This window comes from Misgurnus anguillicaudatus, chromosome 9 (genome assembly GCF_027580225.2).
Source record: "Misgurnus anguillicaudatus chromosome 9, ASM2758022v2, whole genome shotgun sequence".
NCBI lineage: Eukaryota > Metazoa > Chordata > Actinopteri > Cypriniformes > Cobitidae > Misgurnus > Misgurnus anguillicaudatus.
The window spans coordinates 29,031,506-29,285,404 of record NC_073345.2 but is presented as its reverse complement, the minus strand read 5'-3'; the positions used below and the strand labels follow the sequence as shown (position 1 = coordinate 29,285,404).

General features: G+C 36.6%; 1 protein-coding gene across 2 annotated transcripts; it reads right to left on the bottom strand.

Annotated features, from left to right (window-relative positions):
* Positions 1-51,096: 51,096 nt before the first annotated feature.
* hcn1 (hyperpolarization activated cyclic nucleotide-gated potassium channel 1) lies at positions 51,097-185,158 on the bottom strand. Of its 2 annotated transcripts, XM_055179850.2 has the most exons (9): positions 184,624-185,158; positions 170,865-171,288; positions 121,804-121,965; positions 102,461-102,679; positions 85,119-85,265; positions 78,483-78,723; positions 72,946-73,110; positions 68,835-68,898; positions 54,293-54,623 (listed from the first exon to the last, which is right to left on the bottom strand). In XM_055179850.2, the coding sequence occupies exons 1-9, from the start codon at positions 184,977-184,979 to the stop codon at positions 54,437-54,439; spliced, it is 1,965 nt and encodes a 654-aa protein (XP_055035825.1). In that variant the 5' UTR covers positions 184,980-185,158; the 3' UTR covers positions 54,293-54,436. The 2 variants fall into 2 exon arrangements, with proteins under 2 accessions (XP_055035824.1, XP_055035825.1); XM_055179849.2 differs by lacking the exon at positions 68,835-68,898 and having other exon boundaries at positions 51,097-54,623; positions 184,624-185,153.
* Between the last annotated feature and the right edge of the window lie 68,741 nt (positions 185,159-253,899).

Sequence of the window (253,899 nt, the reverse complement as noted above, 5' to 3'; positions counted from 1 at the left end):
AAGACTCAGAAGATACTCATAAACAATTGCTTTTGCTTAAATCCAGATATAATGATTTGTCTGCAAATAGAGCAGCAGCGAAAGTTTTAAAGCTAAAAAGTGCCTTCTACGAGCAGGGGGATAAAGTGGGAAAACTACTTGCATGGCACATTCGCCAGCGCCAAACAGAACGTGCGATTATAACTATAGAATGTGCAGGGGAAAATATAGTAGATCCATTAAAAATTAACGAAGCATTTAGTAATTACTATAAGAATCTGTATAGCTCAGAACGCCCCGCTAATTTGGATATTCAAACACAATTCTTGGATAATTTAAATTTACCCCAAATATCAGAGGAATCCTACAAAAGTTTAGACGAAATTATAACAGTGCAGGAAATCGAGGAGGCCATTGACTCTATGACATCTGGGAAAGCAGCAGGCCTTGATGGTCTTCCTATAGACATTTATAAAAAATTTAAAGGAAAATTATCGCAACCTTTTTTGGATATGATTTTAGAAGCATATCATGAAGGAATACTTCCAGTCTCGATGAGAGAAGCACTAATTACACTATTACCAAAACCGGGAAAAACAAACACAAGATGCGAAAATATGCGCCCAATTAGTCTTTTAAATTCGGACACAAAAATATTATGTAAAATTCTAGCAAGAAGACTTGAATCAAAATTATCAGATCTGATAGGAATTGACCAAAATGGTTTCATACAGCGAAGGCAGGGATTCCACAATGTTCGAAGAGTTCTTAATATTCTTCATGAACAAAGGGGAGAAAGAGATACAGCCCTGTTATCATTAGATGCAGAAAAGGCCTTTGATAGGGTCGAATGGCCATATTTATTTGAAGTTTTAGAAAGATTAGGGTTTGGCAAACAATTTCTAAGTTGGATCAAGTTACTATATAACAAACCAATGGCAGCCGTTCTGACAAATGATAGGGTCTCAAAACCATTTAATATTGGTAGGGGGTGTAGGCAGGGATGCCCCCTCTCACCTCTCCTCTTTGCTATTTCTATAGAGCCCTTTGCTCTTGCTGTAAAGAGTCATGTGGGTCTAAAGGGTATAACAATTGGACAGGAGGAACACAGGATTGCTTTATTTGCAGACGATATTATTTTATTTTTAAAAAAACTAGATTCATCTGTACCTGCATTATTAGAATTAATTGAAATTTTTGGGGAGATTTCAGGATACAAAATTAACAAATCCAAATGTTCCATTATGTTATTAAACGAAAATGATAGACAATGTCCCAGCAGGTTGGTTAAAACATTTAATCCAACTGAATGTTTTACATATTTAGGCATTAATATTGTACCCAAGATAGATGAAATACCTCAAGTGAATTATAACCCTCTTTACGACAATATAATTCAGTCTATAAAAAGATGGTCATCTTTACCCATATCCCTAATTGGTAGAATAAATATTTTAAAAATGAATATCTTGCCAAAGTTTTTATATTTATTCCAAAACATTCCAATGCCTCCTCCATCAAACCTCTTTAAAAATCTCACAAAAAGCTTTACTAAATTTATTTGGAACAATAGACGTCCACGACTCCGGCTCTCCCTTTTATACCTCCCATATGATAGGGGAGGACTTCAATGCCCTAACTTACAGTGGTACTATTGGGCTACCCAACTTAGAACAATTATGTTTTATTTTTCACCCCAGAACCACCCCCCGTGGATGAATATAGAATCATGTTCCGTTAAATCAGGTCTACCATTAAATTTACATCTTTACTCCTCAGACCTCAAAGATCTTAAAAAGTCTATTGGAAATCCTATTGTGGAAAACATGATAAAAGTATGGTTTGATGTAAAACAATACTTAAAAATCCCCAACAGGTTATCTTATTTTACACCCATCTGGGGCAATTCTAAGTTTATTCCAGGACGATGTGACGCAGGTTTTAAGACATGGGCCGAAAAGGGGATTTCGAAAATAGGGGATTTGTATGTTAACAATAATTTAATGACATTTGAGGATATTGTCAATAAGTATAATGTACCAAGAAAACATTTTTACAAATACTTGCAATTACGAAGTTTTATACACAAGTCACAAAGTAATGCCCTTAATATTCCACCTTTGTCCGTTCTAGAAAAGGAAATCACAAAAGACTGTTTTGGTAAAGGATTAATATCTTTGCTATATGGACTAGTGAACTCAGGTTCACAAGAATCAGCAGATACAAAATTACAGGCTTGGAGAATGGATGTTAATGAGGACATTGAAACATGTGATTGGAAGGAGGCATGTAAAGAAACCCAGACTCAAACAATGAGTGCACGATTGAAATTGTTGCAATATAAATGGCTAATGCGGACCTATGTAACTCCAGTAATTTTGCACAAATGGAACAGTAATATTCCGGACCTGTGTCAAAGGTGTAACAATGCTAAGGGCACTTTTTTTCATTGTATTTGGGAGTGCAGCTATATACAGCAATTCTGGAAAGATGTAAAGGTCATGGCTGAAAAAATTTTAGACATGAAAATATTGTTAACACCCTTGACTTTTATACTTCATTTGTACCCTGGGGAAGTTAAACTTAAAAAAAATGAATATTATTTTTTGGATATGTGCTTATTACAAGCTAAACGGCTTATTTCTCTACACTGGAAATGTGTCAATGCTCCTGACATAAGACGCTGGCTTAAAGAGATGGCATCAACTATGTCCATGGAAAAAGTATGTTACATTCTAAAGGATAAATATAAAACTTTTGAGGAGATATGGAGTCCTTTTGTACAATTTCTTAAAATGGAGGAATTTAATGTTTAGAGGCATTTAGAAAGAATGTGGAACACATGCATAGACTGCAATATGTTGTAAAAACTGATTGGGGTCAGCGTATTGGAATTGATACTGTAAATGTTATTTACCCTTTTTATGTATGTTTTTTTTTCTTTTTTATGTTTTGTGTTTTTATTTATTAAATATTTTAAAAGCAATAATTATTTTATTTTATAATTTTATTTTCAATTATGACTTATTGTCATTATTAGAATTAGGCAACTATTTTATTATTTCTTTAATCTTTGTTGGTCTTATTATGTTTTGTCTTGTTGGTCGTAAGATGTATGTATACATAAATGTAAAAAATCTAAAAAAACAATAAAAAAAAAAAAAAAAAAAAAAAAAAAAAAAATATGAAAAGTTCAGATGCAAAACCCTCTCTGTGTATCTGATGTGTTTTCTTGTAAATTACTCTTATGTTTAGGTTCAGTAATTTCACTTTAATGGCACTGAAAAGGTTATTCAGTTATTGAAATGCCTTATTTTCCCAAATTTCACTTTGGTATTTGGGTCAATAACGTGAAGTTAATTATTTTGTGTCCGTATGGTTTAATTAAATGTAAAAGGGTTAAAATTTCAAAATAAATTTGCAGATTACTTGGATACATTCTCTTTTTTAAGGACCTATATAAGTCTAAAATATCTGGTTTTATTTTATTTTGAAAGAATATTTGAGGGATAATTGCAAAAATGTCAATGTGGTGTAACCGGTCCGTGTCAATTGGTGTAACTAGTATTTTTTTTAAAGTGAAAATATAAATATATTAATAAAAATATAATCATCTATTTTAGTGTAATAAGATTTTTACATACGTTTTTACATCATTTATCAAAAATTATAAGGAAAACTGTTTTCAGCATATGTCAGGACAAATATTACAAAAACGCATTAAAATTTACATTTAGAAATAACTAATAAAATTATATTTTTAAATTATTTTTTTTAAATGATTATGCTTACATGCCATCAAGGTGGGTAAAATATAAAATTTTTCTCATTCTTTGGTGCAATTGGCAGTTACACCATTTGACATTTTCCGGTCCATTCAGTCTTAACTTTCATAAAAAAAAATGGTGCAAATGTAATTTTTTATTGCATAAAATTTATATAAATACATCATGTGCATTAAAATAAACCTGTGTGCTTTTAAAACAAGTTTTTTTTAAAAAGTTTTGGTTTTTGGTTTTCCGTTTTTGTCACTGACTCATTTAACAAATTTGTCTATCTTTACCTGCAAAACCCTCCAAGTGCATGCACGCCTTTTTGGCAAAAACCTTCACTTCTTAAAATACACTTCTTTAAACAAGACATCATAAACAGCTGCAAAATCATTGAAGATGCAACTAAAAACATTGAAAATTTAAAAAATAAAGAATCTGAGGCACACATTAGGGGGCGCTGTGAGCATGTGCTGCAACATGTGTGTTGTTTTCAGGGCCAAGTACTCACAAGGGACCAAAGTTTAAATGTGATCCAATGCCGTCCTATCTCTCTCCAGTCACTCTTCACTGTCCTTTCTAAATTAAGGTATAAGGCTCAAAACTCCAGTTAGTAGGGGAGAGCGGGGGCAAAAGTACAATTTTTCAGAAAAACTTAATTTTAAAAGATAATGTTATAGACAGAGATATACGCAACCAACGATGTCAGTAAGTAGGCACGCCCCTTACTGCTTATTGGCCCCTTACTGCTTATTGGCTGTGTTTTGTTAGTCAGCCCGACTTCCTTTTCCAAAGCATTCTTCAAAAATCACGCACCCCGCCTTTAACAGCCTTTTTGTTGTAAGCTCTCGATATACAGCATTATATTTCTTTTGCACCAGTTTGTTGAGAGGAAAGCTAGCTACTTTGTTATATCCCTTTGTTTTTACTTCCATGCAAGTCACAAATTAATGCAATCTTCTCACCGAAGGCCATTTTAGTAATAATAAATGCTTGAAATTACTGTGTGAGAGGAAAATTATGCATCATTATTAGTGCTTCACTTCTGTAAGTGCGCCTTGGTTGCTTACCAGTTATGAATCTTAACAGGAGTTCACCTGAACCCCATGAACCCAGACTGCCACTTTCAAACCGATTCAGATGTAGATCACGGCTGCTTTCACACAAACAAAAGTGCCCTTTCTTTCCTGTTTCCTATTCAAGAACGCATTTGATTCATTCAGTGATTTTTCTGTAAAATTCTACTACATGGCAATGTGTTTTTAATGGGCCTTCACAGCGGTTCTCTGGCCGTGTTTGTGTAGAAATTCAAGCTCGCAGGTCTCAGATCAGAGCAGATTTACAACTTCTGCTAGTTTCCCCTGTGAGAATTATATTCCCACAGAATACATAATGATCTTCTTATCTTATTTATAGAGCCGGTGCGGTGAGAATACACAGAGGGCTGGAAATAGACGTACTCGTACCTGTATGTTATGGTATATTTATTTTAGTGCTTGACAATTTATTTGTTTATAGTCCCAGCGTTATATATCATTCTGCTTATCAAAGCAACACACGTCAGTGCTTTATGTTGGATTCAGCCATATTTTACTTCATGTCACTGAAATGTTTCTTCTTGATTGATGCACTTTTGAACCAGGACCATTGAGTTTTGCATCATTTCTAGCATGTTTGGTCGATTTGCCATATTTTGATGTAAATAATGAATATCTAGCAGATTAGCTTTATTGATTCTTAAAGGATTAGTCAATTTTCTGTAAAAAAAAATCTAGATAATTTACTCACCACCATGTCATCCAAAATGTTGATGTCTTTCTTTGTTTAGTCGAGAAGAAATTATGTTTTTTGAGGAAAAGATTCCAGGATTTTTCTTATTTTAATGGACTTTAATGGACCCCAACTCTTAACAGTTTTAATGCAGTTTAAAATTGCAGTTTCAAAGGACTCTAAACGATCTCCAACGCGGCCTAAGGGTCTTATCTAGCGAAACGACTGTCATTTTTGGCAAGAAAAACAAAAAACATGCACCTCCAATCCACAACCTCTCAGCTTCCCCCGGTCCTGCGACACGCCAGCGCAAGCCCTCACGCAATTGCGTAATGACATCGAAAGGTCACGTGTTGCACATATGAAACGCAAATTTGCGGACCATTTAAACAATAAACTGACACAAAGACATTAACGGTCCTCTTTCTCCACACTTGTAAACAATGGGGCGTAGTTTCACATACGTAATCCGTGCCCTCTTGACGTGATGATGTATTGCGTGAGGTCGCGCTGGTGTCTCACAGGACCGCAGGAAGACGAGAAGTTGTGGTTTAAAAGTGCATATTTTTTATTTTTCTTGCCAAAAATGACAATCGTTTCGCTAGATAAGACCCTTAGGCCTTGTTTGGGATCGTTTAGAGTCTTTTGAAACAGCTAATTTAAACTGTATTAAAACTGTTAAGTGTTGGGCTCTATTAAAGTCCATTAAAATGAGAAAAATCCTCAAAAAATTATTTTTTTCTCAACTGAACAAAGAAAGACATCAACATTTTGGATGACATGGTGGTGAGAAAATTATCTGGATTTTTTTTTACAGAAAATGGACTAATCCTTTAAAACATCTTTGCATAAAGCCAGGAATAGTTGCAGAAATGAAAATTAGCCCATAATTTATGCCTTAATGCCATCATAGATCAAAATGTTTTTTAACATCATGTAAAACATTTTAGTCAAATGAAACTAAACAGAAGCATAAAATACATGCTACAGTATTTAGCCCCTCCCTCTCTTCACTTTCTCTTTCATTACTGCAGTGATTGACAGGTGCTTACGGACTTCTCATAGCTCTGTGTTTCCATTTGTCATTCTCTTGATGTTGACTAATGACTCTTCCTGTTATCTCTTGACTGCTGCTGGCATCTACGTGTGGGCTTGTAAATCATTTTCTCAGTTTACAAGTACTGCTACACATATTCCTTAGAGATTTTTGTGTACTGATAAGAAAATATGTCAGTTACAGTATGTTAATAATAATGTATGTTTACATGATGCCAGTCAAATCCCTTTGTGCAGTGCTCGAATTGAGTGGGGCTGGGGTGGACCCGGACCTCCTATAAGCATTGAGGGACCCCCTATAAACCACAAAAATATAAATTAGGGGGGTCCCCTAAATTTAATTAAAATTAAAATAATACATGAATAAAAAAATTCTTATGCAAAACGAAACTGTCCGTTAATTGTCTCAATTTCGCAAAAACGAATCCCAAAAAGGGTTTGAGTTGGGTAACTTGGGGTTTCTTTGATTAAAACATTGATCCAGGACCAACAAATCCAAGATCACACCTTCTTTGTGAAAATCACAGCTACCACATAAAGACAGGGCGGGGGTGGGGGGCTTTACTAGGGTACCCCCCATTATATTTGACATCATTCGAATTTGTGCTACAGCCAGATTTAATATTTCAAATGATATGCAATGACTTTTGTAATCAGACTTTCAATTTCGTTTATTCACTTTCCGTCTGCTTGTGTCAGTTTTCCATGAATTCCCTTTTGGGAACGGTTGTAAAGATTTGTTTTATTTGGGTGTGCTCAATCTCTGATGTGATACTTTTAGTCTAATTAATTCCCAAAGCTGTATCATGCCTGAATTTCCCAGGGGATCAAAGCAGGAAGTTTATTTCCTTATTTTTCTCTCATTTGTTTTCTTCATTGCTCTTACTTTTTCCATCTATATCTCATTCTTTTGCATCACTTTATGGGATCTGAGTCACTTCCTGTGATGTCATTAGAATTCCTGCCCATGACTGTGACCTCAGCAACCCTCATGGTCAGCCACAGATCACATGACTGTGTTAAAGATGGAGTCAGAGGATTTTATTTTCACCTCTGGTTCAGTTTGCATCTCCTTGATCTGCAGCGTTACTTTCTGTTGGAAAGTGTGAAATAGAGGCACTGAACTGAATTCTGAAAAGGTCACTGAATTACAATTACATATGTGATGGAGAGAGCGAGCAAGAGAAAGAACAGGTTTTCTGGGGTTGATATTGGCATATATATTGGCGTGTGCTAGATTTAAAGGCAGAGTGCACAATATCCGCTTTGGAAAAGAGAGTCAACCTCGAGATTATGTTGGGTGGTCTTTTGTCTCCGAAAAAGCAGATAACCTCAGATATTTCATCTATCACTCAGTGGTTTGATAAGAGTGTGTATAAGTGTGTGTGTGAGCTTTTGTTGTCTAGAGTGTTTTGGAGTGTGACGGTGCTGTCAGTACATGGATGACAAAGTTTTGAAGCCCGTGGGTCTGATCCAAGATCGGAGATGACCGTCACTCTCTGTTCAGTTGAAAATTGAACACATCAATCCCAGTCAAACGCTTCACTGTCCTGTCTGGTTGACTCAGATGTGTCTGAAATATAGCTTCCGGCGATGTGTATTGAGGTTGCTTTGATGGTATATGTGCTTATATACAGTACAAGGGAAGTCATAAGTTAGTGTGATTTTAACTTCCAGTGTATAGCAAACGGCGTTGCATACTTGACAAGCTTGTCACATGTGTACCTGTAGCTCAGTTGGTGGACAATTGCATGAGCAACGCAAAAGGTTGCAGGTTTGTTTTTCCAGAAATACACATGATGACGGAAAACATGCATTGCTTAAATGCATTGTCATGCTTGAATGCAAGTCACTTTGGATATGCACCCTTGATGTGCACTTTCCCGAGGCTGAAGACTTCTTCCCGACTTGTGGACTTGTGGAGTGTTTAAGGTGCCATTTGGGACAGGGTCATAGACCCTTCTGACTGGTCAGAGGTCAGTCACGTGCAGAGGCATCATGCCCATTCAAACTGAGGGGGCACGTGACCCCTTGTTTTTTTTTAACCAAATGGATTTTGTATGCAACCTCAAAATCAAAGAATTGTCCATTAATCTGTTATTTGACTTTTAATCTGTTTAATATGTACAATATCATCAATTCTGTGCTGCATCTTTGTCACTTTTCGGAGATTTTCGCCGTTTTTATAGTTGCAGACGTCATCAACGTCTGAGCGCGCTCACGGGCTCTTTGCTGTTGCTGCTGCATTTTGCTATCTGAGGAATTAAAACGTGTAAGAAACGCTCACAACATTTCCAAACCCCAGTACGGTAATGTGCAGTTAACCTCCTCTGTTTAGAAAATGTATGGCTTAAAATGTGACCATCTCGACGTTATATTATTCGATTTCTAGATTAATCTTGGAACACACCAAAGTTCCCCAGAGTTCACGGGGGCGCGGAATCACACATGCTCACATATGAGGTAAAATTTGATGCAATAATGCGTTCCTCTAATAATTTTATCTACAAATTGTTTAAATCATTATTGAACATTAAAATCAATCACATGGCTGTAGCTTATGTCATTATCGTTATACTTTATTGATTTAAAATTACATTAAATTTACAGGATAATGCAGTTGTTGTGCAAAATGCATTAATGACACAATTAAACAAGTCATTTATTAAAACTTAAATAAACAAAACATGTTCTTTCAGATGTAAATATGATACCAACATGTCATTATTCCGATTGAATAGTATTTGATATAAAAGTAAGTCAACACTTTTATTTTGGAGTTTTTCGCATGAAAGCAAGGGTTTTCAGATGGTTAGAAATGTAAGTGCCATCATGGCTGTAGCTAGGGTTTGAAAATTACAGAGGTCCAGGGTGGGGTGTTAAGAGTTTAACAAATGCTATCCCAGGTGAAAATAGGGCACTTAAATAAAATACACTTTTTAAGTACACTTAGTAAATGTACTATTTCCGTGCACTCATTTTGTGGCTTATATATCACATTTGATTTTGGTACTTCTTAAAATTAAGTTAAGAACATCTAAGGGTTATTTTGAGACATCATTTATTTCAATAAAAATCTAGTTTGTACTGGTATTCTTACTTTTTCAGGTAAACTGAAGTACTGAACAAGTACAACTTTACTTTTAATAAGTATATTTGTAGCATAACTTTACATTACTTACAAATGTACTTGCTAGTATTTAAGTGGTTTAAGTACATTGAAGCATACTTTATTTCTGGGGATCTAAAATATTCTGTCTAAACCTTTTTACACTTTGGGTACACACTCTCTGTTTTGGGGGATGGACTGGGACTGCTGGATTATTTATTACTTCTTCATGCAACAATGTTTATTTTTGTAATCAGTTTAATAAGCAATATTATATAACAAAAATGTTACAAGATTTTAAACAAGAACTTGTTTAGTGCTCTTATTGTTTTCAGCATGACTTTGTTTAAGGTTAACTTCTAAATTAAATGAAATAACAGAATTCTTAATGATTATGTTTTGTTGAGATTAGCTTTACCGTTTTACGCTACGTGTTTTAACACATTTGGCATATTTTATTTAAACCCAATTCTTCTACATCTTTGTACCAGAGTTATTTTCTGTTTTTCGATAGTGTTGTTGATACTCTTACAGACATAATTATGATGATTACTGCTTTTATCTTACCGAATGTATCAGTAATAACCTGCTCGCGCTGAATGATGCGTCTTATTTGATAACTTTCAGTTTCCATGTTTCCAGATATTAGTACGAAAAACAAGCAAAAATAATTGGCCTTAAAAAACAAAGTTCGTCCAAACCTTGTATTTCAGAAATAAATCAGAGAAATCGCTAATACTAACCTACACCTAACAATCACTTTATAGATAATGTCAAAGTGTCACATTAATTGCTAAAACACTACGTCTAAATAGGATTTTTAACAATAGGATCTGGCAACAGTGCAAATTCTGTACCCGCGCTGTTGCAGCTTAAACCAATCTTCGTCATTTTACACTAAACTATACAGTAAACTGTCCAAACTATATGCGGATTCTTTTTGAAAAACAAATTAGTCATTCAGATTTAATTTTTTATATGAAAAAATTACCGAGGTCCGGACCTCTGTGGCCTCATAGCTGGCTACGGCCATGAGTGCCATGGAAAAGACTGAAAGCTCTATAATATTTCGTTTGATGTCAGTGTATGCACAAATTTCTGTGAGCTGTGCACACTGTGCCCCCTTAAAAAAATTGGTGCATGATGCCCCTGGTCACGTGTTACCTATAGTCTTAAACCACCGGCTGAATGTCTGATGCATACGGCACACTTTTCTGGACACTTCAGCAGCTTCGAACGTTGTCCTTTGATTGGTTGAATTATACAGGCATTCCAGGAGACGTTTGCTGCATTCTTTAACGGTCCACTTGGAAACAACCCGAACCCAAGCTTGCGAGGTTCGTGGCATAAAGTCTTTAAAAGACGAGCAAGTGTTTCGATTAGTGGAATCTAAGAGAGATATTTTAACATGTTTGCCATTTTGTTATGAGACGTTCATGAATGAATGATTTCCTCATTGCACTCTGGTCTTTTGTGAAGACATTTCTTCACCCCTAAACATGATGTGGCACAAAGCGAAATGTTATTGGTTGCTTTACATGTCTGTTATATGGCCTCTTGGGCTGTCCTTGGCCATTCAAAGCAGACATGGTTCCCAGACCTTCAGTATGACCAATGTGTTACCAGGGCCGGAGTGGGGCCACTTTTCAGCACGGGAGTTTTGTAAAACATTTAAAAAAACAAATGTGACAAATGTAAAAAACAAAAACCTCGACCGGCCCAAAAGTGAAGCGGCCCACCGGGAATTCTCCCGATTACCCAACCCCGGGCCTGTGTGTTACCCACACTCCTCAGGTTTCTCTTTATAAAATGTCTTTGCCATCTCAGCTTTTTCCACAGTTCACTCTTGTGTTGTTGTGCCTGCAGTCTTTGAATATTTTCTCTCTCGGCGTAATGAAATTAGTAGGAATGAGAACACACTGTTAAAAAAATCACCTTCATGAGACTCCAGCTCTCTGCAGCAGATGCGCTTCAAACCAAATCGTTTCTCACTGTCGATTGATGATTGTGATGAAGCGACCTCCAGCAGCTGATGTTTCTTGCATTACAGTTTAATGCGATGGGTGAGATTGCTTTCTAATTCCCTTTGCTGTCGTGCTTTATTTGAATATCTGCCATGAAAGCTTTGATTTCTTTATTTTCCTCACATACTCACTCGCTGTACTGTTTTGTCTCTGTTGTTCTTTGTTGTCATTTTTTCTCCACGTCTCCAGTGTCTCTCTCTCTCATGGAGAAACTCTATATTTTTTGTTTTATCAACCACCTGCTAAAAAAAGTATTTTGTGTCAGTGTTATAGGTGTTAGTGAGTTTTTATTTATTTACAGGGTGTGTGTGTGTGTGCTCGTGTGTGTTTGTGTGCTGTTAAAGGGTAACACACACTGATGGAAAGAACATTTTGAACTCATTACTACTTCAGCGTCACATTGTGTCCTTTGCTTTTAGTCACACTGCGTTATTCCCAGAAGTTGAATCTGACAAAAAAATCAAAAAGTAACATTTAGAAATTATCTTGTTTTTTAACTTATAGTCTGATTAAGTATTCCTACAGTAGCAAACAATTTTGCATTTAAAAGATGTCTAATAGTCATACAGCCCAGACGTCTAGGTTAAAAAAAGACAACAAAAAAATGCAAAGTTAGGCCAAAAATTAATCAAAAAAATTAGCGTCGCACACCTGAAGTAAATTGATTGGTGCGTAGGATAGGAAGACAAAAAGTCTCGCAACATACACAAAAACCAATTCCCGCACACTATCTGATTGCTGAAAAAAAGAAAAATTGTTGCGTTGCAACGTTTCGATTGTCTGATCTTCCTCAGGCAACCAGGCCAACAATTAATGAAATAAATCAATAAATCAAACACCTTGTAATTACATGATTGTTTATCATTCATCTAGCAAATTATTTTGGCAAAAAACGACATGTAACCAAATTCAAGTTTATTTTGGCTAAACAAAGGGGTTACTTATTGTCTGCTCAAGCCGTGCTGGTAAAGTTGATTGATCAGATTTCGCTCATATTGATAAGGTAGTAAAGACTATATTAACTCCTGACAGCATTGCGGGAGCTAATCTTCCAAACATGGTAAGTAGTGTTAAATTTCCGGCTGACATCAAAGGTATTCAGGCCAATCACAACGTACTGGAGGACACTCGCTTTTCAGAACGATACACTTTGTACAAAATCAATGCGTTTCAGGGAGGCAGGGCTTAAAGGAGCAACAATAATGTACCGCATGTGGAAAATTATGTGTTTTTGAACACACAAAAACCACACAAACACAAAAAATTTTTGTTTTTAGCAATGTAATAGGGGCTCTTTAACTCTTTCGCCGCCATTGACGAGATATCTGGTCAATCAAGAGAAAACGCTTCGCTGCCAATGACGAGTATTTCCGCCTTTCCGCAATACCGCTATTATCCTCTAGGTGGCAACATTTTAAACCCGGAAGTATTGCCCTATGGCAAGCTGCTGCATGTCTGTGTCTGTTTTAAAGATCGCTCTGAATGGGATCTCTATGAAAAGTCCGTCACAAAAATGGAATTATCTCTGCTTTTTGCTCAAAATGTGGTGTTTTTTGCAGAAACCTACCCATATTCAAAAGCTGATTACAAAAGAACTACTGAAGGTAGGATGAAACGTTTTTTTTGTTTGAAAGCAGAGGGTCTGTTCTTTCATTTGGTATATTGTTTGTTTATATATTTGAAAAAGAAAATTTTCTGGAAGGCATTAAACTTTTGTGAAAATCATGAAAAACGCTGGCGCTGGCTGGCAACTTTTTTAAAAAACGCTGGCGGCGAAAGAGTTAATAAAAAGAGTGGTGTTAAGTTTAGGTGTAAGTGTATGGAATCATATACACTTACACCTAATAGGGCAAGACACAAAAGCTCATTGCTAAAGAGGCTGGCTGTTTACAGTGCTCTGTGCCGTGTCCAGGCACATTAAAAGAGAGGCGAAGGGATGGAAAAGATGTGGTAGAAAAAAGTGTACAAGCAATAGGGATAACCGCACCCTGGAGAGACCTGGGTTTTAGCTGTCGCATTCCTTGAGTCAAGCCACTCTTGAACAACAGACAGCGTTAGAAGCGTCTCGATTCTGGACTGCTGCCGAGTGGTGCAAAATTATGTTCTCTGATGAAAGTAAATGTTGCATTTCCTTTGGAAATCAGGGTCCCAGAGTCTGGAGGAAGAGAGGAGAGGCACATCATCCACGTTACTTGAGGTCCAGTGTAAAGTTTTCACCGTTTGGGGTGCCATGTCGTCTGCTGGTGTTGGTCCACTGTGTTTTCTGAGGTCCAAGGTCAACGCAGCCATGTACCAGGAAGTTTTAGAGCACTTCATGCTTCCTGCTGCTGACCAACTTTATCGAGATGCAGATTTAATTTTCCAACAAGACTTGGCACCTGCACTTAGTGCCAAAGCTACCAGTACCTGGTTTAACTCATTCACCGCCATCCTTTTTGAGAAAAGTTGCCCACCTGCATTTTTGTGATTTTAACAAAAGTTTCACAAAATTCCTTGCAGGAAAAATTATCTTCTATAAATATATAAACATACAAATTATATCAAATTAAAGAACACACCCTTTGCTTTCAAACAAACAATAAACAAACAAACAAACAAACAAAATGGGGAAAAACGTTTCATTATATATTTACTTTTTCCACTTAATTTAACCACTGAAATATGGATATTTCTCTTCAAAAATACAACATTTTGAGCAAAAAGCTTAAAAATTGCGTTTTTGTAAAGGAATTTATGTTAGATATCAGACTCAGAATGACTATCAAACATAAAGGCAGTTAAAATAAATCATTACTTCTTTTTAACTTCCGTTTTTGATAAATTCGGTTTTGGCGCCATCCAGTGGATAAAAGCGGTATTACACTTTCACTTTGAAATTCGTCCAGAAACGCATATTTATTAGTTAAATATTAACTTATAATTGACGAGATAACTAGTCAATGGCGGGGAATGAGTTAAGGACCATGGTAGCCAGCAAACTGGCCTGACCTTAACCTTATAGAAAATCTATGGGGTATTGTGAAGAGGAAGATGTGATATGCAAGACCCAACAATGCAGAAGAGCTGAAGGCCACTATCAGAGCAACCTGGGCTCTCATAACACCTGAGCAGTGCCACAGACTGATTGACTTCGTGCCATGCCGTATTTCTGCAGTAATTCAGGCAAAAGGATCCCCAACTAAGTATTGAGTGCTATACATGCTCATACTATTCATGTTCATACTTTTCAGCTGGCCCAGATTTCTAAAAATCCTTTTTGTATTGGTCTTAAGTAATATCCTAATTTTCCGAAATACTGAATTTGGGATTTTCCTTAGTTGTCAGTTATAATCATCAAAATTAAATAAATAAACATTTGAAATATATCAGTCTGTGTGTAATGAATGAATATAATATACAAGTTTCACTTTTTGAATGGAATTACAGAAATAAATCAACTTTTGGTGATATTCTAATCGAATGACCAGCACCGGTATATACCAATAATACATTTATGAAACAGCAGAACAGACATTATAAATAGATTAAAAGAATACAACAGCCTACAAAAGCCAATTACTGTAACAGAAAACAGGAAATCACACCTTGTTGCATTTATTTTCATACATAGCGTTGTGTTGATGCACCCTACAGAGTGATCATATGTTCTCACGCATGGCATTATGCAGGCATAAATAGATTGAAATGAATGATTACTTTGCATTTGACGTGAGATTTTGATCTATGTAGATATGACTTTCATTAAGAGTCAGGTTTGATGATGTCATCCGATGGGAAGTCTTGTTGCAGAAGTTATAAAAGATTATAAAGATTTTTTTCACTAGAATATCACGAACGGATGAATCTTAGATAAGACCAGAGCAATAAGAGAAAATAAATACAAAACTCTCTCATGTAGTAAGCTCACATGTAGTCACGTAGCCAATGCAGACATGCTTCATGTTTCCTTATGAAATTTTGAAGAACACTCAGATTTAATCAAAGCTCACGTAATACGGCAAATCCTTTGATGTTGGAAGGTGGTTAAGAAAAGCGCTGAAGTTCAGAGCTGCCGGCTTTCCTATTTCCTCTTTCTCCGTTTCTGTGATTATATAATGCTGACGTTTTGCCAAACGCTATGTTATCTTTTTTATGTGTCTCTTTGAGTCTAATCTGTTACATCAGTCCTCCTAAAACTTCACACCAGAGGCAAACACAAATCAAAATTTACCACAGAACGTACAGACAGTACAAATATTACAATGGCAAAGTGATAAAGAAAGACAATCTGAAGGGAAAGACTGTCTTTGAGTAGTGTTTGGTTAGTGTTGAGCATTAGTAAGGAATTCAAAAATTGTACTTGTCTTACACTTGTCTGTAGCCTATATGCTTGCTCTTCTGTTTAAAATTATGTCAAACTTTAAAGTACAAGTACTGCCACAGTAACATGGTACAGTGCTGGTAATAGGTGGCATTACTATGGTATCGAATGACTGCCATACTGATGCTGATGTAATTGGCAGTGGCACTTTCTTATTTCTCACATAGAAAACCATGCAGTTGTATTATAAAGAAGGGACTTTCACGTTTCAAATAAAAATAAAAGAAGAGAGGATTTGTTTTGATTTCAATATTTGGAAAATATTTTGATGTATTCCTTTGTTTTTAGCTTTTAGTTTGTTTTCTCTCAAACTTGGACGCATTAACCGCAGTCCTATTTCTCCGAGCAATAACATGCACATGTCTTGACCAATAAAATAAATTGCAACCATGACTGAGAGAAAATAACTCATCTTTTTATTGTGTAAGAGAACTTGACAGGGAAACTCTAACTGGATTAGAAAGACACAAACTCATTCAAGGAATAGAAAGAATAGCTTAATTTGAATGATTTCAAATCTGCTGATTCTTCATGTGAATTATTTGTCACTGTACACATTTGAACCTATAAAATGTAATATTAGTACCTCAAAAAGGTGCACGTTGGTACCAAATGTATACACATCTGTCCCTAAATCATATTAGGACTTTTTTTAACTCTTTCCCTGACATAACTTGTCATTTGAAGAGAAAACGCTTCCCTGCCAATGACGAGAATTTCCGTCTTTCCGCAATACCCCTATTATCCATCAGGGGGCGCACTTCCGCAACTTATATGTGACAACCACAAAAGTGTTGTATTTGTGTTTTTAAGAATATTCACAACTATTGTCTTTTATTTGAAAACAGTTTATTGTATTTCTTTTAAAGAAAGAAAATATAAGTATCCAAAGGGTTCTATTTTTATGTGACTTTTCCTGTTTTAAAGTTAATCGAGTAGTGTTTGCTCCAGGCCAGCAGGGGGCAGTGTCGGGTGACAGGTTTACTGTAGCTGCGTGAGTTGTGAGTTTCTCATTACTGCAGAGAGCTCAAACCTGAAAGCTGTCTCCTCATTTCTCTCCTGTTTTACAGGTGGGTAAATGTACAAAAACACATCAGGTGTAGAATTTGGTCATGCTGAAATGTAAATGGGATAAGGGTGGACTGTTTTAGTGAAATAATTTTCATCAGAGTCTGTTAATGATTTTGTTTATAATGAGTTTGAAACGAGTCAGTTCAAAACACACACTTTCTCATGTACATAAACCATATGAAGATGTTTTTTGAGCTTGTAAGGTTAACAGACATGGTTAACTCACTGTTTGTTAGTTTTTCACCATTGGTTGAAAATGTTTTTGTTTAATAAGTCTATACAAAAATGTTTACAGTTAAAAAATGAAGTATAAAGTTATCATTTTAATCAATTTATTAGCTTTGAGCATGATTTTGCAGTACTATATTAACATGATACTGATAAAACACTGTGAGTGAAAGATTCCAAGTATCTTTAAAAATAGCTGGTGGATTTTACCATTGTCTTTGCATTTCATTTTGATAAATAGAGTAAAATACAGGATCAAAGAGTAAGTGAACATGTATTTGGTGCAAAGAGATTTCTTTTATTATGGATTTTGTAATGATATAGAAACTGAAAATTCATTGTTATGTTAAAGAGACACTGAATATGTAATATGTGAAACATAAAATGACTATTAACAATAGAGGTGTTTGCTGAAGGAAATTCAGAAAATAGATTACTGCAGAGAGCTCAAACCTGAACGCTGTCTCCTCATTTCTCTCCTGTTTTACAGGAATTAATCTGTTCTTTACAGTGCCGTTGCTACGGTACCTGTTACATATACAACCCGGAAGTACTACCTCACATGAAAGAGAACGAACTCAGTGTATAAGATCGCTCTGCATCTGATCTCTATCAAAAGTCCTTCAAAATGGAATTATCTCAGCTTTTTGCTCAAAATTGGGTGTTTATGAAGAAACCTACCCATATTTGAGAGGTGATAAAGAGAGAACTAATGAAGGTAGGCAGAGGCGCACCTTGTCAACAGGCAAGGCAGGCAACTGCTTGGAGCCCCGAGCCACTAGAGGGCCCCCGAGTTTGTTTCTCGGATGGCCAGCAACACCCGGTAGATGAAAATAGATACTCAACATGACTGCATATCAAAATTCCGATTGGATGGAATGTTGATTGACATTGGCTTAGCCCAGTCAAAATCCAACCCAGGTGAATAACTTGCCAGTTTCGAAAATGAACGTAGCGAATGGGTGACGTTGTATCGTTCAGTCGTGCTGTCGCAGTTGATCCGTACGGATCACAACCCACGGTTTGGCTCGCATGTGATTGCCAGATTAATACGCAAATTTAAATAGGAAAAGTTTATCATTTGCACGTGTTTCAAAGGCTTGCAAATGCTAACACTCAAGTGATTTAAAACAATTTAACCGCAAAAAGGCGCTAAAGTGAGCAGCCTTCTGTACCCACATGTGGTTTAATGTGTCCGGTCCAGCTCCAGTCAGGCACGTGCCCCAGTGTAAATCTTTTGTGCCCTGGTGTAAATCTCAAGTTTAAATTTTAACAGTTAACTAGTGCAACCCTTTACAAAGACAATCGCGGCAAAACGGATCTATATGCAATGTAGTTACCCAATTTACGCTTGTAAAAGCGACGAAACAGTCGCAATGACGCGTGCACGCACATATTCATGTCCGCGCGCGTCTTTGCGTTCATTCGCGCACAACCCCATTCAAAAGACGCCGCGCGAGTGAGTTAGCTTATGAAAACATGACGAGACTAAAGGAAGTTTCTAAATAACAATGCTAATCTTATTTTGAGTCGATCACTATTGGCTTCTGTAGATGGACATCAAAAATGTTTTGTGCAAAGCAGGGAAAGGGAAGAAGAAAGGAGAGGTGATGAGTTAAGGGAGGTAAGACAAACTACATCCTTACTCAGTCAAGTCTCAAACATTAGAGGAAATATCTCAGGGAAACCTCTTGTCAAGTCTTTAGAATTGCATTGTTGCTGAGAAAATCAACAGATGTATGTGTTATACTGTTCTGTATTTTCAGATATGAAACTAATATTTAACTCTAGGACACTAACTTACATAACAGTTAGCAGTAACTATGACTGAGATTATTTAGTAGCAGTCATAAAATGACTGGTTTCTTAAATATGGAAAATATAGAAAAATAGAAAATATTTCTCTGCTGTCATTATTTCCAAACATGTTATGCCATTTATGCATCCAAACATGTTAATAATGTTAGGTATGATGAGGATTATATGTATCTTTCGCAGTAACTGTTGCACTGTAGAATAGTGGGTTAAGCAAAGGACATTGTATAGAAGTATTGCACACTTCTTGCACACAGGGAATTTTCTGCTTGGGGCCCCCATAGACCCTAGAATCGCCTCTGAAGGTAGGATGAAACGTTTTTTGTTTGATTGAAAGCAGCGGGTCTGTTTTTTCATTTGATTTATTGTTTGTTTATATATTTAAAGAAGAACATTTTCTGGAAGACATTAAACTTTTGTGACAATAATGAAAAATGCTGGCGTTGGCTGGCAACTTTTTTTTAAATGCTGGCGGGGAAAGAGTTAAAAGGCTACTGCCCCAGTGACAACTTGACACCATTTGTTTCCTGACAGTGTAGTTTACAGTATTTACAGTAGTAAAATACAACCATCCTTAGATGCCTAGGTTGGCATTTATTCCAACCCGTGGGTCCCGCTTTTATGAAATATTTGGCCTGCACCAACCCGCCCCGCACCACTGTATCTATTTTTACAACCTGCACCTACGACCATTAAAATAGACATACTAGGCATTTGTAATGTAAATAAAAAGAGGCTTTATTTCAGCCTAAAAGTCCTTGGAAACATTAGATTACATCGCCCTGTAAATTGGCAACAACATACGCGAATAAACCATAGAAACAAGCATGGTCATATTAATATAGAGATAGGATAATGATAAACATTTTCAACATTTTCAAAGCAGCGTTTGTATTTTCTATTCACAAATTAATTTCTCCTGCAGATTGTCTTTTATCTTTTAATTCTCCGTTTGTTTTGTTGTTGTGGCTGGCAGCGGGAGCTACTTGGCGCTTCTGTGACGTGAGGACAAAGGTTTGGGGATATCAAGTTATGTTGCGGAAGTTACGTTGCCACGTAGGCCTACGTAATTTAACCTTATCAAAGAACCTAATAAAATATGAAATATATATTACCAAATATTTAATATATGCCACAGGAAATTAGATGCAACATACATGTTTTTTTTAATTTTGTTTTTAATGACCCGCCCCGCAATAAAGTTACAATTTCTTTACCTTCCTCAACCCGACCTGCGGGTTACACGTGGGGCCCGTGGGTTACGAGACGACCCGCGCATCACTAATCCTTATATATGCAATGTCATACCCATGAGAGGCTGTATCACTAATGTTTAGTCAACTTGTGTAAAAAAAGAAAGAAGTGAATTTCAGCAACTTTAGCAATAACAGATTTTGTCTGTGACCTACATTTGCATAATATTCTCTCCAAAGACAGCAGTCATCCATCATGAAACATGGAGTTCTTCTTCAACTGACAGAAAGCTAAAAACTAAACATTTATTGAAGTCATATTGTGATTGTGTATGATAGTTCCCTCTATTTGCATTTTTTTAGAATAATTAGAAGAAATTAAACACTAAAAATTATTTTCCCTTTGCAGAAATTGAGAAATAATGTTGCACATAAAGTCACATAATCTGTACTGAATGCAGTTTGCACGGTGCAGTTCTCAGTCTTGTATAGGTTTGAGTGCTTGGTTGTGGACATTAAATTACTATGATTTGACAAAGTCCTCTACTATGATCCAGGTACCTAAATGGCTCTTTAAAATGCTGAAAGTGTACCTGTCTGCCAACACATCTGGATATGTTTTAATGTATGAAGTTATTCAATTAACTTTTAGTATATAAAAATGTTAAGTAATCACATGAGAACACATGCACAGATTTTGCAGCGTGGACCAAATGCCATTTGTTATGTGATTTACATATGTACCAGCTCAACTGAGGAAAAAACACGTTGCTGAACAAGTAGCAGAGCTATAAATACAATAGAAAATGACTCATCCCATCTACTCCAGTGGAAAAATGCAAACTGAGATATCCAAGTAAAAAACGATTGAAGATCCAGACACAGATCTCCTCAACTTCAGCTTTCCTTCATCACCATTTCTTTGATTGCTGTTAATATCAACACCGATTTCTCCTGAAAACCTTTTTGTCTGGTGTGTGCTGCTTGCGACATCTGGATTCACAGAGCCTTTGATAAAACTTATCTGATAAAGCCCTGAGTGTTACAAATGAGACATCTTACTGATTAATATTGATCTTCTTTGCTTACAAAACCTACAATGTCTCTAAAGATTTCTTAGACCCCGTGTGTTAAGAGTCCACTAATGAAATGCATGTTTGCATTGTAAGACCTCTCCCTCTCTCTCCCTCTCTCTCCCTCTCTCTCTCTCTCTCTCTCTCTCTCTCTCTCTCTCTCTCTCTCCGAACATCACTAATTGAAATGAGTGGTTGGTTTGTGGGAAATAATGAAATAGGTGGTTGGATGTTGGGGAAATACCAAAATGAGCGGTTTGATGGCAGGAAATATCGAAATGGGCAGTTGGATGGTGGGACAATACCAAAACAGGGTGGTTGGATGGCAGGAAATTTTAAAATGGGCAATTGAATGGTGGGAAAATACTGAAATGGGGTGGTTGGATGGCAGGAAATTTCCAAATGGGCAGTTGGATGCTGGGAAAATACCAAAACGGGGTGGTTGGATGGCAGGAAATTTCCAAATGGGCAATTGGATGGTGGGACAATACTGAAATGGGGTGGTTGGATGGCAGGAAATTTCAAAATGGGCAATTGGATGGTGGGACAATAACGAAAGGGGGCGGTTGGATGGCAGGAAATATCGAAACTGGTGGTTGGATGGTGGGGAAATAAAAAAATGGGCGGTTGGATGGCAGGAAATATCAAAATGGGCAGTTGGGTTGGACAATACCAAAATTGGTGGTTGGATGGCAAAAAAAATATCAAAAGATATCGAAATGGGCAGTTGGATGGTGGGACAATACTGCAATGGGGTGGTTGGATGGCAGGAAATTTCAAAATGGGCAATTGGATGGTGGGAAAATACTGAAATGGGGTGGTTGAATGGCAGGAAATTTCAAAATGGGCAGTTGGATGGTGGGACAATAACAAAAGGGGGCGGTTGGATGGCAGGAAATTTCAAAATGGGCAATTGGATGGTGGGACAATACTGTAATGGGGCGGTTGGATGGCAGGAAATTTCAAAATGGGCAATTGGATGGTGGGACAATACTGTAATGGGGTGGTTGGATGGCAGGAAATTTCCAAATGGGCAATTGGATGGTGGGACAATACTGAAATGGGGTGGTTGGATGGCAGGAAATTTCAAAATGGGCAATTGGATGGTGGGACAATAACGAAAAGGGGCGGTTGGATGGCAGGAAATATCGAAACTGGTGGTTGGATGGTGGGGAAATAAAAAAATGGGCGGTTGGATGGCAGGAAATATCAAAATGGGCAGTTGGGTTGGACAATACCAAAATTGGTGGTTGGATGGCAGAAAAATATCAAAAGATATCGAAATGGGCAGTTGGATGGTGGGACAATACCAAAACAGGGTGGTTGGATGGCAGGAAATTTCAAAATGGGCAATTGGATGGTGGGAAAATACTGAAATGGGGTGGTTGAATGGCAGGAAATTTCAAAATGGGCATTTGGATGGTGGGAAAATACCAAAACGGAGTGGTTGGATGGCAGGAAATTTCCAAATGGGCAATTGGATGGTGGGACAATACTGAAATGGGGTGGTTGGATGGCAGGAAATTTCAAAATGGGCAATTGGATGGTGGGACAATAACGAAAGGGGGCGGTTGGATGGCAGGAAATATCGAAACTGGTGGTTGGATGGTGGGGAAATAAAAAAATGGGCGGTTGGATGGCAGAAAATATCAAAATGGGCAGTTGGGTTGGACAATACCAAAATTGGTGGTTGGATGGCAGAAAATATCAAAAGATATCGAAATGGGCAGTTGGATGGTGGGACAATACCAAAACAGGGTGGTTGGATGGCAGGAAATTTCAAAATGGGCAATTGGATGGTGGAAAAATACTGAAATGGGGTGGTTGAATGGCAGGAAATTTCAAAATGGGCAGTTGGATGGTGGGAAAATACCAAAACGGGGTGGTTGGATGGCAGGAAATTTCCAAATGGGCAATTGGATGGTGGGACAATACTGAAATGGGGTGGTTGGATGGCAGAAAATATCAAAAGATATCGAAATGGGCAGTTGGATGGTGGGACAATACCAAAATAGGCGGTTGGATGGCAGGAAAATCAAAAGATATCGAAATGGGCAGTTGGATGGTGTGTGTGTTTTGGGGGGCTGGGAAATATTGAAATAAGTGGTTGGATGCTGAGGATATATAAAAATTGATAGTTGGATGGTGGTGAAACAGCGAAATCGGTAGTGTGTGTGGGGGGGTACCGAAACAGGTGGTTAGGTGGTGGGGAAATATAGAAACTGGTGGTTGGGTGGTGGGGAAATACCAAAATGGGCAGTTGGGAAAACAAAATATGTGGGGTCAATAGTTTCTAATTTTATTTTTGAAATCAACAGGCCAACACTTGTCAGTTTATAGGTCTGTGCCCAAGCATTGTTTTAAAGATAGAGTTTGAAAGACTCCTGAATTTCAATTAATCCAACATGCACACAATTGACTCTAACAGAGGATATAAATGTATCCCTTCTTAAAAAGGATGTAGAACTCAAACTGAAGGGGTTGCAACACCACTACCCCAAGTTTATTATCTTTTTTATTTGATATTATTAAAAGTAGGTGTTTTGCCCAGAGAAGCTTCAATTCGGGGTGTGCAGCATCTGGGAGGTTTTAAAGGTGATTGGTCAAAGACACAGATCTCACCGGTTGGCATTCATCTTTCACCGTGTTTATAGGGGTTCCTCATGTCTTGTGAACATCGCTCATTGTCATTCCTGGAAAATGTCATGACAAGAAAGAGAAAATATAATAGCTGCTTCACACCCAAAACTTGCTTTGAATTCATCGGAGGAATGAGAGATTGATGAATTCATGCTCATAATGTTCTCAGCCAAGCTCTCATCTCTTATGGCATATCTGACCAGACAGCTGCCTGCTCACCAATATTTGAACAATGAACCTCCTGCACGGGATGCATAAATCAGCGCAGCGGCGCATGAATACGTGCATGCAAACAACCTGCGAGCACCTGCAGCTTTACTGTGGTGGCCTGAGACTGAACTTAACCACAGTGACTCCAACGTGCTTTGACTAGAAATGAAAGCTCGGTGCATTGATGAGCAGTGTTGCTCTGATGTTCTTCCACTATGTAATGGTGTATTGTTAGGTGTGTTATCATGCATGTTTCTATGAGATTTTTAGCAATGATGTCAGTCATATGCACGTCTGTGCAAGACAAGCTGATGTCTTTGCAGTTGTAGCTTTATATTATCATGATTTGTTTTAGTAGTGCGGTCCGCTAGGTTCTAGTAAAGAAGTTACTGTAACCTTTCCATACTCTACTTATGCAAGTGACCTGAAACAAGTGACCTACAGTATATTATCCTTGCTAACACAGAGGTACACAAGCATATTGAGGATGCTGGTAAGGGTGGATTGCAAGGGGAACTAAAGCAAAATCTCTAATATTTGCTATTTTTGCACATTAAAATCATTCTTTTTAACCTTAGTGTTTGAGTTTGCAATGAAAATAAATTTGTATTTTATGTACTGTATGTGCTTGGGATTTGTCATCGTTATTGCAAGTTTTGTGCAAATGACCTTGTGAAAGTCTTTGTGCATAAAACAGTGGGAGTGCAGTCAGTGATCTGCAGTCTGTACTTGACTCTATGTACGCCTACTAGCAACATCTGTGCAAAAAATACAAGCAAATTGAGTCCAGGGGCTTAGATGAGCATCAGTAGTTGTTCGGCTGTGTTCAGAGTAAATAAAAAAGTAGTGAGGGTTATTATGTGCACATTCATTTGCATTTGCAGCCTACTGTATTGTGCTGTTTCACATAAGTTCACTTCAAATATCTAGAGCATATTTAAGTGTATGTCCTATGGGTTATCTCATTGCTTCTTGTCGCTATTTTCTAGGGTATTAAATTATGATATAAAATAATATATGAAGAGCTCAGATGCAAAGATGCATTTAGATTTTTGCATGCACTTTTTGTAAGACAGTAAAGTTTGTTAAATACTAATGAGATGACTAAAGTGGCATTTTTAAAAATAAGGCATTTAAATTACTGACTAATAACCTTTTCATTGCCATAAAAATGAAAATACTTAAAAATAAGAGCCTGATAAAAAAATGCTAATTTACAAGAAAACATGCCAGATGCACATAGAGGGTTTTGGATCTGAAGTCTTCATATATGGTATACTTTATAATTTTATGTGTTACATTTTTAATTATAATACAATTAAGTAGTGTCTAAAATGATATATTAACAATATTTATTTATTTATTTTTTGGTTCAAAGTATTTTAATTTTATTGTTTAAAGCAATAATAAATTATGTCATTATTTACATCTGTCTATGGCAAACCCTGGAAATGACAACATGTTTTACATTACTCATCAACATTAACAGTTAAGCAATTTAACTCTTTTCCTGCCATTGACGAGTTATCTCGCCAATTAAGAGAAGACATTTCCCTGCCAATGACGCTTCCCTGACTAGTTTTTACAGTATTCTTTAATTCTGCTATTATCCAGGTGGCGCTCTTGCCCAATTTATAAAAACTTAAGTATCAACTCTACAACATTGCGATCATCTTTTGATCAGTGTTCTAAATCTCTATCAAAAGTCCTTTACAAAAATGCAATTATTTCAGCTTTTTGCTCAAAATTTTGTATTTATTAAAAACAATAAAAAAAATCAGTTTTGTTTGTTTGTTTGAAAACAGAGGGTCTGTTCTTTCAATTTAAATATATTTGTATGTTTATATATTTATAGGGGGAAAAAATCCTGGAAGGGATTTGTGAAACGTTTGTGAAAATCACAAAAAAAAATGCTGGTGGGCAACTTTTTAAAAAAGGCTAGGGGGGAATGAATTAACTTTTTGTAAGTTACACAAACTCATTACTAGTCAAACTCATTACTCATTACTAGTCAAAATGGCTGAAATGATTTGTAAAGCCAATAATTAAAGTTTTTTTAATTTCTCTCGTTGCTTATAAAAGGCTTTACTCTGATTTTATAGGCTAGTTCTCTGAGAGTAAACAATAAAAATAAAACATGTATATTTTCATGTTATGCAAAGCCAACATCGCAGACTGCAAAAAAGCTAACATAAAAAGCAGTGCATACTATTATTTAAGGTTTTTGGTAATCTTTTTAATCTTCGTGAAATGCGTTTATTTGCCCCACCTTTGTTTTTATTCTAACATGTGCCTTTTAATCCCTGTCAACACAAGAGCTTCCAGGCCAATTTTCCTGTTGATCTGGACCTGCAGGCCTGCATTAACACAATATAAGCTGAACAAATCAAACTTCTCATGTTGTAATGCACTACGGTCACATCTCTAAACTGATCAGCTCATGCATGCTGGATAATATTGCAACAGGGATGGGGATAAACAGCTTGACTCTTCATGTATTCATAAAATATTAATCTGGGAAGATAGTATAGCAATCTATTAGTCACATTATACAAAAACAACTAAAAAGACAACAGTAGACAGAAGCGACAAAAGCTAACAAAGAATTTTATTTTTTTTGCATAGAAGCTAATATAAAAAATAAATAGTTCTGATTGGATAAACTGTTTGCACAACCTTACCTTTCATGGTACAGATGTGGGTTTAGGCAAATTGAGTAAAAGGTGCAATGTGGGAAACAGCTCACCCCTCCCTTTTGAAACGCATAGAGAAGCTACGGTAGCACAGGGCAAACACATCTGAGACAATGTAGTAACAAATGCGCTCTATAGACCAGTTTGTCCATTTAGGACTACTGTAGAAACTTGATGGTAAAACGGCTCATTGTAAGGTAATAAAAACAATACAGTTCATCATGTAAGGTCTTACACCACTGTGTAAGGGTTTTGTCCTGTGTTATGTTGTGTTTTGTACTTTTATTTTAACACCCTGGGCCCGGTTCCCCAAAACGTTCTTATCGCTAAGTAGTTCTTAACCTATTCCTTAACCTCTCTCTTAACTCTATGGCACGATTCCCAAAACGTTCGTACGCTAAGTATATCTTCTGTAAGTCACACTTTCGTAAGGTTGGTCTGTACCATTCGTAAGCTCTCTCTTAGCGTTGTTTGAGCGCAAAACGCTATCGCCACAGTCTTTAGAAATCAGCGCAGCGCAGTACAAGTCAAACTATGGTATGCTGACAATGATTTTAAGACTTATAATAAAATATGTTTGCAATGGACTTTATTTGGTATCAGAATGAATCAAAGATGGCGCCGGTGTTGAAGTTTGTTCCCCATCGAAGTCTGTTTCCTCTATGTTTATAGCGTTTACATTTATAATTTATTTAGAAATATTAAAGATTTGAATTTGTTATACTAAAAGCAATAATGTCATGTATTCTATTATACAATTTATTCAATATTTCTTATTTGACAGTTTTATATCTTTTAACCTGTCTTTTTTCCATTTTTTTCTCTACTGTTTGTTTTAAAACTGTTATGTTTCCATACATAATAAATTATACATATAATATGATTCATACTGTAATACTGTAAAAATAATTTACAATCAAGAACAATCAAGATACATTACATAAATGCACACACACACATCTCAGTAGCCATTAAAACGTTCAATGTATATAAAGAATAAATGTATAATGTGATAAAACGCTATAAAAACACTAAAGGGAAACATAGGGGGAACAGACTTCCACACAACACCGGTAACCCCGTAACCGTTTAGTCCATGCCAATTTTTTTTTATTCTGTAACACTTAAAACCTTTTGACAATTTGCCTGACGTGGCTAAATAAAAAAAAATCGCCTCCCAAGACAACTCATTATGGAGCTGCTAGATCTTCTCAGACCATATTCTCTATCTAACTCTCTCTGTTTATTGTAGATAGGTTGTTTTTTATTGAAAACATTAATGGCAAGCAATACCGCATTAAACAGAAGTACTACAGCTGCTTGCCAAGTAATTCTGATTGTTAAGTACCTTACCATTAGTGTAAAAGTGTATTATATAATTTTTTAAGTCGTTAAACCAATGTCAAGAAGCGGCACAAGTGGCACAACGGGATAAGGAGGGTGGATGATTAGCGAGGTTCATCTACCCGTATTACTGACAATTTGATAATTTAATTAATAGTCTATAGGTGCGTTCCATTCGACCGTAAGTGGACTGCGAAGTGGACTTCACAGGGTATTCCGCCATCTTAAGTGAGATTCCAATCCGAAGGGAGCGAACATGTTCAGTTCGAAGGGCACTGCGCACGGCATAGGGAATCAGGGAACATCGATACATCACTTCACAGGAAGTGGAGAGCGATAATCACCCAACTGTCATTGCGCGCATCACGTGATCACCAGTCAGAACGGTCAGACCGCTATGCAATTATATGACAATCGTTTAAAAACACATATATACACATAATTAACCAAATAAAAGTTTACTTTCATATTTGCATGACAGTTACAGCAGGGCTTCAATTCTGTTAATAGTCAAGTAATAGCAGCAGTAGTCAATTAAATTGTATAATAAACATACGTTTTTCATTACGTAGTACTCAATGTTTTTTTATTGTATAGTGTACATATTTTAAATGTGATAGTAAATAAAAATTAAAATATGAAATGTAGTCCTATATAAATTTATGTTATATCAATCTGCGCGACCCCGTCGTTGACTTCTTTGATGACGTTTGCAGGCCGTTCCAAATGAGCGGTTATTGTCCGTGAAGTCCACTTCAACTGATATACCGTGCTCAGGGAGTAGGGAGCAGTGAACACTCCGCAGGGACCCTGTCGAATGGAACGCACCTAGAATTTTACGGATAACTTAAAATAAATGTTACTGGAATAATTTGAGTAATGTTCCATTTGTATAGAGCGTGTTGTCTTTCTTAACGCCTTAATGCACTTTCGCGTGAAGTGGAAAATCGATCCCTGAGCGATCGATCGCAAATAATTCAGCACCTTCACTTGGGACAGCGCCATTGTTACGTTGAACTTAGAGGCAGCGTGTTAAGAAGCTTCCTAAGAGACACTTTGGGGAACACACTTAGGAACATAAACAACTTTGGTAAGATATATCTTTTTGAGTCTTCTTAGCACGCTAAGAGTGAACGTTATCGGGGAACCAGGCCCTGTTCTGTTCTGACTTTTATTTAAAAAATCACATCATGCCATGCTTCACTTCCCACTTCCTGTTTGTTTTGTATAAAGCCACTTCAAATCTGTTCACTCTCCACTGATTATTGTTTAGCCTACCTGTTTCCTGTCCTGTATCTGCCTGTTTTTGACCTGTTGCCTGTTTCATTGGATATTGATTGTTTTCTGCCTGCCCTGACCATTTGCCTGTTTTTTTTATATTCTTTTGGATTGCCCTTTTGGATGTGTTTGCCTGCCCTTTGTGGATTTACTTTAATAAACCTCTTTTGCACATGGATTCAACTCTCCTTTGCTTTGTTTAAAGCAACCCCACATTACACACTGATAATAATGATGTTATATTGCATTTCTGACAAAAGAGATCCTTCTAAAAGTCCCACATTGAACCTTTATCGCCTTTTACTTTGCTGATTCAGACCGATTCAACCTTCAGTTGTCTTGTTTGTCAACCATAAACTGTTCATTCACAGATTTAAGCTTGTTCTGCACGTGCATCCTTTTTGAACCAAATCCAGATGGATTCAGACTGCTGTCGTGAGGTTGAGATAGAACAGATCTAAACCCTGCACATGTATTTAATGGTGCACTTTAGGTCAGACAGTACAAGCAGTTCCTTTATTTCTGTACGGATGCCAGCTTAATCCAGACAGATGCTGCAGTTAAAGTCCACAACACGCATACATGCAACCCCGCTCACTCCTGTGTCCCCTTCAATTTCATCCTGATGTCTAATATCAGCACTGATGCCCTTCTGTTGCATACTGGGTAATAAATGGATGCTTGATGCATTTATTCAGTCTGTAATAGTTTTTGCTGCCAGCATGAAGTGTGCAAGAATTTTTTTTCAGGTCACACTGCAAGTAGCATCTTGTTGGATTTATGTATGGCTATTTTTGTAACTTGCTACAGTGTGTTGTGTATTTGCATATGAATGTGGGGTCAAACTATCTTATAATGCAGAATCTTAAAGGGGACATTTCATAAAAATCTGACTTTTTTAAGTGCTACAATTGGGTCCCCAACCTAGAAAAGTGATAAAGATCATCCCGGTAACTTAGTTTTAGTAAACCATTCTCTGCAAGCATGTGGAAAAAATAGGTAATTGTAAAATGGCTCCCCTTGTGATGTCAGAAGGGGATAATACCACCCCTTAATATGCACTATCCAACACGCACTGCAATTTAGTGCAGAGTTCAGCTCATTTGCATTTAAAAGGACACAGCCAAAAACGGCACATGATGCCCTTCATGATGCTCACACCTACAAAGTGGCAGTGAGGACACCAAAAATGTATTTGACGTATGGGCGGAGCTAAAACTGTGTCATGATGACGCACTGGAGCCACTGAGCATGGCCCCACCCCTAAACAATCGCGAGCATCCATCCAGGTTGTAGGGGTATTTTAATATTAAGAGAAAACTTTCCAGCGAGTGGGCGTGGTTTCTGCGCTGACATTGGACACGCCCCCTCTGCTTGAGAGCAGAGAATGCTGCCTGTTTATCATTCACATTTGGCTGGGTGGTTAATAACACATTTTACTTTGGTGTGACAAACTAAAAACACATTTAATATTGGACTTTATACAGATTTTAAGGCATTACACTGATTTTTAGTGTGATCTCAGACTTTTGGAGTCTGTATTGAGTAATTTGCCACGTTGAAAATGCCTTTGCGATGTGCTGTGAGTTGCTGGTTTAGATTTTGAGATCTCAGTCCATCATAACTCTTTCTAAATGAAGGACATCTTGCACACATTCAACTGAAATGCCTTTATCTGTGTGTATAAACTAATGTTTTGGAGATTAGGTCCATGTGGATTGACTTGCGGCCTAGAACAGATGTGTAATCCTCCGTATAGCCAAGAGACATGAGGGAAATTAATAATAATCATAACATAAAAAAATTAAAACAGCTGTTGTGGACCTGCTCAGATAGGAAGCAACCAAATTTTAAGATCATTGATGTGGTCAGAGAAACAGAGATGATAAAAAATAGACAAAGTATTTTAAAATGATTTGGCGGGTTGGACTTGAGTTTTTCTTTGATTTGTTGCAATATAAAGAGAAATAGGCTTTATATTTCACATACTGAAAAGATGAGCCACAGATCGAAGTGTATATTCTCCTAGCGTTTGAAAAATGTTCAAATGAAACTCATTGTTTTCCTGAGCATTCATCACTGCTTCTAGCAGAAGCTGTCTTGATTTTCAGTCCTTCTACTTGCATTTGGCTCTGAACGGACTGAAAAATAAATCGATAGCAGGCAAAATGGTCCAGTTGGCCCTCGGGGTATTCAGCCGGTTAGCACTACGCTGCCATGCTGGTTCACTGGCTGTCTTTATAAATTGTCATATTTAGCTTTGAGGCCACACATGATGCCGTATACAATCTACTCTAAAGAAAGCCATCAGGTTAATGCAATAGGGTAGAATTATCTCTGTCATATCCAGATGTCAACAATGTAACCTTATTTGTGACTCTGTCTGAAAAATTCAGGCTAAAGTATCAATGATGAGATTAGAGCATCAAAGTTTGATTTCACATTGATTTCAATCTTTGAAATCACCTCAGTCAATATTAACTCTTTCCCTGCTATTGACGACCCGAGTGATCTCCTCAATTAAAAAAAAACATTTGCATAAAAAAATTGTTCCTGATGAGTTTTTATGTTAATCTGTAATACCGCGATTATCCACTTTTATAAAATAACTGAAGCAAAAAATAAATAAATAAATAAATAATAAAAATAAATAAATAAATAAATAAATATATATATATATATATATATATATATATATATATATATATATATATATATATAAGATGACATTTTTTTCCCATTTTGTGTTTTTGTTTGTTTGAAAGCAGAAGACTGTTCTTTTATTTGATATATTTGTATGTTTATATATTTTCAGAAGAAAATTTTCTTGGAATCACAAAAAATGCTGGCGGGCAACTCTTCAGAAAATGGTTGGCGGGAGTTAAAGATATCAAGATGATCTTTTCACAGATTGTTCTTTACATTTAGGATGATTTTATTTAGAAAACAGATTCACAAAAAATATGATAACTTTAGCTGGGTCACATTTATGGGAGTGACAAAATATTCAACAAACAAATTCCCTTGAGACCCAATGTCCCAAAATGACAGTGAAACCTATGATTATATAATGAATTGAGCAAAATGCATAATATCATCAACGTCAGATTTTATTGCTGATTTATAATGTTTTAATAAAATAAAATCTTAAAAGACATGACTGTGTTTCTCTATTTAAAATGTTAGAAGCTGGGCTTGTGTACTTACTGACAGCTATTATTTTCATGAAATGTCATTTTGAATATTACATTAAATGCTCTTTTGTCCGCAGTGATTGTTTTTAAAGTCACAATGAAATTGAAATGAAATAAAACTGTCATTTTTATTGAAATATTGTGGTATTTTGTACTGTGAGCTTCATTATTTTTAATTTGAAAAATTCATGTGCCCTCATAATCTTAAATCAAAAACGCAAATCTCCTCCCCTTCTTGAAACGATCTCTCTATATGGTCATTTGGTATGGCAGGTGAGCAAGGTCTGGGAAAAGATCACAGCGATTAGTAAATAGCAACATGACTTAACCTTTATCAATCCAATCAGTTCTCAATAGACAAATTCAATTCAAGCCCTACCTTTATTTAATTCAGAAGCTGTTTATATGTCACCATGGGGAAAATAAGACAATCGCTACTTCTGTTTTATGGCGACATTAATAAAAATGCTACTTCTGTTGCATGTTAATGAGATACATTTAAGGCTGTAACCACATCTTAAACATTGGGGAGGACCAAAATATTCGGCGCTGCATGTACTGTATGTCCCCCACTAATGTCTATTGTATAGACATTGACAAAAGCAAAGAGCAATCACACATCTAACGTCTTCAATTTGTCAATGAACAAAATCAGCCATGATTTAAATAAAGGCAACCATGACTCCAACAGAGTTTTGCCTATAGTGACTAAAATGAGCTTAGTTTATAACGCACTGGAAAAAAATACAATAGTGGAAAAGTCTTAGACAAGTCAGTTTCTCTTAAGGTGACCCATGTCAATAGTAAAGGTGACAGAAACACTATATCCACTAGACAAGAGAAATTAATTCACACTTGCAATTGAATCGATTTTGATTCACAAGTGTTAATTTTAGCATAATCCTAGTGCACATTTTGCATGTTTACTTGGCAAAGATGAAAACCTTCTTTGCTCTTTGAAGTTAATTTGAATCTCATTAAAGCTTAAATGATGTGTGTTGCTCCTTTTAAGTACCTAACAAGATAAATGGCATCCTTCTCCCTCATACAATACCAAAGCTTTGGACTGAATTTGTTTCTCACTGTCCTAACCTTTTGATCTAAAGCTTTATTCTTTTACAAAACTAATTATTTTAGTTTTTTAGTATGATTAAATGGTAAAGAAGCAAGAGCGACAAGCCAAAAAAGTAGATGTGTTCAAAATTTGATACAAATTGTACCTGTATATATAAAATGTATAAAATATATTGTCTGCATTAAATATTTTCTCTTTTAATGGTAGCTTGTGCATAAGTCACTTTACTTTCACAAATAAAGCTCTTGACCCTTAGCTGTCCTCTTACGGCGCATTCACACGGGGCGTCAGCGTTAACGCTTCCCATTCACTTTTAATGGGTGACGTCATGCGTTGCCGAACTGAATTGTGGATCCGTCGGCGCTGCGTCAGTGCCATTGCTCGCGGCAGAAGTTGAACATTTCTCAACATTTCAAGCGGCAACGCGTGCGTCAGCCAATCAGATCGCCTTATGCAAATTATTTAGACAGAGCCAGCCAATTACGTTTATGGAAGAACGGAGCATGTGTAGCGGCCACTGTGATTGGCTGTTGGCCACGCTTCAGACAAGCCTTCCGTTAAGCGTTAACGCTTACGCCCCGTGTGAATGCGCCGTTAGCCCTGAGAGGAGCTCCTGTCACACATTGCTAAGGGTCTCACACTATTGACTTTCTCTTCTCTCTCGCTCTCTCTGTTGACTTCATTATCAGACAGAGATCAGAGGCTCGGTGATCTATGTGACCTGCGAAGAACCTGATAAACTCAATGTCTCCACTGGTGAAGTGAAATGTGTGTGTGAAATCTGTTGAGTAGATTGTTAATATTTTAGGCCACCCCTGATCGTTTCCAGTCCCCTTAGCAATGGTCAGTAGTGTGATAGTACAATCTGATCTCACAGGAATTTGACTAGTTGGCTAATTTATATTTATTAGTACATGCAGATATGGACACAAATTCATGCACTGTAAAAACATTTTTGCTGCCTTAAATTTTTAAGTTGAATCAACTCGGATTCACAAGTCATGTCAACTTACTAGTATTTATCTTGACAAGAGATGAGTTGCTACAACGAATAAAATGAAGTTGACTTCTTTTAACTATATTTTATAAGTGACTCATCTCTAGTCAAGATAAATAATAGAAAGTTAAAATGACATTTGAGTTGATTCAACAAAACATTTTAAGGCAACAAAGATTTTTTACAGTGTGGAAAAATACAAATACAAAATACTCTGTGGAAAAATTATTAAAATACAAAATACTGTGCAGAAAAGACAGAAATACTTATAATAAATGTATTTAAAATACACCAATACAAATTATTTTTTTCCAAAAGCATTTCAAATACAAAATATATTTTTATTTAAAATAATATGCATTTTAAATACATCTAAAAATACTGCACATTCGTGATGTTTCTCTACTGTAAATGTGAAATCTCATCATGCAAAACTTTTTTCATGATGCTACAGTAGAGATCTGGGATATTGTTGGTCATATTTATGGCATCATGGTTATTGAATGAATTGCTTAGATTTTACATTTGCCAAATATGGATCAATAATTTGGATTTGTCTTCCTAATTCAAGTTCAAGTAGCAGAAATTTCATATGTTAAACATGTGATTTGCTTTTGTGTTGTTTAAAATAAAACTTTTTATTGTTTATGTATGAGCGATGGTTATCATGATGTTTACTTTAGTGTCTTAGTGATGGAAAGTTAAACTGAACGAGCAGCTTGGCAATCCTTGAAAAAACCCGAAGGTTAATGTTTGTCTGATAATTTAGTTTCTGGCTGTTTTTCTGTAAAATATGATGATTTGAAGAGTGTAGCGACGCCTTTCATAACCAGAGCAAATCTCTAGGAATAAACTTATGAGTCTGACATATAAAGTCAATGATCACAGAAACATCTTTCGACCTCATTAGAGCCGAAATGAAATGAATGGTTGACGATGAACAGAAAAGAGATCCTCAGTGCTGAAGATCATGAAGCTTTGCTGTTTGAAGATGCTTCCTAGTCTTCATTGAGAAGATTGTTATAATTATCAAGATGTTTAAAATCCAGAAAGTCACTTAAATGCTCTCATTTTCAACCCATATTTATTTGACCCAGCGACTTAAAACATCTCAACTTCAACAGAATTGCATACAATTTGTAAAACCTTTATTTTATCCAGGCATGCAGCCCATCACATTTGGATTTTAGTTTGCAACACAATGTTGCATTTACATGGACGTTTGTTGTTGGATGTTGTTGCATCTCCGACAGACGCAGGTCATGAAGGTCTTTTCTCTGCCTTTAATGCTATTTTTGTCTTTCAGATGAGATAAAACCTGTTATCTTGCAGTGTGCAGATAGTAATGAATCATGATAATCTTAAATCAAAGGCTTTGAGTAACTGAATAGTGAGTAGGACAGAATCTTAAAATATGAGCTAATCTGTGGAAGCTCAAGAACTGACCTTCATCTTAATCTCTTCAGTTTTCATTTTCTGCTCATAATTAAGCTTGAGCTGCTCAATACATTCAAATATTCCCTTGTAAATGGGACATTTTACAAGACGTTTTTAAGATGTCAAATAAATCTTTGGTGTCCCCAGAGTACGTATGTGAAGTTTTAGCTCAAAATACCATATAGATAACTTATCATAACATGTCACTTTGTAGGTGTGATCAAAAATGTGTGTGTCCTATAAAATGCAAATGAGCTGATCTCTGTACTAAATGACAGTGCCGTGGTTGGTTAGTGCAGATTAAGGGGCGGTATTATCCCCTTCTGACATCACAAGGGGAGCATTGATTTGATTTGAATGACCTATTTTTTCACATGCTTGCAGAGAATGGTTTACTAAAACTAAGTTACTGGGTTGTTTTTTTTTATATTTTCTAGGTTGATACAAGCACTGAGGACCCAATTATAGCACGTAAACATGAAAAAGTTTTCAGACTGATTTTCCCAGCTAACACAAATACGTAACTGTTACGTAACGGCGATGTAATATGATGGCCAAACTCCTTGGTTCGACGCCTCGACGTAACTTCACAACGTAATCTGCCTATCGAGGTCACGTAAAAGTTTTGTGTTGGTAAGTTTTGTGTTTGGGTCTCAGTTCAGAGAAAGGACTCGTCCTGTCAGACGCCATAATGTGCACGGCTGTTTTTTTCCCATGTAAAGAGCAGCTCGCATGGTGGTTAAATATCTATTCTATTTTTAACTTATTTAAGGGAAACTTTGAGACTGAAAAGTTTTAACAAGCTAACCTAATTAGAAAATGATATAATATAATTGTAATGGTAATGAAACAACAGTTACGTTGCCAGTGTGTTATGAAATTACCAAAATAGTACAAATGTATTACGTAACTGAAACGTACTTGGTTATCTCGCGGCATTAGGAGACCGTACTGGCGTCGTAGTGATTTGGTACTGTAATGGTAATTAAATTACGTCCCTAGGACGTAACCAGTGTTGGGGGTAACGCATTACAAGTAACGTGCATTGCGTAATAATATTACTTTTTTGAAGTAACGAGTAAAGTAATGCATTACTTTAAAAATGTACACATTAATATTTGAGTCTTTTTTAAAAAGTAACGTGAACTTCAGCCAAGTAAGAAAAAGTAACGCAAAAGTAACTTAAAAGTAGCGTAAGCATTACTTTCCATGAAAAGTAACTAAGCAACGCAATGAGTTACTTTTTTGGGGTAGTAACTTAATATTGTAATGCATTACTTTTAAAAGTAACTTTCCCCAACACTGGATGCAACAGTTACGTTGCCAGCTGGTAAGTCATGAAATTACCAAAAATGACCAATAAATTACGTAACTTGGACGTTGTGTGTTAGCTGGAATGTCCCCTTTAATATCTATATTTCCTAGGTGGTCAAGGTGCTAGTCACCCCTTTCTGTTTCACAGATGTCCTCTGCCTCTACCTATTTTATCTCATCTACCCTCTGTGTGCACATAAAGACCCATAAAGACCATAGTTTCCCCGTGGGACAGCAAACAAAATGGCCTATATCTGGTAGCAACTGGAGCCGAGGCAACAGAAGTAAATGTCACCTTGAGAACTCCAGGCAATGTTGAAGTTGTGCTTTATTTTTTTACTTGTGTTTTAGGATAACATGTCTGAATTTAGGGTTGTAGTTCTTAAGCGGGGGGGGGGGGGGGGGGGGTATCAACAAAATTTAAATTGAGCAGTTCCAACCCCCCACCCTCTTGCCCCCTACATCAAAAATTATACAATGATTAATGAACACATACTGTACATTTAACACCTCAACCCCTCACATCTATGTCAAGAGTCGTATCACATCTCTGTCAAGAGTAGTAGGGGAGACCGGGGTTGGTTGTCACAATTTTTACTCATGCATGAATTGCTCATCTTCAAAAAATCTTTCAGCAGTAATTCCTACATGAAATGAAACTTTGGAGTCTTGGCTTTAAATGTGTATACTTTTTACTTTTCGATTGTATTGTAACAGAAAGTAATTAACCATCAAAGACACTCTGACACAATGTGACAACCAACCCCATCACGGGGTTGGTTGTCACAGGGTATGGGGTTGGTTGTCCCCATAGAGGTTCTATAGGATTTCAATGATAAATTGAGATCTGAAAAGATAATGTGTAACTTTTTATTTTTTTAAGCTAGAAACTGCAAATAAGTTTTAATATGAATCCACCGCTATGATAGTTGTTATTAATGCCCCTTATGTTTAAACAATGGGATTAAAGTGGGTGATCAGTTACTTGAATAGGCTTTATGCCCAGCTGCACTATGAACTGCAGCCAGCTCCTTGTTTCTTGTCTGCCATTATTGGACAAACTGATTAATCCAGGTGTGTATGATTATTGTTGTTGTGACTACTGAGGTCAGGCACACCTGGATTAATCTGTTTGTCCAATAATGGCAGACAGGAAACAAGAAGCTGGCTGAAGTTCAGGAAGTAGTGCAGCTGGGCATAAAGCCTATTGTCTACTGTGTTGAGAAATAAAATGAAATATTTTTTTGTGTTAAAACCTCTTTATTTAATGCTTTATTTATTTTATTTTAACAGCAAACAAAAACAGACAAACAGACAAACAGTCTTAAAAGGTCTACATGTCCAATATTCTTATGTGACAACCAACCCCGCAAGCTATGTGACAACCATCCCCAACTGACTTCTTGACAAACATGCTAAGCTAGCTGCCACACGGCTTTAACTTGATTCCTAAAAGATGACTCAAAATAAAGCTACTACTTTTAGCTTTTTAATGAGTATTTTGTTTTTGAATGACTAATATCCTACAAGATCTCAACACAAAAACAACACCAACATGAAAATTTACTCTGACCCATAAAAATTAAAAATTGTCTCCTAACCTCAATGTTTTGTGTCTGCTCAGCAAAATTTCAAGTGCAAATAAGTAAGCTATTAAAGGCTAACAAATTGATATCAAAGTTGTACCACAGTGCCATGTAGTATGTCTGGAATAAGCAGTGTGACAACCAACCCGTGAGACAACCAGCCCCGGTCTCCCCTAAATGCAACCAACTTGCATTTATTGTATCAATTTGAGTTGTTGTTGTGTTTTTATAATAATATTTCAACTTGCTGCTGTTGATTGTTTAGTATAAATGTATATAAATGTACATCCATATTGTCAACACTGTATCTTAACACTTATTGCATACAATAACACCTCCCAGTTAATGAGCAAGTGAATGTCTTATGCTTTGTGAGAGATTTTGATTAAAATTTTAACTTCAGATGGTTGCAACATTTTAATGGTTCAATAAACTTAATAATGTGATTGGCTTGAAGACGTTGTATAAATTGATCTCAAGGTTCTGGCACTCCTATTCCAATGTAAAAGCAATCAGATAATAAATATGTAGAGCAGAAAGCCAGCTAGAGGTATAAATCATAAGCAGATATCTACAATAGCACAGTCATTATAGAGTAATGCAATTTCAAAAAAAGCACTCGACATAAGATTACTGACCTGGATCTTCTGTCACCCAGCGGTAACCTTCAGCTGTGCCAAGTGCTGTAAACCAAACGCTGATTCACATCATGTTAGAGATGATTCACATTTAACACTGATTCAGAGGAAATACCTAGGATAAAGAAACTCATGTACTTTGTATGTTCTGCATGTTGGGATGGAGAACGCAGGCGGGGAGGTTATAAAATGTTATACTTTGATAGGAAGATAGGAAGACAAATTTCCTTTTTTTGAATAATCTGCAGAAACATGCATTGGGTAAATGAGATAAATTTGATTTCATGCTAAAATTAACTTTATCACTTTAACCTCACAGAAAAGGCATAAGGCTAGTCCTAGGCTAAAACACATGTTTGAGCGGTCTCAACTGACAATAACTTGCACTGACAGATCTTAACTCATTCCCCGCCAGCCTTTTTTTTTTAAGTTGCCTGCCAGCATTTTTTGTGATTTTCAGGAAAATTTTCTTCCAAAAAATATAAACATAAAAATGTCTAATGAAAGAACAGAGTCTGCTTTAAAACAAACAAAAAACAAACAAACAAACATAAAGGGGAAAAAAAAACGTTTCATCCTATCTATATTTTTTCTCTGCTTATCAACTCCTAAATATGGGTATTTTTCTTCAAAAATACAAAAGATTTTTTTGCAAAAAGCTGAAATAATTACATTTTTGTGAAAAGAATTTTGTTAGAGATCAGATTCAAAAGGATTATCAAAACATACACGGAGTATAAAATTAATAAATATTTTCTTGCCTCAGTTTTTTTATAAATTGGGTAAGTGTGCCATCTAGTGGATAATCGCGGTATTAGAGATAACCATAAAAGCACCCCAGGAACACGTTTTTTTCATGCAAATGTTTTCTCTTAATTGATGAGATAACCTCATCAATGGCAGGGAAAGAGTTAAAACACACTAGTAACATATTTTTCTAGTTTCTAAAATGCTTAAAGGCGGAGTGCACAATGTTTGAAAAACGCTTTGGAAAAGGAGACGGGCCGACTACCAAAACACTTATAGCCAATCAGCAGTAAGGAGCGTGTCTACTAACCGTCATCGTTGCCTGGGTTGCGTATGTGTGGGGCGGGTCTATCAACAGAAGGTCCAGATTCTATTGGGGTAGGGGCGTGTTTGTTTAGGTGATTTCAAATATCAACATTGGCTTTCAAACATCGTGGACTCCGCCTTTAAGTCTTAATTTAACTATGGCCTAGTCCTGGCTTAAGCCTTGTCTGTGACACCAGGCCTAAGTTAATAAATTTACTTTAAAGTTCACCTAATATGGCAATCTTAAGTGTCTCCAGAATGTGCCTGTGACGTTTCGGATACAAATGTCCTATAGATCATTTATTATACAATGTTGAAAAGGACCATTTTTGGCTGTGGAGGGAAAATGGCGTTTTTTGTGTGTGTCTCTTCAAATGCAAATTAGCTGCTGCTTCCTTCCGCAAACATACAAAGTTTCTAATAAGAAATGAAGAGTTTCGTTGCAAAACGAGATATCCACCGTTTTGTTAATTGTTCAGAAATCTTGCTTTTTGGTTGTGCATTCCAATTCATTTCAATTCAACTGCAGTTGGTTTGTTTTGATTTAAACCTTCATAACTTAAAAAACACAGCTAAGTAGCACCATAAAACAAAATAATAACATGATAACATAATAATAAACATGTTTTGACAAAAATGTAAAAAAAAAATGGATTTATCTCGTTTTGCAACGAAACTCTTCAAATAATGATTCTTACTTCATTGTTCATAATGAACGTGTGGTCATGAAATATGTAAAGAAGATTTAAAATAAAAATGATGACCTAACAGTGGTCTTTGGACGTTTGTGGGCGGGGCCTGCGCAAAGTAATGCTCAGAAAACTTGTCCCATGAGACTGTTGATGTTTTATGGGGATTTGAGACAAAGGGCAGATGGGCCGATGTATATCATTACAGGTTGGTTGTGTACAAACATATGTTCGAACAACATATAAAAGTGAATTTCTCTTATTATGTGACTTTTATGTTAGGTTGTATACATTTCAGATTCAGAGTACATCCGCATTGTTTCATAACGACTGATTTACTTTCGAAGAATTGGAGATTCATTTGACCTTTCTTATACAGTTTTGTAACTACTGCTTTCTACAGTGACTCTTTGAATATAAATATAGAATGGTAAAATTGCTGTATTGGCATTATTATCAATGATAGAAATACTAGCTGATCTCCTGTCACGTGAAACCCTGCTGTTCTTGCACAAATGTAACGTCCAGAAGGTCGGTCGGTTTGTTCGATCTGATGAGATATGCTTCAAATAAAATGTCACCAATGGCAGCAGTCTTTTCAAGTTGTTCAATGAACTTCTTAAAACAAAGTTGAATTATTTTTGTGCAAAAATATAATATATAATTTAAATAGAGCTGTCTGTGCTTATTTCATAAGCCCTATATTTTACATCAATTGAAATGTAGCCTTTTCTTAATATTGGTTTTTAAAGCCATGTCTTAAAGTGATGTAACATCACACATGCACAGCTTTTCTGTGACTTATCATCAGATCTTTATTATCCATCTCATCTCCATGTCGTGGTCTTTCCACTGTTATCTTTTCGTAAGGAACTGATTGCTAAAAAGATGGGTTTGGATTTTGTCAGGTTTTCCCAAGACTCTTCGCTTTGCTTCTTCTGCATGTTAAGTAATACATAAGCTCGTCTTCAAATACTGAAAGTTGCTGGCTTATCACTTTTTTCCTTTTGAAAATATAAGAAATTTAGCAGATATGCGATCTCAGTGCTCACAGCTCATTAAATTATCTTATGAAGATGGTTGAGGTAATGGTCAAAGCTGTTAACTATAAGGAAAAAAGTGGTAACTTAAAGGGACACTCCACTTTTTGTGAAAATATTTTCCAGCTCCCCTAGAGTTAAACATTTTTACCGTTTTGGAATCCATTCAGCTGATCTCATGGTCTGGCGGTACCACTTTTAGCATAGCTCATAATCCATTGAATCTGATTAGACCATTAGCATCCCGCTAAAAAATAACCAAAGAGTTTCAATATTTTTCCTATTTAAGACTTGACTCTGTAGTTAAATCGTGTACTAAGACTGACGGAAAATTAAAAGTTGCGATTTTCTAGGCTAATATGGCTAGGAATTCTCATTCCGGCTCACAAGACTTTGCTGTCGTAACATGACTGCAGCAGGCGTAGTGATATTACGCACTGCCCGAAAATTGTCCCCTTGGTTACAGCAGCAAAGTCCTTGATTATTACGCCAGTTTGAGAGTATAGTTCCTAGCCATATCAGCCCAGAAAATCGCAACTTTTAATGTTCTATCGGTCTTAGTACACAATGTAACTTCTTAAGAGTCAAGTTTCAAATAGGAAAAATATCAAAACTCTTTGGTTATTTTTTAGCGCGATGCTAATGGTCTAATCAGATGGATTATGCTAAGCTATGCTAAAAGTGGTACCGCCAGACGACTCGGAGATCGGCTGAATAGATTACAACTTTAAAGGAGCTGGAAATGAGTGTCCCTTTACTTAAAAACTAAAAAATTCAAATTTTTACTGTATATTTTTGTTATTTCATAGTTTTGACCATATTTATGAAAAATGAAAATGTCACTTCCTGGTGCATTCATATCCTCATATTAATGACTTGTACAAGTTTGTGTTATGAATTTCCAGTCTGGGTTTTTAATAAAGCCTGTAGAGAATTGACATATGTAGAGATGCAGATGTTTCATATCTCAGACGTATTAAGCATTCAGAAGTTTAATATTCTGTATTGTTGAATATGAGTTATGAATCTCTCTCATATAGCGTGTAAGAGTTTCAGGTCTTGGTGTTCTGTTAATCTGATCTGACAGCGAGAGGCTTCTGTCGTAATGTATGAATACTTCATGACTGATAACTGCATCTGAAGGTAATAAATGAAAACCCTGACCATTCCATAGACATCATTTTTCATTCCTCCACCGGAGCCACTGAGCCTCTCTTCATCTTTATCTGTCGTTCTTTCACCTGCTGTCACTTTGTCTCTCTCTTTTTCTCTTTACCTCAACAGAAATATTTTTTCCTTCCTGCCCAATAGAAGATATTTTTTGCTGTTATTTAAGCAATATCGCTCGAGTAGGAGTGTGATATAGCTCTATATCATCACGGCTGTGATTAGGCCAGAGGCACGAGGCCGTAGGCCGAGTGCCGGAGGCAATCACAGCCGTGATGATATAGAGCTATATCACACGACTCCGAGAGCGATATTGCTTTTATACAACAGTTCGACGGCACACGTTTGAAAAACGAAAACTAGAAAACAACAACGGAGTTATTTTAAAAGCCTCTTTGTTTGAGAACTACTTCTTCCGCCACGGATTTGAGGGCGGCCAGAATGACAGGTAAAACTTTCGGCTGCTTTGAAGCTCATAACAACTCAATGGACGGAAAAGCCGTTACTTTATATTACCGTTTCGTGGTCACAAAGTGTAGTTTTAAGATTAGTTCAGTCGAGAATGTATATGTATTATATTTAAATCTGCAGTCGATTAGTAAAGATAGCGCGTGTTTGAACGTTTGCTTAGTGAGATTCGGTACGAATGAGGACCAAAGCATGAGCGGACATCAGTGTTCACTCGCCCCGCTGACCACCGCCCTCTCTGGGCTACACCTCTAACAGAGATACCCTGGCTCTCATGTTGGCCTTGTTTGTTTATGATCGTCAAAATGAGATCAAATCAGCAGTATTTGGTGTCATGATCAAACTATTACTTGTTTTTCAATTCATATTTAGTGTCTTTTGTGTTGTTATTGTTTTGGCGCGAGGTAAAAGTTAATAAAACTATACTTGTATAAAGTTACTATTGCTTTCTCATTTATTCTTAACGTGATACGAGCACTCGATTATTATTATTAAACTTTGTTCCTGTCAGTACTATATAAAACGTTTTTTTTATAAGTGTCAGAGAGATGTTTTTGCATGCTGCTTATAAATATACCAGTGGCGATATCTCATAACATGTTTTAATAGTCAGGTCACGATAAAGTAAATGATCAATGTCCACATTTAAAAGCTGCGGTGCTTACCTGCAGTTCCACGGTGTTTTCGCGTTCTGATGAGAAATATAGCTCCAGAAAAAAAACGAGTGTTTATATTCCTCTTTCCAAGTGTTAATCGTCCACACGATGTGACAAGCCATTTCTCCCATTAACTTTAACGTAACATCCAAGAGCGCTGATCTTTGACAGACTGATTTATGAGCTAGTAAACTAATGAGACAAACGGAGAGTGATTCAAAACAGGGCGTCTGTGTTTTTCCATTCAGAGATGAGCCTGCTTAGGACCTCCATTCACTAGGTGGCGGAATGATACGAAAGGTGAAGCGGTTACAGTGCCGATATCAGCACAATATCGCATAGCTCTTAGCCAATCAGATTCGAGAACCAGAAAGAACTGTTGTATAAATATTTATATATTCTAGCTATGTACGTCGTTAAAGTTATTTTAATATTGATTGATTTCTAGTTTCAAACTTTCAAAGTTTCAGTAGTCTCAGAGGCATTTATCCTAGTAGCCTACTCTTTCATTTGACAATGGTCATGGCCTAGTTATAGTTAAGCTGTTCAATTTCAGATTTCAGGTCTGTTTGATACTGCTATTGGCACATAAAGTAGGGGAGTGCGGGGTAAGTTATCACATGGGTAAGTCATCACACTGTTCACAACTAGAGGCTCTATCTATAACCGCTTTGTGTGACAACTTCTTCTATAGTAAACTTTGTGTTCACATTTGGTCAAGATTGCTCGAATCTGACTTTAGCACAATTTTGCCTTAAAAGTAAAAAAGTTGCACTTTACATTTTATGCAATGCAACTTTGTTAGGTATGAATGTTAAAAAATATTATTTTGCACAAAATAGAGGAGACAATAGGGTGATTCTCACTTCAGACTTAAAAGGTGCCCAGCATCATTTTGTTTTTAAAAGCCTTTGAAGACAGAGCATTTTTTTGCTCTGAACTTACTATAACCATTATTTTTAGAGGATTTAAAAAATATTTCCTATAGAATTATTTAAATTTTTTAGATTACCATTATCAAAAATTATCATTACCGCAACATGAAATTACATTAAATATATGCATTTACAAACTCATGTTTCGGTAATGAGAACTAAAAAGTTGTCTAGGTATTATGACAAACAAAAATTCAACTTTTATCTGGAGAGAAAAAGTAAGAACTGCTTACCTGGTAGCCATCTTGAGTGTCACAGTCAATTATGTCCCTTCCAACAAATGTTTTTTTGAAAATGTTAGTTGCTTGAGAGCTTAAACAATGATTGAAAATTGTTGCGGAGGATGAGAACATTTTTCTTAGACACATTTATATTTCTTATTATTGTCCTTACATTTACCAATGATCAACGAATACCACATCCTTCTTTACTGTAAATGTTTATAGTATAACATGCACTGAAGCTTTTTATTTTTTAGATTTTTTAATTATATATATATTTTAATGTCAAAGAACCCAAATCCAGTCATGGACACGTTGCGGTAATGAAAATGTTCCATTTAAATGTGGAAAAACAACAAAATTGGTTTGTATGATGTCTTTTGAAATCATGTGCAAAATAGTACATGACGAGATGTTTGTGACTGTATGCTTCTTATTTTGATACTCTTACTTATTTTAATCAAAATGTTTTGTGACACCTCATAAGTCTAATTTTGCGAGAATCACCCAATAATGTGTCTTTTAATACTTTAGCTGACTTGCTATGTTAGTCAACCCTGAGATTTAGTGAATATTAGCACACAGTCAGTTAGTCAGTTTGGGGAAAATTGTCTCAATGACTTTGGGGCAAGTCATCACACGCTTTTCACACTGGAAATAGTTAACCCTTGGTTATTCTGGGTTTCATAACCCTGGGTTAATTTCAGGGATAACCCCGCTTCTAAATTACAAGTTGGAAACGATCCTTAATTAATGCAGCACTGAATTAATAATGCAATAAACATTGCATAGGCAATAATGAAGAAAGGCTGAAATAAAATAAAGATTTGCATTTTGATGTGTGCTATTGTTTCGTTTAGGCAACATTGTTCACCTATGTTATGTGTTAGTTTATTATATGTCCCAGTACTTGCACCTTTTCTAGCTACACGCTATATACTTGCCCACAGCAAAAACAGTACACATTTTTAGGTGCTAGTATAAGTATCCAAACTGGGAGGCAGCATAAAACTTATATATATATATATATATATATATATATATATTTTTTTTTTTCTGCATATATCTTGCTTTTACTGTCATGCTAGGCTGTTGTGAGTGATTGTCAGGGTGTTGCTAGCAGTGCTGCCAACTATTTTCAGTGTACCTGTAGGCTTGCTAGAGAAACCTGTGCAGTTGCTAAATGTCACCAGATGACATCAATGTTTTGTACGTTGCGCTTGTTGGGCTGTATACTGGTGACACCAAGGCTATCTCACGAGAATTCGTATATTTTATGAGTTGGTCAATTTTTATAAATTCATACGACCACATTTGTAAGTTTTGGTACGATTTGCCTTGACCCCTGTGATGTTGGGGTTAGGTGCTGGGTTAGGGGGTCCATTTTTTTTTAATGAGAATCGTACGATTTAGCATGATTCACTTCGTATGAATTGATACAGGCCAACTCTTAAAATATGTATGATTTGTCGTGAGATCAGGCTGGTGACAAAGCTCTCCAAAAGTCTCTAGATTTGATGCGAGTGTGTTTTTATTAAAAATAAATCACTAAAAGGGTCTAAAGTTGATGAGTGCACTGCAGTGGTCTCCAACATGTTACACCAGGTTGCTCGCACAAAGTCTGTAAGTTGCCCGCCCAAGCACATTCTATTATAGCCTCAATTTTAATATTTATTTATTCAAATAAATATTTATGTATTTTAACATTTTAAGTAAGGGATAATGTAGAGGCAGCCGCTTCGCGTCGGGTTCTGATCACACTGTCGGGGCTTATGCTGCGTTCCAGAGCCCATCCAAACCAGTGGGACGTGGGACTTATCCTTCTTGACGTGTCCTAGCTCTTACTTCAAAGCGTTCCAGGCATTTGAAGTGGAACGTAAACAGAAAACATGGACGACCGACCGGTCTTCTTAAGGCTCGTACAGACTACATAACTTTTAAACGTCGGTCCGAACTGTGCAGTTCACACTACAGTATAACATCAAGTTAAACATCTTTACAAAGTGTTCTGGAGCCATTATATAAAAGCGCTGATGTCGCTAATTAACTTGGTATTTTTTTACCGTATTTTCATGATAACAGATAATAACGACATAATTTCACGCCATATTATAAAAAAACAAGTTGTGTTAAAATTACAGTGTCTAAAACGACCCTACAAGCAGAGAAGTACAATTTATAGTCTATTCCTTGAAGATATCCTCTCACGACGACGCGATCTATGGGCGCCGCCATTGTCCTCCGACTTACTTTTTTGAAGTCGGGGTAGGTCGAACTCCCCCGAGTTCGCCGGTAGGAGGTTCCACTTCGACAGGCCTTCCAGTTCACTTTTCCTAGTTGGAGGTAGGATAAGTCCTACATCCCACTGGTGTGGATGGGCTCTGGAACGCAGCATTATTTCCCGATAACTACCGGCTGCCTCTACATTATCCCGCTTATTACACGGCTACTTGCCACATAAGAAAAAAAACTGGACATGAATATGAAACATTTTATTGGCATATTTGTTTTAAATTAATATTTTTATCCTTCTGCGAAACTTTGCACAGATGCATAAAATGATTGTAATACCTTATTAAGATCCTCTGCTTCATACTTGTCTGTCTCCATTTTTTTCTCTTTTAGCCAGTCTTTGAGAAGTTTTAATGCCATTCTGTATTTTTTGTGTGTTGGCTTCGTAGCTGTCATGCTCTATTTTGTCAAGTTTAGTCTCAGTAAGCTCTCTGTGTCTTGTCGTTGTTCGTTCTTCTATCCACTGTTTAAATGTTTTGTTTTTTTCCGTACATGTTAAAATTAATGTCAAAATTTTCCATTTTTAATTGTGGTTGTCCAGTGTTTGTCACAAGATGGCGCCAAACAGTAATCTTTGTTGATCTTTATTGGGTACTACTCGTACAAGTAGTACTGGCTATGCGTTATTACTTTGGAGCGGTTATTATTCGAAAAGAACGAACCTGCAAATGTCTCAACTGACCAATCAGAATCAAGCATTCCAGAGAGCCGTGTAATAAGCAATGATAAAACATATCAATACGTAAAACTAAATAATATCAATAAGTAAAAAAAAGTTTTGAGTAGACTATATCAAAAAAGTAACCCTCCAGATTCTTTTATCTATTGTGATAGCCCTTGCTCACAAAAACATTGGAGACCACTGGTCTAGCAATTTTAGCAACGTTGCTAAACTGGCAACACTGCTCGGATGAACAAAGACTAATAAATATCATTATAGGTTATAGCTCAGTTTAATAGTTTAAAAACGTTAAAGCACTAATAATAAAATAAAGAGAGCAAAAGTTAACGTCCATGTAAAGTCATTATTGTTTCTAAACACATTATAAATGTTAGAAATTTATTTCTGAAACACGTTAAAAAGATTGTGTAGTATTGAATTGTGTAGTTACACCGTTCAGGATTATTCGGGCACAGTGTTGGGGGTAATGCATTACAAGTATTGTGCATTACGTAATAATATTACTTTTTTAAAGTAACCAGTAAAATAACGCATTATTTTATATATGTAGACATTAATATTAAAGAAAGAGATCAAGCCTCAGCCAAGTAAAAAAGTAGCGCAAAAGTAACCTAAATGTAACGTAAGTATTACTTTCCGTTAAAAGTAACTAAGTAACACAATTAGTTACTTTTTTGGGAAGTAACTTAATATTGTAATGCATTACTTTTAAAAGTAACTTTCCCCAACACTGTATGGGCGGGGCTAAAAAAATGGCTTGTTGATGCGCTGGAGCCACTGAACATGGCCCGCCTCTAACACAAATGCGAGCATCCATTCAGGTTGTAGGTATTTGAAAGTTGAAAGAGAAGCTTTCCTACAAGTGTGCATGGTTTCAGCGCCAAAAGCGGACACGCCCCCAGCATTTGAGAGAAAAGAATCCTGTTTTTTCAAAATGTTTATCTTATTTAGAACTTATTTTATTAATTTGCCGTTTTATTATCATTCAAACTTGGCTAGTTGGTTAATTACACATTTTTCTGTGGAGTGACAAACCGCTATAAAAAAGACACAAGCCTAGATGTAAATGGCAATAGTTCTTTTATTTTTCTCTATATTTTCAAGGTTTATTATTTACAAAGAAACAAAATAAAACAAAAACAAAATTTTTGACAAACACCGTTTGTCTGCATATAGGTGTAAGAAAGCATACATTTACCTTTTTTATTCTGGATCAAGTAACTATAATTGTTCATGTTTGTTTATTGTTATATGTCTCTCCCCCCTTTTTTATTATTATTATTTTAGTTTTTTTTTAAACCAAGCGTTGGTGCACATGAACAAGCATAATGAAAAACTCATCCGAGATTAAAAAGAGCTTGAGGCCTGTTCCAGAGTCTTCCATCTGTGAAATCTTGCATCGTTACAGTAAAATGTTTCCAACAAAATAATTTCACCTGAATCGTAGAAGCTGCGAACCAAACATTTGGTTTTTCCCTTTTATTCCAAAGACGCTCATCATTTCGCTTTGCATTTCTTATTTTCCATGACATAAACACAAACATACACGAAAAAACAAAACAAAGATATGTGCTGGTTTTCTCCAAGACCTCAAAATGACTGCATTCATTAAATGTAGCGTTATGGGCGTCTCCTTATCTACCAAGCCCAGAATTAAACAGTGCTTAAATCTGAGAGGAAAAAGCACATGAATGAGAAGCATTTCCCTCTGAAGGCAAGTACAGTATCAAAAAGCGCAGATACCAAGAGTACCGCTGACCATCCTACCTGTACATTAGTTTCTATACACTATGGCATAGCAGGAGGCATAAAAGACACGGTATCCAGATAGCAAACGCACGGAGACGTCTATTTGATGTCTGCATTTCTGCAATACATCTCTGAGACGTTTCCTGACAGATGTCATATAGACATTTAGATGTATGTAAAACTGCTTTTAGACATTTTAGACATCGGGTTTACACAGCAGATCTTTAGCAGACATCTTACAGACGTACCTGCGCTATCTAGGTACCTTTTGAAAGCCCCGAACAACTTACACAACTAATTAATGTATTTTTTCTGCTTCTATACTTCTCGGTCTCTCTCTCTCTCTCTCTCTCTCTCTTTAAAATGAAAGTGCAATTCATGATAAGTCTTTTCATGTTTCACTTTGGCCAGTTTCATTCAATGCAACACGTTACACTTAAACAAATGAAACATCAGTGGCTATGACGTCATTTTACACACCATTTCAGACACATTGTGATTTCAGTCTATACTGTTTCGCTTGTTAAATGTTATTCGCATATCAAATATATGTCTCATCTTTGCACATATATAAAATATGCTTTTCACTAGTATGTTTTTAAACTGATACGTTTGGCCATTGCTTTTGATCTCCTCGACATTGAACATACACGTGTACATTTGTCTACACACACATACACACACACACGTGTGCACGAGTGCGCGCGCGCACAAGTCGCACCCATAAAATGAACAGGATGAAACATGGCTATAGTTTAGGCACAAATACTTAAGAATGTCCTTTTTGTGAAAATTTCCGATACGCAACGTCTAGGCAGACAAAAAACAAAAAACGTAACTTCACAATACATTTAAACGTCAACATTTTTTAAATAGTTTCTCTTTTAAGTATTCGTGACGATGCATGCGCTTATGGGCGGCTGTATGGGAACTGCACTGGTACGGCATAGACACACATGGATTTCTGCAGTATTGGAGCCTTTTATAAAATTGTACAGGGGGCTTTGAGACTTTGCAGATGTCGGGTATAAATCCACAAATCGCAGCATCTGTCCTCAATGCGACTTTGCTTTGATATCAGCAGATGGACTTTGGATGGCACCCAACGTCCACCATTAAAGCTCCGTTTGATAAGCAGCACAGAAAGAAGCTGATAGGCTGAAAGTATTGAAAGAAGAAATAAACTAGTCAAAATGAGCCACAGCTGCTAGTTACCTCTTGTTAGATCCATTTTCAAAGTTTCAAAGTCTCAAGCCCCCTGCTGGATGAATTATCACATGATGAGACAAAAACCTTAATGCAAGCAGCTTTTCTTTAAATGGCGATATTTTGGGAATCATCTCTTGATATGTTGTTGGGTACAGAAAACAGGAATACAGTAATATCTGCTGGCTTTTTAGTAAAATCAGATTTCTGTATTGCACGTCATAGACATCAGGTGCATTTTCTAAAACTACTAATGTAATGCAAGGTAAAATTGAGCTTTAGTAATGCAACATATAGTGAAAATAAATAACTTATTTCTAAAATAACAAACCGTGTGATATAAAGCACTGCACAGAGTTGGAGTGGTATTGATTCGTGTGTACATCCATTAATACTGATTCATAAGCAAAACACAATTCAAACAAGTATTTGGTTGTGTTTCTGTATGCAGGGAGGTGGTATGCAAAATCATAAGTGCATTGTGAATGATATACATTGATGTATTACCCCACAACACTATACAATTGTTTACATTACCTTTTTATCCCGGTAATGATATGTTTCAATATTGCATTCAGGACTAATAGTTTGCATTAAGGTTTTTCTCTAAGGGTTGTTTTGGATGTAGTCACACATTAGCATTTGAATATATATCTATATAAATATATATATATATATATATATATGCATATATAGGCATTACCCAGGCTGCTGACAGAGAAGACATTTGCCATGTTTGAGAAATGCACCACACATTACTTTGTAAATACTAGATCTACAAAACTATGTACAACACACATATAGGTAATCTTTATATCACAGTCTATTGCATAATGGTGATAATCTTTAGTTTTATAAATATTGTTAATGTACAGTGATGTCCATCTCATTGAAAACTTCGATATAGAAAATAAAACCCATCTGACTCCACCGAACATTCGATATATGAGAAACGGAAAAGACATTTAACGCACACATGCTGTCTCGAAACGCAACGTTGTTACCGCACAACACGAAGTATTGCAGATATCGACACCTTGGTTCGATGCTCCAAGCTTTTCCGACGTTGTTTTCCAGTGGGGTACGGTTTACGGATGTGCTTTTAAAACATTTTCAGGTTTTCCCTGGTTCAGTTGCGCAAACGTTTTTCCACAGTGATGTTAAAAGCTGCGAATCGCTGGACTTGTTTTGTCATCTTCTCAACATGAAAAGAGAGCACAAAAACATCATTCCCAGACACGTTGCATTCCTGTACCAAAGACGACAAACCGAAAAACCATAAAAGAAATATAAACAACTCCAGACACATTAAAGTCACATGTTAGAGGAAGACTTGTTTATACTATAGTTTTTCCCATATGGTCAATACCAAATATTCTAGTTGGACTTGCACATATATATATATATTTTTGTATAATATACATTCTTAAGTTGAAGGGGAAGTGCGTCTAAAATATCGTACAAGGAAATTCTGTACACGGATAGCTATGAGGTTATTTTTTCAGAGGAAGTTGGTGGAAAAAAATACTCAAGTTTTTTCCCGCTTCTTTGTATCTCCGTAAAAATCAATCAAAAAAATTCTTTGTTTAAAAATGAACAGGAAAAAGTAAATGGGATCATAAATTCGATGCGAATCGCATCTTGTCTTGTTCCGTCTCTGTACTGCTTAAGACTGCGGACTCTCTTCTGGAGCCCGCGGATTCCCTGTGCTGGCCACTAGAAGGCGCCGCGCGTACCGGCGGTAACGCGCCCGATGACATCTGCCTGAAAAGGGCGACCCTCTGTGGAACGTTGGTGCGGATTCCGCTTTGCAGAGCGGAGCCCGGTGCCTGAACACCTGCCGCGGATCCTACGGGTGGAGGAATGGAAGCGAGCGATTCGCCTGATGTCGGGTGCGCCCGGACAGCCAATGAGGTCTCGTGGGGCAGCGACGGCTGCGAGGCGGAGAGGTGGCGTACGTCTCGGCTCAGGCTGCCCGACTGGAGGGCATGCGTGCTCTTGTGGACCTCACTCCGCTGTGGGGACGCCCCCTGTGTCGGCTGCTGCTGTTGGGGTATGGATGCGGGCAAGGACTGCTGGGGTAAGGTTTGCTGTACAAGCGATAGCTGAGAGGCCGTCGGCGATCCGTATTGAAATGTTCGGCCGGCTATTGGGGTCTGCACAGGGGGGCTGCATACGGACGTGGTAAAGGAACACGGGGACATGATCGCCGACGCCGGCTGCTGTAAAGGCGTGGGAGGATTTGGGGAAGAGGTGTTGCCGAGAGAAACGCCGGGGGCCGAAAACGTGACGCCCTGTGAGGGTGGAACTCGACTGGATGGGGTGATGGTTGCTGAGGTGCTATAGCTTAGCATGGCGGCCTGCTGCAATTGGTTGTTCCCGAGAATAGCGGTCGCCGTGGCGAAGGGTGGCTGAGCGGGGGAGTTAATGATGGAGTTTCCAGACATCGGCGTCGAATTCATCCCCGTGACCGATTGCTTCCGATCCACCATCATTACCATCTCCCGGTCCTGCCGGATTATCTGCTTCAGCAGCTCGTTCTCCTGCGTGTTGAAGACGCCGGCGTTCAGATCCTTCTGGAACTTCTGGAGCAGGAGTGAGTTCTTCTTCCCTGTTAGGGGGGAAACCAAAAGCCTAGCTTGAGTTGGGGTTTAGAGGAATAAGAGTTTACAAAATGAGCTAAGACATCAGGGAGTGTTATCTCAAATGTTGAAGGGTGGATTAGTCACTCCTCAAAAGAGAGTGTAATTAGAATTAATGGGTTTAGATGTTGGGCGTCAACACCAGAGCCTCAAATAACTCTCAATTTATAGAGATTGTTATCTACACTGTCAAAAAATGGTCAAAATATGTACCCTAGCGGCCAATGGGGCGGTACCCTTTCAAATTTAGTACTAAATGTATACTTCCCTGTACCTAATGGTACATATTAAGGACTTTTAAAAGGGCACTGCCCCAGTGACAGCGGGGTAAATATTTTGAATTTTTTTCTAACAGTCTATTTGTTATTAATTGTTATCTATTTCTAAAACAAATACACAAACACTGTAAAACATCACAATTTTCTAATACACCACATTCGTTCCTTTACAAAATAAAAGCACACAGGAACGGTTTCATATTCTAATACTATTATAATAGAACGCATACTACATTTTTTTTGTATCAGACTAAGCAATAGTGGGCTGCTTAATAATAAAACAACTATGCATATCACTAGCAAATGGTCCTTTTCTCTGTTACTGTGTATAAATTTTAATGACCTGATTACCAGCTACATTATTTTGCTAATTTGAGCCCCGAGAATAGATTTGAACATCCAATAAGCATGCTTGACAAGCTTTGAATTAAATTCACGCCTGGCATCTTTCATTTAGAAAGCTTGGAAATGTTTTAAACCAGTCCAATGTGCTTTGCTGGTCACCAGCTGGTGTTAGATGGTCTTGAGCTAACACATATCTAAAACCAACTAACCACCTCAGGTTTTTTATTAGCAGCAAAAAGGAGCTCTGTTTCGATACAAAAAGCAGTTCTTATAACAAAATGGATTCCTCTTAAACAATGGATTTTAAAATTGCCGCCCATCCAGAGAAAACTTAAAGGAATAGTCAATTTTCTTAAAAGAAACATCCAGATAATTTACTCACCACCATGTCATCCAAAATGTTGATATCTTTCTTTGTTCAGTCCAGAAGAAATTATGTTTTTTGAGGAAAACATTGCAGGATTTTCCCATTTTAATAGACTTTAATGGACACCAACAATTAATACTTAACTCAACACATAACAGTTTTTTTCAACGGAGTTTCAAAGGACTCTAAACGATCCCAAACGAGGCATAAGGGTCTTATCTAGCGAAACGATTGTCATTTTTGACAATAAAAATAACAAATATACACTTTTAAACCACAATTTCTCGTCTTCCTCCGGTCCTGAAAGCGTAACCTCACGCAACACGTCATGACGTCAAGAGGTCACAGAAGACGAATGCGAAACTCCGCCCCAGTGTTTACAAGTGTGTTGAAAGAGGACCATTCCGACGTTGTTGTATGTGGAATGATACTAATTAATATCTTTGTGTCAGTTTATTGTTTACAATGGTCCCCAAATGTGCGTTTTATATGTAACACATGACCTCCCTACGTCACTACGCATTTACGTTAGGTCGCGCTGGACCGGACCTATACGAAAAGGTGGTCCTCTTTCAACACACTTGTTAACACTGGGGCGGAGTTTCGCGTTCGTCCTCTGTGACCTCTTGACGTGTTGCGTGAGGTTACGCTGACACTTTCAGGACCGGAGGAAAACGAGAAATTGTGGTTTGAAAGTGCATATTTGTTATTTTTCTTGTCAAAAATGACAATCGTTTCGCTAGATAAGACCCTCGTTTGGGATCGTTTATAGTCCTTTGAAACTCCGTTAAAAAAACTGTTACGTGTTGAGTTAAGTGTTAAGTGTTGGTGTCCATTAAAGTCCATTTAAATGAGAAAAATCCTGCAATGTTTTCCTCAAAAAACATAATTTCTTCTCGACTGAACAAAGAAAGACATCAACATTTTGGATGACATGGTGGTGAGTAAATTATCTGGAATTTTCTTTTAAGAAAATTAAATTGACTATTCCTTTAACATGATGTATATTAGGTCTCTGAGCTAGTGTGTCTACAAATAATGCATCGAAATACACAGACGACCATTGATCGCAACAATAATGGTCCTTCATTAGTGGGTTACTGTGAGATCAATGCTGTCGTCTATAAAGTTAGGCAAAACGAGAAACAGAAGATCACTCATCGACTGAAGCTTTAAAAGTGCTAGCAAAACAAATCAGCTATGTGCTATTCAGAAAATATGTACCGTAGCTGTCACTGGGGTGCGGTACCCTTTCAAAAAGTATACATTTGCACCTAAAGAGTTAGTAGTAGTTACATATTGTTACCAAGGAAGTGCATATTAGTAGGCTACCTCAAAGGTACATACTGGTACCAAATGTATATCCGTACCTTTATAAATGGTGCCGCCCCACTGACAGCTTGAGACCATTTTGTTTTACTTTATTCTTTATTCTCCAGTTTGATTTATTTTCTTCAGCCTACAGCCTACATCACTTGTTCTCAATCCAAAATAAAGAATGTATTGATTTTCCTATTAAATAGTACTTTTGTACACAATAGCTTGGTAGAACTCTGTTGTTACATGAGTTGACTGAATGCTGTGCTTATAAGCTAAAGGCATAAACGATAAGAAATCAGTCACCTAGCCAAAGCCACAACAGCAAATGTGGTAGGAAGGATGGTATAATATCTTTACGATTCAAGGTGAAACACATTTTTATGACCTTACTGATGAGGGTCGAATAAAAATTTACTGTCTTGTTTCCATAGTGTCAGTAGCATGCATCATTTTTATTTCCCATTGTTACAGTTTTATTTTTAGTCATGCATTTTATTAGCCATGGTATTCTTACATTTAGATTTATAAACTGGGCAGATGTTTTTATCCAAAGCGACATTCAAGGGTAAACATTTTATTAGTATGTGGGAATTGAACCCACAACCTTGGTGATGGTAATGCATTGCTTTACCAATTTACCTACAGGAATCTTACGGTACATTCACACGGGGCGAAAGCATTAATGCTTCATACTTTAATGGGTGAAGTCACTGAATTGTGGATCCGTCAACGTAGCGTCACTGCGGCAGAAGTTGAACATTTATCAGTTTTTCAAGCACCAACGCGTGTGTCAGCCAATCAGATTGCCTTATGCAAATAACCTAGTGCAAGCCAGACAATTACGTTTATGCAAGACCGGTGCATATGTTTCGGCCAACATTTGCTGTTGGACACGCTTCAGACAAGCCTTCCGTCAAGCTTTAACGCTTTCGCCCAGTGTGAATGTGCTGTTACTAACTCTATGTTATAGTAAATCACATAAATAGACACATTTGTAACAGTGGCGTAGCTATGGGTGGGCCTGGGTCCACCCACCTGTCAGCTAGGCCCACCCACCTGCCTATCCAGTAAAGTCCATTAGTTATCCTAAATTATGTTGCATTTATCACTATACTTGACCTATAAAATAAATCTTTTTTTTAAACTCTTGTTTGCTATTATAATAAGTAATAAGTTAATTTTGTAAATAGTAATGCAATAAATAGCGCATTTCGAACAGCCTCCTGGCCCCTCCTACACCCCACATCATAGAAATTAACACCCGGTTTAAGGCTGACACGTAAGAAATAATGAAAGCTGCGCTGCTTCATTGTCTTAGAATGAAGGTCACGAAGACCTTCGGTGAGAAGACTTTATTACAGCTTGATGGTGCACCCTTTAACATTACCGTTGAGGTTTCTGAACCTGAGATGTTGGTTCAGCAGCAGTTTCAGCCCATGAGCCTTCTGGTCTGAAAGTGTGTTCAGGCGCATTGTTGGTGCTTTGCTATTTTGAGGCAAATAAAATAGACTAGCCTAAGCCACTGACCAACTAAAACATGCCAATGGAGAAATATTGCTTTTGTTATTTAATGAGCGCATACACGCCTATAAACGGCAACGCGCATTTGCGCCTATAAACGGCAACGTGCATTTGCTTATCACATGGATGCGCGGCAGCACACAAACATTTAAAATATGAAAAATCAAAGGATTAAAATGTTAAAATGTTTTAAAGATTATTATTGAGTGTCTTGAACATAAATGAGGACCGATTATGACGTTTGAAGGCGTAAAAAGCTGCTTCACCTGTAGCCTGGTAAGTAATTAAATGTTTTGCTTTAAACAAATGCAAATATTGCATTTATTTAGAATATTTTTAATGCTACCCCAAAGATTTATTATATATGATGACTTTGTACCTGTGGATATGATGAGATGAGAACCGTTTTTATGTTATGCTTACATTTCAAAACACCCACAGTGCTGTTCTAGTGCTGAAATTGCGTTTATAAATTATTTATTGTTGTAAATAAACTATTTTTAAAGTACAAACCTTTTCTTGCATATTTGTAAATTATTCTTTGAGATTACTGATCATGTAGGCTATCCTGATACATTTACAATAATTATCAAATTATTATTATGTTATCATGTTATTATTTTGTTTTATAGTGCTACTTAGCTGTATTTTTTAAGTTATGAAGGTTTTAATCAGAACAAACCGCAGTTGAATTGATTTTAATTGGAATGCACAACCAAAAAACGAGATTTCTTTTGCAACGAAACTTTTCAAATACCAACAAATTAAGCTACTATTTAAAGTATTTTTAAAGTAGGCCTAAAGCTTTTCTTGCATATTTGTAAACTATTCTTTGAGATAACACGGATCATCTGGGCTATCAATACATTTACAGCAATTAAAAGCCTGCTATTTTTACTTGAATGATCATGACTGAAAGAAAACGACTTTTAAAGGTTTTAATACCAAAGAATAACAATTTCATTACAAATAAAAACAACGCATTTTTTAATATCAATCTTAAACTGGTGGTCTTCTTCCTCTGCTCAGTTTATAAAATAGGGCATACAGGCTTTTGTTCTTATTAAACGGTGATATATTGAAACTGGTGTAGTTGTGTGTTTGTATATTTTGATAACAGATGCTTTTTTGGTTAAGGCCCACCTGATTTTTTCTGGGCCCACCCACATTGTGAATCCTGGCTACGCTAATTTTGTAATCAGAGGATATATGTTGGTTTGAATTAAATAATGTAATCTGCTACTTAGATAAACATTTGGTAACTAAACACAGTTATTGTCAAGATGAAGGTATTGAACAATGTCTAATTATAACTTAATCTTTTTTTAGCAAAAGCTGAAATAATGGCATTTTTGTGAAGGATTTTTGTTAGAGATCAGATTCAGAATGATTTTCAAAACCGAGTTTAAAATTTGTAAATAACGTTTTGGCTAAAGTTTTTTCATAAATTTGGATAAAACATAAAAATTCATCAGGAACACGTTTTTATGCAAATGTTTCTATTAATTGGTGAGATAACTCGTCAATGGCAAGAAAAGAGTTAAGGGTACTGCCCCAATTTTTTTCGACGTGTGATTAGCATCTATAATGTCGAATCTCATTGGTTCTTACAGTGAGGTCAAGGACCAATGAAATGCAATGTTATGACACGTCACCATATTACTCCACTAATCTGTATGTTTATGATAATACACAACATATCCATTGCTAAATATTTTTACAAAAAATGAGTCACTTTATTTTACAGTGTCTGTGTTACAGTGTAATTATATAATTAAATATTAAGTTATATAGACCGTTTCATCGGGCGCACGTCTGGTCCAAACTTTACTTCCGGTTTCTGTTTGTTTAATGGTCTGACTAGTTGCTGAAACTGAACCTTTTAAACAAATACCTTGTCGAAAATAACAAATGTTTTGGGTTCCTATGTAATCTACGTGTTGTTTATTTTGCTTGTTATATAAATAAACTACTTTAAAAGGACTTTGTTGTTATTTATTTTAAGCTGAGTTTACCGGAAGTTACGTGCTGACCACGAAAGCCGCGTGTTTATGTTGTTACTGCTGAAACCATCTATAAAGTAACAACATGTACTTACTATAGGTTTAGGGTTAGGATCAGGGTTTGGTTTAGGGTTAGTTGCATGTAATTATGCATAATTAAAGTCGCAATGAAATTGAAATGAAAAACTATATATCTATTTTTTATATTGTGGTATTATTAACAAATGACTTATCTGTGAGCTTCATTATTTTTAAAAAAATTTGTGTGTGCTCATAATCTTTAATCAAAAATGCAAATCTCCTCCCCTCCTCAAAACGATCTCTCTTCACTTCCGGTCATAAGTATGGCAGGTGGGCGGGGTCCGGGAGAAGATCGCAGCGATTAGCAATTAGCAACACGACCCAACTTCAAACGATCCAATCAGATCTCGATGGACAAATTCAAATCCAGCCCTGCCTTATTTCATCTCAAAAGCCGTTTCATTCGGATATACATCACCACGGGGAAAATAAGGCAATCGCTACTTCCGTTTCATGGCGACTTTAAACATTATTACTATAGTAAGTACATGTACCTTGTGTACAAAAAAAATAAAAATTCTCACACAAGCATATCATTTCGCTTCAGAAGACATATATGCCACATATTAGAAGATAACAATGGCATTTTAATATAAAATAATTTGTTCATATTGCTAAATATTTATACAAAAAATGGGTCACACTTTATTTTACAGTGTCAGTGTTACAGTGTAATTATATAATTAAATACTAAGTAATATAAAGTAACAACATGTACTTACTATAGGGTTAGGGTTAGGATAAGGGTTTGGTTTAGGGTTAGTTGCATGTAATTATGCATAATTACACATTATTACTATAGTAAGTACATGTACCTTGTGTACAAAAAAAATAAAAATTCTCACACAAGCATATCATTTCGCTTCAGAAGACATATATGCCACATATAAGAAGATAACAATGGCATTTTAATATAAAATAATTTGTTCATATTGCTAAATATTTATACAAAAAATGGGTCACACTTTATTTTACAGTGTCAGTGTTACAGTGTAATTATATAATTAAATACTAAGTAATATAAATTAACAACATGTACTTACTATAGGGTTAGGGTTAGGATAAGGGTTTGGTTTAGGGTTAGGTGCATGTAATTATGCATAATTACACATTATTACTATAGTAAGTACATGTAACTTTTGTACCAAAGACACTGTAAAATAAAGCATTACAAAAAAAATAGTTTTCTTGCACAAACATATCATTTCGCTTCAGAAGACATATATGCCACATATAGGAAGATAACAATGGGATTTTAATATAAAATAATTTGTTCATATTCAACCAAAGAAACAAAGTCATACACATCTGGGATGGCAAACATATGTTTCACAAAAAGTTGGATATTATTAAGACACACAGGAATAACATACACAGTCAGAAAAATGCGTCAGAACATTATTTACATATACATATTTGCACCTCAAAAGTGCAGTACAAATTGGTGCCAAAACTCTAAAACGTTGTGCTAAATTGTACTAAAAGCTTGTGGTCATAGGGCAACCATTTTTAGGGCAACATAGCACCTATGTAGCAGAGCATGTGATCTTAGCGGAGCAGGGAGTGAGCGAGGAGCGGAGTGTGCGAAATATAGTCAGAGCGTAGACCAGGTTTTTATCCAAAGGCAAGATCGATCTCGCTCCGGTTCCGCTCTGATACCGCTAACACCACGAGTCTAGGGCATGCACAAGAATATAGGCAGGTGTTAGGCATACACAGGAATTTTAATTTGAGCGAGCGAGGAGCGATTTCACAGGAGCGTGATGAAGTTGTAGGTGAGCGGGGAGCGGAATTGAGCGAAGCGGTTTGGTACGACTTTGAGTGGTGAAGCGGAGTTAGCGAACACCCACGTGAGCGGGGAGTGAAATTATTCACCGCTCCGCTCACATACTTTGCTATGTAGTACCTCTGTAAAACCATAAGTGGTGCTAAAGCATCACTTATGGTTCAACATAGCACAATATGGTTCTACACAGGTGATGTTTAGCACTAAAAATGGTCCCCCTATGATTATGAGGCAGTAAACCACCTTTAGTGCTATGCAGCACCATATCTGTACCTAAGTGGAACATATTAGGACCTTTTCAAAGGGGTAAGCTACTGCCCCACTGACAGCCTAGGATCATTCTGGCCATTTTTCTGACTATTTACATAATCTCAATACCTTCTGAGAGTTCAATGAGGTTTTACGAACCTGATCTGTTCTTGAATATCAAATTACACACAGCATTCTTGCTCACTTGTGCACTGCTATACCATTAGCAGTAAACATGACTACCGTAAGTGAGTTTTGTAAAGGCAGACCTAAGATGCATTTTGGCAAGGGGAAATGATGACTGTTTGCCGCTGATGTTTGGTACCCACACTGAGAAAATTGCTTTGGCTCTTTCATTGTCAAGGGCAAAAGCTATGATGTGTAATTTACTGGCAGCCATGGTGAATACAATCCAATTAAATCCAAATACACAACTGTCTACTTCTAATTGAACACACACTGTACTGTACTACAGACTTACGTGTCGCTTGAAAAGATGTATGGAGGAATCGTGAATTCTGTGAATGAGGAGTTGATCATGTTATTCATTTCTTACAGGGCCATCGAGGAAAGGCGCCTAGACCACTAACTCCAGATCTACAACGATCACGGTCTCTAAGGGTTAAACAGGTTTTGGGGATGTCGACTGCTAAATTTTCTGAGCATTTTGTCATGTTTACATGTTTATAGAGATCTATATAGGAAAAAATAAATGTATAAAAGCTTGGGTTACATTGGTGGTTTTTTGGCGTGCGCCCCACGCTCGTGTAGGGTGCATCCCGTTATGGGCCCCCAAAGAAAATTCATGACATAAAACAATCTCAAAACTCAGAATAAGAATGAAACAAAACATATTAAATTATACAATACACTTTTTTACTTTGGTCTTGTTTTTAGTACAAATATCTTAAAATTCTTAGATTGAGATGCATTTTCTTGATGAGTAAAATGACATTTGAGAGAGGTGGCACTCGCGCCACCAAGTTGTGCAGCTGGTGGCACTGTGCCTCAATCTGGTGGCACCAGTCACTAGGTGGTGTAAAAAAATAAACACTACAATAAACATGTTTAATGCATTAATAAATTCATTACAAATACAGATACATTTCTTCTTTATATACATAATTTTTTTTTTACTTTACCACACTCTTAACATATATTTGCCTTACTGTAAACCATTAAACTTTCAATCAACTCTAATGTAATGTACTAAGCACAATGTTTTACATTTTTTTCTGACTTCTAGGGCGCACACACAGTGTTCAGTGCTATATTTAGGCAAAAAAATCTTGAACATTTTTCTTAAACACTAAATTCAAGAAAAAATTCAAGAAAAATTAGCTTACCCCATTGGCAGATGTTTTTGCTTGTTTTATGCACAAAATCACTAAAAACTAGACTTATTTTCTCGGGTCATTTTGCTCATCAAGAAAAAGCACCTTAATTTAAGAAGTTTTAGATATTTTTACTGAAAACAAGACAAAAGTACTAAGAATTTTTTTCTTGAAAATCATTTTTTTGCATTTCAGTGGGCGTAAATGCAGTCACTTTCATCGAATATATTTACTCGCAGTTTGGAACCCTGCAATGCGGTAAGAAAAAATCTTAAACTGTTTTCTTAAACACTAATTAAAGAAAAATTCCAGAAAAAATGTCTTACCCCATTGCACTTAAGTTGTATATTTTTTATTTGTCTAAAACGTATTTGTCTAAATACTTATTTTCTTAGGTCATTTTGCTCATCAAGAAAATACATCTTGATTTAAGAATTTTTAGATATGTATCGAAAAAATAAGACTAACTAATGAAGCTATTTTTCTGAGGTTTGTTTACAAAACATTTATGATAAATTGGTAAGTTTGAGAAAGTTTGGATCATTTTCAGGTGAACTATTCACTTAAATAAATATCTAATAAAAAAAATTGAGAAAAGGAAAAATAACATCTGATTGTGAGCAAGTCTTAGAAAGACCTTCATTCTGAACACTTATTCAACATTAATTTCTGTACATTCAGTAAAAGTTTCAGAACAAAACCTATTCAAGAGTTTGTATGGAGAAAGACGTAAATCTACTTGAATGGAACGTTCTGTTCCATTGAATGTCTATGGAAATTTAAGTGCTATTAGCTAAGAGATATTAGCCCTCTCTCCTGCATTCATCTGGTGCTGAATGTGAATACTGGGCTCAAATTTTCTGTATCTGTGTCATTAAAGACGTCTAATAACCTGCAGTCTGTCTTTTCTAATGAATGTGCTGAATGCGGTGAGCTGTAAATGCAGCATCCCATTGAGCACAAGCACCTTGCCAGGTGGCTGCGGTGACGTTTGGACCGCAGCTATAAATAGGATGCGAAAGAAAAGCTTATGTTTTACTGCTAATGTATTATATTAGGATGTATCTAGGCTGTAAATTATGTTGACAGGATCCACATATTCAATGAAAACCTGAAAATACCTTTCCTTTTATAGTTATAGTGAGTATAGATTTTATCATCGACTCTTAAATATTTCAATAAAGATATAGAAGCCAGAAGAAAGTTCTCATAGTAGGTTTAATCTCTAGAATAATTTTTATATCTGTAAACAAAAATAACTGCAAAAATCTAATTGAAATTCATTGTTCAATACTACACTGTTAGAAAAAAATTGTCAAAATATGCTGTCATTGGGGCTGTATCCTTTAAAAAAGTCCTAATACGTACCATTAGGTAAATATACATTTGGTACCAATACTGTATGTACCCTTGAGGTTCCAATATGAAATCTTTAGGTCCAAATGTGAACTTTTTGTAAGAGTACTGCCCTATTGACAGCTGGGGTACATTTGACCTTTTTTACAGTGTAGGTGTGGAATTGCTTTGTTAAGTTAAAAAAAAATAGTTAGAAAATTGTTTTTTATTACACACCCTCATTCCAAATTCACATAATTTTCGTTCTTTGTAAATAAATCATTATTTTGAGTTTAATCTTTTTCTAAACATACTTTACACTGCAAAAAAAGTCTTTGTTACTTAGTATTTTGTCTTGTTTTCAGGAAAAATATCAAAAAATTCTTAAATTACGATAATTTTTGATGAGCAAACGTTTTTTAGACAAAAAATATCACATTTAAGCGAATTTATGCTTAAAACAAGCAAAAAATGTGTTTATGAAAAAAGTGTTTATGAAAAAAAGTAAACTTATTTCAAGAAAATATTTCTTATTCCATTGGCAGATTTTTTTGCTTGTTTTAAGTACTAATTTAAGTATATATATATATATATATATATATATATATATATATATATATTAGGGGTGTAACGGTACGCAAAAATCACGGTTCGGTGCGAACCCCGGTTTTGAAGCCACGGTTCGGTTCATTTTCGGTACAGTAAGGGAAAAATGCAAACATTAAACTGCAGGTTGTTTATTACTATAAACTTTTTTTACAATTTGTTTACACTTTTTTAAACACTTTTTATTAAATATAACATATAAAATATATATAAAATGAAAAAATAATAAATAAAATACTACTGCAAAGTTCTTTTTTTTACATTATTTTATAACAGAAGGTAACTCTTTTCTTAACCTTCTCTTAAACTTTTTCTACTAAAACCTTGAACAAACAAATTCAATTCCTGAATACATTTATGAACAATTAGCCTACATTTTTGCCACCAAAAATGTTCTGTTTTGATTTATTTTGGATTGTTTAACTCACAGTATTGAATTGGCTATGTACCATCTCTGTATAAAAATAATATTACTGCTCTATGTGTAACTGCATAGCAAGCAACATGATGATATACTTATTATACACTCATTTTGAGATTAGTTAGTTGCATGCATAGCCATCTTTGATCTTGCACGTTTCTCCTATTCTTTGCTTGTGTTGTCAATGTAAGCTGCCTGTGACTTTACTAACGAACCCCTCCGCAGCTGAGTAACAGCTGAGTAAGCCCGGGTTACAGCTCTTCTCTGTCCTGACCAGCTGATCGCATTGTGACAATGATATGATTGACGTGATATGCAGATGAAAAATCTGATCACGCATTCCTTATTCTTGCTGTCACAGAAAGTGCGTCTCATGAATGCGTAGCAACGAAAGACGTGCATCCTCTCACTCACTTTTGAAAGAACAAAGCAGCGCGTTGACACGCGTTTAACATGCGCTTTTAGATACGACACGTAAACGTTTACATCAATAATCAAACGGATATACAACTAAGTAAATAAAAATCTTTCTGCGGGCCGAATTATGTTATATGTTTGACAGAAGACTTGCGCTGAACGAGGAGACTTCCGCCACTTAATAAGTTCGTGCGGAAACGCACGTATTATGTTCCGCACAGGCGCACACAAAATGCATTCGGCCTTTCGGTGAACCGAAAGCCCTGAACCGAAACGGTCCGGTTCGAATACACGTACCGTTACACCCCTAATATATATATATATATATATATATATATATATATATATATATATATATATATATATATTTTTTTTTTTTTTTTGTCCAAAAACTAGGCTTATTTTTCTAGGTCATTTTGCTTATTAAGAAAATACATCTTAATTTAAGAATTTTAAGATATTTTTTACAGAAAACAAGACAAAATTACTAAGTAACAAAGTACTTTTTTGCAGTACTCTTTCACTGCAAAAAATGATTTTCAAGGAAAAAATTCTAAGTATTTTTGTCTTGTTTTAAGTAAAACTATCTAAAAATTCTTAAATTAAGATGCTTTTCTTGATGAGCAAAATGACCCAAGAAAATAAGTCTAGTTTTTAGACCAAAAATATCAAATTTAAGTGATTTTGTGAATAAAACAAGCAAAAAATCTGCCAATGGGGTAAGCAAAAAAAAAATCTCGAAAAATTTTCTTTAAAAAAAACGAAATTCAAGAAAAATTCAAGAAAAAATGCTTACTCCATTGGCTGATTTTTTGCTTGTTTTATGCACAAAATCACATTTTATATTTTAGTTCTAAAAAATAGACTTATTTTCCTAGGTCATTTTGCTAATCAAGAAAAAGCATCTTAATTTAAGAATTTTTAAATATTTTTACTGAAAACAAGACAAAAATACTAAGAAATATTTTTCTTGAAAATCTTTTTTTTTTTTTGCAGTGTTGTGGCTTGAAAGCTCCAGAACACATTGCAAAAAATTACCTTCTTACTTAGTCTTTTGTGTCTTGTTTTCAGTAGAAATATCAAAAAATTATTAAATTAAGAAGCTTTTACTTGATGAGCAAAATGACCTAGGAAAATAAGTTTAGTTTTGAGAAAAAATATACAATTTAAGTGAATTTGTGCTTAAAACAAGCAAAAATATCTGCCAATTGAGTGAGAGAAAAAATCTTAAAATAAGATTTTTTTAAACACTTAATTCAAGCAAAATTCTCACCCCATTGGCACAAATTCACTTAAATTTTATATTTTTGTCTAAAACTTGACTTTTTTCTTAGATCATTTTGCTCATCAAGAAAATACATCTTTATTTAAAACGAGACAAAAATACTAAATTAGAAAGTTAATTTTTGCAGTGCAATTTTTTTCAAGTTTTACTCTTTAGTGTTTCAAGAATAAAAGTCATACAGGTTTGAAATTACACGAGGCTGAGTAAATAAAGACACTTTTTATTTTTGAATGAACTACCCTTTAAAGATTATTTAAAAAAATAAGTAAACAAAAAATGAAGTCTTTAGTGAATAGAAACATTACAATAACAAGCAGTAAAGTTGCATCATTATGTCTTGCTTCATCTGCGTCAAGTTCATCTGTAACACTTTACAATTAGGTTGTATTTGTTAACATTAGTTAGTGCATTAACTAACAATAAACAATACTTCTACAACATTTATTCATTTTAGTTCATGTTAATTTTAATTTGAGCTAATGCATTGGCATTAGCTAAGATTGTTAAAGGCTGATACATTTAAACTTAATACTTATGCATTTACTAATGTTAACAAATACAACCATATTGTAAAGTGTTACCAGTTTATCTTTTACAATTGTGTTTTGCATGCATAGATCATCCTAAAGACAGATATAACATGACAGGGAATAGACCTTAAAATCACTTGCCTTGACTTTAACAATAGCATGCAACTTTAAATCTACTAACAATAGCATTTTTATCAGCTTTGTTTTTATTTTAGGTCCACTGAACGCATGCTGGCTGCATTAAAGCCTGTGGATCATTTCAAATGTGAGGGGGGAAATCTGGATCGTCATGTGGAATTTACCTGCTGCCTACTGGTCGGCCAGGACACTCTTGAAAACGAGATGAGCTCATCTCAAGAGGGGCTCCTGGTCAAATAATTTTTGAATAAAGATAGATACATCAATTGTACAGACATGTCATTCTGGTTAATGCATGGTAATGCTTTGTTTTTTTTTCTTTGTTTTTTTTTCAAATTCTTTCGGTTAGGACGAGACAAGCATTTGCAGTCCAAAGAAAGGTACATGGAGCACGACTCAATCATGTCACGGTCCGTATTTTTCCCTTGTATGAGACAAGACCCCTTGTTTTAGTTTGACTAATGTCAAATCACTTCTGCATAAGAAGAAGTGTGTTTTCTAAAAGTTACAATCTAGAGCAAGCCTGTTCTCCACATGAATGGACAAATGCTTTGTTAACACCGACCATCTCATGCTATGGCCGACGTTGATCAAATTTGAAGGGTGATAACATCGAAGCCACAAACAGAGATGGGTGCAGCATTATGCATACTGTCTTTTCGGGCATCTCTTTGATTTGATTGGCCTGATCGTGTCAAATCTTATCTGTTATTGATTGGTTGTGACGTGCAGGTCAAGATGGCATATTGATTCAAACCAATCCAATCTGACTTTTAGTGCAAGGCAAGTCAATAGCAGCATGCCAGAATTTAGAAAAAGAAACAGAAAAAATATGTGAATCAATATTCAACGATTAAACAGCGTACGGGCCAGGATGCAGGCAAGAGGGAAAAAAGTCAAACTTTATATATTCTTATAAAACTTAAGTAATTTTGAAGAGTTTGGTTCCAAAACGCAATAAATTCATTTTGACTAATTTGGGTAAAAACGTGTTTTCTACACCAAGAAAGTGACAAGATGAAAACCACTATTTTCTGTTACAAACTTTCACATAGCATCTTTAGGTTATAATAACATTACAAATTATAATCCATATTTTGATTTTCAAAGATTTATTATAAAAACTTGCTAAAATGCTAAAAGTTTTTTTTTTCAAAATGCTATAAATCGTTTGAATCAATTTATAAATGTACATTCATCTTTGCCGTTCATTTAGTTGACTAGTTGTATACACTGATTAAAAAATAAACATTAATGTCATTAATAAAAAACACTTACTTTGTCATATTAAGAACACTGTCATTGCTGCTGTCATCCTTGGGACGTTGTCGCTGAACTTTTTTCACATCGATCAGCTGTAAAATGTTTTGGTCCTGCTCGATTTTCGTTGACTTCGAGTAAAATAATGGAATGTTTTTCATAAGTTCACCTGGAGTAAATGTGTTAGCATGACAGAAGCTTGATGCCGTCGGGAGAACAAGCAACAGCCGGCATTTTTACTACAACCGAGTGCCTCTCACATAAATTATTTGATTTTGATGGCTTACGTTTCTTTCCCGCCACAGAAAACCACCACAGGTTTATCAATGCCAACAAAAGTATTATTGTGTTTTTGTTTGTTTGTTGATCATGATGTACAAAGTAGATGAGGAAAACTAGGATTCTGTGTGTATTCAACGCGCCGCCATTGTTGTTTACAATGCGTGGAATGGTGCGCTGTGATTTGTTGAGTGGATTTATTGCATTCTGTAGATAATAAAGACTGCCGTTTGTCGCGGTTTCATTCTAAAAATATGGTACAGAACACATGCTGGGTTAAAAATTACCACTTGCTGGGTTAAAAATTACCCAATGTTGGGTTGTTGTCATGCAACCACTTGGTATAATAACCCAGCAGTTGGGTTAGCATTTGGTCAATTTTAACCCAACAGTGTGTTCTGTCCAATATTTACCCATTATGGGTCAAAAATAACCCAGCCATTTTAAGAGTGTTGGAAAAAAGGGAGAATAGATGACGGAAAAACATGGCGGGTATCGGATTTTGCGTAAAATTAAGAATTTCTGTACTTTTTAATACTGACCAGATACAATACCTGTTTTGGTGGTAACTATTTTTTTAAATGCGTTTATCACGTTTTGGAACCAAACTCTTAATTTCTACTGTTTTCCATGCACTTAAAGTATGCATCACTTCATGCTATATATAAGTAACCATAACCGATTCATATGCTTAAAGGAGAAACATTTTACTTTGACTTTCCAGGTCACATCTTATCTTATCTTCTGTCTTACGAACTGCGAAATCAAAAGATACACATTTTCACTAATTTATTAATCATATCATCCCCTTTCAAAAATATAAGTTAGATTTAGATGTGACCACTCAATTTAAGATATAAGGTGCTTTGCTTCAGCTACAAGATGTCAGGTAAAAAGGAAACTCGCTGATAGTTCGATCTAAATCAAGTGACAAGCTCATAGAGTAAACCCGCTGGATGGTGCTGAACATCAGACTGATGTTCTCCAAATGTTCAGGATGTATTCGCTCACATTTGAATTCCACACAATTCAAATTCATGATGAACTGTGGTCTGTATCTTAAGAATGAAATTACTAAATTTTGCAGCTGTGATGTGACTTAAGACACCATTGTTCCTTTAAAGCTGTTCAAATGAGTACTGTAAATATATCTAAATCTTTAAAGTAAGTGTGAGTGATGATGGATTTGTGTGTTGTAGAGATGTTATGCCCAGAAATGCACATCATCTATATCACTGTCACAATAAAACTGTAGATACAGTACACTTATAAAAATAAAGGTGCTTAAAAGGTTCTTCACAGCGATGCCATAATAGAACCATTTTTGGTTCCTCAAGGACCATTCGGTCAAAGGTTGCTCTAAGAAACCATTACTCTCATACCCTTTTAGTATCTAAATAACTTTTTTCAACCATTTTGCGAAAATTAAGTTCTTCTACGGCATTGTGAAGCAATTTTATTTTTAAGAGTGTACTTCTATACTAGCCTGATCTTATGACAATTTGTACATATTTTATGAGTTGGCTAATTCACATGAATTGATACAAAATGGATCATACAAAAACAATAAAGAAACCCCACCGCTAACCCCAACATCACAGGGCCAAAAGCAAATCATACAAAAATGTACGAATGTGGTCACACAAATTAATACAAATTAGCCACCTGCTAAAATAGGTACAACTTACCATGAGATAGCATTTACTATAATATATGACTATTATTAAAATCATACAAAATACTACATTCGGTAAAAACATGGACAGAAACATTGAATAAAATAGGTGAAATTGCAGATTTTTCTGAAGAATGTCAGATGTGATCTTTAAGATTTTAATGTTATCATCAATGCCATCAATGGATGTTGTGATTGGTTGAAATTTTGCACAAAGTAACTTAAAAAAGACACATTTGGAAATAAATAATTAAATTAAATACATAATAATTAAAATAATTTCAGTGGTTTGGGAAAATAAAATAAACAAGGGCTACACTAACATGTGAAGAACTGGTCCTAAGTGAATTGGTATGTCATTACTGACAAATAAACAAATTGAATATTGAGAGTCCTTGCCCATTTGCGCACCAGCTAAAATCCCCTCAATGGGGACGCTTTGCTGTTGCAAGGGCCAAGGTGGACGGGGTGGTGCTCATACCCAGGTGTGCAAGGTGGGGGGGTGGAACGGAGGCTCATGCTGATGAGGGTTTGCCTCCGTCCACCCTCCATGCGTCCATGACACCAAACCAAAACCAGCGGGGCCTTCGGCCCTGTGCCAGGCAGCGACATGCACTATTGCACACCGACAGCTCACTCAATTAAAACAGTTGGTATTTATTTATCTTATGTACTTATCTTATCTTATTTGGAAAACAAAAACGAAAATAAGAAAAAGAACATGCCCTGCTGGAAAATCCAACTAATGCTTTTAGTTCTGCTATGAAACTAGTATCTGGTCTAAGCTGGTTGGTAAAGCTTCAGTAAGACCACCTTCAGCTGGTAATCCGAGATGGTTTACCAACTGACCAGCTTTGAGTAACTACAGTAATAACCAGCTTAGACCATCTGCAAACCAGTGATTGTGCTTCAAAACACAACTATCATTGTAGCTGTATTTTCCAGGAAGGATATACACATCATGCAACACAACAGTAAATGACTGAGGTGCCATGAAGGACAGAGCGGACACACAACAACACACAATGTACAAGCATTAAGAGCTGAGGTTGTAGTCTTACCGATGCGGTCCAAGCGGTCGATAGCCACGGTCTCGAAAGCACGTCGCATCATGGGGTACTCCTCCAAGACTTCGTTGAAATGATCAACAGACAGGGAGAAAAGTCGGCAATATGTGTCTGCACGGACGCTGGCCGTACGACGACCTTTTGTCAACAGGCAGATCTCTGTTGAGAATAGATATAACAGAAAATGTTATAAATAATGTTGCATACTTATCATAGTTCATTCATTAGGCTACCTGGAATAGTAGGGGAGGAATTCGTAAATATAAGAAAAGATTAGCATACAAGCAAACTGTACAGCAGTTTGAGGGTCTGTACTCCATACATGAGCATCGGGAACCACTTTTTAAGACAAATGATATTGGACCCCTTTGGCTATAATTTAGCCCATATGCACAGCAAGAAGGTCCCCGGTTTGAGTCCTGGCTAGGTCAGCTGGCCTTTCTGTGTGAAATTTGCATGTTCTTCCTATGTCAGCGTCCAGTTTTTCCCACAGGCCAAAAAACATGCAAGTTAGGTGAATTGTAGATACCAAATTGCACTTCCCCAACCTGTGTATGGATAACTTGTGTGGATCAACTTGGATTAATCAGTTCTTGCCATGAATACAGCCATAGATGCTGGAATGGCGTAAAGAATAAATAAAAAAAGAAATAATTTAGCGCATATATCTGTCACTAGACTGCCCACTAGACTGTTCCACATTTCATCTACAGTCTTGACCTCCATGCTGCTGCTTCCTCAAATCCATTTTACTAGGCTCATATAGAATCCATATAAATTAAACTCCATTTTGTGTTTTCACTACTTTCGCCAACTGTACCGGGAGGGCCACGACTCAAAGTAAACAAAGCTTTTAGGCAATAAAACCATGTTTATTTAAAAGGCACCAGAATACAAGAAAATGGACCCTACTACAGTAAATGTTTTGGACCCACCCACATTTTGTTGCTTTCGACACCCATGACTCCATATGAACAGCACATATGAAATGATCATGGAGAAATGGATAATTGGTAAGACTCCAAAAACATGTTTAAAGGGACAATAAGTAGGATTTACCCCCATCTAGTGGTGAAATTGTATTTTGCATTCAAACAAATAGTGCGCTCTAGCGCCTCGCTTTTCCAAATGCGTGTTGCAACTACGGTAGCCGTTATGTAATCACTGATCTCCTGGTCCGTTTCAGCTAGTTCAGGTGTTCTGAATGAAAATGCGTTGTGGAAACGCGTTGGTAGGCTAGTACTTTTTGTCCCTCTCTGCTATTATAGTTTATCAATACGGCTGAACGACATGGAAGCCTCCTTGGACTTACCCGTTCAATGTAAGTAAAGAGAAGAAATGTTAAGCTTACCAAGAATAGTCAGATCACTGGCAGAGGTCATTTGACACCAACGAGGACATATTTATGAATAAAGACATTGATTTTGATTAGTAAAACACTTAAACCCCTACTTACTGTCCCTTTAAGTAAGGCTTTTAAGGCAGTCTATGACTACGATTTTAAAGCAAACATTGATTAAAAGAGTTGTCGATATAGAGTGATCACCGACAGTGTTATCTTGTCCACAATTTGTCTTAATCTCTCTCTCTGGGGAAAAACGTCCTTAGTTCTTAAAGAAAATCACCCATCCATCTCACCTTGAGGCACTTTTATATGCAATTTACTTAATCTAAAATTGCCGTGAATGACATACGACTACCAAATCATTAAATACATTTGGTGTAAATGTAGGACTGTACATCCTGCACACAAAATGAGATTTCTAACATTATTCAGAGATTCCCTGACATTTCGTCCTGGACAGACGAAGAAAAAACACTGGAAGAAGTTTGCATGGAGCCAGCGGGACATGCTAACAACACTCAAGGTGGCAGTGTTGGGAATACTCTAATGAAAATGTGCCATCTCTTGCTTCACCAACACTCCATGCGGTGCTGTATAAAGGTAAGGGTGGCAAAACTACTTGTCATCAACTGTTCTCTTTCTAATTGGTTCATTAGGCTGAAATGTCACTGCAATGTGCATCTAAGGGCTTAATGTTGGGGAGTGATTGAGACTTGAAGATGAGGAGGGGTTGTAAACTCTCAGAAATAAAGGTACAAAAGTTGTCACTGGGACAGCACCCTTTCAAAAAGGTACACCTTTGTACCCAAAAACTGCATATTAGTACTTCAAATGTATATTGGCAGTTCAAAGATACATATTTTTACCTAAATGGTACATATTAGAAAAGGGTACTGCCCCAGTGACAGCTTTGTACCTTAATTGACAGTGTAGGAAAATGAAAAAGAAAACATGATCAAACATTATGCAATTTTCACTTCTAGTAGTAACTGTATTGCTATGTACATCAATGGCCTGCTGTCAAGGGGGGACGACTGCCGAGTTAGCACCTAAGCTGGCAAATATGTAAAGGTGTCTGTCTTGCCCAAATGAAAAACTGTACAATCAGCTCACTTTCCTCCAGGGCCTCTGTTAATGGAGATGACACTTGGCATTAGACCATATCGTACAGTATATCCCAGTTGCAAGCCAATGAAAGTTGTAGTATTCAAGAGCAGTCTTGTCTCGGTCTTGACTGTCTTTGGTCTCAGTCTTGTCTTGGTCTTAGGGCTCTATCTTACACCCGGCGCAATGCGCGACGCAAGTGTCTTTCGCTAGTTTCCACCCTAATTTTCACGTTTAGCGCCGCGTTGTTTAAAAAGCAAATGCATTTGCGCCCCCTTTTGCGCCCATGGTCTGAAAATGAGGTGTGTTCAGGCGCATTGTTGGCGCGTTGCTATTTTGAGGCAACTAAAATAGACTGTGTTTTATGTTATTTAAAGAGCGCATTAGTAAAATGCGCCTATAAACGGGAGGACAACGCGGGTTTGCTTATCACAAAGTACATGAATGCGCAGCAGCACAAAAATGCTTTTAAATATTAAAGATTAAAGGATTGAATGTAAAAGATTATTATTGAATCTCTTGGACATAAATGAGGACTAATTATGAGACGTTAGAAGGCGCAAAGAGCTGCTTCACCTGCAGCCTGGTAAGAAAATAAATGCTTTGCTTTGAACAAATGCATCTGTTTTTAAATGTTTTTTTTTTAATGCTACCTCACGGATTTATTGTATATGATGTACCTGTGGATATGGTTAGATGAGAAACATTTTTTAAGTAATGCTTAAAAAAAGTCTTTGCTAAAAAACCGCTGTCCAAAGTGCTGAAACGTGGGGAGAGCCGTTTGTAAATTCTTTATCTCCTGTTTGTTACAAATAAAGTATTTTTAGAGTACAAACCTTATCTTAGATACCTGTAAATTATGTTTTGATGATATTGGATAGCCATACATTTAAAGCAATTAAAAGCCTGCTTTTTACTTCCATGACTAAAAGAAAACGGGTTTTAAAGGTTTTAATAAAAAAATAACAATTTCAATACATGTAAAAAACAACACAATTATTTAACATTAATCTTAAACTGGGGATCTTCTTCCTCCGCTTAGTTTTTCAGTTTACAAAGTCCGTCATCTAAATAGGGATTAGACATAGCGCCAGCGCAACAGGCTTTTAAAGGGGATGAGAGCTGAGACTCTCATTGGTTTATTGAACGTTACACCCAAAATACTCCCATTACAATAGGACCAACCCTTTTCGACCATGCGCTCGGCGCAAAAACCATTTTTCCCGTCGTTAAATTAGCAAAAGTGGATTTGGACACGCCCATTTAGACGTTGCGTTGTGCGCTTTAGACAATGCGCTTAGATCGTTAAAATAGGGCCCTTAGACTTTGTGGTCTCAGGATTTTATTTCAAGACTGGTCAAGACCACAACTGCAGGAATTGCACTAAATTGCTGGTCCATTGTCTGATTTACGTGTTAACATCATTATTGTGATTGGATGTTAAACTTCTGGCTTTGAAAGCAAACATTGACAAATTTTTATTTGATTTCTTTCATTACTGTTGTGCCAACAATATCCAATATGCAATTCCATCTATTTTTTTATTGTCTTGGTCTTGTCTTGGTCTTGACTGTCTTTGGTCTCAGGGTTGTCTTGGTCTCAGTCCCTCAAAGTCTTGGTCTTGTCTTGGTTTTGACACCCTCTGGTCTTGTTCTTGTCTTGCTCTTGGTTTAGGTGGTATTGACTACAACACTGGTGGTCGCTTTGCTCTCTAGATAATAACATTGTTTGGTAAACCCACATCACATAGACCAGTGGTTCTCAAACTTTTTCAGCGTGCGGCCCACTTTGTGTACGGTGCATTCCTTTGTGCCTGCCCCCCCCCGAAGAAAATGTATGACAAATTTATTCTAAAAAACATAACATTTTAATTAAACAAAACATATTAAATTATACAAAGTAGTGCTGTTGGTTAATAGCCTTATTTTTTTTTTAGGTTAAATTACACAGAATTCATGATAAATTAATGTATTTTAAAAATGTCATAAAACTGGGGCCCCCTGGCACCATCTCGCGCCCCCCCCCCCCAGTTTGAGAACCACTGACATAGACTCTATCCTTGATATTTATACTAGTCAACATTTGAAGTGGATCAAAACCTTTCATAAAATTTTTACCAATACCCGTTCTTGTCATAGGACAGCTTTGATTTTTTTTTTATTCACTTCAAATGTTGACTAGTGTAGTTCAAGTCAATGTGTCAATAAATGTGTACATTGTGCATTTCTGCATGTTTTTGTATGTTGTGTATGTGTTTCTATCATAACGCCGTGAGGAGGAAGATATTTTCTGACAGCGCACAAACACACACACACCAGCAGTGTTCCTGCTAGAGGCCAAAATACCACGAGCAGATGGTTTTCCACCGGAGCAGGTGGTTAGGATCGCAGTGTACCACGGTAGAGCAAGCACAACCTTCATGAATCGTGAGAAAAAAATATGATTTGATTTCAGTTTTCATTCCCACACTCGTACAGCTTAGGCAACACTGAATAATATGTGCCAAAAAACATCAAGGTCATTTACGACATAATCGCTGAATTATAAAACACTTTGTGACTGTGATCTAGACTCAGTTGGGATGTTCAGAAGAACTTTTATAGACATGCCAAATAAAACAAACTTAAACTGTACTACAGACGGAATAAACTTGTGTTACATCTTTATAAACTTTTTAAACTTATACAATTTAGCTGTATGTTAATAAAGATGTGTTCTCTCTTTCTCAGTTTATTTTGACATCTGTTGTGAAAAAATATCTGCTATAATATTTTAGACTACATCTGCTTGCTGTAATTTCACAAAAAGCAAGCAATGGGTGACAATTTAGTAGTGTAAACAAGTTCATTTTAAATGGATAGGTCACTAAATATTTGATTGGGAATAAATTACTTCAATTACACAAAGTACACGTTTCAATGTTTCGTTCTGCAATACTCTCGCATTCAATCTTCACATTCCCGCTAGCAGAGCAGATGATTGCCATGTCTGGTTAAACAAATTTAACCAACCGTAATGAAGGAATAATTTGACACAGACTTTGTAGATTGAAGTAAAACGATGACCGCATTTATCAACTGACCTCCAAAGTAAGATCCATCGGTGAGTTTGAGCTCTTTGTTGAATTTGGTAATGACGCTGGCCACTCCATGTTGAATGAAGTACATCTTTTTACCCACGGTCCCCTCACGAATGATGTAATCATTGGGCTGGAAGACTTCAAACTTTAGTTTACTCAGCATTCCGGTCACGAAGTTGGGGTCCGCGTTCGCAAACAGGGGCATAGTGGCCACCAATTTACGACAGTTGAAGTTCACGATTTCCTGTTGGTGAAAATGAAGCAAAAATAACAATGTCAATAGTGTTACAATGAAAACAATTTTTGTACTTTTTAGTTTTTTATGCATTTGGCAGATCCTTAAATCCAAAGCAATTTATAGTTCAGTTCAAAGTAAAGAATTATATCAGTACATGTGTTCCTTGGGATTGAACTACAATGTTTTGCGCTATTAACGCAATGCGCTACAGGAAGATTATTAAGATAAAATCCACACTTTGATGACATAATGTAGTGCAGACTTAGGGCCCCTTGACATAAGTCCACAAGGATGCACCGGAGTCGTATTTCGGGACAGACTCGGGCGTCACGCCGGAAATAGGAAGAGAAGTTGCTTATCAGTGTGAACACCTCCCATCCGTCGTCTGATTCTTTCGCAAGATTTCTGGGTTGGAAAGGTACCGAAGACCGCATCAAGGGTGCAAAAGGAGTGCTGATGAGCCCACTTCGTAGCATATTATTTTTTTTAAATTCATGTGGCCTTATGGGCCCTGTCCCAAATGGCGCACTTCAGTTGGAATTTCGGGCTCATGGCCTTAAATTGCACATGCTCGCTTAGTCTAAGAGTCCGTAGGGTGTCCCATCTGTCATTTTTACACTATGAAGTGTGCTCATCAGTGCCCCTTTTGCACCCTTGATGTGGTCTTCGGCACCTTTCCAACCCAGAAGTCTTGTGAAAGAATCAGACAACGAATGGGAGGTGTTCACACTGATAAGCAACTTCTCTTCCTATTTCTGGCGTGATGCCCGAGTCTTTCCCGACTCCGGTGCATCCTCATGGACTCATGTCAAGGGTCCCTAAAGTCTGCACTACATGATGTCATTAAAGTGTGGACTCTGAGGAAGTCCACAAGTCCGCAGTGTGCCATTTGGGACAGGGCCACAATCTTTCCGGTCACGAGGAATGGTGCGAGGGCCCAGGAAAAGATTGCAGCGAATAGCAGCATGACCCAACTTTCAATGATCCGGTCAAATCTAGGCGGATAAATTAAAGTCCCGTCCTTCCTTTATTCTTATTTCAGAAGCGTTTTCACTCGGATATACAGTCTTGTTCAAAATAATAGCAGTACAATGTGACTAACCAGAATAATCAAGGTTTTTAGTATATTTTTTATTGCTACGTGGCAAACAAGTTACCAGTAGGTTCAGTAGATTCTCAGAAAACAAACAAGAACCAGCATTCATGATATGCACGCTCTTAAGGCTGTGCAATTGGGCAATTAGTTGAGGGGGGTGTGTTCAAAGGGATAGCAGTGTCTACCTTTGACTGTGCAGACTCAAAGCTATTTTGTACAAACATTTTTTTTCTGGGATTCAGCAATCCTGTGAATCACTAAACTAATATTTAGTTGTATGACCACAGTTTTTTAAAACTGCTTGACATCTGTGTGGCATGGAGTCAACCAACTTGTGGCACCTCTCAGCTGTTATTCCACTCCATGATTCTTTAACGGCATTCCACAGTTCGTTCACATTTCTTGGTTTTGCTTCAGAGGCGGCATTTTTGATATCACCCCACAAGTTCTCAATTGGATTAAGGTCTGGAGATTGGGCTGGCCACTCCATAACATTAATTTTGTTGGTTTGGAACCAAGACTTTGCCCGTTTACTAGTGTGTTTTGGGTCATTGTCTTGTTGAAACAACCATTTCAAGGGCATGTCCTCTTCAGCATAGGGCAACATGACCTCTTAAAGTATTTTAACATATGCAAACTGATCCATGATCCCTGGTATGCGATAAATAGGCCCAACACCATAGTAGGAGAAACATGCCCATATCATGATGCTTGCACCTCCATGCTTCACTGTCTTCACTGTGTACTGTGGCTTGAATTCAGAGTTTGGGGGTCGTCTCACAAACTGCCTGTGGCCCTTGGACCCAAAAAGAACAATTTTACTCTCATCAGTCCACAAAATGTTCCTCCATTTCTCTTTAGGCCAGTTGATGTGTTCTTTGGCAAATTGTAACCTCTTCTGCACATGCCTTTTTTTAACAGAGGGACTTTGCGGGGGATTCTTGAAAATAGATTAGCTTCACACAGACGTCTTCTAACTGTCACAGTACTTACAGGTAACTCCAGACTGTCTTTGATCATCCTGGAGGTGATCATTGGCTGAGCCTTTGCCATTCTGGTTATTCTTCTATCCATTTTGATGGTTGTCTTCCGTTTTCTTCCACGTCTCTCTGGTTTTGCTCTCCATTTTAAGGCATTGGAGATCATTTTAGCTGAACAGCCTATCATTTTTTTGCACCTCTTTATAGGTTTTCCCCTCTCCAATCAACTTTTTAATCAAAGTATGCTGTTCTTCTAAACAATGTCTTGAACTACCCATTTTCTCAGCTTTCAAATGCATGTTCAACAAGTGTTGGCTTCATCCTTAAATAGGGGCCACCTGATTCACACCTGTTTCTTCACAAAATTGATGACCTCAGTGATTGAATGCCACACTGCTGTTTTTTTGAACACACCCCTTTCGGCTGGTTGCCCAATTGCACAGCCTTGGGAGCGTGCGTGTCGTGGGTGCTGGGTCTCGTTTGTTTTCTGGGAGTCTACTGAACCTGCTGGTAACTTGTTTGCCACGCAGCAACAAAAAATATACCAAAAACCCTGACCACTCTGGCTAGTCACATTGCACTGCTATTATTTTGAACAAGACTGTATGTCACGTTGGGGAAAATAAGACAATTGCTACTTCCGTTTCATTGTGACTTTAAAATAAACAAATTTAGTTGTTAAGCAAGGACACTACATAAACCAGTGTTCAAAACTGTCTATACCTTACCACGATAAGCTTATGGGTTTCACCAGCCTGATTTCTTGAGAATTCGTACATATTATATGAGTTAGCTAATTTGTATTTCATACAAAGTTAATCGTGCAAAAACGTACGATTCTCATGAAAAAAACAACCAAAACCCTGCCCCTAACCCCGCACCTAACTCCAACTTCACAGGGGTCAAGGCAAATCATACAAAAACTTATGAATGTGGTCATATGAATTAGTACGAATTAGCCAACTCGTAAAATATGTACAAATTCTCACGAGGTAGCGTTGGTTTCACAGGAAATTGATCAAACCAACAAACTGATTTTATACTGATTTTATATTTTGTACTAATTCATACGACCACATTCGTAAGTTTTTGTACGATTTGCCTTGACCTCTGTTACGTTGGAGTTTGGTGCAAGGTTAGGGGCTGGGTTTTCGTTGTTGTTGTTGTTTTTTTCATGAGAATCGTACGTTTTTGCAATTACTTTGACTTCAACTCATGTAACGATGCGTAAGTTAACCTGCAATTTTGTTTCTAACAGAGATGGCGATAGAGAGCCAAAAGTTACATACTGTATACAAGTTACATACTTTATATTGATGGCTGGAGTGGCGATTTAACATTTTTGTATTTTTTATAAATATATACTCCACATTTCAAAGCTTAAAATTATAGGAAAGATGTGGTAACCTTCTCTCTAGGACAATCACAGTCACTAAGGTCTCTCTGCCACTGCATTGCAGTAGTAATGCGTTAGTCTCACTGCTGCTATAAGCCTTTAAAGGAGTTTAAAAACTCGGTCTTTCTCATCTCTGTTGCTTAAGTAAAACGTGTCTGTTTGGTATGCCTTGGGTGTGAAGACCAAATTTGCACAGTGCAATGAATCGTGGTGCAGTCTGAGAAAGGTTCTGACCGCAATCACACAGGAGGAATAATGAGTTTGATGGCCACGTCCAGCCCTTTTACCTACACTGGGGAGACAAGCTGAAGAATTTATCTATTTAAAGCTGGTTTGTCACAAGACCGTACATGTAAAAATAGCAGCCCTGACCAACTGAGTAAGACGAGAGATCAAGGAGGGAGGCTGTTAAAGGTGTTGTGGGGATAAAGCAGTCGGTGCTATCTCACTCTGCTGTGTCATAACAGGCACACGCTCTGTCTGTCCAATCATGCTGGTAATCAGAGTGTGGGATGCTGGGTAATATTTATAAAGCCTCTACGTGTGTCAGACGTAAGCCGTATAATCCACAGGGTTTAAATCCTAGGCCATTTTAAATGCTTTTGTAAAGTAGCATATACCTGATAAATGAAAAATAAAAACAGTAACCATAAACAATATTACACATAAGCTTTGTTTATACTTTTTAATTAAATTGACATTAATTTAGAATTAACGATAAAGTATGCTTTCTTTTTTCTTTTGCATGAGGAAAGGATTTGCAAATCTTTGATATTTAAAATATGCTAATATAATAAATCTCTCCTGCCGCCTTTAGGGAATTACTTTGTTGTTTGCATTTGCATCAGATGCCATATTCACAAAATATTAAGAAAATTCTTCGTAACTGCCTTTTTAATTCAAATGTAAGCATAAAGTATAAAGTTAGGAATATTTTGTATTCTTAAAAAAACTTCAAAAGCAAAAGATGTCTTAAATTGTGAAAGGTTGTTTGTTTATTTGCTTGTTTTTAAATGTGACATGTACAGTATTGCGTAGTCATAAATAGTTATTTTGACTGTTTACTTCCCAAAATTGTGTTTTGTAATGAGTAATTTCATACTGATAATAATATTTATATTACATTATATTTTTAATAATATTTTTAAGTGTAACTGCCATGTTTCAAACAAATTCGCACTTCATAATTTGAAAATTTAGTTCTTTTGGGTTTATTCTGAGGGTTAGAAATGAAGGGGTCCCATAGTTATGTCCATATTCCAGCCCAGTCACACGAAATTACGTACCTATAGTCACGTAATATTTTTTTATTATTTTTCGTGATACTGTAACAAATTTTCGAGTTTTTTCGTGATACTGTCACAAATTTTCGAGTTTTTTCGTGATACTGTCACAAATTTTCGAGTTTTTTCGTAAACGTATCATGTGTTTAAGGTTTAAGGTAAGATTTACATACAATGACACCCTTACCCAAACCCAACTATAACCCTAATGCCAGGCGACAACGGTTTAAAAATCAGAAAATATTAAAAAAATAAATGTAGAAAAAATAGTATAAACCAATACTTAAAGTGACATCCTAATGCAAACACCAAATCTAACCGTAAACCGAAGCGACAATGGTTTGAAAATAGGAAAAAGCAGTTGAGTAGCCAATTCGTGACAATGACACATAACAGAAATACGATCACGAAAAAACACGGAAATTCAGACCAGTATCACGAAAAAGAATAAAAAAATTATGTGACTGTAGGTACATAATTTTGTGAGACTGGGTAGCAGCATTTTATACCACAGGGCTGTTTTATTCTGATTGGTTGAGAAATGTTCCACAGTTTTTTTTTTTTTCGATAAACGCACACCTGACCTGTCAAATGTCGTAAAATAACCACCAGTGTCTTAGCAATGTCTGTGGTTATCTTGGTATAAGTAAAATAATTGACTCCGGTCCTTTAAATATTTAAAAATAATGCACACCTGTGGTGCAAGGTGCATAATCACCTTGGGTGTGCATTTTTTTATCCGAATAATTCAATGGCCCATCGTCAATTATTCCTTACTTAAATTTGTTGTCGTATTACAAGCAACCATTTTTTTTTGTAATTAAATAAATACTAAATATATAACATACTAGAGCTTGGCATAACTAGACTTTGTTACAAAAATAAACAAAAAACAAAAGGTATTTAATAGTTTTATCTTATTTTAAAGCTTGCTTTGTCTTATTTTTAAAAAAAATTAAGTGATCTTGAGGCCCCCTTGAAAATAAAGGGATAGTTTACCCAAAAATGAAAATTTTGTCATCAGTCATTGTTCTCCTGAACACAAAGAAATATATTTATAATCAAGCAGGAAACAGGAGCACCATTCACTTTGATAGTATGGACGAAAAATACTATGAACGCTAATAGTTTTGACAGAAATGATGACACAGTTTTCATTTTTGGGTGAACTATTCCTTTAAGGTGAACTGGTGAACAGATACTAATAGTTACATACGTTATTTTATAAATATATTTATAAAGTTATAGCATTTATAACTTATTTTTGTTTTAAAAATATTTTTGAGAATCTGGCTCCAGGGGTCCTGTGGAAGGTATGCAGACCCTGATGATACCTTATTACAAGGTACATTAAATATACAATATGTATCATGATATAAGATCTAGGGTACATTTGTCTAAAATCAGAAGGGGTTACTGCATTTAAATATTTTCAAAGGCCTGGACTCAAAGTTATAAAGCAACGATCTGAGTTGTTTTCTTTTCCTATCCAAATGAAAAGGATTATGAAGCAGGCAGGGAGATAATCCTAGATCAGCACTTTAACTCTGAAATACTTGAGTACAAACGGACCATATAATGTACAGTATAACAGTACTGTAGCTCTGACCTGAGGTCAGCACTACTATACAACATTTGCCTCTCACCTCTTTGAGCGGGTCGTTGAGCTCATTCAGGATGCTGTCCTCATCGAAGATCTTACCCTGGTAACGGTGTTCATAGTAATCGTGGATTTTCTGTCGCATGTCAGCCGGCAGCTTGTGGAAAGACATGTACTGCTCTACTTGCTTGTACTATGAGGGAAGAGAAAAAACTTTTGTTAAAAAACAATCCAAGCGAGTGAGATCTGTGCCATCACGATAAGATTAAATGGAGATAAAAGTAGACTGCTGGGCAATGTCAACCTTATCATGAAAAGTAAAGTTTTTACCAAAAGTTTTTAACCATACTGATATCTTAGATGTCAATATCTGGTGGTTTAAATACTCATACAGAGTCTAAGTCAAGGTTTATAAAGCATTTTTTTATTTTCCATAGTTGTGAAAATGTCAGAATCCATGAATATGTCCATAACAGGAAATTGCATTGTTTTTCCTCATAAATGTGCATAACACCTTTTTTTTAAATAAGTTGCCAACCAGCATCTTTTGTGATTTTCACATAAGTTTCACAAAATGCCTTTTAGGAAAAAAAAATATTTTATAAATATTTAAACATACAAATATACCATAAACAAACAAACAAAACAGAAAAAAAGTTCATGCTATCTTTTTATAACCTCTTAAATATGGGTAGGTTTCTAAAAAAAGCTAAAATAATTGAATTTTTGTAAAGAATTTTTTTGTTATCAGATTCAAAACGTTGCTCAAAACATACACAGAGTTTAAAATGTTTAAAATTAGTTTTTGCTTCAGTTTTTTATAAATTGGGTAAGAGCGACATCTAGTGGATAATAGCGCAATTACAGATTACCATAAAAACTCATCAGTAAAGCGTCTTGGCAGGGAAATGTCTTAGTTGATGAGATAAAAAGAGTTAACGAGTGGGGAAAGAGTTAAAATAAATATAAAATGTTCTTTGAAGAGCCATCACTTCTTCATTTATTTGGTATTATTGCTTCTGGTTTGTGCATTTTAATTCACCAAATTCCTACAAAGTCTCCCAAAAACGTGTGTCCTTTTTTATCACATCCATAACGCATGCACGTTTTCCTAATCTAAAATAGAAAACATGAGCATGTAGACTGATATTTTTCTCATGCCTGGACTCATCATCAGAGGTTTATGAAAATATAAACAGATGGTTGAGTATATTGGTAATAAATGCATTCTCTGAAAATTCATATTTTTAAGTTTTGACTGCATGTCACATCCATAACGCTGGAATTGCTCTGCTGCATTTAAAAAATTATACATAACTGAGTAATTTAATGTTTGTGTGGAGGAGTATAAAAATTAGCATTTTTAATTTGTGCATGACTTAGTGATAACTTCTTAGATAAACATGTATACACTCGCAGTGTTGGGTCACTGGCTGTGGGCAGGTGGTGTGTTAGATACGACTGCAGACTTCCTGTTTGCCAACTCAGCTGATGACATCACCGTAGGGATGTCTAATCCCAACACCTGCTCGCTGTCACCTTTAATCTGTTAGCAACTAAACATCTAAAAATTCAATTATGTATACAGGGCTGTACCTACACAGGCTGCCCACTACATAGCCTATCGTCACAGGAAATTAAATCTATATCTGTCTGAGAACAATCTATTTATACTTTAACATTGATCCGCTCTATATCTAGACAGCTCTTAGTTCTATTTATGATTAATCAATAGCAAGAACTAGCTTTATCATAAAAATTCAACCCAATCTTAAGGTATTTCGTGGTATAGTCACAAAATATTTGATTTATATATTCGTGTTCATTGACACGATTTTTCTCTCTTTATTTGTCATTGAGCACAAATTACTTTTTCATGTCACTCAGCACAAATTTCTATATATTCTTTGTTTGTGTCCCCAAGTAGAACTTTCTTATTATGTATTGGTTACTCAAGTGTTTTCTATTTTTTTTACCATTGTCGCTTTAGGTTGGGGTTAGAACGACTTTCTGTTACATTCCAGACACCCTAACCCAAACTCCAACTCTAACCAAAAGCGAAAATAGTTTAAAAATCTGAAGAAAAAAAAACTTTACAAGCCAAAACATAAAATGACATCCTAGCCAAAACCCAAAATCTAACCCCAACCCCAAGCAATAATGGTTTAAAGGGACACTCCACATTTTGGGAAAATCGTCTCATTTTCCAGCTCCCCTAGAGTTAAACATTTGATTTTTACTGTTTTGGAATCCATTTAGCTGATCTCCGGGTCTGGCACCATAAATATTTATAAAGGCTAGATGTGTTACGGCGGAGTCTCTAATGTCATCACCTGGCGGCCATCTTACCACAGGCAGCTCGTAGCATTGAGTTTTACTTTTGCAGGTACTTTTAAGTTACCATAACTTGTTCAATTTTCTACCAATTTTCAAACGTTTTTTTACAAACGTTATTAACGTGGCTATAATTCTAGATGCTTAAATTTTTTTTATTAGTATGCAGTGTCATAGATACATCTTTGATGCTTATAACGAACCAAACCGTTTAAAAATCGGTAGACAAATTAAGCAAGTTATGGTCATTTAACTCTTTCCCCGCCATTGACGAGATATCTCGTCAATTAAGAGAAAACGCTTCCCCGCCAATGACGAGATTTTCCGTCTTTCCGCAGTACCGCTGTTATCCACCAGGTGGCGCCCTTCCGCAACTTTTTAAACCCGGAAGTATTGTCCTATGGCAAGCTGCTGCATGTCCGTGTCTGTTTTAAAGATCGCTCTGAATGGGATCTCTATGAAAAGTCCATCACAAACATGGAATTATCTCTGCTTTTTGCTCAAAATGTGGTGTTTTTGCAGAAACCTACCCATATTCAAAAGCTGATTACAAAAGAATTCCTCAAGGTAGGATGAAACGGTTTTTTTTTGTTTGAAAGCAGAGGGTCTGTTCTTTCATTTGGTATATTGTATGTTTATATATCTGAAGAACAACATTTTCTGGAAGGCATTAAACTTTGGTGAAAATCATGAAAAACGCTAACGCTGGCTGGCAACTTTTTTCAAAAATGCTGGCGATGAAAGAGTTAAAAGTACATGCATCATTTTAACTCAATGCTACGAGTGAGTGAGCTGCCTATGGTAAGATGGCCGCCAAATGCGGACGTTCCACTCAATTGGCCAGCAGCGCGGGCGAGACATCTAGCCTTTATACAAATCTATATCTGGTGCTACCACTTTTAGCATAGCTTAGCATAATTCATTGAATCTGATTAGACCATTAGCATTGCGCTCAAAAATGACCAAAGACTTTCGTTATTTTTCCTATTTAAAACTTGACTCTTCTGTAGTTACATTGTGTACTAAGACTGATGGAAAATTAAAAGTTGAGATTTTCTAGGCAGATATGGCAGGAACTATACTCTTATTCTGGCGTAATTATCAAGAACTTTTATGCCATACCATGGCTGTAGCAGGCGCAATGATATTACGCAGTTCCCGAAAACAGTCCCCAGCTATTGAAAGTTACCAAGGGGACTATTTTTGGGTGCTGTGTAATACCATATCTGCCTAGAAAATTGCAACTTTTATTTTTATGTCTGTCTTAGTACACAGTGTAACTACAGAAGAGTCAAGTTTTAAATAGGAAAAAAACTCTTTGGTTATTTTTGAGTGCGATGCTAATGGTCTAATCAGATTCGATGGATTGTGCTAAGCTATGCTAAAAGTGGTACCGCCAGACCCAGAGATCAGCTGAATGAATTCCAAAATGGTATAACTCAAATGTTTAAAGGTGCAGTGTGTAAATTTTAGCGGCATCTAGTGGTGAGGTTAGTCCACTGCTCACCCCTTGCTTTAAAAACACATAGAGAAGCTACGGTAGCTGCCACCGGACAAACATGTCATCGTCGGAGACAACTTAGTAAAAAAAATTCTGTTAAGGGCTTCTGTAGAAAAATGGCGCCACAAAATGGCGACTTCCATGTAAGGGGACCCTCTTTGTATGTAGATAAAAAGGTCTCGTTCTAAGGTAATAAACACATAATGGTTCATTATGAAAAGTCTTTGTACACCCCTGATAATATAGTTTTGTATATTATTTTGCATTTCTTTCAAGAGATCCTTCTAAAAATTACACACTGCACCTTTAACATTAGGGGGGCTTTTTTCAAAAAAGGTAAAAAAAGAAAAAAAATACATAAAATGACACGACAAAAATTGAGCTTGGACATGTTGAAAAACAATAAATGGAAATGTATGCTGGATGACACAAAACAGACATTTGTGCTCAATGACACGAAATATTCTCTTTAAACTCGAAAAAAGTAAATCAAATATTTTCGTGACCATACCACGAAATGCCTTGAGGTATGGTTGTAAAATTATAGGGTCAAATTAAAATTGTGTGATCTAAAAACAAAACATTTTACATGCCAGCAGTTAAGCAGTTCATACACACAGAATATTACAGTGCATTTATGCATTTGATGGACACTTCTATCCAAACGCGATCTTAAATATACAAGCTATAGTTTTTAGCAGCATGTGTGTTCCCTGGAAATCATCACTTACACTGCTAATGCAATGCTCTACCAACTGAGCCACAGGAACAGTAACACAATACAGGAAGAGCAGTACAAAAACGGTAAATAACTGTAAACCTTAACTAAAATAAACGACATGACCCCTGTAAATGTTTTTAGTGTTATTAATTTGCTTTACACAGAAAGTGCCGTGTTCTCCGAGTTACAGTAAATGTGTGGGAGAATCAATTTTACCTTTATTAAGGGTAAATGTTACTACAAATACACCTACACATGCAGGTACACTAAAACATTCAGTATCCTGTCTTTTAAAACGAGTAAAATGGCTTTGGAATGACTCGGACAATTTGTGCAGCAAGCAATTGCGCTAATGTTTCAAAATGCCTTCTCTCTCTCTAGTGGTGCATCAGCGGCCAGTAGACAGATAGACCCAGGGCTACTTAAAGTCTGGACAGCATGTCTTTATCCCTGACTGTAATAACACAAAGGTTTTCACAATCTGAATGCTGATGCTTTCAGAATGGAGGATTCAAAACAATACAGACCACACAGCTTTCAATCTCCAAAGAGACTTTGTGTTTTAGATCCAAAAGCATCTGCGAGGCAACGGCAGGTCGTTGATAGGGGTGCTGGTGCACATGCAGAATTTATATGAGTCAATGCTGGACATTCAGAATGAGTAATCTTGACCTGAGGTGTGTCTGTATGGTGTAGGAATGAGTTTCACGGCATCCTACTAAGCTACAATGAATCATTGGATGCCAGGGCAAAAACAAAACGGGGTTTCTTACTGAGATGTCTCCACACGCACACAGACAGACTCGCACACAGAAGCTCACACACACAGACATCAAAATCAGTGGATCAGTGTGTTTGCTTTAATGGATTGTCACAGCATCCGTGAAGAGCTCTGTCTTGCAGCTTTGATCTCCAGTCACAGTGGTGACGTTGTGCTAAAACAGCAGGCGAGACAGAAACGAGGGTAAAAAACAAAAATCGACGTCACTTCTTGCTCTCTTGATTACGGAGCGTCTGTCAGGCCGTGATAAGCCTTTTCTCTGTTTGCAGTACATTGAGTTACACTGAGCTCATAAGAAGTGAGATTTGGATGCTGTGGCACTGTTTCTGAGATGAAATATCAAGGCTTTGAAAAAATGTCAAAGGTGATGAGAATCATACAGAAGTCAAACTGCTCTGGGCATCTGGCTCAAATAACACCAATGTACTGCCAGAGCAGCTAAACTGACTTCATCCTGAGGGGATTTGATAAAGCTTCACGATTCCCACAGAGGTAATGATGAAATGTTTTAGCAGTCTATCCATATGACAGCTGGTATCGTCCCTGCAGAGCCAGTGTCAACCGAATGTTTATATATATATATATATATATATATATATATATATATATTCACTTCAAAAAGCCACCGATGTAACGCGCTTGTCTACAGTGATAAAGCTGCTCTACTGTATGTGGGATGAGATGAACGATTTACCAGTTATTCCTCCTGCCAGGTGCTAATGTTCTTCAACTGGGGATCACTGCTTGCATCCTCTCCCTTTATTGCTGTACTTTATCTTTTGACTTTCCTCTCCTTTATCTTTATATCCTTTAATTTTTCAGAATTGTTCCATATCCATTTTTTTCTCTCTACTGGCAAATATAACCATTTTAATCGAAACCTCTCCGAGCCGAATTTGAACCGGTGACTGGTCCGGCATGAAAATGGGGTGCTCCTATGGCACTTTTCCGAACAGTTGGGTTTGGGTAAGGTTGGGTCAGCACACCTCACAACATTCCGGAGTGGGATGGATTATAGGTGTGTCGTTATATTTGCGCTGCCTACTGCTGTGACATCGCACAAGTGAGAGCGTCGTTGTACATTCCCATACATGCATTTATTTCTCAGACTGCCGCAAAATTAAAATTGCTCAGTTACTGTGTTTTCACGCACAACCATTTCTAGGGTTTACAAAGAATGGTGTGAAAAGGAAAAAACATCCAGTATGCGGCAGTCCTGTGGATGAAAATGCCTTGTTGATACTAGAGGTCATAGGAGAATGGGCAGACTGATTCAAGCTGATAGAAGAGCAACTTTGACTGAAATAACCACTCGTTACAACTGAGGTATGCAGCAAAGCATTTGTGAAGCAACAACACGCACAACCTTGAAGTGGATGAGCAACAACAGCAGAAGACCCCACCGGGAACCACTCATCTCCACTACAAATAGGAAAAAGAGGCTACAATATGCACAAGCTCACCAAAATTGGACAGTTGAGGACTAGGAAAATGTTGCCTGGTCTGATGAATCTCAAGTTCTGTTGAGACATTCAGATGGTAGAGTCAGAATTTGGCGTAAACAGAATGAGATCATGGATCCATCATGCCTTGTTACCACTGTGCAGGCTGGTGGTGGTGGTGTAATGGTGTGGGGGATGTTTTCTTGGCACATTTTAGGCCCCTTAGTGCCGATTGGGCATCGTTTAAATGCCAAGGCCTACCTGAGCATTGTTTCTGACCATGTCCATAACCTTTATGACCACCATGTAGCCATCCTCTGATGGCTACTTCTAGCAGGATAATGCACCATGTCACAAAGCTCGAATCATTTCAAATTGGTTTCTTGAACATGATAATGAGTTCACTGTACTAAAATGGCCCCCACAGTCACCAGATCTCAACCCAATAGAGCATCTTGGGGATGTGGTGGAACGGGAGCTTCGTGCCCTGGATGTGCATCCCACAAATCTCCATCAACTGCAAGATGCTATCTTATCAATATGGGCCAACATTTCTAAAGAATGCTTTCAGCACCTTGTTGAATCAATGCCACATTGAATTAAGGCAGTTCTGAAGGCGAAAGGGGGTCAAAACACATTATTAGTATGGTGTTCCTAATAATCATTTAGGTGAGTGTATAACCCAACCTACTCAAAACCTCTCCGAGCAGCATTCGAACCGGGCAATTGGTCCGGCACAAGAGTCAGGCCCTCCAACAAGCACCTCTTGAGATCAGGGAGTGAAGTTTACACTTTAGCTTTCATAGACTAACTAGCTTCTGTTAGAAATAAACCCCATCCAACTCAAAACCTGTCTGAGCACAATTAAAACCACTGAACGGTCCAGCATGGGTGTCTGGCACTCCCACAAGCACCTCTTGATATCAGTGAGTGACGTTTACACATTGCACAGCTTTCATAGACTAAATAGCCTCTGTTACAAATATAACCCATCCTACTCAAAACCTTTCCAAGCTGAATTCGAACCACCGACCAAGTCCGGCACAGGAGTCGGGCACAACAAGCTCCTCTTTAGATCAGGAAGTGAGTTTTTCACATCGCACAGCTTTCACAGACTGACTGGCCTCTGTAAGGTAAACACTAGGCTAGTACTGTGATTTCTTCTTGACCACATTTGAGCAGGGCCACAGAAAACTAATCCACCATCAGGTTCAATATCAGTGTGGGAACAGAAATGTGTTGGCAAGATTAGCTCTGCTTATAACCTCTCTTTCTCTATTTCTTCCAGCAGAACCGGCCGTCACATTAACCGTGAGCTGCGGCTCTGGCAGGGTTCTATTAGATGTCAGACACAATGCGCTCCCGTCTGCCGCTCTCGACCGTGTCGGGTGCTCGCGTCTGCCTCTCACTCTCTCTCTCTTTCAGAGGAACAAAAGAGAAAGGGAAAAATCTCACCTACAGGTGCTTTGTTCAACAAAATTGCAAAGGAGCCTGTGAGGGAGGACAGACTGTGGGACGCTCAGGGAGACGATAATACAGATCTGATTTGAAACGAGGAAAGATCAGACAAGATGATCTGAGGTTATAATGGTTTTTATTATTCTGTCACTTTGAATCTGTATTGTGGGCAACCATATGAATAAATGTAACAGCTGGTAATCTATGGATGCTTCTGTTACTACAGTTACACATTAATATAAATACCAATCGTTTGGTAGGAGGTTGTATCCAAAATAACCTACGGTAAGCCTTTCAAGATATAGCCTACATTTTATAATAATAATAATAATAATAATAATAATTCCTTACATTTATATAGCGCTTTACATATGAACGGGGGAATCTCCTTAACCACCACCAATGTGCAGCATCCACCTGGATGATGCGACGGCAGCCATATTGCGCCAGAACGCCCACAACACACCAGCTTATTAGTGGAGAGGAGATAGAGTGATATAGCCAATTAGTATGAGGGATGATTATTAGGCCAATGGGCAAGTTTTGGCCAGGATGCCGGGGCACACACCTACTCTTTTCGAAGACATCCTGGGATTTTTTAATGACCACAGAGAGTCAGGACCTCAGTTTAACGTCTCATCCGAAGGACGGTGCTTTTTTGGTGTTAGGACCCACAAAGACCACAGGGTGAGCACCCCCTGCTGGTCTCACTAACACCCAATCTCATGGAAATTCGTGTGCCACAAATTTTTTTATTAATTTATTTGTGCTATTGATACGAATTTCCGCTGTTTTTAAATTTAACTTGAAATTTAACTTCAAAAAACATTTCTTTTTCATCGGTTTAGGTATTTAGCACTAGTATTTGACATCATTATTGTTATTATTGTCTGTTATCATCTAGTAATTTTCTTTTGTTGGTACATAAAACATGACCGTCTATTTTGTTGTGTTATAGTCAAGAAATTTTTTATTAACCCAAACCCCAACTCTAGGCAAGAATAGTTTTGAAATCGGCCGAAAAACATGTAGAAACCAATGCATAAAATGACATCCTAACTCAAAGCCCGAATCTAACCCTGACCCCAAGCGACAATAATTTAAATAGGAAATAGATAAAGCAATGAGAAAAAAAGTCATGCCACAGACACGAAAAACTGTTTCTAGAAATTAGTGCTGTGTGCCACGAAAAAGACATTTTGTGACTATAACATGACTTTCCGTGAGATAGGGTCGAATATAGACTGAGAACATATACAAAATAGACGGATATGTTTTATGTACCAATAAAAGAAAATTACTAGATGATAACAGATAATAATAACAATAATGTTGCCAAATACTACTGCTAAATACTTAATCAGATGAAAAAAAAGTTTTTTTTAAATTTAAATTTGCAAATGTGCTATCAAATTGTTGAAATATTTGCTTAAAATCTCAGGGGTACTTCAAGTAAATAATTTCGGTCAAGGGGGTTCGGCTGACAGAAACGTTGGAGACCCCTTGCAAAAGGATTTGCTAAGATGCCTTTTAACTTGTCCACTCACTCAATGCATTTATATAAATCACAACTTGTATTAAAAAGCATTACAGAACAGCTATATACAAAGCTATTGATAACAAAAGTCTTCTTCACTCCCCTGCAATGGGGTGTCCAAAAATGTCAAGTACAACTGCTGGGTTTACTCAGACATCAAAACAACATCAAGTGAATATGGTGAACCCTGACCGCAGTCTCGAAAAATATTCTCCTGTCAATTCTTTTTGATCTTGCACTCTGAAGGAACTTCTTCTTCTTCTTCTGCTCACCGCAGTGGGTGGTCTGGTTCTTCTCAGTGCAGTGGTTTAGGAAGCATACTTTCCCTATCTGATCTCAACCCTGTGCTGGTTTGATCCGCTGATCATAGGAGATCTGCTACTATAAGCTAAAAGATAACACTGGAGTGTGGTTATCTTGTATTAGTTAGCTTTCTCATGCTTATCTTTGCAAATGGGACAACGGATAGAGACAATCTGAAAATTAATCACCAGATTTGTGTAAAAATGGCTAATCTTGGTACATTCTCCAAATTCCTGAGAAATATGTTGATCGGGACCAAGTACATAAGCTGTGATCTAAAATCCAGTGCCAAAATAGAACATGTAGAATTATACGTAAATATGTAAATATATGTAAAATATCGATAACTGTTAATAGCAACTACCTGTATGGTTGTTTGTTTATTTATTTAAGCTCAGCTTATCTTAGCTTAGCTATTTTTATTTTGTTTTATTTTAGTTTTTTTTGTTTTATTTTATTTTGGTTTTTATTTTATATATATTTTTTTAAATCTTATTTTAGTTTTTTATAATATTTTATTTTATTGTTTGTTTTATTTTTTTTTAGTTTATTGTTTATATTATGTTATGATTTGTTTTGTTTTTATATTTTATTTTATTATTTATTTTATTTTATTTATGTGATTGTTATCACAATAGCCACTTTTGTCCCATTGCTTTGCATTAAAATGTATTGTATTTAATTTTCCAGTAAAACAGTACATACTTTTAGGTCACAATATAAATAGGCAAATTAGGATGCAGCAATACTTTGTTGTTAAAGCAATCCCCGCATTCACTGATCTGTGGCAAGCTATAAAATGTATTTATTTTATAAATCATTAATCATTTATATCTTAATATTTTCATAATAATTTTTTTATTCCATTATGTGAAATAAGCTTTTCATTGATGTATGGTTTGTTAGGATAGGACAATATTTGACAGAAATAAAAGTATTTAAAAATCTGGAATCTAAACATTGCCTTTAAAGTTGTTCAAATTAAGTCCTTAGCAACACGTATTACTAATGATATTTTTTTAAATATTTATTTAAGGTAGGAAATTTACAAAATATTTTCATGGAATATGATCCTTACTTATCCTAAAGATTTTTGACACAAAAAATAATAATTTATAAAAAATGCTTCTATCGTATACTGTAGCTCAGTTTAAAAACAAAGCTACTAAATGTATGCAGCCAATAAAAGCAGAAATCAAAATAGTTAAACACCATGGTTTAGACACCTGCATATCATTTAGTTTTCTTTAGCAGGGTTGGACTGATGACATTGACTCTGTCATTTGACCTCCGCTGTTTATATATAGTGACCACTGAGAGACCCGTTCAATATGAATCCCATTTGCACATCTCTAGGCAGGGGAGCCATATCTAATATCCATTTGCAATGGAGCCAAATATTAATTGGCATTAAGGCGGGATACAACCACAGCGGTAACATTGCGTTTCAAAATGGAACAGACATGCATGGACAGTCTTGCTCACCTCGTTGGCGTGACAGTGGCAAGGTCAAAAAATCATATTTAAATAGAAGATAAGAGGACAGCGCAAGCCTTTTGTCTATTTCAGACTCGCTGCATCTTTGTCGCAGTCAAGGTGACCGTTGCTATGTGTGGAAGTCTGATAAGCCGGAACACGGCGGCCATGACAGGGTAATTGATGGGACGTATGGTCTATGGGTGTTTGGAGAACCCTGCTTTCCCCAGTAACAGAATCTCATTAGCTCAGATGGAAACCCCATGATTTGCTCCTCTAAAAGGCTTCGAGTGAATAGCCCTGTCAATCGAGAAGATCCAGGGGTTGTCTGTAATGAGAATATGTAACTTAATAATAAATGAAATATAAACCGGATCATATTTGTATGTAAGCCAGTATCATTCCCACACATTGTGTTTCCTGCTTTTAGCACAATTTTGATAGCGGTGTGCCCATATTGACTCAAGAATTTCAATTTGCCGTCCCGATATTAAATGGAAAATGTGACTGGTCATGCCGTTGAGTGTCATGAGGTTAGCTTGTCTCATTCACGACTGGTTCCCACCCAAACAAAGCCTACATATAAGCGCCTCCTCCCCCTGGGGATAAGGCTGCCCTGGGTTTCCCCTGCACACTCTGTCCTGGAGAGATTGCTATTGTCATTCATTTGGGACAAATCCTCTTTGGAAGCAGAGCATATAATGATCTGCTTACAGTACAACAAACCTTCAAAGACAATAGGGGATAATCTGCCAATCCTTTTTCCCACAGTGTGTTTGAGAGGAAGTCGCATGCTGTTTACAGAAAGTGGAATCGATACGCCGTGGCATCTCTGAGCTGATGACTTAAATACCACACTCCTTGATTTAGCATAGTAATGAACTATGCGGTAAGTGAGGTTGTAGACCTACCAGCATCCATCACTGCTATCCAAAAACTGCAATCTGAAAATGGCTGGGTTATTTTTGACCCATAATGGGTAAATATTGGACAGAACAGAACACACCACTGGGTTAAAATTGACCCAATGCTGGGTTGTTTTAACTCAACTGATGGGTTATTATACCCCATGGTTGCATTACAACAACCCAACATTGGGTCATTTTTAACCCAGCATGTGTTCTGTCCAATATTTACTCATTATGGGTCAAAAATAACCCAGACATTTTTAGAGTGTGTTATGGGCGAGAATTACAGAGTCACGGCAACATTGTTAGCTTGAAGTGAAATGTTAACTTGGATATACAGTACTCATAACTTTCAAGGGATAGAAAATGTGATGTTGTTTTAGGCCAGATATACGGGTGATTCTCACGAAACCATTGAAACACCACGGCACTAATGATTTTAGCTTTAAAATGTGTAATATAGTAACATTAAAAAGCATCAGAATTAACACAATACTGTGTTCTACCTTGCACAATGTGTGATTTCAACATAAGAATTTATAATTGTAAATTTTATCTAATTTTCTGCTGAAATTCTCATTACCGCAATGTGTCCGGCTGTGTTTGAACATGCGTTATGTTGTAATTTAATCAAATTAACACAAAAATATTAAAAAAAATAATAAATGGATGTTTTGCTAGACTACTTTAGATGACAGAAAAAATATTTACTGAATATTCATGTATAATAATAATGAAGAAAAATTAGGAAAATGATGTGTCCATGCCTCATGTTCTCATCCTCCGCAACACTTTTTGAGAACAGTTTAAGCACACATACAGAATTTTAATAAAGTTTGATTTTGAGTGACCAAGCACATGGACCAGTTACTTCAAGATGGCTACCAGCCAGGTAAGATCATTTTTTTTACAGTTAATTTGAAATATTGTCTTGTCAGAATGCTTACACGACATTTTGATTATCATTACCGCAACAGATGCATATTAAATGTTAATTTAATTAATAGAAGCATAATACTTTGATTTTAAATGCATGTGCAGAATCTCCAAATTATGTTCTTTCAGGTTTGTCATGTCATTTTGAAAATATGTCAGTGTTGATATTTTCTGACTGTTGCGGTAATGAGATTTTTTAGGACTAATTTTTTAAATTATGTTACAAAAAGTGTTAAATGATAAGTAAAAGTTTTTAAATTAATGTTCCCAATTAATGTTCCCATTTTCTCCAGACTTTGTTTTTCAATGTGTGGTGGGAAAAAAAGTAAATTTAAGCAATTTTTACATTTTCATGCTTGACATTTTTAAAACCAAGTTTTCGTGAGAATCACCCATACACTGAAAAAAATCCTTGGGTATTTTAAATCCATGGTTGGGTCAAAAATTGACAAATCCAACCGTTGGATTATAAATTTCCCTATATGTTGGGTTGTTTCAACCAAAATGCTTGGGTCAAATTTAAACATTTCTGGGTTAAATTTAACCTAACAGGTTTGTAGTTTTTTGAGTTCAAGTTGAAAACAACTTATTTAATTTTTTTAGAGCTTAGATTATTCAGAAAATAGGCAATATCTTGATTATTTACTATTTCCATATCAATCTTCTCATTGCATTTCCAGCAAGAATAGTTATATCGTAATGTAAACTGTGATATAAAATTACAATTTCCCCACTCCTATGTACAGTTTGAGCCCTGTATTTGTTGATTCCAGCCCTTTACCTGTACTGTATGCACAACAACCTCCAACCCGTGTAACAGAGGTAGAATTTCTTTGACGTAAGATCAGTGGCGGATGCAGAACGTGACATATGGGTGGGCATGGATTAAGTCCGGGTGGGCCTGAATCTATGGGGTCACTTTTGAATAAGAAACTATAACAAGTCTATAAAATTCGTCAACTTCAGAACACTAATTTAAACAGCATACACACACACCCGAACTGCACGTCACATTTTTGACATTATTGATACTTTAAATTGTAATGCAACGTGACATTTATTAAGCCTTTTTGGTAAAAAAAATATTGGGCTCTCATAGCCTACAAAAAAGAACCTGCACACAGTGACAGGAAATATAAATGAACCCAAAAAAACTTATACTTTTTTAAATAACCTATTAAAGTGTTTAAATAAATACGGCTACTAAATGCTTAAAATGAAGCTTCTAACATCATATTCTCTTCATGCAAATCACTAAAAATATATTTTCGTTCTCACATATTTAAGTTAACTTACTAAATAAAGAAAGAAAAAGGGAATTGCTAGAATAATGTTAGACTCTTGGGGTTAAACGAAATGACAAATAAATAAACATTTAATATACTTTTTGATGAGCACAAGAGCAAGCCTACTCGTGAAGAGCGGAGCCGAGGAGCGCGCATATCAGACGTGAACGAAAGGAATAATGGATTTAATGCTTTCACTTCATTTTCTGGCAGTTTCACTTGTTAGTGAGGTTAGTAATGGCTAACAAGATGACGCCGAATTACATACAACATAATTACCTAACTAAATCTGAGAGAATGCAAACACATTACAATATTTTTTCCTCCGCCCGACGGCCAAGGCGCATCATTTTTTTTTAGCCCGACAGGAATTCGCCAAAGCCCGTAATGGACGTCGGGCAAGCGATTTTGCGAGGTTTGTTTTGTAGAAAGACTTTCTTTAAAGTGAATTTCGTTTTGTATAAATTGTATCTTAATATTAATCAATGTTTGATCAAACAATTGCCTCGATTTAATAAATAGGAAGCAAACCAAGAACGTCTGTGGTGTGGATTGAAGTGAACCCACTATATTTCCGCAGCCATACGTCTTTCTGCTTTAATGCATTTCTTAAATTAATGTCTCAATTACACAGTAGGCTTATAGGTTGTTATGATAGGCTATTTGTTGCTTAAAAGCAATAGGTTATATTGTATAAAGTGTAGCAATAAACGTGGCGTGACTTATAGTGCTGCTATATCGCTATATCAAACAACATCACTATGATCAGATGTTTTCTTTCTATTTTTTACCCCGCTGTCATATTTGTTGTGTGTTTATGTTATTGAGAGGAAAGCGCGCAGCACATATTTATAACGTGTTGTTATTCAAAATACGTTTTCTACTTACTTGCAAAAAAAGTTCTCAAAGTGATCATGGCTGAAAGCTGCTTTGGAATATTTCATTATAACGCAACATTCAACTGCTTTAATAGTTTTTAAATAGTTATCAGGCTTACTTATAATTTTACTGTTTTTAACATAACATGCAATAGATAAATTACACCACATAAAGTAGTATACATGTCTAACTATACAGAGTAGTATTTTTTACATTTCTGATTGGGCGGGCCAGCTGTCAATCTGGGCGGGCCCAGGCCCGCCCAGGCCCGCCCATAGCTCCGCGCCTGCGTAAGATCAATTTTGGTGTCATTCATAAATGATTCATGAGCAATGAGCTCATAATGTGCTTGTGATACACGATGATGACACAGATTACCCAAGATGCCACTGATGTTTGCTAAGATCAAATGCACGTCTAGTGCAGGCATGCTGGATAAATCTTATGGTCAAAAATACAGCCGGGTTCACTCCAATTCACTCCAAAAAGCAAGTATATATATATAACAATTCTTAGGAAGTCATTGTAAATGCAATGTACAGTAAAGAAAAATATATAAATGAATAAATATATTATAATTTTATTATATATTTATTTATTTATTTATTTATTCATTTATATATGTTTTATTATATATATATATATATATATATATATATATATATATATATATATATATATATATATATATATATATATATATATATATATATAATAAAAAAATATATATATATCCTAAGGAAGTCATTATTCATTATTATTCCTCATTGTAAATGCAATGTATAGAATGCATGTGTATGTGTATATATATATATATAAATATATATATATATAAATATATATATATATATATATATATATATATATATATATATATATATATATATATATATATATATATATATATATATATATATATATATATATATATATATATATATAAATATATATAAATATATATATATATATATATATATATATATATATATATATATATATATATATATATATATGTATATATATATATATATATATATATATATATATATGTACTGTACATTGAATTTACACTGACTTCCTAAGGTTTATTATTAAGTTTAACAGTACAAACATAATCGTAACCTTGCATTGTCATTATTTATAGCATTATGGTAAAAATGAATATTATTATTATTATATTTTGCATTAAAAGGTCGCATTCTTACTGGTCCATTTTTTCAAACTTTCGTATGTAATGTTGCTGTTGGTGCATAGATAATACCTGCAAAATGATAAAGCTCAAAGTTCAGTGCCAGGCGATATTTTCTTCAACAGAATTCCCCTTTCAAAGCCTACAGAGAATGGCCGGTTTGAACTACAGCACTCTACTTCCTGATTTAATGACATCAATACTACAGTTTTTGACTAAACTCCGCCCACAGGAATACGTCAGTTGCCAGCTTTGGCTTAAACGGCTAAAAGTGGCTGTCGAACACACTAAACAAACTACACAATCAGAACTAGTTGTGTATTTCTGAAGGAGGGACTTCATAGAACAAGGAAGACATCAGCCCGTTTTGAGGACAGTGAAAGCAGTGGTATACAGATCCCGTTTTAAGGACAGTGAAAGCAGCGGTATACAGATAAGTCAATTGTGTAACATAACGTGAAACATGAACACATGTTATATTGCGCACTGTAAAGAACGGGACCTTTACAGTAATGATGATCAGGGATTGTTGTTTTTTATTTATTTTATTTAAGAAATGTATTTGAAGTCCAATTTACCCAAATGTCAAAACAGTATTAAAAACAATGAGGTGTCATATGATCCAAGTTGTGTTTACCTTCTCCTGGTATTGCCGTCGTGATGAGTCCAGAGACTGGATGAGGGCTGTGGCGTGGCCCACGAACATTGCGTAACAGGTGGCACCCACGATCATACTGAGCATTGTGATCCAAAGGTCCGACATGCTGACCGGTGCCCTGGCTCCGTACCCGATACACAGCATGTGGCTCATGGCTTTAAATAGGGCGTAAGAGTACTGCTTCCCCCAGGAGTCGTTCTAAAAGAGCACAAGAGACAGAGAGAGGGCAAGATGAGATGAAAAGAAGCAGCTTCAGAGATGGAAAAGCAGGTGGAGTGAATTTAACACATGTAAGCTTGAAGCCAAACACTGCAAGCGCTTTATCAGAGTTTTCATAGAGCCTCCTGCCAACATAACCTTCATGCTTGATAAACTCTCTCACTACTTATTTGCATTCCTAACTTGAAAACTTGACAAGGTGGCAATTTTGTATGAATTGAAAGTGTATGTGAAAGTATGATGTTAATCGTACAGTAATGTACAAGTATTTTAACTCATTCCCTGACAGCGTTTTTTTAAAAAGTTACCCGCCAGCATTTTTTGTGATTTTCACAAAATGCCTTCCTTATTTATCTTCTATAAATATATAAACATACAAATATATCAAAAGAAAGAACAGACCCTCTGCTTTTAAACAAACAATAAACAAAATGTGGAAAAACGTTTCATCCTATCTATATTTTCTTTTATAAATGGGTATTTTTCTTTAAAGGGGACAGAGATTGAAAAACCATTTTTACCTTGTCTTTGTTGAATAATGGTAATCTATCCGCATTCACGAACATACAAAAAGTGCTAGACATGCTAAACATCTCAGTCTCATAGAAATTCCTCTTTTAGAAATGTCAGCCAGAAAACGGCCCAATCTGAAAAACTGATGCTTATGACATCACAGGCATCTAACTGCCCCTCCAGTTTAAAATAATTGGCTACATTTTTTGAGTGGCAGCAAAGTCAGCCAATCAGTAATGAGATTGCAAGTTAGAGTTAAAAGCAAGAATAAAGCCCCACCCCTAAACCCAATGTCATTTTCAAAAGGTACACCTTTGTACATCAAAGGTACATATCGGTACATACATCGTGAATATTAGGAACTTTATAAATGATAGGGTCCCAGTGACAGCTTTTCTACCATGTTTTCCAATAGTGTTGAACAGATCAGATTAAAAAGTTCAAATGAGATTGTAATTCATGCAAATTAGCCAAACCATAAAATACAATTAAAGATAAGTTAGAAATCGCCATGAGTTTGTATTGGTTTTCCATGTTTTCATCAGGTCTCTCGTCTCTCAATCAATTCAAGATTTTGACCAAAAAATATAATGATTTTATAATGAATAGAAATTTAACTCTACATAACATTCAGTTTGACTACAATTGATTTGTTTTGTTTTTTGAACGTTAAGGATTTTTATTTTTTAACTTCATACCGAGTTTAGCTTCAGGCCAAATTTTATATCCCATGTGTTAAAGGTGTCCATTTATCCATCCATCTATATCTCCAAACTTTGTTCGCCATTTGCAGTGGGGTGTGAAAACAAGTAATGGTTCTTGTGTCTGCTAATCAACTTGGATTACTTCCATTAGCCGCAGTCAGTTGATGTACGGCTCTCTGAATCCCTCATGTCGGATGGGTAGAGAGAGAGAAAGCGAGCAAGGACGCTTTCAGTGCTCTCCCAGGCTATTAGTGCACTTGATTTGAATGGAAAACTGTACGAATAAAAAGAGACATACTGTACTCTGGATGTACTGCAGCTCGTCTGAGCTCAATACAACTCAATACGACTCTTGAAAACAAGAAGCAGACGACCGAATCAGACAAAAAACATGTAACCAGAGCTGCATGGGTATATGAAATTGATAAAATTGTTTGACGAAACATATGTGGGACACTATTAAGCATACTTTTCTAGAACATTATATGCTTGCATTTCCACCATTTATCATTCACAATACTGTAAATCGTATAATACTGAATGTAATTCCTGTTGAATCAGCACAAGATATTTTGGTAGGCCACACCAAATTCAGCAATGCACTCTTTATGTCAGATAAATTTGCTTCATATGATGTTTTATCCGGAAGCTATTTTCAGTTTGTCACTTTTTATTGTCAGCATTACTCTTACAGACACCAGTGTTTTGCTGAGACTAAAACAAGGCATGCATTATTTCTGGATGTCCTCTGCTCTTCTATGTAAAATCTCAATGGAGGAATGTGACAGTCGTGTTCGTGGATGGGGTATTGAATAAATCAGCTGACTGCCGAAATCTCTTCCTATCCATTTGGAGGAGAAAAAGTGCTGAGAAAGCCATGAACCAGCACACTTCTGCCTGGCAACACACAGGATCCTCGCATGCAAGATGAGATCTATCACATATCAATCTTCTGCTAAGTGTGCCAGAATTATTTTTAAGTAAACTATCCTGATGTGATCTCTCGCTGTGATAATGGAATATGTGAAAGTGACGTAATGACCAATGTATGGATACACTCGTACAGGCAACTCTCTTGGTTTACAATCCAGACAGATTTTCAATGCTTCTTTCAGAGATTAATAGAAAAATATCTAATGAACACTCGCATTGAGGTTGCAAAGAAATGACATCATTGATATTACTTAAACATGCTGTGTTGTGTTGTCGTATGACATAACATATACATTTTCCGAATCGAGTTAATATGGAAATCGAGTCTGTGTGATTGACTTTGCATAACTCGCTAACACGATGTAGTGAGTGTTGAGTGATGGCAAGGGCAGAAATAAATTGGAGAAAGAAATTGAAAGTTCAGGATGGCATATTAACTGGCAAATAAAAGTGTTGTTAGCTTAACTACATTTACCGTATCAGTAGTGTGACTGTAGCTTAGCTGTTTTTAAAATAGTGTAACCTTTTAGCAAGCTATTTACTCCAACAGGGCGCAGCGTTGCATGACAAAATTCGACATGTCACGCCGAAGTGGGCGCACAGCCTTCACAACTGAATAATCAGAACCTCTCTCTTTTATGTCAGTTTGACAAATCCAATTTCATTTACAATGAAACGATTTAAAAAAAAATACATTTGATTCTTTTTAAACAACACTCACGGCCCTATTTCAACGATCTAAGTGCATTGTCAAAAGTGCACAGCGCAACGTCTAAATGGGCGTGTCCGTTTTCATTTAGTCATGGAAGTAAAAAAGCAGGCTTTTAATTGCTTTAAATATATGGCTATCCAATATCATCAAAAAATAATTTACAAGTATGTAAGATAAGGTTTGTACTCTAAAATTACTTTATTTGTAACGAACAGGAGATAAAGAATTTACAAACGGCTCTCTGCGCGTTTCAGCACTTTGGACAGCGTTTTTTTAGCAAAGAGTTTTTTTAAGCATTACTTAAAAATGTTTCTCATCTCACCATATCCGCAGGTACAGAGTCATCATATACAATAAATTCGCGAGGTAGCATTAAAAAAAAACATTTAAAAACAGATGCATTTGTTTGAAAAGCCTTTATTTACTTACCAGGCTGCAGGTGAAGCAGCTCTTTGCACCTTCTAACGTCTCATAATTAGTCCTCATTTATGTCCAAGAGACTCAATAATAATATTTTACATTCAATCCTTTAATCTTTCATATTTAAAAGCCTTTTTTGCTGCTGGGCATTCATGTACTTTGTGATAAGCAAACCCGCGTTGTCCTCCCGTTTATAGGCGCTAATTACTAATGCGCTCTTTAAATAACATAAAACACATTGCGCCATTGACTTTAGACTTTAGACCAGGTTTTTGTTGGTCAATGGCGTAGTCTATTTTAGTTGCCTCAAAATAGCAACGCGCCAACAATGCGCCTGAACACACCTCGTTTTCAGACCAGAACGCCCATGGGCGCAAATGCATTTGCTATTTAAAGAACGCGGCGCTAAACGTGAAAATTAGGGTGGAAACTAGCGAAAGACACTTGCGTCGCGTATTGCGCTGCATTGCGCCGGGTGTAAGATAGAGCCCTCAATGTTTCCAGGAGTCATTGCATTGCATTTTACATATTTGTAAAGTGCTGTTATCCAATATAGTTATATATTAAATTATTGTAATTTTTTATATTTAGTGAAATGCATTATGTATAAGTACAAGCTTATAACCTCACATGCATTCATTTCTATAATGAACCAGGTTCATTGCTTGAATAGTACCATTCTTAGCCCATAGTCTTATAAACTCTATATTATATCCACACATGATTACCCATATGAAGATCACCTATTACCTGTGGTGAAATCATTTTTAAAGTAGCTTAGCTAAAATTTCATGTCAAAACAGATGGTGCTATGTGGCACCAAGATTGGTTCTTTGCTCGTGGTCATGGAATAACCGTTTTGGTGCCATATAGCACCGGTGAAGCACCAGTGAAGCACCTGTGTGGAACCAAATAGGGGCCATATAGCACCACATATGGTTCTACGTGGCACTATGCGGTTCTACACAGGTGCTTCACTGGTGCTTCACCGGTGGTATATGACACTGAAGGCGGTTCTTCTATGATTACGAGCGGAGAGCCACTTTTGGTGCTGTATAGCACCGTTTGTTTTTAGAGTGTATGTATATGTGCATGCAAAACAATAATCGAAGCATGCACGTTGTAGGTGTGCATATAAACGTGTGTACATCTTGGATCTTTTACGTGTGCATACACGAGTGTCTTATGTGGCTAATAGAGGGATTAGCTGAGAAAAATAACCTAAGCAATACACTGAGCCTTCCCTCGCCGTTGGGATACTTATGTAGAGGTATGTGTGACGCTTACTGTACTCACATATACATGCACATGTACACACACACACACACACACCTACACACACACGCACACGGACACACCCACACACACGCACGCACACACAGAGATTATCAGACATTCAATACATTTCCCAAGTGGGGTCTTCCAATCATGTGCAGACCACTTAAGGACGCACAGCTATCAAATGTGTCGGGTTGAAGTGTTAGTTAAAACAGTGTCTGATTGTGAAGAATGAGAGATTGTAATGAGTCAGACTGATTGGGACGGGTCTTAAATGATTTCCTATGTGTTGGCCATTAGAAAGTAAAGAGGAAGCTCTGTTGGGACAGGCAAATTACAATCAGACATAATAATAACTCCTTGAAGAACAATAGGGTCCACGATGCTCAGGCCCTAAAACCCACATTAACAAGCCAGATTCATTTCTAAATGGGTTTTTAAAATTTCACTCTTTGCAGGTGAAACAATGCGGGACTTGTTATGTAGATGCACAGGCATAATGTACAGTAGGTAATTCTGTACTGTTACTGTATGTACTGTAATGCTGCGTTCACATCAGCCACAGTAGAGGCATCAAGCACAAGTGATTTTAATGTTAAGTCAATGTGAAGACGTGTTGACGTGCATCTGGAGGTCTTGCGGCGCGAATGACGGTGCATTCACAAGGGGCGTAAGCATTGACGCTTCCCATTCACTTTTAATGGGTGACATCATGCGTTGCCGAACTGAATTGTGGATCCGTCGGCGTCGCATCAGTGCCATTGCTTTCGTCAGAAGTTGAACATTTCTCAACTTTTCAAGCGGCAACGCGTGCGTCAGCCAATCAGATCGCCTTATGCAAATAACCTAGGCAGAGCAAGCCAACTACGTTTATGGAAGACCGGAGCATGTGTAGCGGACACTGTGATTGGCTGTTGGCCACGCTTCAGACAAGCCTTCCGTTAAGTGTTAACGCTTACGCCCCGTGTGAATGTACTGTGAGGCATTTGGTCTCATTTGGCGTCTTGAGCGTTGCCACGGGAAACACGCAAGTTGAAAAAAAAATTGCGGTGTGTTAACCAATCAGGAGCTTGCTCTAGTAGTGACGTGATTACAGGAAGCGAGCGGAGTTGCAGAAGCCCCTCCCATGATGCGAATTTCCGCGTGAATTACACACTTGATGACTAGAATTTCACGCACTGCTTACACACGCAAATGAAGCAAGTAAACTCAAAATGTTCAAGCGGCAAACTAGACGCAGTAGACGCGAATTTGATGCCTCAAATGCGGCTGGTGTGAACCCACAGTAAGATGTACAAAAAATTCAGTAAAAAAAGATACATTTTCAATATTAACAGGAAGCTAGTTTTTATAGTTTATAAAGTTTTAAGTATGGATATTTTTCTTAAAAAAAAGGACTCAATTAACCCCTTGAAGCCGTGTGAATTACGTCTGTGAAGGATGGATGCACTTTTTTGGCTTAAAAGTCATGGATCGTGTTTTCTACAGTTATAAAGCTTAGAAGAGCCAAGACATTTACTAAAATAACTCAAATTGTGTTCGTCACTAAAAAGATGATGGACATATGTATGTTGGATGGGATAAGGGTGACCATAGGGTAATTTAAATTTTTTGCTTAACTATTATAACAACCTGATCTCACAAATTTCCGTGGTATGGTCACAAAATATTTTGCTCTTGCTCATTTATCCATGTCATTGTAACGGATCTGCACATTTTTCTGTGTCCGTACTACGGACTTTCTTTTCAGTTTTACGTATTGGTTACTCAATTGATTTTTTTTCCTATTTTTAAGTCATTTTCGCTTTGGTTTGGAGTTAGATTTGGGTTAGGATGTCACTTTAAAGGCAGAGTCCACGATGTTTGAAAAACGCTTTGGAAAAGGAGACGGGCCGACTACCAAAACACACTTATAGCCAATCAGCAGTAAGGAACGTGTCTACTAACCGACATCCTTGCCGGGTTGCGTATGTGTGGGGCCGGTCTATCAACAGAAGGTCCAGATTCTATTGGGGAAGGGGCGTGTTTGTTTAGGTGATTTCAAATATCAACATTGGCTTTCAAACATCGTGGACTCCTATTAACTATTGGCTTATTTTATTTTTTTCCGGATTTTTAAACAATTGTCGCCTGACGTTAGGGTTAGAGTTGGGTTTGGGTTAGGATGTCATTTTATGTAATAGAAAGTCGTTCTAACCCCAAACCAAAGCGACAATGGTAAGAAAATAGGAAAATTATGTGAAACTGACACGGAAAAGAAAGTCTGTGGTACGGACAATGAAAAATGCGGAGATCCGTGACAATGAAACGGATAAATGAGCAAAATATTCTATGACTATAACATTGAAATTTGTGAGATCAGGCTGATTTAAGTATGATGTCTGACATGACGCTAATGAAATCTATAATAACATGACTGCCAATAAAGATACTAAAGAGGAATAAATGTTCTTTCAATTGCTCAAAATGTCATTTGCATGCAGTGCACATTTACATTTCTTATTAAAAAGATAAGTTATTTTTATTCTGCACAAAGCCATCAACCACAGACAGATTCCAGAAGTGGAAATGCTCCAGTAACATTCAGTTTGTGATGTCTGCTTGGGCCTCTGTTTTTCTTTATCTCTCTCTTCTTTGACCGATCTGCTTTTCTCACTGTTTTCTTTCATTCTGTCTCATCGCCCCCGATGGATGTCAAGCTATCTAAAGTGTGATCAAACCAAGAACACTGCAGCCTCAACAGGTCTCCTGAGAATTAAAAGCAATCTTTAAGAAGAAAACAGGCTTCCAAAAAGATCCCGAGTTTAACACCCGTATCCGTTAATTCATTATTGTAACAAAAAAAACGGAACTATTTACTATTGATTGATGCATTGTGCCCAACAAAACCGATAGAAAACTGAACAGGGCTATTCGGCGTTAAATACGAGTTAACAGCATTTGTGTCGATTATCAATAAGTTCGTACCAACACGAATCCTTTAAAGATAGCAAGCAATTACTTGACAATCTTGGTATTTAATTGAATCAGTGTTTGTGCTAACATAGGAAAATCTCAATGGGAAAGTTCGGACAAAAAAAGTTAATTGTTAACAAAACAAAAACACATTTTCTTTTTTCTTTAATCCAGTCAGGGGTTTGAGAAAATCTCTCAAGAATTAAACTTGATCATGGTTAAGAATACAAAACAAACAAATGCATAAATAGAAAACTAACTACTTGGTCCCTAAAATTCACGCCTGCCTGCCTACATTTTTTAATATTTTCATGAACTTGAAGATTAGTGTTTCCATACATCTTCCAAAATGCTTTTTTGCAATTTTGATAAACGTGGATGATGTGTATTCCTGGCATATAGAATATATATGCCGAAAGTAGTACTGTGCAAAGTATGCATACTTCAGAAATATTAGTATGCTATTCTGAATGTGCTGCTATCTCCAAGTCTAACAGAGATCAAAAAAGGCAAACGAAAAGCAAAATCTTCTATCTATTCTAAGCTTTATCCATATAAATATGGGGCTTTTACTTGCAGGACAAAATCGTGACTGAGAATAAGAAATTGTAAAAGCTTGAAACTGGAATTATGCAATGCATTGTGGGTGAAAAGTTTAAGCCTAAAGATAATGAGGCAGGTAGTAGCTCGCTTATTATAAATAACCAAGAAATCACCTTTGTTCTAGTGGGCTTTTTCTGCCTGATGAGTTACTGTGCAATAAAAATTTAAATGAGGCTCAATACTTCACAGTCGCATGCAGGCTCACAGAAAGGAAAGGCATTATATCGCATAGCCTTAAATAGCAACAAAATGTGAAGCAGTTTCAGAAAACAGGGGTCATTTTGAGAGTACAGCTAAGATGTTCCTCTTAATTCAGCATTATAGAAGATCAAAAGCCATAAGCCAGAGATAAGAGCTTACAAAAGTTTCAGTCTGCATGGCATGACTGGATTTAATCTGTATTATATGGCCAGACTGCACAGATTTCTGTGAACAAAATCTAACACTGTGGTGGGTTTGATTGCGTCTACTGTTTATAAATGAAGTGCTTAAGTTACTCAAACAGACACATTATCATCCCACACCCAACGGCCCTCACGCCCATCACACGAACCCAAGCCTACATTACGTCACCTTTGACACCAAAATAAACCATGCGGTCTATAAACAGACACACAGGGAGCTCTCGGGTGCGTCTGCGGTTATTTATAGCGATTGCAATAATAACGATTTTGTCTTTTTGTAAATGACAAGATGCCTTTACGGTTTGGACTGGCGTGTCAAGTAATGGCTTAAATCAGAAGTCTTGTCATGGGCGATAAAGCCTATAAAGACTAATAAGTGAGAGAAGTGATTAAAAACGCATTTGGAGAGGCCAAAGGGCTTTTAATGTCACTGCTGCGCTTCGCGTTTGTCTTAACGGGAAGTGACTGTTGTCAAAAGGTGTGTGGGAAATGTTTTTTATGTACAGATACTATGCAGCTATTAAAGCAATCAGGGTGTAGTAGTTAGTGTGTCCATAGAGAGAGATATAAAAAATAATGTAGACCATCCCTGAGCTATTGTACATTATATGCTAATAAACTATACCTAGTCGACTATTCTGTGTGTGCGAGTCTAAAGAGATTGTTTATTGTTTTAAAGGTTGTACATTTGGGAAACACTGTACACAGGAATGCATGTGACTTTATTACAGGCATCCATGGGGAAGATGTGTTTTATTATACAGTAATGTACAGAAGATCAAATGAAGCGTCTCATTAACGTTTAGCCGCAGTACTGCCGGGCACTAATGCAAAATTCATGGTTGGGTCACGTGTACGGAAAACATTTGCGCACGACACATTGTTCAATTAAGAACATCATTTATTATTTATCATGTCGAAAACAATTATTGCTATTGATGTTTTCTCTATGCTGCAGTGGTTTCACATGCACAGTACTCATAGATGATTTATGGACAATGTTTCACTCAAAACCATTGGGGGTTCGTAATCATTCTCTCACATGCATTGTAAACGTGATAAAAATTAATTATTTAAAGTGGTAAAGTTTGACATAATTATGACAGTGACTTAAGGGGGAAATCTATAACTTTACTATTTATAGATTCTATCTATTTTCTGAACTCGATTGTCCTCTACAGCGTCGTACTTTAGAGGGGCTACTTGGTCAATATTAACGATATCAAGGTTATATTTTCGCAGAATGTTCTTTTTTATGTACAAAACAGTAAATTTCAAATAATTACTTTAGCTGAGTTTTCACAGACTGGATCACATATTGGTTTATGGTTTATGAATTTAATTTCCAATACAATCTCTTCGTACATATTTTATGAGATGGCTAATTCGTATTATTTAGTAGAACCACATTCATACATTTTCATATGATTTGATTGCCGTGTGATGTTGTAGTTAGGGGCGGGGTTTTATTATTGTTTTTATAATAATCATACATATATTCACTTCATACAAATTAGCCAACTGGTAAAATATGTACGAATTCCTGTGCGAACTAAAAATTGTTATAACATCACAACCATAAGAACTCATGACTGCCCGTGTTGGCAATTCGTATGTATTTTAGGAGTTGGCTAAATCATATTAATTTGCACGACCACATGTGCTTTCGCCACTGTGATGATGGGGTTAGGGGCGGGGTTTTATTGTTGTTTTTTATAACAATCGTACGTCTTTACTTTGTACGAATTCATACGAATTAGCCACCTCGTAAAATACGTACGAATTCCTGAGATTAGGCTTGAATTTCTCATATTTCTGGTACTTGTGAACAATATTCCCAGTCCAAACAAACCGAAAAGTAAAAAAGGGTTAATTTGTACGAACACATTTGTACGTGTCTATACGATTTGCTTTCGCCCCTGTGATGTTGGGGTAAGTGGCGGTGTTTCACTATTGTTTTTTATAATAATCATACAGTACATATTCAATTCATAAAAATGAGCCAACTGGTAAAATATGTACAAATTCCTGGGAGAACTAAAAAAGGGTTATAACTAGGGCTGGGCATAGATTAATCTAGATTAATCTCATACAAAATAAAAGTAATTTTTGGCATAACATATGAGTTTGTGATGTGTGTAAATATTATGTATATTTAAACACACACACATACATATATATACATTTAAGAAATGTTTTATTTAAATATAATTTTTTCATTTATATATAATTTAAAATATATAAAAATATTAATAAATATATATACACATGTAAATGTTTCTTAAATACATACCAGAATGTGTGTGTATTTATATATACATAATAATTACACACAGCACAAACTCATATGTTATGCAAAAAAATACTTTTATTTTGTATGAGATTAATCTAGATTAATCTATGCCCAGCTCTAGTTATAACATCAGAACCATAAGAACTGTAGCACAAACTGCCCATGTTGGCAATTCGTACATATTTTATGAGATGGCTAATTCGTATTAATTTGTACGACCACATACGTACGTTTTTTATACAATTTGCTTTCGCCCCGCGATGATGGGGTTATGGGCGGGGTTTTATTATTGTTTTTTTTATAACAATCATATTACTTTGTTCAAATTCATACGAATTAGCCAACTCGTAAAATACGTACGAATTCCTGTGAGATTGCTAATTTGTTGGCTAATTCGTACCACCACGTTCAAACGTGTTTATAAGATTTGCTTTCGCCCCTGTGATGTTGGGGGCGGGGTTTCATTATTGTTTTTTTTTATAACAATCATACGTATTTACTTTGTACAAATTTATACGAATTAGCCAACTCGTAAAATACGTACGAATTCCTGTGAGATTGCTAATTTGATGGCTAATTCGTACCACCACGTTCAAACGTGTTTATAAGATTTGCTTTCGCCCCTGATGTTGGGGTTGGGGGCGGGGTTTCATTATTGTTTTTTTAATAACAATCATACGTATTTACTTCGTATGAATTCATAAGAATTAGCCAACTCGTAAAATACGTACAAAGTCCTGTGAGATTAGACTTGAATTTCTCATATTTCTGGTATTTTTTAACACTATTCCTAGTCCAAACAGACCACTTATGTTAAGTAAAAAAGGGTTATAACATCACATACATAAGCACTTTAGTACATAACTGCCCATGTTGGCAATTCGTACATATTTTATGAGATGGCTAATTCGTATTAATTTGTACGACCACATACGTAAGTTTTTATACAATTTGCTTTTGCCCATTGATGATGGGGTTAGGGGCGGGGTTTCTTTATTGTTTTTTATAACAATCGTACGTATTTACTTTGTTCAAATTCATACGAATTAGCCAACTCGTAAAATACGTATGAATTCCTGTGAGATTGCTAATTTGATGGCTAATTCGTACCACCACGTTCAAACGTGTTTATAAGATTTGCTTTCGCCCCTGTGATGTTGGGGTTTCATTATTGTTTTTTTAATAACAATCATACGTATTTACTTCGTACGAATTCATACGAATTAGCCAACTCGTAAAATGCGTACGAAGTCCTGTGAGATTAGGCTTGAATTTTTCATATTTCTAGTATTTGTGAACAATATTCCCAGTCCAAACAGACCACTTATGTTAAGTAAAAAAGGGTTATAACATCACATACATAAGCACTTTAGTACATAACTGCCCATGTTGGCAATTCGTACATATTTTATGAGATGGCTAATTTGTATTAATTTGTACAACCACATACGTACGTTTTTATATAATTTGCTTTCACCCCGTGATGATGGGGTTAGGGGCGGGGTTTCATTATTGTTTTTATAACAATCATATGTATTTACTTCATTCAAATTCATACGAATTAGCCAACTTGTAAAATATGTACAAATTCCTGTGAGATTGCTAATTTGATGGCTAATTCGTACCACCACGTTCATACGTGTTTATAAGATTTGCTGTCACCCCTGTGATGTTGGGGTAAGTGTTTCAGTATTGTTTTTTATAACAATCATACATATTCACTTCATACAAATTAGCCACTTGGTAAAATACGTATGAACTAAAAAGGGGTTATACTGTAACATCACAACCATAAGCACTTTAGCACAAAACTGTCCAGGTTGACATATTAACACCTTTTAGTTTGATATATGACAGCTTGACCCGCCTTTATTAGCAATAGTGTGAACACCGCTGGTGCTCAGAGGTTAGCAATTATGAAGAGGAATGCTACATAAAGAAATCTTAAAGATACTGTAGCACCTTTCAATGCCTTTCAATTAAATGAGTTACACTGTGGTTTAAAGTTACATTGACTGGTGCCCTGCTGAGGTAGGCACGTCGAGCTCCCTGAACACCTCTGCTAACCTACCTGATGGCTAAATTAACCCGACAGCACAGTCGGCGTTTCGTCTGCATGCTCGGACTCAATGTCCCAATTAGCAAACCCCCCACCGGGGCATTATACCTTTTCATTCCTTCACCCATCTAAATCCTGAAATACTAAACAGCAGGGCCACCGCTTCCCTGTGGGACCCCCGTCGGCGCACTGGGAAAAGACAGCGCCGGGAATCTTTGCTCAGTTTTCATCTGCATTGATTTTTTAGGGAGGAAAAAGTGGTGCAGAGGTAAACATGGAGGTCATTGATTCAAAGTCACACAAAGACTTTGAGAAAGGTACTTTCAGAGAAGAAAATGCACCTTGATAAAAAAAGACATAAAATGGAGTCTGAATACAACAATGGAGAAATAAAACACTGAAATCCATTGCCTTTCGATTTCCTGATTGTTTCTGTTGTTCCCTTTAGTTTCTATATTTATTGGAAAAAAGCCCAAGGGAAGACTGCGGATGAAAAATGATGCAGTCATGATATCATTTTCTGAGAGTCATATGAGCTTCACGACTCTACCATCTTAGAAACCCTTCACATATGACTCAATAACTGGCATGATAAATGGTAATTTTTCGGATAATGAATTCTTTTGCATACTCTGTACTGCAATATTGCATCAGATGGATTCAGTAGTGGTGGGCAGACACAGTTGACTGAAGGAACAATGACACATCCAATAACCAAGTCATGCTGGAATTGCCATATTTAAAAGATGCACATAAATGGAATCTTATTGTTGAATTTACTAATAAGAAACAGGTTTGTTATTTATTTCATAACACCATTCTAGCATCTATGGCTGGGTGATTCTCACGAAACCATTGAAACACCACGGCACTAATGATTTTCACTTTAAAATGTGTAATATAGTAACATAAAAAAGCATCATAATTAACACAATAATGTGTTCTACCTTACACAATGTGTGATTTCAACATAAGAATTTATAATTGGAAATTTTATCTCATTTTCTGCTGAAATTCTCATTACCGCAATGTGTCCGGCTGTGTTTGAACATGCGTTATGTTGTAATTTAATCAAATTAACACAAAAATATTAAGAAAAAAAATAAATGGATGTTTTGCTAGACTACTTTAGATGACAGAAAAAAATATTGACTGAATATTCATGTATAATAATAATGAAGAAAAATTAGGAAAATGATGTGTCCATGCCTGATGTTCTCATCCTCCGCAACACTTTTTGAGAACAGTTTAAGCACACATACAGAATTTTAATAAAGTTTGATTTTGAGTGACCAAGCACATGGACCAGTTACTTCAAGATGGCTACCAGGTAAGATCATTTTTTTACAGTTAATTTGAAATATTGTCTTGTCAGAATGCTTACACGACATTTTGATTATCATTACCGCAACAGATGCTTATTAAATGTTAATTTAATTAATAGAAGCATAATACTTTGATTTTAAATGCATGTGCAGAATCTCCAAATTATTTTCTTTCAGGTTTGTCATGTCATTTTGAAAATATGTCAGTGTTCATGTTTTCTGACTGTTGCGGTAATGAGATTTTTTAGGACTAATTTTTTAAATTATGTTACAAAAAGTGTTAAATGATAAATAAAAGTTTTTAAATTAATGTTCCCATTTACTCCAGACTTTGTTTTTCAATGTCTGGTGGGAAAAAAAAGTAAATTTAAGCAATTTTTACATTTTCATGCTTGACATTTTTAAAACCAAGTTTTCGTGAGAATCACCCGGCTATATTCATGGGGAAAGCTGGTTAATCTACACATCAGTTGAGGAATGATAATTTGGCATCTCCAATCCACCTGCATGTCTTTGGACTGTAGAAAGAAACTGGAGTACCCAGCGAAAAACTCACGCTGACAAACATCAAACTCCACACAGAAAGACCACCCATCCCAGCCAAGACATAAACCAGGGATACTTTTTTTGTGAGGCAACAGTGCTACCCACTGAGCAACTGTGCCACCTAGCCCTGGGTGAGTAATGCCCAATTCAAATGACCAGCAACACACAGCAACAAAGCAACACGATACAATTTATTGAAATGGAAAGCTGGTTTATAATTAATTAATCAACACGAGCAACAGTGACTGTCGCGGCGCTGGACCCACCCCATCCGATCGCCAACAAAGTTGAGAAAAGTTTAACTTTAGCGACTTTCAGGAGTGACTACTTATCAGAGCGAAGTACTCATTTGTTTATGACAACCAGAATTTGAAATGCCTCCTAATGAGCTCATTAACTTTTTCCTCGCCATTGACAAGTTATCTCGTCAATTAAGAAAAAAACATTTGCATAAAGAATTGAAAAATTGAATACCCAATTTATGCATATTTACTAGGGGTGGGTTGATACCACTTTTCCATACCAATCCGATTTTAATACATGAATTCTGAGTATCGGCTGATATCGATCTTGATCCTAGTTTTTCTGCGTTTAATTCACCGCTACTCAGGTGCATTAACCACACCATTCAGTTTTTGTAACCTTAAATATCTTCATATTTGTTTTTTTCCGTAAAGCTGTTGAATATATTAGGAGGACTTTGAATATAGTGTATACAGTAAAAATGTTTATGGTGCTTTTATAATAGTCTGACATTTCTATGGCATGACAGGGTTAGGGTTTATCGGATTTAGATCGGCCCCATTAGTCCGATACCTAATCCAGCAAAAAAGTATTGGATCGGCCCACCCCTAATATTTACTAATTTTAAACTCTGTGTATGTTTTGATAATCGTTTTGAATCTGATCTCTAACAAAATTCCTTCACATAAATGCAATTATTTCAGCATTTTGCTAAAAACATTTTTAAAGAAAAATACCCATATTTAAGGGTTTATAAGCAGAGAAAAAATATAGATGGGATAAAAAACGTATTCCCATTTTGTTTGTTTGTTTACTGTTTGTTTGAAAGCAGATTTTCTGTTCTTTCATTTGATATATTGGTATGTTTATATATGTTTAGAAGAAAAATGTCCTGAAAGGCATTTTGTGAAAATCACAAAAAATGCTGGCGGGCATCTTTCAAAAAATGGCGGGCGGGGAATGAGTTAAAAGAGGCGCGACACACAGCAACAAAGTCGCTTGTAATGTGTACGTACCTTAAGGGGGGATAAATTAAAGAATCAAAGAGCAAACTAAATGGTATGGGGTAATTAAGTTTTACTTGTAAATGTTGACTATTCAAATTACTGTTAAAGGTGCAGTATGTAAATTTTAGCGACATCTAGTGGTAAGGTTGTGAATTGCAACCAACGGCTCAGTCCACTGCCCATCTCTTGCTTTTGAAACACATAGAGAAGCTACGGTAGCTCCCACCAGACAAACATGTCATCGTTGGAGACAACTTAGTAAAAAAGTTTGTCTGTTGAGGGCTTCTGTAGAAACATGGCGGCACAAAATGGCGGCTTCCATGTAAGGGGACCCTCTGTGTATGTAGATAAAACGTCTCATTCTAAGGCAATAAACACCTAACGGTTCATTATAAAAAGGTCTTTATATACCTCTGATAATATAGTTTTATATATTATTTTGCATTTCTGTCAAGAGATCCTTCTTAAAATTACACACTGCACCTTTAATGAAGAAACTATAAAGCCCAGTTTATTAGGTGAAAATTAGCCTATGCCACAACTACATTTCCATCATTCTCTTTGGCTTTACAAAATTACTTTTCATGTTGTTGCATTAGTAATTGAAAAAACTATAAAAGAAACATCCTTCCCTTTCGGAACAGACTTCATACTGGGAACAGTCCAACAATGCCTTGAAATGCAGCCTATTGTTTGTAGGAAGCTCACTTTATTTTTAAACAGAGCATGTGTACTTGAAAAAGTTCTCATCCACTGTTTTTGTATTTTTAAAGAGAAAGGCAGAAGCCCTGGGGCTGGTATTTTAAATCAGTGCCACAGGGGCCAATTTCAACCTCCTATCGCTTTTGACTGCAGTGAACCCCCATCGGCTTTGACCTCTTCTGCAGCTCCGACAGCAAAGGCAGAAGAGAGATAGAGATACGGTTACAGGAACTGACATAATTGTGCTCCAAATATGCACATACTTTTTTTATAAGCATTAAATCTTTTATGAACAAGGATATATTGTTTTCTTGGATGCACAAGAACGTTGGAATGCTCCCTTTTTTCTTTCGGTTAAAGAAAATTGTTGTTTATTCTGATAAGCCAGACACGACTTTGACTGTCATTTTCTCTGTAATTATCACCAAGCATCATTAATTTGACAGAAATGTTGCATTCAAAATAGCCAAAGGTTTTGCAACATTTCAACAAGATCTGAATGTCAATGATGCCCGGTAAGGCCTTCCAGAGGCCAGGGGCTGCTGTATCTCCCCTTAAAGTTAGATTAAGCCCCGTGGCACTATTCTTGCATAACTGCCATATCAATCTCCACCACCAAACACTGTTATCTAATGTGATGTCATGGCTCGGACAAATGTGCATTGAGATTTGTACATGCCCATGAATGCTGATCTCTGCACATGCTTTTAAAGCGAATAAACAATGTGAGCAAAAATCCTAAAATAGTGTAACCCACGTCATGTTGCAGTAATAAAGCCTAGTGCGTTTACAATCACACACAAAAAAACGTTGACATTTTATCTTTCATTTTGCACCAGCATGTTATGTGACGGAGAACAGCGTGCCATCTGCTTTGATTAGCCAAACATTTCCCATTTGTTAAAGGTCAGGTATGAAATGTACTGCTCATAGCTTCTAAGCTTTTATTTTGAAAAACATGATCTTAACTATTAATTATTCTGCTTTGAATAGTGCAGTATTTTCACCCTGTCTGTGTTACCCAGGTTTCATTATCTATTTGTGACATTTGGAGCATCGAATTTTAACTTCACTCATTGATTTCAATCTATTGACTCAGTCAATATTAAAAATATAAAGGTTATTTTTCAGAGAGTGTTCTTTACGTTGTGTAAGGTGATTTTATGTAGAAAACAGTAAATCACAAAAAAATATATTTTGAAGAATGTTTGTAACCAAACCGTTCATGAGCCCCATTTACTTCCATAGTATTCTTTTATCAGAACAAAGACATACAAATTTTAAAGGAATAGTTCAACTTAACTCTTTCGCCGCCATTGACGAGATAACTCATCAATTAAGAGAAAACGTTCCCTGCCAATGACGAGAATTTCCGGCTTTCCGCAATACCTTTCTGCTATTTTCCACCAGGGGCGCACTTCCGCAACTTATACAACCCGGAAGTAGCGCCTCACAAAGAGAAAGAACTCCGTGTATGTTTTAAAGATCGCTCTGCATCTGATCTCAATCAAAAGTCCATCACAAAAATCAAATTATCTCAAATTATATCAAATTGGGTGTTTTTGAAGAATCATACCCATATTTGAGACGTGATAAAAAGATAACCAATGAAGGTAGGATGAAACATTTTTTTTTCTTTGAAAGCAGATGGTCTGTTCTTTCATTTCAATATTGTTTGTTTATATATTTAAAGAAGAACATTTTCTGGAAGGCATTAAACTTTTGTGCAAAACTTGAAAAATGCTGGCGCTGGCTGGCAACTTTTTTAAAACGCTGGCGGGGAAAGAGTTAAAATGAATATTCCGTCATCATTTACTCATCCTTGTCTTGTTTTAAACCTGAATGAATTTCTTTTTTCTAATGAACAGAAAATAAGCTATTTTGATAAATGATGGTAGACACGCAGCAGATAGTGACCATTGACTTCCATAGTAGGAATAAAAAAAATGACGGAATTTAATGGGTACCGTCAACTGTGTGCTAACCAACATTTATCAAAATATTTTCTTCATCATTTATCGCAATACTTCCAAAATATTTTTCCTACTATGGAAGTCAATGGTCACTATCACTGTGTTCATCAGAAAAAATCAATTCATACAGGTTTAAAACAGCACGAGGATGAGTAAATTATGACAGAATTTTAATTTTAGGGTAAACTATCCCTTTAATCTTCCAGATTTTAGACTTTCACATTTGATAAAACTTGTAAATATAAATTAAAAAAGTAAAAAATGTATATGCAAATGACCAAGATTAGCAAACAACCCAAGGGAACAACTTAAGTCATTTTGTAGGCAGGCAAATATTAAATAAAGTTTTTTTTACACACATTGGCAATTCTTTGTGCTGTCTTCAGTAAAATGAAAGTAAGGAACAGATTGAAGAAATGTTTTGAATACTTACAACCATACCGTTTAGCGACACCCAGCAATCCGGAGGGAAGTCTTGCAGAAGGGGAACAAGGAACTGCAGGCATCCGTCCCAGTGACATAACAACAACATCATGCCTATCAGATTAAAGATTCTTACCACTGCACTCGCCAAGTCATACGTCATGTGGAAAATCTGTAGGAGAAACAAACAAAAAAGAAAAGAAAAGAGTTAGCTGTTTTATTTATTTATTAGTCTCGTTTCATATTCTTTATCTAATGGAACGCACAATTTTCATGATCTGGCGGTTTCTGATAAATAAAAACAAGCCCTGCCCTTTTCATGCTGCTTCATTTAGAAATACATCACATTATAGGAGTAAAATGGATTTTAAAGACATTCAAGACAAGATTAAACTGCATTTATCTTAAATAATGGGACATTTATGATATTGAATGTGATTGTGGGTTGAAAAATGATTATATATTAGCAATTTATTGAATCATAACAATGTAGAATCGTTTATGCTATAATATAATTCAATTATATTTTACTCTCACTTACATAAACAGTTTACCAGCCTTGAAAGACATTTTTATGCAAAATAATGCATAAGTGATGAATCGTACACAACAATTTGAGAAACATTTATTAAGGGTCAATTTGGATTTCATCTCAAAAAAAGGAAAAATTAGATACTCGTATTTCCATCGTTGTTTAATAAAATAACCCACATAGTCTTGTATTTGAATTGCCTTGTAGACACGCACAGCTCAAAATGACATGTCCGTTTCAACTCCTCGTCGATTCCAAATGCTAATAATGCAGCGTGGATGGAGAGAAGATCGCGAGAAGACAGCGTGATGATGATTCACTACCCCGAAGGTTTCAGAGACAGCAGTCAACACACGAGTAGAGATGATGCGCTATCCATCTCCACCCACTAAAAGCCCTGATACGCAACAGCACTGCATCAATAAAAGTGGAATGAAAAGGGCTGTTTCACAGTCAACATCAGTTCAGAGAAAGCTACTTTATATAGCATGGCGAGGTGCAGTTTTAAAGCAGTAAATTTGTTTAATTTAAAGAAACCTTTGTGCACAATGCAGTATGACAGAAATAAACCAGTTTCTGTAACTCAACTAGCATTGTGTGCAGTACGTGTGTGCATGGGTTTGATCCCCAGGGATTACACATACTGATCAAATGTATGGCTTGCAATGCACTGTAAGGCAAAATTGTGTATGTAATAGCCACAAGCCAAGAAAAATATAAAGACATACGAGTGTTTCTGTAGATTAAATGCGGGGTGCGTGATTTTTGAAAAACACTTTGGAAAAGGCTGTCGGGTTAAATACCAAAACACACTTGTAGCCAATCAGCATTAAAGGAATATTCAATTTTCTTAAAAGAAAAATCCAGATAATTTACTCACCACCATGTCATCCAAAATGTTGATGTCTTTCTTTGTTCAGTCGAGAAGAAATTATGTTTTTTTGAGGAAAACATTGCAGGATTTTTCTCATTTTAATGGACTTTAATAGACACCAACAATTAACACTTAACTCAACACGTAAACTCAACGGAGTTTCAAAGGATTATAAACAATCCCAAACGAGGCTTATCTAGCAAAACGATTGTCATTTTTGACAAAGAAAAATAACAAATATACACTTTTAAAGCACAACTTCTCGTCTAGATCTGGTCATGATGCGCCAGGTGACCCCACGCAATACGTCATGACGTCAAGAGGTCACAGAAGACGAACGCGAAACTCCGCCCCAGTGTTTACAAGTTTGTTGAAAGAGGATCGTTCCGACGTTGTTGTATGTCAACTGATACTAATTAATGTCTTTGTGTCAGTTTATTGTTTACAATGGTCCGCAAATGTGCGTTTTATATATGTAACATGTGACCTCCCTACGTCACTACGCAATTACGTTAGGTCGCGCTGGACCGGACCTAAACGAAAAGTTGTGCTTTAAAAGAGCATATTTTTAAATTTTCTTGTCAAAAATGACAATCGTTTTGCTAGATAAGACCCTTATGCCTCATTTGGGATTGTTTATAGTCCTTTGAAACTCAGTTGAAAAAAACTGTTAAGTGTTGAGTTAAGTGTTGATTGTTGGTGTCTATTGGGGTCCATTGGAGTGAGAGAGATCCTGCAATGTTTTCCTCAAAAAACATAATTTCTTCTCGACTGAACAAGGAAAGACATCAACATTTTGGATGACATGGTGGTGAGTGGATTGTCTGGATTTTTCTTTTAAGAAAATTGAATATTCCTTTAAGGGTGTGTCTACTAGCCGACATCATTGCCTGCGTTGCATATGTGTGGGAGGGTCTGTGGCCTAGTCCACACGGAAACACGGGAATTTTTATAATCATGACTTTTTTTTACACGGTTCCGCCATTCGTCCACACGAAAACGCAATATAAGGGCGCTGAAACCGAACATTTTTGAAAACTGCTGCCAGCGTGAGGATTTTAAGAAACGCTGGTTGCAGTGTTGTCGTGTAGACAGTAAAACCAGGGTTTTTGCCTTGCGATGTCACTTTGTTAGGCTTCTGATTGGCCAAGGTGGCTTTACAGTTTGGGTTATATCGCCACCTGCTGGTGTGGCATGCTCTTGACAGTGCTTGATAGCATGTTTTTGCTTTTTCATGAGGATGGAGATTTCTTTTAAACCGAGCATGTGTGTAGAAAAACTCTGGTTATAAAAATACCCGTGTCCGTGTGGACTAGGCCTGTGAAGGTCCAGATTCTATTTTGGGTTGGGGGAGTGTTTGTTTAGGTGATTTCAAATGTCAACATTGGCTCTCAGAGATCACGCACCCTGCCTTTAACAGGTAGAGATTTGCCTTAGCAGGGCAAAGGTTACGTTTTCGAATCCCAGGGAACATACATAATTTTTATACATACTGATAAAAAAACGTATTAATTCAATGCATTGCATTTGCTTAGGAGCAACACATCTGCAAAAAGCATAATCTAGATACCACAAAAAAGTGTGCATGACCTCAAATGACATGCAGCCGATTGGTCAATTGGTCTTAATGCAAACTGCACTGTAAGCTGGCACAACAGAGACTCGGATAAGTGAAAGAGCTTTGAATTTCTAAGAAATCAATTTAGGCCTGGCAAGAATAAAGCAAATATCAATTTTAAATGCAGCAACATAATAATACAGGCTGTGTGTGCATGTGTGAGAGAGAGAGATAGAGAGAGAGAAATATAATGTATACATATTTGCTCTTTAACATTTGTTTGCTTCTAACACTTCAGGCGCATAAAATCAATGCTAATTCATTTTGTATGCCTGCCCTAAAGTGTCAAATATTGAACTTGCATATTCCCTTAAAAAAGAAACAAATTATGCAGTACACTTTAATAACCTGCAATCCACCCTGAAGTACACAAACATGCACTAATATGCACCTGAGTAACAACCTATCTGCTTCAAATTTGTGTACAAACATTTGATAACATTCAAACAAGCACAGATTTACATACTTTCCTAAGTACAATAAATACAACAGGCACGGCAAAAAACGCTTTATAATTTCAAATGTCCAGAAAGTAACACTTTTCTCACTTTGTTAGATAAAATCATGTAAATAATCCATATATGCAATTTCGATCATGACTAAGTATTAAACATCCTATCAATGTTTAAGGTACAGGTAAGCACTGTTTCACTTGACATGAGTAAAGAGACAAAACCCGTAGGGCTTTATAATCAGACTCGGGTTATAATGAAATGCAGTGGTCATCGTAAAAAGACATTACGGGCTGAAGGGTTTCTACGGCGCTACCTCAGAACAAAGACGATCTCTCCTGAATGCTTTCATTGTGCAAGATTGGTAATTCAACCATTCCTCATTTGCATTAAAAACCCATTAAATCCAAACATATCTCTGTTTCTTTTCTATCCCAGTCTGATATTATTATACATCCCTGGCTGGAGAAACTTAATACTTCGGAAAGAGATCTCGACTAATGTTTTCCAGCTTCACCGGCCCCTGGCTTTGCACGATAAACCCCCTATTGCCGAAATATTTCCCCCGCAAAATTAAAGTAGAATTTAAAGGTGAACGTAATTGTTTTCTATTATAAGCCGAGAGTTTTGCTTTAGCACTCGACAAATGCACGTGTATACTTAATGGCATTTTAACGGCCGGTTATGATATTGGACCTCTCACTACGATGATGGGTTATTCATTTTATGCTTGACAAAATCCACTTTAATCCATGGTGACCTTTTGTGGGCTCACACACTATTTTTGAGTTACTGTGAAGATCCAGAATGTCACTGTGGATTAACAGAACAGATTGCCGAAGTTGTATCTCGTCTTTTATATATTCAAATACTGTATGTACAGGCTGTTTTTGGCTGTGTTTCTTCATTTGTTAATGAGAAAGGGTCACACTTGTATTAGCCTGACATCCATATTCAAGACATCATGAAGATACATTTTCTGTTACATTTATAGTTCAGTGATGTACGAGATTATTGTTAGTAACATTTTAAGAGTAATCCAAAGTACTACAATGTCTAGAACAGAAGTAAAATGCAGAATATAACAACTGTATCCGGTGTTGCATCCAGTGTTTATCTGGTGTAACCACAACTATAACTAAAAATGAATTACATCAATATTACTGCAAAATGTCAATCAAATTCTGATAGATAAAGTCTTGTTAAGAAAACCCACATAGCAGCATTTTACATTTGAACCCAGTCGACAGTCACTTGTGAGGTCAAGTACTTACTGGGTGTGAGGTCAAGTATATTGTCAAAATGCATTAACCTTCAAAACCAGGCCCTGAAGTAATGGCTGTGCATACAATACATAGCATTGCACGCGTATTGGTTTTCCAAGTCCTTTAAAATACACCTCATGGGACAGACATACAATCCTGGAAGTGCTGACATGGGAAAGACCCTCAATGACAGAAACAATCAATTTGGAAGCCAATATTTACACATACCTTTTACGATTTAGACAAACCTATTCTACTGTATGGCTTATAAAAATATCTATAAGTTGTGTCCGAAATCGCATACTGTGACAGAAGGTACTGAATTATATGAGTACCTCATTGACCATTAAAACAGTACTGTAGGTACTATACAGTATTAATATGGATAGTATGAATGAAGTCGGACGATGTTGATACATCACGTGACATACATCGTCATAGCAACAAGTTAGTCGTTAACTGGAATGACGTTAAACAAGCGCAATTTAACTTTTTTTTTTTTTAAAGTTGCCCGCCATCATTTTTGTGATTTTCACAAAAGTTTCACAAAATGCCTTCCAGGAAAATTTTCTTCTAAAAATAAATAAACATACAAATATATCAAATGAAAGAACAGACCCTGAGCTTTCAAACAAACAAAACGGGAAATAAAAGTTTCATCCTATCTATATTTTTTCTCTGCTTATAAACTTTTAAATATGGGTATTTTTCTTTATAAAAAAACAAACAAATATGCAAAAAGCTGAAATAATTGCATTTTTGTGAATGAATTTTGCTAGAGATCAGATTCAGAACGATTATCAAAACGTACATGTGAGTGTAAAATTTATAAATATATTTTTTGTTTCAGTTTTTTATAAATTGGGTAATCTAGTGGATAATCGCGGAATTACAGATAACCATAAAAACTTATTAGGAACGCGTTTTTTTTCATGCAAATGTTTTCTCTTAATTGACGAGATAACTCGTCAATGGCGGGAAAAGAGTTAAGCACAAGGCACTGACAATTGTGCAGGTTTTTTTTTTTTTTTTTTCTGATTAAAACATAATAATGGCAAAAGTCTCATAACACCGTGTTCAGCACAAACTGGGCTACAATATTATGTGTTATGTACATATGAAAAATATTTATGCGTGGTTTTTGAAAAAGCTAAATTCAGATTTTTTTAAATTCTAATGTTTGAAGGTGCTCAATGTTGCTACAGAAAATACATAAAATACGTTTAGTCTCATGGAGAGAGGTGCGGTTTAGGATGATTCAATACTTGGAAGGTTGGTGAAATCACAATCCAGTTACTCCCATTTTACCTTTGAACAAGGCAATTAACTGCAGGTTAGACTATATGTGACTCTATATAAAACACGTACCTAAATATAATCAATTTGGCCATATAGAGTAAGCAAATAATATTTTGTATTATTTCAGTTTGTATAGCGTGTTGAAAAGAGGCGTGCAAAAACGTTCCCCTGATGCTTGAGTCCTGATCGCTAACATACAACAGTGTTGTATAGAGGTCAGGCATGATGTGAATGCTAACCAACAGACTCGACTGATGCTCAAGGTTATTGGTAAAAGGGCACACAGCACTTAAAAGATCAGACCTTCATGCCAGAGGGTCAGATATCTCCTATCGGCTTCTGCAACAGACACGGAAAGACACATATTTTTAATGAACGCGGTCCAGACATATTCATCAGTGTTATAAATCTAAATGGCTTGCTAACTCTTTATATTAAAGTGTCCAGGTTACATGTATTGCAAATTCATACTAACTACTAGATCTAGATATTTTCAAACACATGAATGCAAAACACACTTTCACAATGATGGGGTATTGAGGGTGGATGCCAGGGTGTTGTTATGCATTTGCAAAGTACTGATTATTGATCCAACTTCAAGTCCAAAGCCTAACTCCAAGTCTTTACACTGTCAGAAAAAAATTTCCCTAGCTATCACTTTCAAAAAGTATACCTTTGTATGCCAAAATTGTTAATATTAGTACCTCAAAGATGCATATTGGTGTACCTAAATTGTACATATTAGGATGTATTTAAAGGGTACTGCCCCAGTGACACCTTGGACCTATTTGTGGACAATTTTTTCTGACAGTAGCTGCGTTTACATGCAACCAAATAATCTGTTTGTAATCGCATTGATGGCTCAATCGTATTGAAATGCATTCATGTAAACACCTTAATCAATACGACTGAGGTCGATCGGATGCAAATTTCGATCGTATTGAAAGGGGTGGTGTTGTCCCATCTGTGTACCGATCATCAGGAGAACATTATGCATGTAAACGCGCGAATCGTAGTATTTTCTCAATCGGACGCAAAAAATACCTTGTGCACGTGCGCAGAACAATCGTGCTCAAGTTCGCGTCTTATATTTACCTCATATTTACGTATCACATGATTCTCGTCACAGAAACATGCAATAGCAAGGCAATGGCAACACGCATTATTAAGGTAATGGGGTCACGTGCTGTACATTCTGCAGCATTTATGTGTACATTTATAACATTAGGCTACATAAAGCAATAAAATAGCATTGTGCCTTTTGTGTTTTCATTGCCTATATCTGAAAACTTCTTAACTCATTTCCCGCAAGCCATTTTTTGAAAAGTTGCCCGCTAGCATTTTTTTGTGATTTTCACAAAAGTTCCACAAAATGCCTTCCTGGAAACCTTTTAAAAATAAACATACAAATAAATCAAATGAAAGAACAGACCCTCTGCTTTAAACAAACCATAAACAAACAAACAAAACAGGAAAAGGGAAAAAATATCAAATCTATATTTTTTCTCTGCTTATAAAAAAATATTTTTTTTTAGCAAAAAGCTGAAATAATGGCATTTTTGTGAAGGTATTTTGTTAGAGATCAGATTCAGAATGACCATCAAAACATACACAGAGTTTAAAATTAGTAAAAAAATTGGCGTCATTTTTTCCTGGTATTGCAGATTAACATAAAAATTAATCAGGAACACATTTTTTTATGCAAATGTTTTTTCTTAATCTATGAAATAACTTGTCAACAGTGGGGCAAAAGTTAAGAACAACTTTCTCCAACCCAGCTTTGTACATTTATCCAGAGATAAAGCTTGAACTCAACAAGAGATGCTGTGCGCTAGCTGCCGTTGCCAAGTCCTCTGCTTTGGATCTGAGTTCAGATTTGGACTACTATTAAAACTGTCTCCACGGGTTGTTGTTTTTCTCTGCGGGTTAAAGATGAAAGGCTTTCGTTCATTAGTTATTGGTATCTGGACTATGAATAGTCATCAGGATGTTTTTGGGCTAGTTTTGAATGTCCTTTGGAACGGTTTTGATACGCGAAGCTGGCAACCCCGTTTCAGATTATATAGAATGTACATGTAAACGAACATTTGAATCAGATTGCAGTGTTTAGGGTGCATGTAAACTGTATTGTTGTAACCTTCAATCTGATTTAAAATTTCCTGCATGCCAGGGAGTGGGAACAACAAACTCGCTGGTTTTAACCCTCCACGCGCCTAGCAACCTCTCTATTGCAAGGAAATGTCAGAGCCGCGTGTATTACAAGTTCAGGTGCTAGAAGGAGTCAGGTTCGAGCAAGAGTCCAAGACATGCGCATTAAGTCCATGTGTGTGCAAGAAGGAATCCACGCGCATTACAAGCTCACTCGCGCAAAGTGAAACCCACAAACCCTGTCTTGCCAGGAAGAGCATGAAATGCCCATGTTAATGTGAAACTATGATGATAATAATAATAATACCTATCGCCAACTATCATCATGAAAGCACGCTATTAGCCATATGTCTGACGATCGTCGAAACACGATACTATCGTCTATCCGCACAACCCTATTCTGGGTTTACCCCAGGTACTCCCATTTCCTCCCACAGGCCAAAACATGCAGGTTAGGTGAATTGGAGATGTCCTTCCCCAACATGGGTTACATGGATTCAATTGTGTTCACCATGAATATAGCCGTAGATGCTGAAATGATGTGAAAAATGAATAAACAAACAAATAACATCAGTGTGCAGCTGGAGAAGAGCAGATGGAAACACCAATGGAGTTGGAGACTGTAAAAATGACAATAATAATAAGGAACACTAAACATGGAAGAGAGAACAGAATGGCTGGCCTAAGGCGCTATACATTAACTTACTGTCAATAACTCTCCAGCTCTCTCTGCCTCACAAACTTCTTTAATTTTCTTCTCTCTGAGAGATGTTTGCAGGCGGATTCCTCTAGTAGTGTGTCTTGCTTGTGTATCAGTCTCTATGTTGACGCACTTACTACGTTAATCTTTCTTTAAAACTTTGATACTGAATTGTATTTGTCTCAAGCATTTGTATGAATCTCCTGAGCTCTTAAAGGGGACAGAGAATGAAAAACCATTTTTACCTTGTCTTTGTTGAATAATGGTAGTCTTCCCACATTCACAAACATACAAAAAGTGCAAAACATGCTAAACATCTCAGTCTCATAGAAATTCCTCTTTTAGAAATGTCAGCCAGAAAACAGCCCAATCTGAAAAACTGATGCTTATGACATCACAGGCATCTAACTGCCCCTCCACTTTAAAATAATTGGCTACATTTTTTGAGTGGCAGCAAAGTCAGCCAATCAGTAATGAGAGTTAAGCCAGTAGGGGGAGCCCAATAGGTGCAAAACCACTTGTTTAAAATCCCCCACCCTAATAGAGCTATCTGAGAGAGGTTTTTAGGAAGCTTCTAAAGCATTACAGACCCAAACAAAAAATGTTTTGTATACATGTCACATCACAGAACAAGGATAAATACTCCGTTCAATAATTCTATGTCACCTTTTTAAAAATGGTACATATGCTCTACAAAAACAACAACATTGTATTACCGTGGTGCCCATTTTGTTCATTTCAACAAACTATGAATACTTTTGCGAAAGACATACTGTAGGAGTTTTAACCTCCCATTACTCTTGTTATTCTCTCTGCTTGACCTCCTTCTATGCAATCCTTCTCTCTCCTCCCACAGCTGTCTCTGGGACCGGCTCAGACAATGATACAGTAAAGGCTTCTGTAACTCTATTAATCTGCCTGTGAGCGAGATACTGTAGTGGCGTACAGTGCGCTAGGGCTAAAATTAGCCGACGGCTGTGCGGCCTGATGTTTCGCAGCTCTCTGACCCTCCGTCACCATTCCAGTGCTATCTCACTGCATACCCCCCCCCACACACACAAATGCCTAAAGACTACATATATACTCATATATATTCATTAACACACTATGCACTTTATAAAAAGGTTACACTTTATTTCGATAGTCCACCTTGGGCATTCTATTAACTTTGCAAGGAACTTTCATTAAAGTGTATTAGTAGACTGTAAGGCAGTTCCTCCAGAAAAAAAGCTGAATTTTTTATGATTGTTGCGGGCAAAAATCCTTGATCTTGCGGCACGTTTTCTTAAAAAAATGTGATGGATATGCGGGACATTTATGCAAATTTATGCTGTGAATTTGCGTGAACTTGCCAAAACTGCGTGAACTTGCCAAAACTGCGTTAACTTGCAAAAACTGTTTGCAGCTTTTGCACCTTTTCATTGATGTTCATGTCGAGTAATTACGTCACTTCCTAACATTCCCATGACAACAGGGGACATGGCTGCGCATGTGTGAAGCAAATGCAACATTTTTCTACTTTCTGCTAAGATATATATGACCTTTTGCTACGAAAATGCGGGGATTATGAAATCATGCAAGCTCTGCATATTTTGCGAGCAGAATTCTGCAATTTATGCGGCATAAGTGTGGTGTATTTAAAAAATGCTGCCCCTGCATAAATATGTAGACTTTGGCTGATTATGCATTGAATCATGCGTTCCCATAATCATGTTTTTCTGGAGGGACTGGTTAGGGGTAGGGTTAGTGCAATAAGTTGACATGCAGTTGCAACGATACTTATAGTTGGATCATTAAAATAGTAAGTGGGGAGTTATAGTATGTGTTAGCAGATATAAAGCAGATAAGATACTAATAATCTAATGCAGTGGTTCTTAAACTGGGGGGCATGGCCCCTATGGAGGGGTGTTCACTGATATGCTCACACAAAAATTGCTAAAAAAAAAGCATTCCAACAGGTTTTATCATAGTTTTTGTCCAACTCCATTGACTTGTATTAGATGTGCTGTGAGGTACGGTATTACTCCGCGCCGGGAACCTTGTTTGTATTCTTGCAATTGGCAAAGGCGGATTATCGCCACCAACTGGGCTGGAGTGTCTATTATTTAAGCTCGCAGCGGAAGAATATACGGGTGTGAGGCGTTTAGAAAAATAGGTCCACAAGTTTACAACAAATGCTAAAACACCTGTTGGAAAGCATCTTTTGCAGCGATTTTTGTGTGAGCATATCAATGAACATCCCTGACCACTTGGTGAGTTACACGTCTTTGTAAACGAAAGTTTAATGCATTTTGGGAACGATTGTTCCAGTGCACCTGTACACACATTGTAGAGGTGGGAGGTGAAGCGGCAAGCACCCGAAGGTTCTCGGGGCACCCGCATGTGTCGGAGTTTCGGTCAAAATCGTTCTATTTCATCATAAACAACCTGAAAACAGGACTTTAAGTGTAAAATACTGAACTTGTCCTTTAACTTATCATATTAATCATGTATAATTATGTAATGATTTCTCTTTGGGGGGTGCGAGGGGATGCACCATACACAGGGGGGGGGGGTGTACACTAAAAAGTCTGAAAAGTGCCTTTATTTGTCTAAAGAAACACACCAGTAACCTATTTTTCTAATGCATAATTATAAAAATGCTTAAACATCTTAATTTAACTAAGGCCTAGTCCTGGCTCAAGCTACGCCTTTAAAATCTTTGTTAGGCATCAGGTTCCTAATTATTTCTGAATGTTCCAATCATTAGGGAAAGTTGCTGATTATAATACCTAGCTTTGCCAATTCTGCATGCCATGTTACCCTTACACTGTTTTTAATTATTCTATATAAATAAAATCCCTAAACGCATTGCTACAAGCTCCGTGATTTTTTTGTTTTTAAATGGCAAACATAGTCAAGGGAAATGTCAACATTAGATTTCAAATTAAATTTCACTCCAGATGTGAACATTTTAGGTATTTACTTCAAGTACGCTGTCATCAGGCTCTATTATAATCAATCTGTTGGAGTGTCAGGCACAAAATAAATGAAAGTACACAAAAGCAAACGCTTCCAGCTACACAGATTTGATTTCAACTCATTACTGCGTTCAAAAATTAACAAAGTGGGTGCCTGTGTAGAGTGTATCAATTTAGTCAGTATAGTTACATTTCAGTTACAGTCCTGCTTTAGAAAGTAGCTTTCTATGTAGACAACAGACAGTGAAGCACATAAGTGAAGGTCAATAAATGCAGTACCAACAAAACCACACTTTGTGTTCAGTAACTGCAATTAAACTAACACATGCAAAATTGAAATAACACACACATTTAAAAAGAACTTCTTCAGGATACACAAGAAAACCAAAAACAGACCTGTGTTGGCCTGTTTGCATTGCTGATTTTTCACAGCAGCACTGGATGGATAAAGTGAGACCCTGACAGCCCACCTATAGGTGATAATCACATATAATACAGGAAAGCATATTGTGTGAGAGTGATCACACTTATGATTAAAGGGACACACTTTTTTGAAAATATGCTAATTTTCCAGCTTCCATAGAGTTAAACATTTGAGTTTTACCGTTTTGGAATCCATTCAGCCGATCTCCGTGTCTGGCAGTATACTTTTAGCATAGCTTAGCATAATCCATTGAATCTGATTAGACCATTAGCATCGCGCTCAAAAATAACCAAAGAGTTTTGATGTTTTTTCTTTTTAAAACTTGACTCTTCTGTAGTTACATCGTGTACTAAGACCGACGGTAAATTAAAAGTTGTGATTTTCTATATGGTGTACCATGAGTGCAGCAGGTGCAGTGATATTACGCAGACTATTTTCGGGCACTACGCAATATCATTGTTCCTTTAAATGAGGACGAGAGGAGAGAGAGAGAGCAAAAATGAGCTTATACAACCCAGCAAGCACTGTCTAGGTTAACTTTAGACCCAATATGTCCAGCTATAAGTAACCCATTTCTAGCCAAACTAACCTTGAATTTGGTTACATGTCGTTCTTGCCAAAATAACTTGAGATGTATGATATTCCATTATGTAAGCAAAATCAAAAGTGATCACAAGTTGTTTTTTGTTTGTTTTGTTTTTTATTATCTACATTTATATATGGGCTATGGTTAGACGTCTATTAACTCCTTCCCTGCCATTGACAATTTATCTCGTCAATTAATAGAAAACATTTCCCTGCTAATGACGATTTATTGAGTTTTTACGGTAATCTGTAATTCCGCTATTATCCACTACCCACTACCCAATTTATAAAAAACTGAAGCAAAAACTAATTTAATAAAATTAATTTTAAACTCAGTGTATGTTTTGATAACCGTTCTAAATCCGATCTCTAACAAAATTCCTTCACAAAAAGGCAATTATTTCAGCTTTTTGCTCAAAATTTTGTATTTTTGAAGAAACCTACCCATATTTAAGAGGTTATAAAAAGAGAAATGAAGATAGGATGAAACGTTTTGTTTGTTTGCTTGAAAGCAGAGGGTCTGTTCTTTCATTTGATATATTTGAAAGTTTATATATTTATAAAAAAAACTTTTGTGAAAATCCCCAAAAAATGCTGGCGGGCAACTTTTTAAAAATAGGCAGGCGGGTATTGAGTTAAGTTGCTTGAAACAGCACGCTGCAAGATAGCATCCTATGAAAATGTTTAACATCTAAAAAAAATATAAATATATATAATTCTTTGTCACTGTGTTGCAATTCTCTTAATTATTTCATCACAATTTTAACACTACACTCTAAATTTTTTCAACCCACCACTGGATCACAACGGGAAAAAAACTTGGGTTAAATTAATCCAGAAAATGTTTACATTTGTTTACATTTTCTGCCCCACCATGTGTTAAAACAACCCAACTGGTTGAGGGTTTGTCCTTTTTGAGCCTATGCTCCAGCATTTTTTGAAGTGTACTGAATGACTATAAAACAGTAACCAGAGACTAATTTAACAACATTTCTTGGCTCATTTCACATTTATGGATTAATCTGATGGTACAACCTACTGTGAAATGTACGCTATCATCATCCACTATTGTGAGTTTTAATACCTTTCTTACAGAACCTCCAAAGTGATGCTGTATATGACCTCTATTTGAGGATATCAGGGATTAAGTGGGACGATTAATTCATGACTGGATTTATTACAATGAACAAATGACAAAAAATACAGCGGCAGGTTTTTCATTTAAAATTGAAAACGGAACGCTACTTTGTGTACATACAATCCACAATACAAGGCAAAAATTTGACTAATAAAGACTAATAAAACCCCAAATCGGGCTATTAATTCCCAAACACAGGGTAAAGATTTAAAGATGTTATCACTTGCTCGGCCCTCCTTCCTGAGATTTCTGAGGAGGAGGGCGTTGAGTAAGGGAGTAGTATGAAGCCCAGACAGGCATCAGGGAGATGTCCCCATCTCCTCTTACTCCCTTACTCAACCGGATTTTGATGACGCTTGGTGGGTATCGATTTGTCATGTTAAGCACACGGGTTGGGGGCGGGACTCTGGGATTCAGTGCGTCGGCCTCCAAAAAAAAAAAGGGTTAAAATCTGTCAAAATACATTTTCTGTTGTTCAGTTTTTAATGGGACATGATTATAGTTAATGGGAAAAAATATGGTACATATGTGTGGTAAATCTGCTAGGAAACTTGTGTAAAGCATTTCACATTCACTAAAATCATTGAATCTGATTAAAAGCAATTGCAAAATTGTCTTCAAATTTTATCATCTGATGCAATCAAATGCAAAAAAGTGATAAAATTCCAATTTCAAAATAATGCTAATCTTGAAATTCATGACAACAAAGCATGTTGATGTGCACTGTAGTCACGACTGGCTTACCGATTTCAGGGCACGATGCGTGTTGTGTAAGAATCTGTACACATCGTAACAAGCTAAATGAAGTGGAAAGGCTTTGCGCTTGATAGGAAATGTGACTCACTGCTCAAGGGTTTGAGGGTATTTCACTGTTCCAGAGGAAGAAGGCTTTTTACAGTGCGCCTGGCAAGCCGCCACATGGAAATGACATCATCCTCTCTGGCGCTTGGCGAGGGGCTGTGAACCGGACCCCCGTGGGGTGACGAAAAACGGGCCAGAACTTTGAGTGCAGCCCTGCCGTCTGTCATTAAACCTTCTCATTCAGCCCCGTTACATGGATATTTAGCACTTACACATCCTACTCAACACCGACCTGGGAGGCGGCTTAAAGAGGAGGCCAATCATTAGCCTGCTTGTGAAAAATAGCATTCGGGGAAGGGAAGCAAACAAATTAGGGTGACGGAAGTGAAGATGGATATGAAGTGAGAAGAAATGGAGAAAGTGCAGAATTTTGGTCATTGGTAGAGTTTTTAGTTTTGGATAAACTGCCCGATCGTTTCTTCCTGAGGAGTCTCTTTTGTAATTTAGTGACTAAAGAAACATTATTAATTTAAGCTAAAGTAACAATCGATGTAAGTGATTGGTCGATCGCTGCTGTGCGTTTGACTGCTGGCTGTTTCAATGCAGAGCCAAAATCCACCTGACACTTTGATTACTGAGGTTCAAACGCTTGGAGCAGTGAAAGAGTGTTGATTCAAAGGTCACTGCATGCCCTGTCTTACACCAGAAGAAAAAAGCTGTGAAACTTCACAAGCTGTCAAAGCATCAAAATTTGGGATGTTGAAAACTGGGACTTCCTGTAGATTTCTAGAGTATAAGGTGAGCAAGAGTGGAAAATAGCATAAAATAAAAAACTTGGAGTTTTGCATTTTTTTGTGCTACAGACATGAATTATAGCGCAAATCAATTGGTTTGTGTGTAATTGCTCACAATGATAAAAACGGTAAAAAAAATCATTCTCTGCAAGCAAGTTGAAAAATAGGTCATTGAAATGTGGCTCTCCTTGTGATGTCATAAGAGCATAATACCGCCCCTTAATCTGCATCCATTTATTGCAGAGATCAACTCATCTGCATTTAAAAGAACACACCCAAAATGGCACATTTTTTGCTCAAGCACACAAAGTGGCAATTTTAGCATGTTATAATAAATGTTCACTATGGTATTTTGAGCTAAAACTTCACATACGTACTCTGGGAAGATTTATTTGACATCTTAAAAAAGTCTTGCAAAATGTCCCCTGTAATGGTGCATTCACACCAGACGCGGAAGACGTGGCAAGCGCGAGTGATAAACTTGTTAAGTCAATGCAAAGACACGAATAGGCATCCTGCGGTGCAGCAAGCGCGAATGTGCAGCAAGCACGAATGGCGCGGAATCTGAACTTTGGTGGATTTTCACACTGCGTTGACCAATCAGGAGCTTACTGTAGTAGTGACGTGATTACAGGAAGCGAGCGGAGGCAGAAAAACAAAACAACAATGGAGGACAATCATCATCACTACACAAGATATCTTTGTACTTTTACAGAAATTAAAAGGATCTTTTTTAGAAGAGTGAGGAGGTAGAACAATCTGGTAAGTTTACTTAATCTGAGCTATATAAGGCCCATCCACGACGCGAATTTCCACGCTATGTCTCGAATGAGTAGAATTTCACATGCAGCTTTCCCACTCGAATGAAGCGCATAAACTCGAAATGTTCAAGCATCCAACTTTTCGCAAATAACGCATTTTTGCCGCCTCTTCCTCGTCTGGTGTGAACGCACATTAAGGATGAAAAAGTGGTGTCCTTCGAAGGACGCGTTCTTTAAAGGTCGCAGCCATTGAAGTCCACAAAAAAACTGAAATGAGACGTCTAGCCTTCGGAGGATTCTTAAGTTGCATCACCCGCTGTACGCGCCCACCGCGCCTGTCAGTGGGACACAACGGAGACGTTTCTGACTTATTAAAAAAAAGAATAATATATATATATATATATATATATATATATTATTTTTGAAAATATGACACGTTGATGTAGATTAAACTAACCAACAGTATATCAAATTACTCAACCTTCGTAATATACGCAACATACACAGAATAATATTAACACAAAACATAACTCATAATACTAAAACAGTGACAAGAAACTTTTTCTGCTAAATACACGCTTATATTAAACAAATGTTTATTTTAAAATATCCAGACATCAGATTCAGCCATTACAGGTGCGCAATGAATCTCGGGATAGCCTAGGCCAGTGGTTTTCAAACTGGGGCCGCGAGATGGTGCCAGGGGGGCCCCAGTTTTATGACATTTTATGAAATACATTAATTTATCATGAATTCTGTGTAATTAAACCTAAAAAAATAGGCTACTAACCAAAAGCACTACTTTTTTGTATAATTTAATGTTTTTTATATTAATATGTTGAGTTTTAGAACTGTTTTTCGTCACAAATTTTCTTTGGGGGGCCGCGAAGGAATGCACCGTACATAAGGGGGGCCGCACGCTGAAAAAGTTTGGGAACCACTGGCCTAGGCTGTGAAGGACCCATTGTCAGCTTGTAGAAATAAGGATGCATTTTGAAGATTCATTTTAAGCAGCCTTCAAATTGGGACAGGCTTCCTAGCCTTCAGTCGTGCTGCTGTGATGCAATCGGTCTTAGAATACCTCCTTCGAAGGTCGCAGCTTTCGAATTGGGACACAGTCAAGTTTTTTACATAAGACTTCTGAATATCAGACACTTGGGGGCGTTTAACTCTTTACTTGGTCCAGAAAGAAATCACCTACTGTATGTACTAACCACCCAAAATATCCTAGCAACCCGACCAACACTAGCAACACCCTGATAGCATCTAGCATTTTCCTATGACAATGTAAATCTAGTTTCTTCCTATACTTGCACCTCCCTGGATTGTTTCAAATGTGTAGGAACTGAAAATATCTTAGGGGGAGTAAAATGTTATAAGACTGGTGTCGAGTAATGATGTGAAACAGAAACAAGCAGTGATTTCTCATCTCTATGTGCTCTAAATGGTGCATCTTCCCTGAATGCTGCGGTTCATCAGGGTTGGGCCGTTTTGGGCGGCTGTAGGTCTATTTTAGTCTCAGAAGCATGATAACCTCAAGTCCTCTGGTCTTTTAATCTCAGCTGTGTCACAATGAGGCCTTGAATGATGCACACAGCTTCAAGACTGAACAGCTCTCCTGTCTTTTCTTTACTGTCTTCTTTGAAGTCCACTTTATTGCTATACTGTATGAGGTTTCTTGCAGCTGAAACAGCTGTACTTAAGTTATATGAGCATCTTTCTGACCCTGTTACCTTCAAGGTCAGTGGGAATAAGCTAAGAAATTATACTGAACTTAGTGAAAACAAGACAAAATGTAACGCTAGTAACTTTACATATTATTTTAACACCAGCGTTGTGTGGATCGCTTAAAACAAACACTGAAACCTATCATGCCCAAGGCTTCACGTTTCAATGCACAGGACTTATTTATGGTTCGAGGGCAAAGTCAATCGATTCTTGGACGTAACACGAGAACATGGAACAAAACAACAACACAGACTGATGACTTTAATCGAAACAGCGTTTCTCTGATACTAACCACATACATTGGCATTGTTTCTCATTAGCACCACAGTCACCTACAGTGATTATAGACGTTGCCTTGTGAACGTTTTTCTTTACAGTTTGATGGAGTTGTAACATTTCGCTCTGTCCTTACTGCAATTCTGGAGACCTAAATGGAGGCCTACATGTTCTTGTGCATTTTTAAGGGATCTGCTTGGTTCATTGGTTATATGTAACATTAAACTCAGTAGATCTTGTTCGGACTTTGTTCTGTCATTGATTTCTCATTTTGTACGTCCTCAATACGAACAATAAGAGGCATTAAAAATGCAGTTACGAGAAAGTCGAATGAATTGAACTCTTTTATTTACTGCAAGTCCAATGCTGTTGCCACAATAAAGCACATGAAGTATTTATCTGTCAATACTTACATTTATTAGCAACCATTCTTTGCAGGAAATAATAAAGTGATGTATATACAGTACATGGCTAAGCGATTGTACTCAATCGCTGCCATTTGCATGTTGTAACTCAATTACAAATTGAAGTTAAATCAATTTTTTAATCTTATAAAACACATATTCGAAATGGGTACTAGCCAATCTAGATAAGTTGTTTATTTTTTTTTGCATGGTGGAATATGGACGCATTTTAGTACCATGACTGAATCCAACACGACTGAAAGTAACAGGGCTGACATTTTTATCATACATTTAGCAAATACATGACACAGCTCCATGGAATATGTGCATATATCCAACAATTAAATTTTTTAAATTGAGAGCATGGACGAATGATATAGGCAACATGACGGTACGTTAGGATTGACCTTCACAGTTATAGGTACAATACCGCAATATGTACAGGAAAGAAAAAGAGATTACATTGACTTTTGGTCTTCTTCAGAAGATCCAGATGTTGCAATTTCCTGTTGAAAATGTGACTCGTGAAATATTTGTTGTTTATAAGAGTGGGAATGTAACTGGACTAAATGAAAACTTGGGGACGCGACTAAAATGTGTATTTCATCTAAAATATTATTATTGTTTACTGATTAAAAAATATTTACAGCAAAGATCGAATATGAAGACATGCAAAAATGCACAAAAAAAAAATGTTATCTGAAAAATGTAATGCTTTTTATTAAAGGTAAAATGTAGAGATAAATGCAATTTAATGTAGTTTAATTATTGTTATATTATATTATTATAATATAATACAAAAATATTATTATATTTATATAATTATATAGTTTAAATTTGCTGTTAAAATAATGTCTAGGACACTTTTCTTAATAATAAAATGCATTTAATAGTTTTCTTGTATTTTTATAAATATATTTGTATTTCACGGGGACACAAATGTTACTGATTCGTGCAATGGCCTGGCTACAGAAATTACACATTAACTCATTCCCCACCAGGCATTTTTTGAAAAGTTGCCAATACTTGCAAGCCAGCATTTTTTCTCACAAAAGTTTCACAAAATGCCTTCCAGGAAAAGTTTCACAAAATGCAGGAAAAGTTTATTTTAAAAATATAGAAATATATCAAATGAAAGAACAGACCCTCTGCTTTCAATCAAACAATAAACAAAAAATGGGGAAAAAAATCATCCTATCTATATTTTTTCTCTGCTTATAAACTATTAAATATAGGTATTTTTTTCTTTTAAAATAATTGCATTTTGGTGAAGAAAATTTTGTTAGAGATCTGATTTAGAACGATTATCAAAACATACAGAGTTTAAAATTAGTAAATAAGTTTTTCATAAATTGGGTAATCCATCTTAATCCATAAAAATTAATCAGGAACACGGTTTTTATGCAAATGTTTTCTCTTAATTGACGAGATAATTCATCAATGGCGGGGAAAGAGTTAATATGTAAACATCTATGCACATACAGTGACAACAGGGCACACTGTATCTGTTACCGATAACTGTTGATAAATTAATCAATAAATTATCAATAACGAATAATGTATATTACAATAATATACCAGACCCATAGGTCAAGAAATATCTACTCTGTAAAAAAGAGAAAACATTGAAATTATGACTAAGCTTTTGGTAAATGTTGTAAATGTTCTTATTTGTGATGTTTTACCTCATTTAATTAAATGGCAAGATTCCCAGAGTCCGTCTGACTTTGACATGCCCATATTTTCTTACAATAATCAATTTGCATTCAAAGAGAAAGAGAGAGAGAGACTATGAAAGGGACATTTATTGCCTGTTATTCCCATCTGGCAACATGGCTACAATAGCCACAATGTAGAAAGCCGCCAAAAGACCATCCACTATCCCTAATTATAGAGCCCAAATTACCAGAGTTAAATTATTGATCAAGGCCACAGTTAATGGTTGTGTCAGACAGTTGATCTCCCATGATTCAAATGCCAAACTCTTGATCCAGACAGCATCACTCAGCACGTCTGACACAAATGAACATCACGTGTGGGATGAAATTCAGTCCATTCCGGACACAAAGAGAGACGTCACCTTAGAAAGTCTATGAAAGCCTTTGGGCAAGCAGAACAGTGTGGCTCGACATACAAAAATTGAATTATAAAATAACAGTTTGCAGTGTTCATTGGAAAACAATAACTTATTTATGGCTTATGTTTTAAGCTTGAAAGTCTGATATTACAGTAAGCATTGTATATACTGTAGCATTGATTATTTATACCATCAGAGATTTCAAAATGAGAAGGATACAGATGCCAAATGCATTAATGTAAATATAAAAATAAAACTTGTGTATGCACTGCTTTGACATTTCTTGGTTGTGCAAAATAATGTAACAATCCCAACATATGTATTCACTGTATGTTCACATGCATTCACATTCAGACTTGACAATACAAATTCAAAGTGGAACTGCTGTGATATTTGAGCTAACATTTCACTGATTTGCTGTCACAGATTTAAAAGAGATCTTCACTCTGTTCTTAGGTTATGGGGGAAGACTGGCCTCAAAAGTGCTAAAAATATCATCTGAGACCGACAACGCTGTCTGATCTCTTACAAAACTTCCTTTCACTCATGCAATGCAATGCAATGAAGGAGCGCATCCAGTCTCAAAGGTTTAGAATAAAATTACAACATACTGTGAATCATTTTGATGAGTAAAATTTTGGGATGGGTGCTTAAGTAAGGAATAATTTACGACGGGCCGTTGAATTATAAGAAAATATATTTCAAATAATTTAAAGGACCGGAGTCAATTATTCCTTTTATACCACGGTTTACCACAAACATTGCTCTGGTGCCTATTTTTAAGACATTTAACAGGTTAGGTGTGCGGTTTACTGAAAAATAATCAACATCTATGGAACACTTCTCAGCCAATCAGAATAAAGCATTCAACAGACCCGTGGTATAATGTTTTATAAAGTAACTAATCCAACTGGAGTTTAAAAAAGACAAATGTTACTTTAATTAACCCACTGACATTGTTTTTGTTGTGGGGGATCATATGTGACCCTGGACCCAAAACCAGTCATAATATATCATCTGAAAGCTAAATAAATAAGCTTTGTTAGGATAGGACAAGATTTGGCTGAGATACAATTATTTGAAAATCTGGAATTTGAGGGTGCCAAAAAAATTTAAAAAATGAGAAAATGGTCCAAAACGGTGACTTCTTTTTTCGAGGGCGCACAATGCGAAGTTCGTCACAACATGTATGTAGCCCGTCATGTGTTTGGTTCATAATTTCAAAATATGTGTTCTGCGCGTCGAGTGATCCTGTGCATCACGTGTCTTGTCAAAATATGTGCCTGCTGCAGACTCGTCTAAAGTGTTTATGATAAAAGAGACGCTTGCTTTGCCAGATACTTGCATAATTTCATGCGTAATCAGAGTTTACTGTTAAGGGAGTGTCTTGCGAGTATTTTGTGAACGTGAGCGTCTCATTTATCATAAACGGTTTTGACACGTGTGCAGCAGGCACTTATTTTGACAAAACACGTGATGCACATTGTTTACATGACGCAACAAACACATATTTTGAAAACACAAGCAACACACATGACACTCCGAACACTTATTCTGGATTACGCCCCTCGGATGAGCAGTCACAAGCCGCAACTGCATATAACTAATGATAAATACATTTTTGATATATTGATTTACAAATATATTCATGGAACATGATCTTTACTTAATATCCTAATGATTTTTGGCATAAGAGGAAAATCAATAATTTTGATCCATACTATGTATTGGTGGCTATTGCAACAAATTTACCTGTGTGACTTGTGACTGGTGTTGTGGTCCAGGGTCACATATTTAGCCGGCTTAATCATTTTATTAGAAGCAGCCTGCTGCCAACACAGATAAATGTGGATATCACACACACGTACACACTGTACTGTTCAAATGACAGATTGGTCTCAGTGTAATACCAGCAGAGAGTCTAAAAGCACATTGATTTAGAAATGGCTGACATCTCTCTCTCTCTCTCTCTCTCTCTCTCTCTCTCTCTCTCTCTCTCTCTCTCGACTCTGGACTGGTACTGTACCTACTTTCTTCTTTCAATAGCTATAACAATCTTTAAAGGTGCTCTAAGCGAATTCACGCATTTTAGACCATAAAACATTTTTTTGTTATATACAGGAAAGCATCTCCTTACTATCTACTTGCTGCCTTTCTGCTAATCAAACTGTAAAAAAACGCGATCTCTGTAGACAGCCTAGGCTTCACAAACTGCAATAAAAAGAAAGTGGCCAAACCTACCACCAGAAACAATAACAAAGTGTTCCAGCCAATAAACGCCAAGAAGGATTTGGGGGTGGGGGTCGAGTGCGTTCATGAAAGCACGGAAGGGAGGGGGAGGGGAGGAGTTAGCTATGCCCCGTTTGTTTGAATTCGCTTAGAGCGCCTTTAAAATGTAATGTCTATATCTCAAATGCAGAAATTATAAAAGAACAATTAATAAATGATTATTTGAAACAGCACAATAAATGTTAGTTTGACTTTTTTTCTTTTAGCCCTAAAGATCATCTGATGTTAGCTCATAATGATAATGGCTGGTATTAAACAACATCTTATCAACTCATTAAGCAAACCTGGCCTTCTGGCTATATAGTGGATATAAATAAAAAAGACTAAATGATTAATTAAAAAAAGAAATTAAAGATGCGTCATAATAACGTCATTCCAAATGCACAAACAATGAAAAAAAATTAAATAATATTGTTAAGACAACATATGATGAAAAGGGCACTGCTGTTTTTTATAATAATAATAATAGTAATAATAATGATGATAATAATAATAATAATAATAATAATAATAATAATAAATTAACCATGTTTTAATTAAAATTATGAAAATAGGCACATAAATCATGCAAAATACACTCACTTCTTCTAAAACACTCACAATCTCATGAAGGTCATAAGGGCATGAGGAAAACTAATAACCAATAATATCAGTTCCATCTGAATCAAACTACCCAGTCTCCTGAGGATGCGTATAAATAGCACGAAGTCTAAAACTCGTGCAATACATACGCCAAATTCCACCTTTTTTTGTCGTTTTATTTATTGGTTTCTCAATTTTTTTCTGTTTTTTAAACCATTTTCGCTTGGGTTTAGGGTTAGATTTTAGATTTGCTTAATGAGGTTATTTAATATACAGGTTTCTCCATGTTTTTGTTCATATTTAAGCCATGGTCGCTTGGAGTTGGGGTTTGGGTTAGGATGTCATTTTTATATAACAAAAAGTAGTTCTAACCCTAAACCCAAGGGAAAATGGTAAAAAAAGCAAAAAAATTGAGAAACCAATAAATAAAACGACAAAAAAGTGCCCCGTTTAAGTGAATGGGAAGGACTTGCGTATCATATGCACGCCAAAGTGGAATTTGGCGTATGTATTGCACGAGTTTTACACTTCGTGCTATTTATACGCATCTTCAGGAAACTGGGCTTGAATCAAACAATCGTAGACAAAAAAAAACTTGCACCGCTTTACTCTAAATATTGTGCTTCACTTGAAAACATGAAAATTAAATGCATTGCAAATGCTGCTTTTTGTTATCCTGTGTGTCCTTATATGTGACACTGTGTGTGAAATCCAGTCAGAAGTCTCATAAACTAATTTTGAGATTGGGAGCATCAATGTTTTTCATTTCAATCTTTGACATAACCTTTATCAGTCAATATATTAAGATATCAATTTTTTTCCCCACAAAATGTTCTTTACATTATGTAGAATGGCTTTATGTAGCAAACAGTAAATCACGAACTTCAGCTGGGTTTTTACAGACTGGGTCACAAATTTTTAAAAAGATCAGCCGCTCTAGTTGTGGTAACTAGCGTAGCACTAGATCCAATCTGGTGTAAAAGAGGAAGTCTGTTATGTGGAGGGAAGAGAGAAAATCCATTCATCTCACTTTCTCTCTCAGCCCAAGCTCAGCTGTAGATCTATAAAGGGAACGAATGGGGGAACGACCTGGGTGAGGACCATGCGTGCCAAAGCCAAAGAGAACAACACAAGGATGAGAGAGGTAAATAAGAGGGGGGAGATGCAGTGATGCCTACATCTAGTGTGCCAAGTTTATTGTTGAAGGTCATCTGCCAAATAAGTAAATGCAATATAGAGATAAAGGGAAAAGAGGGAGGATAGAGAGACTCTCAATATGGCACCGCTCATCTGTGCTGAGACTGCAGTCTGGATGGATTAGATCGAGAGATAGATACAGTAGATAGATAGACAGATAGAGAGAGAGAAATAGAGAAGGGGGGGGGTCATAAAAGATCCACAGCCAAAACACAAATGAGAAAAGTCTCCATTTGCTCTCTTTTGACCTCATTTGTGTTTAGGAGAAACAATTGAGATATTCAAGAAATCTTATTTCAGATTTTCTGTCCTATGGGCGATGTTGTGAGAGCCAAGATAGGATTTGAAAGATTTTCATAAAATGTGTTTCTGTCTATCTGCATTTTTTGGGTGATGTCACGGTAATAAAATATTCTGACAGTGTGTTCTGCAGTGCTATTCAACTGAATCAACAGCACAACAACAACTAAACAGACAATGCTTTGAGTCTGCATTCTCAGATGCCATAAAACAATACAAAGATGACAAATAAAAACATATATTTCTACACTGTCTCACACAAAACAAAACAAATGATTCTTTCTAATACATTTTTCAGGAAGACTAACAAGTCCTGAACCTGTTAGTTATCGGTTTGACATAGTGACTATGTAACTTCACGCTGAGATGGTAACACTTTACTTGAAGGGGTGTTCATAAGACTGACATGACACCTTCATAATCATTACATGACATGTGTCATGAACATAAAGGAGATTTTATGCACATTTATAAAAACTGTCATTAAGTGTCATTTGTAAGTTGTCATTTTTAATGCAAAGATGACATTGTTTGAGATGTTTTTGTTATGACAACTTGACATAAACCAATACATCATAACTTATACTAATAAATCTGTCATAAACATGACATAGTAGAATAATTATCAAACTTAAGAAACTACTTAGCTTTATGGGTTAACATTACATTAAACTGTCATTTAAATGTCATTAAGTGTTAATACTCTGTCAAATAATTTTAAATACCATAACAAAATGCAAAAGACACGTCAAAAGATTATACTTAGGGTGTGTCTCATTTCTCTGTCTTACCCCTTACCCCTACCCCTCGGTTTGCGCGTTCATGTGAGGCGAAGTGGCGTCTCAATTCTCTGTTTGATCGAGGGCTAGGGCCAAGGCGTAGGGATACATAGCCCTTGAAACGAAGTGTGATAATGACCACACTTGAAAGAGAGGGGTAAACATTAACGTAGGAATTTCTCAGTAGAGCCGGCATCAAGATGTTTTATAGCGTTGAAATGTCAAGGAGTCGCACAAATGAAAGTAACGTTATTTTTTTGGCAGTTTCATTGAGACAAACAGACCCAGTTCCTGCAGCTGTGAAGGTCATCACACCGCTGATCTACTGACCGTCCTTCAACGAGATGCCCAGCCGATGCCTGACCAGTGACCACCGACGGAACCAGTTAAATTCGCTTACCTGTTCACATACCCCGACAGTATTTATATATATATAAATATGTATCTCTATCAGGGGTTTTTCTTCTCCTAGGAGTTTTCCCCCTGGACTAGCCAGGAGGGTTTTTTCATCCCCTGGAGAGTCCGCCACCTTTGGCTTAACTTAATACTTTACTGTGTACGTTACATTATTACTACGCTCGCTTTTCTATGCTTTTCCTACATCTATTAATGTAAAGCTGCTTTGAAACAATTAACAATTGTGAAAAGCGCTATATAAATAAAACTAAATTGAATTAAAATAGAATTTTATCAATTTTAATTCTTCTTATTATTATTGAATTATTGAAACTTAAAAAAAATTATGAACTGAAGAATATTTATAACGTTGTTATAAAACTATTTGACAGAAAATTAACACTTAAAGATATTTTACTGACAAATTATATTTGTACCACTATACAGTAGGGATGCCACAATTCTCAATACATTATTGAACCGTTCGGTTCGACCCCCACGGTCCAATACGCGCATGTGAATTGCGGTTTTTCGGTTTATCCATCCAAATCTGTCAGTTTTATATTCCCTGCACTTTTGTTAATATGCGCGTCCGTGTGATCTGCACGCTTATAAACGCCACAGCGAGTTGATATCCAGTCACTGTGCGCTAGCTGCGTTAACTCTGCTTGAACTCTGCTTGCAATGCTGGTGTCAGATTTCATTCGCGTGCACACACACCCAACAGAAGTACGACAACAAAAAGCAGCAGAACGACTGTCTTTTAAATCTGAGGTGAGGATTAATTACTTGCGCGTGTAGATTAGCTATACAACATCAATGTAAAGATGCTAATTCGCGTTGGGCAATGCGAATGACGCAAATTGGGCTTGTTATTGATCCAAACGTGCGTTATTTGCCTCAAACACGTCTTCCTCGCAAGTTGAAAAAGTTCCACTCAAGAAGAGAATGCGGATGATGCTAAAATAAATCCTACCAGTAATGTTGATTGAGGAACGCATTTTTGGTTTCTACACAGACAGCATGATGTTGGATTTAACAGTAGTGCAGTAAGGTATAGCCTTCATTTACAATGTAAAGTTTAATGTACTAAGTACAGGTATATAAAATGGCCAATGTATGTAATGTAATGAATTCACATGTTCCCCAGTTTGAATAGGATATCATTTTTATATGTCTTTATTTAATTATATCTTATATTATTGTATCAATACACTAGAAATATGTAAGATGATTTTTGCATTTACATAAAATAAAGAGAACTGCAATTAAAACCAGTATTTTTTCTTCTTAACATCTCACTGTTCCTGTTACCTAAGCATAGAATAAGTAAAAAACACTTTAATAGCCCAAGGCATCAGAACCGAACCCGAACCGAAAACCGTGGACAAGAACCGAAATATGTATTGAACTGTGAACTAAGTGTATTGTTGCATCACTACTATACAGTAGTTGAGGTCAAGAAAAATATTCATAACGCTGTTATAAAACTACAGTACATGACAGAGTATTAACACTTTACATTGACAATGACATTTTAATCAGTTATGTTGTATTGGTTTATGTCCAAGTAAAATGTCAAGTTGTTATAACAAAGACATCTCAAACAATGTCATCTTGGCATTAAAAATGACATAATCAAATGATACTTAAAGGGATACTTCACCGATTTAGCATTCAGCTTTGTAGAAATCTGTAGAAACCCGGCAGTATTACTGAATGACCATGTTTCCCTCCCTCATTTCCCCCTGAGAGGAGAGATATCTGCATTTTGGTTCTGCAAAAAAGTCCTCCGATGATGTAATATGACGATTTTTGCATCATCGGAGGACTTTTTTGCAGAACCAAAATGCAGATATCTCTCCTCTCAGGGGGAAATGATGGAGGGAAACATGGTCATTCAGTAATACTGCCGGGTTTCTACAGATACAAAGCTGAATGCTAAATCGGTGAAGTATCCCTTTAATGACAGTTGTCATAAACGTGCATAAAATCTCCTTCATGTTCATGGCCTGTGTAATGTCATGATTATGAAGGTGTCATGTTAGTCTTATGAACACCCCTTCAAGTAAATTGTTACCCATATGACTACCAAATGTATAAATGTCTGTAGCTAAATGGTACATATTAGGAAGTTCTGACCCAGTGACAGCTTCTGACCATTTCTTGAGCATTTTTTTCTCACAGTGTAGTATTAGCATGATTTTTTTGGGCATAGGGCTGCATCAAAAGGACTCATAAAAATTGTTTAGAAACTGGAATCAGGTTTGCCCTCTAAAATTGTATCATGTTGATTTTTGCTTATGGTTGCTGCTTTGGTTAATAGTTTCAGAGCAAAAGCAAACAGAGCTGCAAATAATTATAACAAATTCTCAAGGTCTGTAAGTTCATGTCTGGACGACACATGCGCGCAGTTGAGCAAGAAAGACACACAAACATGAAAGAGGAAAAGAGGCTTAATTTCTCCTGAGAGTGTAAGACTTGATATACTGTAGGAGGATTTGAATGTTCAACCCTCTTCCTCTGCAGTAGCATCCTTCTCTTTCTTTCTCTCTCTCTCTCTCTCTCTCTCTCTCTCTCTCTCTCTCTCTCTCTCTCTCTCTGCATTACTCAACAGTTCTTGGTTTAACTGCAGTGTCTGAGTTTAAATATTTCAGAGTTGTAAAGCTCTTGCTATGAACATTCATAAGTATCATTTCCCCCAGGCATTTTCTTCGGTTACCATCTACATCATCATCCAATTACCATCGCTAGAAAGAGGGTCACAATCAAATATCCATGTGATCGAGTCGGCTCTCGAGCTTTGAAAGCATGCCAATGTATAATTCCTCTTTCCTTCATTGTGACATCATCATATGAGTAGATTCTCATTGACAATCATATCGGTTTTCATATGTAGGACAATGAAAGACACCGGCGCTGTTTCCTGGCAGAATTTCCTCTCTCGGCATTATGCCACTTCATCACACGACTAGCGAACATTAGCATCCCATTTAATTCTGAAAGAAACACTGCAATTGTGGTTTAGTTCTTACAGGCCGTATAGCAGGCTATGTGGGGTTTACCACATTATTATCAGTTTTAATGTACAAAATACAACTGTAACTTATTTTCAACATTACCAGGAACTGCAGTAAATATTGGTTAAAAACAAAATGGTGACAATTTTTTTCCTTTTGTAGTAAAAAACAAGTCTTAGTGACAGTCAAAAACAAAGCACACATAATGTGTTAATAAATCAAGACTCAAAACCAAGAATTAACGGCTGACAGTTCAGTAAACAGCTTATCCTCAACTTTGTTTAAAATGTATGCTTGATGGAAATAAGTTCATATTGAAATCTCTAGTTGTTTTATTGCAGACGTTCAAATTTGAGCCATGGTAACTGTAGTAATTAATATGCAAAAGAAATCATATAAGGGGAAACATATGAGATCCATAAATTATATTTAAAAATTATATTTGATACTCCTATAACGGATGTGTTAAAAACTAAATAATCAGTGTTAGTTTATGGACAACACATACAACATTTAGTGTGTTGTCCCAGAATCAACACTAATGTGTTGCTATATATATATATATATATATATATATATATATATATATATATATATTTATACAACAGTTCTTTCTGGTTCTCGAATCTGATTGGCTAAGAACTATACGATATTGTACTGATAACGGCACTGTAACCTCTTCACCTTTTGTATTATTCCGCCACCTAGTGAATGGAGGTCCTAAGCAGGCTCATCTCTGAATGGAAAAACACAGACGCGCTGTTTGAATCACTCTCCGTGTGTGTGTCTCATTAGTTTACTAGCTCATAAATCAGTCTGTGAATCCCCAATCAGAAGTATTATTCCGTCAAAGATCAGCGCTCTTGGATGTTACGTTACAGTTAATGGGAGAAATGTCTTGTCACATCGTGTGGATTATTAACACTTGGAAAGAGGAATATAAACACTCGTTTTTTTCTGGAGCTATATTTCTTATCAGAACGCGAAAACACCGTGGAACTGCAGGTAAGCACCGCAGCTTTTAAATGTGGACATTGATCATTTACTTTATCGTGACATGACTATTAAAACATGTTATGAGATATGGCCACTGGTATATTTATAAGCAGCATGCAAAAACATATCTCTGACACTTATAAAAAACCGTTTTGTATAGTACTGACAAGAACAAAGTTTAATAATAATAATCGAGTGCTCGTATCGCGTTAAGAATAAATGAGAAAGCAATAGTAACGTTACACAAGTATAGTTTTATTAACTTTTACCTCGCGCCAAAACAATAACAACACAAAAGACACTAAATATGAATAAAAAAACAAGTACAAGTTTGATCATGACACCAAATACTGCTGATTTGATCTCATTTTGACGATCATCATAAACAAACAAGGCCAACATGAGAGCCGGGGAATCCCTTTCAGAAATGTAGCCCAGAGAGGGCGGTGGTCAGCGGGGCGAGTGAACACTTATGTCCGCTCATACTTTGGTTCTCATTCGTACCGAATCTCACTAAGCAAACGTTCAAACAGGCGCTATCTTTACTAATCGACTGCAGATTTAAATATAATACAGATACATTCTCGACTGAACTAATCTTAAAACTACACTTTGTGACCAAGAAACAGTAATATAAAGAAACGGCTTTTCCGTCCATTGAGTTGTTATGAGCTTCAAAGCAGCCGAAAGTGTTACCTGTCATTCTGGCCGCCCTCAAATCCGTGGCGGAAGAAGTAGTTCTCAAACAAAGAGGCTTTTAAAATAACTCTGTTGTTGTTTTCTAGTTTTCGTTTTTCAAACGTGTGCCGTCGAACTGTTGTATAAAAGCAATATCGCTCTCGGAGTCGCGCGATATAGCTCTATATCACCACGGCCGTGACTGCCTCCGGCACTCGGCCGGCGGCCTCGTGCCTCTGGCCTAATCACAGCCGTGATGATATAGAGCTACATCACACTCCTACTCGAGCGATATTGCTTAAATATATATATATATATATATATATATATATATATATATATATATTTTTTTTTTTTCCGAATCAAATGTTGTATCTGTTAACAACAATTAATGCGCAATAATTAAACATGAACATCAATGACACCTGCATTTGCATTGGCATTAACATCAACATAGATGAATAAATGCTGTCTTATTACTATTTCTTATTACTAAACTTATGAAAAGTGTTATCGAAACATTACAGATAAATCAATTGTTATTTTCCTTTAGGCATTAGACTGCCATATTGTCTTCGCAATGAAAACAAGACTGTATCATCCCATAGGGACTCTAAATACAGACACCAGAACAAATACATCTGCATTAGTCACTCGGTGTCCTGAGCTACTCCGACAAAAAAATCACCAATATCATCATCATACTTGAGACTTTACTGCTGTCATTCCTCATGAGGCCAAAAGGGGGCAGAGGCTGGAAAAACTGGCTTTTGGATGATTCAGCATTTTCCACAACAGATGCCACCTTTCCAAGTGGCAAGTTCTTTAGGGAAGTGAAGTATAACTAAAGACCTTAAACCCCAGCAGGCCGTTCTTTTGTAGGAAGAAAACTCCAGCTGGTGGTTTTAAAATGTCAAAGAATACAGACAAATCCTATTTAGGAGTCATATTCATGAGAAATAATCAAGCTAGCATCCATTTTAATTCCCACTGGTACAATAGCCCAAAGCCGTAAAAGACGCGGGGAACTTCCCTTAAAAAACGGATCTACTGTACAGTCCTAACATCTTCACACAGAGGAACCTCTGGTGAAACTCATCCATTAATCTTCTTGTCTAAAAGAGGTGGTTCATCGTTTATTGGATCAACTCTCATATTTTTTTGCTAAAAATGCCTCTATAAATGCAGATGTTAATTTGTCTGGCTTTTTTAGTAGTATCATTCCCATTAGTGGTGTTTATACCAAGGTAGGAATTTGAACAAACCCTTAACTGGGACTGGGCCTTTTTTCTAACTTGGGTCAGTAAGGTTGTTTTCACATATGTTGGTGCGCACCGTGGTGCGGCCTCGGAGCGCACCAAAATACATTGTATAATTTTTCAGTTAGTGCGGTCCGTGTTCACATATATATATTTTTTACTTTACTCGAAATGCCGCACCGTACACCATGTGACAACGGTCAGCGCTGTCATTGGTCTCTGACAGCTTTTACCGTCTCATGACCACCCCCACGTTTCCACGACAACCAGCCTGACAGGGAGAGCGCAGCTATCAAGATGTGGAGATAAATGATGCACGTCTTTGCGAAGTTTCTTTGCTTTAACGCGAAATTGCGTAGCTGTTCTATTAAAGCTTTTCTCACGGAGCCGTTTGCTAAAAAGCCCGTAATGTCACTATTTGTGTGTGGAGGACAGCTATGCATTTATAAAATCATCAGCTCAAACGTAAAGGAGACAGCGAATCTCTATGCAACGGACCAGGATTGGCTTGTTTGTTGTTAACCCACAATATAACACCCGGCTCACGTCACAACGGAAGCCCAGTGGCTCAAACATGTGGAGAACTTCCTGTATTTGGTTCGGCCCGAGGTCCAGCAGTGTTCACACCACAGGTGGGTCGCCCCAGAGTTCGGCAACAGCCGCTCCGAGACCACCTGTTTAGAGCGGTCTCGGAGCGGCCGTTTAGTGCGCACCCGAGTGCAGCTGTTGTGTTCACACTGACCCAAACGCACCGTACTCGGAGCGACACGTCATTTGGGCCGACCTAAACAGTGTATATGTGAAAACACCCTAAGTGTCTAGAACCAATGATCATACAGTACAGTACATATCCAATGTTCAGACATATTTAACATTTATATTTATGCGTTTGGGAGATGCTTTTATGTATTACAAGGTATTCATTTTTTATGTATTTCTTAACATAGGTTTGGCAGGAGCCTAAACATTCAGACCTGTCAATCATAATTATAAGGGTATATAAGGCAGCCTCCAGAGCTCAGGATCAGAGCTCCCTTCGAGGACAGCAAGCAAAGTTTGTTTACCATTAATCATTAAGATCTGAATGTAAAACAAAAGAAAAAAAATAAGATCTGAATGTGCAGGCAAACTAATGAAACAGTATTGTGTTCCCTAGGTTCGAACCCCCAACCTTTGTGCTGCTAACGCAATACTACCACCGAGCTATACATGAGCATTTAATCATTATAGGCATGAGAAGTTAAATAAAAGTACTTTTTTAGGTCACTAAATGTCTAACACAGCGATCATGTCCAATTTTTTAAACTGCTTTTTAATGATACAGATGAACTGGCAAACCGTCTCTCTCAAAGATGTCTGACTCGTAATGAGCCAAGAAATAAAATACTGTAGAGCATTAAAGCAAGCGTCCCAAAAATAGTACTGATGGGGCAAAAAAAATTACCAGTGTTTTTAAACCAGGGAGGCCTCAACAGATTTTCAAGGGTGCCTCAAGATGACTTAAAGTTATTTAAAATAGGACAAAACAAGGGTTATAGCCGAGGGGCAACCTTCAGATCCAGCCTGATCTCACAAAATACGTGAAATAGTCACGCATTATTTTGCTCAGTTTTTCATGGCATTGTCACGTATTTCCACCATTTTACGTGCCCATGCCACGCATTTCTTTTCCGTGTCAGTTTCACGTATTGGTTACTCAACTGTTTTTCCTATTTTTTTACAATTGTCGCTTCGGTTTGCGGTTAGAACAACTTTCTGTTACATGAAATGACATTCTTACCCAAACCCAACTCTAACCCTAACGTCAGGCGACAATGGTTTCAAAAGCATATGAAAAAATAGTGTAAACCAATACTTAAAGTGACATCCTAACGCAAACAGCAAATCTAACCCCAACCCGAAGCAATAATTGTTTAAAAATAGGAAAATAGTTGAGTAATCAATACGTGAAACTGACACGGAAAAGAAATGCGTGGTATATGTAAAATGGTGGAAATACGTGACAATGCCACAAAAGACTGAGCAAAATAATGCCTGACTATTTCACGAAATTTTTTTAAATCAGGTTGTTCCGATCTCTCTGATGAAGCCAATATGGAAGTGACTTAAACTGCAATTCATCGACTGGCCACTAGAGGCTGGCTCAAAAAGGGAGCCAATTCCCATAGACCTCCATGCTAAAATGCCCAACTTTAGAACAGACTTTTGGTCTGTATAGCTAATTTTGCCCTTTGTGACAACTCTGAGGGGTTGCATGTTTTTGTAACTCATCCGTTAAAATTATATTAAGCCTTAAAGTTCTGCATAATTAAGGGCGTGGCCACTAGAGGGGTTGTTGAACAGCCACTGCTGTCACTAGAGTCAACTAGGCGGGCGTGGTTTCAGCAACCACCCACCTCAACTTTACCCACGTCCCGCCTCTTTACTCATTTTCAGATATTCATGACTGACGCGCAACCAAGATGGCGACGGCAGGAATCGCCTACTATGGCTTCAAAAACGATCTTCAGAAACCTCTGGGTGATGTCATAGACACTACGTCCATATTTTTTACAATCTGTGGTTATAACAAGCTAAAACAACCAAAAATCTAGATATTTATTATTGTTTGGTTATTTATGTAACATTTAGATTGTCTAGTCATGCCAGCAATAGTACATTTAAATGTTGTGGACATAAATGTTGTGGACATAAATTGGATTTGGAAAAAAAATTGAACTTATATATATTTAAAGTTAACAGGCGTAAAAACAGGTGTACAGAAAAAAACATGAGACAGAGACTTCAATGAAGCAACTGTGTAATAATTTGCTTCTGGATAGGAGGTTGATTCATCATCAGCATCCCCTGTCATCCTTTGGGGCGCTGGGAGTTTTGTGCCTGCGGGCTACGGGAGAAAGAACAGCTAGTTCTTGTTTATTCTCTTGTGATGTTTTCCGTGCTGCTGTTTGCCTGCTCGTCTGCACAGTGGAGTGGGGTGCAGTTTTGGGCAAAGATTAATTGTTAATTGAGAGGAAGAGTAGAGAAATTGCATTAGCATGCCCGGACAATGGGAGCATCTTGAGAAATCTAATTATGCGAAGACACGTGAAGTTAAAGAGCACGAAAAAGCAATCATGACAAAAACAAACCTGGCCGCTGGAATTCGTCTTCAAGCTGTTAATCTAGGAACAGTGTGAGCTGATATAATCCTGATTAGAAGGATTTGAATCGGAAATATTTATTAGCAATTTTACTCCACAGGGTTTCACTGAAGCTCCATGTGCACCTCTAACATGAGCTTTCAAATGTGTGCTAAAGACTGCGAGACAATTGAATTTGATAAATGTGACCCTGGACCACAAAACCAATTTTGGAAATTGAGATTTATACATCATCTGAAATGTCATCATCTATCAAAAGAAAACTAGGCATAAGTCGCAAGGGTATATTTGTAGCAATAGCCAACAATAAATTTTTTATGACAAAAAACATTAGGAACTCAAGTAAAGATCATGATAGTTTGTAAATTCCCTACTGTACATATATTTAAAATGTATTTATAATTAATATGTTTGTTAGGACTTCATTTGGACAATTTTAAAGATGATTTTGTCAATATTTTTTGAGATAAAATACCAATAGAAGGAATCCTATCCACATTGTTACAGGCTCCAAACAAGCGTGCCGCACAAGCCCTGAAAAGTGAAGCCAAAACGTCTCGATCGCCCCCCAGTGACTGGTCCCAGTATAGGTCATAAACCCCGCCTCCCCATGTTATTCAATGGGACTTGAGACCAACTAAAAATGTAATTACACTTCAATTATCTTTTTTCCGAAGCTAGTTTCTGTCATTTACTGTAGTTTTTATCACGCTGATGTACATTCAAATGTTTGTTTTTAAAATAGGTTTGTGTTTAGTTAGTTATTTAATGATATAAAAACGGTGGTGTCACGTCATGATTGACAGCTGTGATAACGTGTGATATGCGCATTCTACGAGAGCGAGGGCGGGGTTTTGATTTCGCGGCTTTACTTCCTGCTCACTACTGCGCATGACTGGTCCCGAAATCGCTACTGCGCAGACTCAAGACCCAAGATGTCAGCGCCATGTCGGGACACTGGCAGCTTCACTTTTCACCAATGGAAGAGAGCGAACAGGCGTCGTCCATCTTTTTTACAGTCTATGGCTTCATACCATTAACACACACTTCCTGTTAAACAGATCCAAACACCCAGTCACACAGACTGTCCACGTGATGAGAGCTTTTAGCTTGCTGAGACAGACAGACAGCTTACACACACACTGGAGGAAATGTATGTGCTGCTCAAGAGGATATTATACAGCTCAAGGGTATAAGCAGCCATTGAGAGAAACAATCCTATAGCCTATTAGGATGCTGCTTTTACCATCCATTTGCATATATGAAATGCATCCGGCTCAATGCATGCAACTTTTAGTTTTCAAAATAATTGTGGAAATCTACTAGTTCTCCAATAAAGGTTTCAATCAAAATTGACCCTGTTTATTTTCTTAATGCACATTTCTGTTTTTCAAGAATTAATGATTATACTTTATAAGGATACGTTTAACCTCATATACTTTTCAAAGCATCCCCTCCAAATTCTGAAATGTCTCAAGTTTGTAATCCATTTCACCTGCCCATACAGTCTTAACGAAATGATGAATACAGGGTTCCCAAACCTTAGTTAACTTCAAATTCAAGGACCTTTCAAGGACTTTCCAGGTCCAATACCTTCAAATTCAAGGACTAAATGTGGGGACACATTTCAAGTGAGAGCAATGTTACATCGTGTTACCTTTAGAGATACATTTTTACAGTTCCCTTTTCGAGGGAACACACACTGCGTCACTGCGGTGACACTTTGGGGACGCCTCCAAGGGTAAGTGCGTCTGAATGTGTATATCAAATTCAACCAATGGTGAGGCTTAACAACAAAGACAGGGTGATGCAGGAGCCAGGAAGTATATCGCTATCTGAAATATTGGCAAAGACGGCATTACAGGGACACAGGAAGTATGGCAAAAAAGACGCAGCGCCTCGTTCCCTTCTCAGGGAACAACAGTTACATACGTAACTCGAGACATTTTCATTTGTCAAACACAACTATGCAAAAAAGCATTTTGGTATGAATCAACATTCGCATACAGAAGATATAAGCATTTAAAGCGAACAGTTTAGCACGTGTGCTTAAAAAGTCTACTACACAGGGAATAATATGGATTTTTTTCCAGAAAACTTCTTGCATGAAATAGATTCAAGCACTTTCAATGACCTGTATCTATGTACTGTATGTATATTTTCAAAAACTTCCCAGGGCCTTGATTTTTCCTCCAGATTCACAAACTTTCAAGGATTTCAAGGACCCGTGGGAACCCTGTGAATAATATGAATGACAATTATGGTAAATAAATTTGGGGTAACACTATACAATAAGGTTGTAAAAGTCATTTTTGTATTAATGCACATTAACCTACTCAGGAGTGCCCCGACCTACATTTTCGTATTCAAAATCCCATTTTATACAAATACTGTGTGGTCAAATGAGCTGTAACCAGTACTTTCATGCCAGATTCAATAAACTATGAACAAATAAAGTATAAGGCACTTTCATTCACTTTCCTGTCGACGTACAACCCACCAAGAGAATAATGGGACAATATTAAACCAACCGGATGAAAATTGCCAAACATAAGTCTTGCTGTGAAGGCAAGCACTAAAAGCCGACTCAACAGATTTCTACTGATATCAGCTGACCAACTCTGGTCTTGCGTATTGAAGGCACAAATCTCGCTGAGGAGGCAAACGCTTCTTATCCTCACCTGTTCTTACCAGACATTAAACTCTCTAACCCCACACAGCCTCCAGACACCTGTGTGTCTCGCATGAGTCATTAGAAACAGGCACAGGTGCTTCAAAGAAACACACAGACATGTGCTGAGAACAACACAAAGACTTAAACAAAACACAGGAACCGGCACATTGTTCCTGAACCAAGTCGCGCTTTTCAGGAGCAACATTTACTTTGGGATTTGGTGACCTTTAGTTTTAGAAAGGCCTGTGCTGACCTGTCAAATGTGACATTTGAATACAGTGTGCTATTTTTTGGACATGAAGACAGTGGAGAGATTTGCCTGTCTAGACAAATGAATCGTCTAGGTTTAATACACAGACAGCATTTGTGAAATGATTCAGTCCTTCCAGAAAATATATGCCAAATGTGCCTAGTCCAGTGCTTCTCAACCAGGGGCCGGGGCTCACTAGAGGGTGTTAAAGAAAAAGTTCGGTATATTACCCTTAAAGCCCTGTTTTCAGATTGTTTATGATGAAATAGAATGGTTTTGACGGAAATTTCGACACATGCGGGTGCCCCGAGAATTTTCGGGTGTCTGTTGTTTCACCTCCCACCTCTACAATGTGTGTATAGGCGCACTGGAACAATCCTTCCTGAAATGCATTAAACATTCGTTTACAAAGACGTGAAACTCACCGAGTGCTCAGGGGTGCTCACTGATATGCTCACGAAAAAATCACTGCAAAAGATGCTTTCCAACAGGTGTTTTAGCATTCGTTGTAAACTTGTGGACCTATTTTTCCAAACGCCTCACACCCGTTTATTCTTCCGTTGAGAGCTTGAATAACAGACACTCCAGCCCAGTTGGTGGCGATAATCGACCTTTGCCAATTGCAAGAATACAAACAAGGTTCCCGGCGCGGAGTAATACCGGACCTCACAGCACAACTTATACAAGTCAATGGAGTTGGCAAAAACTACGATAAAACCTGTTGGAATGCATCTTTTGCAGCGATTTTTGTGTGGGCATGTCGGTGGGCACCCCTGGCCACTCGGTGAGTTTCGCGTCTTTGTGGACGAGGGTTTGATGCATTTTGGGAAGGATTGTTCCGGTGCACCTATATACCCATTGTAGAGGTGGGAGGTGATACAACAAACACCCGAAAATTCTCGGGGCAGCCGCATATGTCGAAATTTCAGTCAAAACCGTTCTATTTCATCATAAACAATCTGAAAACAGGACTTTAAGTGTAAAATACTGAACTTGTCCTTTAACAAACATCCAATGGGCCTCAAGATGACTTAAAGGGATAGTTCACCCAAAAATGAAAATTTTGTCATCATTTACTTACCCTCATGTTGTTATAAACCTGTATTAACACAAAAGTAGATATTTTGATAAATGATATGGTACCCATTGCCTTACATAGTAGGAAAAACAAATACTATGGAAGTTTATGGGTAGGCCTACCGTCAACTGTGTGTTTACCATCATTTATCATAATATCTTCTTTGGCGTTAAACAAATAGAGAAACTCATACAGGTTTAAAACAAAATAAGGGAGAGTAAATGATGGCAACATTTTCATTTTTAGGTGAACTATCCCTTTAAAGAGCACCTATTTCATTGCTAAAACCAGCGCTATTTTGTGTATTTTGTATAATACAATGTGTTCGCATGGTTTATAAATAAAAAAACATTATTTTCCACATACCGTACATTTTTGTAGCTCCAGATGTCACTCTCTTCCTGAAAGGCACAGATTTGAAAAGCTCTGTGTCCCTAATTGGCCTGCTAATATGTACGTTGTGATTGGCCTGAATACCTCTGACGTCAGACGGAAATGTGACGCTTCTTACCATGTTTGAATGATTCGGTCACAATGCAATGCTAACAGAAGTTATCTAACAGGCTGTGAGTCTAAAGCGGAATGAATTATGATAATGTCGGTCTTGTCTACAACACCAATCCCAGGAAGTAAACTGTTGCCTACAATCCGTGTGTTCGTTGTAGTCCAAGAAAAGAGATTTACGTTGAAAATGATAACTCGCATCATCATTTACTTTGGGGTATGTACCTTTTGCATATCGTTAACATGGACTAATACACAGTCAAAGACCAAAGGAAATGTAAAAATGTGAATCGGACAATAGGTGCTCTTTAAAATTACTCAAAATAAAGAAAAGCAACCATTAAAATAAGCTAAAACAACTAAAAATCTATATATTTTAGTGCTTGTTTATTTTTTTGTAGCAAATACATCTGCCAAGTATGTTTTATTTGGTTGAAATTGTGAATCGAACGGCATTCAAGCTTTCGAATATTTTTGTGGACTAAGCGAGGCCTTGAAGTGAAAAAATGAGAACTTCAGGTCTATTTGCAATACATTTGCTACAGACTTCCATTATATGCGTATTATTTTCACAAACAAATGTAACTGATGGCATGTCAGAGATGCTGTTGACTGTATGCAATTGGACTTTTAATAGATCACATCCACTATTATAAACACAAACATCTAGACGAAAGGAAGAAATATTAATATTTACAGAAAGAAATCTTACTCTCCAAACTATTTTTCATTACTGCAAGACTGCAGATTTTTATACAGCCTATTTTTGACTTTCTTCAAGGGTGAAACATAAGCTAAGGCCTGCAAGTGTCCCTCTGGATTCTTACTGGCCTAAAAAAAACATCAGCTGGGGCTTTAGGGATGACCTCACCTCCAGACCGGTTTACTAACATTGCCGTCATTAAACACCATTCTGCCACCCCATGGCGCTTCTTCCTCTCTAAGTGAGCTCGGTACGCAGGTCAGAGTTTCCTCTTTTAGATCGATTTACCAGCTAACTGATGAATCATTCGGCCTGAAAGCTTTCCAGGTTGAGATATTCTTAAAGAGACAGTGTATAGAGTGATGCTTCTGTTTAGTTTCTATGGATAGATTATCCATAATGTTCCTATAGTTGAATTGGTAAGCATTGCATCAGCAGTGCAAAAGGCTATGGGTTCGATCCCAGGGAACACACATGCCGACAAAATGTATAGCTTGTAATGCACTATTAAAAACTAAAGTTGCTTTGGATAAAAGCATATGCCAAATGCTTAAATATAAAGGGTTTATCAACAAAATCACAAAATTTGTGGTTATATTCTATTGTCTTGAATATAAAAAGTCAAATCTTGCATTGCTTTCATTCATTCAGGTGAATTTGGTTGGCGATACCCACACAGGCATTGGAAGGGAACAGCTGTGTTTTGTTGTGGGTAGCACACACACACCAGCACTTCACAGAGCAGACATGAACACCAGCGTTCAGAGCAAATGGACAGATGTGACCCTCACTGACTTGGGGATTCGGCTGTTTACACTGCAAAAAAATGACTTTATTGCTTGGTATTTTTGTCTTGTTTTGAGGTAAAAATATCTAAAAATTCTTAAATTAAGATTTTTTTTTTTTGATGAGCAAAATGACCCAGGAAAATAAGTCTAGTTTTTAGACAAAATAATAAATGGGTGATTCTCACGAAACCATTGAAACACCACGGCACTAATGATTTTAGCTTTAAAATGTGTAATATAGTAACATTAAAAAGCATCAGAATTATCACAATACTGTGTTCTACCTTGCACAATGTGTGATTTCATCTCATTTTCTTCTGAAATTCTCATTACCGCAATGTGTCCGGCTGTGTTTGAACATGCGTTATGTTGTAATTTAATCAAATAAACACAAAAATATTAAGAAAAAAAAATCAATGGATGTTTTGCTAGACTACTTTAGATGACAGAAAAAATATTTACTGAATATTCATGTATAATAATAATGAAGAAAAATTAGGGATGATGTGTCCATGCCTGATGTTCTCATCCTCCGCAACACTTTTTGAGAACAGTTTAAGCACACATACAGAATTTTAATAAAGTTTGATTTTGAGTGACCAAGCACATGGACCATTTACTTCAAGATGGCTACCAGGTAAGATCATTTTTTTTACAGTTAATTTGAAATATTGTCTTGTCAGAATACTTACACGACATTTTGATTATCATTACCGCAACAGATGCTTATTAAATGTTAATTTAATTAATAGAAGCATAATACTTTGATTTTAAATGCATGTGCAGAATTCTCCAAATTATGTTCTTTCAGGTTTGTCATGTCATTTTGAAAATATGTCAGTGTTGATGTTTTCTGACTGTTGCGGTAATGAGATTTTTTAGGACTAATTTTTTAAATTGTTACAAAAAGTGTTAAATGATAATTAAAAGTTTTTAAATTAATGTTCCCATTTACTCCAGACTTTGTTTTTCAATGTCTGGTGGGAAAAAAAAGGAAATTTAAGCAATTTTTACATTTTCATGCTTGACATTTTTAAAACCAAGTTCTCGTGAGAATCACCCAAATATAATTTAAGCGAATTAGTGCTTAAAACAAGCAAAAAAATCTGACAACGGAATAAGACAAATTTTCTTGATTTTCTTTTTTTTTTGACACTTAATTCAGTAATTTTTTTCTTATTTCATTGGCAGACTTTTATGCTTGTTTTAAGCACAAATTCGCTTAGATTCGCCAACCCTATCCCCAGTTTTCCATTTTGCCTATTTTTCCTAAAACCACACATGATGTGCATTTCTAATCTCTTCCCAGTGCTCCTTCCTCTACTGATTCATTCATTTGAATACACCACCTCAGTCGCTTTTCCCATAATAAAGCTTTAGACATGCTTTAAGAGCACAATGTAGCGATGAGCGATGAAACCAAAAGCACGTTTTCACGGCGTGATGTAACAGCATGATTTTCTTTCAGGAGATTCCTAATGTTTAAACCTGCCGTTGTATGATGGGTTTTTCATTGCATGGTGCCAATATCTAGAGATATCTAGAGTGGCCAACATCCAATATAACGCTTATATGAAAAATACAGTTATAGCAAACTACCATACACAAGACATACACCAAAAATGCTGAAATTAAGGCTTACGGATATAATTTCTGTGCCACTCATTCTATGCCTAAACACAAATGTATGAGCCCTGAGGCAGTCAATTTGCATAGCTAAGGCAAGCAGAACCCTTGAAAAACAAAGCAGAGGTACAGATTTGTGTATCTGTGTACCGTGTTTCTGAACATATAACATGATGTGTCATAATCAATTACACATTGAGTATTATGACAATCACATGTATGTGATACTGTGTGTACATGCTGTTGTACTTTCAATTCTCCTCCCATCTTGTCAAAATGTTAAATGACAAATGCTGTCGCTTTGAATACAAGCATTTGCTAAATAAATAAATTTGCATGTCATGTAAATGGAAGAAAGAAAGAAAGTGAAATGGCAGGTAAAGAAAATGATGTGATCAGGTAAGTGCTGTCGCTTAGGGCTAGAGCGCAGGTTAGGTGGAAAGGGAAGCTGTTAGGTGGAGAGAGAGAGCACCTGTGCATATATGCATGAAAAACAAAATGCATGCCAATGCATGCAAGATTGCACATGTGTGAATGCAGTATATATGCATATGAATAACCCTATATATAATCCCTTAAAGGCTTTCTTAGAGCACGTCTGCTCTGCAGTGGCCTTTGAATTCACGGTCCGGTTATCATTAAAGCCCACAGTCCCTGCACCACTGCATGCTGCAGCACAGGGATGGTGCGGTATGCAGCACACAGACTGCAGCAGCTCAAGGTGGGACAAAAGCCACTGCAACATGTGATTTTATAAGTAAATATATTAAACATTAAAAATATAAATATAAATGAAGAGCTCAGATGCGAAACATGTTTTCTTATAAATTAGCAATATTGCGTGTGTGTATATGTGTATGTATGTATATATGTATGTATGTTTATGTATGTATGCATGTATGTATGTATGTATGTATTATGTATGTATGTATGTATGTTATACTATTTACAAAAAAATAAAATATAGCCTTGCTATAAAAAAAGGTACAGAAGAGAAAAAAGGACTGCATCAGGGCTGATAGTCATTACCCAGAATGCATCAGTTTGGTGTCAGACAGAGGAAATGGTGTGTGTAATGCGGATGCTTCTGGAGTTGTCGTAAATAAGTGCTTGGTTAAAGCCTTTGGCAAGATTTAGCCTGCAGTTCTGCATTATTGCTCAAAATCGAGATTTTCAGAGTAACTTTTCCTAGTTGCACAGACTTTAGGGGCTTGAGGAGAAGTTTGTTATTACTTTTCTAAGTGATCTGATTCACAAAAGCTGGACAATATTAACCAATGAAAAATCGATGTTCTTACACTACAGGCCCAGGGAACAAATTGCAGAAACCTCCTTTCTTATCAGCAATGTTAATACAAGTTTGTTTTTACAAACAGGTTCCGAAATGAAATTAGCATTATTATTACTACTCGGATAAAACTGAATTCTCAATTAGGATATAGTTGTAAAATAGCACTTTTTTGCATCTTCAGAGGCAAACACCAAGAATATTGTAAAAGCTAGATATCAAAACACCTAAAACCATGTAGAAGATCTTAAAGGAATATTCCATTTTCTTAAAAAAAAAATCCAGATAATTTACTCACCACCATGTCATCCAAAATGTTGATGTCTTTCTTTGTTCAGTCGAGAAGAAATTATGTTTTTTGAGGAAAACATTGCAGGATTTTTCTCATTTTAATGGACTTTAATAGAGCCCAACATTTAATACTTAACTCAACACTTAACAGTTTTTTTCAACGGAGTTTCAAAGGCCTATAAACGATCCCAAACGAGGCATAAGGGTCTTATCTAGCAAAACGATTGTCATTTTTGACAAGAAAAATAAAAAATATCCACTTTTAAAACACAACTTCTTGTCTAGGTCCTTTCCTGCGTGACCTAACGTAAATGCGTAGTGACGTAGGGAGGTCACGTGATACATATATAAAACGCACATTTGCGGACCATTGTAAACAATAAACTGACACAAAGACATTAATTAGTATCATACGATATACAACAACGTAGGAACGGTCCTCTTTCAACACACTTGTAAACACTGAGGCGGAGTTTCGCGTTCGTCCTCTGTGACCTCTTGACGTCATGACGTATTGCGTGGGGTCACGCTATAGCGCATCACGACCGGATCTAGACGAGAAGTTGTAGTTTAAAAGTACATATTTTTTATTTTTCTTGTCAAAAATGACAATCGTTTCACTAGATAAAACCCTTATGCCTTGTTTGGGATTGTTTATAGTCATTTGAAACTCCGTTGAAAAAAACTGTTAAGTGTTGAGTTAAGTATTAAATGTTGGGCTCTATTAAAGTCCATTAAAATGAGAAAAATCCTGCAATGTTTTCCTCAAAAAAACATAATTTCTTCTCGACTGAACAAAGAAAGACATCAACATTTTGGATGACATGGTGGTGAGTAAATTATCTGGATTTTCCTTTTAAGAAAATGGAATATTCCTTTAACAACTGCATATAAGAACACTTTCTTTTAAAAAAAAAATAATGATTTTTGAGCCTTATATGTCTTTATACTTTTGTGGCGCTCTCTGTTTGCCATACACACGGAAACAAAAACGTTAATAAACTCCTTGTCTTAGTCAATACAACAGTAGATTTGCAGTAGACAAAGAACGACAGCAATACATCAAGCATGATTACTGTCGGCTGCATTCATTTGTTTTACTCTCCCTAAAACGTACATTTGTATTTCAATTAGGACTGATCAGAAAACCCTGATTGACCTCCTCACAAGACTACTCTGCACGGACTTGGGTGCCTGCCAGCTGGACAGAGAGACGAACTTGCTTTAAGAGATTAATGACAGACAGAGCACCAAAACAAGCGCTGTGATCCAAACCCTACTGAGCTGACTTGCTGTCTACGGCCAAAGCTGAAAGTTATGCTTTGAAAGCAGTGTACTATTTAAAATGGAAGTTTGTCTGATGGATTTTCCGAATGAATTCCAGTACAGTGTGACGTTAACATTTTGACCCGAGAACCCATTTATAAAAGGCAGCAGCTATTAACACTAAGTGCAAATAGCAATAGATGATATTTAAGTGAAAATAGCATATTTTCTTAGTGATACTGTAGATGCTATTTACACCAAGTCAAAATATAGAGAGATTTTCTATTTACACTTTGTGACAATATTAGCATTTACATTATGTGAAGATAAGTTTTATATAATTAATAAAATTATCAAATTTGCAATAAGTGTAAATAGTAATTAGATTCTATATTGGCAGGTGCTATTTGAAGAGTTCGGCTGCAAAACGAGATAACTCCGTTTTTAACATTTTTGTCAAAACATGTTTATTATTATGTTATCATGTTATTATTTTGTTTTATGGTGCTACTTAGCTGTATTTTTTAAGTTATGAAGGTTTAAATTAAAACTAACCAACTGCAGATGAACTGATATTAATTGGAATGCACAACCAAAAAATGAGATTTCTGAAAAATTAAAAAAAGGAGTTATCTTGTTTTGCAACCAAACTCTTCATTTGTTGCACCTCAGTATTTTTAGGTTAACAGGATGCAATAATACCATAGAGCATGAATGATTATATTTATTAAAATTATTAAATGAATGCTGCATTCATAGGAGAATTAAAGCCCTCCAGACACTGAACCAATAATTTACTTCTTAAAGGGACACTCCACTTTTTTTAAAATATGCTAATTTTCCAGCTCCCTTAGTTAAACATTTGATTTTTGCCATTTTGGAATCCATTCACCCGATCTCAGGCGGTACCACTTTTGGCATGGCTTGGCATGGTCCATTGGATCTGATTAGACCATTGGCATCGCGCTCAAAAATAAAAGAGTTTCAATATTTTTCCTATTTTAAACTTGACTCTTCTGTAGTTATATTGTGTACTAACACCGACTTGAATTTAAAAGTTGCGATTTTCTAGGCCGATATGGCTAGGAATTATACTCTCATTCTGGTGTAATAATCAAGGACTTTGCTGCCCGAAAGATATTACGCTGCGCCTGAAAGTAGTCCCCTTTGTAACTTTGAAATATCAGGGGACTATTTTCGGGCACTGCGTAATATCATTGCGCCTGCCGCAGCCATGCCACAGCAGCAAAGTCCCTGATTATTACAGCAGAATGAGAGTATAGTTCCTAGCCATATCTGCGTAGAAAATCACAACTTTTAATTTTCCGTCTGTCTTAGTACTGTACATGATGTAACTACAGAAGAGTCAAATTTTAAAAAGAAAAAATATCGATACTCTTTAGTTATTTTTGAGCGTGACGCTAATGGTCTGATCAGATTCAATGGATTATGCTAAGCTATGCTAAAAGTGGTACCGCCAGACCATACATCGGCTGAATGGATTGCAAAATTGTAAAAATCAAATGTTTAACTCTACGGGAGCTGGAAAATGAGCCTATTAACAATAGTTAGACACTTTATTTCCATTTTTCAAACATTTTTTTCATTACTATTGAAAAATAATGCATTTTCGATGTGATATGTAATAGGAAAAGGGAGAAGAGCGCGGTCGGCAAAATTCGCACCAGTGGACGCAAACCAGCGGTGTCACATCTAAAGCCAATTCCACGAGCCAGATAGACAGATAGATAAATAGATATCACACACAAATACTGGGTATAACCAGCCTGATCTCATGAGAATTCGTAAATATTTTACGAGTTGGCTAAATTGTATAAATTCATACGAAGTAACTGTGCAAAAACGTACAATTATCATAAACAAAAACAATAATGAAACCCCAACCCTAATGATGCCCCTATACGTCACAGGGGCAAAGACAAATCGTACAAAAACGCACAAATATGGTTGTACAAATGAATACGGATTAGTCACCTTGTAAAATATGTACGAATTTCCATAAGATAGCATTGGTATAACAGTCTATTTTAATTAGACAAAATTGTTTTTTATTGATACAATTTATCGATTTTTTTGTTATTGAATGAAAATGCATTGATGTTTCTCTGAACTCCATTCCAGACTCAAATTTGTTTGCAAAGTACTCTGGGATTGCCTTCTTTGTGAAAGACCCATATGATGCAAGCTGAAATAAGCTGTCTAAGAAGGCATTGTAATTATGTTGTCTATCTTTTGGAAATAGCCTTTTCATCAGGAGTGCAATGATTCTTTAAAACCCTATCTGAGGTGCTCTAAAAAATCCTGTCTGGGCGGCTCACTAGGTTTCGGAAAAGAGCTAATGAGCGATCTCTCCCTTTGTCACGCATAGCTTCACAAAGCCCCTTTTAAATGACACCCAATCAGATCAGCTTCAATAACCAACTCTTTTAGATTTCACTCTTTTTTATCAACTAACAACTCCAGCAAGAAAGAGAAAGTCATCTGAATTGGCTTAAATTTCGTAACCTAATCCGTATTTTATTATACAATTGCTTGACGATAATAATAGGTCGGGGGAAGAAACCGGGACTATTTTTTGATGAAACTGATCTCCAAATGCTTTCAAAGCTATTTGTGAATCCATCCAATTGGGGGGAGGCACCGGCAGGTCCTGCTCAAATGCGTCATTTATAGATTAATGTGTTATATTTTAGCTTGGGATGTCACGGTCGGAGGTGGGAGAAAGCACTCAAGCATGAATTCTGAGGCAGCCAATAGTTTTGCTAAGATTTTGGTTCATCTCAAGGTGTCGCTGAAGGCTAAGTAAGATATGCTTACCTTAACCTTAAAATGAGTCTCTCCACCTCTAAAGAGTATGCGTCAGAGGTCTCAGAGAGGTCTCTTTTGCAGAAAAACACCTGAGCTCACAGCTCCCGGGGTAGATTGAGTGTCACACACACCAAAACACTTACAATGTCTGATAACATCTCCTCCTGTTCGTGTCAAAGTGGGTTTCATTTTCGAAGCTAACAAATTCTAGACGTGTTACTCAAGGCCATCTGCGTCATAGTTCAGAGTCATACAGACGCTCGCAGATTCACACACACACACACACGCCATCGCCTTACCTCCTCCCACTGGTGGATGTATCTGATGAGGCGTGAAAGCCGGAGAAGGCGGAGCAAGCTGAGGATTTTGGTGAACCGTACGATACGGAGCGCTCGGGCCGTCTTGTACACCTCCGAATCGAAACCTTTCTCCACTATTAGAAAGATATAATCCACCGGGATGGAGGATAGGAAGTCTACCACGAACCAGCTCTTCAGATAGTTCATCTTAATGACTTTGGGATCCAGAATTATCTCAGAGCTCTCCTCATTCACGATCCCCGTCCGGAAGTTCATGACCAGGTCCACCAGGAAGATGGTGTCCGAGGCCACGTTGAAGACGAGCCAGGTGGTGGTGGTTTGCTCCGAAAAGAAGGTTATTCCCACAGGAATTATAATTAGATTCCCCATCATCATGATGAGCATTATCAAGTCCCAGTAGAACCTGCAGAGGAGAAAAACAGTGGTGGGTTAAAAAAGATCCCATTTTTTTCTTAGATGAGATTCGAGGCCTTCATGTAAAGTGCTTATGCATTTTCTAATCTATCATATACAAATCATTTGAGATCTGTCTATAACAAACCTTTTTACTTTCACAATAAAAGCACAAGTACACTCCCTCCCATGCATATTTGTGATAGTAAAAAAATAGTAGGCCTGTATCAAGATGATGTGATGTAGTTTGACTGAAAAACCTAAATTCCTGCTCTTTTCTGCTGGAATGCCCTCATTTCGAAGTCCCACAGATATTTGCAGTTTCTCTGGGTGCTGTCTAAAAGACTTCCGTCAGCCATCATTACAGCTCGCGCCTCCAGTGCACACGATGAGCTACAGCTCATTTCCCTGTCGCTGTTGATATCACCTCCAACACTTCCCGCTGGCCTGCCCTTCTATGACAGCCGGCGCTGCCCGGAGCTTTGCTCTCCGGATGAGGATGTAAAGAGCCACAGGACAGGGTGAGAATGTAACGCGAGAGAGTACCCTACGCTTCAGTCAGATGTGCTGTTTACAAGCATCCGTGCAATACACCGAAAGTTAATTAAAGGTACATGCTGTAATTGCTGAAACAGCAGCACTTGAACCCTCAGGAATAATCTTGTGTTTGAAAACATATGAATGGAGTCACCACAGTGGTACAGTAAATAAAGAGATGTCCAGCGTTTGAAGGCGTTTGTTGATGTAGTACCAACGGCGGACTGCTGATCGGACATTTACAGTTTGTACACTGGACAAAATTACAATGAAAATTGCTGGTCTATATCAAAGATATTGAATATAACAAGATTGAGCACTCCTACAGGGGATAAGGCAACACTCAATATGGCCACTTCCATTAAAAAAAAAACATTCACCAATCAATAAAGACTAATGATTTTTTATGGGGGAGTTCTGTATAGAGTCAAGTAAGGCACTTCTTAACCTGTACATATTACCAACCATAGAAAAGGTTGGTATTACGTTGCTTAATTGTGATTTTAGCACATGATTTTGGAGATACCTGTTTTATTCAAGTATATAGGTCTTGCATGACTAAAATAACTTGCAAACATGGCTGCCAAGTGTCATGACTTCCATATATATATATATATAGGCAGCCATCTTCCCTTCCTCTTTCATCCTTGTCCTTTTCCACAAAAATGTCTTTTAGGTAAGCAAATCAACACCGTATGGAGATCAAACAAAGCAAAACAAACTTTTCCAGTGCATATGTCCGCCAGCCCTCACCCCTCACAATAAATTATCACCGAAGAGCAATTGGTATTAAAACTTATCTTTGTTTGGGGCGACTTTTCTTTTTTATGCTGGGGTTAGTAACCCCAGTTAGTATCGCCACATTATTATGTCCGAGTATCGAGTCTAGTGCGCCGTTGTTTGTTGCGTAGTAAAGGGTGTGTTCAAAAAAGCCAGAGATTTGTAGATGTGTAGAAGCAAAAATGCTGTATTTAGTAAAGAGGGTATGCACGTGACGTCACATTCGGCAAAAACCACTGTGGTCATGCCCACTGAGTGGCAAAATACAGAGAATCAGCATTTGTGTACATTGTGAAATCAGCGAAAACACGGGGAAAACGCATCTACGTTTGAAAAAGCTGTTGTGCGATAGACTGTACTAACAGATTAACAAGAATTCAGAGCTATTGTTTTACAGACTGCCAAAAACACTGTAAGGAGAAATAAATTGATCGTTTATGCCAACGTCCACACAGGTTTTACTTTCTACTTAAAAGTATTTTTTCAAGTATTTGTATTTTATCAGTGTTTTTCTTTGGAAAACAAAGCATATTATCATAATTTTTACTCTATTACATTTCATAAATACAAGTTTTTGTTTTACATTTAATATTTAAGTACATTTACGTACTTTTACTCAAGTAAAAGTGCACAATTTTAATGTAATTAGGTATTAAATTAATTTTAATATGCAATATTAAAGAAAACACCTATCAATCTCTCCTATCAAGTCCAACTTAATTCAATTTAAGCTGATAATAGTCAGTTTTACTGGCATTTTTGCAGCAGCCGCTATGAAAACCTAGCCTGGTTCTACCAGACTCTTGTACATTTCATTTGTACAGAGAGTCTGGCCTCTCGCCATTGAGAAACGTTTACTTCCTTGTAGGTGGGTTCTCTTTAAAGTTCAACACTATAGAGACAGAGCGCAGCGCGTCACAACCTGAAAACCACGCCCACCGGGGGGGAAATCAATCCAACAGTCTCCATTGACTTTGTATTGCAAAAGGCCGCCTCCTTGTCATTTCTGGCTTATAACAAAAAACTGAATAATGCCTAAAAGCTGCTTTGGGACAATATGTACAGCTAACAAGCCAAAGAACACAGAAATAAGTTTTTATAAGCTGTCGAGCCGTAAAACCCAGTCTTTAAGGAGAATAAAGTGGATCGCCGATTACGTTTCCCCCTATTGGACGCAGTTTTACTAATAGGAGTACTATGAAAAGTTGCCTGTTTCCATTTCTGTGTCTAAACGCTCGTTTTTTGAAGTCGACAGCTTATAAAAAATTATTTATTTATTTTTTTGGCGTGTTAGATGTACACCTTGTCACACAGCAGCTTTTAGGTATTTTTCTGTTTTTAAGTTTAATCTGTAAATAAGTTTTTATAAGCTGTCGACTTCAAAAAACGAGCGTTTAAAGACACAAAAATGGATACAGGCAACTTTTCATAGTACTTCTATTAGTAGAACTGCGTCCACTAGGGGGAAACGTAGTCGGCGATCCACTTTATTCTCCTTAAAAGCTGGGTTTTACGGCTCGACAGCTTATAAAAACTTATTTCTGTGTTCTTTGGCTTGTTAGCTGTACATATTGTCACACAGCAGCTATTAGGCATTATTCAGTTTTTTGTTATAAGCCAGAAATGACAAGGAGGCGGCTTCTCGCAATACAAACTCAATGGAGACGGTTGGATTGATTTCCCCCCCGGTGGGCGTGGTTTTCAAATTTGCATAACGGCGCTCTGTCTCTATAGAGACAGAGCGCAGCGTGTCACAACCTGAAAACCACGCCCACCGGGGGGGAAATCAATCCAACAGTCTCCATTGACTTTGTATAGAGACAGAGCGCCGTTATGCAAATTTGAAAACCACGCCCACCGGAGGGGAAATCAATCCAACCGTCTCCATTGAGTTTGTATTGCGAGAAGCCGCCTCCTTGTCATTTCTGGCTTATAACAAAAAACTGAATAATGCCTAAAAGCTGCTGTGTGACAATATGTACAGCTAACAAGCCAAAGAACCCAGAAATAAGTTTTTATAAGCTGTCGAGCCGTAAAACCCAGCCTTTAAGGGGAATAAAGTGGATCGCCGACTACGTTTCCCCCTAGTGGACGCAGTTCTACTGATGGAAGTACTATGGGGGGTTGCCTGTGTCCATTTTTGTGTCTTTAAACGCTCGTTTTTTGGGGTCGAAAGCTTATAAAAACTTATTTACAGATTAAACTTAAAAACAGAATAATACCTAAAAGCTGCTGTGTGACAAGGTGTACATCTAACAACCCAAATAAATAAATAAATAATTTTTTATAAGCTGTCGACTTCAAAAAACGAGCGTTTAGACACAGAAATGGAAACAGGTAACTTTTCATAGTTCTCCTATTAGTAAAACTGCGTCCAATAGGGGTAAACGTAATCGGCGATCCACTTTATTCTCCTTAAAGACTGGGTTTTACGGCTCGACAGCTTATAAAAACGTATTTCTGTGTTCTTTGGCTTGTTAGCTGTACATATTGTCCCAAAGCAGCTTTTAGGCATTATTCAGTTTTTTGTTATAAGCCAGAAATGTCAAGGAGGCGGCCTTTTGCAATACAAAGTCAATGGAGACTGTTGGATTGCTTTCCCCCCCGGTGGGCGTGGTTTTCAGGTTGTGACGCGCTGCGCTCTGTCTCTATTGCAAAAGGCCGCCTCCTTGTCATTTCTGGCTTATAACAAAAAACTGAATAATGCCTAAAAGCTGCTTTGGGACAATATGTACAGCGAACAAGCCAAAGAACCCAGAAATAAGTTTTTATAAGCTGTCGAGCCGTAAAACCCAGTCTTTAAGGAGAATAAAGTGGATCGCCGATTACGTTTCCCCCTATTGGACGCAGTTTTACTAATAGGAGTACTATGAAAAGTTGCCTGTTTCCATTTCTGTGTCTAAACGCTCGTTTTTTGAAGTCGACAGCTTATTAAAAATGATTTATTTATTTTTTTGGCGTGTTAGATGTACACCTTGTCACACAGCAGCTTTTAGGTATTATTCTGTTTTTAAGTTTAATCTGTAAATAAGTTTTTATAAGCTGTCGACCCTAAAAAACGAGCGTTTAAAGACACAAAAATGGATACAGGCAACTTTTCATAGTACTTCTATTAGTAGAACTGCGTCCACTAGGGGGAAACGTAGTCGGCGATCCACTTTATTCTCCTTAAAGGCTGGGTTTTACGGCTCGACAGCTTATAAAAACGTATTTCTGGGTTCTTTGGCTTGTTAGCTGTACATATTGTCACACAGCAGCTTTTAGGCATTATTCAGTTTTTTGTTATAAGCCAGAAATGACAAGGAGGCGGCTTCTCGCAATAGAAAGTCAATGGAGACGGTTGGATTGATTTCCCCCCCGGTGGGCGTGGTTTTCAAATTTGCATAACGGCGCTCTGTCTCTATTGGATCTACTCAGAGTCACTCAGGATCTGACATAGGCAATCGCTAACGCGTGGTCGTGACGTATATCATGCGCCGAAACCGGACGGAAACAACAAGTCCGAATGATCAGGCCAACAAAACTTAGCAAACATCGGCTTTAACTTCTGTATATTCGGTAGTTTTGCAACAAAGGACCGAATAGCTTTTCTCACGTCTTTCTCCGCTGCCATTACTGAACTACAACTCAAACTAATGCACAACATCAACGTCATCGTTCTTAGCCACTCCCTCTGTTCGCTGATTGGTCCTACAAAAATTTTATTTCTAGAAATGCTAGAATAGACAGAAATCCCAGACGTAGTACTGAATGAAAATTAAATTGAGCAGAAGTGCGTAGGAGGGCACATAGCCAGGCTAATGAAAACCAGCCATTTTGTTGAATGTTTACCAGTCAACAGGGCATGCTCTGGTGGGGTCACATGGAAAAGTGACGTCAATGCATACCCTCTATACCATGATGACTCCCGATGTGAGTATTTGCGCTAAAACTGTGCAGATTTGTCTTACATGAGCGTTACCAAGAAATTAACAACTGATTTAAAAAATGTATAAAAAGGAAGTCGCCAAATTGGCTTGTGATTTGACAAAGATACCCCCCACAGCTGATTTTTACACGCATTTGGCGGGTGTTCATTTCAAACTCTAATGTATATTAACATTAGCCATCCTGCTATCTGGTAACTGATGTTGCATTCAAGCACTGAATAAAACACACATAAATCGACCACTAATAAACCTACAACATTTTGGGTAATAAAAAAAACAATGATAAAATGTGTACACATACACAACATTTAGTAATCATGTTCTGCTGTCTTTATATTCTTTCTCTTTGCCAGAACAGCACTCACTTGTGTGAGAGAGATTTTCAGCTTGGCAAGAGATGCAGTCCACAGCTCCTACAGCGAGAAGAATCGCATTATGATTTCACCCCTTCACCGTTATGTAAAAAATACACCCTTGGTGAAATAGAAATGCAAGTGATTGATGCACATTTAAAGAATGTATTTGTGTTGTTTGACTATTTGATTTTATAGTTACTATTTGCTTTAACATGTGGAAAACCATCACCACTGAATGTAATTTCTTCAGACTGAAAATGCTGTCAAACCCCCTTGTTTTTCAGCAGAATCACCTCTAGGCTCTTTTTGATATCTACCACTAAAGACGACTATTTGATAAATAAAATAACATCAGTCATTTTCATGTAATGCAGTTTTTTGGCTACAGATCTTCTGCACTACTTTGATTTCTGTCTGTTGACGTCAATGTAGATTACGGGTTAAAGACTTCTATTATACTCCGTAAGTGTTTGAAAACAAGCCAAAGCAAACACAACTAAAGTAATTAGTTAATACTGCCACATTGGTGGTATTACTCATACCACCTTCCTCAGCACGACGTGAAAAATAACCACTATCTAATGACTGCAGTGAAACAAACATGAGTCAGCTTTCTGAACAACAATCCAGTCTGATAGCAGCTCATGCAGCAGACAACAGGAGATTTCTGCAACGCTTAAATTTTCAGAGATCAGTGAAAACGCAGACATGCACGCAAAGCATAATCGCATTAATGTAGCTCCCGTGTCTCGTAATGACCGAAGCCAGACGTATTTTGACGGGCGCCGGCCTGGCCACACAAATGTCCTGGCCACTGATAACGGCAAATATCCATGAACTAAAATAGATGCTTTCAAGAATCCTATCTCATGCTAAAACCCCTGGCCGGGGCCTCCAATATGACCGATGCATTTGGCTGTAATGGATGCCTGCGAATGAAAAAAGCTATCGGCCTTGCTTTATAAATATCCACGATCCTGCATCAAATAATCGTCTGCTCCTTGCCGTAATGAGGCATCTTTGCTTAAAAATACCCATGTTAGCTATAAATGAAAAAAAAAACCCAGCTAAAGACATTTTTTGACATAAAATCATCCTTCATAATGTAAAGAACATTCTGTGAAAATATAACCTTGATATTTTAAATATTGACGGAGTACGGTCATGTCAAAAGATTGAAACTGAAATTAAAATAAAAAATAAATTATTAAAATCAAACTTTAATTGTCTTATAATAAGATGATGAGACAATGTAATGGATTTCACAGACGGTGTGACTTTTGTTTTTGACAATGTAACATACTTTTCTATTTATCTAAGTCATGTACTGTAGTGCTGGGCAAAGATTAATGGCAATTAATCGCATACAAAATAAAAGTGATTTTGGCATAATATATGAGTATGTGTAATGTATTTAAGAAACATTTACTTGTGTATATATATTTATTATATTATATATAAATTAAAAAAAATTATATATACATTATAAATCTGAAATGAATATATGTATGTGTGTGTGGTTAAATATACATAATAATTACACACAGTACACACACATATATTATGTAAAAAAATAGAATAATATATGAGTGTGTGTAATTATTATGTATATATAAATACACACACACATACATGTATGTATTTAAGAAATATTTACTTGTGTATATATATTTATTATATTATATATGAATAAATAAAAAAATATATATAAATTTTAAAAATCTGAAATGAATATATGTATGTGTGTGTGGTTAAATATACATAATAATTACACACAGTACACACACATATATTATGTAAAAAAATTAGCATAATATATGAGTGTGTGTAATTATTATGTATATATAAATACAAACACATACATGTATGTATTTAAGAAATATTTACTTGTGTATATATATATATTAATTATATTATATATAAATTAAAAAAAAATATATATATACATTTTAAAAATCTGAAATGAATATATGTATGTGTGTGTGGTTAAATATACATAATAATTACACACAGTACACACACATATATTATGTAAAAAAAATCACTTTTAATTTGTATGTGAATGTACAGTCTCACGAAATTTCGTTATATGGTCATGTATTTTTTTTATTCTTTTTTCGTGATATTATCACAAATTTTCGAATTTTTTCGTGATCGTATAACGAATTCCTGTTTTCGTGTGATTATCACGTATTGGTTACTCAACTTTGTCGCTTCGGTTTAGGGTTAGATTTACATAAAATGACATCCCTACCCAAACCCAACCATAACCCCAATGCCAGGCGACATAAAAAAATAAATCAGAAAAAATAATATAAACCAATGTATAAAGTGACATTCTAATGCAAGCACCAAATCTAACCCTAAACCGAAGCGACAATGGTTTAAAAATAGGAAAAAGCAGTTGAGTAACCAATAGGTGAAAATCACACGAAAACAGGAATCCGTTATACGATCACGAAAAAACGCGGAAATTCGTGATAATATCACGAAAAAGAATAAAAAAATATGTGACTATATCACGAAACTTTGTGAGACTGGGTAGGAATGTAATGATGATCTGAAGCATTCATTTAAATTAGGAACAGCTCACAAGCTTGTTTTGGTACAGTCGCTCCCCTAACCCTGTTTACAGTATTGGTTACATTATGGCTGGGTTTGCATATTAAATACACAAAGGCATTCGTATTACAAGAGACCTGACAGGCTGCTTTGCTTTTGTGACTGTAGCCTTGACAACCGAATGACAGACAGGCTGCATTGTCAAAGATGGGATGGTTGCCATGTGACCATCTGTCCCGCTGGTGAAAACTAAAGAAAGGCACAGAGGATGTGACCTTAACACAAAGGTTAAAGTATATGCTCAAATATGCTTTTATGATTCTCTTTACTGCTAGATCTTTTCCATAAAGAACCAGACTGCACACTGAGATGTTTTTACTGTTGAAAGATCAGACACGGCCACAGTATCTTAAAAGTGCTTGCATTAATAAACTGGGCATTCTTCTGCACTGTATGTGTGGAAAAAACACTTTTTAAAGAGTTTGGCTATTTAAAGAGTACCAGGGGACATCTATTTGGATAAAGTGAGACACGCACTCACCAAGACCTTCATTAGACTTTGAGAGACATCTTTGAGACAACCCTCTCCGAACAGCAAAAGCATTAATAATGCAAGACAAACTTGCACGCCCCTAAAAATAGAGGTTAATCTGGGTTTATCAGAAATCAGAGGCCCGCTTTTGATAGGGAAAAGAAATCTGCTCACATGCAAATCCCGCTTTTACCTTTGTGATTAATTTATAAATCAGAGATTTGACCCAATCCGTTACCTGATAAATCCTCCAACTATTAAAAAACATTGATATGAATGAACTTTGGAATTATGGGAAGGTGACGGCCCTTGTGGAGATTCCTTTCTACCTTGACCATTTATGACCGCCGCAAAGGAGAAAGCAGGTAAGAGGACGAATTAAAAATAAACGTACGACCGACTCACGCGTGACGGAAAACGGCTCAGGACGCATCGAGTCAAGCATGATGAGTCCTTTCTGAAAACAATGAATAATGAATCTTACTAACCTCCTATTAATCTTTAAACACCCTCCGTATTGAGATATCACTTCGTATTGAGTTTCATTGATGCTTCGGAACCAAAACAGCACATGTGAGGGATGTTGTCAAGTGATGTTGATGGTTTTAACGTTATCAATTCACAGCTGAAAGGGCCAAAGGGGAACCATTACTTTCCACAAAATGAGCAAATGTTAATAAATTAATAGAAATTTATAGTTTGATGAAATGAGTTGAAAAAATGTCAAAAAGTGAGCATAATGTAAAAGAGCACATGCAATATTAAAGACATAGAGGACATATTGTCCAGTGTTTTGACCATTAAGGTTAAGACAGCTGTCTATAGCTCTCCCCATCATTCATTTTTTTCCTCATCCCTGTCATGTTTTTCCTGTCCATCATCTCCCTCTCTATATCTTCTGTTTTCACCTGTTTTCCTCATCTCTCTTTGATGTAAAGCCCATTTGGCAAGGTCGATCAAGGCTGAAAATCAGGTGTACCACCTGCAGAATTTAAAAATGCTACCAATCCCTTTAAATAAAGGGTGGGTGCATTTAGTCATAGATCATAAAATGTTTTCTGCATTGAGTTTCAGTATCTCTAGCGATGGATTTTTGTGTATTTTATGTAGCATAATACTAATAATAACTATCCACCAATCAACACTGTGTATTCAACTAAGAAGTCCAACTCCAAACGCATGCCTTGGTTGAGTTAAAATTGCTATGTCGGGCTGGTTATATATTATTTGTGTAAATGTTAACATCTCCATATCCCACTTTTAATAAGTTGTATATCGACCCGATGACTGTTAAGCAGCCGTGTCCTTCGTGCATTATGACAAAAAGGTCAGTCATGTTACATCACAGCGTTCAGAGCGTTGTTAAGCTCATTCAGTGTGTGTTGGACATCTAATCCGATCTCACCTTCTCTCATCCCTGCTCTGATGCTGAAAGGGCTTTACAAACTGTTCTGATCTGTCAGAGCCGTGCTGTAGCCTAATGCTTAAAGATGTGGGCTGGAATCTATAAAGCTGTATATTCAAAGGGAGAGATGACCGGTGAAATCACTAATGGTCCACGGAGCGAGACACTTAACCTTAACCTTATGTTGCTGGAAGGGGTTTGTCCCTGTAATAAGTGCAATGCAAGTTGCATTGCATTGAAACAGCAGCTGAATGCCAAATAGTTGCAGTTAGTAGCTATTCAATTCTAGCCAAGAAGTTATGTGTTGGCTTATTTCTGATTTGCAGTACATTTCTGATATGCAGTAGACGGTAACTTGCTTGTGTTAATTTAGGGACAAATTATAAGGTTTATCAGACTTTTTACAATATGCTTTGGTTAAGTAAGGAATTCACTTAATGCAACATACAACCTTGGAATTACAAAATGTTCGAAGCCTTTGTGTTTCCTTTCTGCAGTGCAAGAAATTTTAAGTGATGTTATTAAGGTGGAATAGCACGCATAGTCAAGCGACCAATCAAAATTCGACCTTGCCTCACAGACCGTTCTTCACTAAAATATTGCTATTTTAGCTTATTATTCACTCTAAGAAGACAATACACTGGCAAATGTGATTTTTAAATAGCACATTTAATCATTAAAATCACAAAATGGGGATCTGAGGGGATGGGAAAGTGCCGGTGAGGGAAGCGGGGCCTGCCTTGGTATAAGTTTAGGTATTTTAACTTTACTAATAACAACTTGATTATTTTCTCAATATTTTAGAAAATGTCACCACCTAGAAAATTTCAATATCATGGGTTGAAGCAGTGGCGGCCGGTGACTTTTTTTTCGAGGGCGCACAATGCGAAGTTCATCACAACATGTATAGGCCGTCATGTGTGTGGTTTGTAATTTCAAAATATGTGTTCTGCACGTCGAGCGATCCTATGTGCATCACGCGTCTTGTCAAAATAAGTGCTTGCTGCAGACGCGTCTAAAGGGTTTAGGATAAAAGAGACGCTCGTGTTTGCCAGATGCTCGCATAATCTCATGCATAATCAGAGTTTACTGTTAAGGGAGTGTCTTGGGTGTGTTTTGTGAACGTGAGCGTCTCTTTTATCATAAACGGTTTTGATGCGTGTGCAGCAGGCACTTATTTTGACAAAACACGTGATGTTCACATACGCTTCAAACACATATTTTGAAAACACAAGCAACACACATGATGCTCCGAACACATATTTTGAATTTGCGCCACTCGGATGAGCAGTCACGAGCCGCTACTGGGTTAAAGCAAGCAGGATTTTGGGTTGAAATAATCCAACATACAGTGAGTTCATTTAAAACCATTAGTTGGGCATATTTTACCCAACCATGGGTTAAAAACAAACCTATTTTTTTTTAGAGAAAGAGGATAAAAGATATCAGGATGGAAATATGATTACATTTAGCATACTGTTTTTATTTTTACAATGCAGACATATTTTCTTTAAATTATGGCACTAATAACACTATATAATACAAAAATAAATAACACTAAAATCTGCAGTCAAAAGTGTACATTATAATTTCTGGATACATGTACTGCGTAATGCGAATAAAGCATGTCTGGAGTCTCTGAGTTAGGATTGCAATACAGTATATCAGGTGTTATGTTAACTTTACACATGATCTGCCAAAAGTACATCAAGTACAAAGAAGAAATAAAGCCGAAAGACAGGTGGGGGGCAGGCTAATGACTCTGCACGGGATAGTGTTCTCTGTGTTCATGTAAAACAAGCGGCTGTTTTTCAGCACCATGGAGAGCGGCGCGTTATTACGCGGGGCAGATGGGAAATGAAACTCGTGTGTGCAATGAACTCTGCGTGCAGCGCTCGTGACGAGTTGCCAGGGCAAAACGAGCACGTGAGGTGCATCGTCACCTATCCGCGTTCACACAGGCAAGACAGAGAAAGAGAGAGAGAGTGAAAGAGAGAGAGAGAGAGAGAGAGAGAGAGAGAGAGAGAGAGAGAGAATGGCCAGACATGTAAACATTCCAGTACTTCAAGGTTTATCGAACTGGGCAATATAATCAATCACAATAAATTATGACAAGATAAGCATAATACGTTCTACTGTATGATTATTTTACAAGAAGTCATTAGTTTATAAAATAACCTACACTTTAAATCTTAAATAAACACAAATCACATTAATAATATCATCGAGCATGTTCATATTCCGAATATTTTTTTAGTTGCTTTAATTCACAAGCATTGCTGATTCAGCACAGACTGTTCCGGTTCTAACAGACAGACATTTTCCCTGTTCACTTACAGACTATCCATCTATCTATCTATCTATCTATCTATCTATCTATCTATCTATCTATCTATCTATCTATCTATCTATCTATCTATCTATCATGAAGTGACAAACTAACAGGAGACTTTAGCCTAATTGGCTCCCATTGGTGCGCAACTCTAGACAATTGTTATTATTATGGGTTGTATAACAATTCATATTAACCACGTCACGTCCTAAATATCAATATGAAAACGTAAAGCCTGTTAGTTTTTATCTTTACTACTATACTACTACCGTACTATGCTACTAGTGATTTCGCATTACTCCATCATGAGGAAACTGCAAATGAAACATTATTCTGTGAGGCAGTGGATTCGACCATCTCCTTCATTCACCTGACTAACGCGATTAGCGTTAAACTGCTTTAGATCAACTATCCCAGCGCTAAAATTAGCATGGGTTGTTACACGGTGAGCCACACAGAATCATGCACATAAAAACAATAGAATAATCCTTATTTAGCCTAAATAATCCGTGAATTTCAGCATTTCTGTTCTGATGTTATATTGTAGCAAAGCCTCATTAATTCTCACAGTAGACACTGACAGCTATGTGTTTACAATGCCAAACGGTGGTGCATCATCCACCACCACAAATCTCGCACAATGGCAGTATTTCCTATGATGGCAGGTCTTACACGTCCCATGATGACTGCTGTGCCGTCTTTTCACCAATATGACATTCACCCCACACATACCAAGGGCACTGCGCTTTTTTATGCTCCGCATCCCACAAAACAATCGCATAAGCACCTCTGAAGTATCTCACATTAATGGACGTGTGTTTGACAGCACAAGCAGAGCCCATTTTATCGCGCTGCGGACCCGGGTGCGCGTGACAGCATGCGCCTCGGAAGGTGACTTTCCACACTCCTTACCTAAAATCACTGTAAGGGTGAATGATCCAATATCCAGCCGTCTGGACTCTTTCCTGCTCCTTCTCCACGGCTTTCTGACTCCCGAACATCCGCAATGAGAACTTATTCACCCCGGGCTGCATCATCGCTCCAAATTGCCGCTGCATAAACCCGTATTGCCTAGACGCAGCATCCATATCGTCAAAACCGACCATGGTTTCTTCGTGTTCCCCCTTGGCACTCACTGAGTTGCCGTGGTCTTTCATGTTCTGGCTGCCCATGCTGTTCTTCATGATCGAGTCTTGCCTTTGGAACACATTATTCCCATCCACTTTCTCCTCCTTGTTGCTCGAGAATGAATTGGATTTGTCTTCCATGGTGGTTTCAGAACGTGCTGTGTCCGGGTGCGGAGCACAGGCTACGCGTAAAACTCGAAAGGAGCAGCTGGCGTCTCCTCTGTTTCATTTGACGTCTCTCGAACCGCCGCTGCGTCCTGTGCGAGTGCTGCTGCACGACTGAGAGACGGAGTTGTGGTGAAGCCGACGGGATCGGGTTTCTTGGGTTGCTGCCATCTACTGTCGGGATCGAGCGCGCGCCGCCGTCCGCCTGGATGCTAGTTTGTCGAGGACACTTGGTGAACGTGCGCTTCATTTTAATATGCGCTGCATGGATATTATTCAAGACTTTATGGGTTTACAAGAAATTTTGAAATGATGTTGTTGATGCGACGAAGACTGTAAAGCATTTGAGTATGGCATGTTTATGGAAAGACTAAAACTGTATGTGTTCCTAAAATCTCGAGTTTAAGCTATATATTTGTTAGAAGATCGATATGTCAATATAATAAAAACCCTAAAAAGTTGCACACCTTTAAACAAATGTTCTTTATCTGGGACATGTGCCGCTATATTTTCATTATTTCCCCTTATAAACAATGTAATGCAATATAAGAGCCAATATCTTCTGAACAGTCAGTTTGTCGCAAAATCTATAAAAGTTGGCAGATTTCTACCACAGTTTTTTACCATCATACAGCACAGCGCCACTAAATGCCATGAATCTCAGATCCATAATAAATTCAGGACTGTCAACCTGCAAATCCGCCAGCCTGTAAATATTGAATTAACATTTAAGTAAGAAATATTGATGAAACAGCTCAAGACATAACTAAATGTTTGAGGTGTTTAAGCCCTGCTTTCGTTAAACCATGAGTGCCTCTCTATTAACACTGGAACTACTGGCCTTGAACTGATAGCTTTCCCAGAGTTTGTGAGAAATGTGAGAAAGTACTTTTTGGACATGCCAAATATGGTGGTTAAACTCATGCCCATCATTACAAAAACAACATATTTAACAAGTAATTCATCTTGCAAAGTGTTATTGGTCATGGTGCCGAATTGTGGATTCTAGACAAAATGTTTACCAGCAGTGAACAAAGGAAGATGCACATCCAGAAAAAAAAAACAGATAATTTGATGAAACCCAGACCAAGTCCACCTGCTACCCTGTTCTGACTGTGTGTGTGAGAGGTCTAAGTCTGATTTCACGCATAATGATTTTGAACCTGGTCTTTCCAAATCAAAATGTAAAATCCCAAACTGTGGTTGATTCAATTTGAAATTGCCTACTTCCATATTATATAGTATGCAAAATAAGTAGTATGTGAAAATCCTTAGTATGCAAAAAAAAACATCAGCATACATTGATGTGTTTGACTTCATTCGGTGCCGACAGTTGGATGACATCAAATTACCACGAGAGTGAATTGGGTAACCATATGGAGAAATCAAATATAAAATCGTTTGATGTCATCCGCCTGACAGTTCTTGCGGTGACGCATGAAGTTTAACAAGCCTAACTAAAGTAAATTTCAAAAATGGCTTTAATACTGGATTGCTTACGATTTACACAAAGTAAACTACCAGACGGGCACTTTTAAATGATTTTGTTTTAGTCACAACTTAGTATAAGCTTTTCACAAACCGGATGGCATAAGTGGACGACTGGATTTAAAATCTTCAGATGACTTTCAAGGCAAGTCGTGGTATAGTCAGGCCCGGATTAACACAGTGTAGTGCCCTAGGGTGACCACATTTGAAGTGCTTTAGGGTTCCAGACTAACGTTTTTGTTATTAGGAGCACTGTAGTCCCTGACTGAAACTTTTAGGAGTGCACTTTTTTTGTGTTCGCACATGCGCGAGTACTTGTAAAAAAACTGCTCGCGCTGTGTCAAAAACTCCGTTTGGTTGCAGTCTTGGCGCCCCCCTAGTGCCTGGTGCCCCAGGGCACTCGCTCAATATGGATAATCCAGCCCTGGGTATAGTCACAAAATATGTTCATGGACACGATTTTTTATTTTTTCGTGTCACTCACCACAAATATAAATAGTTTTCGTGTCCATAGCACGACTTTCTTTTTCGTGTCTTTTTATGTATTGTTTTCTTATTTATTTTCTATTTTATTACTATTATCGCTTGGGGTTTAATTACTTTTTGTTACATTTCAGACATCTTAAACCAAACACCAACTCTAACCTCAACCTCAAGCGAAAATAGTTAAAAAATCGGAAGAAAAACATACAGAAACCAATACATAAAACTACATCCTAACCCAAACCTCAAATCTAACCCCAAGCAACAATGATTTAAAATCAGAAAATAAAAAGGAAAAAGCAATACATAAAATGACATAAAAAAGAAAGTCGTTCTAGGGACATGAAAAACGAATAGAAGTTTGCACTAAGAGGTTGTGCACACCAAAACTTTTAAACGCGGCTGAATACGCCTGGAGGACACCGATTGCCAGCTGTTTTTTCAGCTGAGTGCCAGCTTTCTTCAGCCGTGAGAACTGACATTGGACGGCCGTGTGACATTGACGAGCGGAGCTTTTCACCCAAAGTTGAATCTCTTTCAACTCTCGACGCTCAGCGCCGAGCACAGAAAAACCGCTGAGCACCAGTTTTCAGTGCGGAAAAAAACGCTACCTGCTGGCTTATTTGAAAATCCATTGGAAACAATTGAAAACATACACCGGCTGTGGGCGTAAAAGCTGTGGTGTGCACGACCCCTAAGTGACACGAAAAATACACTCGTGCTCAATGACAAGAAAAAGCGGACAAAAAGCAAAAAAAGCACAAAAGTGTTCATGATCATGAAATAATAAATCAAATATTTCATGACTTGGCCTATACCATGAAATGCCTTGAGGTAGGAAGTCACAGTACTAAATTCCACATGAAAACACGAAACCAAACATACACACAAATACTGTACTATTGTGTATGCAACCCAAATTCGTTTGCGAACGTCACAGACAACTAAGCTACGGTTTCGTTAAATGACACAGATTTACTGACAATGCGATTGTCATTTACAAATTGTTTAAGGGTCTTCTTTAAAGAGACTTTAAATGTACTTACTGATAAAATGTATGCCTTAGCGGCTTTGGATATAACTGTCTGCATAAATATTAAATGCATATAAATATAAACAGTTATTTGCATTATGATTAGCAAGCACTGTCATAAAACACATTAAAGAAATGACAAAATAATTAAAATACGAAAGCTAACATTGTTTGGGTAAGATCCACATTTATTTAAAAAAATATATTTTGCAGAAATCGTAATGTTTTATAAAATACTTTTTTAAATGCCAAAAAGAAACCACTTAATCCAGTAAAATGTTCATTTTCATTATAAAAAGAAAGTCTGGTGTACACTCTATATTACTATTAATTGAAAACATTAAGGGCACAGATGGCTGTAGACTACATTAACAAAATATGATGATTCACCACTGCAAAATCTGTTTGAAGCAAACTTTCATTAAAATGCCAATTCATATGCAAACTAAACAGTGTAGCACATTTTTTATTGAGGTCATTATATAAAACTCTCAAAGTTAACAAATGAAATCTGACATTCCTTTATTTCTACATATTTTTTCAAGTTTTGCTTCAAGCCAGAGTTTTGCCTGGATTAGTTTGGATACCAACTGTTCCCTTGCAGGGCGATCCAGAAAGCTTGTGTAACTTTAGTTTTGGGGCAAACCATTGCGTAATTTATGAACACAAGGTAATAGCTTGCAAAGACTGACCACAGGGCTTAAGCACTTGATCACGTGTGCTGAGGGCCAAAGGAGATGCTGGCATATGCAAAGGGACAACATGGAAAGAGAACAAATGGAGAGGCAAATGAAAGTCATTGCCATACTTTTCTAATGACGTGTAGTAAAAATAAAGAGAATTCAGAAAGACTTTTTGTTTACATTTATATGCATTGGGCACATACTTTCATCCTTAGCGACTTATGGTGCATTCGAAGTATACATGTTTTAATCAAACCCATAATCTTTTACACTGCTTACACAATGATCTACCAATTGAGCTACAGGACTACTTCAATGTCTGTACACAAACTGTACTCATTGTCTGCTGTATAAAATGTATTAGTATCCGGTGAGGCTAATGATCTTGTGTATCTATTGGGTTACATTCACTTTTTGATTGATATTTTATCCGGACGTAATATATTACATGTTCTTTCATGCCAGCTATTCCTCATGCAACAAATACAGACCGCTGCAAAAAATTAAGCATTGTGTTTCAACATGGCGGACTCTTCTGCCCAGTCATTGTGTCAGGTTTTAAATATCAGTGATAAAATATCAAGTACAAAACAAATTAAATACCTGAAGACAGTTATGTTAAAATAGCAGTTTTTTTGTCTCAGATTTCTTTATTTAATTTAATTGTACTCACAATAATTATTGTGGGTTTAGTGGTTGCCAAGGAGTTGCTATGCAGACGTTAAAGTGTTCTGACTGATTTTAAAGGGATACTCCACTTTTTTGAAAATATGCTCATTTTCCAGCTCCTTTAGAGTTAAACATTTGATTTGTAGCTTTTTTGGAATCCATTCAGCCGATCTCCGGGGTCTGGCGCTAGCACTTTTAGCATAGCTTAGCATAATCCAATGAATCTGATTAGACCATTAGCATTGCGCTATCAAATAACCAAAGAGTTTCACTATTTTTCCTATTTAAAACTTGACTCTTCTGTAGTTACATTGTAGGACCAAAAGGAAAAATAAAACTTGGAATTTTCTAGGCCGATATGGCTAGGGACTATACTCTCATTCCGGCATAATCATCAAGGACTTTGCTGCTGTAACATTATGGCTGCAGGAGGCGCAATGTTATTACGCAGCAGCCAAAAATAACCCCCTTAAGGCGGGCGTACACGGTGCGATTTTTGCTGTCGTATGAGCTCGCATGCGATTTTTTTTCTCGGGAGCAAATCGTTCGTGCTCGTATGGTCGGGCTCGCACCGTGTGCGAGGAATTACGAGCCGAGCAGGTTACGAGCACCTTACGACCTCGCGATAATTTTTAAACATGTCAAAAAAGTTCGGGAGCTGTCGGTATAAATTCGTAGTGTTGGTGCGGGTAAACAAGACAATCTGGTAAAGCACTTGAATTTGACCAATCAAAATGTACAAAACACAGGAGAAGAAAGGCAAATGTGGCACTGCTACCTCAAATCTGGACGACAACTCTATAGCTGGCTATGTTTCGCGCACACACTCCGGTGACCGGACATCATTGACAAATATGACAGGTCCTTTCAGTGACGACCTCTTGATCAGCTTATTTGCCTGAAAAACCTGTCATACGTGTTTTTGTGATGTCCGGTCACAGCTTTGGATGTGTGCGCAAACAGGAGAGCGTGTAGATTAGGCTATAGCCTAAGGGCTACCACAATGCATAAAACGAAGGCTACTTTTTGATATTAAAACTTTTTTGTTTTTTGTTTTACCCGGAGATCGGCTCAATGGATTCCAAAATGGTAAAAATCAAACTCTAGGGGATCTGGAAAATTTGTATATTTTCAAAAAAGTGGAGTGTCCCTTTAAGTGCATTGCTATGCATATTCTGGGATGCTATATTGAATAGCTATTTAATAGTCCAGATCTGAAAGCCTAACCGCAGGCCTCTGGATACGACTTGGGTGAGCCTTTCAATGTCTATGGCTTATTTGTGGCCTGTTTTGTCAAAAATTAAGTCTGACCTCCTAAAAAAGTAACAAGTAACAGCACACCTCTTCCCAACAAGCCACATAATTTACTATACAGTAGGTGTACAGTAGGTGTATGATAGATTTTCAATCTGAAAAAATCTAGTTCAAAAAGATGTGGAAAAGTAAAATGGAAAGGCCCAAGACTAATGGTCTTATACATAAGCAGTTGTGCAATTGATTATTCTGTTCACATACTATAAAGCTTTTTTTGTCTTCTCTCTGAATAGCAACAACATTTTCTAGCTCAGATTCTTTAACTGTAATCCTTTCTTAGATCTGTCTTTTATCATGGGCCTTTGCATTTGCGTCATAGCCCATAGGGAAATAAAATACTATTACTCTGATTCTGTCTTGCCATGTCACAACAGCAGAAAGCTAACAGCGAATGAAGGAAGAACTTGTATTGTAGTTTTCGTTGACCTTGTGCTGGTTTACACCAGACTTGTGGGGCCAGTATCACCTTAACTGCACTGCATGAGTGTGAATCCGTTATCTGGATTAAAGGAATTATGATCGGGCTTCTAGGAATGTTTAAAACATCTCTCCCGCTGTGTTGACGTCCTGTGAAAGTTCACCCTTGTGCGACCAAAATGTGCTTTAAAGAGATAGACACCTTTTTGCAATTTCTATATTTTTATTTATTTATTTATTTATTGACGTCACTTAAAGCCCCTGTAGTTGATAATTTTATCCCTTTTAAAACTCCCTTTGAGCATCAGGACAGCATATGTAAAGGATTTTTCCTGTGATAATAATTTATTTATGCTTTAAAATAGCTGAAATGTAACTCCTGTACACCCTTGACTCATTAGGTGTACGTAGATCAGTGAATATGCAAATTAGTCCCTGTCTCACATCAATCACACCGGACCATAGATATATTTGTACATAGATGCTGCATTCGGCAGTTCTAGACACATAAAAAGTGGTGGCTCGTACTTCTTTTCCTTGTCAAAACACTGTCACGTGTGTGCATCGTCATGTCAAAATATGTTTTCCAGGCGTCCAAAACTCAATTGTTTAACTCTTGGGGAGCTGGAAAATACGCCAATTTTCATAAAATTGGCTTATCTCTTTAATACAGATACTGCAATTCTTTGTAAGCAAGAAACCAGACAAACAATGCAAAAAGACATTGATCTCATGAAGTAAGATGATGTCTGCTGTTGTGATATGAATTCCGATTGGCTTGTGTTCATGTTTTCCCCCTTGTCCTCTACCACATCTGGATTGCTAATGATTGATGATATTACTTCGGACAAAACTGAAGGTCAATCCGTGGCCAGCGCTTACAGTACGCTCTGGAGTCAAACCGTCCTCAGCAAGCCCTTCAACTTGTGTATCCTCAAGAAAAAGTTGTGTCGACTAAAGCAATCAAGGGGCTTTATCCACCTTGATAAAAGAGGCAGAAGAGAGGCATAAAAAAAACTAAATTGTCCTCCAATGTCTATGAGGCATTACCTTTAATGTGAGGACATTACCTGAGCAAAGACAGTGAAGAAAATGGAGAGAGAGAAGCAGGCAGTGTAGCAGAAAAAAGAAGTTAAGAAAATCAGAGGGATGTTTGTACATGCAAAAGTCGTTTTTGTTGCCAGGTTGTGAGTGGTTGCCAGCAGTTTGGGCAAGGGTGTTGTTTTCTAGGTATTAAGCGTGTTGCTATGGTGTAGTGGGTGGTTGCTAGGTGGATTATTACTGGCCCAAGTCATATTATTTTGGTTCCTACACTTTTAGAAGAAGTGGTACAAAAGCTGTCACTGGGATGGTACCATTTTAACTCATTCTCCGCCAGCCATTTTCTTAACAAATGTTTCACAAAATGCCTTCCAGGAAAAAAATTCTTCTAAAAATATATAAACATACAAATATATCAAATGAAAGAACAGACCCTCTGCTTTCAAACAAACAAACAAACAAACAAAAGGGGGGAAAAGTTTCATCCTATATTTTTTCTTCGCTTGAAAACTCTGAAATATGGGTATTTTTCTTATTTTTTGTTATTATTTTTTATAAAAAATTTTTATTATTATTAATATTTTTTAAATAATTGCATTTTTGTAAAGGATTGTTTTTTAGAGATCAGATTCAGAACGATTACAAACACACACAATGAGTGTAAAAATAGTAAAAAAAAAATTCTAGTGGATAATCGCGGTATTGCAGATTAACATAAAAAATCATAATAAACCCTTTTTGTTTATGCAAATGTTTTCTCTTAATTGACTAGATAACTCGTCAAGAGTTAATGCAAAAAGGTTTTGATATATAAAAACTACATTCTTACATTATACTACATTATAGCTTTTTTAACTACATCATAGCTTTCAAAATATAGGTTGTCAAGATTTTTTTTTAAGATTTATAGATTTATTTTGAAGTATATTAGAATTTTGAATGTAAATGTAAAAGGAAAAAAACATTTCATCATATCTGTATTTTTTCCCCATAAACTCTTAAAGTCGCCATGAAACGGAAGTATCAATTACCTAATTTTCCCCGTGGTGACGTGTATCCGAGTAAAACCGGCCTCTGAAATGAAATAAGGCAGGGCTGGATTTGAATTTGTCCATCGAGATCTGATTGGATCATTTGAAGTTAGGTCGTGTTGCTAATTGTTAATCGCAGCGATATTCTCCCGGACCCCGCCCACCTGCTATACATTATGGCCGGAAGTAGTTTTTAGGAGGGGAAGAGATTTGCATTTTTGATTAAAGATTATGAGGGCACATGAATAAAAAAAAATGTATGAAGCTCACAGATAAATCATTTGTAAAAAAAATACCACAATATTACAAAACAAATTACAGTTTTTTATTTTACTTTCATTGCGACTTTAAATATACCAAGCCCCAAAGGTTACATTGGAGTAAAAAAAATCGTGAGCACACAAAAGTTTCACGTGAGCACGCGAAAGTTTCACGGGAGCACGCGAAAATAAACTTTTAAAAAAATTGAGTTTAAAAAAAATTTGAAACTTCTTATTAAACTTTAAAAAAAATGAGTTTTACCATTTTTAATCTGCCAAAAACCTGCCATTTTAGTGCAATTTATTAATCTTTGAGTAAGCTTCATTCCTTTATGTCAAAAACTTTTTTAATGAGGAAAAACTAGATGAGACAGTTGCTTAATACATCAAATAAACAGTAATATGGCAAAGACTAGCAACTATTCCCATAGGTAACCAGAGATATATGGATGGAAGTTAATTTAGATGAGCAGTTACTTATACCCAAAAACGCGAAAGTTTCACGTGAGCACGCAAAACTAAACTTTATTTAATTTTTGCTCCATGTCTCCTTAGGGGCTCCAGATAAATATGGGTATTTTTCTTTAAAAAAAATTTTTTAGCAAAAAGCTAAAATAATAGCATTTTATCTGAAGGAATTTTGCTAGAGATCAGATTCATAATGAGAGTTTAAAATGAGTAAATACGTTTTGGCTTCAGTTTTTGGTAAGTGGATAATCTAGTGGATAATCACGGTATTGCAGATTAACATAAAAATTCATCAGGATCACATTTTTTATGCAAATTTTTTCTCTCGATTGACGAGATAACTCATCAATGGCGGGGAAAGAGTTAAAAGGTCTAAACACATACTATTTAGGTACACATCCTGTATACTGTATATGTGAGACCACTATGCAGCTTGACGTACTAATATGCACCCTATAGGTGCAAAAGTAAGCGTATACTTTTTGAAAGGGTACCACGCCAGTGACAGCTTTTGTAACTTTTCTTATTTAGTGTATCAGATGAAAACAGCGCATGATATTTATATTTATGCATTTGGCAGATGTTTTTATCCAAAGCTTACAATATCAATATGTGTATTATCTAGGAATCAAACCCACAACCTTTGCACTGCTCTACCATTAGACGCTAGATTCATTGAGTTCTCTTGCATTTACAACTACAATAAGAAAAATGTCTTTTCAGGTGAGTAGTCCCTTTTAAAAGGTTCTTTATCCATGTAATCCCTCATGGGAAGTACTGGAGCTGCTGTACATGCCCTTATTGTCAATAATACCCCTAGAGTAAGGGCTTGTCTGTCTTAAGAGAGGATCTCTGACTCAACTCAGCTTTATGTTTAAGTAAACACTAATTAAACTCTGCCATTGTGTCTCTTATCACCATTGTCAGTTCACTTTTTGTATTCAAATGCTTTCCTTTTACTGGGACATAGAATATCAGCAATTAAAAAAATGTAACCCTGTCACACTAGCCGAGGTGCTTTGAAACAATTAAAAAAGGACTTAGTTGTGGACTGTTATGGATGCACTGATACAAATGACTAATATTTGGAGAGTTTGGTTCCAAAACGCAATAAATCCAGATTGACCAATTTTGGTATAAAATGTTTTCTATACCAAGAAATTGATGAAGATGAAAACCACATCTTTGGCTTATAAAAAAATGCATAATTTGATTTTCAAAGATTTATTATAAAAACAGATAATTTTTTCCACAAAATGCAAAATAAGTTTTTTTTTCAAAATGCTATAAATCTGTTGAATCAATATATAAATGTGCATTCATCTTTGCCATGTTATATTTATTTTATGTTTATCGCGTTTTTGAAACAAACTCTTCATTTGATAACTTAGAATGACATCTGATATACAGTACCAGTTGTTTTGCTTTTTACTCTAAATAATTATGTCATGAAGTCCAAGATGTTCAGACCGTACAAACTGCAACTCTGTTGTCATTTTCACCCAATTTGAAATCCTTTTAATCCTCCTTTTAATTATAATTTGCCCAATTATGGGCCGTATTTAAACAATCGGACAGTGACAGTGATAGTGGGAAAATTTGGTTTTATCTGCCGATACCGATGGTGCATCCCTATTAATGGTATTTCACTTATTACATAAATTAATCTAATAGATGTATTATCTATATAGTACTTTATTTTATGCTATAAGAAAACATAATTTTTATTGCAGTCTCGTAAGAATTGACTGTCAGTATTAGCTTAATCTGCCAAAAACCTGTCATTTTAATGCGATTTAATGCTTCAAGTAAGCTTCATTTCTTTATGTCAAAAACTTTTTTTAATGAGGAAAAACTAGATGAGACAGTTGATAAATACATCAAATAAACAGTAATATGGCAAAAACTAGCAATTATTCCCATAGGTAACCAGTGATGTATGCATGGAAGTAAATTTAGATGTGCAGGTACTTATACCCAAAAATGCTTGCTTAGCTTTATATCACTATTGTGGGACACATCACCTTAATGATGATGATTTAAAGGTGAATCACTATGGGGGAAAATCTAGTCTAGATTGATGTTCTGTATTTTTACACGCATCTCAAGGTCTCATAGGAAATTAGTGAGCACTTTAACATAAGCAAATAAACACACAAAAAAGTTGCTTTAGTACTATTATATTATATTATTTTATTTTATTACTACATAATACATCAATCTATTATGATATAATGTCCACGTACTTCATTTCTGAACAAGATTCAAAAATATATTTTGGAAACTAATATTATTGCATTTTTCTATTGGTTACAATTTTGAATTCCTCCTTGTACTCCATCCTAGACTACACTCTAAAAAAGGTTATTTTTGACCCATATTGAGTAAATATTGGACAGAACACACCGCTGGGTTCAAATTGACCCAATGCCGGGGTTGTTTTAACCCAACTGCTGGGTTATTATTCCCCATGGTTGCATAACAACACCCCACCATTGGGTCATTTTTAACCCAGCATGTTTTCTGTCCAATATTTACCCATTATGGGTCAAAAAAGAAAAACTCAGCCATTTTTGAAGTGTTTGTTCATAACACAGTTCGAAATGGAATAGGAAATAATTTTGAATAATATATAAATAAATATATAATATATAAATAAAATTGAATTTGTGTCCCTCATTAGCACATACTGTGGCTGCTTAGACACAGCTTTATACATGCAAACCCAAGGACGCACACACAAGTGAGAAGTTCAGGCTTGATTATGCATTTAATGTAAAAATAGAAGAACGCCTGGGGCAGAACAACCTGGATGTCCTCAGAGTCAAATAAAGACAGAATAGCTGTTCAGTTTAACACACAGTCCTGTGATATAAGGATGACACGGCCTTTTCTTAAAAAGTGAATGATTATGGTTTGTTCTGTGATGAAAACTTAACATTAACCAATGCTGAAATGAATGCAAACCTCAATAACTTTAATAAGATTTTATTTTGTAATTGTTGTGGTTATAATATGTGTTTCTGCTCTGGTCTGAGAAAAAACAATTTCAGTTCAAAATTGATTTTATTATTGTACCATTGTCATAGCTGGAGGCGCTAATTTAAATATTAATAAATCTCAGTAGACCTTGATGAATAATAAATTAGAGCAGTTTGGTTCAGAGAGTTAAGTTTCACAAGTACTAGACCAGACAAGACTACACTAGACTATAACGAACTAGACAATTTATTTGAATCCTTAAGATTTTAAAATGTTTTAAAGTGTTGTCTTGTTTTTAGTCTAAATATCTAAAAAATATTAAATTAAGATGCTTTTTCTTGCTGAACAAAACAACCTAAGAAAATAAGTCTAGTTTAAAAAATATACAATTTAAGTGAATTTGTGCTTAAAACAAGCAAAAAAATCTGCCAATGGGGTAGAAAATAAATCTTTAAAAAAAAACATATTTTTGCTTGTTTTAAGCACAAATTCATTAAAATTGTATATTTTTTGTCTAAAGACTAGACTTATTTTTTTAGGTAATTTTGCTCATTAAGAAAACACATCTTGATTTAAGAATTTTTAGATATTTCTACAGAAAACAAGACAAAAATACTAAGAATATGATTTTCAAGAAAATTAGTATTTTTGTCTTGTTTTGAGTAAAAATATCTAAAAATTCTTGAATTGAGATGCTTTTTCTTGATGAGCAAAAAGACCCAAGAAAATAAGTCTAGTTTTTAGACAAAAAATATCAAATTTATTTTTGTGCATAAAACGAGCAAAAAAATCTGCCAAAGGGGTAAGCAAAAAATCTTGAACATTTTTTTAAACACTAAATTCAAGAAAAAATCAAGAAAAAAATTGCTTACCCCATTGGCATATTTTTTTGTTTTTGTTTTATGCACAAAACCACCTAAATTTCATGTTTTGTCTAAAAACTAGACTTATTTTCATGGGTCGTTTTGCTCATCAAGAAAAGAAGAATTTTTCAAGAAAGGATTTTTTAAGAATTTTTTGATTTTTTTTTACTGAAAACAAGACAAAAATACTAAGAATTTTTTTCTTGAAATTCATTTTTTGCAGTATATGATTTAAGCTACACTGCAAAAAAATGATTTTCAAAAAAAAAAAAATCTTAGTATTTTTGTCTTGTTTTCAGTTAAAAAAATCAAAAAATTCTTAAATTAAAATGCTTTTTCTTGATGAGCAAAACGAACCAAGAAAATAATTCTAGATTTTAAACCAAAAAGATCAAATTTAAGTGATTTTGTTTATAAAACAAGCAAAAATATCTACCAATGGGGTAAGCAAATTTTTCTATAATTTTTCTTGGATTTGGTGTTTAAAAAAATTTTCAAGATTTTTTTGCTTACCCCATTGGCAGATTTGTTTGCTTGTTTTATGCACAAAATCACTTAAATTTAATAATTTTTGATCTAAAATCTAGAATGATTTTCTTGGGTCGTTTTGCTCATCAAGAAAAAGCATCTGAATTTAAGAATTTGTAGATATTTTTACTGAAAACAAGACAAAAATAAGATTTTTTTTCTTAAAAATAATTTTTTGCAGTGTATGATTTTAGCTATGGTGTTAAATCTCACACTTGTATGCGCTCCCTGGTCTTCCCTACTGTATGTGTGTTTGTTTGTACAGTGGGAGGCAAAACGAAAGTCCAATAAATGATAAATCGATGACACGGGTTGTCTCTGAAGGGTCATTATTCCTACTGGTAATTGTTTTTCACTACGCACTGTTGCGTGTGATAATGCTATTTACATTCGATCTGTTTTTTTTATTTACTGTCTACTTGCCAGACTGTGGTTCTCCCTACTGTTCTTGGTTTTGATCAGCCCTCAGCATTGCCAGCAGGGTTTCATGGCTGAACACTGGCACGATTTTTTTGTACAAAGTGTCTGGGTTTCTCCAAACGATGTCTTGTTTGAGTCATGGAGAATTTTTTGAAAGGCAGATCAAAGGGAATGGCTGATGTGAAGGGAGCCGTAGCCGGGCTGCAGGGAGGAGAGGAGGGTTATCCAGGTGTGGAGGCCGATCCATCATCTACACCCAATGATACAGAGGAGGATGGAGAGAGAGGAGAAACCACTGGACTAGAAAAAGGACAGTAAAGATTTTTGTGTGCTGTATAGTGCAAATTTTCATACAGTGCTACAGAAACACTATGTAATGCTAATATACACAATAATGAAATTTCTTTTAACATATTTGGTAGCCGTTTATATCCAAAAATAAATTTTCATCAGTATGTGTGTCCCTTAGGTTCAAGCCTTTTTTGGAGACCATAAAATAATATGCACATTATGCACGTGTTTAGTGCAACCCACATTGACTTTTATATGTGTATGTAGATATCATTTATAATCATTGTACTGTAAGCACAATCTATGTCTCTACTGGACAATCCTATGAGCAATAGTAAGGCTTGCCTTGGCACTCCACATATAGACTGTATCCAACTTTTAAGTATACCGAGCTTTTCATACAGTACTAGATCACAGTAGGTGTGTGCAAGATTGCAAAATCAGGCTTTTTCTTGACCTACTTTCCTCCTTTTCTCTCCTCCTCCAGTCTTTTATTCCTGTGCCAAGCTGTCATTTTGAGTCAAAAGTCAGTGTGTGTACCATGAATGAGCATTTGCCATGTGTAATAAAGAGAAGAGTTTAGACACGTACACGCTGACTGCTGTATCACAGGTGTGTGGATTTAAACTAATATATTGCGTAAATAAATGTCTGATTCTGATTCAGGGTTTATCTGAGTTGTCACAGATGTTTTGGTATCTCAGATTGGAGGCACCTGAGCTGAAGTGGATGTTGTTTTTAGTGGAAAGCTGAGCAACACGGAGGTGACATTATGCATGGTGTAACATTCAACGACCACTCATGTCATTGCTTGGTTGCCCATTCACTCCGTACCAAATTAAATATTCATTGAAAGCCTCGTCTTGCCTGTATAAAGACGAAAAGATTAGAATCTATCGGTCACAGACATACCGGCTAAACTGAATATTTTAGTGGCCAATGGGAATCAAGTTTTGGCTTGAAATGTATCGCATAATATGATCCTTGTGAGGAACGAGAGGGCTGAGTGACTGAAAGATCCATGGTCTGGACATTTCTTGGACTTTGATCGTGATGGATTACATGGCACTGATAGTCATTAGCATTCACATGTTGCTGTAGAGTCGCATTAATCTGAGTAATGCTGGAATATGACTTACAATTCGGTTTAATTGTATGTCCTTGTAAATGATCATACACACATTATGCATTTGGTAAACACTTTTATCTAAAGAGACTTGCAGTGCATTTATAGTTGATCAGTTTGTGTGTTCCTGAGATATGCATCTGAGCTTCACAATTTTAGGTATGGGAACAATCATTTGCATAGCAATAATTACACCGTAAGATAGATTTTGTACATTCTGTGAGTGCTGTTTCCTCTTCAGAACTCGCTTGCATGATTCTGAGGTGTTGTGGATGGCTGCCAGAACGTTTTCGAGAATGTGGTTCTAAGTGGTTGTTAGCGCATTGGTTTCAAGGGTGTTGTTGGTTCAGGGCGGTTGCTAGATGGTTAATTATTCACTCAAGTTTATAGAGCCAATCCACGTCTAGCTTTTTTTTGTATGTGTGTGTGAGTGAGTGCGTATGTGTGGGAATGTCTAGAGAGAGAGCTACAATTACCTTGTACACCTTTACAATGACAATAAAGGTTTCTAGTCTAGTCTAGTCAAGTCTAGTCTAGTCTAGCCTAATTTTGTTATATTCTAGTCTAGTCTAGCCTAGTCTAGTCTTGTCTATTTTATTTCTAGTCTAATTCTTTTGTATTTTTTTTAATTATGGGGCGGTTTCCCAGACAGGGATTAGACTAGTCCTAGACTAAAACATTTTTCAGAGGTTTCCAAACTGAAAACGACTTGAACTTACATATCTTAAAATACATCAGTGCCCTTTGTTTTGCCTCAAAATGCACACGAGCAATGTTTTTAGTAAGGCATGTTTGTTAAAACTATATTTTCTAATTAAACTGAGGCCTAGTCCTGGATTAAGCTAATCCCTGTCCGGGAAACCGCCCCTATATGTCTAGTCCAGTCTAGTCTAATTTTGTTCTATTCTAGTCTAGTCTGTTTTATTCTATTTCTAGTCTAATTATTTTCTATTTCTAATTATATGTCTAGTCTAGTTTAATTTTTGGTCTATTCTATTCTATTCTATTCTAGTCTATTTTATGTTATTTTATTTTATTTTATTTTATTTTATTTTATTTTATTTTATTTTATTTTATTTTATTTTATTTTATTTTATTTTATTTTATTTTATTTCTAATTCTTTTCTATTTCTAATTATATTTCTAGTCCAGTCTAGTCTAATTTTGTTCTATTCTAGTTGAATCAAGTCTATTTTATTCTATTCTATTTCTAGTCTGATTCTTTTTTATTTCTAATTATATTTCTGGTCCAGTCTAGTCTAATTTTGTTCTATTCTAGTTGAATCAAGTCTATTTTAATCTATTCTATTTCTAGTCTAATTCTTTTCTATTTCTAATTATATTTCTAGTCCAGTCTAGTCTTATTTTGTTCTATTCCAGTCTAATCTAATTTTATTCTATTCTAGTCTAGTCTAGTTTAGTCTATTTTATTCTATTCTATTTCTAGTCTAATTCTTTTTTATTTCTAACTATATTTCTTGTCCAGTCTAGTCTATTTTTTTCTATTCTAGTCTAGTCTAGTCTAGTCTATTTAATTCTATTTCTAGTCTAATTCTTTTCTATTTCTATTTATTTTGGGGCTAGTCTATTCAAATTGTGTTGTAGTCTAGTCTAGTCTAGTCTAGTCTAGTCTATTTCCATTCTATTTCTAATTATTTCTAGGTAAGTCTATTCAAATTTTGTTCTAGTCTAGTCTAGTTTAGTCTAGTCTAGTCTAGTTTATTTTATTCTATTTCTAGTCTAATTCTTTTCTATTTCTAATTATATTTCTAGTCTAGTTTAATTTTGGTCTAGTCTAGTTTAGTCCAGTCTAATTTTGTTGTATTCTAGTTTAGTCTAGTTTAGTGTAGTCTATTTTATTCTATTTCTAGTCCAATTATTTTCTATGTCTAATTATATTTCTAGTCCAGTGTAGTCGTATTTTGTTCTATTCCAGTCGAATCTAATTTTGTTCGATTCTAGTCTAGTCTAGTTTAGTCTATTTTATTCTATTCTATTTCTAGTCTAATTCTTTTTTATTTCTAATTATATTTCTAGTCCAGTCTAGTTTATTTTTTTCTAGTCTAGTCTAGTCTAGTCTAGTCTAGTCTAGTCTATTTAATTCTATTTCTAGTCTAATTCTTTTCTATTTCTATTTATTTTTAGGCTAGTCTATTCAAATTGTGTTGTAGTCTAGTCTAGTGTATTCTAGTCTCGTCTAGTCTAGTCTATTTCCATTCTATTTCTAATTATTTCTAGGCAAGTCTATTCAAATTTTGTTCTAGTCTATTCTAGTTTAGTCTAGTCTAGTCTAGTTTATTTTATTCTATTTCTAGTCTAATTCTTTTCTATTTCTAATTATATTTCTAGTCTAGTTTAATTTTGGTCTAGTCTAGTTTAGTCCAGTCTAATTTTGTTCTATTCTAGTTTAGTCTAGTCTATTTTATTCTATTTCTAGTCCAATTATTTTCTATGTCTAATTATATTTCTAGTCCAGTGTAGTCGTATTTTGTTCTATTCCAGTCGAATCTAATTTTGTTCGATTCTAGTCTAGTCTAATTTAGTCTAGTCTATTTTATTCTATTTGTAGTCTAATTCTTTTCTATGTCTAATTATATTTCTAGTCGAGTGTAATTTTGGTCTAGTCTAGTCTAGTCTAGTCTAATTCTTTTCTATTTCTAAATATATTTCTAGTTTAGTCTAGTCTACTCTAGGCTATTTCTATTTTATTCTATTTTTAGTCTAATTATTTTCTAATTATATTTCTAGTCTAGTCTGGTCTGGTCTGGTCTAGTCTAGTCTAGATGTCCTGCCCAGGTATGGCTCAGGTTTCTTATTCGATGTGCAGTAAGTCCTGTTTTGACCTGTTTCACTTACCAGGGAAAAATGACTGGTGATAGAATTCTAATGTCTCAAAACCTGCATTTGTTTAGTTCTTAGAGTTACACTTAGAGTTAGTTCTTAATCCGGTGTTTTTTTATGCATAACTGATGTAACAAAGATAATATTACCCAAGATGCGTCACTGCTATTGCTATGAATGGGGGAGATAGCAACAATCAATACGGCCCCTCTAGTCCCGCATTCCAGTAAAAAGAGCCAATCATCAGCCGTTAAAGAATGACATCATCTGGGGGAGGGGCTCTGTACAGACTTGTTACCGTCGTAAAGAATATTGGCAAGTAGTTCACGCATATGCAGTATAGCGTTGCAAACATGGCAGTGCAGTGATGCAACTTCCTTAAAATAAAACTTTGATTGTAGTTAGTTACATTTAAAACACACACGTTTTTCTTTTCAATTAACCGTGAAATAATCCAATTTGCCTACCATTTAGAACTGTAAAATTCCACGAGGAATTGAAAAATATGTAAACATGCAAATATATTCCATTTCTGTTCAACCCGGGCCGAATAATTGATACAGTTGCCATATGCCATTTATCATGTTCTTGCATCATTTATTAATGAAATAGTACTGTTTGTTATTAAATTTGATCTTTGTCAAGATACGACACCCATCTGACTGGTCGTCCAGCTGAGCGTTACTGTATGCCTGAATGGAATGCTTAAACATACACGTAATGGGCCTTGGCGTAACATGAGGTTGCCTGTCAATGTAACGAAATCTCCAACCTATTATTCATTAATAGTCTGTGTAATGTTACGCCTCTTAACTCCGGCCTAATCGCATTGAAGTGGACATGTCCCTGTCCTCTGGACTGCACTGAATATGACATAGCCAGGATATACTGTATGGCATGGTGTCAAAAGTCATTGACCTGTGCCTGCTCTCAGACTTCGTAATGATGTCATCAATGATGTCAAAGGGGGGTGGTGAAAGGATATCCCCTTCTCATGCATTAGATACCTGTACTACTCACATTTCGAAAATGTAAACTGTAAATATTTGATTAATGTGATTAATGTGCGTCTGCCTTTATGTTTTTTCTATGCAATTGACCTTCTTCACAAATGTATTGTTATCTTTTAATATTTTTTTGGTTTCTGAAATTATGTTTGCAACAATGTTTCTTGCTAATTAATCCTAAAATGACTTTATATAGATTGGCCGTGAACCGCTAGACCGTAGCGCCGCTCACTCAACAACTCTGGACTCATGTTCCAGTAACCCAAATGTTTCGTGAATAAAACAACAAGGCTCAGTCTTTCTTCTAGCTTGTTACAACACCGTGCAAACAGTCAACTCACAAGAGAGATCATGATGGCTGTGGATGATATTCAGTTTGGCCTTGTTCAAAATACAAGCAGAATAACTATGATGTTCCTCAGAATACAGTTTTAAATGGTCCCGGTGGTCTTTTCACAGGTAATTGTGAGTGATGGGAATCAATCAAGCCTGAACTAAATCCAGGTAAAGGCTAAATCACCTCATCAAAGATTAACTGTCCCTGGACCAAGGTGTTCAAGAGCAGACTATTGAATCAATCGCTTACTTAAGTGACATCACCAGGCCTCGGTTTATATAGGTCCGTTTACTTAGAGGTGATCCTGATGAGACTCTGGTAGTGAAAAGACCGTGATACAGTAACCCAATGCGGAAGCCAACACACCTTATCTTGGCGCATTGTCTAAAGTGCATGATGCAAGTGCACTTAAGGCGTGTCCAAAGACGGGGAAAAATGGTTTATGCGCCTGGCACACAGTCTAAAAGAGTTGTTTCTATTCTCATACATGGCAAAAAATTATTTTCAAGAAAAAACTTGTCTTGGTATTTTTGTCTTGTTTTCAGTAAAAATATCTAAAAAAATTTAAATTAAGATGCTTTTTCTTGATGAGCAAAACGACCCAAGAAAATAGGTCTAGTTTTTAGACCAAAAATATCAAATTTAAGTGATTTTGTGCATAAAACAAGCAAAAAATAATCCGCCAATGGGGTAAGCAAAGAAATCTTTAAAATTTTTCTTAAACACTAAATTCAAGAAAAATTTGCTTAGCCCATTGGCAGATCCCTCTGCCCGTTTCATGCACAAAATCACTTAAATTTGATATTTTGGTCTAAAATCTAGACTTATTTTCTTGGGTCGTTTTGCTAATCAAGAAAAAGCATCTTAATTTAAGAATTTTTAGATATTTTTACTGAAAACAAGACAAAAATACTACGAAAGTTTTTTCTTGAAAACAATTTTTTGCAGTGTACACTTGTCTTGTTTTCAGTAAAAATATCTAAAAATCTTAAATTAAGATGCTTTTTCTTGATGAGCAAAACGACCCAAGAAAATAAGTCTAGTTTTTAGACCAAAAATATCAAATTTAAGTGATTTTGTGCATAAAACAAGCAATTAAATTTTTTTTAAATTTAGTGTTTAAGAACATTTTTCACGATTTTTTTGCTTACCCTATTAGCAGATTTTTTGCTTGTTTATGCACAAAAAAGACCTGATACTTTTTGGCCTGAGGCCATTTCACCCAATGTCCTTTAGTCCAAGGCCGTTTTGCCCGATGTCTGATGTGCAAGACTTTAGTCCTGACCATGTTTTTCTGAGAACTGATGCTTTTAAGTTTGAGGCACAATGCTATTTTATCTGTTGCCTGAGTGCTGACGCTGGGTCTGAGGGTGTCCTAAAATGTACACCGTACTGGTTTAAAGGTTTTGTGCACTAGCTAATCAGGCTATATAACCCGCCTTTTTAAGCTAAGACCAGCCATCTTAGGTTGTTATTTTCTGCAGAAGGATTAGCATACGCTATGCGTGACTAGGTGTCAGGATGCCATAACAGGTTAAATGCAGGTTGTTTTGATTGAAAAGATGTGCAAAATATGTGCTCGCTCTCTACACTTGATTGCAAAGCATCAACTCTCAGCTGGTAATGTTTTCTACCATCACAGATGTTGCATGTTTCTTCAATCAAGTCTCCGAGTTTAATCACCGCATTCATTTGTCAGTCCCCAAACTGGTGTTGTGTATTCACCCTTGCGTATGAGAAATATTCATTACAGGCACCACACTCGGGTAATTTCTAACAGATGCTTGTTTTGACTGTTTTAGCATTTGGTTGTCATTTATACACACACCAGGGATCTGGCCATTCACACACCTGTTGAATATGCTATCGATGGTGTTGATGGAGTTGTCACAAAAATACTCTCGTTGTGTGTATTTGACCACAGCATCTGTGTCAATAATGACACTTTAGTCGAAGAGTCGCTCTCAAATGACTTGAAACCGCCTCGCCATTACTCTGCCTGGTAATTTAACTGCGGGCACAGATGTAGGAGAGTTTATGGGGCGTGTTTTTTGAAAAGGGAAAATGTCTGTTTTGTGAAGGATGAGGGACAAATCTGGCAGTAAATGTTTTTGATGGCATTAGTAGTTTAAGGGAAATGAGAATTAATTAAGCAGAGTTCGATATTTAGAGCCGTATTACGCATAGTCTGTGGCAGACTTGATATAAAATAAAATAAAAACTTTCTTTTAGACTTACTCAGCCAGAGTAAATCTGTCTCTCTCTCTCTCTCTCTCTCTCTCTCTCTCTCTCTCTCTCTCTCTCTCTCTCTTTAACCACTGTTTAAAGCCTATAAGTTATAAAAGCTGTAGTGTGTTCATTCAGCATGCAAATATGCGGGTAAATCCCATTTGCATTATAAACAAGCTGTGACCAAGAAATACAGTTTGTTTCCATTATACCCAGTAATGCTTACAATACCAGAACATTAAAGCTTTGGGGTGTGGGCACGCTTCCCTCAACAACACCCACAATCCCACAATCCACCTCGGGAGCATACCATCTGCTTCCATAGAAAATTAATTGAAAATGTTCACCTGTCACATTTATATTATCATTTAAAATTTAATCTTGAAATTACACATATTTTTAATGACTGCATTTTCGTGTGTATACTATACTTTCATAACTTTATAGTCTGCTACAACTGCAAATAAAAATAAATAAATCAGTCTATAAATGGTCTATAAATCAGCACATGATTTAAAGACCAGTACATACTTTTCATATATGTGATTTGTAAGATTTGATAATATTTGTAAAAAAGAATTCAGTGCATTTTGACCTGCTGTAGGAGGTCATGCCCCTCTCTGCATTATTCCTAATATTTTCCCAATAAGTACAGTATTTGGTCATTAACTCATTCCCCGCCAGCCATTTTTTGAAAAGTTGCCCGCCAGCATTTTTTGTGATTTTCACAAAAGTTTCACAAAATACCTTCGTGGAAAATTTTCTTCTAAAAATATATAAACATACAAATATATCAAATGAAAGAACAGACCCTCTGGTTAAAAAAAAAAACGGGGAAAAACATTTCATCATAACTATATTTTTTCTCTGCTTATAAACTCTTAAATATGGGTATTTTTCTGCAAAAAAAATTTTTTGCAAAAGGCTAAAATAATTGCATTTTTGTGAAGGAATTTTGTAAGAGATCAGATTTAGAATGATTATCAAAACATACACAGAGTTTAAAATTAGTAAATAACATTGTTTTGGCTTCAGTTTTTTTTCATAAATTGGGTAAGGATTGCAGATTAACATAAAAATTCACCAGAAACCCCTTTTTATGCAAATGTTTTTCTCCTAAAAGATAACTCGTCAATGGCGGGGAAATACTTAAAATTTAGGGCACATATTTTAAACATACACATGAAATAAAACATTTTTAGACTTGATTTTTGACTATTTTAGATCGAAAAGGTCTTTGGCTGTATGCTCTTAGAAGACAATTTAATGCCAAATGTGATTGGTAAAACCATATTTGCTGTTATTGAACTTGCAGTCTGAATTGTATTCTTTACCTCACTTTTTTATGTTTATAGTTTTTTTATATCCAGTAACCTGTTATCCAATAATCTATTTTTTATGCATCATTCTTATATTATAAGCATTATGAGTTGTGCACCAAGCATCACAGAGCTGAACATACAACCTTTGACATTAAAGTTGCCTAGAAACGAAAGTAGCAATTGTCTTATTTTCCCCGTGGTGACGTATATCCAAGTGAAAGGGCTTTTGGAATTAAAACAAAAAATGTGGCTGGACTTAAATTCTTCCATCGAAAACTAATTGGAAGTGGGTTCATGTTGCTATTTGCTAATCGCTACAATCTTTTCCCAGACCCCGCCCACCTTTTTCGAGTAGGGGAGGAGATGTGCATTTTTTATTTAAAGATTTTGAGTGCACATTAATTTTTTTCAAATAATAAAGCTCACAAATAATTAATTTGCAATGTTCCCAAACAAATGACAGTTTTTTATTTCAATTTCATTGCAACTTTTACAACTTGCACATTCAAGAAACCCTGAGCTATATTGGATGATTGGGTGAGGATCAACTCATACAATCCACCCGCCCGCCTGCTATTGCAGTATTCAGATATCCATCAGTTAGCTGCCCAGAATGAGAGATGGATAAGCATTTCTGCGCTGTGGGCCAAATGTAATGCTGAACATTTTTCTTAATACCGTTTCCCCGCAGAAACTCACAAGCTGGTGAAGGTGTTATTGTAAACAGCACGGACTAATGATAAGCATGAATCTATGTCAGCTGGCGTCATTACGGTGGACCCTAGAGAACACGCTCTCACGGCTACTCTCACGCCGGCACCTAGCCAGAAGCCCTGCTTTCGAATTAAAATATTTCCTGGAACAAAACAGAAGGGCACCTTTTTTCCCCTCACTCACGCATAGACATCAGCAACAATTTAAACGGGAGTTCATTAGCATTTAATTTATTAGCCCTCTGCAATTATCTGTAGGAAATGCTTTACTTCCTGCGTGGGCTCGGAAAAAAACATGTGACGTGGACCTTGGAGTACACCAGGGATGGTTGTATTTATCAAACGTGATTGTAATTATCCGTGATTATCCTACATGTTTGGTAAAGATGGCTTTTGTATATGATGTCAAAGATTCAGGAATCTTTCGAAACGTGCAATTTTCTATGCTTCATTGGTTAATAATTACTGTATAAGCAGACTTCAGGGCTTGCTTTGTTTCTGCTGTTCTTAAAACTGATTTGCAAAAGGTGCAAAGCATGTCTGCTGTATTTTCTGACACTTGCGATTAATCATAATTCGCATAAAAACAGTAGCGGCCCTGAGAGATGTGTTATCTTTTGGTTGGGTATCTGGTTTAAATTCACTTACATTAACACGTTTTGCAGTGTTCAAGAATGGCTAAGTGAAATTATCTTAATTTTAGCCTTTAAGCGGTTAAATTGACTGCCGTGATTGGCGACAACAGGATGTGATGTCACGCTATAAGGCTTCTTGTTTTCATAAATAATAAGCTTACATCTCAAATAACAAAAAAAATGCATTCCAAATGTTAAAATATACCATTTCCCGCAACACTGACAGCCATTCAGGTTTGAAGTATTTTTCATATTAAGCCCAAAAGGTCAATCTGTGACATTTAAATCCTTCGTTATATTTCAAATGTCTCTTGGCAGGTGAAGGTTCACCACACTTACATTACACATACAGGTATGAATGCATAAAAATAAAGGTGCTTAAAAGGTTCTTCACAGCAATGCCTTAGAAATATTTTTGGTTTCTCAAAGAACCATTTAATCAAAGATTTTTTAAAGACCCATTTATTTCTTCTTATCTTAGTAATCTGAATAATCTTTTTTTTAACAGAAAGTGCCTTCAGATCTTTGGTTCTTTAAATAACCATTTATTTCATACATTTCTATAATCTGAAGAACCTTTTTTACCTTTAAGAACTTTTTGTGAAACAGAAAGGTTCTTTACATGTTAAAGAACCATCTAGACAAAAAAGTTTCTTCTGTGGCATCGTGAAGCACCTTTATTTTTAGGAGGGTATAACAGAGATGCTTAAAAGAAGAAGCTTCTTCACAGCAATGCCTGAGAAGAACCATTTTTGGTTCCTCAAAGAACCATTTAGTCAAAGATTTTTTAAAGACCCATTTATTTCTTGTTATCTTAGTAATCTGAATAACCTTTTTTTTGAACAGAAAGGGTCTTCAGATCAGATGTTTGGTTCTTTAAAGAACTTATATTTTATACATTTCTATAATCTGAAGAACCTTTTTTACCTTAAAAGAACTTTTTATGAAACAGAAAGGTCCTTTACATGTTAAAGAAAAATCTAGACAAAAACGTTCCTTCTGTGGCATCGTGAAGCACCTTTATTTTTAGGAGGGTATAACAGAGATGCTTAAAAGCGAAAGCTTCTTCAGAGCGATGCCATAGAAGAACCATTTTAGTTCCACAAAGAACCATTGAGTCAAAGATTCTTTAAAGAACCATTTATTTCATACATTTTTATAATCTGAAGAACCTTTTTTACCTTAAAGAACTTTTTGTGAAACAGAAAGGTTCGTTACATGTTAAAAAACCATCTAGATAAAAAAGTTTCTTCTGTGGCATCGTGAGGCACCTTTATTTTTAGGAGGGTATAACAGAGATGCTTAAAAGAAGAAGCTTCTTCAGAGCGATGCCATAGAAGAACCATTTTTATTTCCACAAAGAACCATTCAGTCAAAGATTCTTTAAAGAACCATTTATTTCTTATCTTAAAGGGCACCTATTGTCCGATTCACGATTTTATATTTCATTTGGTGTGTAAGTGTGTATTAGTACATGTTAACGATACGCAAAAGGCACAAACCCCAAAGTAAACAATGACGCGAGTTATCATCTCCAACGTAAATCTCTTTTCTTGGACTACAACAAACACACGGATCGTATGCAACAGTTTACTTCCAGGGATTGGTGATGTAGACAAGACCGACATTATCATAATTCCTCCCGCTTTTAACTCCTGTTAGCCTTGCATTGAGACTGAATCTTTCAAACATGGTAAGGAGCATCATTTCAGGTCAGAGGTATTCAGGCCAATCACAACATACAGATTAGCTGGCCAATCAGGGACACAGGTGCGTTACAGGAAGAGAGTGAAATCTGGAACTACAAAAATATACGGTATGTGCAAAATAATATATTTTTTTAACCATAAACTGGTCGGTCGCCGTGATTTCACCAAGTAAGATGTGATCCTGGATCAACATTTTTTGGTGATCCTGGATCAACACATCCTACTTGGTGAAATCACATTCACCCCATAAACCACAGCCTTTAATAATCTGAATAAGGTCCTTCAGATGTATGGTTCTTTACAGAAGCATTTAGACAAAAATGTTCTTCTATGGCATCATGAAACAGCCTTTATTTGTAGGAGTGTATGAACATGTTACAAAGTCTGGTGTTCGTCCTAACTCTAGGCGAATCTACAGGACTAGGACAGATGTTGCATACATATTTAATTCCTGTGGGTTGTGAATTTAATGCAGTCTAGAAATAGGGGAGTTTTTCTGATATTAACATTTGTTTATATCAGTGGACCATCAGGTTCCAGCTCAAATGCTCATCTGTGCAAAGGTCAAATTCTTCAGGTAATCTTGAGACTGATGGAACAGACTTGCTTACATCTGTTGTTGTCAGCACTACTTTGTGCCAAACTAAACTGCAATAATTAGTTTACTTTGCATGTTTTAGTCTCATTTTATAAAAAGCATAAGACAAGATATTTTTTTAACTAGTCATTAAAGCCCACCGATTCTTGCACATCTTGGATGTCTTCCTGATAAACACACTTCAGTGAACTCAAGAGACTGTTAGTGGCAGCTTCAGCATCTTTAATTACAGTACCGGTCAAAGGTTTTGATACATGCTCCTTTTCTCATTTTCATGTTTTTACCATGAAAAACCTTTTTACCCGTTTGAAAAACCTTTCAAACTGCTATCTGTAGTAGAACTATAGTCCACTAACTGACATCATGGGTTCCCTAGTTTAAGACCAGCAAGATTTTAAGACCGATTCTGAATTAGGATCCGGGGTGCCAGGGCTTTTTGTGACACTTATCTCGGTTGAGATGTGGCTTGGGAAAGGGTTAAAAATACGGGATACCTAGTGTCGGAGTTGCATGTACCCATGCAAACCGTTTGACCATTTTAAACTTAAAATGACAAGAAAAAAACATATAAAAACGAACGAAAACTGGCTAACTGCAATGCATTTAAATGGATGTGAAAGGAAAGAATGTCTGGGTGTATTGGGTTGCTATGCGCACTGTGATTGGCTTATCGCGTTTCGGGGCGTGGCTTAGCCCTAGGTCAATTGTATTCGTGGCTTTATGAGTTCACATCTATTATTGGCTGCTTTTTCTTCAATATTCAGTCTAATTCATCCATTTAAATAAATAAATAAATGCGTGTATGGCAATGTTTGGCACAGCTATATTTTTGTCCATAAAAGTAATTTTAAACATTTAAACCATAGACTGTAAAAAATATGGACGAAGCGTGTTCGCTCTCTTCCATTGGTGAAAAGTAAAGTGTCCCGATACAGCGCTGACATCTTGGGTCTTTAGTCTGCGCAGTAGAGATTTCAGGACCAGTCCTGCGCAGTAGTGAGCAGGAAGTAAAGCCCCTAAAGCAAGGTCCCGCCCTCGCAGAATGCGCATATCACAGCTGTCAATCATGACTTGTCACCACCGTTTTCATAGCATTAAATAACTAACTAAAAACAAACACTTGAATTTACATCAGTGTGATAAAAACTACTGTAAATGACAGAAACCATGTTAAATGAAGTGTAATTAAATTGTATAGTAGTTGGTCTCAAACCCCGCCTCCCCCATGTTATTCAATGGGACTTATGACATATACTAGGACCAGTCACTGGGGGACGATCGAGATGTTTTGGCTTTACTTTTCAGGGCTTGTGTGGCACGCTTGATTTAAACACCCATTCAGATTAAAACATTTTAAGATCATGGGATCACAGTCAAGTGTTTCCAAACTTTTGCCTGGTACATGCCTAAATAAGGGGTGTCTAGCCAAGTGTTTTTATTATTATTATTAATCTTGGGACCTGTGTATTCAGTTCCATTATGTTAAAGGGATAGTTCACCCAAAAACAAAATTTCTGTCATCATTTTCTTGCTATCATGTTGTTAGAAACCAGGTATTCTTTAGGTAAAAAAATAATACTATGGAAGTGAATGGGGCTCATAAACAAACATTCCTCAAAATATCTTTATTTATACAGGTTTGTAACAACATGAAAGTGAGTAAATGATGAGAGAATTTTTCGTTTTGGGTGAATTATCCCTTCAAGTTCCATCTAGCTGTCTTGAACACAAGAACATGTCTTTTTAAGAAACGTGTGTGTTCATGCGCTTTGTAAAATATTTCATTTAAAATGTGCTGTCATCAAGACAACTGTGCTTTTAAAGCTATGCATTTAATCAGTATGTGCATTGTTAGCATTTGATCAAACCTGTGACCTTGGCATACCACGTAAGATACGGGTAGTCTCATTTATTTTGTACCCTAACAAACTGCATCACTCTATTGGCACCGGTATTCATGTGGAAATTAATCCTAGATGTAAGTGCTCTCTGTCATCGGGTACAATTATCCGATCTTCTCATCATCTTACAAAGACGCCACACCTGACTTCCTCTCTAAAACAATCCGTCCACACGTCTCATCTCTCCTCCACCTGTCTCTGTCCAGCTCACTCAGCACTTTACACAAAGCCCTTTTATCTCTCTTTTTCTGTTTTTGTTCCCCTCTGGGTATTTACACCTGACAACAACTTAATTATTTGTTTCTGAAGAGCCTCATCAATCGACTTCATCTTTCACCTCTCCTCCCAGAGCGGATCGACGGATGCACAGCTTTGTCTCTACGGAGGTCGATGGAAAAATGGAAGGGTGGCTTTCATCTCCACAATTTGGTCCGCTGCTAAATGCCTGTCAGAAGCGGTTTGGTTCCTGTAATGTAAGGTTCAGGAAGGTGACCTCTGGAGTTCTCGCCACCAGGTGGACCTCAATCAGACTGCTTACAGAGTCCCTCTTGAGAAAGAGACCACTTTTAGAGAAGTGGTCCACACGGAGACGCGCTTAGCTGTATTTTTTTGAATCAACGTTTCATCCAGACGGATCTGGCTTTTGGGAGCCTGAATCTGATATTTTTTTAAACCGTGTCCCAGAGTGGATAAATCCGAAACGACACCCTTGTGTCTTCATGTGTACAACCAATCTGTATATTTTAGCCCTTTTCTCACACAGATTACGGAAAATACACGGAAAACTTTTAAAATGGTGTGTCCTAGCCAGTCATGGGTAAAGCATTTTTTTTCACGTTTTGCATGCGTGTTTGCGACGTACTGTTTCCTTTTGGCTTAAAATAATTAAAGCTTGTATAGTAAACTTTCAAAACTCCAAAAATAAATTTGGATATGCCAATCCATTTATTAAAGCAACACTATGTAGTTTTTTACATTTAAATAATGTCTCTAAAATTATTTCAGTGATAGAACAACTTTTAACTGGACAAATTGTACTGTTGCTGCAACCTGAGCAGCCTCCTAGCTGCTACAAGCACACTCTGAAAGTGGCGGTGGACGGTAGGAAACACAGCCCCGCCCCTCCTCCTGCCACACTGACTGTAAAAAAGATGGATGACGCCTCTCCATAGACTTTTTATTTAATACACAATATATACACAATATTTTAACAAATCTCTTGGCAATGTGTACCTGTTTCATACAGTTTTGTACAATCAAATCGGTACGTTCAAGTACGCTTTTCATACGTTTCCTGAAATGTTGAAATTTTTGAATGATTTACATGATGGTACAAATTCATACTAAGGCCCTGTTTACACGAGAACATATTTTATCAAATGTGGCTTTGGGTTACACGGCGACAGCGTTTTGGGGGCTTAAAAACGCAACAAAGTGAAACCACCCTCCAGAGTGGAAATCTTAAAATCGCTCAACCATCGTGTTTCCGTCTAAAGAGTAAAAACGCAAAAGTCTGCTCACGGTGGCTCTCGTCGCGTACACGTTTACGTCACAGGCATGCGCCAGTTCAGAAAAATAACAACAAACATGTGATTATTTCCATACGTCGGACCTTCGAGATAGTAGCTCTGATAAATATACAATATATAAAAATATACAAAGAGTCTTTCCAGCTGTGGTACGAAATATTCACAGCTAGTATTACTGATCAGAGAAGGTGCATTAATTACCTCTATCAAATTGTTGATGCGCCAATTCGTCGGAGGCAAACCAGACGGCTTTGGATGAGACCTGGGAGAACAAGGAAGAAGGTTGTATACAGGCACGTGGACTTGGTGTTGTTGTGTGTCAGTGCTTCACATTGCCACCTAGCCACCTGGAGTGCATACTACATCGAATATCACACACTTTTGCGTCACCATATGCGCACAGATTTCCACCCCAAAACGCTTGTATAAACGCAGAATAAAAAGTGATAATGCAACGCCACTTTTGTGTTTTCTCTTCAGATCGTTTCAGTGTAAACGTAGCCCAAATCGCCACTATGTAAAATAGGTTCATTTTTCCGTGGGATAAATTTAAATATTCGGGAGAAATATGACATGAACATGTTTTCATTTCATTTACCAAATTCGTTTTTAATAATATCAAATACTGTTTTTGTGACTGTAACATAGCTGGAGACCTTTTAGCCTAAAAATCCAAGGATCATGTATAATTGTATGTAAATTGATACGGAGCCAAGGTGCTTGTAAAGTCTTTGTTGAGTGCTTCATTGCTGAATACCCTAATGACACATGTTCTTGCCCTCCAGAATAACATCTGACTCCAGCTAATGAGCTAGTGCCAGGGAGGCTAACACATTTGTAAAACCAGCTGGTGTCATGCTTAGTCAGGTCAGAAACCCAGAACATGTTGTCCCACGATAGACACGGACGGGCACATAAACACAAATATGAAGTCAGCAATAGTAAAAAACTATATTTTCAAAATAATGCACTGTTGTATAGGTACAGAATTGTGGGTTCATACAGTAGGTGTGTGTTGATGATAGAGAGAGAAATGTTTGTCTGGTAGTGCTGTGTCCTCAGAGACGCATGTTTGTCTGGCTAAGATCCAAAGTAAATCAGACATGCTGAGTTTCTCCCACAGGTCGACTCAAAGACTTCATTTAAACTAAGAATACACTCACTATTTGAACTTAATGAGTGAGTCGTTTTGTGTGGTATTGCAGTTCAGCCAACGGTAAACCTTTCTTTATTTACAGAAATACTTAACGGGTCAAGTCTCATTAAAACATGTTCAGGTCACATTTTACCAAAAAATCATTTATAGTTACATAGCAAAAATGATGTCTGTTATGAGACCATTAAGATGTTTTGCTTTGTGACATTTGTATCATGAACATGCAACAAAAATTATAAAGCTTTTACTATATATGTATGGATACGTATGTTTTTCCTTTAAATAAAGTAATGTGTAATGTGTCTTAATAGGTCATTTTCTTTATGCATGATTGTAATAAAATTGATGCAATTTTCTTTACAATTATTCCTAAAAGTGTACCTATTTCATTGATAAAAAACAATGTTACTTTGTGTATTTTGTATAATACCATATGTCCACGTGGTTTATGGTTAAAAAACACATTATTTTCCACATACCGTACATTTTTGTAGCTCCAGATATACTGATTTCCTCAAACGCATTGATTTTGCACAAAACTCATCGATCTGGAGAGCGCTGTGTCCTTGATTGGCCAGTTGGAAATGTGACGCTCCTTATGCTGTGTTTACACCAACCGCGGTAGAGGCGTGAAGCACGAGTGATTTTAATGTTAAGTCAATGTGAAGATACGTTGACGCGCATCTGGAGGTCTCGCGGCGCGGATGAGGCGTTTGGCGCGGCGTGGAAGACGCGTTTCCGCATCATTCGCACATCTAGCATGAATTGAGCGCCTGGCGCAGTACGCGCCAATGGTGCTTTTTGTGCACCCCGGAGTCACTCATTCAACCTGAAGGAACGCTTGATATTGTATGAAGCAGTCACCCGGAGCTATATGACACAAGTTCTTATTTCTATAGAGACAGGAATAAAAAGGACCTCGCTTGGAAGAGTATAGTAAGGTTACCAAATACAAACCGGTAACTCTCTCGATAAATGCACAATCAACATCAGTCATCTTGCAAACAGACATCCGCATAGCACTTGCCCCTCCCACAAGAAGCGGATTTTGCCTCTGACGCGCGTCAAATGCTTGCTTTTTCCACGTGTCTACTTCCCTCTACACCAGTAATTCTCAAAGTGTGGTCCGCAGACCACTAGTGGTCCGCCAAACCCCCCCAGTGGTCCGCCACAAGATGACCTAAACTAGGCAAGTGTTTATACAATCGTCACTTATTTAAGTAGATTTTTAATGCACTTGAAAAACTGTGATAACATAGCATTGCATTTGTGTTTAAAAAATTAGTTTTTGTCTTGAAACAGTTGCATATTAAAACTTAAACTTAGCTTATCCTTCCTATTTTGTTGTTTTTTGGGGGGAGTGTTAGAGTGGGATTCTGTTAGGTGGTCCTCAGAAAAAAACTGGAAGATAAAGTGGTCCTTGGGCTGAAAAAGTTTGAGAAACACTGCTCTACATGTGCGAATGCATTCAAACTGTTCAAGCGGCAAACGACGCGTAGACACGATTTTGACGCCTGAAACGCGATTGGTGTAAACGCACCATTACCATGTTTGAAAGATTCGCTCACAATGCGCAGTGCTGACAGGAATTAATTTACAGGCTGTGAGTCCGAAGCAGGAGGAATTAGGATAATGTCGGACTTGTCTACGTCAACAAGCCCAGGAAATAAATTTGTGTGTTTGTCGTAGTCCAAGAAAAGAGATTTACATTGAAAACGATATGTCATTGTTTACTTTGGGGTATGTCTTTTTTGCATATCGTTAACACATACTAATACACACTTACACACCAAAGGAAATGTAAAATTGTGAATCGGACCATAATTGCTCTTTAAAGCAACACCAAAGAGTTCTTTACCTTAAAATAATGTTTCCAAAAGGTTTTAGTCGTTCATCCACTCAAAACAGGGTGAATGGCACTTTCACATTCGCTTTGCAGCCCTCTATCGGCCAAAACCGCACTAAAGAAGTTTCCAACCGTCGGGTAGCGGTCCTGTAAAACTACAAAAACTTGCTTTACAGCAGACCTACAATCCAATCAGAGCCAGCTATGCTGCAGTATTTACGACAGTGGTAATGAACAATTACGCTTCTAACCTGTAGGGGGAGCAAAGAGCAATAAGTCTTTAGTGTTGCTTTAAATCTGTTTAAGATAAGCTTTTATATTCAGTTTTAAGCTTTTATATTCAGTTTCATACTTCGTCTCTCTTGGTCGTTTTCAGCGTTTTCTTCCCATCAAATTGGCCATTATAGAGTCAGAGTGCTGCAGGGATGACACATTTTTGTATGCTAATCTTGAAGTTAGCAGGATACTGGTTCCCTCGCAAAAAAAGCCCATTCATTTTCCCCAATGAAATTCCGAGTTTTGGATTATGGCAAAAAAAAAGAGTCTTCACTGATCAACATAACTCATAAGAAAATGTTGTAGTAAATGCATTTACACTTCATAAAACTTGTATTCATCTATGAAGATTAACTTGGACAAAATGTGTGTCTTTAAATTAGTTAAACACAGAGCTTATTTTTTGCCATAATCCAAAAGTGTTTGTTTGCGGGAGAACCAGTGTCCGGCTAACTCTAAATTTGGCCTACAAGAACAAAAAAATGTCATCCCTGCCCTACTCTATAAACTTCAATGTGGACCAAACCTACACAAATAATCACTCTTGGAGTCTCTGATGGGTTTCCCTGTCGTGTGCCTCATTACTTCATTTTCCCTTTTGAGCAGACGTGTGAGTCATCAACACTCGACATTGCAGAGGCTCTTCAGAGGTAATCAAACACATCCGTGATCACTTCATACTTTTCTGATATCTGTGAGTGCCTCTGCACAAGGGTGGACCCTCTGTTGTTACTGCTCACAGCTTTTCTTTTAACAAGTCCCTCTGATTGGAAAGGTTGCCATATCCAGGAGCCCGGCTTAGCGGGAGCTCAGTGTCTGATTTTGTATCTGTATCCTTTCTGTCCCTACCGTAAAGCTTTGGCTATTTGCTAATTAATCTCTGATAGCATACAGAGGTCTCTTGGCCCATGGTGTTTTTGGTTTTAGGAAGCGCCAGCAGTTTTGACAGATGCCGCGGTGCGCAATGACCTTTGCAAGGGTCCAGCATTTACTGACATTTTATTACTGACCCTGCCAATGAAATAGAGTTATGGTGACTGGCTGTTCGTGTCCTGGATTTAGTCTGTTTTTTGTGCATATGCCTGCGTTCATTGACACGTGCGCTGACATTCAACGCATGCAAATTGCGACAAATAGCAATACCTCTCGTGGTCTACGTTCTCCTGTACGTGCATGACCTACGTGTACAAAGTATGCAAGGTTTCAAAATCCAGTGTGTTTGTACAGTATGAGCTCTTCTGATAGCTTGTGTAATGTGCACATACTTCAGCCTTTATTGTCTTTTAATTTATTTCTTGATGCATACTATGTTAATGGGTATTGCATTAGCAGGAACACACATACTGATCAAATGTAAGCACTTTAAGTCACTTTTGTTAAAACAAATGCATCGATGTAAAAGTATATAGGGGTGCGCGGGGCAAAAACTAAAGCGAGTTTACATTAAAGACTGTTTACATTGTTGCACAAGGTTGAGCGTTTTGTATTTGAGGTATTTTTTCTTGCTGCCAAAAGACGATCTTCGTCAAATTATTGAAAATGTATAATGTTTTTCCACAGAGTTATTGATGAACGAGTGTTTTGGTGACATGCAAGTAATTTTTTTTTTTTCGGTTTCTAAGTGGGATGTGTAAGATACCAAATCCAATGCTATGTCATATTAATCAGTGTCTTGTTGACTAAAACATAGCGTCGTTTTGAAATATGTCTGCAGCTCTTAGCCACTTTTTTGGTGGGCTTGAAAATATTTTGACCCAGTGGGGATAATTGTAACGCTGTGTTAACCCCTCAGCACTTACGATATGCAAAACCGCTAACGTTAGCGTAATTCTTGCCGTTGTTTTAAATAGGCTACACACGAATGATTGCTGGTTGCCAACAAAATAAATGTGCCTGTCTTAATCAAAAATCGTGTGTCAAAATTATTTTTGTTCATATCTTTAATATTGATTGAATAAGGTCACGTCAAAGATTGAAATCATAATGAAATGAATGGCTAAAATCAGACTTTGATGCTTATTTTCTCAGAATTTGATTTTGAAACTCTAGTGTGATTATTACAGACTGGGTCACAATCACATATAAAAAAATTCTGCTTTTTCTCACATATTTAGACATTTGTATCCATTTATAATTGAACTATTGTTAGAAAAGGGCTTGATGAATAAATACAGTGTGGACACTTGTCTATTATAGACAGAAACAATATCCACATCAAGTATATAGACAAAATAGTATTGAAATATTAATAGTTACCCCTATGGGGTAAATTGTAACGTTTCCACTTCTGTCACGTTTGGTGTAATTGTCTGAGAATGGTAAGTACTAGAAACAAACTTCAAATGTTCATTTGAAGCAGAGATGTGTGTGTTGCTTGTGTAAAAATATAATAAATCAAATATTCAAATATTTTTTAAATTATTGAGCCAAAACCCAAAAAGCGTTAGGTTGTGCCCCGCGCTTTCCTACTCTCGTAAAACTGAATTAAATGGTTGCAAACTCATTGTTAGCAATAGCCTTATATGCTTTATAAGAAAGCTGTTTTCTGTAAATAACAACATAATATTTTATCTGTTCTTCAAAGAAGCACTTATAAGGCAATATATGGACCTGAATTACGAGACTTCTAGTACAGGACCATGACTAGACATTATATATCAGTCTAAAGTCATTTTTCTATTTTCCTTTCTCATAATTGTCTCCTCGAGCACCTAGATAATAATATTGTCCTCCCCAAAAGCCAAGTTAAGCGGTAACCCCGTAATGACCCATCATTTAGCAACTGAACTTCAAATGACACCTAAATTAAAGATGTAAATCGCCTCACACCTTCCATTAAAATGTTTGCCACGTGCTTCCGAAACGCTTTCTGCAATTAACCGTAAGTTGTGATGCACTAATGCTAATGATCTGTTAAGTGCTGCAATCATAATTGAGAATGTGAATAAGTTTAATTATGGACCTCAGAGGTCAGATGTTGTCAGGTGTTGACAGTGCAGGTGGATTTGAAAGGATTTACTCTGAGGTATTTGACAAAGAAACCCAAACGCAGACGTAACAAAAATATGGAATTTATTAACAAACAGGGAAACAAAACCCACGAGGAGGCAAAACAAGACAGGGTAAACGTAACACTAAACTAACACTAAACTTAACATAACATATAACAATCTAGACTAAATAACTCTCAATACTCACTGATAACTGACGCAGGAAACGACAAGGTAAGCGACAAGACGAACGAGCACAGAACATCAAACACATGAGCCGTTTTTCAATACCAAGTACGCCAAACTCGGACTTGTGTCCTTCGTAGTTCGAACTTGCAAGTTCAGACTCGGAAGAACGAACTCCTGACGCGAAATGCATTCTGGGAAACTTCGCTGTTATAAGTCCACACAAGTCTCCTGGGCGGATCAAGAACACATCCGGGGATTTTATGTGAACTTGGGCTTGATGCGAACTTTGATTTGGAACAGTACTTGGGCCGCGACTGATGACGTTTCACAAGTCCACAAGAACGCAAGTACAGACAAGAACGCATATTGAGAAACGGCCAAGGACAATTAATAGGTACAACTAATGAGGGAAATCAATAACAAGTAAGGGAGCGGTTAAAAAGTAACCCGGGAAATGCGTGGTCAGAATAATTCAATACTGAAACCACGCATTTCCCAAGTAAAACATGGTACTGCCAGGACCCTGTCACAAAGACTAGATATAATAAAAGACATGATTCCGACAGGATCCTGACATTGACATTAGCATTGACAAGCATCTATCTACATATGAATCTAATGATAAATCAGAACTACATTGTATGTGGAGGTGCTAGATTTATTTTATAGTAACTTCCAAAAACTTTAGAGGGAATGCATAGTTACAAATATATTGTTAACATGTACTAATAATACACACTTACACACCAAAGGAAGTTAATGCATTTTGAAGCTAAGTCAATTTTTGAGCCTTTCCTCCAAATTGTGCTTGTGTTTGTATTCTAGTGTAATATCATATCTACAATGAATGCATACAGTAAGTGCTATAAGGTAATGGGTGTGTGTATTTGCAGACATGCTGTGTTCCCGGATTCCCAGCGCACTTCACCATAACTCACAAGAATGGGTATACGTGAGACTCAGCAGCCTGTGACGCTCGGTCGTGAAGAGAACAAGGTGTACCATCATTGATCATCCTTCACATTGCCACCATTGAGGTGAAAGAAGCAGCCACCCATGTTAGGAACAGCCTGTATCATCATCTGTCCATCAAAAAAAATTATATTATGCAACAATAAAAAAAAAACATATCACACTAATAATGCATTTAAGACTTATCCTCACCCAGAAAAACATCTGGTTCAGATGATCCCCTAAAATGCTACACGCCCAAGGTCAGCGAAACTATTTTGGCTCTGTTTGTTGCATAATTATACTCTTTTGATCTGTAATGTGTGCAAACACTATTTGCTTAATTACCGTGGTGGAACAAAAGGGGTGTGGCTTACATCACAAGGACACATCATGGCTGTTTCATTTGAAACATCACAGATTTAACAGACGGAGTTAGATGTGGATTGCTTGGGGTAATATGAGGACTTTAACAAAAAGTTCCTGGTATTATCTTGGTTTTGGGACATTTATTGTGCTAATATTATAAAATGCTTTTGAACTATATATATTTAAATGGAATTATGGAATTTAAGGAATTACGGTATTTGTTACAGTGGTACAAATGTAGTTAAAACTGATAGTGGATACATACAGTTTTTTTTACATTAAAGGTGCACTGTGTAACTTTTAGAAGGATATCAGAAATGTAATATAATATACATGACTATATTTTTGGTGGTGTATAAAGACCTTGCAAAATGAGCTGTTATAAAGCTGTATTGCTTATATTACCTCAGAATGAGCCATTTTTATCTACATACACCACGGGTCCCCCTACATGGAAGTCGCCGTTTTGCGCTGCCATGTTTCTACAGTAGACTTAAACGGACAAACCACTCTTTGACGACTACCGTAGCTTTTCTATACATTTCAAAAGGGAGGGTTAAGCTGTGGACTGAGCCATTGGTTGCAATTCGCACTCTCACTGCTAGATGCCGCTAAAATCTACACACAGCACCTTCAACTCTTTCCCCGCCATTGACGAGAAAATGACCAATGACGAGTTTTTCCGACAATCCGTAATACCGCTATTATCCACCAGGTGAGCTCTTTCGAAACGTATAAAACCCTTAAGTGTCGCCCTAGGGCAAACAGCTGTATGTCCATGTATGTTTTGAGGATCGCTCTAAATCTGATCTCCATCAAAAGTCTGAATAATAAAGTTTGAAGAAACCGACTCATATTTGAGAGGTGATAAAAAGAGAACTAATCAAGTTTTTTTGAAAGCATAGCCTCTGTTCTTTCATTTATTATATTGTAGGTTTATAACTTAAAAGAAGAACATTTTCTGAAAGACTTTTGTGAAAATCCTGAAAAATGCTGGCACTGGTTGGCAACTTAAAAAAAAATGCTGGCGGGGAAAGAGATAAGAATTTCGGGTAAAATTTATTTGACTGTATTAGGGTGATTCTCACGAAACCATTGAAACACCACGGCACTAATGATTTTAGCTTTAAAATGTGTAATATAGTAACATTAAAAAGCATCAGAATTAACACAATACTGTGTTCTACCTTGCACAATATGTGATTTCAACATAAGAATTTATAATTGTAAATTTTATCTCATTTTCTGCTGAAATTCTCATTACCGCAATGTGTCCAGCTGTGTTTGAACATGTGTTATGTTGTAATTTAATAAAATTAACACAAAAATATTAAGAAAAAAATAAATGGATGTTTTGCTAGACTACTTTAAATGACAGAAAAAATATTTACTGAATATTCATGTATAATAATAATGAAGAAAAATTAGGAAAATGATGTGTCCATGCCTGATGTTCTCATCCTCCGCAACACTTTTTGAGAACAGTTTAAGCACACATACAGAATTTTAATAAAGTGTGATTTTGAGTGACCAAGCACATGGACCAGTTACTTCAAGATGGCTACCAAGTAAGATCATTTTTTTACGGTTAATTTGAAATATTGTCTTGTCAGAATGCTTACACGACATTTTGATTATCATTACCGCAACAGATGCTTATTAAATGTTAATTTAATTAATAGAAGCATAATACTTTGATTTTAAATGCATGTGCAGAATCTCCAAATTATGTTCTTTCAGGTTTGTCATGTCATTTTGAAAATATGTCAGTGTTGATGTTTTCTGACTGTTGCGGTAATGAGATTTTTTAGGACTAATTTTTTAAATTATGTTACAAAAAGTGTTAAATGATAAGTAAAAGTTTTTAAATTAATGTTCCCATTTACTCCAGACATTGTTTTTCAATGTCTGGTGGGAAAAAAAAGTAAATTTAAGCAATTTTTACATTTTCATGCTTGACATTTTTAAAACCAAGTTTTCGTGAGAATCACCCATTAGGGAAAGTTTTAGACATGTCTCTAGATAAAATATTGTTTTTAAATTGCAAATATTTCTTTCCAAGTCTGTCAATTATTTTGAGGAAATACAATTCTGATCTATAAAAGGATGATCAAAAGTGTGTTTAAAATGAAAACTGCTTGATTTTAATATATTATCACCTGATACCGTCATTATATCCTGGTACAATGTGGCATAGTGCCATTGTTGCATTCTTCACATTTCCCTTTAAGAGCCCAAGGTAAAGACTTTATATAGAAGATGTGAGGGTAAGATGTCTCATGGTCTTGTGCTTGCTCTAGAGGACGTCTCTGTGGGCTATCTGAGACTTCTTTCACTCGAATGCATTATCGAAAGGCTCTTTGAGCCACCTAATGAGGCTAGAGAGACTAACAAAGCAAAAACAAAGACATAACAATATCTTCCCATAGGCAGGAGTCTGAGAAGCATTGCCCGGTGTGTTCAAATGAATTGCTTGGTCTTTTTAGTTTTAAGGCCCTGAAGCAAGAGCATTGAAGCAGATACAAAGGATTCTACTAGAACTTTGGATGTGTGTTACACCATGCTTCATGAACTAGCCTGTATGGAAGATATTGAAATGCTCTAGAGTTTAACACTAAAAATAAAGTAGTGTTTTTTTGGTGGTTGCAAAGGTATTGCTAAGGTGTTAAGAATGTTTTAGCTTATTGCTATGTTGTTGCTAAGTTCTTTGTGGGTGGTTGCTATGGTGTTGCTGAGGTTTTCCGAATGTTTTAGCCTATTGCTATGCTGTTGCTGAGACCTTTGTGGGTGGTTGCTAAGGTGTTTGGAATGTTTTTTGCCTATAGCCGTTTCTCAATACCAAGTACGCCAAGTTCGGACTTGTGTCCTTCCTACTTCGGACTTGCAAGTTCAGACTCGGAAGAACAAACTTCTGACGCGAAATGCATTCTGGGAAACTTCACTGTCATAAGTCCACACAAGTCTCCTCTGATGCATCCTCGATAAAATGGGCGGATCAAGAACACATCCGGGGATTTTATGTGAACTTGGGCTTGATGCGAACTTTGAATTGGAACAGTACTTGGGCCGCGACTGATGACGTTTCACAAGTCCACAAGAACGCAAGTACAGACAAGAACGCATATTGAGAAACGGCTTATTGCTATGCTGTTTGCTAAGGTTTTTTGTGGGTGGTTGCTAAGGTGTTGCTAAGGAGTATAGAATAAATATATGCCCATTGTTGGGCTTTTGCTGAGTTATTATGTATGTTTTCAAAGAGTGTCTTTGCTAAATTATTATAGTTGGATAATCTGTATCTTTCATGTCCATAGCACATACAAAAATTAAAAATATTAAAGAATACATATCATGAAAATCAGACTGTTTACATGCTTAATTGTTATGATTGGGTCCCCAATGCTTCTATCAACCTAGAAAAGTGAAAAAGAACAACTCATTTACTTAGTTTTGGTAAACCATTTTCTGCAAGCATGTGAAAAAAGGTCAGTGAAATTCGGCTCCCCTTGTGATATCACAAAGAGATCCTATTATAATAATTTGCTCTATCCAACCACAGCACTGCCATTTAGTGCAGAGATAAGCTCATTTGCATTTAAAAGGACACACCCAAAAATGGCACTTTTTCACAATTTTAACGTTATAATAAATTATCCATATTGTAGCTAGAAGTTCACATACGTACTCTGGGTACACCAAAGGTTTATTTTACATCTTAAAAAAGTATTGTGAAATGTCCCCTTAAAATGAGCTAAATCCTGAAGTTTAATGTAATGTATGATAGTGGCGGCTCGTGACTGCTCATCCGAGTGGCGCAAATTCATAATAAGTGTTCGGAGTGTCTTGTGTGTTGCTTGTGTTTTTAAAATATGTGTTTGTTGCATCATGTCAACCATGTGCATCGCGTGTTTTGTCAAGGTGGGGGCCTGCTGCACACGCGTCGAAACCGTTTATGATAAAAGAGACGCTCGCGTTCACAAAATACACGCAAGACACTCCCTTAACAGTAAACTCTGATTACGCATGAGATTATGCGAGTATCTGGCAAACGCAAACGTCTCTTATCATAAGCCCTTTAGACGTGTGACACGCGTCTGCAGCAGGCACTTATTTTGACAAAACACGTGATGCACAAAGGATCTTTTGATGCCCAGAACACATATTTTGAACATACATCGCATCGTGCGCCCTCGAAAAGAGAAGTCACCGGTCGCCACTGATGTATGAGCAACAGCAATAGTAATGTTCACACTGGCAAACAAAAATAATAATGAAACAAAAGGAATTTTATGTATTTGCATATTTAAAATATGCCATTCTGAAGTTATTTTGATCAAAAACAACTGGTGTGCCAAGTGCCAGGACAGTCCCTCTGGACATACTTGGCGTTAAGTGATTTACTCAAGAGTCTGAGGTGAAAGACGGCATACTGCAGCTCCTCTGGCACTTCACTTGTTTTGCTCTGCTATGGTTCTTCATTTTTAAACTACCAGCAGTGGTCTTGTTTGGATGGAGATCAATGTCAATGAGAAGTGGGAATCAAACATTCAACAACCAAGCAGACTGAAGTCTTCGCCAGGCCGTTTGGCGGCTGGAATCTGATGTTTGTGTTTACTTGTGGGTTTGATAGTGCAATTGTGGATTTGGGGATAGTTATTGGTGATTTTAGAGATAATGCTTAAAATATTTAAATGGAATAGTGTTACAAAGACTTTTAATGGACAACTAGCTGTGAATTTTGAGTTTGTAGATTCCTTATCAAATGTTTTATATTTGCTTTATTTTATTTATTTGGATTATCATGATGCTACCTTATTTGTGAAATGGCATCATGGATTAAGCTTTATAAAGCAGCTTTGCTTTGAGCTTTTGTGTGTGTTTGTGTGTGGAGGTGAATATGAGGGCAGACCCTGGCATGGGCTGGGCTGGTTGGATTACCGTGTGCCCGGTCTCATTGTTACCAGGCTGGGATGTGTTTACAGACAATTGAAACACAAGCCACCTCACCTGCCTCTCACATACAACCGCAGGGTTAGACTTACCGGGGTCTGTCTCTGTAAACAACATCATATTGCTTCCTGTGTCAAAGTATGATTTTATTACATTTTATCTTTAGGTTCCCTGAGCAATCTATTATTATTATTATTATTATTATTATTATTTTAATGTTATTGAAAAACAACAGACTAAATCAGAAAACCAGAGTGCACAATCACTTCACTGCTGAGCCACAGAGTGTGATAACAATAATTAAACATATCAAACATCCTCAAAAAAACACTGTTGCCATGGCGATTAGGATGAATCCTCTCACATTGTGATGACTTCCTGTTGGGAACGGTTCTTCCTGAATGAAATTGGAGCATTAGGGGTAAGGTCGGCAAAGTTTGTTTTGTCGAATGTGCAGATTTCGAAACTAAGGAGAAATGACGCAAAGCCTGGATGTGATTGATGATGTAGTTATCCAGGCTAGGGTAGATACATCACCAGGCCTGCTGAGTTATGACCCTGCATGTGACGACAACCTCGTGTAAGACAACGTATATGGGCCAGAGAAACAAATGACCTGAATACTCAAACACTTAATGCAACCCTATACGCACAAGATAGCATGGAAAGAATGTGTACCTCCCGTTTTTCTCTCATTGTTTCATATGCTGTCTTTAAAATGATAAGAGCTTAGACTTGTTTATATTGGTTATAATGAAAACAATGCTATGCTATTTAGCAGTAAAGTTAAGAGAAAGTTTTTATTGTTTATAATTTGGCCTTATACTTTTTTTCTAAACATGATCACCTTGGGATATATAAAGAAAATATGAAAGATTGTTCATTACATTTTACTTCCAATGCTTAGGGTACAATATTTTCTGCTCATTTGTACTGCGGCCTTGGATACAAGCAGTTTTTGCTATACCGCTTGCTTTTTCCCAGAGATAAATTCCAGGCTTTGTGACATTTACAGTATTACTTTATCTAAGCCCTGTTTCAAAATCTAGTGCGCTGCCTTACAATGCAGCATCCTTGACCCTCATTAGTCAACCAAAGCATTCTTTATAGCAGCTCTGCTACCTATTAACTCATTCGCCGCCAGCCTTTTTTTTTAAGTTTCCCGCCAGCATTCTTTTGTGATTTTCACAAAATTTCTTCCAGGAAAATTTTCTTCTAAAAATATATAAACATACAAATATATCAAATAAAGGAACAGACCCTTTGCTTTCAAACAAACAATAAAAAAGTGGGGAAAAAACATCCTATTTAAATTTTTTCTCTGCTTATAAACTCTTAAATATAGTTATTTTTCAAAAAGCTGAAATAATTCATTTTTGTGAAGGAATCTGAATAGATCAGATTCAGAACGATTATCAAAACATACACAAAGTTTAAAATTAGTTAAAAAAAATGCTTCCGTTTTTATAAATTGGGTAAGTGGCCCTCTAGTGGATAATCGCGGTATTACAGATTAACATAAAATCAAACACTTTTTATGCAAATTTTTTCTCTAAATTAGAGTCTCCTGTATATATGAATATATGGGAATTAAGGGTCGTTCACATTATAACGATAAGGATAACTATAACTATAAAAATATTGTTTTGAAAATCTTTTATATTAAAGACAAAAGCAGAGTTCACACAATAACCATAACAATAAAATACAACAAATTATATCGTTGGGATCACTTTCTGAGCGATTATTTTCCCCACCTGATGAACGTTGACAGCCAATCAAATCTATTTGAACTTCAAGTGGACGCACACTTGAAATGACCGTGGAGAAGCTCAATGCAGAGGTCTATAACATAAAATTACCTCAGGTATCCAGCGCTGATGCAGTTGCTGTGAAATTCACTAGTGATGCTTTTTTTCTATCACACTGAAAACGCCAAAAGGTAAGATATTAACTTACACAAAATAGATTAACGCAACATGTTGAGGCTGGTTACCCGCTAGGTAAATGCAATAAGAACAGCATATTTGCATTTTCAGTGACATGTAAACAATTGCAAAAGTTTTTATTACAAAAAAATTCCAAAAAAAAGTTCATGTCATTAAAGGCAAGTATTTGCACGAGTGCAGCGCGTGAGCGAATTAGCATAGAGTTATCGTTATAATATGGACGCTAATATAGTTATCGTTATAGTTAACGTTATATTTATCGTTATGCAGGGTTTACACCAAACGCGTTTTGGGCGTCAAAATCGCGTCTACCGCGCCTAGTTTGCCGCTTGAACACTTTGAACGCATTCGCGCGTGTAGAGCGGAGTAGACGCGCAGAAAAAGCAAGCATTTGACGCGCGTCCGAAGCAAAATCCGCTTCTAGTGGGAGGAGCAACTGCTGTGCGAGTGTCTGTTTGCCAGATGACTGATGTTACTTGTGCATTTATCAAGAGAGTTACCTTGTATTGGGTAACCTTACTATGGGGGGAAAATAAACGTCGCGGGTCGATAAACATCACGTGACTCAAAAGTGAAGTGTGTATTACAACTTACCAGGTTGCCCAAAGTCCTTACTGACACTCTTCCAAGCGAGGTCCTTTTGTCTCCTCTATAGAAATAACAACTTGTGTCATATAGCTTCGAGTGACTGCTTGAGTGAGTGACTCCGGGCGGGGCTGCCACCACAGCAGCAGGCAGGCTCCTGATTGGATACGCGGCGCGAAATTCCGCCAAAGTTCAAATTTTTCAACTCGGGCGTCAGCCGCAAATTCGCGTGAACGCCAAAATGCACAAAAGCATCATTCGCGCGTACCGCGCCCAACGCTCAATTCGCGCCTTTCGCTCGAGCTTCACGCGCGAATGAGGCGGAAACGCGTCTTCTGCTCCGCGCCGAACGCCTCTTCCGGGCCGCGGGACCTCCTGACGCGCGTCAACGCGTCTGCACATAGACTTAACATTGAAATCACTTGCGCTTCACGCCTCTACCGCGGTTGGTGTAAACGTACCATTATATTGTGAACGGCCCTTTAGTCCCCGCCTCCACTCCTTCGCACCACTTTGGACCATAGATATATGTAAATAGATGCTACATTCCGCAGTTTCATACTGTAACTGCTAAGTTAGATTTACACAATGCATACGTGAACTGCATGTTTGTAGCACAAATTTTTAAGTGCTGATGTTAACAGGTTATAGCACTCACCCTGCACATGTGAGCAGCACAGAAGCAGAGCTCAAGTAGCAGTGTAGCGATCATTTCAGTGCTGGGTCTATGAGGCATCCAAACATAATATATCGAACTACTGATCCACGTGTTCAGCTTTGTTGATATAATTGGTTACGTGTTGACGATGGAAATCATGTCGGTAAATTAAACTGTCCCGAATTTTATGAAGAAAATACTCAGCAATTTGCCCATGGCAAATGAAAACATATTAAAAACAACACATAGACATTTAAACCCTGATTTTCCCACAGTGGGACTTTAACATTCGCCGTATCACGAGGGCTTATAGGAAACAGACACACAATGTTGATTATAATAGAGATTGACATTAGCATTAAAAAATAATCAAAGTTGAATTAGTTTGAACTCATTTCAGACAAGCAGCAGTGTATTATTTCTGCAGTAAAATGGAATTGCAAATATAATCATTTGAATGTCTTTCGTGACTGAAATATTCAAATTTTGACAATTGTCTCTCTGGATTGCAGTCAGCCAGAGAGAGGTTTTCGTATTCCTGTGACTGCCTTCTCCTCTCTGAAATGCCTCTTGTGATTTAATGATCCTGCTCAGACCAACATCATCATGTAACTTACATCCTGGCCCTTTTCCAGCTCTCTCCAGATCTCTAAGCGTGATACTTGGTTTGTCTCTCTGTCTGCTTCTCTCTCTCTCTCTCTCTCTCTCTCTCTCGCTCTCTCTCTCTCTCTCTCTCTCTCTCTCTCTCTCTCTCTCTCGATTTGGAAAAGAAAATTATAAGTTATAAACCACGTGCTTATATTTATTATTCAGGGTATTAAGCTATTTCATAACTGTTGAAATAAAATATGATACATTTTGTCCCCACCAGGGATAAAAAATAATTAATCTGAGGCAGGGATATAAAAACTAAAGGGGGATAATCCCCCCCATCCCCCCAACAAATCGCACCCTATAATGTTGCCAATGGTTGTATTTGTATTTAGGAAGCTCTGACCTTCTCCAACAATGCTGTCTAACAGTAAACCTGCCTGTATGAACCCCAACATTAGTATGTTTTTTGTCTTTAATCTCCATGTCTCATGCACACATCAGTGGAGCAGATGGGAATGGCCAGATGTTGGTGATTACAAAGAATACAAATTATTCCGGATAAAATGAGACTTTTGCTTTGGGTACTATGAAACAGACAAGTATGCCCTTCATGTTCGGTTGCCATTTAATCACAGATGATTATATGGAGAAGTCAAACTGCAGATGTTATATTAAGCTGGACAGAGAGGGAGAGAGAAACTGTTCTGTGGCAGGACTCGTGGGGTGGGCGATTTTTTTCAGAGTCATGATTGTCTGATACCTGGTTGAAAGCCAAAAATATGGACAGACATAAATTATGCATGAGTCTGTATTTCTTTTTTTTAAGTAATGCTCCATCTGTATGGTACTGTGCAGACTATAGGGAATGTTTAACCTGAATGTCAAGCATTATTCAATAAATCCCATGTTTCCCATATTTAAGTAATTAAAAGTAAAGAGTAATTAAAATAGACAAGCATAAACAGAATAAACAATGTGTGTGTATGCATATGTGCGTGTGATGATGTGCGGAGTAATTGATGACGAGACGCTGAATTATTTGAGGACACCCAAGGTGGTAATGCGTCACGACGCAAACCGGACTTGCATGGTGCATTATTTTAGTCAATTATTCTGCTTATATAACGATTACCACAGCCATTGCTAAACCAGTGTTATGGTGGTTATTTTAAGACATTTGACAGGTCACATGTGTTTTTATTAGAGCTGGGCATAGATTAATCTAGATCAGTGGTTCCCAAACTTTTTCAGCGTGCGGACCCCCTTGTGTACGGTGCATTCCTTCGCTGCCCCCCAAAGAAAATTTGTGACAAAAAACTGTTCTAAAACTCAACATTTTAATAATAAAAAAAACATTAAATTATACAAAAAATTTGTGCTTTTGGTTAGTAGCCTTATTTTTTTAGTTTTAATTATACAGAATTCATGATAAATGAATGTATTTCATAAAATGTCATAAAACTGGGCCCCCCCTGGCACCATCTCGCGGCCCCCAGTTTGAAAACCACTGATCTAGATTCATCTCATACAAAATAAAAGTAATTTTTTGCATAACATATGAGTTTGTGCTGTGTGTAATTATAAATACACACACATTCATGTACACTGTAAAAAATTTGCTGTAATTTTGCAGCTGGTTGCCAGTAACTTACTGTAGAAGATAAAGTCTGAAAATGTTTCATGTTCATTTAACTTTGAACAAAATGTTGCCAGTAAATAACATAAATGTTAAATCTAAGGTAAGTTACTGGCAGCTAGTTGCCAATAATACCCATTAATACTGTAATTTCTACAGAAATTTTTTACAGTGTATGTATTTAAGAAACATTTACATGTGTATATATATTTATTTATATTTTTATATATTCTAAATTATATATAAATAAAAAACGATATTTAAATAAAACATTTCTTAAATGTATTTATATGTATATGTGTGTGTGTTTAAATATACATAATATTTACACACATCACAAACTCATATATTATGCAAAAAATACCTTTTATTTTGTATGAGATTAATCTAGATTAATCTATGCCCGGCCCTAGTATTTATCAAAAAATAATCCATAACAGTGTAACATCAATCAGAATAAAGCACTCAACAATCAAGTTCAGATCATTTAGACTTTGAATATCTGATCAGAAATGTTTTTATTGTTACCAACTTTTTTATTGCAGGCTTTTGTTTGTTTGCAAATATGGGCAGAGTTAAAGACATTTGTGAGAACTCTTTTGAAAATTTGAGGAGAAAGGAACTTAAGGTAAAGTCTCCATTTGATCTTTATTCGATCTCTTTCATACAGGCAAAAACAATTATATTAAAAACATTTAGTGTGTGATTTTTCTCTGTGAGGTTTGCCCCAGAACAGTCTAATTGCTCTACTGAAAGTTTCACTAATAAAAACGTTTGGTGTAATGACTGACCTGAGGGCAGTCTTTTAGATGATAAAAGATTTCTCAGCATCTTATCTGACCATAGGAGCACGCTCTCTCTCTCTCTCTCTCTTTTTTCTCTCTCACACTGAGTAAATTGTAAATAAGCAAAAAACCATTTCGGTCTAAGTGGTGGGTTAAGACCTTTCTTTTACCGTAAATGCCTTACAGTAAAATAACTCCTGAGTTAATTTCTCTTGGCATCAAAAATTTTATTTTACCATGATTTACTTCGAAATATTAATCTTTTACAGATGTCCCTTTTGAATTTTTATAATTTCCTTTTAAAAATTATGTTACATTTAAGGTTACCTTTGAAGGTGAATTAAAGGGGACAGAGAATGAAAAAACATTTTTACCTTGTCTTTGTTGAATAATGGTAATCTACCCACATTCACAAACATACAAAATGTGCTAAACATGCTAAACATCTCAGTCTCATAGAAATTCCTCTTTTAGAAATGTCAGCCAAAAAACAGCCCAATCTGGAAAAACTGATGCTTATGACATCCAGGCATCTAACTGCCCCTCCACTTTAAAATAATTGGCTACATTTTTTGAGTGGCAGCAAAGTCAGCCAATCAGTAATGAGATTGCAAGTTAAGCCAGTAGGGGGAGCCAAATAGGTGCAAAACCACTTGTTTAAAATCCCCCACCCTAATAGAGCTATCTGAGAGAGGTTTTTAGGAAGCTTCTAAGGCGTTACAGACCCAAACAAAAAAATTTTTGTCTACATGTCACATCACAGAACAAGGATAAATACTCTGTTCAATCATTCTATGTCACCTTTAAGTTTAATTCAACTATTATTTGATAAAATATATCTCAAAATGTTGTATTTGATTTGATTTTTACATTATTTATTAACAGTTTTTCTCAGTCGCTTTGGTACATTTCTCGAACATCCTCGACATTTGCAAAACAGTTAGTGCATTTCTCAAAACAATTCGTAAACACCATGGATTGCCTGCAAAAGCCAGTCTCTTGCTCAAAGTCCTTAGTTCATTTCTCAAAAGTGTCAATGAACATGTCAGCGCCATCAAAATGACAAGTCCTTGTGTCATTGTGTGCGGATAAGACAGTCAAATTGCATAGTCATGTTGTCAATATAACAGTTTACTCTGAATTGTAAATTGTAGGTTACACCTTAGTGTATGTGGGAGTTTGATTGCAAGAGACTGGACAAAATTTATATCTACGTTTGTTCTGTAATTTGATGAAAGACCATGTTATTGTGATACAGAAAGAAAAAGACAGCACTGCATAGCACAAAGAAAAAAAAGAAATATGAAGGACAGTCTCCTTAGAAAAAACTGTACATGCAGTGCTGTAGAAATTACATCACATGCTGCGTCCATGCCAGACAGAAGGGACATCTGTGTATGTGGCTGGTGATCGTATATTTTCCATCTCCATGGTGAGAAAAATTCCTCAATGTTGTGGGCCGCAAACTATTGCCTGATAATGCTGAAACGATGGAAACTGACATTGTCCCAAACTATCACCTACTTTGGCAGGTCATCTCATTAGAGAAAGTCATGATTCACCTGAGAGCAATTAACCAGTTCAGAACAGATTAAGAAAAAATGTCTAATGAAAATGTACAGAAATATTCTTGACATATTATGACAACTCGTTCAACTATTTTGCATGTAAAGACTTATGATATGAACTTATGCTTAAATGTTGTGGGGGTGGGAGTATTCAACAGAGACCCAATAATACATTTTGATCAACATGACATAAGCAATTGATAATGTAGGAAACAGCAGAGAATGGATGTACCAAAGCATTTGCAACTTCTTCAAAGACATGAGAAACTGCTTTTGTTTGATGTGCACAGGTGACACAATGATGTGAAGATTGAACAGGTAGTTTTAAGAATTTCAATTCTGATCTGAGAAATGTACCAAAGCGACTGAAAAAACTGTTACCTTTTTTTAATTAATTGAGAACAGGATTTTCAGAGATAGCCAGGATTTTGTTACCGAGTAAACAATATTCACATAAACGCTAACACACACACATTCACACATGTGGTGTCTGAGGTTAGATGTATGTGTGTCGTCTGGTCTTCCAGGCAGGAATGTCACATTAATGTGAGAGAGGATTTATGAATGACAGTCACCTACAGTCATATTTCAGTATCCCGCTCTGAACTGTAGCGGATGTCATGCCGTTAAACAAATGACTTCCACACATACCTGATGAAGTGGCGTAAAACTCAATAACCGTAAAGAGAAAAGTTCTTCAGGACAAACTTTGAGTGTTGATTGATGGTGGTTGCTAGGGTGTTTTGGGTTGTTGCTAAGTGATTGGAAAGCAGTTGCTGTGTCACACGGTACGGTTGCTATGTAGTTGTTAAGATGTTGTTAATGGTGTTAGACAGTTGCAAGATGACTGACAGGGTTTTTTGGACTGTTACTAGGATAGATGGATGGATGGAAAGACGGAGGCATGGATGGATGGAGGGATAGACAGATATAGACGCATCGATCAGAGAGCAGAAAGACACATAAACAAAAAGACAGACAGACAGATTACAATCAAACAGACACATAAACAAATAGGAAGGCAGACAGACAGATGGACGGAGAGATAGATGGATGGAGGGATAGACAGATATAGACAGACTGATCAGATCAGACAGCAGTTAGACAGATAAACAAATAGACAGACAGACAAACAGACAAATTTAAATCAAACAGACGGTTAAACAAATAGGCAGACAGACAGACAGATGGACGGAGGGGTTGATGGATGGAGGGAAAGACAGATATAGACAGACAGACTGATCAGATAAGACAACAGAGAAAGACAGATAAACAAATGACAGATGGAAAGATGGAAAGACAAATTAATAGGCAGGTAGACAGACAGATGGACGGAGGGATGGACACGCAGATGGATAGATGGATGGACGGACAGTGAACAGAGAGAAAAATAAATAGACAGACAGACAGATTAAAATAAAAAAGACACAAACAAATAAGCAGACAGACAGATGGAAAGATTGACAGACATATTAATAGATGGACAGACAGACAGACAGACAGACAAGTAGATAAAATTTAAACAGACACAGGCTGACAGAAAGATGGATAAATGGACAGATGGATGGAAACAAAGTCAGACGGAAAGAAAGATGGATGGATAGACAAATGAACAGACAGAAATATAAATAGACAGAAAGACAGACAAATACATAGACAGACAAACAGATTCAACTCAAACAGACAGAAACACATAGATAGATGCATGGACAGACAGACAGACAGACAGACAGATTAAATAAAAAAGACACAAACAAATAAGCAGACAGGCAGATGGCTTTATGGAAAGACATATACAATTTAAACAGACACAGGCTGACAGAAAGATGGACACAAAGACAGACAGATGGATAGACGAATGAACAGACAAAAAGATAAACAGAAAGACAGACAAATACACAGACAGACAAACAGATTCAACTCAAACAGACATAAACACATAGACAGATGGATGGATGGACAGACAGACAGACAGACAGATTAAAATAATAAAGACACAAACAAATAAGCAGATAGACAGATGGCTTTATGGAAGACAGATACAATTTTAACAGACACAGGCTGACAGAAAGATGGACAGATGGATGGACACACAGACAGACAGACGGATAGATAGATGGATAGACAAATGACCAGACAGAAACATAAATAGACAGAAAGACAGACAAATACACAGACAGACAAACAGATTCAACTCAAACAGTCATAAACACATAGACAGATGGATGGACAGACAAACAGACAGACAGACAGACAGATAGACAAATAGATGGATAGATGGATAGACGAATGACCAGACAGAAAAATAAATAGACAGAAAGACAGACAAATACACAGACAGACAAACAGATTCAACTCAAACAGACATAAACACACAGACAGATGGATAGATAGACAGACAGACAGGCAGATTAAAATAAAAAAGACACAAACAAATAAGCAGACAGACAGACATATAAATAGATGGACAGACAGATAGGTAGGTAGGTAGATTACATTTAAACAGACACGTAGGCTGACAAACAGATGAATAAATGAACAGATGGATAGATAGATGGATGGACAGACAGACAGACAGATTAAAATAAAAAGACACAAACAAATAAGTAGACAGACAGATGGATCAGTGGACAGATAGACAGACAGACAGACAGACAGACGGATAGATCGATGGACAGACAGATAGCTAGGAAGATTCAATTTAAACAGACACATAGGCTGACAGACAGGTGGATAAATAGACAGATAGACAGACAGACAGACAGATTAAACTTAAACAGACATAAACATATAGACAGATTGACAGACAGACAGATAACAGATAGACAGATTAAAATCAAACAGGCAGACATATTAAAATCAAACAGACAGATAACAAATAGACAGACAGACAGATTAAAATTAAAAGACACATAAACAAATAAGCAGATAGACATATGAATAGATGGACAGACATATAGATGGAAAGAGAGACAAAATAAAAGAAAGACAAACACAAACAAGCAAGCACACACATCAACACAGTCTCTAGTTCTCACACTTGACCTTGTCGATCAAAGTGTCTTGACCTAGCCTGATCAAAGTCTAGAATAACTAGTCTCACTGATTTAGGTAAAGATCAGATGACCTGTCTCTCTCCAACACAACATTCTCACACCAGACACCTGCCAGACCGATGTGAGTTGTGAACTCCCGAGCCCTATGAAAAATTCAGACTGGTGTGAGAAGTCACTTCTTCCAGTGCGACTGGCCCTGTGAGAGGACACGTAAGTAAAATACAGAGGACATGCTATTCCACCATACGAAACTGATACCGCTCACATTTTCCTAACACCTACGTCCATTCAGAGCTATTTTGAGCATTTCAGAAAATCTCATGTGCATCTCCAACCTGCCCCGATCTGGTTTTCGCTGGTCTAACTGGTGTACCAGGAAACTTACCAGCATTTTTTATTGCATAAATTATATTACATAAATTAGCCAAGCAATGCATGCTATATTTACAATCTATATGTCATATTAGGTTCACAACCAACATAAATGCAACATCCCGCATGTCGTGCAAACATACGTTACTTTGAAGCATGGCTAATGCGGTGACGTCCAGGGTCAAAAAGCTCTCCTGTGGTTAAACACTCAACATGCAGACCGTCTATGCAAGTTCCTGTAAAAGCAGCATAAGAAACCACCTTGACTGAAGGGGATAATGGGATATCTCAAGTGTATACGCTTCCTTTATCCACCAGATGAGCTGTCATATGTCCATTCCCATGTGAAGAGAACTGTCCTTAGAAACCCTGTGCACTGAGAACATTAGGTGCAAAAGGTTGTTTTTCATCGGCTTTGTCTGGTCAGGATGCGACTAAGGTGTTTCATTTTCTCTACGGGAGCTGTTAAATTTCCCGAGGACAGAAACATGGGAGAGACGACTTTTAATTTGTGTTGCATAAGGTAGAAATGTCAACCCGTTGGGACCGAAGCTTGTCACGGGGTAGCAACCACACTTAACCCCCTTTATACAAGCGACAGGGTGCTGAAAGGAGCTATAGACCATCTTGTTAACTGTCTGACATTACATAATCTCCAGTTGCCTTATAATTATTATCCCTTGGCTTGTATGATAAAATAATATGAGGAAGACATGGGCAACATCTTCTGTGTTGTTCACCTTTCCTAGTAAACATGGCTTGTTAGCTCATTGACATTGACAAATTATTAAATGCTCTCTTATTTGTGTCTGCTAAATAAATGCATGTAAATATAATCTAAGCAGCTGCTTACCTTATATTGTGTGATGTGATATATAAATTGTAACAAAGCTCCTGTCTAGTCCAACTTGTGTGTCGTATACATGAAAACTGAATTTGCATTACATTTGAGACCATGTCACAATGTAATAGAATTTTGTATAGAGCCTAATAGGTGAGGCAGTGCAAATTGAACCTGACAGCAAACCTGCAGCCTGTGAAAACGCGATGTAACACATTTCACATGCCAAGATGTCTTTGATATATAATCATTAAAGGCACAGCAAGTACAGTGAAACTCATTGTCATGTTCAAGAAACCAATTTGAAATGATTCGAGCTTTGTGACATGGTGCATTATCCTGCTGGAAGTAGCCATCAAAGGATGGGTACATGGTGGTGATAAAGGGATGGACATGGTCAGAAACAATGCTCAGGTAGGCCGTGGCATATAAAAAATGCCCAGTTGGCACTTAGGGGTCTAAAGTGTGCCAAGAAAACATCCCCCACACCATTACACCACCACCCCCAGCCTGCACAGTGGTAACAAGGCATGATAGATTCATGTTCTCATTCTGTTTACGCCAAATTCTGACCCAACAGAAATCGAGACTCATCAGACCAGGCAACATTTTTACAGTCTTCCACTGTCCAATTTTGGTGAGCTCGTGCAAATTGTAGCCTCTTTTACCTATTTGTAGTGGAGATGAGTGGTACCCAGTGTGGTCTTCTGCTGTTGTAGCCCATCCGCCTCAAGGTTATGCGTGTTGTGGCTTCACAAATGCTTTGCTGCATACCTCGGTTGTAACAAGTGGTTATTTCTGTCAAAGATCAGCTTGAAACAGTCGGTCCATTCTCCTCTGACCTCTAGCATCAACAAGGCATTTTCACCCACAGGACTGCCACATACTGGATGTTTTTCTCTTTTCACACCATTCTTTGTAAACCCTAGAAATGGTTGTGCGTGAAAATCCCAGTAACTGAGCAGATTGTGAAATACTCAACCGGCCCGTCTGGCACCAACAACCATGCCACGCTCAAAATTGCTTAAATCACCTTTCTTTCCCATTCTGACATTCAGCTTGGAGTTCAGGAGATTGTCTTGACCAGGACCACAGCCCTACATGCATTGAAGCAACTGCCATGTGATTGGTTGATTAGATAATTGTATAATGAGAAATTGAATTACATTAGCATAAATACAGTACAAAGGGGTTGATGTGCAAGTACTGGTGTGGCTTTTACATACATGTATATAGAATAACTGTATAAAAATATACGGCACGGTAGGCCTGCACGATAGTGTGGGGAAACTTACATTGCAATGTTAGGTTTTCCTGCAATGTATTTTGCGATATGAGAAATACTGGATGACTTATAAAAGCTCAGAAATTAACTTCTGCATTTTTTTCTACTGTATAGCTCACTGATTTCTCACATACATCTGTGATTTTTTTCTCCTGTGTAAAACCTTTCTTATATAGTGTACAACTGGCAAAGGGGTCCAAAATAGTATTTCTTTTGAAAAACAAGCTCTGTATGTTCTGCAATGTGACACATTGCGATGTTGATGCTGAAACAATATATTGTGCAGCCCTATTCGGAAAGCCCTGATAATAATAGATCAAAGGCCACTTTGGTGTAATTATAAAGACAGAGACTTCTAGATATGCAGTCAGGTGTATTTATTGGGGTTGATATAAGGTCACTGCAGTCTATTATAATGTAAATCGTTCATTCAAATGTATGCACGGCTGCTATGTGGTTATTTGATGTGTTGCATGTTAATCTTTCGTCTTGTGGTTGAGTGAAACAGATTTACATTATTTATATGCACTGTGATTTGTATTAGGTATTTTAATCAACATTGAGTTTGTTACGAGTAAAATAAGCTGGTTTGCGTATACCTTTGGTTCATTACCACTTTGGTTCATCTTTGGCTGGCAGCTGTTTCGTTAAATGACTCAAGAAAATGTCTTTGCTTCACTGAATTAATGTCCCATTTTCTTTTTTATTTTCTAAAAAGCATTTTATCATATAAACTATAAAGCTTCCATAACTGTAGTCCAACACCCCCAATAATTAAGATAAAAATTATTCAACTGACTAAAATCTAAGTAGACATTGCTTTTAGTTCCTCATCATACTGAAAATGTAAATTCAAGCTGAGCACAGTGGATTGTGGGATTATTTACAGTGTGCTCTGGTTTATATGGCACCTTATGGCAACTGCAGTTGATCATGCAGGTGTTCAATTTGCATACTGCATAAAGTATGCATACTGCATAATGAAAATAGTACTGTATGCAGTGTCAACTGTATGTGAGTATGCTATTCTAACGATGGACAGTGACTGTCTTGTTCTGCAAGACTGACCAATGGGAGAGCTTTATCATTTGTTACTGCCATCTGTATTGGTGTTTACAGTACAAATCCACAGACAGTAAAAAACATGAATTTAGCATTTGTTGCTATTATTATTGGTTGTCACTGTCAGAGAAAAATTGTCAAAATGTTCCCTAGCTGTCACTAAGGTGATAACCTTTCAAAAACCTGTGCATCTAAAGAGTTAGTACCTTAAACGTATATTATTGGTATTGGTACCAAGTACATACATATCTGTATCTAAATGGTAAATTTTATGACCTTATTTAATGGTACTGCAAGCCATGATCTCACAAGAATTTTTACATATTTTACGAGTTGGCTAATATGTATTAAAGGCGGAGTCCATGATGTTTGAAAGCCAATGTTGATATTTGAAATCACCTAAACAAACACGCCCCTACCCCAATAGAATCTGGACCTTCTGTTGATAGACCCGCCCCACACATACGCAAACCGGCATTTGATTTGATTTTATTGGCTATAAGTGTGTTTTGGTAGTCGGCCCGTCTCCTTTTCCAACGCGTTTTTCAAACATCGTGGACTCCGCCTTTAAAGAGCACATATTTCATTGCTAAAAACAATGTTATTGTGTATTTTGGTATAATACAATGTGTTCGCATGGTTTATTGTTAAAAAACACATTATTTTACACATACCGTACATTTTTGTAGCTCCAGATTTCCCTTTCTTAATGAAACGCACAGATTATGTACAAAACTGTCCCTGATTGACCTGCTAATATGTACGTTGTGATTAGTCTGAATAGCTCCGACATCAGCCGGAAATGTGACGCTCCTTACCATGTTTGAAAGATTCGGTTGCTAAGTAAGGGATAATGTATAGGCAGCCGGTAGTTATCGCGAAATAAGCCCCGACAGTGCGTTATTACTTTGGAGCGGTTATTATTTGAAAAGAACGAACCTGCAAATATCTCAACTGACCAATCAGAATCAAGCATTCCAGAGAGCCGTGTAATAACAGGAGTTAACTTACAGGCTGTGAGTCCAAGCGGGAGGAATTATGATAATGTCGTTCTTGTCTACATCACCAATCCCAGGAAGTAAACTGTTGCCTACAATCCGTGTGTTTGTTGTAGTCCAAGAAAAGAGATTTATATTGGAGACAATAACGTCAACGTTTACTTTGGGGTTTGTACCTTTTGCATATCGTTAACATGAACTAATACACACTTACACACCAAAGGAAATTTTAAATCGTGAATTAGATCATTGGTGCTCTTTAATAAGTACAAAGTAAATCGCACAAAAATGTACGCTTATCATAAAAGTAACAATTACAAAACTTCACCCCTAACCACGGCCAACCCCAACAACACAGAGGCAAAGGCAAATCGTACAAAAATTTAAAAATGTGGTCGTACGAATTAGCCACCTCGTAAACTATGTACGAATTGTCATGCGATAGCGTTGGAACTGCTCCATTTTTGACTATTTCATGGCAATTCGTAACTATATTACAAGGAGGCTATATTTTATAAAAAGTCATATGATCTTATTTGTACATTTTAAGACAATCTGCTTTTAAATATGGGTTTATCGATGATTTCATCGGGCGCACACGTATTGTCGGGGGTACTCATCTGAACCAATGTGAGCTTCCGGTTTGTATTTATTTTCGGTCTGGCTAGTGGCTAAACTGATTTCTGAAACAAATACTTTGTTGAAAATAACATGTTTTGGTTTGCTTAAGACGAGGGAAGACGACTAAAATGGATCACAGCCGTGTGGAGAGGTTTGGAAGCCAGGCAAGAATTCAAGGATCTGAAGTTTCCATTGTATATACACAATTGTACACAGTAACGTTAGCTCAGTGTAATAGTTGATACGTGTTAGATATGATATATAAACAAATGTAATTAACTTTTCATTTATTTTTCCTTGTTATCAAAAATAAACTACTGTAAAAGGATTCTGTTGTAAGTCCACAAAAGCCGTTTGTTCATGTTGCTGTAAGTGTAAGTCGTCTATAGGCAGGATTATTTACTTTAAATGAATTTATAGGAATTAGCTTCCTCATAAAATAGTTAGGAATTCTCAATAGATCAGGCAGGTATATGACATGTAATATGTCTCATGTTCCCTTAAGTACTGCACGTAAATGATATTTTGATGAGAATTTATTGGCTGGCGCTCATTTGCAGCTACCATAATTTTCCCAAAATGAGCTACAGTATAGACTTACATTGAAACTGAACTGCATCTAGAGACGTATATATTTTCATAAATGCATATATTTGCACGGGTAAAAGAATGTGTGTGATGTGATTATGTTTTATTTAAGCACCTTAAATGTAAAGGTGGTCACACGGTCTGTGCTTGGTGGGTTTGCTGGGCCTCAGGGGTCTGGGTGTTTATCTGATTTAAAACCACTGTGAGATGAACTCATATACTTACTGATGGGTCTGTATGACAGTGATGGATGCTGATGTTATGACAGCTTCGGTTTGCTGCAGCTGGGCTGTGTACTTCTACAGTTTAGCAGAAAAGTTGGCATGCGTACAGAGAAACGCCATAAACAGATTATCATGGCTATAGGACGGCTCTGTATCTGCTCTAGTAATCCCAGAATTCCTTGCAGCTTCCTCTTACATCAGTGCCCTCCCAAAGTCACTCTCAAACTAATTATTAAAGGGATAGTTCACCCAAAAATGAAAATTCGGTCATTATTTTCTCATCCTCATGTTGTTCTTAACCTGTACACATTTCTTTTTTCTGATGAACACAAAAGAAGTTCACTGAAAAAAATGATTCATTGGATTTAATAAATTTTTTTAAGGTAAGTGGTTGCAATCAATTTATTTAAGCTACATTTAAACCAAAAAGATTAGTAATGTAAAATAAAATATAAAACTTTTGTTTAAATGTAGCTTAAATAAATTGATTGCAGCCACTTGCCTTAAAAAAATTTATTGAATTCAATGAATCATTTTTTTCAGTGTTCTTTTGATAAATGATGGTAAGCACACAGCTGATTGTAACCATTGACTTACATACTGTAGTAGGAAAAACAAATACAGTGGAATTCAATGGGTACCATCGTTATTTATCTACATTAATACCAGCCCAGTCTCATGAAATTATGTACCTAACTGTTTCATCGGACGCACGTGCGCTGACGTGATACACGTCTGGATCCGAACTTTACTTGCGTTTTTTTTTTTTTTTTAATGGTCTGACTAGTTGCTAAACTGATCTCTTGTACAAATGCCTCGTCGAAAATAACAAATGTTGTGGTTTCCTAGGCAATCTGTGTTGTTTTTTGCTTGTTATATAAATAAACTATGTTTACCTCTTTCCCCGCCAGCGTTTTTAAAAAAAGTTCCCAGCCAGCGCCAGCATTTTTCATGATTTTCACAAAAGTTTCCATTTCCTTCCAGAAAATGTTCTTCTTTAAATATATAAACAAACAATATATCAGATGAAAGAACAGACCCTCTGCTTTCAAACAAAAAAAAAACGTTTCATCCTACCTTCATTAGTTCTCTTGTAATCACCTCTCAAACATAGGTAGGTTTCTTCAAAAACACCCAATTTTGAGCAAAAGGCTGAGATAATTCCATTTTTGTGAAGGACTTTTGATAGAGATCAGATGCAGAGCGATCTTTAAAACATACACGGAGTTCTTTCTCTTTCACGTAAGGCGCTACTTCCGGGTTGTATAAGTTGGATAATAGCGGTATTGCGGAAAGACGGAAAATCTCGTCATTGGCAGGGAAGCGTTTTCTCTTAATTGACGAGATATCTCGTCAATGGCGGCGAAAGAGTTAAAGAATTTTGTTGTTATTTATTCTTAGTGGAGTTACGTGTGGACCGCGACAGCCGCTTGTTTATGTTGTTACTGCTGAAATCGTCTATATCACGTAAATTTGTTGATTTTTTTTTCGTGATACTGTCACGAATTTCCGTGTTTTTTCGTGATCGTATCACAAATTTCTGTTTACGTGCCATTGTCACGTATTGGTTACTCAACTGTTTTGTCCTATTTTCTTACTATTGTCACTTCGGTTTAGGGTTAGATTTAAATAAAATTACATCCTTACTCAAACCAAATTCTAACCCTAACGGCAGGCGAAAATGGTGTAAAATCAGAAAATATATTAAAAAAACTGAAAAATTGTATTAACCAATACCAGTGACATCTAAACACAAACACCAAATCTAACACTAAACCGAAGCGACAATGGTTTGAAAATAGGAAAAAGCAGTTGAGTAACCAATACTTGACAATGACACGTTAACAGAAATTCGTAATACGATCACGAAAAAACATGGAAATTCGTTACAGTATCACGAAAAAGAATCCAAAATGTATGTGATAAATTCCATAGAAATTGCAGCTGGGTTGCCGGTAACTTACCGTAGATTTAAATTTATGTTTTTTACTGGCAACATTTTGGTCAAAGTTAAATTAACATTAAACATTTACAAGTCTTTGTCTTTACAGAGTAAAACTAAAAAAAAAACAGCATCAAGTAAAACATTCTGGGAAACAAAATCTGAAGCAAAAAACAGAACAAGGTTGATGATGATTTCTGGTTCCCAGAATGCTTTGCATGAGGCTGTTATTGTATAGTTTTATTCTGTAAAGATAAATACTTGTTAATATTTAACATTTATTTAACTTTGAAAAAACTCTTGCCAGTAAATAACATACATTTAAATCTACGGTAAGTTATTGGCAACCCAGCTGCATTGTAATTTCTATGGAATTTTTTTTACAGTGTAGGTACGTAATTTTGTGAGTAGCAAATACATATATTTGTCTGATGACATTTTTTAATTTTTTACTCTTTCTCTTTTAAATCACCTTATAATACCTGACAAGATTGCCTTTCGAATCTACAAAAACAAAGCGGCAAAGAAAGAACAAATCAAATTTAGGAGTCGTAAAATGTAACAGACGGGCAAATTGAGAAAGAGACCAAGTGGCCAAGTGTGTCCAGAACACAGCATGATGCCCCTGCAGTCGATGTGCCAGGCGTTGTGTAATCACCTTATGCCCAGAAAGAAGCTTCCCTGAACACCACAAAGTAATACAGTGTGTGACTTGACGTGAGACTGCACAGGGACAGAGAAACGAGAAAAGAGACACTTGAAAATTTAACGGGAATGCCTTTGGTAAAGTATTACACATACTGTGCGCATGCTCTATATAACATGATCAGACCAAATGGAGATATTTTTCCTTGTATGTATTGCTGGGTGAGCAGTTAGCACACAACACACTTTAAATGATAGTAGTGCTTATATGGGCAACTGGTGGTTAAATCCGGCACATTAATGCATTTGCATTACATCTATGCATTTGGCAGACGCTTTACAAAATGCATCAAGCTATACAGGCCACATTGTATAAAATGCATTCCCCCAATTTTGCTTAATTTCAAAAAGGCAATTGTGTTCAGAACAAGACGAAACACATGAGGCTTTTTTGCTGTTGCATTAAGGATTTGAATGTTTTTCAAAGCACACATTGTGTTTTGCACAGCTAGAATAAACTGGCTCCTTTCTTCAGTGCTGTCAGTAAGAGAGATGTTTGCACCTGGAGACATAATGGCCCTGCTCACTCTGTTTATCTGTCTTCGATTTTTCTCCCCTCTGCTGAGCCATCAAAAACAGCAGAAACTTAAATGGCACAGCATGCACCTCCCTAGTCATGACGCACCCCGGTATTTATAACCCTGGTCATCCATTTTGTTTATGATGATGAAGATGTGAAGCTCTATGTTGGGGTTAAAGAGACACCGTGTGTCCATCAGTGGAACTGCAACTGCAGCTTCATCCAGTTTTATATTCAGGCATGGAGCTTTTTGTGTAAGTATTAACAGCAATGTGAGGATCCATTCGATTAAAATGTATCCTAGATGATAAAGTGCACAACAAGATGAGCATTTTAATCCATAATGACTAGCTGCTTGTAGTGTCATGAAGATCTTATGGATTTACAGTCCACCGCAGATCATGTGAGGTAGAGATTATCAAGATTCTTAAAAAAGCAGGTTTAGGCTTATATTTTGAGGACCAGCTACAAGGAAAATATTTGGATGTGTGTGATGTGTGTGTGTGTGTGTGTGTGTGTGATGGTTCGCCATCAGAAATAAAGGTACTGTCACTGGGATAGTACCTTTTTTAAAGAGGACATATCATGAAAATCCATGTTTAAGTGCTACACTGTAAAAAAAATCTGTAGAAATTACAATGTTATTGCAGCTGGATTGCCGGTAATTTACCGTAGATTAAAATTTATGTTATTTACTGGCAAGAGTTTGTTCAAAGTTAAATAAATTTTAAATATTAACAAGTCTTTATCTTTACAGAATAAAACTATACAATAACAGCCTCATGCAAAGCATTCTGGGAACCAGAAATCATCATCAAACTTTTTCTGTTTTTTGCTTCAGATTTTGTTTCTCAAAATGTTTTGCTTGATGCAGTTTTTTTAGTTTTACTCTGTAAAGACAAAGACTTGTAAATGTTAAATGTTCATTTGACTTTGAACAAAATGTTGCCAGTGAATAACGTAGATTTGGATCTGCGGTGGGTTGCCGGCAACTCAGCTGCAATTTCTACTGATTTTTTTACAGTGTATAATTGAGTGCCCCATGCTTCTATCAACCTAGAAAATGCAAAAAAGATCAACACAGTAACTTAGTTTTGGTAAACTATTCTCTGCAAGCATGTAAAAAATATGTCATTGAAATGTGGCTCTCCTTGTGATGTCAGAAGGGGACAAAACGGCACATTGTTGCTCACACCTACAAAGTGGCAATTTTAACATGTTATAATAAATGATTTATATGATATTTTAAACTAGAACTTCACATACGTACTCTGGGGACACCAAATTGTACATCTTAAAAAAGTCTTGTGAAATGTCCCCTTTAAAAGGTCCTAATATGTAACCTTTATGTATAAACTTGAACTTTAAAGGGACACTCCACTTTTTTTTTAATGTGCTCATTTTCCAGCTCCCCTAGAAATAAACATTTGATTCTTACCGTTTTGAAATCCATTCAGCTGATCTCTATTTGGCGCTAGCACTTTTAGCATAGCTTAGCACAATCCATTGAATCTGATTAGACCATTAGCATCGCGCTAAAAAATAACCAAAGAGTTTAGATATTTTTCCTATTTAAAACTTGACTCTTCTGTACTTACATCGTGTACTAAGACCGACAGAAAATTAGAAAACAGAAAAAACAGATCAGCTGAATGGATTCCAAAACGGTAAGAATCAAATGCTTAGCTCTAGAAAATGTCCCTTTGAAAACACAAAAAACTTTAGATACAAATATGTACTTTTTGAAAGGGAACTGCCTCAGTGGTCATTTTTGTATCCTTTTCTGTGAGTGTTTAAGCTTTTTTAACAAAAAGCTCAGTTTAAAAGTTTCTGGAATATCACCACTTTGACAGAAAAGTGATATATTATAGCACACAATGTGCTAATATATCTTGTCCTGGCCTCAGATTGTACTGATGCAGAATGGTCATAAATCCCACAGCTTGGTTTTCTATACATAGATCCTTTTTACATCATTTACACTCAGGGGCTTCAGTTTGTGTTAAAAAGTGGTGGGGACAAAAGATCAGATGAAAAAACATTACAGCAGGACGGGAAAAATATAGAATAACGGCGCATCAAAAATGGGCATACATACAGGTAGGCTAGTCAACAACACGAAAATACTCAGCATACATCCCTCAACAATGTCGACTGCACATGTAACAGTCCCTGCAACACCAGCTCAACCGAACAGTGCCAAAGCACCATACTGTAGAAAATAACAGCACGTTAAGTCAATGATTACAATGAAATTCATTACATATATAAAAAGTAAACACACCATAAGCATACAACGCAACATTTGTGACCCTGGACCACAAAACCAGTTTTAATTAGCACAGGTATCGCTTGATTTTCAGAACATTTTAACCAAATGCTTTCAAAAAGTGGTGGGGACATGTCCCCAGCGTCCCCAGTGTAAATGACACCTATGTTTACACTGATTCAAAATCCATAGCATTAATGTTAATATGTCAGCTATTATGGTATATTTTCATAAATCGTTCACTTTTCACTAAATATTCATGTATTCACTGATTAATAATAATGTATTACAATTTTGAGAAGACACAATGTGATTCTGGACACAAAACCAGTCATAATATATATTTGTAGCAATAGCCAACAAAACATTTTATTGGTCAAAAGAATACATTTTTTAATTGCCAAAAATCATTATCAAGTAAAGGTCATCTTCCATGAAGATATTTTGTAACATTCATATCGTACATATATCAAAAATGAATTTATCATTGGTCATATGTGTTGCTAAGGACTTTATTTGGATAACTTTAAATCAATTTTCTCACTATTTTGATTTTTTCGCACCCACAGATTCCAGCTTTTCAAATAGTTGCATATCAGCCAAATATTGTCCTATATCCTAACAAACCATACATCAATGGAAAGATTTATCAGCTTTCATATGATGCATAAATTTCAGTTTCAAAAAAATTGACCCCTATGACTGGTTTTGTGGTCCAGGGTCACATGTAGAGTATGAATGTTTAAGAATAACCGGCATGTGATACTTTTATAATATACAGCAGAGGTTTTCAACCTTTATCAGGCCAAAAACCCCTTAATGGATAAAAAGGAGGACCAGGAACCCCCAGTGCTGTACATGTATCAAATTAAAGGTGCAGTGTGTAATTTTCAGAAGGATCTCTTGACAGAAATGCAAAATAATATACAAAACTATATTATCAGGGGTGTAAAGACCTTTCATAATGAACTGTTAAGTGTTTATTACCTTAGAACGAGACCTTTTTATCTACATACACTGAGGGTCCCCTTACATGGAAGTCGGCATTTTGTGCCGCCATTTTTCTACAGAAGCCCTTAATGGACAATTTTTTTACTAAGTTGTCTCCGACGATGACATGTTTGTCCGATGGCGGCTACCGTAGCTTTTCTATGTGTTTCAAAGGTGAGGGGTGAGCAGTGGACTAAGCCGTTGGTTGCAATTCGCAACCTCACCACTATGATGCCGCTAAAATTTACACACTGCATGCACCTTTAAGACTGGATTTATAAACTATGTTATGATGTCTATGTTACAAAGATATTTAAATAATCATTTTTGATATACATATTATGTTAACATACTACTACAGTAACACATAATTTACTAAATACCCTGGAGCACAAAACCAGTCGTAATTAGCACAGGTATCGCTTGATTTTTCAGAACATTTTAACCAAATGCTTTCAAAAAGTGGTGGGGACATGTCCCGCAGCGTCCCCAGTGTAAATGACACCTATGTTTACACTGATTCAAAATCCATAGCAGTAATGTTAATATGTCAGCTATTATGGTATATTTTCATAAATCGTTCACTTTTCACTGAATATTCATGTATTCCCTGATTAATAATAATGTCAAGTGTTTATTACCTTAGAACGAGATCTTTTTATCTACACTGTCAAAAATAAAGGTACGAAGCTGTCACTGGGGCAGTACCCTTTAAAAAAGGTCCTAATATGTACCATTTAGGTACAAATATGTACCTTTAAAGGTACATTTTGGCAGTTCAAAGTACTAATATGCACTCTTTGGGTACAAAGGTGTACCTTTTTGAAAGGGTACTGTCCCAGTGACAACTTTTGTACCTTTATTTCTGAGAGTGTACATACACAGAGGGTCCCCTTACATGAAAGTCGCCATTTTGTGCCGCCATTTTTCTACAGAAGCCCTTAATGGACAATTTTTTTACTAAGTTGTCTCCGACGATGACATGTTTGTCCGGTGGCGGCTACCGTAGCTTCTCTGTGTGTTTCAAAAGCGAGGGGTGAGCAGTGGACTAAGCCGTTGGTTGCAATTCGCAACCTCACCACTATGATGCCGCTAAAATTTACACACTGCATGCACCTTTAAGACTGGATTTATAAACTATGTTATGATGTCTATGTTACAAAGATATTTAAATAATCATTTTTGATATACATATTATGTTAACATACTACTACAGTAACACATAATTTACTAAATAACATGTTAAAAATAAAATTTTAACATGGGAACCTTCATCTTTTCAAGTTTTTTATCATTTAATAAAAAAAAATATTAGCTTTTTAATGCATTTGTTGCTTAATTTTACCCCCAAAAATATTTTGATTTCAAACAATATTTGGAGGACCCTTAGTAATACCACCAGGGACCTCTAAGTGGCCCCAGACAACCCTGTTGAAGACCAATGTTATACAGTTAACTGTTTTTTTACTTGTCCAGTTAACTCTCACCACATTAACAATTATCGGTTGCAGGCCGAAAAAGAGCCCGCCAAAGAATAGAGAGTTTAAGTCACCTGATGATGAAATCATATAAGTAGATACTGAGAAGTCAGATGTTTTTGGGCATCTCAGCTTTGTTGTTTAAATAATAAGGATTGATATTTTTGGCATCTGGAACCCTTGTTCCAAAGATTTTTGTTGCATGAAGAAATTGATTTTCCATAACCTGCATCAGCCAAAAACGAGCCTGAGAGAGAGAGAGAGAGAGAGAGAGCAGTGACCCAGAATGACCTTGATTATGGACCTATGATTTGGGTAACCTACAGGTCAACATGGCAAATACTTTCTGTTCTCATGCAGCAACATACACACATGTAAATGTCATTAGGCTTTTACAAGGGATTTTTAGGAAGCCTGGTGTAACGATGATAAAATACATGATGTGCACTTTGCGTGAAGAAATATGATACATTTCCAAATTCCCTTTGCAGTACGTGGAAGTTATTTTGGAAAATTCAAATATATGGTTGAGGAATTTGTGAATGTCAATGGATTTCATAACAAATGTGACCCTGTCTGTGAAATCCAGTCTAAAGTCTTGACTCCGGATCCTTTCCGTACCTGTCGACTTTGGCCCAGATCCAATGTACTTCTGGGGTTGTCTGCTGACCTTACTGGTCAATATTGAAGATATGAAGGATACATTTCCACAGAATGTTTTTTACATTATGAAGAATGATTTTATGTCACAAAAAATTACTCAATAGCTGGGTTTTCACAGGCAGGGTCACATGTTATTATTAAGAAAATGAAGAGTTGATGAAAGTTGTACATAGTGAAAAAATGTCGATGAAAAATATATTTAGTTCTGAGAAAACATCTACAATCAATTGTTGGCAGATGTCAGTTATTTAAACATTCACAGATTTTGTGGTCCACTGTAGTTATGTGCCTAGAAGTTGGACGTTCACAGCCAAGTCCAAAACCAAACAAAATGTTTGCACAAAGCAAAGAGGCTTTAGATTCATACAAAACAGCAGACATTCATCTATCTAAAACAATTGAACCGCAAACTTTTGCATGTTACATTAACATTCAAATATTTTGACTGTTTTAATGGCTGCACATATTTTCCTACGTTATTTCATGGCTCGGTTCGACCTCTATTTCTTATGCCTTAATTAAAAACAAAACCCGCAAGAATAACTGCAAAGGGCATTCGTTCCCATTAGCACACATTTGCATCATTTCGAATTGGCCTGACTAATAACATTGTGTCAACACAATTCTTCACTTTTATGGAAATTAGATTAGCCCTTATGAAGCAGAAAAATTGGCTAAATTGTTATCTAATCGCTAATGCACTGGATAAAATGCCCAGTTAAGCAAAATAAACATTGCAAATAGCACATCATTGTTTGATTAGAAGTAATATCCTAAAAAGAGCAGGTGTTCTCGGTCTGAAAACAATTTGGTCTGTATTTATTTATTCTCTTTTGTGTTTGGATGTTTGAACGGCAACACATGA

Bases quoted from the DNA above. Each gene is read 5' to 3' on its own strand.
- hcn1 (XM_055179849.2), bottom strand. From the start codon at position 184,979: ATGGAAGACAAATCCAATTCATTCTCGAGCAACAAGGAGGAGAAAGTG. The intron at 121,966-170,864 runs GTAAGGCGATGG...TTTCTCCTACAG, and splicing joins ACATCCACCAGTGGGAGGAG to ATTTTCCACATGACGTATGA. The intron at 54,624-72,945 runs GTAAGACTACAA...CCCCCCTAACAG, and splicing joins CGACCGCTTGGACCGCATCG to GGAAGAAGAACTCACTCCTG.